Source organism: Heloderma suspectum, chromosome 4 (assembly GCF_057233095.1).
Source record: "Heloderma suspectum isolate Gila_16-S chromosome 4, 16-S_ref, whole genome shotgun sequence".
NCBI lineage: Eukaryota > Metazoa > Chordata > Lepidosauria > Squamata > Helodermatidae > Heloderma > Heloderma suspectum.
The window spans coordinates 133,280,256-133,568,613 of NC_139461.1; the positions used below are offsets into that span (position 1 = coordinate 133,280,256).

General features: G+C 44.3%; 1 protein-coding gene across 2 annotated transcripts; it reads left to right on the plus strand.

Annotated features, from left to right (window-relative positions):
- The first annotated feature begins 535 nt into the window (after positions 1 to 535).
- DNAH5 (dynein axonemal heavy chain 5) lies at positions 536 to 208,566 on the plus strand. Of its 2 annotated transcripts, XM_084848148.1 has the most exons (80): positions 536 to 786; positions 22,147 to 22,281; positions 26,496 to 26,580; positions 29,782 to 29,936; positions 30,250 to 30,471; positions 33,478 to 33,615; positions 38,608 to 38,784; positions 41,219 to 41,332; positions 41,562 to 41,669; positions 41,777 to 41,899; positions 42,457 to 42,672; positions 45,969 to 46,076; positions 47,281 to 47,366; positions 48,351 to 48,672; positions 50,359 to 50,565; positions 52,956 to 53,127; positions 54,206 to 54,351; positions 59,823 to 59,985; positions 64,095 to 64,340; positions 66,697 to 66,887; positions 66,981 to 67,077; positions 68,691 to 68,824; positions 70,924 to 71,125; positions 71,467 to 71,702; positions 73,058 to 73,276; positions 75,693 to 75,755; positions 77,921 to 78,159; positions 79,225 to 79,465; positions 82,203 to 82,402; positions 82,491 to 82,644; positions 82,893 to 83,056; positions 84,517 to 84,673; positions 92,352 to 92,564; positions 94,994 to 95,218; positions 97,742 to 97,914; positions 100,009 to 100,187; positions 102,243 to 102,430; positions 106,227 to 106,421; positions 109,050 to 109,184; positions 114,883 to 114,990; positions 116,077 to 116,230; positions 118,969 to 119,115; positions 122,505 to 122,746; positions 124,565 to 124,741; positions 127,166 to 127,370; positions 129,088 to 129,230; positions 134,865 to 134,999; positions 137,083 to 137,205; positions 138,573 to 138,786; positions 139,079 to 139,302; positions 141,437 to 141,635; positions 145,525 to 145,551; positions 147,744 to 147,916; positions 151,696 to 151,826; positions 154,123 to 154,276; positions 155,051 to 155,318; positions 157,079 to 157,310; positions 159,962 to 160,076; positions 160,297 to 160,473; positions 161,850 to 162,053; positions 163,694 to 163,873; positions 164,565 to 164,702; positions 165,825 to 165,960; positions 166,885 to 167,201; positions 169,139 to 169,294; positions 171,606 to 171,788; positions 177,544 to 177,787; positions 179,301 to 179,415; positions 184,282 to 184,472; positions 185,224 to 185,345; positions 187,390 to 187,539; positions 189,439 to 189,684; positions 191,373 to 191,592; positions 192,732 to 192,937; positions 193,406 to 193,609; positions 194,872 to 195,087; positions 200,288 to 200,500; positions 202,176 to 202,328; positions 203,804 to 204,035; positions 208,366 to 208,566. In XM_084848148.1, exons 1-80 carry the CDS (start codon positions 664 to 666, stop codon positions 208,515 to 208,517), a joined length of 13,977 nt encoding a protein of 4,658 aa, XP_084704274.1. In that variant the 5' UTR covers positions 536 to 663; the 3' UTR covers positions 208,518 to 208,566. The 2 variants fall into 2 exon arrangements, with proteins under 2 accessions (XP_084704274.1, XP_084704275.1); XM_084848149.1 differs by lacking the exons at positions 536 to 786; positions 145,525 to 145,551 and adding an exon at positions 16,480 to 16,536.
- The last annotated feature ends 79,792 nt before the right edge of the window (positions 208,567 to 288,358 follow it).

Consider the following 288,358-nt stretch of genomic DNA (forward strand, 5'->3'; position numbering starts at 1 on the left):
GGGAAGGCAGAGGATAAAGCTAACCTGGGGTGGTGGGGCCACTCCCTCAGCCATGTGGGGTGAAGCCTAGACCTAACAGGCCTAGGCAGGGGAACTGAGGCTGCGTCCCCCTGGCCAGACATCCCACACTACTCTGCACTGCACAGGAATTCCAGTTTCAGTGCCCAGGGGTTCCTCAGCAGACAAAACAACGGGGAAAGAGCTCTCGAAATGTCCGTCGCTTGAAAGCTGTGAGCGAACTCGCTGACCAAATTTGCTGCTTTAACCGTGGGCTGAGGGGCGGCATACGCACGAGCCTGGGACTCGCATAGCTGGAGTTCTTGGAAGCGGAACCTCCAAGGAAGCGTGTGTGCAAATTTTGTGCAAAAAGCGTGTCTGCCCGTTTGCAAGCTGCGGGTTCTCCAGCAGCCTTGCGGGGAGGGAAAGCACAGAGCCAGGCAAAAACGGCAAAGGGGGGTGAGGGGTGGGAGAGAGGGAGAGAAAGTAGCAGCAGCGGCCTTATAAAAGGACCCAGGCTCACCATGGAAACGGCGGCGGCAGCGGCGGCAGCAGCAGCAGCAAAAGCAAACAGGGCCGCTGGAGGGTGCGGGGAGAGCGGCGCTTGGGAAAAGTGGGCCGCAGCAAGAGCAGGCGGCGCTCTGCTCTGCAAGGCAGTTCCTGGAGATGGAGAATGGGAGAGGGGATCCGAGAGCGCTGGCTGCCCGTCTGAGCAAGGCCGGCTCCCACCCTCATCACCCCAGACCGACCCAGCCAATCGCTCCGATGGAGAACATCAAGGAAATGCAGGTGAAGACGCTTGTGTGGGTCCTTAGCCGAGACGCCTTTGCTGAGGGACGGGGGCGGGAAGGAGGCGCCCGCTCTTCCTCCCCCCCATTCAGCGGGGCCCTGGAGCAAAGACAGAGGTGACACCTCGGGCCCCGGCCTGTACTGGATCACCGAGTAGCGTGGCCAGTCGCAACGGACGACCGGGTTCCTGGATCTCTAACAGGCGTGCAAACGAGGGGATTTTGGCACGTGCAGCATCTCATCCCTTCATGGCAATCACCAGATGCAAAGAAAAAAGTTCTCCCTTTCTGTTAAGTGTATTAAAGCGGGAATTTGCTTCTCCGGGTGCTGCTTGCCATGCCGGAGTGAGAAGCTGCACCCATAGAAATCCCCTCTTCTGCACACCTTTTAGTTTTGTTTCTTCCAATGTTGTTGTTATGCCAGATAATTTTTGGATAAAGAATAACAACATTGCACAGAAGAACTAGGCCTGGAGCTATTCGTTTAGAACATTTCAGAAGACTGGACTGTATTGGGAGTTCAGCATTGTGATAAGCCCACTCCAGAATAATTTGTGAGGGCAACAGTACCTTTGTACTAAGTGATCTATTCTACACACCTCTTTCAAAGGCACATGAGTTCTGACATCCAGTTCTTCATCTGGTCATTCTGTTTCCCAAAGTTTAACCCTGTTGCTCTCAAAGCAATGACACATGCTTCCCACCTGTAGGTGCTGCGTGGACTTTGATACACAAGTAACTTTGGAGTGCTTAGAGTTCAGTGCATTTGTTCATTTCTTACAATTAGATCTGACCTTTCCTCCACAGAGCTTAAGGCTGTGGACATGTTTCTTTCCACCCTTTTTTACCCTCACAACAAACCTGTGAGGTTGGTCAGGAGAGAGAATGAGTAACTGGCCCAAGTTCATCTAGTGAGTTTCATAGCCAAGTGGGGATTTGAACCTGGGTCTCCCCAATCCTGTCCCCAAACTCTAACCACTACACCACACTGGCTTTTCAAATGGTGCATTGTTTCCAAAATGAGGGGTGTCAGGACCTGAACCTGCTCATACATTACACTTTGGGGTCTGGAAGCTTCTCCCACAATCCTGTTTTACAGGGCTTTGGTTACTTAGCAGTAAAGGACAGGTACTCTGCACATGCTCAAAGGAATTTTTAATTATTATTTTGTGGCCAAAGGTTTGAGATCTGGTGATTCTTGATTTGGTAAACTAGTCTGGTTTTCCCCCCTTGAAAAATGTGGAACCCTGAACAATTAGCTGACTAAATTTTCATTCATCCTTGACACATCTGTAAAAACACTGTAAAGTCAAACTGTAAGGAATACTGTCATAGGAGTAAGTACATAGAGCTAATAGAATTCCATTGGATAAATCAAGATTGAAAACAACATCTTGATAAGTCACACTGATGACTTTCTAATGGTTCCCCAGATGCAAAATGGGATTACGTTCACAGGGTGAACGAACAGGGGCATTTTGCATGGAACTGCTCCAAGAGGCAAAGAAGGGGTGGATTAGTTGTTTTTGAGCTGGGTTTTGTGGCTTGTTTGAATATGTTTCTCTCTTTGGGTTTTTGCCCTGCCCCCTCTCTCTGGTTAGGCTGCTGGGCCACCTCAGCCTTCTATTTTCTGACTTTTTTCAACCCCCCCCCCACTTTTTTTTGTTCTTTGGGGTAGAGCTTTGGCTGGTGGGTGACTTGACTAAGCTTGCGACTATAAACACTTGTGGGTGAGCCACACTCCACAACTGGGCAGATCAGAACAGGTGAGCTTCTTAGCAAGGAGGCTCTCTCTTTCCTGGGATGTGCAAAGTGGGGAGTTCTGCATGGGGCAGCTCTAAGAAGCAAACGGGGTGGATTTGAGCTGGGTTCTGTGGCTTCTTTTAACATTTTCTCTCTCTGTGTCTGGTTTTGGGCATACTCCCTCTCCTTAGGCTGCTGGATCACTTGATTTGGCTTTCTATTTTGCAGCTTCTTTTCCTTCAGAGTCCCCCTTCCCCCCTTCAAACTGCTAGATTTTACCAAGTATCTCAGAATCAAATGGAGGGTGCACATTATTTGCATTCAGGGAATAGATTCCTGGTAAATTCGGATCCCATTTCTTTTGATTCTGGTCCAATAGCATACTAGGTAAAGTTTGAATGTTGACCGTGCAGAACAAAAATGAGTTGATCAAGCAGATGTGGTTGTAAAGAAGACTAAATGCTGGATGCAAAGCTTTAGGGCCACTTCTAACATTAGAAGAAGTGGGTGTATGGATGGTATGTTGTGTGCAAACGTTGTATAAGAAAACACATGCACATACGCAAGCAAAGGTGTGGAGCTGTGAAAAGGGGAACATCATTGTAGTGTAGTGGTTAAAATATTTGATTTTGACCAGGGAAGGGCTATACTCAAATCTCTAGTTTGCTGTGAAACTCAGTGGGTGTTCTTGGGCCATGTACCACCTTCCAGCCTAAAGTACCACACAACGTTTTTGCGAGGATAAAATGAGATAAACCCCCATGTGCACAGAACTCCCGGGAGAAAGGGCAGGTAGCGCAGAGTTGTGGGTAATATTTGAAACAAGAAGGGTGCAATCCTATGTGTGTCTAGATAAAAATCAATCCTACCACCCCCAGCATCCCCCAGACAGCCATGCTGTCTGAGGGATGCTGGGGGTTGTAGGATTTATTTCTGTCGAAATATGCATAGGATTATTCCCTAAATTGCCTTTGAGCCTCCCTTATATGACTTATTTTTGTGAATGTTTGACCTCTTGTAATAGAAAGGGGCATTCTGGTCAAATAGCTTGCAATGTGAACGGAAAACCTAAGTGGAGCAACAACTGCTTTGAACTTCTCATGTGAAATCCTCAGTTTGAACCCCACCACTTACAATCGGTTTGGTAAATAGCCATAGGCAGGGCACCTGTCTCAGCCTCACCTGTAATCTGGGAGAATAATAAAAGTTGCGTACTTTATACAGGTGTTGCAGGGAAGATCAAGTCTAAATACTGTTGTCTTAATGTGTGCACCCATGTCTGAAATAAGGTACTTTGGAATACACTGAGAGGTGAGCTGAAACTCCAGTCCTGGTTGTTGTCTTTCCTAGGGAAGAAGATGCATCCATTTCAGTCTCTTCTGCCTCTTGACTCTTTTCTTGACATACAAGTCTCATTATGGTCTAGACTTTCGCCAGTGCTACTCTCTAGACAGTTTAGACAGAATTTCTAGCCAGCGAGAGCACCACGAACCTCTTCTATAATGCATTAGAACATAGTTTGTGACTCGGGCTAAGTTCAGTAGCTGGGCTCAAGTTATTCTGAAATATTAAATACAAGTTCGTTACTAAAGTACACATGATGGGAGCCTAAACATGCAAGTATTTAAATAATAAACCTTACCCCCCTTTTTTCTTTTTTACCTTGGAAGGGGCTTGTCTACTCCCATGAAATTAGTTTAGATTTGCTTCTCTCCCCCACCCCCCCTAGATATGTTCAAAGTCACATGCCTGAAGAAGAGACAGATCTGCTCAAGCTAGCTACTAACAAATTTGTACACATACAACTGTTGCCAGTAGGCTATGTGGCTAGTCAGGCCCCAGATGCTCTTTCAGGCATGGAAGTGAACACAGGTAGATAACATTGTGTCCCTGTGGTGAACATAGGGAGCTGTGTTATACTGTGTCAGACCCTTGGTCTATCTAACCCAGTATTGTTGACACTGACTGGCAGCGGCTCTCCAGAGTTTCAGGCAGGAGTTTTCTAGCCCTACCTGGAGGTGCCGGGGATTGAATCTGGGACCTTCTGCACGCAATGTAGAATGCCACTTGTCAGTAAGAAGTCTCTGGGTTGGCCAGGACTGAAACAAAGGCCAGTTGCTCAGGCTTCTGCTCTTGCCTGGTCAACACAGTAGCAATACCGTCTATCTTTTGCTTTCCTGTCTCTAGTTTCCCAAGTGAGCTGGAGAACCTACCCTCCAGGTCTAGATCTGGATATGGCCACTTATGGTCTTGGCAATTATCGTGGCTCAGTATTAAAGTTAACAAACATAGTGAAGAATCTGAAACAGCTTAATCTAGGGGTAGACAAGCTTTTTGGGCCCAAGGGCACATTTGGAAATTTGATAAGCTATCTAGCACAAATTGGCTGCTATGGAAGGTGTGGCTAGTCACAAATGACCAGTAGACTGCCCCAAAGACTGAGTAGAAGACAGAGGTGAGGTCCGAGCCCCAGCACACCAAACAATTCATTTGAACCCACAGTTTTCAGAGCCAACAGAAACCTATTTGACAGAAGGCAAACGCTTTATCCCCCCGACTCCCTCTGCCACCCAACTCTTTCCCCTGTATCTTGTTTTTCTGTCTCTCACCACCCATAGTCTCTCTCTCTCTCTCTCTCTCTCTCTCACGCACGCACACCCTCTGTATCCATTATACATGCATACACACACACACACACACACCCCTTCTCACTGCAAGCACATGAAAAATCACACTAATTGTCTGTAGGATCCCTCCAAAATCCCCCCTAATGGCGCTCTCTCTCTCTCTCTCTCTCTCTCTGTCTCCCTCCCTCCCTCCCTCCCTCCCTCACACACATGCAGTTCCATCCATTCAGACATACAAGCTCCCAACCCTTCAGGTTGCTCCTAGCTGGCTCCCTCAAACCATGCTGACTTCCTGCTGCTCTCGTTACCCTCTCCCCACTGGCTTCCTTGCCCCCACCCCAAGTTGGCTGACCACTGCCCTTCCTAGCCACCCCGACCCCAGCTTACCAGAAAGGTCAGGAATCCCCTTTTCTCCCTGTTCCCTTTTTGGTGACTTTCTTGGCAAGAGAAAGCATCACCCTGCAGCCATCCACCTTCTTCATCTCCTAAAAATGTTCCTGAACCTGATGTGTGGCCTGGAGGCATTCATGAAAAATGAAGATGGCCCTCTCTTTGATTTGAGGTTGCCCCAGCTGCTGAAGAAGAAGAAGAAGAAGAAGAAGAAGAAGAAGAAGAAGAAGAAGAAATGGGAGGGGTCAAGCACCTTGGCAAGCGCTAAGAAAAGTGTCTGAATGTACATCATGTTGGGTACCACTTTACCCCCACTTAATCCATTCTTTTTAAGAGAAAGGGAACAGTATTAATTTTATCACAAAACAACATCAATTTGCTTTAAGAGATGGCATCAGTTTGCTTTAAGAGATGGATGCCTGGAGTAAAAAAATTGGATCATGCTAGTAATGATAAACAGAGGAAACTAAAACTTTGTATTCAAATAGATATGTGAAATTCAGAGTCCCCATCTTCTCCATAAGCGATTTTAATCCCAGCCAAACAAATTAATTTCCCTTTTCTCATAGAATATGGACTGCAAACATTCCATCATCTTTATTCCCTGAGCAGCTGGAATGTTTGACTGGCTGATCTGGAATATTCAATCACAGGCTTTAGTGTCACAAATGCAATGCAATGAGAAAACAGGGCCGTTGGGGGAGAGCATGAATGATTATGTAAAACACTGAATGTAGAAATGGGTTTTAAAAAACCCTACTGTGGGGCTGAAAGAAAGGAATGTGAGATTTCATTGGCAACATTTTCAAAGGAGGATGGACTGCTCCATCTTAAAACTTGATCCTCAAACACATAATGAGCTGAGGATGGACTGCACACGCAGCAATACCAGCTAAATTAGTGACCCCAAGTATGAGACTCTTGCGGCTGGTGTATTGCACCAGTGATGCTGACTAAAGATTTGCAAGAAGAAGGTGATCACCGCTGCACTTACCTGGAAGTAAAATGGTTTCTTGCAGTTTGGAGTTGCTGGGATAAAAATCCTGTTCTTCCAAAGGAAGGCAAGTGAACGCTCACTTGTCCTCATTTGAGGATAAGCAGGGGGCTCCTTGACTTGAGGTTCTAAGCAGGGATGGGGAACGTGTGGCCCTCCAGGTGTCATTGGACTGCCACTCCCTAACCAGCATAGCCAATGGTGAGGGATGGTGGGAATTGCAGTCCAACACCATTTGGAGGGCCATGTATTGCCCATCCCTGTGCTCAAGGGTGTTGGACAGTTCAGTGACACAGTTGGTTCACCATGTTGTGTAGCCTGCATGGATCCACTCAGACCACATCAACACATCAATTAATGTGTGTGATCTGGTTTTTACCTCATGGAAATGTTATGAACAGCATGCTAAGAGCCTGTTTTGAATGACCAGTCCATGCTGCAAGAGGAACATGAGAAGGCTCCACCCTAGAGTGTGGAAGTAGAACGAGCCTATAAGACCACAATTGTGTGATCTTAGAGGATGCTCCACTTCTTTGGCCTTGCAGTCTGTGCGTTCACCTGCCTCTTCTGACCCAGACAATGGTGGTGGTGAGATGGAGGAGGCCTGCTTGCTCACTGGCTCTCTGCCTGTCATGCAAGCAAGTGGTAGCAATGTTGAGAAAGAGGAAGAGGAGCAACAGCAGCTGGTGACAATGGTGGTGAGAAGGCAGACTCACTGCGGGAGGGGGACCATTCAGGGTGTCTTGCCCAGAGACCCTCCAAACCTGGAGCCGGCACTGCAGGAATCTGCGTGAATACTGCAAGCTCCCCACAGTAGATCTTCATCCTCCATGTGGAGGGTGGTGAGGCTGGCTGACAGGGATGTAATGAAGGGGGTGGACCTAGCTAGAGCACCCCTGCCTTCCCCTCCAGTGGTTCTAATTGCGTAAGGAGAAGCTTGTAGAGCGCCATTGCTCTGCCCCTCACAGCCTAGGAAAGCATCGGGCAGTGCAAGTGGTTGTGGAGCACAGGTGGGTGAGACCAGTGCAAACTGATGTTAAATGGTCAGTGTGGAATCTAATTTGTCACAGTCTCTGTGGGGGAAATTGGTATGAGATGGCATATCCTTCCTTTGAAGTTGCTACAACAAGCTGGTTAAAATGGCAGACGTTAATTGTGCTTTGTGGACATTCCAGAGAGGACTGCAGTGCCATGTTAATGAGACGTGAAAGCAGAGAAAGTCAGTTTGCCCTGGTGAACAAAACAAGCAACGTTACACTGACTGAGTGGTATATCAATAGCAAGGTCATTAAAAACAAAAATAAGCTCAAGCATGTAATTAGTAATATAAACCAAAGAGTTCCAGGTGGCTAGTAGCGCTTTAAATCTCTCTTTACACTATGAAATGTGCTAGCATCGTGGACAAAAACAGCATTTTTTTTAGTGTTTATCACGTTTGTCTCCCACCATCCCTCCAAGGACCTAATGTGCATTTTCTACATCTTATTCTCATAACAAGCCTGTGAAGCTAGGCTGAGAGATGGACTTTTCCAAGGTCACACAGGTTAAGGGCGCAATTCTATACATGTTTAGATGAAAAGAAGACCTACAATTCCCACCATTCCCCAGCCAGCCATGCTTTCTAAGGAAAGCTGGGAATTGTAGGACTTTTTCTGTCTAAACATGCGTAGGATGGCACCCTAAGGCTGTAATCCTATGAATAGTTACTTGGGAATAAGCAGTATTGAATACAGTGGGACTTACTTCTGAGTAAACCTGCATGGGATTGCACTGCACATACATTTTTTGTAAGGCTAGCCTAAAATAAGTTACATGAAGTTGATCAATAAGAAAATAAAAGGCAAATAAAAAAGCAAATGAAAACTTTTAATCTGTATGTATTCCACTTAAATATGGATTTGGAAAGATTTGCTTGAATATAAAGAAGGAAAAAGTGTTATCTTTTGAACTGATAACGTTTGTCTTTTAGTGATGGAGACAGGCATACTTACCTCTTGGTAGTCAGCAGTTCTTTCAGTAGACAGTAGATTGAATAAAACTCTAGCCTGCTGTATATTAAATGTGATGGATGGTAAATGTACACTCCACAGTGTGTGTGTGTTTTGGAATGGTGGGGGTACAAATCCCAACCTAGTTTTCGTATGTGCACTGTTTTGGTCATGAAAGTTAGGGACAGCTCTAGGTTTGAGTGGGTCCTGGGCAAAGTGAATTGTGGTGTGTCATGACAGTCTTATCTGGCAGCAGTAGGTAAACAGAGGCTGCCATTTTAATTTCCCACAATGCTCCAAATTGAGCCTACATCAAGTGGATTCTGGGAAATGAAAATGGCAGATATACTCAGCTGCTTATGCTGCTCAAAGTGCTGGGTTGGGAAAATATTTTAAAAGGAGACCTAGAGCAAACATCAGTGATGGGCCCTTCCTGGGTGTTTGGCCTCTCTGGCAGCTGCATGACGATACCAGGTACTGATGCTAGTCCTGATTAAAGCTCTTGGATTGTGATGTGGCTGGTCAACCTCAGTGTTGGGATGAGAAGCTAGAAGATTTCGTCCCTCCCAGTAATCTGTGGGCTTTTTTACTGGTGGGATAATGGTGCCGTATATGTTCCTGGCACTTTACAGAGTCACAAAGGAAAAAAGACACATCCCTCCTTCATGGAGTTTAGAACCGAAATTTCAAGAGTGGAGGAGATAACAGAGAGGAAAGGGTAACAAAGGACAAATGTGAACAAATGTAGCTGTGGTTTCTTGGTCTTCGCTATGGTTGGGGATGAGAACCAAAACCTGGTTCCAGTGGTTCTTGGCCCCTATATAATTGCCCATGGGAGCATCATTGTCACTGGGATTACATGGATCGTTTGGTTATATGTATGTAGCTGGGCTTAGTTCACCATATCCAAAGGCTCCAAGTAGGTAAGCAATTTGCTAATTATTCTACCCTGCTCTTTCCTATCCTTGCCACTAAATTAAAAAAAAAATGTCTTGCACCACTTCCACAAAATGCACAAACTTGGGCTTCGGCAAATCTCTAGAGAGGAAGAGAAGTCTAAAATCGAGGAGCTCTTTTGAGCTGCTGCAGTAGTGTCAATTGCAGCAGACACATACCCACAGTCCACGGGGAGGGCCACTGATTGATACTACTGGCTGCTCTGTATGATCTCATTTGGGTCAAAAGCATGTTGGTGGCCCTTTGGCTTCTCATGGCCTGGTGGTCAAAAGTGTCTGAAGTGGGCTTAATGGGTGAAGCCAAAGGCTTAAAGGGGGGGAAGTAGGTTTGATGAGAGATCTTAAGGATGAGAGAGGTCTTGCCACGTTGGCTGCTGAGATACCTTGTTCTGCATTTCATTGTTTTCTTTGGGCTTGGGCAAGTCCTGCTGTGGTTCACACTCCCAAATGAGCTCACCAACCATTTCCCAGGAACCACTGACCCAGCCAATGATTCCCCCCTGCTGAGCCCTTCTTAATACAACACTCCCCACCTCAAATCTAGGGTTGCCTCTAGCAACTCTTGCCCTCCACAACCACTAGTTAACCCCCCCATTTATTAGTTAATAATGCATGTCAATTGCTCATAAATGTGGACAGTGGAAAGTTTGTAATGCTGCTGTCTTGTGGGGCAAAGATCAGTTTCATGAGATCAGTTCTGCTTTTGACAACCTGTAGTTTGCACTCCCCTGAAATTGCATGGGTATATTATTACCTGTTAATTGACATTTGCTTTCAGCCTATTGAGATCAGTTGAGATCTAAGATGTAGCTTAGATATTTTACCTGCTCCTTCCCTAGTTCTTATTTTCTGTAGATTAGCTTTCAGTCCTCTTATTCTCCTGTATTTGATAAATTCCTCATTATTTTCAAGTGCCAATGGAGAAACTGACATTAATAGAAGAGCAGTGGTGTAGGGCAGACCATCTTGTAGGTACTGTTAGTTTTGGTCTTAGGGTCTCACTCCCCCCCCCCAACATACTGTTTTTAGCACAGTTTATCCCCGTCTCTGGCTGTGTCCCTTAATTAAAGTAACAGACAATTTAGCTTCAATACGATCCACAGAGCAAAAGGCAATTAATTTGTGTCTGGGTTCAGCTAGGAAACTGAACCCTGGAGCAAGTACAATAATTAATGTGCGCCTCTGAGTATGTGCAGGATGCTGTTCCCTCTCTGGTGAGTAACTGCAGTTTGGGTATAGGCAGAAGGGAGGACTAGGGCATTCCCTGAAAACCTCAAGAGAAAGGGTTGTATCAATGTTAATCCTACTTAGAGTAGACCCATTGAAATGAATGACATTTAAGTTAGACTAACAGGCGGCAGTTTTTATTCTGAGAAGCACATGACCCTCAGTGCAATCATCATCACTGACTTCTGTCTACCAGGCAAAGCTAAGCAACCTTCTGCTTTGAATCGGATATAGAAGTTGAGGATCTTATACAGTGGTGAAAATGAGCAGCTGCTCCAGTGGAGACTGGTGGCTCCGATTTCAGTGGGGCTGTGCATCCATTCTGGGTTTCAGCCAGAACTCTAAAGGAGCTATCCAAGGTGCTGAACCCTATCCCCATAATATGTTCAGCACCTTGGATAGCTCCTTTAGAGTTCTGCTGGTTCTGACTGAACCCAGAATGGATGTACAGCCCCAGCAAATTCGGAGCTGCCAGCCTTCACTAAGCTGATCTGGGTCGGCTTTCATCACAGTGGAGTACCGCAGAAGAGAGGATTGAACTTAGAGGAGAGAGCTGGGTTCAAGTCCACACTCACTGGGTGACCTTGGGCCTGCCACAGTTCTTGGCTCAATCTACCTCACATAGTGAGGCTAAAAGGAGCAGGGATTGGAAACCATTCTGAGCTCCTAGGAGGAAGGCTGGGATTTAGAAAAGCCAACTGATACCTAGATGTACGAATCATCTAGGAAGTTCAGAGTGTGGCTCCATTAGAATCTAACCTCCTTTCAACAGATTCCATGTGCTCTTCCAATGTATAAATAAAGAATCTAGGTGGTTCTTCCATACCCAGCCTCGCTTTTAATTTGGGCCTAAATCTCTGAATGAGGGTGGATGCATCTTATTTCTAGTGCAGGTGCATGAACACTAAAGTACTCAGCCTGTCATTTTGTATTTATTATTAACATATACCAGTAGTGTAGTGGTTAGAGTGCTGGACTGGGACTCTGGAGATCCGGGTTCTAGTCCCCACTCAGCCATGGAAGCTCACTGGGTGACTTTGGGCCAGTCACACACTCTCAGCCCAACCTACCTCACAGGGTTGTTGTTGTGAGGAAAAAATGGAGAGGAGGAGGATAATGTAAGCCACCTTGGGTTCCTTGCAAGAAGAGAAAGGGTGGGATATAAATGTAATAATAAATTGAAATAAATACTTTATTTTTAATACCAGTGTGTGGCGGGAGGAGTGGTGAGGAGCGGATCTCCTCCTCGCTTCCCCAGCCCTGCTTTCGCGGCTAGACAGCCAATTTCGGCTGACTAGCTGCGGGATCTCGGAGCGTGGGAAACGGCGGCCGGACGACACGTAGGTTGTGTCATGCCAGATTTCCAACGTCCCCACCCCAGCCGGCTCCCAGGAACGCCCCGTTTTCACCGCTCTGTGCTGCTCTTACGAGTGTGGAGCGTGGGGCCCGTCTGTGCTGCCTACGAAACGGTGTGGGAGGGGGTGGGGGTTGGTTCTTTGGGAACTGACCTATCCTATGGCCATCTAGCTGCTGACTAGCAGCCATAGGATTGCGCCCCAAATCTGTTAAATCAATAAATAATAAAAAATACCACCTTACTTACTAAAAAGCCATCAAGGTGTTATACAACGAAACAATAAAACCTTAGCACCATAAAACAATTATTGAAACATTAAAGCAACTACATAATTTTAAAAGCTAAATTAAATATGAATCAGGGCTCCTATATAGTAATTCTACTAGCCCACATACAGAAATTATGTATGTTTCTTTGCATCTATTGGCTTGTTGTTTTCTATATTAGTACAGTCTTGTTGACTTTCATGGGCAACGTGAACCATTATTTTCATGGCATTGGTGAATATTAAATAATTATCTTAAACACTTGCAAAGTGTATTTTTAAAAACAAAACGAAAATCATGGCTAACAAAATGGAGCTCAATCTAGCACATTTTATAGTATTTGCCACTTGGGGGCACCACAACACCACTTCTTAAGTTTTTCATTGAGAAACCCACTCCTTTTCAAGTGTCTTCTAGCCAGCCTTGTAGGCAGCATCCTGCTGGCTGTGTGTTTCTTTTAAGCAAAAACTGATTTTAACTTCACTTGGCACAATATTATCACAGCGCTGCACAGCGTGAGGCAATTTAATCTTATGTCTAAACTTAAGGGCTGTTGGTTCTTTCTTTTCTATGTTTGCAAAACTACTCTCTCAACACTGGAAATGCATAGTTCTTATCTAAACAATGTTAGGATTAGTGCCTCTGACACTGATTGGTTTAGCTGTTGCTTATAGGATGTTTATGGAATGTTATGAACATTTCAACTGCTTAGGTGGCAGAACTGTCACAGTTTGCAGTTCAACTTTTGTGAGAAAGGGAAGTTGTCAGTTTGGCTGGGATTTAACCTTGCACAGGCCCTAGGAATGGGGAACTTTGTGAGGCAGGCTGAGATGAGGAATTGGAAGAGGTCCCAGGTAGGGATGTACGAAAGTCACTTACCTGTAACGAAATTTGATTCGCGGTGGGGGGGAGGCGTTCCGTCCCTCCCCCCGAAATTCTGTCCGGGGGGGAGGCGCTCCATCCCTCCACCCCCGAATCCTGGCCGGCCGGGCCGCAAATGGCGGTGGCCGTAGCTGCCGCCGTTTGCGTCCCTGCAGTCAGCTGTGATAGGCTATGTAAATGTTTATGTAGCCTATCACGGCTGAGTAAAACAAAAAACAAAAAACTGCGTGTACGCAAATGGCGGCGCCCATGGGCGCTGCCATTTGCGTACGTGCGGTTGTTTGTTTGTTTGTTTTACTCAGCCGTGATAGGCTACGTAAATATTTACATAGCCTATCATGGTATTTTTTAAAAATCTAGCCGTGATAGGCTACGTAAATCTTTACGTAGCCTATCACGTTTTTTGGTTTGTTTGTTTGTTTTACTGGAAATGGCGGTGGCGGCAGCCGGTCGGAAGACCGGCCGCCGCCGCCGCCGAACTGCCACCGAACTGGAGCCACCGCCGCCAGGTGGATTCGCCCAAGGTAAGTCCCGTCCCGGGGGTGGGTGGGGGGGCAGACCGTTTCGCCACCAATTTCAGGGGGCTGAATGCGCTGGCATTCGGCCTCCCCGAGATTCGTGGCGAAATTCTCTGACATCCCTAGTTCCAGGAAAGAGCAGAATTAAGGGTCAGGGAGGCAGAGGCAAACTAGATGGTGGGGTGGGTAAGCAAGAGACTAAGAAGTGGGACCCAAGAGAAGGGTCAGTTTGGAGGAAAAGGGCATTAGAGACAGGGAGCTACAGCAAAGAGGGGTTCTGAATAAACGACAGAGGATAAAGTCAGGGGGGCTCTGTATACCCATGGCCACTCACTTGTGGGGTGCCACAGGGTCCTGTCCTCTTCCAGATGCTATTTAACATCTATGTGAAGTCGCTAGGGGGTATCATCAGGAGGTCTGGGGTGCAGTGTCATCAATATGTGGATGACACGCTGCTCTACCTCTCGTTTAAATCTTCACTAAGGCTGGCCGTAGAATCCCTGTCCAAATGTCTGGAGACGGTGAGTGGCTGGATGGAGAGGAATTAGCTGGAGCTGAACCCTGACAAGACCGAGGTACTTTTGGTGGGAGACAAGAGGAGGTTGGGGGATGTTGACCTGGAGTTGAATGGGGCACAGCTACCCTTGAAAGACCAGGTCCGCAGCCTTGAGGTCATCTTAGACTCCCAGCTGTCCATGGTGGCTCAGGTGTCAGCTGTGAGCTGGACAGTGCTGTACCAACTCCATCTGATACGGTGGCTGCGCCTCTACCTTCCCGACCATCTGCTCCCATCGGTAGTACATGCCTTGGTCTCCTCTTGTCTAGACTACTGTAATGCGCTCTACGTGGGGTTACCCTTGAAGACGGTTTGGTGCAGAACGCTGTGGCTTGCCTGATTAAAGGCAGCTGCCGGCGTGATCACATCACTCCGGTGCTGAAGGAGTTGCACTGGTTACCAGTTGTTTTCCAGGCCAAATTCAAGGTGTTGGTTTTGACCTTTAAAACCCTATATATATGGCTCTGGCCCAGCCTATCTCAAGGAGCGCCTCCAGCAACACCAGACAGGCCACTCAACAAGATCAGCCTCGGATGGCCTTCTCTCTGTCTCATCAGCCAGAACAGCTAGGCTGGTGAGGACAAGGGAGAGGACCTTCTCTGTGGTGGCCCCCACTCTGTGGAACTCCCTCCCTAGGGAACTCTGCCATGCCCCCTCTTTAATGAGCTTCCGCCATGCATTAAACATGTGGTTGTTCAGGCAGGCATTTGGGGTGCGTTAGGGTATTTTTAGAAATAGGATGTTTTAATGTAGAATGTTATTGTTTTAAACTGTTATATTATTGTACGTTGCCCAGAGTGGCTGGTTGACCAGCCAGATGGGCGATTAAGAAATTTAATAAATAAAAAAAAAATAAAAATATACTATGGGGCAGAGAAAGGAGGCTAGCTAAGGAAATGGGACAAAGTAGACAGTGGTCTACAAAGTAGGGACCCAAGGAAACAATGGGAACAGATACATAGAATTAAATAAAGCACACGCTAACAAGAAAGCAGGATAAGGCAAAACCTGACAGCACGCTTGGGACAGAAGAGTTACTCATTTTCCCATTAAAGGACCACATGATCATTTGAGTACATGGAAATAATACGTTAGGGAAACACTTAGCCTCTACAGAACACAAAATAAATTGGATATCTTCACAGAAAGGTATGGGCATGAAGGGGCATGCTTGTCACTAAAAACAAAGAAGGCATAGGCACTGGATCACGAACTATGGATAGGAACTATTTATTCTGCTTCGGAGTTTCTGCCAGCTAATGTCTCTGGAAACTCAGAAGCAGTGGTATGGGAAGCCTGCAGCATTCCTCATTTGTCCCCAGCATTTGGTGTTCAAAGGTAGACTGCCCCTGGTAGGTGGAGGTTCCATTTAGCTGTCCCAGATAATAGATTGCAGGATGTCTCCATAGCTATCAGAACTATAGACTAAATTGTCTAAAAAGTATTAATGAAATGTTTGCTTATTTAAAATGTTTATATACCACTTTTCATCGTATTAGATTTCAGGGCAGTGACACCAGCGGAGATCAGGGCCACCCACATGGGCTCCAGGTTAGATAGCAGGCTGTTGTGTATAGGTTGCATGAATAAAAACTAGTGTCAGGTTCAACACCTTTTAACAGGCCGTAAGGGTGCAATCCTATGCATGTTTAGACAGAAAAAAGCCCTACAGCTCCCAGTATTCTCCAGCCAGGCATGCTGGCTGGGGCATGCTGGGAGGTGTAGGAGTTTTTTCTGTCTAAACATGCATAGGATTGTGCCCTAAGTGTTTTTGCTTGACCCAGCAAGTACGTGTTTGCCCAAGATCAAAAGAGCAAACAAGACAAAAGATGAAGCATGCTTACAAACGCGCACTGACTGGTAATAAGACTGATATGCAAATCTGACACAGTAGCTTCATAAGTCAACACTACCATAACAACACCAAAGCTATGTTGGTTTAGTCTCCATAGCTCAAACGCCTGAGTTCAGGGACGCTGGGTGACTTCTTTTGGTGGGTCAGGTTTTGTTGAGACCAATTCTAGCTATGGTCTTACTAAGAAACCTAAACTAACTTTCAAGGCACCTGACCATTGTAAAAGATCCTTGTGCACCAAAACTTTGATGACAGATTTGGAGCAGCAAAGCAAATGCTGATCTTATAGGCTTAAAGTTAAGGGTTTGTTGCAGATTCCAAACTTTAGCTAAAAAATGTTCAGAACTGGAAGGCGACATCTTTGGAAACAAAGCGTTACCAGAGTTTTAAAGGTAAGAGAAGTGGAACAGAACTCAAATTATGGGGCGGCGGCAGGGATAGGGGGTCCTTTAATGAAATCCACAAAGCCCATCCTCTGACTCCCAGTCCATTTTGGCCAAATAATGCCCCTCTCTAGCTTTCCCAAACCAGTAGCTATGGGGCTATTGCAAAATGTAAGCCCCCCGCCTCGATTTCCCTGTAGTTCAAACACTGATATAAAGTCCAAAACCCAAGTATTCCTTTGTATAATCACATAAACTGTCAAGCCCATAAAATAATAATTGTATTTATTTAAAATACTAAATGTGCAAAACAGTTGCACAAACAGGAAAAGTACAGGAGTGTTTAGAACTTTTTTTTTTTAATGTACTTGCATTGAATTTATTACACACACACACAACCAAATTGGTTTGTAGAAGCTGGAAAACAGGCAGACTGTTGTCCATTTGCAGGAGTGCTGCAATCTATGCTAAAATGTCCGTATAGAAAGCTTTAAAAAAATCTTCCCTTTTCCATTAGGAGAAGAGCGACAGATTATTATTAGTGCATCATTTAAATTATTACTTAGTGAATAAACCTTCTAACCATTAGGGACTGATGATTTATGTATTTTGTATGATAAAAATTGCTATGGTGTATATATAATTGCTTCTTATATAAGATATTTAGATATAAAATGAAGTCTTATATTCAAATAGTTAATATGGATGATGGATTGAGCTGTATATATTGGAAACTTTATTATATAATATATTTTGATTCATAATCTGATATTGGAGTGTTGTTTATTACATGATGGATGACTTTTTGACATGGTACCAATCATTGATGGATTGCAGTTTCCCCCTCCCCTGTGTCTTTCCTCTTAATATTAAGGGGTCAGCACAATTAATTGAAATAGACCTATGAGCATCTACTAGCTATGGCAGCTAAATGTAAATAGGTACTCTGCCTCTGAATGCTGATGCTGGGGGCAAATAACAGTGGAGGCCTTTGTGCCCTGTTTGTGGGCTTCCTAGAATCCTAGAGCTGAAGGGGGCCATGAAGGCCATCTAGTCTATGCATGAAATCCAGAGCTTGAGCATCCCCAAAAGCTGGCTGTCTAGCCTTGGCTTGAATATCTCCAGTGAGGGAGAGCCCACCACCCTTCTGCATAATTGGTTGAATGGTGAAATCATGCTCTTACCATTGGGATGTTTTTCCTAATGTTCATCCAAAATCAGCTCACCTGTCATGGGCTTAGGTCTAGTTCTGTCCTCTGGGGCAGCAGAGAACAAGCCTTTGCCCTCTTCTGTGTGACAGCCACAGTGCTCAAGGTATCTGAAGAGTGTTATCATGCTCTCTCTAGAGAAGTGAAGGCATAGGAGGAAAAAGAGGGAAAATGGAGGGAAGGGACACCGGAAAAAAGAATTAAACAGTTCCCCCTGGATTCCCCCCAGGGATTTTTGGAAAATTTGAAAAACAACAACAATCAAGAATCACCCCCTTTTGTTTGTTTCTTTCCCCCCAGTTTTTCCCAAGCCTTCACATCTCTGGTCCTCCCTCAGTCTTCTCTTCTCCAGGTGAAACATATCCAATTTCTTCAGCCTTTCCTCATAGACTTGTTTTCCATACCGCTGACCACCTTTGTTGTTCTCCTCTGCCTATTTCGGTGGTGGGCAACCTCGGCCCTCCAGATGTTGTCAGACTGCAACTCCCATCAGCCTAGCCAGCACAGTCAGTGGTGAGGGATGATGGGAACTGCAGTTCAACAATGTCTGGAGGGCCACAGCTTTCCCACCGTGGCCAGCATTCCTTCTTAAAATGCAGCACCCAGAACTGAACACAGTCCTCCAGACGAGGTCTAACAAGTGCAAGATAAAGGGGGACATCCTGGAGGTCATCTGGGTGGCCGCTTTTCAAAACAGTTTGCTAGTTCTTAAATTTTCTTCCCTTTCTCATGTTTTATGCAACAGTGAAGGTCACTCCCTCCTCCCCTGTTCATTTTCTGAAGATACGCTTTGGCCACAGCTGAAAATTATAGCCTGGAAAGAGAAACTGGCACACGCCCCTTCAGTAGTGTTTTGTTTGGAGCTTGGGTAATCCGTTGCTTAGCAGCTCTGGCTGCTGCTTTTGTCAACCTGTTGAAGGCAATTTGCTGCCAGGGTGAAATGGGAGCTTTCAATCTTGCAGGTTGCTTTATCAAATCTTTGGCTTTCTTTCCTAAGCCCGTGGCGAGAAGAAGTCTTCAAAAAGCCAAGTGAGGCATTGTTTGGGAATGCAACTTCAAACCCAATGTATACCTTGTTTTGAGAAATGTGAATTGTAGAAACTGTTAAAGGCAAGACTTGGGGGGCTTCCCGATGGAGGGCTCCTAGCCCTACCAGTCAGAAGACATTGTGCAACTATTCCATCATCCCCTACTTAGTGTTTGTGTGTGTATGGAAGGAAAAAAGTGAGGAGAAACAATGGGAAAACAAGTGGAAGGTGATGCCGTCTGGACCCTTCCCCTCATATGATTAGGTAAATGAGGCAGGGTGCTTGCACAATAGAAGTTTCATCTCAATGCACCTTGAGTTGCAAAAATACTCATTCTGCTCAGTCAGCCCCTAAGAAAACAGGCACCATTCAATCCAGCCCGGTATGTGCAGTGCAGAACCCATTAGAGGTCTGTTTATCCCTCTTTCCCCCATTCTGGGTGCTTCCAGATGGACAGCTCCTAGTGCTACCAATCAGAAGGCATTGTGCAGATATTCTGTCTTTTTCTCCTCAGCACTCGTGATTGACCACTCACGGAAGTTTGCGGGTCCTTTACACAACATTGTCAACCTCCAGGATGCCTCCCGCACTTTTCTTTGGTTATCCCACTTTCAAAAAGATCGGAGATAAGCTGTAATGAACTGTAATTGCGCAATATCAGCAGTGTGTAAAGCTGGCATAGTGCTATAATTCAGCCACTAGATGGTGCCACTTGGACATATAGAGCATTGCTGAGAAAGGAAGTTTTCAATTCCGCATCATGTGCTTGCTGTCTAAAGGAGCCCATCGTAATCCTGCAAAGAAAACGGAAGCAGAAAGCCCTGATAAAGCTGCGAGGTTTTAGCCTGGTGTACAAATGCTCTGTATCAGGATCGCTGGGGGAAGGAGCAGAAAGCCTTCCTTCTAGTCCTTTGCCCTGTGATCCTGATGCAGGTTGTTCTTTCCTCACTGCTACCAGCGGGGAAAGAGTGATCTGTGTTAAGATTACTGGGGGAGGGAATTTGGTGTGGGGGCTGGGGCACCCTTGTGGGGCCATAATTAAGAATTTGGTTGGCTACATGTGGCTCCTGGGCCACAGGTTGTGAACCTCTATTTTAGAGAGAGTTTCCGGTCCTTGCCAAGAAGAACTTTGAGTTGAGAGGAGCTTGGTAGATATCAAAAAATGCTAACCGACATTAAGTAGAATATAACAAAATAGGGGGAGTATTCATTCTACCCGCATTTCCTCTGGTTCCTTGAAGTTACTGTGTAGGATATTCTAGATTTTGAACTTCTAGTAACAAGTGTTACTTGATTCATTTTATTTAAAAGCATTTCTTGTCTGGCTTTAAGGGTAGGAGAAACACGTGATACCACGTAGTCCAAAGTTTATGACTGAGTTGGAATTACATGGAATAAAAACAAGACTCTTAGAGAATACATTAATTTTCATCTATGCTGTTGTAGCTGATTATGAAATGTCCAACTTATCCCATTTTGTGTGTTTTTGCTTTTGATAAGAGAGGTGGAATTCACTATCATAAAAGAATAACCTCGGAGAGGGGCTGTAGCTCAGTTTTGCATGCAGAAGGTTCCAGGTTCAGCCCCCAGCATCTCTATGTATGGCTGGGAAAGACCCCTGTCTGAAACCTGGGAGAGCCACTACCCATCAGTGTAGACAGTAATGGGCTAGATGGACCAGTAGTCTCACTTGGTATAAATAAATTTTCTATGATCTCCCTCAAAATGGACATAGATGCTCAGGGCTGGCCTTGGGGGAGGACGAGCTGGGTGGGGAGCTAAACTGAGCTGAAGGGGGCACCAAGCTGAGCTCAATAGCTGTGTTGTTTTAATGTACTGTGGCAAAAAGCAAGTGTCTGTAACATTCATTTCAAGGTTCTACAGGTTGTTTGGGTACTAACTACAAAAATGATCTTCCTTCAATTAGCTTTAAAGTATGTTTCTTTTTGAACATCCACTTTGGTGTCATTGCAATAGGTAAAAATCAGTGGAACACAGCTTTACTTTGAGGCAACTTTGAGCACTTAGCACTTCAAATACAGTCTGTAAATGCAATAATGATCGTATGTGGCCCCTAGTTTTGTACACATATGCATGGATCCTTGTAGGAGGCAACAGCAGGGCCCCCAACATCACACCTGCACCAGGCCCCATAAACCCTCTGGGTGGCCCTGCAAAGCTGACCACAGCCGGGGTGGGGGGATAGGGGACACCAAGGTACTCCTTGCCCAAGCACCATTTATCCTAGGGCCAGCCCTGTAGATGCCCTATGCAAGGCTCATCTGTTTAGCAAGGCCTTTGGATAGGGGGATGGAAGAACCTGATGCACTTGGTGGTTGGATTCGATGGTCTTATAGGCCCCTTCCAACCCTACTATTCTATGATTCTATGATCTCTGGATGGCTGAACCTACTGTTGTACTTTGTTCTGATGAGTTTTTATTGTATTTGGTTTACATACGGTTCCAACTATGGGAAGCATAACAAATATTTTAATCATGCGCTGAGGCATAATGTAGAATTTTTTGAACAAGAAAATCCATGTTTTTGGTGGGGGGATAATGGGTTAAATCCAGGGTTATGCTAGTGGAAATCAGCTAGCACAACTGGACTTCCTCCCCCTGCCCCCCTGGTAGCCTTTTGTGCCACTGAAAATCTGCCCTGGAGCTGTTCCCAGCCCTCCAGAGCAGATTATGATGGCATGTATGGGGCTTTGGTGGAAAGGGGGAATCACCCTCCTTCGAGTTCCACTGCTGGAAGCAGTTCCATCAGCGAAATGACACCATTGGATTCAGCCCAATGTTCACTTTTAAAATATGCTTTAATGGGATTTCCACAGGCTCTTAGTAATTTCCTTTGAAAGTCCCTGGAATACCATATAAAATATTGTTAGGGAATTGAGTTTCTGAGGATTTCTGGAGGAGAGAGTAGCTGCACACCTGAAACCAATCTTTTGGGAAGTATGAATGCTTAATTTGAAACACGTGTAATACATTCATACTATTGTGCTCAGAAAGCTTGGTAAGGAAACTGAAATATTAATAGGATTTGCTATCCTGTTCCCTACTTCCTATTTCTCTTCACAGCCCACTTCCATGTATGTTACTTGGGAGTAAGCCCCACTAAATGAATTCAAGGGGAGTTACTCCTAAGTACACCTGCACGGGATCCTAGCCTTATCCTGTGAACAAGCAGTTTTTCCTGTGCTGTGCCCCTCTCTCCATAAACTCACCTGATTTGATTTCAGCACTTTGAGATGAGGATATGCCGCGTTTTTATGACCCCTGTGTTCATATATGAGGGATTGTTTGAGCCTCTAATGCAGTGACTGGAGAGAAATATTGCGTTCCCTGTAAGGTAATAATGGAGACTTTGCCCTTACAGCAAAAGTTGAAAGAGGAGAAAGAGGCCAAACGAGCTCACCTGGACGGTAGACATGAGTATATATTGTCAATCGTTGCTTCCTGTGTGGATCTAGAGAAAGCTGAAGTAGAAGATGCTGTCCTTGAAGGAGATCAGGTGAGTTGCTGAAGGGTGTACTTTCAAATCCACCGATATGCAGGCAATGCGATGGGCAAGCTACAGCACTTCAGAATAAAACAAATGACCACCACTGGGGCATCCCGTTTATAAATTTATAGATTTGAAATAGATTTATTGATAAGCTGAAAACTGATATCAATGTAAAGGATGATATCAAGCCATGAAACAAGCCATGATGCTTTATTAATGCAGCTTGATTGGCTGTTGAATGCAGCTGCTGATTCTTTATCCCTGATCCCTAACTGAGGTTGGGCCTGTTCCTGATTGGTTCTGGCTCAGCTTATAAATGGTACTGTAGCATGCTCTTATTTGTGACTGAAGCTGGTATTTTATACCGAAACATTTCACATTTTAGAATCTGTTTTTAAAGTTAAAAATGTATGATCTAGATGTGCTGCTGGTGGTCATCTGTTTTGTTTTGTGGTGTCATTTCAGTTGCTAGAATCTCACCAGGTGCAGAAATGAGCGCATGCCACATAGATTGGTTCCCCATGCCTGTTTCAAATGCATCAGCAGTTTGAGGTGGCCACATTGCCCCCGCTGTGCCCTCCATGGGCCAGATGATGTTCGTGGGCTTGGTCACAGTCATTGACGTCATTGCTGTGCCCCCACACATTCTGCCTTTCTCTGCGCTGATCCTCCCAGCATGTTCAAGTTCCTGGCTTCGTGCAGTCTGCATCGTCCCCGTGAGGGTGGCATGCACTGCATGAAGGGACTTGGACAGAGCTGGGAAGAGTGGCTGTTCCTGCCAGTGCCAGCTGAGTCCCTGGCTTTGGCTGCCCTGTGCCTTCCTCCTTTGGGGATGACAAAGTGGACTAAAACAGTCCCCGGCCAAAGCGGCGGCTGGAGAATCTCCAGCCGCCGCTTCAGGTGGAAATTGGCTTCTCCCAACCCATGTCTTCCCCTGTTGGGGATGATGCGGAGAGGGAAAAGCACCTGGTGCTCCCCCCCCCCCCGCTCCCAACAAAGTAAGTGAAATCCCCTAGTTATCTCCAGTCACAGATCAGAGATAACAAGGGGTTTTCCCTGTGCGCTGCTCACCCTTTCATTTGGGAGGGGGAGTGCCATGCAGGTTATCTCCTGTCTGTGCTTGGAAATCAGAAGGGATTCCTCTCCCTGCCTTCTCCCCAAGCCCTTGCTGGGGGAGGGGAGGGGGCCCTTGGCAGGATTCCAAGTCTCTGTGGTCCAGATAGGGAACCTCCGTGGCTGGAGATTTTCCAGCAGTGATTTGGAATATGCAGGTAGGATTTTATCATAGTACATAGTACATTTTGCTGTAACTAATGCTTATAGCAAGCAAAATGTTCCCTGAAAAATTCTTGCATTATGTAAATACTGAATGTTCTTCCATGCCTGTTCCCCCTCCCACTGTTTACTTTATTGCTGCTTTGGCATTTATTTCCTATATTTGCTGGGTCATCTTCCTGCGAATGGGTGACCCCAGCCCATCAGGAATCATGTACTGAACATGGTGGCTTCGCAATGCTATATAGCTATTTGGATCTGGTGAGTTGGAGCATCTGTACACCAGCCTAAAATCCCGCATTTAAAACAGGGCTTGTTCCTTCCATTTTAAATGCAGGATCATGACAGATTCCCTTTACATGCACTTCCTTTTCCCCCTCCCCCCTCCTTTCCCCCCTTATCTGAGTCTTCCATATATTTCATTATATAGCCACTAGATGGTGCTGTGGTCTGGCACCTCTTATTGTGGGTTGTCCTCTTTTCATGAGGGAACTCAAACAGAACTCAAACGCTGTAATTTGATAGCTCATTATCTCTGATCTTTTAAAAAATGGAATAAAGGTCATTTAGTGCGGGAGACACCCTGGAGGTTGATAACATCATCTAAAGGGCCCGCAAACTTCTGTGAGTAATCAATCTCAATAGCAGAAAGCTCTGTGTGAAGAAGCCCTTGGTGACACAATTGAAGGCAAATGATTCTGAGAGTAAGGACAATGCCTCTTAAACAGCTCTCATGGTGAATGTTGACCACTTTTTCAGCCTCTTTTTTGGATCAGTCCCTGAAAAATTGTTGAAAAGTGACTACTCACTAGTCCTCAGGGGAAACAATAAATTATAGCAACAAAAGAATTGATAAGGACATCCTAAAGCCATTTCACAGACAGTATGATGCACACTATCAAAATACCTCCTTTAATAAACTCTTTTAGATACGCATTTGATATCTTTTGTATAATTTTATATGAACTATATTTTATGATTACCAGTGTATTTGAATAATATATGTAAATTGATTATTATACACTTGTCATTTTTCCTTTCAGTTTTTAGCTCCCGTTCAAGAAAAACATGTATATTCAAAACACACTGGGAATAATCCTGGCATGAAATAATTTCTGCACCCAGTGTTTCTGGCCTTCCACATCTCTTCATTGCGTGGTGCAGCCCTCCCTATGTTTGTGTAAATACTGATTCCCTTTGCTGGAATATCATCTTGCTTATAGTAATTAATATCTCACATTTTTTATTTGAGATAAATTATAAACCCTGTTGTGTGCTAAAAATGCTATAGAAATAATAATAAAAATAGCGCTTTAACAACCTTTCTATGACACTTCAGATTCCCCACTTTCAAATGTGAGCTTCTTGCTTGAACCTGGTTGCTGTGCAGCACAATCCTATGCATGTTTCCTCAGAAGTACTTCCCACTGTGTTCAACAGGACACATTCCTCAAGAATGTTTAGGATTGCAGCCCTGGATAGCAGCTGGATGTCTTTCTATCTTGGGCTTGTGACAAATATTGTCGTAGGCCTGCTTCACAAGCCACTGATTCCAATTTCAGGATTAATTTCCGTGTCTAAAAGTATGAACTTTAATGTGTGACTTACCACGCACACACACTCACACACATGCAGGTATACAGATCTGGAAGCAGGTAAGTGTGTGTGCTTCTTGTTCTGTATATCTACACTTGGTGCATTGATTAAAATGTTCAGTGCATCTTGTTTTGTCATGGAGATAAATCCCCACATATAAAGCAGGCATTAAACTTCAGCAGACCCAACTACACTATTAGTGTGTTCAGAATGTGGGGAGATTGCTGAAGGGCCCGATTTCTCTCTCTCTCTCTCTCTCTCTCTCTCTCTCTCTGTCAGGGTGGAAACTGAGCCGATAGAGCCCCAGAGCAGTTCTGATTCTGAGGAGGATCAGCAATCCGTGGGAGAGGAGCCAGCTCATCCCTCACAGGCACAGCAGCTGGCAGAGATTCCTCCTGCCGGCATTCCTGAGATAGATAGTGATCGTGGCAGTGAGAAAGTGCGGGAACGGGGCTTGCTAGACGCTCGAAGCAGACGCAGGGAGCGATGAGCGATGGAGGGCGCGGAAAGGAGGCGTAGCGCCTGTTTGGCGCGCAAGCAACAGCTGCCTCCCGAGGACCCAAGGGAAAGAGGGAGGATCTCTCCCTAGCCCATAAGTTCTGGGTCTTCACATGACTCTCCTTCAAATGGGGATCAACTGCCTACTCGGCATATAGGCCACTCTGCTGTTCCTTGCTTAGTCGCTGGTGATTAGCATCTGAAAGAGTCATTAAGTTGTAAAAGGATTAAAGCCTTGAAAAGAATCCTTTCGTCTGTGTCTTGATTTGGCTATTGGAGTCTACTGAAAGAGGCCGCCAGGGCGCCTCCTGGCAGCCTCTCTCTCTCTCTCTCTCTCTCTGTCTGCATTCAGAGGGCTTCTCTACATTGAAGCAAAAATCCCACACCCTTACCAGGGATTTGTCTTCCGTAGCCTTGGTGGGATTACGATATGCACAACACACACACTCCCCCTCCCCTTTTGGCCATGTCCTTTGTGGGCAATTTCCATGTGTTTCATTTATACAGCCAGTAGATGGTGCTGTGATATTGTGCGATTCAAGAAATACACCACCTCTTTGATGGCAGTTTATATTTATTACTGCATTATTGGTGATTTTTTAAAAAAAGGTGGAATAAAGCTTAAAAACAATGGGAGAGGCACTGGCGGTTGATGACATCGTGAAAAAGACCCGCAAACTTCTGTGAGTGACCAACCACGAGCGCCCAATAAAAGCCTCACGTGAAGAGGGGCTAAGATTCAGGAATGTCCCATCTGAGTGATGTTTAGCACTTGGTTGTATATACTCCTTCTAGCAAGCTATGCATAAACATCTAACTGTGAATTGTTTTGAATGCTTAATTTTTAACAGATTGAACGTATTGATCAATTCTTTACTGCTGGAGGCTTTCGTCACGTCATGTTCTACTGTCAAGATGTGGAGGCATCTGAAACGGGTAGGCAAAGTTATGCCCATAGTATTTTACTAGATTATCCCTAGGAATTATTATTATTATTATTATCATCATCATCATCATCATCATCATCATCACTATTACTATTACTACTACTATTACTATTACTATACCACCCAACAGCCAAAGCTCTCTGGGCAGTTTACAAAGATTAAAAACATTAAAAATATAATATACAGAGATTAAAAACCATTTATATAAAAACACACATGAACAGACAATATACACGAACATATATCTAAAACAACTTCAAACAAGCAATCTCAAGCAAACAACCACAACCATAAGACAAGCCAGGATCGATATAGGGCACAATCCATCATCTCCTTGCATGCACAGGATGAGCCCCTACAGGACTCACTTCTGCTCTTTAAGGGCCCCCCTGGCTGAGAATTCCTAGTATCAAGCATATTACCATGCACCTGTCCATTACAAGTAAGGGATGGCATGTATGCACCTCCCACAGAGCATTCCAGCTGTCTTATTCCTCCCTAGAGCCAAACATGCAGGTTATTCATGCTTGGAGCACTCCCTGTGAGGATCCACTTCCATGCACAGCTCTGTGAGCAGCATACACTGGCAGGGACAGACAACACCCACTGTGAGTCCAGATTATCTGTAAATGAGTAGAGTTTGAACAAGGTAACGTCATGCCCATGCCAGTTCCCAAATGTGACAGCTACACTGAAACAACAGTGTAGAAGCAGGCAGATGGTCCTGTATGTGCTTCAGATGGGCGCAGCTTCATGAGAAAAAGCTGTGTGCTTTTTATGAGGAACATGAATCCCTCACGCAAAGGTGTTGAACCTCTGGGCTGCAGGCCAAATCTAGCCTGCTTGGGGTCCTAATATGGCCTCTGAAATTCCCAGATGGCCCTGCTCCTTTCCCCCAACTACTGATCGTTTGGTGGTTTCCTGGCTTTTGCAGTTTTCCCTTGTTCTGAGAGATTGCAATGCCTCCCTGAAGTCTTAGTTTGTGGGAGTAAAAACTTCAAGCTAAAATAGGTTGTTATTTTTGGTATTTTGGCCTTTGGCCCTGCCCACCGTTGGAATGTGGCCCCCAAGAACTTCTCTGAAATTGAAATTGGCTCTTGGGCTGAAAGAGGCTTGACACCCCTCCCCGTCCCCTGTTCCTGCATTTTCGCTGGCTACCCTTCCATTTCCAGGCTCCGTTCAAAGTGCTGGTTATGGCCTATAAAGCCCTATATGGCTTGGGACCAGGCTACCTGAAAAACCACGTTCTCCCATACAAGCCTGCCCTGCCTTAAGATCTTCTGGTGAGCAGTACCTTCTTTCGGTACTGCTGTCCCAGAGGTGCATTTGCAGTGCAAGAGAGCGCCTTCTCCGTGGCTGCTCCCAGGCTGTGGAACTCCCTGCTGAGGGAGGCTAGGTTGGCTCCCTCTCTGTTGCCCTTCCACTGGCAGGCAAAGACGTTTTTATTCAAGCAGGACTTTGGCATGTAAGTGGGTCTGTTGGGTTGGGTGCTGTTTTTATTCTGTTGTTGTAATTTTTTTAGTGTGCTTTTAATGTGCTTTCTTTTATTACTGCCTTGGTCACCTTGGTGGGTGATATGAGGAGGACTTTGGATAGGGACGAATGCTCCTTCCTTGTTCTCCTTGACCTCTCAGCAGCTTTTGATACCGTTGACCACGGTATCCTCCTGGATCGCCTGGAGGGGTTGGGCATTGGAGACACCATATTATGGTGGTTCCGGCCCTTCCTCTCCAGCAGGTACCAAAGGGTAGCACTGGGAGAGGAGGTTTTGGACCTGTAGCCGCTCACTTGTGTGGTGCCACAGGGTTCCATCCTCTCCCCGATGCTATTTAACATCTATGTGAAGCCGCTGGGGGCTATCATCAGGAGGTCTGAGGTGCAGTGTCATCAATATGCGGATGACACGCAGCTCTACCTGTCGTTTAAATCTTCACCAAGGCTGGCCGTAGAATTCTGTCCAAATGTCTGGAGACGGTGAGTGGCTGGATGGGGAGGAATAAGCTGGAGCTGAACCCTGACAAGACCGAGGTACTTTTGGTGAGAGACAAGAGGAGGTTGGGGGATGTTGACCTGGTGTTAAATGGGGTACGGCTACCCTTGAAAGACCAGGCCTGCAGCCTGGGGGTCATTTTGGACTCCCAGCTGTCCATGGTGGCTCAGGTGTCAGCTGTGAGCTGGACAGTGCTGTACCAACTCCATCTGATACGGTGGCTGCGCCTCTACCTTCCCGACCATCTGCTCCCATCGGTAGTACATGCCTTGGTCTCCTCTTGTCTAGACTACTGTAATGCGCTCTACATGGGGTTACCCTTGAAGATGGTTCGGAAGCTGCAGCTGGTACAGAACGCGGCGGCTCGCCTGATTAAAGGCAGCTGCCAGCATGAACACATCACTCCGGTGCTGGAGGAGTTGCACTGGTTACCAGTTGTTTTCCAGGCCAAATTCAAGGTGTTGGTTTTGACCTTTAAAACCCTATATATATGGCTCTGGCCCAGCCTATCTCAAGGAGCGCCTCCAGCAACACCAGACAGGCCGCTTAACAAGATCAGCCTCGGATGGCCTTCTCTCTGTCCCATCAACTAGGACAGCTAGGCTGGTGAGGACGAGGGAGAGGGCCTTCTCTGTGGTGGCCCCCACTCTGTGGAACTCCCTCCCTAGGGAACTCCGCCATGCCCCCTCTTTAATGAGCGTCTGCCACGCATTGAACACGTGGTTGTTCAGGCAGGCATTTGGGGCGAGTTAGGGTATTTTTAGAAATATGATGTTTTAAAGTAGAATTTTATTGTTTTAAAACTGTTGTATTACTGTACATCGCCCAGAGTGGCTGGGTGACCGGCCAGATGGGTGATTAAGAAATTCAATAAATAAAAATAAATACTGTTTCAAACAAGCTTTTATTTATCTATAGTAGTAAGCTGCCTTGAGTTCCTTTTTCTTGGTAGAAAGGTGAGGTACAAATCAATCCATTGAACAAACAAGCTGCTTTTCTTTGGAAGCGGTTCACACATTCAGCTTTGAGTGTTGATTGATCAGGTGAAGAGAAATTTGGGGGATGCATACATGCGTGCGTGAAGCAGCCCTGAACTAAGCTCTGTAGGCTTAATGAGAACTTTGCTAATTCCCCTGTGCCTGTGCTCTTGTTTAGTGGGCTCTACTAACTTTTTTTCCTCTCTCCCATGAAATATTACAGGACTTGGAGGCTCTGCAGGCGCTAACCCTCATGCTAAGAGCAAAAAGGCCAAATTATTTGTGACCGAAGGAAATGATGTTGCTTTAACTGGCATGTGCGTTTTCTTCATTAGAACTAATCCTTCCAAAGCAATCACCGCAGAGAATATCCATCGTGTACGTATTCTGCGCGTCCTCCATCTTCTGATCATGCTGAACTTCAGTATAGTTTGTGGATCATCCACTCCCTTGCCTTAGTTGGGCAACTAAGCAAAGAATAATTGCATTTAGGGTAATTTTCCTGTCCATTTCTGTTCTGCCAGATTGATTTATGTTTTCTCATTTCTGAAGTGAAACAACCTGGGATTGTATACTTGATCTCATGATTTGAGGCCCCAGTCCTAAATATGCTTTTGTTCATAGATTAAGACCAAAAAAAGACAATGGCCAAACTAACAGCTAATGATGCTATTGGCTATTTCATTGTCAGGAAGTGGCTTTCAATATGATGGATACAGCTCATGGTGGTTTACTGAACAGTGTCCAGCACTTGCTGTCAGACATCTTCATCCCGGCCCTGAAGACTATGAACTATGGTTGGGGAGAGTTGAGTGGCCCCCCAAAAGGGGCTAACATTAAGCAGGACTTCCTTGCTTCTCTGGAGGGATTTGTGAGTGTCCTTTCAGGAGCACAGCAGAGCCTGATGGAAAAGGTAGGCTTGCGTGTCTATCTACTATAATACAATTAACTGTGCAGGGCACAGAAGGGGTTATACAGGATATTGAAAGAAAATATGTATTGGTGGCCCTGTAACACTGATACAATGGTAGATGTGTGGAAGAGGGACATTTTAGTGTAGAAGAGCTACCCCTGCTGAAATTCCATCTTCTATACAACTAATAAAGGTGGAGGAGTCTTGTCTTCCTCTTGTATCTGGCCATACTAAATGTGCTACTGGGATAAAGAATGGTATGGTAACAGTTCTAGACAATGTTGGCAATGTCCAAGGGATGATCATGGAACAGCTTCCGTGCATATCTGGTGGAACTGTAATATACAAGGGCTTAAGGCTGAAATCCTGTACATCAGGGATGGGGAACGTGTGGCCCTTCAGATGTTAGACTGCAGCTCTGATTATCCCTTGCCATTGGTTATGCTGACTAGGGCTGATTGGAATTGCAGACCAACAACATCTGGAGGGACACACATTCCTCACCGCTGCTATGCACAGTTCTCTAGGAGTAAGTCTTGTTGAATTAAATTTGGCTTTCTTCCGAGCAGACATGTGTAGGATTCCATAGTAAGTTGTGAATTAATTGGTTCTGAAATTCCAATTAACCTTTCAGAATATTTGAAAGGTTGTGTCATGGGGAAACTGATTGTGAACCTACTGATTGCAATCACAGTAATATTGGAAAAATATTGGGAAAAAAAACTTGATACCAGGAGCAAAAGAATGGGGAAGTACAGTATGACAAATCATGTTAATGAAGAGATTCATTTTTTTTAGGGTGGCTGAGTTCACTGTCCTAGAACTTTGTAGAAAAAATGGTAGTCTTCTGCAGAATTTTGGAACAATACGACAAATCTTAGCAGTGATTTAACACTGTCACGGTGAAAGCTATCTATTTATGCCTATTATATAATCGGTATAAAGTTAGTTGTGACTAAGGTATAGTTTTCAGTGAGGTGGTAAACAGGTCTGTGGGTGTGTTTGTGTTGAGGTAGCAGAAAAATGGGGAAGGCTCAAGTAGGCCTTTCAAACACATCTGTCGTTTATTGCTACCTAACAGACCTAGAATAAACTTCGCCTATGAGCCACAGCAACAAGAGCCCAATAGGTTCAGAAAGCACTAACTTTGAACCATGGTGTCCCCAGTATATATAACAGGACTGTATCATTTTAGACTGCAAGGGGAGACTCCCATGACTGAATGTACCTCCATGACCTCCCCTCAAACAATCCCTCGACATAGAAAACTTGTATGTCAGGGGTGAGGGCAGGGAAAATTCTCTCTGACATCTTGTTTTCTAATGTGGAGGGAATTTTTGTGGAGGAGCATTCAGTCAAGGGAGCCCACACCTGCAGTCTTGTTTGGCTCAGGGCCAAACAAGACGTGATGGTGGCAGCCATATTTGTTTGTTCAAATGTCTGCCCTGTTCATGTATAAAGTGGGTTTGGCAGGTCTAACTAAATAGTGGCACATGAGTGAGAGGAGCCTTTGGGCCTCACTGTCGCTCTGCATGATCTGAGAGTGCACCCTAAAATGCACCCAGCACTCCTCTTTAGTTATACACTGGAGGAGAAGGTCAGCACTGGCTGGACAAGCTGTCTTTCAAGGAAGTTTGTTCACCATTATGGATCTTCTCATAGAGGAACCCTGATAAGAATTTAAGGTGGCCTTCCCCTACCTGGTGCCTTCCAGATGTATTGGACTGTGATGCCCAATATCCCCAGCTAGCATAGCCAATGGTCATGATGGCCAGGGATGATGTGAGTTGTAGCCCAGTACATCTGGAGGCCACCAGGTTGGGGAAGGCTGTTCTAAAGTTACTGAGTGCCCATTCCCAGAGTTTTCTGGAACAGAGTTTGGAAGCCATAGGTTAAAAGCAAGAAGAGCCATGCTGGATAAGGCCAAAGAAAACAGAAGGAGGTAAGCATCCAGAGGAGAACACAAAGAAATGAAACAGGTTTTCAGGATGCATGATTGAATTTATTATAAGACGTCCAATGCATTTTGGCCTTTTCTTCTTCTTTTAGGCTTTCTTCAGGGGGCTGTAACATAAATGATAATAACATTTTCAAATAGGACAGCACATAGAGCATCTCTACACCAGCCTAAAATCCTGCATTTAAAACAGGGCTTTCTGCTTCTGTTTTAAATGCAGGATCATAGCCTTTATACAGGCTTCCTTTCCTCTTTCTCCTTTCCTCTTCCTTCTCCGCTTTATCTGAGTCTTCCACATGTTTCATTGGTCTAGCTTCTCTTCTTGCGACTTTTCTTTTTTTCACAGAAGGAACTCAAGTGGGACACAAGCAGGGTAATTTGATAGCTGATTATCGCTGATCTTAAAAAAAAAAATGAAATAAAAGTAATTTAGTGTGGAGATGCCCTGAAGGTTCACAATGTCATCTAAAGGGCCCACAAACTTCTGTGAGTGAGCAATCTGAATAGCAGGATAAAAGTTCCATGTGAAGAAGCCCATAGTTAAAACATTACTGCAGTACAAATTGCCACAGGGGTTAATACATGCATAACATTATTTTAAAAACCATTTAAAACCTACTTCATTCCTAAAAATAACATATAAATGCATACTTACTAAAGAACAAAGTCTGCAGAATTTTTTCAGCAAGAGATTGTCTCCCGTGTCAATCTCCTGGTGACCGGAAAAAAATAGGCCAAAGGCTTATACAGTCCAGCATTGTTTTCACACAGTGGCCCACCAGATGCCTCTGGGAAGCCCACAAGAGGGGCATGAGGGCAATAGATCTCTGCTACTGTTTTATTTCCCAGGAACTGATAAGCACTTATTCAGCGGGTGTCTGGAACAGGGCAGCATGGAGTACCAAGTGACTTGGTCATAGGTCTTGTATGGATAACAGTCTTGAGCTTTAAACTGTGTTCTAGCTAGCCTACATGCATCCATAAATTCTCAGGTGACTGGGGGTACTGAAAGTATACTTGGAACAATAACTTCTTAAAACATTGCTTAGGTGAATCTGAAGAAGTGTGAGACCTATGATTTGAAGACCCTAAAAGGACCTGCAGACTTCCTGGTTGCAGCAAACAGTATGGACACTCTGGAACGAATAGAGGCCTGCATGAAAGTGTGGATTAAACAAATTGAACAGGTAACATTCAGATAGTTACTGCAGCTGAACATAGAATTTTAGGGACTGGCAACCAATCTGAGTCATTCTTTCATGGAAGATCCTCAGTATTGACATAGCCCAGTGATTGTTTGACTGAGTCTTCATGAAATAGTGAAGGTTTTACTGTATAATGTGTCCTTTGTTTTTGAAACCGCATTTCTTTCTTATGACACTAAGGGCCTAACTAGCCATTATGGAGACAATATGTGATTGTATTTTTGCATGTACCAGAGGCAACCCTCCCATGAGGCTGAGTGAATCCCCCACCTCAGGCAGCAGAGCGGGAGAAGTGGAGAATTGTGCGCTCTCTCCTGTTAGGAGGATTTCTTGTGGAGGCTGCCAGGAGGGCCTCCTGTGGGGGCTGCCAGACAATGGGGGATGGTGAGATGGGGGTAATGGAGAGATATGGCGGTTGCAGTGGCAGTGGCAACAATATGGGTGAGGAGACACTGGCTACAACCACAACGACATGTGTGGGGGAGATGTGACAGTGGCAGGAGGGCTTTCGCTGCCCCTCGCATGTATTTTTCTTTTTTTAAAGCAGCTGCAGTGTGTGTGTGTGTGTGTGTGTATGTGTAACTGAGTGATTTGGGTTGAGGCCATGGCTTGGGGGATAGAAGGGGTCTAGCCCTCTGCTGCCCCTCCCCATGTGCGTGATAGCCTTGATTCAAATCACACATCCCCGGAGCTGCTATTACCTGAGGAAGGGAAAAAAAACATAAAGGGACATAAAACATTAGACGAGCCTTGCTGAATCAAAATAGGGGGCCATCTAGTCATAGAATCATTGTCCCACATTCTCTTCACCCACTGGCAAAACCATCTGCCTGTGGGAGGCCCACAAGAAGGATTCAAGTTCAATAGCACCATCCCGCTCCAGTTCCCCAGCAACAAGTATACAGAGGCATCACTGCCTCTGATACTGGAGGTAACATATAGGCGTCAGAACCAGTGCCCATTGTTAGTGTTATCCTCCATTGAACAGAAATTGCTGGCAGAATGACTTTCCACTCTCCTCTGCAGCCCCTGTGCACCCCCAAATCTGTTCTGGACAGTCCCTCCAGAGCAGATTTGGGGACTGCATAGGGGAGGACAGCAAGAGAAAATCCACTTGCGCAACATTGGATTTAACCCAGTATTTTCCATTCCGCAGCTAATAGCAGTTCAAAGGGGCAGTTTGCACCAGGGAATCTGTGCGGGGGTGGGTGGGGGTAGATTAAGTCCCCTTCTGCTGCCCTATGACTCCTGTTCAAATTAGCCTTCCACCAGGTACTTTTAGCAAAAGCAAAAAAATAAGAAATAAAACCAAAAATAATAATGCATCTCTAACATCACATCTAGTTTGGTTCAAAATGACATGGAAAGTATAAATCGCTCTGCCTACCCCTTCTAAACTTATGACATATTCAAATCAATACTTGTTTCAGTGTTCAGTGAAAGAGCTTGTGTTGGAAATATGCATTGTATTTTTCAGTTCATGGCCTTATTATTTATGCCAACTGCTGAATATTCAGATCAATTGTCCTTTTGGCTTTGGGAGAATGCTGACAGGTCATGGGAGTTTCTGTCCCAAAATTGCCAAACATTCTTCCCAGAGCACATTGCAGACAGATATTTGATACTCCGTGGAATGCCTTGAAGAATGTAAGCAAATGTTAAGTTAATTCCACTGGGTTGTTAGGGCAGCTTTTCCAGTTACAGCCTAATGATGCAGCAAACTTTTTCCTGTAAATGGCTCTTATGTCTGAAAATGCCATCTGGGAATGGTTAACACATGTTAAAAGTTTGGAGAGTGCATAATGTGAAATACAGTGGGGGCTGGTGGCTCCTCTGTCAATGGGGCTGTGAATCTGCTCCGGGTTTCAGTCAGAACTCTAAAGGAGCTGTCCAAGGTGCTGAACCCTACCCCCAAAGTGGGGATTGTAGCTGCATGCAATTTATTTGGAGGTAATTCAGTGTACGGATAATTCTATTGTGATGCTTTCAGCTCTGGGTGTGGCTCACTAGATTTTTTGGTTTGTTAAATAGGGTGTTTCCCGTAATCTTGATTGCATCAGCACTGTATTAAAGTAGAGAGTGAAGCTCTGTAGCATCGAGTGACCATCTGCTTCAGAGTGAAATACATGGCAACTGAGAACCAAACTAGATGTGGTCAGTGTTCAGTATTGCCGCTGTTCCTCTGCTGCTTCCAGTGCACTTGCAGGACTCGCCAGAACACAACAGGCAACAGTGCTTCCTAAAGGAACCCTGGAGACTCACAGCAATGCTTGTTTCTGGAACGCTGCAGATCAGCGTAGCTCCCTTCTGTGCCGTCTGTTGACCTGTGCCATCCCAGAAATGAGCGTTTCCACACATTTCCAATTGCCTCGGTCACTGCTAAGTTCCCGTTGTGCTAGTGGTAGGTCCCACTAGTGCTTGGGAAGTGTTGGATACTGCCCATGATGTTAAATTTTAAACAGTGCAAATACCACATGGGAAAGCCGATACATTCTGGGATCGGAGAGGTGGAGTTGAACCCTTTCCTCTATGCTGTGATTCTGATGCACACTGCCCCATGGAAGTTGCTATATGCATTGGGATGGTGCCAATGGGGGACTTTCTTCCCATGCAAAAGTAGCTTCAAGGGAGTGATTTATATTAGGACTGCAGCAGGGGAGGAAAGGGTTAAACTCGGCTTCTCCACCAGCTGTGTTTCCAAAAATGATCAGCCCGCACCCCCACACAACTGCCATTTCGATTTTTTTAATGTGCTTCTTAAATGAGAAGGCTCATTTAACATTACAATTAGTTTGACTCTGGTTTTATTAGTTGCCTCTTCAACAGAGTTTCATGCCTCTAGGCTAGGCACTGAAACAGTGTAAATGTCCAGAATAAATACATTTTAAGCAGTATGTGATGTCATTGAAAGAAAAGACACTAAAATAAGGATACAAGTCTACTTGGAAATAGGTTCTGCTGGGTTCAGTGGGAGTTACTTTCAGGTAAGTGTGCTTTGGATTGCCGCTCAAATAAACGATGCTGCCACCTTATGAAATTTGTACTGCTTAGTTCATCTGAACTGTATCATCTCTTTTGTATAATCTCTTGTTCTGACCTGTTCCCCCGGCATCTGCGTTTGTCATCTCTGACTTCATGACCTTGGGGTAGGGTACCACTCTTCCTAAACAAACCCAGGCATTATGCTCAATAGGATCCACTGACCACAGTGATCCATGTTGAGCCTATTGGTTAAATGTTTTTTAGAGATTATGGTGAATCAAAAGAGGGCACATATTACATGAGTGTGGATCAGGGTGTGTCAAGGTTCCACTTATGACCTGGAATTCCTTAAGGATCTCTTGCCTCCTTAAGAGTCCCACCTCCCTTCATATAACCTTCTCCTTCCCTATTACGTGGAGTTTAGGCTGTAGACATGGGGTGACTGACACTCTAGACACAGGGTTTAATGACAACAGTTTACTAGTAGATTTAAAGCAAATGAATTACAACTAGAGGCATTTAAACAATTAAAGCTGAGTGATACAAAAGGCATTTAGAGAAAATGAAAGTTGGAAAATGCAAGTTCCTTTATCCTAGCTGTCCTTAGACTTTCCTAGGCTGCTTCTTCCTGCTCACTCTTCAGTCTCTGCTCTCACTTCAGGCTCTGGCTGTCTCTGCTCTCACTTCATGCTTTGCTCTTCCTGACTCTCTTACGGGCTCTCTATCCTCCTCCCTCAAAACTGAGGGTATTGCTTCAAACCTGAAGAAATGAAACTTATAGGGGAATTGAAAGAGAAACCTAACCTGAGAATTGAAACTACTCCTCTCAGGGTTACCCCTCCCAACAGAAAACTCCAGGCTCTAAGCTTGATATTTTTTCCCTTTGCCTCTGAAGGCCTCAAACCCTCACAGGGTATTATATGGGTCTTTGCCCATTTTCACAGTTTGCTTGGTTTTCATTGCTGCTGGTGACTTTTCTGGTAAATGATTTGTGCCATAGACCCTTTGGGGTGCCAACTCTTATGGCCTGTAACTTCCAAAACTCCTCTATGCTTAGCTAGACTGCCCCCCAATGACTGAGATAGTAAGGACATTGTGTTGCTGGGGTTATACTCAACACCATCTCAGCTTGATTGGACTGACCTGGGTATAAACCCTGATGTACACTCTGCTGGGAGTTGGCATAAGTTACCCATGAGTGGCTACGTTCCTATGCAAGCTTCAACTGGGAGATGATCACTATTCTAATAATAAGTCACAAGCATGTAGAAATTTTTAGTTTTTAGTCTAGTATCTTTAAGTAAGAAGATATAATGGAAATCCATCAGAAGAAACAAACAAACAAACGAAAAGACTCAAACAAAATGCCAGTTTCCCCCCAAGTTCTTAAAATTACCTTAGCAAGCAATCCTATGGCCCCTAGACATTGTCTAGAGGGCCATAGAATTTTTTGGTTTCTTGGAACTGAGATCAGAGCCCTGGCTCTGGGCTTGCTTGCCAGGCACCGGGCTCCCCCCTCCCCGTAGCTGGCACAGTTCTCTCCATGACGGCTGCTTCTCCATGCTTGCAAATGGAGTGCGGAGAGGGCAAAAAAGGGGCAGTCCTGGGGGTGGGGTGGGGAGGAGACCATGTAAGCCACTTTACGAGGCTTCCTATGCACCGCACAGCCTCCCCAATCCCACTCTTATGTCCCTGGCTAGATGCACAAAATCGCGCATCTAGACGAAAATGCGGGGCAGCATGGAGGCAAGGATTGCCTCCTTGCTCCGGCCCCCTTGGATTGGATAGGTGTCAGCCTCTGAGTTTGGAGGCTGACATCTATCTCCATAGGACTGCGCCCTTACTGAGCATTAAGAACTCACCATCCAACTAGCTTCAAGATGCTAATGTTGTAAACCCAGCAGCACACATAGTACCATGTTCTCTTGGTCCATTGAAACAAATTGGCTCCTTCCATCTTTGACGGGTAACAACCATCTGTATGAATTATAGGTCATTGCTGAAAATAGCCAACTACGGAAGGAAGCAGATGACCTTGGGCCGCGAGCAGAGCTGGATCACTGGAAGAAGCGACTGTCCAAGTTTAATTACCTGTTGGACCAGCTCAAGACCTCAGATGTAAAGGCTGTGCTTGGAGTGCTTACAGCTGCTAAATCCAAGCTTCTAAAGGTGTGCCTGTTTCTTTATACATAAGACTTAAAACAACTTTATTTACATCTAAAAGCAATACATGTGTATATAGTAACACACACATGCATTCAGCTGTTCAACTCAATGAGCTCACAAAGCAGCTTAGAATAAAATCTACAACTTCCAGTAATTAGAATAATAAAATAACACATAATTGCTGTACAATTTACACACACACACACGTGCTGGAAATCATGCTTGTTGAAAAACAAAGGCCTAATCTTGCGTCCTAAACAAGAAAACGTGTCCCATGGGCTGGTTGGATATCTTGATGGTATAATATATCTTTGAGCTGATTAAACATTTCCTAAGTACAAACTGACCTGTGGCAGAATAAATTACTTGTAAGTATACATTGGTGCTATTCTCTTTAAGAGTGAGGTTGAATGGGCCTTAAGAAGCATTGCTAATAACAAGGCAGCAGGAGACGACGGTATCCCAGCTGAACTCTTTAAAATCTTGCAAGATGATGCTGTCAAGGTGATGCATGCCATATGCCAGCAAATTTGGAAAACACAAGAATGGCCACCAGATTGGAAAAGTTCAACTTATATCCTCATACCAAAAAAGGGAAACACTAAAGAATGTTCAAACTATCGAACAGTGGCATTTATTTCACATGCCAGTAAGGTAATGCTCAAGATCTTGCAAGGTAGACTCCAGCAATTCATGGAACGAGAATTGCCAGATGTACAAGCTGGGTTTAGAAAAGGCAGAGGACCTAGAGACCAAATTGCCAATATCTGCTAGATAATGGAGAAAGCCAGGGAATTTCAGAAAAACATCTACTTCTGTTTTATTGACTATTCTAAAGCCTTTGACTGTGTGGCAAGTTCTTGGTGGTATGGGGATACCAAGTCATCTTGTCAGCCTCCTGAGGAATCTGTATAACGACCAAGTAGCAACAGTAAGAACAGACCGCAGAATAATGGACTGGTTTAAGATTGGGAAAGGATACTCTCACCCTACCTATTCAACCTGTACGCAGAACACATCATGCAACATGCTGGGCTTGATGAATCCAAGGCTGGAGTTAAAATCACTGGAAGAAACATTAACAATCTCAGATATGCAGATAATACCACTTTGATGGCTGAAAGTGAGGAGGAGCTGAGGAACCTTATGACGAAGGTGAAAGAAGAAAGTGCAAAAGCTGGGTTGCAGTTAAACCTCAAAAAAACCAAGATTATGGCAACCAGCTTGATTGATAACTGGCAAATAGAGGAAGAAAACATAGAGGCAGTGACAGACTTTGTCTTTCTAGGTGCAAAGATTACTGCAGATGCTGACTGCAGCCAGGAAATCAGAAGACGTTTACTTCTTGGGAGAAGAGCAATGACAAATCTTGATAAAATAGTGAAGAGACATTACACTGACAACAAAGGTCCGCATAGTTAAAGCAATGGTATTCCCCGTAGTAACCTATGGCTGCAAGAGCTGGACCATAAGGAAGGCTGAGCGAAGGAAGATAGATGCTTTTGAACTGTGGTGTTGGAGGAAAATTCTGAGAGTGCCTTGGACTGCAAGAAGATCAAACCAGTCCATACTCCAGGAAATAAAGCCAGACTGTTCGCTTGAGGGAATGATCTTAAAGGCAAAACTGAAGTACTTTGGCCACATCATGAAAAGACAGGATACCCTGGAGAAGATGCTGATGCTAGGGAAAGTGGAAGGCAAAAGGAAGAGGGGCCGACCAAGGGCAAGATGGATGGATGATATTCTGGAGGTGACAGACTTGAGCTTGGGGGAGCTGGGGGTGGTGACGGCCGACAGGAAGCTCTGGCATGGGCTGGTCCATGAAGTCACGAAGAGTCGGAAGCGATTGAACGAATAAACAACAATACACTGGTGCTACCCTTATAAGTGGGACCATTTTGTACTCTGGAATAACATTTTATTGCTCTCACTGAATGAGCAATTCTAGTTGTTGTTGTTTTTACCTGAGATAGAGAATGTTGTCCATTATTTATTACTGCTTAGGGCATCCCCCCCCCCCCGAAATGCCCTTTAAAAAATTGACTGAAAATAAGAAGAGTTGTGCTGTATCAGACTAAAGGCTTCTCTAGTCCAGTGTTCTGTTCCCACAGTGGCCATCAAATTCCCCTTTAAAGCCATCCATATTTGTAGCAATTACTTTCTCTTCCAGTAGTGAATTCCACTTTAACTATAAAGTGCTGTGTGAAAAAGTACTTTTATCTCTCCTGAATCTCCCACCATTTAGTTTCACTGGATGACATTGGCTTCCAGTATTATGAGAGAGGAAGAAAATCATTTGTCTATCCACTTTCTCCACACGATGCATAACTTTATACGCCTCTGTCATGTCCCCCCCTTACTTGACTTTTTTCTAAGCTAAAATACTGTGACATATTTTTTAAAATAAATTGTATCTCTTTCATTTTAATTTTCCAAGAGTTGGCGAGAGCTGGACACTCGGATCACTGATGCAGCGAATGAAGCCAAAGACAATGTGAAGTATCTGTACACTCTTGAGAAATGTTGTGATCCTCTGTACCACAGTGACCCTGTAAGTAAGAACAGTTTCCTCACTGCAGAGAAACACTTCTGTATAGCAGAGGTCACAAACTAATGATAGTGAATATAGCTTAAAAATACATGTAATCTAAACCGAATAAATAGTTTTTTGAGTCGTGACTTCAAAATGATACCTCTTCGCTCATAGTGCATAGTGTAGAATGATATATTTAGCTAAACGGTGCTGGAGAATTTGCACTGAAATCTTCTCGGCCTTTCAGGTGACTATGGTAGATGCTATTCCAGGACTCATACATGCTATCAAAATGATCCACAGTATCTCACGCTATTATAACACTTCAGAAAAGATAACGTCCCTGTTTGTGAAGGTAAGTGCACAGACAACGCTTTTAAATTTTCCCCTTTTCATTGAGGAAACATTGTTTATTTCACAACACTTTAGTGAGACGAGGGCGGGCTTTTGTTTTACCTGTAGGTTACAAATCAAATGATAACTGCCTGCAAGGCTTATATTACCAGTAACAATACTGCCACCATCTGGGATCAACCACAAGATGTAGTTTTGGAAAAAATACAAGCTGCTATAAGACTGAAGCAGGTAACCTCATAACTTACTTGTTCATTTAATTTCTATCCCACTTTTCCACCAAAAAATGGCACTCAAAATCTAAGTAAAACAAAATCTTAATTAAAACAGAAAAACAAATATTTTAACAACACAATTAAAAACTCAACAATAAAAAAATAAACAATGCCCAACCAATTAAAAAACCCTTTAGCAACAGACCAGCTTATATGCCAAAGGGCTGCCTGAATAAAAACTTGGTATAAGATATAACAAGAAGCAAATGCAAATTCTATAGCTCTAGGTTTAAGAAGCTGAGGGGATGAGGAAGAGTGTGAAGAAATTATCAAGAAAAATGCTGAAAAATTCCATTATGATAGAACGTCACTGAGGAATATACCTTTTAAGAGTCAATTTGTCACCAAAGAATATCCCTTTGAAGAGTCTTTGCATTTATGCAAAGGAATACCTTAAGTTAGCATACAAAAACAACACAGCATTGGTCATCATGAGCGTTGTAAACAAGTCTGCCATTTTCTCGTGGTACCTAGTTCCATTTATTTATTTTTATCTTGGCTCATATTCTTCAGGAATACCAAAACTGTTTTCACAAGACCAAACAAAAACTGGAACAGAGTCCAGCTGAACGACAGTTTGATTTTAGCGAGATGTATATCTTCGGAAAATTTGAAACCTTTCATCGCCGCTTACGTAAAATTATACACATCTTTGATACCATCACAACCTATTCAGTTTTACAAGAGTCCAAGATGGAAGGACTAGAAGTGATGGCAACGAAATATCAGGTATGCAAAATGCCTGTCTTAATTAATTTCATCATTGGTAGTTAAGCCCAACATAACATCTACCTAATCCCTGCCTAAAAGTACATGTTAAGGGACAGGATTTAAGAGGAAGTATTTTGTCAGTTAAATGTAGCATCCTGTCCATTTGATAAGATAGGCCAAATCTTATAGAGCTTGTTTTCTGGACAACTGAAGGCCCTTTCTGCTCTACTTCCCTCTTATTCTCCATGCTAATGCTGGAATTGGAATCACAGAGCCACACATCCCTCCTGCCAGTTGTCTTCTACTGCCATGTTCATGTGTGATGGAAGTAAGCTGATAGACCATGTGAAAAAATGTCTACATGCTAGTCAAAGCATGAAGCCCTTAGTTTGGAATAACACTTGAGTCATTACAAAAAGCTAAAGCAGAACACCATTAAAATAGGGGGGTGGATATTTGTTGTTTGTTGTTCAGTATGGATGTTGCTCAATTTACAGTCTGCGTAAGTTTCTGATATTGTGAACAAAATCTGAGGATGGGCTTATAAAATACTGGAAGTATTATAGTGCTCTTTAACATATAGGATGCTTTACAGTGCCGACCTCACTAACTTCCCCTTGTTATTCTTCCTATTTTACAGATAGGCTACTGAGAGTAAGGTTGATTTGCATATGCATGTACATTGTTACATGTCACATCATTGTCTTGCCATTCAGTAGCTACTCAGCTATCACAAGAGCTACCTCAGCTGAAATCTCTGGGCATTGTGAAAGCTGTTTGTGGAACTAGCTCTGCGATTTCTTGCATAAATCATCGCTTACTTTTGCCGCTGAGTGACAAATATGCATATGTAAATATGTAAAAAGGGACTTGCCTAAGTTTACTTGCTGATCTCATAAACTGAGGACGAGAGTTGTCACTGAATTGGAAAATTGGTCTGGCCTGTACCACTTGTCCTTTTATGTGTTCAGGCCTGGCTCCAGGTTTTGCCCTACCCCACCCCCATGGCAAGTTGCCCTTGGGACTTCCCGGTAGGTGGCAGCCACCCCCCCCGCCCCACTTAGTACTTCACAGATAGGTGGCCGGCCTGCCCACACGCCCATGGTGGCAGCCTTGAGTGGAGCTTCAGCGCATGTGCCTGGATTTGGCAATTCTGTCATAATTACACCAGCCCTGTCCCTGACGTATGCACATTGGGAGTTGTCAGGAGCGCCCTTGCTGCCTTCTGAAATCCTCAAGTAGCCAGAATCAACACACAGACATAGGGCTCTTTTCCAAGGCTTTATTTCCATTCAACCTAATGACACTTACAGATGCTAATTGCCTGAGCCTAATGAGGGAAACCTAAGAGAGTTGCCTACCACTACCAGAGGTTTCTAACCTTAGAGAAATCAGTTGGTCTCCATTTGGAGGGAGATGGCGGGAAGCCTTTGAACATATGGGCTAGGAGGAGAGAGTCCACCCCTTTCCTGTGGGGCATCGGGGCGCAACTGTTGCTGTTGTGCCAAGTGGGCTGAGTGCCTCCTCTCGGCGCCCGCCATCTCCTGCTTGTCCCAGTGCCGGCGTCTAGCGTTCTGAAACTCCTGTTGTCCCTCCCTCTCCCTGCCAGGGTCACTGGCACTCTCAGGAATGTGAGCAAGGAGGGGCTCTCCTGCTGGCTGCGCCTCTGAACAGTGCGCAGGTTCCTCTCCCACAGTCTCTATCTCTTCCTCAGAATCAGAACTGCTTTGGGGCTCTCTGGGCTCTGATCCAACCCTGACAGGAGTGGGACCAACATAATTCAGACTGCAGCACTGTCACATTTGGGTGTGCAGGCCTGGAGCTCTGTTTAGTATTGCTGCCAGGCGGGAGAGCAAGCAGTCTGTCCGCCCACAACCTCCATGAGGTGTCAGCAACAGTGGAGGTTTGGCAGTGGGGCTGCCACCATCTTAATTACTCTGCTGGAGAATTCAGGCATGAGGGCTGAGAGTCCTGCTTAACGGAGGGAGTGCCTTCGCCCTTACCAGCCTGCCCAGTCACTGAGGTCATCGGAGGGCTTGATCCTGGCGGTTCCACATGGACCTATGGCCCCATTGGAATCCACCAAGAGAAGAGCCTTGAGCATGGCAGCTCCCTTTCTTTGGAACTCCCTGCCCCTGGAGGTCAGGCAGGCACCAACACTGTGTTTTTGCTGGTGCCTCCTGAAAGCAGCACTGTTCCAGGAGGCCTTCCTTAACTGTCCAGTTATGGTTTTTATTGGCATTGCGTTTTTAAACAAGTATAATTTTAATGTGGTGTTTTAATCTTTTTATTCTTTTACTGTTTTATTTTTTGTGTTCACCGCTTCGAAATCTGTTCTAGATATGGAGCAGCATATAAATATTGTAAATAAATAAATAACAAATACACTCCACTGCCGGCCACCCCACCCCCACATCTCTGCTGACTGCCACTGTGGGCAAGCAGGCAGTTTGCTGCAGCAGCAGGAAGAACTGAGGTAGCGGCTCCTTCCCTGTGCATCTGGTTTTATTTGGAAAGTGAATTTCTTTCTTTTGTTAGTGTGAAGGAGCATTGAGATGCGTGAGTTCTCCCTGTGGTCAGAAGTGGTACAACACAGTCATAGATTTACCACTTCAGTGAGAGGGAACGAGGCCTAAACAGGGAATTGAAATTGAGCCTTTCAGGTCGCTTGTCTGTTTGTTACAAATGTATATAGATCTTATACAAAGTTCAACTGTAACAGGTTTCCCCAAAGAATCCTGGGAACTGTAATTTGCTGAGGCCATTAGAGATCCCTAGGCCCCTACTAGTTGCTGACTATTCATGTAGTAAGATGTCTTATTGTACTTTCATTTGTGCAGACTGCGGCAATGCAGGAACAATGGGAGGTAACTTACGCCAGGGTTGTTAATGCTGTGACTTGTGGTTATGAAAATGACTTCTTGCCTCTCATTGGAGGCCTTTCAATCTCTGCTTCTATATATCGTCTGTCCAAAACATCTTTGCACCAGCGTGTGTTCTACAGAAATGTTGCACATTTTTGCATGTTTGAATTCTTACTTTACTTGGAAATAAATACGCCGTTTTTCTAAAAATAAGAACTTGTTGGGCTGAGACCCTTGTGTGAAAAACGTTATCTAATTATTGAATGCAGCCTTACTCCTCATGTTATAAACTCTTTCTGCCGTAAATTTAAGATGTGTAGTCTGGACTTTTCCGTTTGTATTCTTTGTCAGGGATGAGAAAAAAGCAGACTTTAGCCCTCTGTTACCACCCCTTTCTGATGGGGCTAATATCACCTTTATAACAATATTCATGTTCCCAATTGTATTTAGACCATTGTTGCCACCATGAAGAAAAAGCAATACAACTTCTTAGATCAGAGGAAAACCGATTTTGACAAAGACTATGAAGAGTTCTGCAAGCAAACAAATGATCTTCATGTAGGTTTGATACTTGTCTGTTTTAGACTTTCTTAATGATAGACCCCTTATTTGAGTAGATACATTCTTAAAAGTATATTTACTCTAGCATGAATATTATGATTTTGACTTAATCTATTTAGGTTCTGTTTATCATGAAGAGATTTCTCAGTGATCAGGGTTTGCTCCTCCGGGTTATGGATATGCCATCCCACACATTTTCCATACACAGTGTACAATAGGAACTTCTCCCCTTTATCATTTCTCGGTGGTATTACATGCTGGCAGCAAATGTGAGCCCCTTTACACATGACAGCCTCCCCCCCCCCTTTTCAACCAAAGAATCCTCAAGTACAGCACTTCAGTTTTCCCTATAGGATTTAATGGCAACCATTCATGTATATGGAAGAAAGTGCAGGGTGGCATGAAGGGAGCCAACACCACTGGAGTGGAGGATAAATGTAATTTCTTCCCATGGGGTGGGGAGCTTCAAGTCTGAAGGCTACATGCAGCCTGCAGGGCCTTCCTTGCTCACCCTATCATCTGAGCACCACTGAGTCGTGAAAAAAATCTTTCCATTGGCAGCAGTGGGAGGTTTTTTTCAAGCCTAATTGTGCACAGAGGGTGTATGTGTGTGCACGTGTGCGCGCGCGCGCTCCACAGCCATGGTACAGAGGGGTTAACCTTCCCCTCCCATGGCTGTCATCCCCTCCCACAATCATTCCCCCCACATGGCAATTAAGCTTGAAAAATCTCCATTAGTGCCTAGTCTAATTTTTGCACAGTATCGAAGGGGACCCGACTGGGAGGGAAGAGTCAGCCTGCCCTTCTCCATGTTCTGCGACCCTCTGAAAATTGCCTCCTTGCCTGCCAATTAGGCTTGGGAAAAACCTCCCATTGGCCCCAGTGGGAGGCTTTTTTCAAGTTGAAATGCTGTGCGGGGTGTATGTGTGTGAGGGAAAGGATGGCCCTGTTCACTTTTGCTTTGGGCTCACCCCCCATTGGCATGTGGCCCCCAGAGGTTGAGCCAGAAGGGAATGAGGCCCTCGGACTGAAAAAGATTCCCCACTCCTGTCATAGCCATTGAGAAAACAGACACCCCTGTCTGACTAGTCCTTCCCTGGGTTCTTTTTCTTGGTCACTCTTCAGTGTGATGGAGTCTTGGGACCCGGCTTATATAATGTGCTTAATCAACATCCTCAGTCTTCATGTTTTCCTTCTGCAGCAACAGCTACAGACATTTATGGACATTACCTTTGAAAAGATTACCAACACTGAAAGAGCCCTTGATGTGCTGAAGAAATTTGAAAGGTAAAAATGAGTAGTTTTAATCTGGGGTATCCTGGAATAAGAAAATGCCAGTACATTTGTAACCTTTTCCTCTCTTACTTTTGAATCAAATTTTGGAAGAGTTGCTCATGGACACAGAACATGAATTTTCATGGCATATAGCTTTACTATCTTGGATTACCAAGCAACATCTTGGCAGGAACAGTAAAGTCCACTTACCTCAGTATGTGAAAAAGGCACATTCATTGTGCCCATATGCCTATCTGAATTCTCTTGGTACTGGATGAATGGTACAGTTTGTCTATTCATAAACAAAACAGTATTGATCATATCTGACTAGTTTTTCTTTTCATACATTATAAATGACTTGCTGTGCAATCCTATACATGTGTACCCTGGGGTAAATCTTACTGAGTTCAGTGGAAGCTACTCCCAGGTCAGTGGGCATAGGATTGCAGCCTAAATTTATTTTGGGCCACTCTTCATTATCATATCTGGACATCAATGCATATTAGTGACTCAGACAGGTGATATAATATTTAATAGTATTACATGCAAGCATGATTTGTCAGCTTTGACTGTCTGAATCTGCACTGTTTTTCCTTTTGCAGGAGATAACAGGTTGTTGTTGTTGTTGTTGTTTTATACAGTGGCATCAGTGTACATGGTGCCTTTGAGTTTCACAGACAAAAAATAAACAGGTCCATTCCTGTGAGAAGCTTACAATCTAAAATAGGTGATGGGAGATGTACACCTTCTTTCAGCTGAGCTATGTTCATGGTCAAGCAGTTACCCAGTTATGTCCAGCCCAACTTGGAACCATGCAGTAAGACGGAAATATGATTCTATGGGGATGGTGTAGCAGCAAAATTTCTGCTTCTGATGAGGGCTGGACTAGATAACCTTTGAGGCCCCTTTAAACTGTAGGATTCTCTGAAGGTAAAACTGATGCACTGAACATCATCTTCATAAACCTCTTCTGATGGTGATGCTTCCTCTTTGTAGGCTAGGGATCCCTAACCTTGGCATCAATGACAAATACCAGATAATCCTTCAAAACTACGGCCATGACATTGAGATGGTCTCCAAGCTGTACTCCAAGCAGAAGAACGATCCCCCACTGGCTCGTAACCTCCCTCCCATGGCTGGTAAAATCTTGTGGGCACGACAGCTGTTCCACAGAATCCAGGAACCCATGAGTCTTTTCCAAAAGCATTCCACAGTTCTACAGACAGCAGAAGCGAAGCCCATAATCCACAACTATAATCGGGTGGCTAAAGTCCTTCTGGAATTTGAAGTTGTCTACCACAGGGGATGGCTTCAGCAGGTAATGTAGCATGCTGAACATTTCCATAGTGTCTTGCTGCTTTCATGTCTTGCTGCTAATGCCAATTAAATGCAATAGCTGTCAAGTTAATTTATTGTAGTAGTCTTCCTAGTTTTCTAAAAAGTGTTGGGCAAATCGCACATGCTGCTCTTGGTTTGGTTTCCATATTCTGTGGTTGGCTTTCAATATATTGCTTAGCAGCGCAACTACAGTCTTACTAGAAGTACAAATTAAAGATAAAATATTATCAAGAGGTACTTCTGACAGAGTGCCTTTTGTAGCGACCTGCTATATCGATCTGTTGAAGATAGATTGGATCAAAATTATAATGCTATGCTTTCCAACTTTACGTATGTGTAAAGAGATGATGGTACTACTTAAATCTGGGGCATAGAATTCTACTGGGTAGGTTTATTGCTGCAGACTAGAGATGGGGCCCTAGCTCAGTGGTAAAACACACACTGTGCATGCAGAAGGCTCAGTCCTCTGCATCTCTGAATTAAAAGGATGCAGAGAGGGACCCAGATTGAAACCTTGAAGAACCGCTACCAGTGAGTGTAGATAGCATTGGTCTTCATGGACCAATGATCTGAAGGAGCCTCCTATAATGGTATAAAGGAGCCTCCTATATGGGACCTTCAATAAACAATGATTTCTGAGTATACAGCAAGTGAGAATGTGCATGTAATTTGTCAACATATTTGTCCACATCACCCCCAGCACTGAAATGACAGACAGAGATGGTTGCTTCTGGATGCCCTAGGAGAGAAGAACCAAGATCATCATTGGTTCAGAGCTGGGCTTGTTCTGTTGCTGAGAAGCTGCAGCTTTCTGAGATGCTGCTTCTTATTCTTGACAGGGACACTAAGGAAGCTTCTACTGGTGGGGTTTCACGCTGCTGAAAAGGTGGTATTGTGGCTGTATATTCCACGCAGGCTCACTTCCTCAAGTGAATGTGCAGGGAAAAGACTTCGCTTAGGCCAGGGGTGGGTAACCTGTGGCCCTGCTGATGTTGCTGGGCTGCAACTCCCATCAGCCCTAGCCAGCACAGCCAGTGGTGAGGGATGATGGGAGTTGAAGTCCAACAACATCTGGAGGGCTACAAGTTGCCCATTCCTGACTTAGGCACATCCAGCTGTGTCTAGCTTCATCCTCAAGCAAGTCTGTGTTAATATAATTTGCTTTATCACCGCATCATCCAATATATGGAATAAATAGTAATATATGTAAAAGAAAATAATACTGCTGTGGCTGTGACACTTGTGATAATCAAGTTAGCGCTTAATAGTGCTTAATCGAGATACGGGGTGGTGGTGGGTAGGCAGGAATCCCAGGGCTACTCTAAGAAATTGCTTCATCTATCAGCGTGGAAGCTACTGCTGTAGTTACTAGGATCAAAAACTGGTCTCCATCAGTTTTATGCTGTTGCAAGCGCTATCAGCAGGTCACAAATATCTGGACTAGAAGAGTTTCATAAAAGGGCACAGAATATTCAAAACATCTGTGGAAACTTCTTTTAAAATAGTTCCAGCTGATTGGGAGAGCAGGAGTCTGACATTGGCTTGCATCACAGCTGGTCAGATGTTTTAAGCCTGGCTGCATTTGTTTATAATGTCTTTTAAAAGGCCAGTTTGAGCTGGTTTTGTGTTTGATGAAACTAACATCTGGAGCATTTCTTGTCTGCAGGTTCAGCTAACTAAAGCGGGACTTCAGGCATCGTTATTGGTGAAAGCTCCAGAGACTGGAGAGATATTTGTGAATTTTGACCCAGCAATCCCCACCTTAATAAGGGAAACGGAGTGTATGTCGCGCATGGGACTAGAAATTCCGCCACTCGCTGTTGCACTTCAGCAAAAATGCGACTCCTACAAACAGAACTTCAACAAGCTGCAGGTATTCTTGCCCTGCTTGGATATATCTGTTGGATCTATGGGAAACTCCAGGACTTTGCAAGCAAGTCCCTTAGCAATTGCAAATTAAATATGGGGGATGGGGGAGCCTGTCACCTTGCTGGTTTAAAGGAAACCTGATACCCCTGGTAAAAAAAGACCTCCTGCACAGTCACATTAACGTAACAGTGTTATGAAAGCCATGTTGTTTAAGAATCTCTTGGAATGTTGATTTTGACTGAGTTATTTCCTTCCTTGTTTAAACAGCCACGCAGAATTTGCAGATGAATTTATCCATATGTTGCTTAATTTGATCAAGTTTTCAACCCAATAAAACTTGGCGATATATCGTCGGCTGGGAAATGGCTATGGATGTCCCCAGTTGCCTCACATGTCAGATGAAGTGCCACACCTAGACTTGTGGTGAGCCCTGGAGGCTACAGACACTGCTGGCAGTGCTCAGCTGGAAACTGCTGGCTGGCCCAGACATTGTGTGGAGGATCAGTTGGGAGGCAGGGTGGGCAGAGTGGCTAAGGCAGGGGTGTTGAAGCACTTTCAGCCTGAGGGTCTGTGTCAGGAGCGCCCTAGCGGCCTCTTTCAGTAGACTCCAATAGCCAACTCAAGACACAGACGAAAGGATTCTTTTCAAGGCTTTAATCCTTTTACAACTTAATGACTCTTTCAGATGCTAATCACCAGCAACTAAGCAAGGAACAGCAGAGTGGCCTATGTGCCGAGTAGGCAGTTGATCCCCGTTTGAAGGAGAGTCATGTGAAGACCCAGAACTTATGGGCTAGGGAGAGATCCTCCCTCTTTCCCTTGGGTCCTCGGGAGGCGGCCGTTGCTTGCGCGCCAAATGGGCGCTATGCCTCCTTTCCGCGCCCTCCATCGCTCGTCGCTCCCTGCGTCTGTGTCGAGCATCTAGCAAGCCCCGTTCCCACACTTTCTCACTGCCAGGATCACTATCTATCTCAGGAATGCTGGCAGGAGGAATCTCTTTCAGCTGCTGTGCCTGTGAGGGATGAGCTGGATCCTTCTCAGGATCAGAACTGCTCTGGGGTTCTATCGGCTCAGTTTCCACCCTGACAGTCTAATTCCAGTGGTGGGTGGGGCCAAAGACAAAAGGGGTGGGACACCACCCCCCAGCATGTTTTAGCTTAAGGGCACAATCCTATGCATGTAAGTCCTACAACTCCCAGCATTTTCCAGCCAACCATGCTGGCTGGGGAATGCTGGGAGTTATAGGATGTTTTTCCATCTAAACATGCATAGGATTGTGTCCTAAAGTTCCTACTGCCAGTAACTAAGCCTTGAGAGTTATTTCAGCCTTTTAGAATGGGGAAAAAACCTGCACAAAACCCAGGAAACCACCAAATGATTGATGGTCAGGGGACAGAAGGTAGGGCCAATGGAAGGGGGCATGACCATCTGGGCAACACTGGAGGGGCGGACCCCAGGAGGGCCAGATTTGGCCCTCAGGCCTGAGATTCTACACCCCTGCGCTAAGGTGTAGAAGGTGTGACACTTAAACCTGGCAGAAGGAAGGAACGAGGAGGCTCTAGCAGGGTGGAGAGGTGGTGAATGATAGTAGAGACTAGAGACAGTGGCGTAAATGGGGAGAGTCCAGCAGAGAGGCTGGAGGGATGAAAGAGGAGGAGGCAAGATGGGGCAAAGGAGCAGTAGGGGGAGAGGGAAGGGAGGAGAACCAGCAGGATGAGGGTGATGAGCTCTCATACAGTTTAAGGGAGTGGCTGCGGGAGAGAGCCAGGCTGGAAGAACAGGACCAAGCTGCTGGATCCATGTTAAGGGAGTTAAGAATATAAGAAGAACTATGCTTGATTGGTCCAAAGGTCCATCTACTCCAGCATTCTGAGTTCTCCACCCCATTTTATGGGAAGAGGGTGAAACTACGCCAGCCCCAAGGCTGGTCTGGGAGAAGCCCTTGCCTTTTTGTCTGCCTCGCTCTCTGGGGCCATCTCCCCACTGCACTTACCTGCAACAGTCACTGGTTGGACAGCCAATGAATCAGGAACATACCTTGTCCCATGCAGGAGACTACTATGCTTCACTGCCTTAACACCTCGTTTGCAAGGCTTCTTTTTAATCTTTTTGCGTAATACCCTTCTGCATTGGAACAGCCTGGAGACCGAATTAAAGTCTACTTTCAGTTAATCCCTGGTCTGGTTATTATGGAGCCAACAGAAAATGGGGAGCTTGGATATACTATCCCCCTCCCCCCGGTTACACAAGTACAATGATGATGAGTTAAGCTTTTGCTAACCATGTCTCATCCACCTTTATTTTTTAAAAACAGGAACCTTGTAAACTATCGTGTTGTTGGTAACTCAGTAGCCTTATTCTGGTGTTTAGAGTTCTTGTTGGGCCTCGTTTCAGATGATGCTGGCAGAGTACAAGCGGGTAAAATCCAAAATCCAAGCTCCCCTTCATATGCTAATGGCCCCCCATGTGGCTAAAGTGGATGATGCTATCCAGCCTGGTATGACTACACTGACCTGGACTTCCCTGAACATTGAGAACTACTTACAGCATATTTTGGATAAACTTGGTAAGACTATCCAAGGCCTAGGAAGAAGATGGACTTTTTCCCTGTGGAACTGTAAATGATGAGCACACAAACGTAGAGCTGAATTAACCCCCTGGGGCTGTGGTTCAGGCTTTGCATATGAACCGTTCAGTCTTGATAGCATACAGTTAGCTCCAATAGTACTGACTTTCCTGAGGTCTTGTTAAATGACAGCAGAAAGAGCTGTCAGCTAAAATTATTACCAGGTTCACCTTTTGTTTGACCGTCATTGCCCTCTCTAGTTCAAATGCTGGGGGATAGACACTTTGAACTTCAGGAAAGAGGAATGCCTCCTGAACAGGAGGACCGTCATTATCACTGCAGATAATTCAGCCTCTTCCTTTTCTCTTCAGAGATAATGGAGAAATCACACTGATATGGCATTTGATATCTTGGGGGCCAAACTAGATATGGGGCTGAGTAGCCCCAGTCACTGACCAGACCGCAGCAAAGGAAATGGAAAAGGTCTGGTTTGTGTGTGCTTATCCTTTGCCTCCTGTGTCTTTTTCACCCAGTGAGAGTTCCAGCAGGTGCGTCTTTTCCTGTTGCTGGGAAAAGTGACTCTCGCATGTATGTATGTGCCTGCTATTTCCCTGCTGCAAATCGCACCTTCCCTATATTGCTAGGCTGCAGTTGTCTGGAAGCAACCAGGGTTTCAGGTCCTGTGCCAGCCACTGCCCTTTCTCGGCCTTTTGAGGGGTGGGTCAAAACAACTTGTGCAGTTTCGTTGCATTTCCAAGCTTCTTAAAAAGGGTGATTGGGTTTGATAATTTCCTGTTGCCCTCCTGAATCTTTTGATGATGACAAAACAAAACTCTGCCTCGTGTCCAGCTGCTGTGTTGGAAGGTTACTCGTTAATGATGATTTTAAAAGTTGCCACACTCCCCTAATGCATTCATACTTAAAGGAGGGGAAAGTGCTTTTTGAAAGTATCTCCCTTGCTAACTGACAGGAAGGCCTGGCGTGCTATGGTCCATGGGGTCACGAAGAGTCGGACACGACTGAACGACTGAACAACAGCCCTTGCTAACTATACTCATACTCCTCTTTGCCCTTCAAGCTGACCTTGAGCTGCTGCTTGATCGAGTGAATGACTTGATAGAATTTCGTATTAATGTGGTTCTTCAAGAAATGAGCAGTGTGCCTCTCTGCAACCTCCCCGAAGAAGATCCGCTGACCTGTGAGCAGTTCCTTCACATGACAAAGGTATGATCTTATAGGCCTGCTTTTCAATGGGAGGATAAACTTGTGTCTGAGCTGAGCTGTTCCACCACCTTCAGATTGCAGGCAGCAGTTCACATGATCGCATCTTCTTCCACACACACATAACATTCCCTGCATTTAGAAAACTAGCATGTCAGGGACAAGGCTAGCGGTAGAGGAATCTCATATCTTCTGAGCCCCACTTGTAGTCTGAAGGGAGACAGTTCAGACACAGATTTCTCACCTCAGTGAGAACTACACCATAGCAGGTTAATTCTTATAGGGGCTGAGTTCTTCCGGGTTAATAATGATGCTTACAGTAAAAAGCGATTGCTAGCCACTGAAATGTTTTATTGGTTAAAGAGTGTGACTTTATAGTGAAGTATAAGCATTAAAGTGTGAAATAGAAAAAAACTGATTTCCGCATGGCGATGTCATTGTAAAACTCCTCTTTCTGTACTAGTCATTGACTTGCACACTGCAAACCATCGTCTACCCCCTTGCTTGTCCTGCATTATGGTTCTCATATTTCTTCTAGAAGTGGTGTCTGTGTACAGTATAGGGGTAACCTGGAGGTAACATTTTAGTTAAGCTCTGAACTTGTCTTAGTTCTTTCGATTTTTTGTTGTGGCTTGTTGTTTTGGCTCTCTGATACTTCCTCTCCCTGAAATGGGAAATGACTGGCAGACAGCAGGAAGATATAGCACAGAGAGATGCTATCACTGTTAGCTAGCAGGAGTTGAAGGGCGCTCATCCCATGCCCTATACACCATTTGTGGACAGTAGTTCTTGCCTGAGAAGAGGTAAATCTTGCATTTGAGTGGATGGGAGGGTGAGAAAGAAAGTTAAGAAACCCCTGTCCAGTATCCAAAAGGTATCTTTCTCATTAATATCATTGGCAACATGTGGGCATGTGTTTGTTTCTCTCAGGCAAGTACTATCAGTGCGAGGTTACAGTGCCCCATCTTGCAGAGCAGCATCAGCATAGAGCCACAATGATCAGCCTCTCACTGAAGCAAGCAGGCAGTATCAGCAAGAGGTCTGTCTCTTTCAGGCAAGCAGCATCAGCAAGAGGTCACAATGGCGGTCTGTCTCCTTCAGGCAGGCAGCATCAGCAAGAGGTCACAGTGGCGGTCTGTCTCCTTCAGGCAGGCAGCAGCAGCAGCAAGAGGTCACAATGGCGGTCTGTCTCCTTCAGGCAGGCAGCAGCAGCAAGAGGTCACAGTGGCGGTCTGTCTCCTTCAGGCAGGCAGCAGCAGCAAGAGGTCACAATGGCGGTCTGTCTTCTTCAGGCAGGCAGCAGCAGCAAGAGGTCACAATAGCCAGACTTCCATTGAAGCAGACAGCAGCATTTTCTGGTCACAATGTCTCCCTTTCTCAGTGAGGCAGGCAGAAGAAGCAGGAACCTGTGGGCAGGGTGTCTTTCCTTGAAGTGTGCATATGTAAGATCATGTAGGCACTCTCTCTCTCTGTCTCTCTCTGTCTCTGTCTGTCTGTCTGTCTGTCTGTCTCTCTCTCTTTTGCCGAAATGGGCAGGAGCAGGGTGTGAGCATAGTGGCCACCAGTGCCACTTTCGTTGAAATGGGCAGCAGTGCCTTTGCAGAGAAGCAACAGGCAAGGAGAAGAGGAGAGCAGGCATTCCAGGCAATGCAAGGCTTCTACTTATGCCAAGTGCCCCAGTGTGGTTTGGCACCCAAACAGGTGAAGGCAATGGAGGCAAACATAGGAATTTTGGCAACATGGGGTGACAACCGACAGCCTGTGGGCAGTGTCAGGAGCACTCTGGCGGCCTCTCCCAGTAGATTCCAATAGCCAACTCAAGACACAGATGAAAGGATTTCTTTTCAATGCTTTAATCCTTTTACAACTTAATGACTCTTTCAGATGCTAATCACCAGCGACTAAAGCAAGGAACAGCAGAGTGACCTAAGCTTCAAGTAGTCAGTTGATCCCCATTTGAAAGAGAGTCACTTGAAGACCCAGAACTTAGGGGCTAGGGAGAGATCCTCCCTCTTTCCCTTGGGTCCTTGGGAGGCGGCCGTTGCTTGCGTGCCAAACGGGCGCTACGCCTCCTTTCCGCGCCCTCCATCGCTCGTCACTCTTTGCGTCTGCATCGAGCATCTAAGAAGCCCCCCTCCCGCATTCCCTCACTGCCAGGGTCACTATCTATCTTAGAAATGCTGGCAGGAGGAATCTCTGCCAGGTGCTGAGCCTGGGAGGGATGAGCTGGCCCCTCTCCCACGGATAGCTGTTCCTCCTCAGGATCTGAACTGCTCTGAGGCTCTCTGGGCTCAGTTTCCACCCTGACAGGCAGGCAGCTACAGTGGGGTGTTAGTGTTCTCCATGTGCACCATGGGGTGGGGGTGGATGGGGTGGTGAAGCAGATCAGTGCAGGGAGAGAGAAGGTAGAAAGAGGCAAAGGGGCTGCAGCAGAGGCAGGCGCTGTCTGGAAGCCCAGATATTATGGTTAAGCTTACACAAGAATATAAGAAGAACCATGCTGGACCAGACCAAGGTCCAGCTAGTCCAGTGTTCTGTTCGCACAGTGACCAACCAGCTGCCCACAGGAAGCCCACAAGTAGGGCATGAGTGCAGAGCACCTTCCCGCCCAAGTACCCCAGCAGCTGATGTACATGGACATACTGTCTCTGATACTGGAAGTAGTATATAGCCATCAGGACTAGTAGCCATTGATAGCCTTCTCCAGGAAGTTGTCCAACCCGCCAATTTTAAAGCCATCCAAATTGGTGGCCATCACTAGGTCTTGTGGTAGCGAATTCCATAGTTTAACTATGTGCTGTGTGAAGAAGTCCTTCCTTTTATCTGTCCTGAATCTCCCACCATTCAGCTTCACTGGATGAGAGAGGGAGAAAAATGTCTCCCTATCCACTTTGGGGCAGATTAAGAGAGGAACCAGATGGGGAAAGGTGGGGGCAGGAGCAGTGCTTAGTAATGCAGTGCAGATCCTTAGTACCAAGTTATTCTAGTGTGGAGCGACACATCATTTATGGGATAATTCATTTTTGAGTAGTTTTAAGAGATTCAAATCAATATTTTGGAAAATTATAGGAGTGCCCCCACCCCCATATTTTTCCCAGTTGTGTTGTCAACCTTTATTGTTAATATTAGACAAGTAGCAGAAGTTCTTTGTGAGGATATGTTTGCTTACATTTATTCTGTCAGAGTGATATCTATCTATCTATCTATCTATCTATCTATCTATCTATCTATCTATCTATCATCGATCTATTTATTCATTACATTTATACCCCGCCTTTCTTGCATTTTGGAACTCAAGGTGGCTACATGTGGTTCCCAGGTGGTCTCCCCTCCAAGCACTGACCAGACCCAGACCTGCTTAGCTTCAGCAAGGTGGTTGCCTCATGTGCCTTCAGACTATGACCTGGGACTGTCTGTCTCTCTGTCTGTCTGTCTGTCTGTCTGTCTACCTGACAGACATCTAAAAGCTTTTGGGTTTGGGGAGAGATTTATTGCTGTCTCCCTTTCTTTAGAATTGAGTTTCATTTTCTGTTTATGAAAATACAAATATCAGTTGAAAGCAGTTTGATTCCTTTTTCTTTGCCAGCAGTAAGCAGCTCTATACTCTTAATTGCAGTAACCTGCTCTTGAATTGTTACTATACAAGCACACACAAAGAAGAAGCAGTACGTATCCATAGCATGTTAATACAATTGATAGAAGTGGAGAAAGAACAAATCACATGCAGCTAGCTCACACATACACACAGGTCTTCAGCATCAAGTGGTGGCTTGAATGTATGAGTGAGTCATCACAGATCAAATAGCACAGACAGAGAGCACAGATCTCTCTTCACCTAAAACACAACACTTTTCAGTGAGTCCATTCATACATTCAGCTGCAAACCGAGAAATGAAGAGATGAGGTCAAACAACATACCTGAATGTTTGCACTGGCCTGACAATAAGAGCCACTCCCTACTTTAGCTATTGTAAACACATCACAGGACATGGCTAATACATTGAAGTAGTTTTAAGAAAGCTAAGTGTACTGCAGTGCAGTATATAATGAGCTAGTGTGCTGTAGTGGTTAGAATGATAGACTCTGACTTGAGACACCCAGGTTCAAAATAACTCCCACTCAACTATGGAACTTACCGGGTGACTTGGGCCAGTCTCTCTACCTAACCTGTCTTACAAGGTGGTTGTGAAAAGAAACAGAGATGGGGGAGAACCATGTACGTTGGCCTGTGCTCCTTGGAGGAAGGGTGGGATAAAATGTAACTAACAAATATATGAAATTATATACATAGGGTTGTATGCAATTGCTGTCCCACTGCTGATGGAAGGTTTTTTGATCCAGCGGAGGATTCAGTCAGTGGAATGGAGAGGGAGGTGATTTTCAGTGACTGTCCTTCTCCAGCAGCCCATCTCCTCGCATCCCCAAAATCTGCACCGGAGGGTTGGGGACCATTAGAAACAGTGTGGGAGGAGGCATGGGGTTGCGGGGAGGCTGCAGGAAGGAGGGGAATAGCTGAAAATCACCTCTCTCCCCATTCCACTGATGGAAGCCTCCTCTGGCTCAAAGAGTCTCCAGAGAGATCTAATTTAGCATGTTTATGTTACTTGTATTTAGTAAACAACAAAGCTAAAAAAAAGTACCCCACGTTAATTCTTTGTTCCTATACACCACAAGTATTTGACCTGAAATATAAAAGGAAAACAATTAAGGCACACTTAAGGCGGGCTGGGGAATGCTGGGAGTTGTAGGACTTTTTTCTGTCTAAATGTGTATAGGATTGCACCCTTAATGTGGTTTAAATGTTGTAATATGTAGAATTTTTTATTGGAATACTTGTACAGATTTTAAGAGAATAGCATGTACTTCCCTTACATTATTATTTAAATTTAAGAAAAAAGGTACTGAAAACTATTGACACACTCATAAGTTTTAACAATCTGAAGCACTTTCGAGGCATTCAAGATGAGGCTGGACAGCCACCTGTCAGGGATATTTTGACTTGGATTCCTGCATTGAGCAAGGGGTTGGACTCGATGGGCTTCTAGACCCCTTCCATCCCTACTATTCTATGATATGCTGACAACCACTCATCTCTTTCATCAGAGTTCAACTCTGTTCCACTGAGGTTGTGGGGCACCTTCAGTTTCACTATGTATTAGTTCGATTTCATCCTGAGACGTATATGTCTTTCAATGACATATATGTGTCTGTCACACACTTGCTAGGAATAATCACCTGAAAAACATTAATTACAACTTTGAAACTGAGAGGCTTGCCTAATATTATATTTGCAATTGGCATACATTCATTTTACTAATGAACTTGCGAAACAGAAATTTTTCCATGGAAAATAAAGCACGGAAGAATGTTCTGGGCCCCACATCACTGGCTGGGTCCTGTCTGTTTTGTTGCTGGCATTGCAATAACCAAAATTAAACCTAAATAATATTGGCTGTTTCACATTTTGTTTTCAGGAACTCTGTACTAAGGGAGCATACATGTTGCACCTGAAAAGCTCATTAGTAGAGGAAGCAACAAATGAGCTTATCAACATGTTGTTAGACATGGATGCACAGTACAAAGGGGATACTGATGAGAAGCTTTTGAGTGGAAGCAGAAGTGAGGAAATTAATGAAGGTAAGGACTGGCAATCAGTCTATTGCTTTTTCTGTATGCCTTATTAAACAGTAGCAGAGTCAGGCTTATGTGCATCTGTGCTAACAAATAAAATGAAATGAAATTATGCCCCAAGGTAATCAGCGTTATGCCCCTCAAAACTGTGCAATCTGTATAAATAATGCAAATTGAGCAAATCTGAAACTTTTTGTATAAATTCTGCTAGTCAAGGGGAGGATCAAGGAACTAAGTGGGGCCCTGAATACCTACCTCTTCTTGTTCAGCTGCTGCTCCAGTTTCTGAGACTTGATGAGGCATTGCACACATACTTTCAAGTGTATCTCTGCAACCATAAGGGCTAGAAAGTTGTTCTTTAGAAACATACACATAAAAGCTGAGATGCTCAAGAAGCTTGTTACTGAGAAATTCGGCCATGCTGACTTACGCACATTATGTGTGGGTATCACCTTAGCACCTTGTATAAAGTATCTTTGTTGATCCGGGAGGCTGTTTCAGCGAGAATGTCATGATAAGCCAGGAGCAAAAGGTTCCAAATGGTAGTATGTAAGCTACAATCACCGAAAGTTCATGACCTATGTGTCCTCTACTGTAACTGAAATAATAGGAGTCTTCCATGTGCAAATATGCAAAGCATGGGAATTCTGGACATATGCAGATACTTTCTCACCACTAAGTGCCTACCTTAGTCAAGCCAATCAAGGAGTATCCTAAATTGGCTTATCTAAAGTCTTGGCAAGAAATAAGCTCCAAGCCTGAAGTGCCCCTCCACAAAAGCCAATGAAGTTAACAGTAGTTGGCAACCATTAAGGTTAAAGCACCATCACCTAATTCACTTCTGCATACTGTAAGACTTGTGATATACTGAGATCCCCCAACAAATCACAGAAGATCTAATACCCTCAGACCACTCAGAAGATGGGGCTTAATGGTCGCATGACATGTGTTAGAGATAAGTCAGTGTTTCCTTTAGTCAAACCTTGTTTGGTACAGATCTGCTAGCAACATAGAACTGTACTATGAAAGAGGCCATAACTTCCAAACCTCTTTCTGCTAAAGGTAGGGTCTTCCACACCCCAGACTGCAGTATATTATTTTTGGTCAGCGTATACTTGTTTTCTATCTCTTGACCTGGGAGACTATATTCCCTGAGCATATGTCTATGTTCTAGCTGCCTTGCAGTAGCAAAGCATCAACATGAGTATCTGGGCAGACAACTTGAGAAATGGGGGAGTGGGTCCCTTCTTGTTAGATTTTGCTTTCCCTGTTTAGGACTTGACTTCAGTAGTGCTATGTTCCTCACTTTTAAAGAAGGCAGAATCCAAGAGAGATAATCCCCAGGCCTGCCAGTTAACTATCTATAGTTGATTAAAATGGTTCTTCCAATGGAACTCATACTTAGCACCAGTTTGGTGGATTTACTTTAGGGTTTTCTTACAAGAATTAGCAAGGAAGAATTTTTAAATCAATTTTTCACTTTTATTCATACATATACAATAACACATAAATTAAAAAAACAGCCTTAGATTAAAAAATAGTGTTTCCTAAACGTTGTTGTTATTCAGTCGTGTCCGACTGTTCATGACCCCATGGACCATAGCACGCCAGGCCTTCCAGTCCTGTGCTCTCTCCCAGAGTGTGCTCAAGTCCATATTCATTGCATTGGTTATGCTATCTCGCCACCTCATCCTCTGCCGTCCCCTTCTCCTTTTGCCTTCAGTCTTTCCCAGCATCAGGGTCTTTTCCAGAGAGTTTTCTCTTCGCATTAGGTGGCCAAAATATTGGAGCTTCAGCTTCAGTATCTGTCCTTCCAATGAGCACTCAGGGTTGATTTCCTTTAGGATGGACTGATTTGATCTCCTTGCAGTCCAGGGGACTCGTAAGAGTCTTATCCAGCACCACAGTTCGAAAGCATCGATTCTTCAGCGCTCAGCCTTCCTTATAGTCCAGCTCTCACAGCCATACTTTGCTACTGGGAAAACCATAGCTTTGATTATACGAACCTTTGTCGGCAAGGTGATGTCTCTGCTTCTTACTATGCTGTGTAGGTTTGCCATAGCTTTCCTCCCAAGGAGCAAGCGTCTTTTAATTTCATGGCTACAGTCACCGTCTGTGGTGATCTTGGAGCCCAAGAAAATAGCATCTGTCACTGCTTCCATTTCTTCCCCTTCTATATGCCAGGAAGTGATGGGGCCAGATGCCATGATCTTCGTTTTTTGAATGTTGAGTTTCAAACCAGTTTTTGCACTCTCCACTTTCACCCTCAACAAGAGGATCTTTAGATCCTCTTCACTTTCTGCCATTAGGGTGGTATCGTCTGCATATCTGAGGTTGTTGATAATTCTCCTGGCAATCTTAATTCCGACCTGTGATTCATCCAACACGGCATTTCTCATGGTGGACTCTGCATATAAATTAAATAAGCAGGGCGACAATATACAGCCTTGTCGTACTCCTTTCCCAATTTGGAACCAATTGGTTGTTCCATGTCTGGTTCTTACTGTTGCTTCTTGACCCTTGTACAGGTTTCCTAAACATTACTTACTACCAATTTCAAGACTGAATAGGAGGGTTTTGCAGAATTCAAGGAATCTTACTCCAGCTTGTATCAGCTGACAGCTTCATAGGCCAGAGAGCTTCATGTTGCAGAGAGCTGCCTTACTCCAAAATCACAGCATTTTATATAGTTCTTCAAAATTACAGCATGTTGGAATCATCTTTAACATTATTTAGCTGTCCCATCAATTAGTCTCTCATTCTCCCTATTTCACTGTCTCTAAATATTCCTATAAGATTAAAATATAAGCAAGGGGATGTGTGTGTGATATCCATGTCTCTATATATCTAATCTCCTGGGTAAGATAAGTTCTAAATTTATGTAGTTTTACTGTTCTCTTACTGAAACATAGATATATCAGTTCTATAGCTTCCCAAACAGTTTTCCTAGCACCCATTTATTTATGAACGTTATCAGATAAAGAAAGGTCTGAGCAAACTTTTGACATGGGTGTGATTAGTGTTTAGAACCCTACATTCTCTGAGAAGGCAATCCTATCCGTGTTTACAAAGAAAAAAATCCTACAATTCCCAGCATTTCCAGAGTGCTGGGAGTTGAAGGACTTTTTACTGTCTAAAGATGGATAGAGTTGTGTCCTAAGTAATTCTTTCGCCCTTGTTAATTACTTTCATTTGTTTATACAGGTCAAACAGAACACATCATAAACTTGCTTTGTGTCTTTCGTAACAGAATACATATTTTCAGTTATTCATATATCCAAAGTCTTAATTATTTCTTATGAACCATTTCCAGTTGCTCTTGGCTTGCTATTTCATAACAAGGCATCTTTCATTGTATTGACAGAGATGAATTAGCAATTTCTCCAGTAACCATTCTCAGTCTGCTCAGAAATGCTAAGCCAGGGATGGGGAACCTCAGGCCTGGGGGCCACATCTGGCCCTCCTGGGACCCCAGTCCAGCCCTCCTGGGTTCCCAAGATTACCATGCCCCCTTCCCCGGGCCCCACCCCCTTTCCCCCAACCATGGATCATTTGGTCTTTTTTCAGCTTTTCTACACTTTCCCCCCATTCTATATGGTTGAAATGCTGCTCCCAAGGCAGTAAGAGCGTTAAGCTCAAACATGCTGGTAGTTTTGGCCCTAGCCCTTTTGCCTTTGGCCTTGCCCACCACTAGAATGTGGCCCCTGGGAGCTTCTCCAAAATTGAATTCAGCCCTTGGGCTATAGAAGAGGTTCCCCAGCCCTGCTCTAGACCAACTGTTTTTGTCTTTTGTCAAATCCATGACATCCCCACAGCCATTCTTGAAATGGAGCACTGAACAATGCTTCCGTGTGGGATATAGTGCAAACTGTAGAACTGCCTCTTGTCTTGTAGCAATCTTTGCCAGACTAATTTTAGCTCCCATGCTGATGGAAGGTGTGGAGTAGCTAATGGTCAGTTTCATGAGGCATCCTCACCCCTGAGAACTATAAGGTAAAATGGTGAATATAGAGCTGCATCTGTAAGGCATCACATCTCTAAAAATAATACTAAGTTTTGGCTTAATGGCTGGCCAGAAAGCTACTGTTCTTAAATCCATTAATGGTTATTCCCAGCAGCAGAAGAGGAAGGGGTATTGGACACCTTGGCATCTTCGCACACTGCTAGCCAGATTTCAACAGGATTGTCTTCCCCTTTAACTAAGAAGAAAAAGAAGGAGATGGAAATGCTGGAGGAAGAAGCCCAAGAACTGCTGTCCCATTTCAGTCACCGCAATGTGGATGCTCTTCTGAAGGTCACTCGCAACACTCTGGAGACCATGCGCAAGCGCATCCAGGCCTCTTCTATGATCAGCTTCTTAGGTAACGACTCTCTCCCTGCCTTCTAAGATTTCTAACAACTGCAGCTAGACTGTTGATAGCCAGCAAATGGAAATATCTAAAAGGAATCTCGCTTAAAGAATGGTACAACAGAGTATAGCAGATTGTGTTATTAGAAAAATTGACAAATAATATTCAGTTAGCAAAAGAAAAAAGGACAGTTTTGTGGAAGAATGGTACAGTTTTGTCATTTATACAAATGCAGAGAAACGATGGAGTGTTCCCTCTTACTACAATGTGGTTATCATAGAACTCAAGAAGGTACTATACTTGATTAAAATAACAAATAAGAAGGTATATGTATTAAATTGTAATGCATGTTTTCAAACATAAAAAATTGCAGAGAACTTTTAGGTTATATATTTGTTCTTAAGAATAAAATATGTATATCTTATCATTGTTAATAGCATGGATAACTGGTAAATTGTTGTACAGTTTATTATGCATTTGTTGAATAAAGTTGTACAGATAGATAATGTACATGTATTATACGAGAAATCAAATAAAGAACAGTTGAAATCTACAACAACAACAACAACTCTCTTCCTTCTGCTGTGTTCAGCAGAAGCAGCTGGCCATAACATTTTCCCTCAAAACTAGGGTTAATTTAAACATTCCATACACTAACAAGCTCTTTTTAATGGAGGTTGGCAGTGGTGGTAATCTATTCATTCATCTGAAGCATTGTTATCCCACTCTTCAGTCAAAAGGCTCCCAGAGTGACTTACAAGAATTAATAACTAGACAGTCCCTGCCCTCAGGGCTACAGTCTAGAAAGATACAAGACACAAGGAAAGGAGGAGGGAGGGAGGGAGGGAAAAATTGCATGATGGTGACACTTGACTCAGTTGCCCACGTGGCTGGGGATATACCAATTAAATTCAGCTTTGCACTGCATCTAGTGTCCTTCCGGGCTGGTTTGTTCCTCTTTTCTCTCTTCTCCTCTGCCGTTTCTCTTCTTTTGAGTTCAACTTTAATCTGTTTCTTCTCCCATTCCCTCAGGGCAAGATGTTTCTTCAGATGCCCTTTTGGTGACAGTGGAGGGAGGGAGGGGCCACTGAGAGCTAGGCGGTGGCAACTCATCAAGTTGTGTCGTCTTTCCCCATCCCCTCAGGGCAAGATAATGGTAATGATAGATGAGACTGCACTGTTCGGTGTACAAAAGTCTATAACATTTGGCTTGTTTTAAGTTGAGAATAGAACAGCCAGGCCAGTTGTCTCCTGTTGAAAATGTACTGATTGATCCTAAGTAAGACCAGCTCAGCCTGGTCACTTACATTTAGATACCCTGGAAAGGCATCTGCAGCAACTTTTCTGTCATAAAAGACAGGCCCAGCTGATCCATTTGATTTCCCTATGTGATGGTGGTGATGAAGCCATGCCATAAATGTGGCGTGTATCAAGGAGGATGCAGCCATGTTGTGAGCATAGCAGCTGGGAGGTAGGACATTTGGGCATATATAGTAATATATATATATATATCGTCTTCTTTTTTTAACCATTGCTGCTGATTATTCCATCCTCTGCCTCTCCCTACAGGGGTGTGCTTCACAAGCTAGTAGTATGCACAAGACAGGCATTAATGATCATTCAGAGCAGCTAAGGTTATTGATTGATTGATTGATTGATTGATTGAATTTCTTAATCGCCCATCTGGCCGGTCACCCGGCCACTCTGGGAGATGTACAATGGTACAATTTAAAACAGTAAAATTATACATTAAAACATTATTTAAAAATACCCTAACCCACCCCAAATGCCTGCCTGAATAGCCAAGTTTTCAGTGTGTGATGGAAGCTAATTAAAGAGGGGGCATGGCGGAATTCCCTAGGGAGGGCCTTCCACAGAGTGGGGGCCACCACAGAGAAGGCCCTCTCCCTCATCCTCACCAGCCTAGCTGTCCTGGCTGATGGGACAGAGAGAAGGCGTAGGGCACCCAACCCACTTCCCCTTGACGTCAGTAGAATAACTCGCTCTGCTGTGAATTGAGGTGGACTGAACCTCCAGATTTAGTGTTTCCTGGACATTGGGCCTTTCATTCAGAAATAGAATGCAAACAGATTGAAGGAAAAGTTTGCTTCAAACTAGAAGAATACATTGGAAATACTTTTTAATGAGTTTTTTTCTTGAAGATTATAGTTAAACAATCCTTCGTTGTTAGAGGCACATCTGCACTGACAGGATGTGTTTGTTTAAAGAGAAATGAGATGACACAGTGTAGAACACACCTGTGCTCATTGTTCAATATGCTCTCCATGTTTGGAAGACACAGATCTTATTTTTCTTCACGAGTCAATAAGTGGAGTAATAAGGATTGTATTTTTGCATTTCCATGTAGATACTGAGAATGCCTCCAAGCAGAAACAGAGTGCTCAGCCCATCTTTAAGGCTAGCGTTATCCTTTCTATTCCACATTTTGCTATGATGCCAACCCTTGACGAAGTACAGCAAACACTCAACAAAGCTGTGGACAGTATTGTAAGCATCATGAAAGGAGTTGGCCAATGGAGTAAGGAGAGACTATCAAAGGTATGTGGGTATATGTTTCTGAGAGCTTTTGTGATAACTTAACATTCAGTTTTCAATATTGCAGAATCTTTCCCCCCCCCTATTTTTGCATAGAAAAAGATGCTAGAAAGAAAAATGGCTGCTTTACAAAGTGACGGAGACAGCGATTCTGAAAACGAAATGAGAGCAAATGAAGTTGGAAACATCTGTGGTAATGTTTTGACCCTTCATTATTTATTTATGCATGAATACTGCCTCTGTTAGGCTTTAAATACAAAAGGTATGTTCAGACAAGGCTTTTATTATGCAGTTGCCTTGCCTCATTCATGGAATATTACAGGGGGTCCAGATTTCTTTAACCTGTAATCATCCCATGTTTTCCCACTGCTTCTTCTGTCCCCCTGCCCATCTGTTAAGGATGGAAACACGTAATAGCTACACAGTGACCTGGTTTGCATGATGATCACCGCAGCCCACTGCAACATGGTGGGTTGCGCACATGTGCGGGCTGCCATTTTGAATTTTCAACCCTCGGCGTGCGGTGGCCATGGTGTGTCGTGTTGTCTGAATTCTCAAACAACTCTGATGCCTGGGTTAGTATGACACAACAAACAACGGCAGCTCTCCCTCGGGGTTAAATATTCAAAATGGCCACACACATGCACTGCTACCCACCGTGGCTTAAATAAGCCATAGTGGGCTGCAGTGATTGTGCGAACCAGCCCAGTGTCTTTTGATTGGGAGCCCTCTGTAAGGAAGCACCCGAAGTCTGTCTACTGCTATGTAACACTACAGCACTGATGTAGCAATTGGCCACTGGACAAATACACTAAAAGATTTCCAGGTGAAATGCACCTCCATTTAGAATGTAGGACAGATAATTTCTCATCCCATTATAAGTTTGATATGCAAGTTCCAGAGCCAGAGCACCTCAGATTTATGGACTGAGTCAGAGCACAAAGTCAGGAAAGGGAAGAGACTAACAATGAAGACATATGGAAGGAGGAGAGTGATTGCAACACAAAGCCCTCTTTTCATGCTTGGGAGTGTCATTTAAACCTATCACTAGGTCCTCTCAGTCCTAACTCAGTGCCAACATAGACTATATAAAATGATGTGCAAGAGGCATACTAGCTGTTTGGGGCAGGGCCAGTTCACCCATTCACTTACATTCCTGAAGAGGGAATGCACCTGGGTCCTCCTCTGCCAGTTTTGGAATTCCAAAGAGAGTGCAGACCATCTTACATCAGCGGCCAGAAGCAAAAGAGTGGTAAACGAGAAGGAACTCCCTTTGAATGTGGGTTATTTAAAAAGAGTCCTGTGCATGATAGTATATGTCTTGTTTTGCTTTAAATATAACTGGAGAGTTCTGTACTTTTATTTATTTTTTTAGCTTAGGAAGGTTAGTGATAACTTAGGACACCAAACAAGCGAAGTTTGCAAATGTTCTTGATAACAGATATGCGGGCTCTTGCAAGCATGTTGAAGTCTCCAACCAAGGCAGTGAAAGCAGATAAGCTAGTCCCCTTGTGCTATAATATGTGAAGCTACTCAATTCCTGGTGTGAAGTGTAATGTACCGTCAGCTGCAGAAGCTCAAAAAGCTCTCAGGAAAGCCGTTTATCCAATCCAGAGCCCTTTATTTAACTTAACATCAATACATTGCATAAGTGTTGACATGGAATTTTAGGCTGTTTGTCACATAGACACACTGAAACCCAATCTAGATCAAAAACATTTTAGGGAAGGTTTACTTTTTTTTGCCCCTCTGAGGCCTACTGTATAAGTGGAATGTTTGTAATTGTGTGTGTATGTGTGTTTTCAGATACTGCTTCAGATACAGGCTCCCTGATCTTGCCTTCTATCCAAAGCAAGAACTACTACAAGACCATTTCGGAGAATAAGGAAATCATTAAACTGATGTCTGTTCTTAGTACTTCTATCAATTCCACCAAAAGGGTAAGCGAAGTGTAGAGAGGGAACCTTGCCTTTCAAAGGGAAAGCTGGAATTTCCCAAATTGGAACGGGAGAGGGTTATAGGCAGGGCTGTGGTCACAGGGCAGAGGATGAAAAGGAAAGAACAAGAGGAAGAAAGATGAAGAGGGGTTCGTCTGCTGCAGCGACTGACAGAAAAAGCAAAGTGTTCAAGTAGAAAAAGGGGGTTATTTAATCAAGGAGAGGCTGCAAGGGTTGACTAGAACAATTAACATGCTGTATGACTTGAGGCTGCTTCACATATTACATCCCCCCGATACCCATATGGGTACATACAACATTTTCTTAAGCCTAAAACTGTTAACACATGGCACACATATGTTTCTGTCTCTGTGTGTCATAAGAAGTACACAGGTCAGTGAGCCAGTATTTGTTTGGTGCTCCCAGCTATGTTTGCTGCTGCATAATGTATGAAGAAGCCCTTAGAACAGCCATAATTTTTAGTTAGTAACTTTATGTTTGGGGTTTTCCCCCCATTCTGGAGGCCCCAATCTTGACACTTCCTGAATATTCTCTCTAGGTATTAGGAATGTGCACAGGCCTCCCCCCCCCCCCACTTCAACTCTGACCATGATTTTGTGCTTCAGAAAATGGCCCGATTCTGCTCAGACCAATTCAGAATTGGTCTGCTTCAACTCGGTACTGAACCCGAGCTGAGGTTCAGAAATCCAGTGCTTCATCTTTCCCAGTGACTATCATGGAAAATCCCAAAATGGCTATAATTTTTTTTCTTCTTGGTCAGAATGGGATATTTATGGCCATAGTAGCCCCTCAGGACGGGATTTCACCTGCCAAATATCAGAGAAATAGGTACAGGGTCTTGTGTGCTATGTGGCTTTATAGTTTGATCTTTACAAAAAAAGAGAGAGAGAGCTGCTGATAACTGCTTTTTAATAAGTGGGCAGAATTGGATAAAAATTGGAGGGATAGTTGCCCCTCCTGAGGGGATCAAGCCTGCCAAGATTCAGAATGATCACTGCGCGGTGGGGGTGGGGGTATGGAAGACAAGCCTCAAATTTTTAAGGAGGACATGCTTATCGTCCTGTGTTCCTTGTAGACTGTTATTCTGAAAATGACAGACAGCCTAGAGGTGTCCCTAAGTAAGATACCTGCAAAGTTTCAGAAGGGTAGTGGTGGTTCATGTGGAAGGGGAGCCCTGCAGTTTTGTGGGTGGGGAATTAATTTGCTTCCCCTTCCCTCCTTCTGTGGGTTTTTTGGAGGGAGGGGATTTGTATGAACATGGCACACGTCCTAGAGGTGTCCCCAGGTGAGAAGGGTAGGTGCAGGGGCTATGGAGTTACAATGATTAGAAACCAGCGTGTGTGTGTGTGTGTGTTTCATGGTGAAGCCTGGTGGCCCTGTCCTTGCCCTCTCCCAAAGCACAACGATTGGACTGACCCTATGTCAGTCATTCAGCCACACTCCCTCCATCCCCCTTCCCATGCAGTGTTTAGAGCAGGGGTGGACAGTGTGTAGCCTTCCAGCTGTCTTGGCCTCCCACTCCCATGATCCCTCACCATTGGCTATGCTGGCTAGGGCTGATGGGGCCTAGTGGGGGCTGTGGCTGATGGGAAAACCTGGAGGGCCACAAGTTGCCCACCCCTGGTTTAGAGAAATGACAGCAATAGTTGCTATTTGGAGACACAGAGACCTAGTTTGCACGTAATGACAAGCCACCATGAGTTGTCTCGGCACTGGCTGCCATTTTTAAAATACAAGCCAAGGCCAAGGGCATGCTGCGGTTTGTCATCACGTGTGGACCTGGCTAGGGTGGGTTATTGGGATGGTTAACAAACCACCCAGTACCCATAGCCTGTTTTAGAGTTGTCTGGTATGTCTCCGAAACATGAGGCATTGATAAAACTTTGTTCTGGGGCAGCTTCTGTTCTGTTAGCTTCAGAGGGAAGCCTGCTTTGCCTCGGCAACCAGCAGAGCTGGAATGAAGCAACTTGCTTCTGTCTGGGCTTTGGACTTTGTCTGAATCTGATGCACATCCTTGCTAGGTATGAGGCAAAATATTGCAATGGAATTGGCTGTATACAATCAACTTCTTCATGTTTCAGGAAGTCCTTGCAGCCTTGGAACGTTTCAGATGTTACCATCATATCTGGCAGAGGGAGAAAGAAGAAACCATTGAAGACTTCATCAAAGAAACCCCATTGCTGTCTGAATTTGAATCCCAAATCCTGTATTACAGACACTTAGAAGTTGAAATTAACTCGGAGCCTGAATACATATGTGTGGGAACTGTTGCGCTGTTTACTGGTACAGTAATTTACTGAATTCAGTTGTCAGCAAATTCTGTTTAGCTGCTCTCAGTCTGAGGACACTGTTTAAAGCAACAAGAAAGCTGGAATCCTGTACACACTTACCAGGGAGTACGCTCCATTAAACTCAGTGGGATTTAATTCCGAGTAGGCATGCAGAGAAATGTGCTATAACTCTCCTTTTGCTCTTCTTGTCAGTTCTAATGAAATATATTATAATGTATCATAAAGCCATTTTTGTCAACCCTGTGGAATGGAAAGAAGGGGAAAAAATGGATGCAGGAAGGGATTTAGCACTATTTCCTTAACCAACTGTCACTGATTGAATTTCCCCCGTAGCGGACCTAAAGCTGGCCCTTACAACCGAAACCAAGGCTTGGATGATTGCATTTGGACGTCACTGTAACAAGAATTACAGGACAGAGATGGAAAACATCTTTACGTTTGTAGAGGAAATCAGCAAGAAGCTGAACCGTCAGATTAAAGACTTGGATGATATAAGGATAGCTATGGCTGCACTGAAAGAGATCCGAGAGCAACAGATCCCCGTAGATTTCCAAGTGGGACCAATCGAGGTAATTGGAAAGGGAACCTGTGCCAGTCACCTGCCCTGAGCTCTGGCACTGAATTGTGTCTGTTCCCCCATCCTAGCCCACAACTGCGGTTCTGTCGCAGTCTGTTCTGCTCTTTTATTATTATTCATTCACTCTATTTATACCCCACCTTTCCCCCCTATTGGGAATTCAAGGCAGCTTAAGAGCATCAAGACAACAATAACATTTCACACGAAAACTGATTGGATCTTACTGGCTCGGCTCTGTGCCTGTTGGTTCTTGCCTTAACCGTTGACACCAAGTGATGGATTCTGGAGAAAGAATGAGATTCTCACTTTTAATTCCATCCCACTTTTTTTTTTTTTTTACAAACAAATGAATAGATGAGCCTTTCATATATTTCTCCATGGCTCCAACCTTTATTGCATGTTCATGGTAATGCTTGCTAACCCTTCAACTAATAGTGCAGAATCTGTTGAAAGGATGGCCTGAAGTCATTTTGGCCAACAGTGATTGAGATGAGATGTCAATTAGTTCATCACGGTTTCAATTTAACTGTTAGCAACATGTAGGGATGTGTGAAACCTTCCTTGTATTTTTACATTGTTGAAAAGTGACATCAGATTTTTAGTGCATTTATCTGAACAAGTCGATATGCAATTTTTGCAAATGTGGGTTTTTCTGATTTGGAGCTTAACTCAGATCTGAGTCATGGCATACCATTCACTATTTGTTTAAAGGCATGGAGACCTTATTTATTGTCAGAAGCACATATATGCATATCCTTTATCTTGTAATAAATAGATAGATAGATAGATAGATAGATAGACTGCTTCTGACTGGGGGAGAAGCAGTTTAATTGTGCATAGTTCTCCATATGAAACACCGACCAGCTTTCTATTGCTCATCCAGTTCTCATTCAAAGCCCTGATGAGCTTGCTGTTGCTTGGGGTGTCAGCTATTGCTCAGTATAGCCCAGGCTTAATTGTGCAACAACTTGTGCACCAAAGCACCACTTTTTTTGCAGATCTGCCATACCTGTTGGGAAATACATGTATTCAGGGCATGTATCCACAGCTGTAAATACGTTCATGCTCAAAACCAAACATTCTAGATACTCACTGCATCTCTAGTGGCGTGTTGATGAGCTATGAATATAAGCTGTATCTGGTTGAGAAACATGAACTAGCTAGTTTAAAACTCCATGTCATCGTTGATTTTTAAAATACCTTTTACACTAGCCTAGCTCCCGTGCATCTTTGGCAGGACCACCCAGTGTGATTTTGATCTTGATGTTCCCAAAGGAATGTTTCATTATGTGCATACCTATATGTAGACTTTTTGATGGTCATAGATAACAAGCTTTGTCTTGGCAGGAGTCCTATGCAATGTTAAACAAGTATGAGTTACTGGTGGCAAAAGAAGAGATGGAAAAGGTAGACACGCTGCGTTACACCTGGGAGAAACTGCTGGTCCGAGCAAATGAAGTGCAGAATGAACTGGTAGCGTTACAGCCCAAGTTCAGAGGAGAGCTAATAAGCACGGTGGAGATATTTGTCGAAGACTGTGATCAGTACTACTTGGATTATGACAAGGTACAGGACTATAATGTATTGGGGGAAAATCATTTTCATTCTTGGATAAAGGTATTTTTTGGAAGCTGCCTGAAAATATGTCAGGTGTTAAAATCCGAAAGTAGATTGTACTGTTTTGATTGTGGTTACTTAACTGCCATCTTATCTTGATCCTCAGCTCAGGCCTTTAAAAAAAAATTAAATACAGGGCAGGTAATGGGAGATGATAGTCCACAATAAACCAAGAACGCTTGGTAATGGAGTGCAAAGAGCTAGGCTGCAGACAAACTGGCACTGAAGGATGGTGGGCGGGATTTTCTAGTCTATGGATGCCTTCCTCTTAAATAGGTTGTAAGGAAAAAGTGGCCTGCTCAAATTTGTACTCAATTGTATAAAATTGTACTCACATTTACAATTTATCAATGGGTTTTCTATCTTTATGGAAAGGTGGTTTACAAAACACTTTATAAGAATATATGTATGTATGTGTAAAGACAGAATAAAATCAGTCTCAGAAATAATAATTATCCTCTTAAAAGGCCAGCATCAGCCAGCAAATACCTATACAGAAAAATTTGCTTATCTCCACATCAGTCTTTTTAAATCTTTTTGTACGGAGGGAATTCCAGAATTATAATGTTGCACGCAGTAAGATTCTGACATCTCTTAAGAAACAGCAATGCCTACTTTGGGAAGGGTAACACATGACCGCATGGCTCTAAGATAATGGTTGGTTCACATTAGGGCTGGGCGAATGAGCCATGTTTGAGATCACTAGGATTCTCCGAACATCGTTTCATCACTCGTCTCATGCCTATGCCCGTTTGCATTTGCGAGCACTGCTCATTCTGCGCAGACAGGAAACTTGCTCAAATCGAGAAGTGATTGAATGGGAGATTTGTGCAAGTTTCCCCAAATGTGCACAGATTTCCTCATTTGTGCAACTTTCCTCCATAGGCTAAAGCGGGGTTGATTCAGTCTTCAGGGGAAATTTGCACAAATTAGGAAATTTGCACAGATCAAACTGGGAATTGGGAAAGAGAAACGTGAGCATGTATTTCACAATTTACAAATATTTTCAGTGGACACATGCTCGTGTTCATGTTCGGAGCTTCAGAGGGCATGTGTGTATGTTTTACGAGCAAAAACAAATTTCTCATACATCCCTAGTTCACATATGCATGCACATCATTCTACACCTGGTTACTGTCCATTTGATGTATCATGTTCCCCATTGAGTCCAGCTAATAATGATAGATACCGCAGTGACACAAGCAGCAGTTGGCTTATTTGGAAGCGGGAGAGAAGTCCGTGATGGAGCAGAGGCTGTGTTTACATTTTACCCTCCTTTTTCCTCTGTAATATCTGTACAGTCAGAAAGCAGCAAGGCTATACTGCTGATAGCTTCTGAGAACAGAGAGAGTGCTTTAGCCATAACAATAAATCTGCATTCCAGGAGGAAGATAAGACTGGTTGCTAGGAAACCAGGGGGCAGGTTGACCTTATTGATGGTGAAAAGAAAAACTTTTAAAAGGCAGGAAAAAGGAGATAGAGAGGGAAGAAAATTGAGCATTTTGCCTACCTGCTTTTTGTGATAGATTTAGCCCCAGGTTTTGTACCAGCTGGATATAAAAAGACAGTGAAGGACATTGAGGGCTACTCTTTTCTTCATCTTCTTCTTTTCTGTTTTAATATTCATATTTTTGTATTAATATGTATATTATACTCAGTTTCTGTATGAAACAAAGAGTTTAATGATGAGAAGGGCTCACATGTTTACATGGAATCTGAACCCTGAGCTAAAGGTGGTCCATTATGTCAGGGGATATATCAATCTCAAATTCAAGAATATTTTTTTCCTTCTATATTTTCTGAGGTGGCTTATTCAGGTTGCTGATAAATTCTCATTCAGAAGTGACTTGCAGCTAATTATGTGAACTAACTCCATTGAAAAGCTTTATGTTAGAAGTGACCATGGGTGATACAGAAGTTCTAGTTGAAGCGTAATGGCTTATGGAAGGCATCATTTGATACTGAAGGTATCAGGTGACAAAGATGCACATGTGGATCATCCCTCAGTGGCTGGATTTGCCACAAACACGGAGTGCTTCATTCTGCAGAGGTTCCTAGTCCATCCACATGGTACAAACCGTATGTTCCATTTATTTGGGCCCCTGTGGTGAATGCAGACGTTTGTGTCCTGGACGAAAAAGCATTGCCTTTTCCTGGAGTACCTAACAAACCCTTGATTGTCCACTGTCAAATCTAGGAGCTTTCGAAGCATGTGCCAAGGGAAGCAGCTTTCAGCGGTACTATAGCCACAATAGGGATGACAGATTTGAAGTTCTTAAAACCAAGGATGGCCTGTTTTCTGAAAGAGTTTATAAACTGATGTGTGACTTTTATTAATGCGATCAATCTTCTTTTCCTCTTCCAGAATGGTCCCATGGTGGATGGTATTGAGCCTCAGGAAGCTAGTGACAGGCTTATCATGTTTCAGGTATTCTTCCTGCCTTTTTGTTCCATTAATATAAAGCTTCCATAGATCTATCTGAACAAATGAATGAATGAATGAATGAATGAATGAATGGGTTCATTAAATACTACAGTATCAGCACTCCTGATGTGTCTCTAAACATATCTGCTTGGCTCCAAAGGTGCCCATCTGCAAGTGGAAAGCCTCTTCTGCTTATGGAAGGGCTGTTTCCAACCCAGCAGAAAAGCACTGCATGGGAGAAACAACCCCCAGATCATAAGAAGAACCCTACCAAATCAGAGCCCCCTCTAGTTCAGTGTTGTGTCTCCAATTTTCTATAGTGACCAATGAGATGCGTCTGGGAATCCCACAAGCAGGGCATGAAGGCAGTAGCCCTCTTCTGCTGTTGTTCCCCAGCAACTGGTATTCAGAGGCATGATGGCTCTGATCCTGGAGGTAGCATAGAGCCATCATGGCTAGTAGCCATTGTCACCTTCCATAAATTTGTCTAATCCCCTTTCAAAGCCGTCCAAGTCAGTGATGATTGCTGCATCTTGTGGAAGTGAATTCCATAGTTTAACAACGTGCTGTGTGAGAAATGACTTTCTTTGTCCTAAATCCCCTGCCAGTCAGTTTCATTGGATGATCCCAGGTTCCAGTGTTAAGAGAGAGGGAGAAAAAAATTAACTCTCTCCATTTTCTCCACAACATATGTAGTGTTCTAAACATTTCTTATGTCCCCCCGCCTTGGTCACCTTTTTCCTAAACCAAAAAGTCCCCAGTATTATAGCCTTCCATCATAAGGAAGGTCATTTGGTTCCCATTTTGGCACCTTTTCCAGTTCTACAGTATCCTTTTTCTCAATGGGGTGATTAGAACTATACACAGTATTTCCACAGCTGTCCCGTAGAGTTGTATAAGGGCATTACAGTATTGGCCATTCAGAGTTGAGAAATCCAGACAACATATGTTGCCATAAACTCTTGTGCAATTGTTTGCTCAAGCTCTAAGACCTTTTTATGGACTACATAGATATTTTCCTTATTCATCATGGATGCTTCCCGATGTGGGTAGTCTTAGCAGCAAGCAATCATTGCTCTTCCACTTCAACCTGCAAACAGAATAGCAACTCTGCAGTCCAAACATCATTCTGTAGCTGGGCAAGCATTCCCTCTCTCTCCAGCCCCAACTATTGGGAGATGGGTTATTTTTGTGGGAACATAGCATATGAGGGGGAAGGGTTAAACATTCCCTCCTCACTCACTGCCCTCTAGATTGTGATTGGTGCTCCCCCCCATCCTCCTTTGCTCCCCCATGCCTGCAGTTTAGTAGGTAAAAAAGAAGCAGATGTAAGATGGGTCAAAGTGATAGAGTTGGTTCCTAGAGAGGAGGGACCGATCATAGAGAAAGAAATGGCTAAAGCAACCTATACAGGCCATTACCAGACAACAAAGCAACAGAACAGCTGTGTGATGGCTGGGGTGATTGTGTAGCTGTTCCATTGTGTTGTATTTTCTGAGCCCTGAAAAAAACTTGTAGCTGAATGGGGAAACATGGGAGGTGGTGGTTTTTCTCATGATGTCGTGCAGATGCCCTATAAAAAGCAAGTGAACAAAGCATGGCTATTCCACAGCACGTGTCCAGTGGGGGAAACAGCCCATCTTCCATTTTATGCAATCAGCCCTGACCTGCACCACTACTACATATTCCTGCACATATCCTGTGTAGTGATATTGTTGCAGCTGGATGTACATGGGAATGTATGGTGAGATCCAAACATTATACTTGCAGAGACATGTGGGATTTAGGTCTTTTTGTAAATGTATCCAATGATCTCCCTATGTACATCGTTATTGCAGGTGTGTATGACTGACAGTTTTGAAGGAGATGGAAGTCCTGTTACCAGGGTCAGCTCATTTTTTTCAGCAAAATCGTAAAACTAGCATGTCCAAGTGGGAATTGAGAGGGAGGGGAAAAAAAACCTGTGACCAATTCCATCTTTTGGGGTTTGCCTCTTTAGTCTTGTTTACTTGGGCTATTGATTGAATTTGATTATTGTAAGGGCTATTGATTGATTTACTTGGGCTATTGACTGTTTTAGATGAATGGTGTTCTTGAGCAGTATTCATTTTATTCTTTGTGACGTTAAGAACTATAAGTATTCTCAGACTTTTAATTTTAAACCTTAGAATCGATTTGACAACATTTATCGGAAGTACGTCACCTACACTGGGGGTGAAGAGCTTTTCGGTTTGCCTGTTACTCAGTACCCTCAGCTCCTTGAGATCAAGAAGCAGCTGAACTTGTTACAGAAGCTTTACAGCCTGTACAACAACGTCATTGACACCGTAAATGGATACTATGATATCCTCTGGTCAGAAGTGAACATAGAGAAGATTAATAATGAACTCCTTGAGTTTCAGAACAGGTAGGGAAAACATAGGGATCCTAGATCTGTACTTAGCATAAGTTGCTGTGATCTGTTATCAGGGCTGGGTGGAGTGAGACATATATTTGCTCCTTGAAATTGGGTGCTAATTTTTAGCTGCTTAAAGCAGATCTTTCAAAGAGCAATGGAAGGAAGGTTTCGCCTCAGTTAATTGCTTTTTATTTACTTAATCTTCTTTAGCATCTGTCTTTGTTTCACTCATTTCATTTTCATCCTTTGCGGTGTTGCTCCCAGATTAAGTTTTCAACACTTCTGATAATTGCAAAGGTATTGGGACTCTTCACTGAGAAGTAGATGTGTCTTGTGTATAAATGGAAAAATTGATTATGGAACCTCTTTTAAAAGAAGGTTTATTAAGCCATAAACTGGATTTTCTTTCATTTACTACAGATAAAAAGCCCTTTAATCCACCACAGAAGCTGGTGTCGATTCTGCAAATAAGCATCAGACCTGATGGTAGAGAAGAAAACAAATTGTTAAAGATGCTTTTACACTGACTACAGCAGGGATGGGCAACTTGTGGCCCTCCAGATGTTTTGGCCTACAACTCCCACCAGCCCTGGCCAGCATAGCCAATGGTGAGGGATGATGGGAGTTCTAGTCCAGCATCATCTGGAGGGCCACATGTTGCTGACCCCTGGGCTACAGTCTTGGATGCCCTACATATCACTTTATACTATTCCTTTAAAGTTTGTGTAAGTTCTGCTGTGCTTTTGTTCTCCTTTGACCAGGTGGGCCTTGGCCAAATTATCATCATCATCATCATCATTATATATTATAATAATTATGATTATAATAATTATAATCATAAAACCTTACGGAGCTTTAAGGATAGATAAATAATTATATGGTGTTCTGCATACTGCAGAGTTTTTATAGAAGTGATGAAAAGGGCAATCCTATACACACTTACCTGGGAATAAATCCCGTTGAACTTGTGGGGTGTACCTCTGACGAGACTTGGATAGCATTATGACTGCTCTGTGAAACTATTTCAAATAGTGCTAACATTATTTTGGGGGGGGGTGTTTTGTGTGTATCCAGGTGCCGTAAACTTCCCCGAGCTTTGAAGGAGTGGCAAGCATTTCTAGATCTTAAGAAAACAATTGATGACTTTAGTGAATGTTGCCCTTTGCTTGAGTTAATGTCCAATAGAGCCATGATGGCGCGTCACTGGAAGCGCATCACTGATCTCACTGACCACAGTTTTGATGTTGAAAATGAGACTTTCAAACTCAGGAACATCATGGAGGCACCTTTGTTGAAATATAAAGAAGAGATAGAGGTATTAATGCTGAGAGGATTGAGATTGGCCCAGGCCCAGTAGTCAGTGGTATAACAACATCCCTAATATAGAAATGTAGGATCTACCTGACTGTATTCTCCCTTCCACTCCACCTAGTTCCAAACAATACGTTAGCATTTCAGTCAGCATATTCTGTAGCAGAAGAACTGAAGGAAGACAAGCAAATTATTTTATTACATTTGGAACAATACTTTGGCTGGTCTCATTTACTTGCCCATAGGGTTGTCAAAATGAAGGTACTTCCTGCAAAAAGATAGCTGAACTTCGGTACACACAGTAGAAGCCACCTCGATCACTTAGGGAGCAATCCTATGGCTGCTAGTCAGCGGCTAGATGGCTATAGGATATGTGGCTATCCAGGAACCGACCTTAACCCCGTTCCATGCTACCTCACATGCAGTGTGAAACAGCCCCGCGCTCGGAAGAGGAGCACAGAGTGGCCAAAATGGGGCATTCCAGGGTGGGAAAGGCAGAAATGCTGGTACGACACATCTTATGTGTCGTCTGACAGCCTCCTCCCCTGCTCTGCCTTCCTGCGGCTGTACAGCTGAAATCAGCTGTCTAGTTGCAAATGCAGGGCAGGAAAAGTGCAGAAGAAATGATCCCCTCTGTGCTTCTCCTGCCCTACATTGGATAGGCGATTGCTCCCAAGTTTGGAGGCGGCCGCCTATCCCCATAGGATTGCACCCTAAAAGTCTGAAAACAGGACATCTTTGTGTTCGCTCACAAGTCAGGATGTTCATTCAGCCCATCTAGTGATCGCAGCCAACAGATGTGGCAAGAGGAGGGTGCAGGAGCTACCTGTTCACACACTTGGATCAGGGCGGAGGGATTTCCAGGGACAGGGCAATTTCAACCGACTGTCAAGAACATATAGATGCTTGCAGAATGCTAGCCGTGTGTATTAGTTTATTATATGCTTTTGTGTGCTTTTCTTCCTCCAGTAAGCTCTCAGTAGTGCATATGGAGGTTTCTATGAGGTCCAGGCATATCTGGGCCAGGCTTTTAGGTTGAAGAGATTCAGCATTGCAACTACGTCAGGAAATTTCATATTATTTTCTGCCACCATTTTCTAGTGAGATGCCTTGAATTCACATATCCACTTTATTGTATTGATGAGAGAACAAACTGATTGGCTGATCAGCAGTCCATAGGAATTCATGGGTTGTGTTCATCCCCAGAAAAACGCTTTGCCTTGGATGAGGAGGAGTGGCGGCACTGGAGCACGCTTGGGCTGTGATGGTCCTGCTAGGCCTGTCATGAATACAAGCAATTGCTGCTAGAACAGTTGTCAAGGGCCGAATCCTATGCACGTTTAGACAGAAAAAAGGCCGACAACTCCCAGCATTTCCCAGCCAGCAATGCTGGGAATTGTCGGCCTTTTTTCTGTCTAAACTTGCATAGGGTTGTGCCCGGAATGTATCAATCAGACAAGGGCTAACTTATGTTGTGGGACAACAAGTCTCACACAATTTGTCTCCTAAGCAGTTTGTGCTCTGCAGGCTTTTGTCCACCAGCTGCTCTTACTCCTCCGCCAGTCCCCATATCGATCTTGTCTCCCTTGATAGCTCCACGCCCTCTTTCCTTTCCCCACCATTTGGAAGGTAATTGTTCCCAGAATCCTGCTCCCACCCAGCAGCGGCCTGGGCGGATTGCTAGGCCAAACTGCTGGCAGCGGCTGTGCGGCAACTGAGGTGGGAGACAAATTCCCACCCATACCTTTAAGTGCTGGGAGGCGGCGCTAGAGGCAGGGGTGTCTCCAGCAGCACCCTGGGAGCACGTGGTTTCTGCACAAGGGAGGACTGTCCAGTCAGCTACTGGATGCTGTGTTGCCCCTGCAGTGGGCGTCGAACTCTTAGGGTAGAAGTGCCAAGATAGTGATAAACTGGACTCAAAGGTTTGCTTACAAGGAGACTTTATTGGGTAACTTACAGCACACAGGCGTACCCAACGGTTGGATCAGACAACTTCTCTGAACCACAAGCCATTGGGTCAAATGGGTCTTATACTCCACAGATTAGCAATAAGTGTTTCAGCGGCATGCGCCCTTGCATTCATTCTCAGCATAAACTAACAGCACTTGGTTCTCAAGCACAAGATGCTTTAAGGTAAACAGCCTCTGCTTCTCAGGCTCATCAGTGATAAGACATTCTCCTCATTAGCGAGGAATGTTCTGAGAAGGCTGTTGTCGGCCTTTTGACTCATCTGCACATGCTCAGAGGCTTACTAGCATGGGAATTGCACCAATAATGAACTTAAGCAAGCATCATGGATCTCTAGGCCCCTCTAACACTACAAATGACTTGGCTACACTCCTGGGGCCAGTACAGATGCTTGCAGGGTATTGACTAGAACTCCCTCTGGCTCCACTGCTGCCCACCAGTGCCTAAAGTATGGGTGTGAATTCCGTGCTCCTCCGCTAATCACTAACCCTCAAGCAAAGACTGGATTACTCGACTCACTACCAAGGCACTGGATGATCATTCATCAGCTCATCACTCAAATGAAACGTGCTGTTGCTGAGCATGAACCATGGCTTTGCTGACCACATTGCACAGCTGGGCACGGCCACATGGACTGCCTTGGGAGTGTTGGGTCTTCCCTGAAACGATGTGTGTGCTGCCCCTTCTAGGTCCTGTTGCACTGGAGGACCTTCCGATATGTTAGGTGCAAAGTTGTTAAGTTCTCTGCTGAAATTTTGCTGTCAATTTGGTAGGATGTCTGCATCAGTGCGGTGAAGGAGAGGGACATTGAACAGAAGCTGAAACAAGTGATTGCCGAGTGGGACAACAAAACATTTACTTTTGCTAACTTTAAAACCCGTGGGGAGCTGCTCTTGAGGGGAGACAGCACTTCTGAAACAATTGCAAGCATGGAAGACAGCTTGATGGTACTCGGCTCCCTGATGAGCAACAGGTAACATGGTAGACCTTTTTTTTTCTTCTCGCTAGATATTTCTGTGATCATTTTTAATGACCTTGCTGAGCATGTGTCATTATTTCAGGTACAACACCCCATTCAAGGCTCAGATACAGAAGTGGGTACAGTACCTGTCTAACACAACTGACATAATTGAGAACTGGATGACAGTGCAGAATTTGTGGATATACTTGGAGGCTGTCTTTGTGGGTGGAGACATTGCCAAACAGCTTCCAAAGGTAAGAGCCTGTACTTTGCCTTATGGCATCTGCAGCTGGTGTTAAGGCAATCTGAGGACTTAAAATGTTTGGCCCCAGCAGCTTAACACACACCGGAACATGTGGCCAATGATCCACTTGATGTGGCCACAACAGAAGAGCATGAGAAACGGAACACATTGACTGCTGAAGATGATCTTCTCTTAAGTCCTGATATGTATGGATCTTATAGTAATTGAGATGCCTCCATCATTTGTATCTTAAAACAGGAAGCCAAACGTTTCTCTAACATCGACAAATCATGGGTGAAGATCATGACCCGAGCCCATGAAATACCAAATGTGGTCCAGTGCTGTGTTGGGGATGAAACCATGGGACAGCTGCTGCCCCATTTGTTGGATCAGTTGGAAATTTGTCAGAAGTCTCTTACAGGGTGAGGCTGCTTATGGAGAAATGCTTCAGTAGTGGGCAATCAAGTATGGTAGAAGAAATTATATCCCATGTGTTGCTTTACCACTCCCTTAAGTGGTTGACATAGATCAGGCCTGCAGCTGTTGGTATTATCATGGTCAGAACTAGAAGCTGAGGCAATGCTATAGGGGTTGTGAGGTAATCTTACTTTATAATAATTCTTAAGAAATGAGAGAATGATATAACCTACAGTTTAAGGCCTTTCTCAAAGCCTATCAGTTGTGTAAATGCCCACTTAAAGCTAAAGAAGTATTCAAGTATATTTGTTCCCCTTTTTGTAAGTATTCTGGTATACTAGTCTTGAATATCAAAAAGCAGAGCACATATTGTTTCACTTTTGACAGAAAATGCCCTTAGCTAGTAAAACATTTTTGGGGGTGGGGAGTTTAGTATGTTGGTTTGTTTGCTTGAAATTTCCAAACTGATGGTAATAGCTAATTTGTTATTTTTTTTAAACCCACATGCCTAGTACCAAAATAGGCAACTGGCTGAAGTGTGAGCTGGCAAACAAACGAGAAAGTCTTCATTTAACCAGTTTCCTGTTTTCTTTCTGAACTGAAAAACTATGGCTAATGTATTTGGAACAAACCAACATATTAAGCCAACACTAAACTAATATTTAGCATGTGAACACTGGGCTCATGTGCTTCCCATGGGTTGAGGAATAGATTGGAAGCACCCGCTTCCAAACTAACTGGAGTTCCCCATGATGTCCAAACTTGGGAAACTCTTGTTAGTTTTAGGGAAAGGCAACCTGGTGCCTTTCAGATATCTTGGACCACAACTCTTATAATCCTTGTCCATTGGCCATGCTGCTGAGGCTTATGGGAGTTGTAGTCCCAAACATCTGGAAGGTGCCAGGTTGCCAACCCCTTGTTCAAACGAGTTTGGAGATCACAGGGAACTATGGTTCGTTTCAAAGCAGAAGCAAAAACTTCTGATCTTCTTTTAGCCAAGCCAGAGGAGGAGAGGGGAGCAGGGAGTGCACAAGCCTGAGGATCCATGCATGCCTTGTTTTCAGAATATTTATTTGAATGAAATGTGGATCCTGAAACACTGTAAGGTTGAGTAAAACCAAGAGTTTGTTATAGGAGTAACACTACTTTAAGCTCTAGTTATTCATAGCTGCGGCTCTGGCTTTTTCTTGCTAGCTTCTCATCATTTAAATTAGGTATGTCTGGGTGATAAGCAGCCTTCATTAGTACATGCAACAAATGGCTTGCAATGCCAGGCAGTAACATCAAAGCATTTGTAAGCCCCCTGGAGCATGGTGAAGCTCAACATCTATCATTAATGATGTATTCTTTAGTCTTAATGGGATGATGGGAAGACTTGATCACTGAAAGACTACGACAAAGCCCGGCTTACAAAAGTTGTGTTCTATAATCTTGCCACATTTCTTTTATTTTTGTTCAAATCCAGGTACTTGGAGAAGAAGCGGCTTTCATTTCCCCGTTTCTTCTTTGTGTCAGACCCTGCTCTCCTGGAGATCCTGGGCCAAGCTTCGGATTCTCACACAATACAGGCTCACTTGCTAAATGTCTTTGATAACATCAAAACTGTAAAATTCCATGAAAAGGTTTGTGTAACTGTAACATCAGTCTTACAAGGGGAGTAATGGTTGTCTGAGGTTCAGGGTGCATGCCAGTCCCTTGGGAACCCCGGCCTAACCTCAGGGGGCTCAAATACAGGACGTCATCTTGGAACCCAATGAAATCATTCACCTTGCTGCTCTCCACTCAGGGCCCCTCCCCACCTATGTAGCCACTCGTCTGTTGAGCTTAGAGTAGACAAAGAGGTTGGTTTCTCAGGTGAGGCTCAGCTGCTGCTGTCATCATGCATAGCACAAGTGAATTACCTAAGGAAGTCCAGGGAAGTCTGTTTTTATTAAGTTTTTAACATCTAGGCCAGCTGTCCCCAACCTGGTGTCCTGAATTTTTGGACTCAAACCCCAGCTAGTATGGTCAATGTTCAGGAATGCTGAGAGTTGCAGTCCGGAACATCTGGAAGGCACCAGGTGGGGAAAAGTGATCTAGGCCACCTCACCTACTCCATGTCTCATAAAGCTGGAGTGGATAGAAAATAAAAGCATATACTGAAGTGTCAGATTTAGCATTCTAATTATGGTAGGAAAGGTAGGAGGGCCATTAATGAAATCCACATGCCCCCAATCTCTGACTCTCCCTAATTTTAACCAAATCACACCTTCCACTGTCCTCCAAAAGGGGGAGGACTTAAGGGGGCCATCACAAAAGGTAAGTGTGTGTGTGTGTGCCCTCTGGCATAAGGTGAGGAAAAATGGAGTAGAGGATACTCCTTGGAAAAGGGTGACAGTTAGGAGAAGAAGAACTAGATGCCACTCTGCACCAGTAGAAGCAGTGGAGCTGTGGAACTGATTCCAGGTACTTGCGGGTGAGACTGGAGGACACCCTGCAGAGGAAGAATTACAGGGGAACCTGCATGAGAATGAGCAAGAGGCTGAAGGTCAGTCAAGCAGAGGCAATGAAACCCAGGCCTACAGCAACAAGAAGAGAAGAGTAGTAGTAGTGGGAGACTCCTTGCTGCGTGGGATCGAGACCCAAGTATGTCACGAAGACCCATGGACTCACCAGGTATGTTGTCTCCCGGGAGGATGGATTAGAGACGTGACTGAAAGGTTGCCTGCACTCATAAAGCCCACTGACAGGTATCCCTTTCTTCTCATCCATGTGGGAACAAATGATACCGCCAAGCGGAGCTACGAAGAAATCACGTCAAACTTCGAAGCTTTGGGAAGGAAACTTAAGAACTGTGGGGCCTAGATAGTTTTCTCATCCATCCTTCCAGTAGTTAGAAGAGGGATAGAAAGGGAAAGAAAAATACACCGGGTGAATGACTGGCTATGAAGGTGGTGCCAGCGCGAGAGATTTGGATTCTGGGACCATGGCCTATACTTCCTGGAAGATGGACTGTTGGCAAGGGATGGGTTGCACCTCACAAAGGCTGGGAAGAATTTGTGTGGCCACAGCATGAAGAACTTCATCAGGAGGGCTTTAAACTGAATCCTACGGGGAAGGGAGATGTAAAGTGGGGGGTAACAATGGACGAAGGCTCATGCACCGCAACGGAAAGAACAGCTCTAATAGTGTCCAATAATAGTCTTCAGACACATGTAGGAAGAAAGCCAGACTATGAAGCACATGGTCTTTGATGTCTATATACTAATGCCCAGAGTATGGGAAACAAACAGAATGAACATGAACTCTTAATACAAGAGGGAAATTATGACTTATTATTACATATTATTACATATCTCTGCTAATGGCAGAAAGCAAAGAGGATCTAAAGAGCCTCTTGTTGAGGGTGAAAGAGGAGAGTGCAAAAGCTGGTTTGAAACTCAACATTAAAAAAACGAAGATCATGGCATCTGGCCCCATCACTTCCTGGCATATAGAAGGGGAAGAAATGGAAGCAGTGACAGATTTTATTTTCTTGGGCTCCAAGATCACCGCAGATGGTGACTGTAGCCATGAAATTAAAAGACGCTTGCTCCTTGGGAGGAAAGCTATGGCAAACCTAGACAGCATAGTCAGAAGCAGAGACATCACCTTGCCAACAAAGGTCCGTCTAATCAAAGCTATGGTTTTCCCAGTAGTAATGTATGGCTGTGAGAGCTGGACTATAAGGAAGGCTGAGCGCCGAAGAATTGATGCTTTCGAACTGTGGTGCTAGAGAAGACTCTTACGAGTCCCCTGGACTGCAAGGAGGTCAAATCAGTCAGTCCTCAAGGAAATCAACCCTGAGTGCTCATTGGAAGGACAGATACTGAAGCTGAAGCTGAAATATTTTGGCCACCTAATGCGAAGGGAAAACTCTCTGGAAAAGACCCTGATGCTGGGAAGGACTGAAGGCAAAAGGAGAAGGGGACGGCAGAGGATGAGATGGCTAGATAGTATCACCGATGCAATGAATATGAACTTGAGCACACTCCGGGAGAGAGCGCAGGACAGGAAGGCCTGGCGTGCTATGGTCCATGGGGTCACGAAGCGTCGGACACGACTGAACGACTGAACAACAACAACACATATCTCTGCACAGAAATACAGGAGGATGAGCTTCGTAGCCACATCGAGAGCATCTGGATCAAAATAAATGGAGCAAAGAATAAAAGGAACCTGGTGGTTGGAGTCTACTACCAGCCACCCACTCAAGGAGAAGACGAGGATGAAACTTTTCAAAAGCAAATAGCCAGTGTTTCAAGGAAGCATGATGTAGTAGTCATGGGGGACTTCAATTTCCCCAATATTTGTTGGGAGGCAAATTCTGCAAAACATGGCCCCTCCAGGAAATTCCTGACTTGTGTGTCGGATAACTTCCTCCTACAGAAACTAGAGGAAGGAACTAGAGAATTGGCTATCCTTGACTTGATCCTAACCAACAGAGATGACTCAGTGGATAAAGTAGCAGTTACAGGAACTCTGGGGGAAAGCGACCATGTTGCACTTGAGTTCTTGGTTCTAAGGGAAGCAAAAGCCGAGTGTAGTCAAACGCGTACCCTGAATTTTAGGAAAGCTGATTTTAATAAACTCAGAACAATGATCAGTAAGGTCCCATGGCAAGCGACTCTAAGGAGAAAAGCAGTCCAAGATGGGTGGGAGCTAGGGATGTACGAAAGTCACTTACCTGGTCCCGCAGCTTGCTTTGCGGTGGGGGGGAGGCGCTTCGGTTCTCCCCCTGAAGTTCAGGCCGGGGGGGGAGGCGCCCCGCCTCGCCCGGCCGAAATTCAGGCTGGGGAGAAGCGCCCCGTCTCCCTGGCCGTGAAATACAAAAGTGAATGTTAAAAAAAACACAACCACACACGTGATAGGCTACGTAACGATTTACGTAGCCTATCACGGCTAGATTTCCAAAGTCAGCCATGATAGGCTACGTAAATTGTTACGTAGCCTATCACGGGTGACTTTGAAGAAAGAAAAAAAAAGCGTGTACGCAAATGGTGGTGCCCATGGGTGCCGCCATTTGTGTTCCTTATTTGGGCCAGGGTAGTCTACGTAAAGACTTACGTAGACTATGGCGAAAATAAGGGCAACGCTGCGTTGCCCTTATTTTCGCTGTAGTCTACGTAAATCTTTACGTAGACTACCCTGGCCCAAATAAGGAACACAAATGGCGGCACCCATGGGCACCACCATTTGCGTACACACTTTTTTTTTTTCAAAGTCACCCGTGATAGGCTACGTAACAATTTACGTAGCCTATCACGGCTGACTTTGGAAATCTAGCTGTGATAGGCTACGTAAATCGTTACGTAGCCTATCACGTGTGTGGTTTTTTTTTTTTAACATTCACTTTGTAATGGTGGCGGCGGCGGCCGGTTGGAAGACCGGCCACCGCCCCCGCCGAAACGCCACCGAAACGCCGCCGGGACCCACCGCTGAGAGGGACATTCGAGGGAGGTAAGTCCCATCCCGGGGGGGGGCGGAGAATTTCACCGCCAATTTCGGGGGACCGAATGCGTTGGCATTCGGCCTCCCCGAGATTCGTGGAGAAATTCTCCGCCATCCCTAGTGGGAGCTTTTAAAAAAGGAAATTCTCAAGGCACAATCACAAACAATTCCAACAAGAAGAAAAGGTGGAAGACAACAGAAGAAGCCAATGTGGCTTCACAAAAAGCTTAGAGATGACCTGAAAACAAAAAAGGACACATATAGGAGGTGGAAAGAGGGCCAAGCAACAAAGGAAGAGTACAGGCAGGTAGCACAGAATTGCAGGGATGGTGTCAGGAAGGCTAAAGCTGAGAATGAGCTGAGGTTAGTGAGAGATGCTAAAAGCAACCAAAAGGCTTTCTTCAGCTCTGTGCATAGTAAAAGACAGAGGAAAGAAATGGTGGTTCAGCTATTAAATAAGGATGGCAAAATGATAACAGAGGACAAAGAAAAGGCAGAGGTGCTCAATTCCTACTTTGGCTCAGTCTTCTCCCAAAAGAGGGTCTATGATCCCCCTGCAAAGGCGAAGTACAGGCTGAAGGGGCAGGATTGCAGCTTGAGATCGATAGGCATATGGTCAAGGAACACCTAATTATTTGAATGAGTTCAAATCTCCAGGGCCAGATGAACTGCATCCTAGAGTAATAAAGGAACTGGCAGAAGAACTCTCAGAACCACTGTCTATTGTCTTTGAGAAATCATGGCGGACAGGTGAAGTGCCAGATGACTGGAGGAGGGCTAATGTTGTCCCTATCTTCAAAAAGGGCAAAAAGGAGGAACCTGGGAACTACAGACCAGTCAGTCTGACATCAGTCCCTGGGAAAATTCTGGAGCAGATCCATCAAGCAATCCATCTGTAAGCACCTTGAAAACAATGCAGTGATGACTCGAAGCCAACATGGATTTGTCAAGAACAAATCCTGCCAGATGAATCTGATCTCATTTTTTGATCAAGTAACCCCCCTTGTGGACTGTGGGAATGCTGTAGACATCATATACCTCGACTTCAGCAAAGCTTTTGACAAAGTGCCCCATGATATTTTGATGAGCAAACTAGCTCAAAGTGGGCTAGATGAGACAACAATCTGGTGGATCCACAGTTGGTTACAGAATCGGACTCCAAGAGTGCTTATCAATGGGATCTTCTCAAACTGGGGAGAAGTAACGAGCGGGGTACCGCAGGGCTCAGTGCTGGGCCCAGTGCTCTTCAACATTTTTATTAATGACTTGGAGGAGGAGGTGCATGGAATGCTGATCACATTTGCAGATGACACAAAATTGGGCAGGATAGCTAATACTTTGGAAGACAGAAACAAAATTCAAAGTGATCTGGATAGACTGGAGCGCTGGGCAGAAAACAACAGTATGACATTTAATAGGGATAAATGCCAAGTTCTGCACCTAGGAAAAAGAAACCAAATGCACAGTTACAAGATGCGGGATACGTGGCTCAACAACACTATAGGCAAGAAGGATCTTGGTTTTGTTGTAGATCACAAGCTGAATATGAGCCAACAATGTGATGTGGCTGCAAAAAGGCAAATGCTATTTGGGGCTGCATTAACAGAAGCATAGCTTCCAAATCCCGGGAAATACTAGTTCCCCTCTACTCAGCACTGGTTAGGCCTCATCTGGAGTACTGTGTCCAGTTCTGGGCGCCACACTTTTAAGAATGATGCAGACAAACTGGAGAGGGTTCAGAGGAGGGCAACAAAGATGATCAGGGGACTGGAAACAAAGCCCTATGAAGAGAGATTGAAAGAACTGGGCATGTTTAGCCTTGAGAAGAGAAGGCTGAGGGGAGATAGGATAGCGCTCTTCAAGTCCTTGAAAAGTTGTCATAAAGAGGAAGGGCAGGATCTCTTCTCGATCATCCCAGAGTGCAGGACATGGAATAATGGGCTCTAGTTACAGGAAGCCAGATTCCAGTGAACATCAGGAAAAACGTCCTGACTGTTAGAGCAATACGACAATGGAACCAATACCTAGGGAGGTGGTGGGCTCTCCCACACTGGAGACATTCAAGACGAGGCTGGACAGCCATCTGTCAGGGATGTTCTGACTTGGATTCCTGCATTGAGCAGGGGGTTGGACTCAGTGGCCTTGTAGGCCCCTTCCAACCCTACTATTCTATGATTCTATGATCCCTGTAATTCTTCAAACACTGGTCTGATTTGGAAATTAAGATACTAAAAACTTGTAAACATCAAAAGCTAGTTCAAGTAGAAAGGGATGCTTGGTCTGAAGCTCTGGGCAAGAGTACTGCACAGCTGCAAGGGGACAAGTGAAAAAGCTACTCTGCTGGGTTCACACAACACAGTAACCCTCCATGGGTTATTGTGTTGTCTGAATGCAGCTCATTTTTCGCAGTGTGGCTTGTTAACCATACAGTGTGGTTTAGTATTCTCAAATAAGTCACCTTGAGAACCCATGGCTTGTTGCTGGGTTGTTCAGCGTGGTTAACAAGCCACACTGCATCGTTATTGAGCAACCCTGAGGAAAATGCACTGTGTTCAGACAACGTGATAAGCCACCCTGTGGAAAAAGCGTTGCGTTCAGACCACAAGATAACCCACCCTGTGAAAATGTGCTGCGTTCAGATAACACGATAACCCACCCTGTGGAAAGTGTGCTGCATTCAGACAACATGATAACCCACCCTGTGGAAAGTGTGCTGCATTCAGAGAACACGATAACCCACGGCTCAGCAACAACCCACACTGGGTGGGTTAGCATGTTGTGTTTGCTTTGTGTCCAAAGTTGTTGTGAAGATGGAACAACTAAGTAGGTAGTCTTGGTACACCTAAGGTGTTATGTTGGGAGGTAGGATGCAGCCTAAGGGGATAGGGAAAATGAGGGAAATAATGGGGCTAGTTTACAGTATGAAAGCTGGAAGACTCAGTCCACACCCATATCCCTTTTGTTATTGCCTGCATGCTCAGAGTGGGCAGGTGAACAGACAGTGACAGAAAAGAGGAGCAGCAGTGCTATGAATCTCCAAAAGTTGGCCCCTATTGGGGCATGGGTGTTAGCAAGTGCTTGATGATTCTGACCCCCAAGAATCGTAGAATTAGAAGGCACCTTGGAGGTCACCTAGTGAATGCAGGATCTACGATGCTGGGCCTTCCCACACATTGCTATGATCTGTGTGCTAATTTTGTTGCATAGATTTGTACACCACGAGAGCACACTAACATCACAGTGTCTGCAGAGGTGCCACAGCTTTGTAGTGGAACACATGCTTTGCATACAGAAAGGCCCAGGTTAAATCTCTGATATCTTCAGCTGGAAGGGTTTTGGATACTGGGAAAGAGAGCTGCTGCCTGCCAGAGTGAACAATACTGAGCTAGAAGGACTAATGATCAGACTCTGTATAGGGGCCAACCTAGACATGATGTGGGAAGGATATCCTCGATTGGGGGGTGGGGGTTGTGCATATGAAATAATTAGCAGCTTCCATTCAGTTGCTTTGAATATCAGAGAAGCAGTGTTGGGAAATAATTAGCAGTGCTAATTAATAATGAAAAATGAGTAGTGCTGGGAAATAATTAGCAGCTTCCATGCAGTTGGTTTGAACATCAGTTGAATAACACCTTTGCAAGGGGGTTGGTTTGAACCCCCTTGCAAAGCTGTTATTCATCTCCACAGGGAGAGTCGGCATATGGGAAGTCTTCCTGTGGTTGTCCCCAAATTAAATTTAGAGCTCAGTCTGGAGGAAGGGAAATCCTATTAGAAGAACCTGAGGAATATGAAGGCTGAATGCAAAATTGTCATGCTATGTATGGCTTACAGGTTTATGATCGGATCCTTTCCATTTCCTCACGAGAGGGTGAGACAATTGAGCTGGAAAAGCCTGTAATGGCAGAAGGGAACGTGGAGGTTTGGCTCAACTCCCTCTTGAAGGAGTCCCAGGCCTCGCTGCATCTTGTGATTCGACAAGCGGCTGCAAGTATTCAGGAAGCAGACTTCCAGCTGATCGAATTTCTTTCTTCTTACCCTGCCCAGGCAAGTTTCTTCTTTTTTAAAAAAAGGGAGGAGATGATGGTTGAAATTTTTCAAATGTTGTGTTTGATACAAAAAGCAGTTTGTATTACTGGATATACAACTACATTTGCCAGTATCTTTCCAGTGTCCATTCCAGTGGCTACTCAGGAACATTCTCCATTAAGTTCATTAGGGCTACACAACCAGTAGATATTGAACTGGGGAACTGTAGCTTTTTTAAAGGTCTTAGGTCAGCTTTTAGGTTCTTGGGAAATAACAATTCATACATTGGTATCTGCCAATGTATAGGGGCATTATGGTTTTTTTAAACCATGAGTGGGGAAACTGATCCATTTGGAGCAATAGTGTGTGTGTAAAGGAGAGGTTTAACCTTTCCCTTCCCCGCTGAATTCCTGAAAACAATTGCCCTCCCGCACTGCAAATAGCAATAAATAAGAGTTCTTATTGTTGCTAATGGGATCTTTTTTTCCTATTGCTGTTTGCGACACGGGGAGGAACCCACATTTTCAGGATCATGGCAGGAGTGGGAAAGGTTAACCTTCCCTGCGTAGGGTGGTCCAAATCTAGATCTCCTGCTGCAAAGTTGTTTTTAATCAAAAATAATACCTGATTGATGTCAGATGTATTCCTTGCAGCAACAGCACTTGTAGTTAGGCAGAAAGAAAGAAAGAAAGAAAGAAAAGAAAGAAAGAAAGAAAGAACGAAAGAACCCCTTTGGTTGTTATTATCTCGAGTGGCTTTCCGTCAAATCACCAGATCTCAGCTGGCATACGGATGATTGATCCCTTGTTCATATAGTTTTCTGAGTTAAACTATTTTCTAATAGTTTTTCTTATATTTTAAGAAAAAATCAAGCTATCCTTTTGTTTCCAGAATTTAACTTGCCTCATCTGAGGCTGAGCTTTCTTTTACCCTGCTGGTGCTTTTCTCCCTGTACTCCCATCCAAGGCGTTTGTAGCAGTGTGGCTGTGTTGGGCTGCCAGTACACTGGCTGCAGTGCATTATTTCTGGCCTGGTCATGTTCACATCTGGCTGAGGTGCTCATAATGCAGTGCAGCTGCTAAACCAGGCACCACCTTGCACTCCTCGGATCCTTTGACATGATCATTTAGGGCTGGTGCAGATATAATAATCATGGATAAGGAATTGGAAACAGGGTGCAGGCTCACATGTTTTTTCTCCACAGCTCCTCCCTTGTTGAACAAGAATACTCCCTAGCCTCTTCCCATCTGCCTTTGCCATGCTTGAGGCTTATGTCTACACTGACTTCAACTGTATGTAGTGCAAACCAGGGTTCACTGTTAATTAGGCTTTGAGAAACTAGCTTTAAACAATGATTAACAACAAACCCTGTGAGCTAATTTTGAGTCTCCAATGATGGTTAAGGCTGGGCAGAGGAGAGGCCTGGAGCAGAAGAATGCGATCCTGCAGCTGACTCTCAATCCCTTAAACATGGATATTTAAGGGCCCATAGATGAGACACAGTATTTTATTTATTTGTGTCAGAAGCATCACGATTAAATAACATACTATAACACATAACGTTTAAAATATAAAATGTAGGAGTTAAAATATGTAGAAATTAGACAAATCTTGCCCCCAAACTAGCAACATTAATTGCGCTCTGTCGCGCTGTCATAAGGTCCTCATGTGTACATTGGTCAGGGCACAAAGGGCAAGTATACGTATGTGTTGTTGTCTGCAAGTCTCCGCAGTCGCATACGGCAGAGATCTCCGGATAGCCCCATTTATTCAAAGTGTCTCTAGATCTTGTTGCGCCCGTGCGCGGTCTGTTCAATGATTTCCAAACTTCCCAGCTTTCATTGGAACCGGGTGCCGGCTCCTCTGCTGGTTCCCTCCAGTGTTGATTCTTTGTAGCTTTCCATAGGTCCATTCTACTTTTGAATTCATCAAAGTCTTCTGTCAATCTGAGGAAGCTTTTCCTGTATTTTAATCTCTGAGGAGCTGGTTGTAGGCCGTAAAGAGGGTGTTGTTTGGATATTGAGGATTTAAGCCACTCTTTGTATGCTGCTGCTTCTCTACGAACAGCAGGCGGGGCAATGCCAGCTATATGGTAGATCTTATCTAGAGAAGTAGGTTTTAGACATCTGGTAATGATTCCACTAGTTTCATTCAAAGCAACGTCAACTTGCCCAGCATGTCCTGATTTGTACCAAACTGGGCAGGCATATTCGCCAGCCGAGTGGCAAAGGGCTAATGCTGTAGTCTCAAGAACCCTTGGTTTAGCGCCCCAAGTAGTGCTCGTTAATTTCCTAATGATGTTATTTCTTCCGCTGACCTTCAGTTTAGTGTTGATGCAATGCTGTTTATATGTTAAGGCCCTATCCAAAGTAACCCCTGGTTGGATAAGCAAAAAGGGATTTTGGAAAGCTTGACTACTTGAATACTGCATTTTTTTTCCTCTTCAGGTTGGCTTGCTGGGAATTCAGATGATCTGGACACGAGATGCTGAAGAAGCTTTGAAAAATGCAAAATACGACAAGAAAATAATGCAGAAAACAAATCAGTTTTTCTTGGACCTCTTAAACACTCTGATAGACATGACTACGAAGGATCTGAGTCCTGTGGAGCGCATTAAATACGAGACACTAATCACAATTCATGTGCACCAAAGGGACATATTTGATGACCTGGTAAAATGACTTTTTATTTGTTGTAAATAATCACCAAAGAAAGGCAGGTGTGTGTTTAATAGGGTGGGTGGTTTGAATATGTTCATTCCATATAACCACCTTGGGCCAAAAATCTCCCTTAGGCTGTCTTGGCCGACCAGTCCTGGTAATGTTTTTATCTTGGCTCTGTATTTGCTTCAATTTGCCCCAGGAATATTGTCTTCGTATTCAAAGCTTTGCTGTCTCTTATCAGACCTGCCTCTTGTTACGCTTAGTAACAGCTACCCATATAACCCTGTTCTCAGCAAGAGACAATAATTTCAAGGTTTTTTCTACACAATGAGCCCTCTATGTCCCTTTTCTCTCTCCCTACCCTCACTGCCTAGAGATTGTAAAGGAGGACAGGGGTGCTGCAGCTTTAATATTCATTTATTTCATTGTAATATCGCCTAATAGCCAAAGCTGTCTGAGTGGTTCACAAAATTAAAAAAATAATAGCTGTGTATAGAACAGGGGATTTTGAGTGGGAGCAGTCCATACGGGAATAAGAAAATGACACATGTTGAAACACCTCTGTTTAAAACATAGTTTAAAACTATGGGCCATATATGGCCCTCTTGGGATTCCACTCTGGCCGTCTGGAGTTCCCCAGAAGGCCATACCCCCCTTCCTCTGGCCCCCACCCCTTCCCCTTGACAACCAGTCATTTTGTGGTTTCCTGTTCTTTGTGCAGTTTTTCCCCCATTCTTAAAAGTTGAACTGCCTCCCCTAAGGCTTAGTTACTGGCAGTAAGCGCTATAAGCTACAATATGCTGGTGTTTTTTTCCACTACCCCTTTTGCCTTTGGCCCCGCTCACCACTGAAATACAGCCCCCGAGAGCTTATCTGAAAAGGAATTTGGCCTTTTGGCTGAAAAAGGTTCAACACTCCTGGTTTAAAAATACAAGATCTCTGACTATGTCTGCATCTAGTCAGCAGAACTGCCTATCTTACTGTCAACTATCATCCTTTGAATGACTTGGTAAAATGACAGTAATTCTAGAGAAGGCTAAAATGGGACATGGTGAAATTAGTATTTGGGTAAATGGGATCAAAGTGCAAGAGCTGGTTTTGGAGAATTATCCTCCCTATCAACATGTAAAACCAGTGTTTTAAGCGTTGTGAGCCAGTGTGGTGCAGTGGTTAGAGAGTCAGACTGGGGCTTGGGAGACCTAGGTTCAAATTCCCAGCCAGCCATGAAGTTCGCTGAGTGACTTTCAACTGGTCACTATCTCTCAGCCTAACTTATCTCATGGGGTTGTTGTGAGGATAAAAGGGGGTGAGGCAGTAATGTACACTGCCCTGAGCTCCTTGGAGGAAAGGCAGGAGATTGTCTATAATGGTAAATTTTAAACTTCTGCATTCCCTGAGGCCATTTTCCAGACAGTAGTTTGAGGGCTATAAGTATATAGTATTTGCACCTGACTCCTCCCCCAAACGACACTAAAAGCGGACCAAGGCTGCAGTCCTCTGGAGATAGACATCAGCCTCTGAACCCAAAGGCTGATGCATATCCTATGCAGGGCAGATGGAGCACGGAGGGAACTGCTCCTCTGTGCTCCAGCCTCCCTGAGTTTGTGGCTAGACACATGTTTTCGGCTGTTTTGGGGGGGGAGGGGGAGGAAAGGGGCCCGGAGACCCGATAGGAAGCTGTCTAAAGAGGCTTCTGTGGTCCCCTCCCTGCCCCTGGGACTGCCCCCTTTTTGCCCTGTCTGCACTCCATTTATGGGCACAGAAATGGCAGCAGCGTGGAAAAAACCACACCGGCTACGAGGGGGTAGGGAGCGCTGTTTCTGGAAACCGAGATTGGACAACCTCGGTTTCCAGAATCTGAAAAATCTGATGGCCATCTAGAGGACTAAATTATGATAAAATATTTTTTCTATGTTGGTCTTTTGAAGACCTGATAGAATTCCTTTAGGGTGCAATCGTATGCATGTTTAGACAGAAAAGAGTCCTACAACTCCCAGCATCCCCCAGCCACCATGGCTGGCTGGGGCATACTGGGAGTTATAGGAGTTTTTTTTCAATCTAAACATGCATAGGATTGCACCCTCAGGAGCTTAAGGTTGGCCTGTGGGCCCCTATCTGGCCATCTCTGACTTAAAACAGTACATCTTGCTGTTAATGGTGTCCTGTATGCAGATCATGTCAGCTCCATAATATTTCTCCATCTGTTTAGCCGTGTCTCATAATTACAGGGTTGTTGTCTTTTGCCACTGTTCATGGACACCTGATTTGAATGTATAGTTCTTTTCAATAACATTTGCAGAGTTGAAGGCAGAAGAATATTTGCTCTTATGTTTTCACATTTTGAAAACCAATCAGTGTTATTAGCATAAGAGGTATTTACTGACCCTCCCATTCCACAGTACCCAAACAACAAAGGTTTTTGGGTGTCCAGATTGGTCTGTGGATTTAAAAGTACCTGCTTCCCAATGGTGAACTGTATACCCATTCAGCCGTTTATATAGCTCTTGATATAGCCTGATCTCTTGTCCCCAGTGCCGCATGCACATCAAGAGTCCTACAGATTTTGAGTGGCTGAAGCAATGCAGATTTTATTTCAGTGAAGATGCAGACAAGATGATGATTAACATCACTGACGTGGCCTTCATATATCAGAATGAATTTTTGGGCTGTACAGACAGGCTTGTTATCACACCTCTCACAGACAGGTGAGAAATACGTATGTCATTAAACCTGCTTGAAGGATTATAATAGTCTGTATGCTAATGTCTACTAATTTGGGAGCCTTACGGTGCAGTCCTACAACTCCCAGCATTCCCCAGCCAGCCCTTATTCTGTCTTGCTTAATGGAGTATTAACTTCAGGGTTTGCAAGGTTTGGAAATCAAGGCAGAAAAGAGATTTTAGGGAACTTCTAGCGCATTCACATTAATCTTCCGCACAAGTTAAGGACACCCTCTGGAATTCGAATGTACGGTCGCTGCCCTCAGCATCGTTTCTAGGGATTCAGTGAACTCTGAAACAGGGAAGAGTGGGTTTGGACAGCATAATCCAGATGTTCACCTGCTGGACCCATTTCAGACTGAACATCAGGCCATCTAGGGTTAATATGATGCATAGTGGCCTCTGTCCATGCTGCAGTATTTCTTTAATGCAACTTACTGGAGACGAAGGGGCACATCAAGGACTGAAGCCCCTGGGTTGTGGGTTGTGGCATTGATGTCATGGTGCTGTGCAACAGGGCCCAGGTGCTCAATTCACTATGGACCCTGGATCAGTTGCTCAGCGGATGTCCTGAAAATTAACCTGGTACTTTGTATTCATACTAGAACAGAATGGGTGCCTCTGCCAATCACTATTATTTTTCTAGTGCTTGACTAGAATAATTTAAAAATGAACCTCAGCTACTGAAACATTTATTTTATTCGTTAACTTTGTTCCCTGAATTTCCACCAAATAGTGCCCAAGGCAGCTAGCCGTAACCTATAATGTAAAAATCGAAACAGGAAGGTAAAGCGTCGATACTGTGCCTTCTTTACTATGCAAAGCTGGTTCTTCAGGGGTTGGCACTTCTCTGACAGATGGGGCTGCTTTGTTCTATATGTTAGTTTCTGACTATCATGAATGTTTCTCCAACACCCAGTAAGAGAGGATACTATCTAACTTCTTTCTGTTTTACACTAGCTTCTTCATTTCTTAACTACCATGCCTAGGAATGCTTTCCTCATGCCATAGGTTTCTTGCTTTGTGTTACATGTAACTAACTTTTAAGGCTGCCATTTGGGCATTTTGCCCCCCTGTGAGAGCAGTTAGGTGGTGACCACATGTGAGAGGCCTTCTCTGCAGTGGCCCCACACCTCTCGAATAAGTTGCCATCAGTGGTTCACCATGTTCCATCATTGCAGGCTTTTAAGAAGGCCTTGAAAATCTATATAAAGGTTTGTGGCCTACAGAGGCAAGGAAAAAGGTCAGGTTTAGAGGCCTGAAGGGGTTTTTTTTGGTGGTGGTGGGGAAACCTGAAAGGAGTAGTTTCCTTCCTTGGCTAAGTTTCAGTTTCATTTCCCCAGTTAAGTTTCATTTCTTCAGTTAGAAACAGTACTTTCGGTTTTGAAGGAGGAGGGTATATAAAGAGAGTGAGAGAGCCAGTAAGAGCAGAGTCAGGAGACCAGAGCCTGAAAAGGGAACAAGAAGCAGCAGCCTAGAGGAGTCTAAGTACAGCTAGGATAAAAGAACTTGCATTTTGCAACTTTTATTTTCTTTTAAGGCCTTTTGTATCACTCAGCTCTATTGTGTAAGTACCTTTAGTTGTAATTTGCTTGCTTTAAATTTACCAGTAAACTGTTGTGATTAAACCCCAGGTGCCTGGTATGTCAGTCACCCCACATCTACAGCCTAAACCCCATGTTATTGGAAATGGGAAGGTAAAAGAAGGAAGGTGGGACTCTTAAGGAGGCAAGAGATTCTTAAGGAGTTGCTCAAGGGGTCCAGGTCAATGGTGGAACCTTGACAACATATTGTTTTAATCTGCCCTTCTGATATGGTTGCTGTTGCTGTTGTCTTTGTTGCTGGTTTTATTGCTGGTTTTGTTGTTGGTTTTTATTGCTGATTTTATTGTGTTCTTACTATTTTATTGTGTTTTATCGCTTTTAATATTGTATCGGTGTTATGTGTTTTACTGTTGTGCGCTGCCTTGGGAGGGCTTCTGCCCTGAAAGGCAGCCAGGAAATGTTTTTAATTAATTAATTAATTAAAGAATACACATATACTTGAGAACATATGGTGATTAATTTCCTTTGCTTGTAGGTGTTACATTACCTTAGCTCAGGCCTTAGGTATGAGCATGGGGGGAGCACCGGCGGGCCCGGCAGGAACGGGGAAAACTGAAACAACGAAAGACATGGGAAGGTGCCTTGGAAAATACGTTGTGGTCTTCAATTGTTCTGACCAGATGGATTTTCGAGGACTGGGGAGAATCTTTAAAGGTGGGGATGTCTTCTGCTCTGGAAATGGTGACCACTTTGTAAAATCTAGTGTTCTGTTCCAAGTAGGGATGTACCGAATATGTGTTAACAGTTAGTTTGGGTGTGAAAATGAGAGATTTAAAATAGACATTTTTCAAAACTTAAATCATTTAATTTCATTGCTTAATCTTTGTGATGTGCTTTATTCGGTTAAGGTGCAATCCTGTCCAGCCTCCGAACTTGGAGGCTGCTGAGTATCCAATGCAGGGCAGGAGGAAAGCGGTGGCTCTGTGCTCCAGCTTCCCTGCATTTCTGCTAGTTGGGTGATTTCGCCTGTCTAGCAGCGAGGGGGAGGAAAAGAGGCTGTCTAGCGCCCGTCGAGGGGGAGGAAAAGAGGCTGGAGCAGCCACAGGAAATACCATAATGCAGCCACCCCAGTCTCCTCCCCTCCCTTCCCCTGGGAACATCTCCTTTTCCCTGTCTCTACGCTCTGTTTTCTGAGTGCGGAGAGGTAGATGGCATGGTTCTTTCCACGCCACCTTTGAGAGGGATAGGGAGGGTGTGTGGAGTGCGAACTATCGAAACCGAACTATCCTATGCCCTCACCCCATGCTGTCTGGTGGACTCTCTACTTGTATTTTTGTTTATATTATATTTTAACACATTTTATATATGCCACCCAGAGAACTTTGGCTATGGCGTGGCATAGAAATACTATGAATAAATACATAAATATATGGGCATGTAGAGAAAATTTCCAAACCCAGCTTCTGTTGACATTTTTAAGACTCCTCCACCCCTTCTGCATGGTTTTCTCAGTTGGTGTCTCACAATATTTCTCTTGCCAAACTGCATGCATTTCAAAATGAACTTTCATTAACATGAAAATCATCAGTCCTGTGAGTTTGTGGTTGTGGCTAATAATATGATCCTATTCTCAAATGTGTGCAATATCTTTGATTTGAATCAGTTCTGGGTTAATTATTGCTAATGGTCACGTTATATAGCAACATGGTTTGTTATAAACAGTAAGACTAAGTAGTGAGTGAAAATGTAGATGGCTCATTGTACCCTAGAGCTGGGTCCTTCCTAGTTCTGAAATCTACCCAATGTGACAACAACCCACCTGCTCCTCCCCAGCTAACTTACACAACATTACCAGTTGTTTTCCGGGCCAAATTCAAGGTGTTGGTTTTGACCTTTAAAACCCTATATGGTTCCAGCCCAGCCTATCTTAAGGAGCGCCTCCAGCAACACCAGACAGGCCGCTCAACAAGATCAGCCTCGGATGGCCTTCTCTCTGTCCCATCAGCCAGGACAGCTAGACTGGTGGGGACGAGAGAGAGGGCCTTTTCTGTGGTGGCCCCCACTCTGTGGAACTCCCTCCCTAGTGAACTCCGCCATGCCCCCTCTTTAATAAGCTTCCACCGCGCATTAAAAACGTGGTTGTTCAGGCAGGCATTTGGGGTGGGTTAGGGTATTTTTAGAAAATGATGTTTTTACTGTAGAATTTTATTATTTTAAACTGTTTTATTATATACGTGTACATTGCCCAGAGTGGCTGGGTGACCAGCCAGATGGGCAATTAATAAATTTAATAAACAAACAAACAAACATCAAGACAACCAGGGTGGTGTAATGGTTGGAGTGTTGGATTAGGACTGGGGAGACTCAGGTTCGAGTCCCCACTCAGCCATCAAGCTCACTGGGTGACTTTGGGCCAGTCACTGACTCTCAGCCTAACCTACCTCACAGAGTTGTTGTGAGGATAAAATGGAGAGGAGGAGGATCATGTATACTGCCTTGACCTCCTTGGAGGAAAGGCGGAATATGAATGTAACAAATAAATAAATCACCCAAGGCTCCAAAGTTCATTTTGTCTGATGGAATCAGAAGCATATCTTAAGCATCTGGAGTTGAGCCTTTTGAGACTGCCTTCATTAGACTTGCTTCAAGGTAACTTTTGTTAATCCTTGAAAGCACTGTGGGTTGCGTGGTCTTTGTCATCTAACCATGTAAGAAGAGCACAGCGTTTGCTCCTTTTTCACGGCAGCTTTTTTCCCCCTTTGATTTAAGGTCTTGCTCAGTCTGGGTCTTGGGGCTGCTTTGACGAGTTTAACCGCATTGATTTGCCAGTGTTATCTGTTGCTGCTCAGCAAATTGCAGTAGTTCTGACATGTAAGAAGGAGCGCAAGAAGAACTTCATTTTTACGGATGGTGATAATGTGGAAATGAATCCTGAATTTGGGCTTTTTTTGACAATGGTAAGCACCTGCAGCCTCGGTGGTTTAATTCATGAAATGTATGTCAGAAGCAAAGCTTGCCTGGGAATTCCACCCCAATCAAGAGTCCCACTCTGTCCAGAACACCCTTCCCCAACCTGGTGATCTCCAGATGCTTGACTATAACTCCCATTGTACCTGATCATTGCCCATGCTGGCTGGGGCTGATGGGAGTTGGAGTCCAAAACACCTGAAGGGCACCAATTCCCTGAATTGGGAAGGCTGCTCTAGAATGGTGTTGGGAAAACCATTCTGTACTTCCTTGTTTGTACAGTCCTCTACAGCCATATTGCAGGCACAGAAAGCATTCCGAGCATGTATATGAGATGAAAAAAGAGCTGCTGGCACACTTTCCAGGGACCAACATTTGATTGGTTCAAATTGAACATTGGTTGCCTGTTAGACAATGTTCAGTTGTTTTTTGCAGTACCATCTTGGAGTCAGAAATGGTGATGCTTCATTCTTTCTATTTAGGCCACGAACAATGTATCAATAAAAATAACTAGATGCAGAGGATCCACTATTTGAGTACTGAAAGGAAGACTATGCCACCTCTCCTTTTCATTGTAAATTGGATTGTTCAGGGTTGGATCCAAAGATATCCTTCCACTCATGGAAAGGCCATGTCAGGGTGGACACTGAGCCCATAGAATCCCAGAGTAGTTCTGATTCTGAGGAAGAGGAGTTGCTCCTGGGAGAGGAGCACGCTCCTCTTTCCCAGGGCCAAGAGCTGACGGAGATTCTTCCCACCAGCATTCCTAGCTTAGATAGCAGTCCGGGGAGTGACAGAGCGCGGGAAGCAGACTTGATGGACGCGCGACACCGACGCAGAGAGCGGCACCAAATGGAGGGCGCAGAAAGGAGGCGTAGTGCCCGGTTGGCGCGCAAACAACGGCTGCACCCAGAGGATCCAAGGGAAAAGGGGAGGGACTCTCCCTAGTCCTTAAGTTCAGGGGTCTGCCAGTAATTCCCTTTCAAACGGGGACCAACTGTTCCAACGTAGGGCATAGGTACTCTGCTGCTCATATCTAGTTGCTAACAGTAGAGTTGTTAAGTTGTAAAAGAGGAATAAAGCTTTGAAAAGAATCCATTTGTCTGTGTCTGGACTTAGCTACTGGATTAGACTGAGAGAGGCCTCCAAGGAGCCCTTGACAGGCCATTTCTAACTTAGTGGAAGAGTATTGTGTAAGAAAAGTGACCCCCCCAATCCAGAGGTGTTTCTCTGTTTGCACAAGTTCTAGTGTAAGACTTTGCACAAGTTCTTTCTTAATACCTTTTTATGGCAAACTGGTTTATATGCTACTGCCTTTATTTTCCTAATGTGTTTCTTCCACTGGAATGCAACCTAGTGTACCTTGTGGCGCTGCATTGTGAGAAGTGTACCGCTAGTTGTTGCACAAGGGTTCATGCAACAGCACTAATGCCTGCAGTGGTGGAAGCATGTGGGGGCCCATGAGCTGAAGGAAGGATGAGAACTGAAATCCATCTCTATGCAAACAGGCCACCGCTTTCTTGGCTACTGCTGACATTAGTTGGCATTGGTAGGGCAGGGACCAAGTCATCTGGCAGATGTACGAAAATTTTGTTTCAGTTTGCAAATCATCCAAACTTGCCTTGTTTGCAACCACAAATGTGAACACAAACACGAGTGCATTAAAAAAAAAAAATCCACACATTCCCGAACTTGCGATCATACTTAAAAAATGCATATTTTTTGAAAAATGCATTTGAAACGTGCATTAAAATGCACTTTTATCCTTTAGTCAATGGAGAAAAATGCACATTTTTGACAAATGTGCACAGAGATGCACACTTTTCCTGTGCAAAATGCGCACTTTCCCCATTTGAACGAACTGAAAAACAGGTCGCAAACACAAATGGGAGCGACCTGAACCAGGCTTCGAAGTCAAGTTTGGAGAATTTTGACAAGCTTGAACATTCCTGGTTCTCCCATCCCTAGCTAGCCCCTGAGTCCTGTCAACCAAAGCCTCTTAAAGGGGGGGGGTGCTCCCGAGGGTGCTGGGGACTTGACCTCACATGCCTCTTGACTATGGCCTTTGCCTGATAACCAAGTGCCCATCCAGTTGTGACCAATGTAGTTTGAAAGCAAAATGGCAGCAAAGGTTGATCCAAAAAATGTTTGCTATATATAAGGAAGGCAACCCCCCCCCCCAACTCCCAAGTGCAGAATTGGGAGCCAGGTAACATCCCCTCCCGGTCCCATTAAGCAGCAACCAACAAAAATCCGTAGTGAGATTGTTTCCCTCCTGAGTGCACTTTCAATCAAGAGGGAAGACAAAGCCTGGCCTCCTTTAAGATGCCTTTATGTAATGTAGGGACAGACCACAGGGAAGAGGCACTGCAGTCTTCCCCAGGTCTGCCCTACTCCTACCCTGGTCCACGTTAGGCTCCTTTACCAAGCAGGTGGGACAACCTGTAGGAACACTGCCCTGGCCAGTGGGCCTGAAAGCTGGGAGGCCAAAGTCACACTCTTTCTCCCCTTCCCGTGCTCCACCTGCACTGAGCACAAAGGTGCTCCTGCCAAAAGGTGGGTAGCCTGGCTTCCTCTTCTGCTCATGGTCGTTTGGATGGAAGCCTGTAATATATATGTGCTTATGAAATATAAGTGTCATTTTGGGACATTTATTTCTATTCGAGAATAAGATAGAGCTCCTTTGCTCAGCCTTTCCAGCTCACATAGCATAATGCTGTAAAGGCAGATAGATTTTCTATAAACTATTTTTAAATCTATTTTTATTTTATTTTTTTATAAATGAAATAAACACTACCAACAACATAATCAGAATCTTCAGTTTCCAACATTACAGTATTCTGGGGGGGGGGGAAAGGGGGAGGATAGCAAAGGAAGGAGAAAAAAAAGGATTATATTAAACTTCAGTAAGAACAAATCAAATATCCAAATATAAATCCAATTGCAAATTATACCTATACAGCACTCTTCCAAACATTGCAAGTATTATTAAATCTTCAATCCGCTACACCACAAACGGTGAACTTTATCTTTCAGTATCATAACCTCAGTCTTATAGCAAAGGAATGGGAGCAAAGAATCCATTTCCATTGGCCATATATTACCATTCAGTTAATGTGTATTAATAAACATTAATTAGGGCCGTGGTGGCTTAGTGGTTAAGACGCTGAACTGCAGACCAGAAGGTCGGCAGGACAGCAGTTCGAGACCCGAGTGCCGCGTGACGGAGTGAGCTCCCATCTTCAGTCCCAGCTCCTGCCAACCTAGCAGTTCGAAAGCAAGAAATTGCAAGTAGATAAATAGGTACCGCTTTGGCGGGAAAGGTAACAACATTCCGTGCACCTTGGTGTTCAGTCATGCCGGCCACATGACCACGGAAGCGTCTTCGGACAGCGCTGGCTCTTCGGCTTAGAAATGGAGATGAGCACCACACCCTAGAGTCGGACACACGACTGGTTGGGGACACCTTTACCTTTTTACCTTTTTAATAAACATTAAAGGTTTAGCCAACAAGAAATAGTAATAATAATAATAATCCCGATCTCCTATAAACTATTGAAAAGAGGCATATTCTTATGTAGGGAATGTGTGGAGAAGAGATTGGGAGTTTTAGGATCATTTCCTGAGAGAGATGAGGTTATTGGATGTCAGTTTACAAATACACATGCCAGCCCTGCATGTAAAATGGAACTTGTGAAGGGAATTCTGGGAAATGTCCCTGGCTGTTAAGCAAATGCTGAGACTGTTGTGAGCAGGCATCCAACTGATAAGTGTCCGTTCAATCAGAACCCCGGGTATGCTGGCCGTCAAGAGCTTCCTGAAAACCTGAAGATCAACTTCCGCTCAGTGGCAATGATGGTTCCTGATCGGCAGATCATCATCCGTGTCAAACTGGCTAGCTGTGGCTTCATTGATAACATTGTGCTTGCAAGGAAGTTCTTTACCCTGTACAAACTCTGTGAAGAGCAATTATCCAAGCAGGTAAGGGTGGTTATATTTTATGAGAGAGTTTGTTCTATCAATAAGCTGAAGAACCAGTAGCCTTCCTAAACACTGGAGGCAGCACTGTAGGTGTTTATGTTTAATGTTGGTAGTATTTCAGCATCTCTTTTGGGTTATCTTGATGTACAAGGAGTAGCACATTACAGAATTTTGAAATGTTTAGTCTGACTGGAATGTATTTTTTTATTTATTTATTAAATTTATTAATCGCCCATCTGACTGGTCACCCAGCCACTCTGGGCGATATACAACCCACCATAAAACAATTTAAAACAATAAAATTTTACCATAATTTTTTTTTTTTAAATACCCTAACCCACCCCAAATGCCTGCCTGAACAACCACGTTTTTAATGCACGACGGAAGCTCATTAAAGAGGGGGCATGACGGAGTTCCCTAAGGAGGGAGTTACACAGAGTGGGGGCCACCACAGAGAAGGCCCTCTCCCTCGTCCCCACCAGTCTAGCTGTCCTGGCTGATGGGACAGAGAGAAGGCCATCCGAGAACATGTACCAGTGTTCTGGTAGGATTTTAAATAAAATGGAGAGGAAGAGGATTAAACACACAGCCTTGGGCTCTTTGGAGGAAAGGCGGGATATAAATGTAATAAATAAATAAGTAAAAGACATGCTTTCTCAGAAGGGGGAAAATATTCCTTGGAGATTTCGTTTTAAATGTGGTCTTTATGCAGGCGTGAACCAGGGCAAAGCAGAGAATGAAAGAAGGGAGAAGGACTGTATTTCCCTGGAATATTTATGTAAATCCTTGAATTTTTTGATGTTGCACAAAGGAATAATAAATGTGCCTTTTTGTTAGGAAGTGTTTTTTTTTTTTAAATAAAAATACTTTGTGCTGGAGTGCTGGTGTATGCCTTCAGAAAAAAAGGTTCATAATAAAACATTAAAAACAATGATTTTGTTTTGGGGAAGCAGTGTCTTTTTAGAAGATTTATTTATTTATTTATTTATTTATTTATTTATTTATTATTGTTTTAATTTTTACTCCTGCTGGATCACTGGTGCATTTCATCAGGCGTCAAAACAAAACAAAGACAAATGTTTTACTAGAAAAAAAAGCAGCTCTGTTTTCAAATTTCTGCTCAGTCATTAAGCTCACAGATGATCACAAGCCTGTCATTATGTCTGCCAAGTGTACCTTATAGGTTTGTTGTGAAAAAAGAATGAGGTAGCACCATAACCTGTGTTTCACGGAGGAAGTACATAAAATAATTATTACAACTAGGGCATAAAGTGGTCTTTTGAGGCCTTTGTGCATTTTTCTGCCTGTTCACAGCCCTAATCTTCTGATGCTTTGGTGCCATATGTAGACCCAGTTTTTCCTTCACTATATACTTCTAGTGGATCACGGATCATGTAGGGAATGTGATGATGTCATCGTATCCTGCAGCCAATCAGATGTGATGATGTAACTGAGGACAAATGAAGCCCATTGTTTAGTGTATCAAAAAGAAATGTAAATTCTTCTTCAGTGGGAAGCATTTTATGATGGGCTGAAATATGATTTTTTTGCCTTCAAACATATGTCAGCCATATCCTTTGTATTCCTTCTTGGTGGTGATTTCTCAGTCAGACCTTAGAACAAAGTGGTCCTACACTTCTCCTGAAGTTCTATCAAAAATGCCTTGCAACTTAGGCAGCAATCCTGTACACACTTACCAGGGAAGAAGTCCTTTTGAATTCAGTAAGACTTTCTTCTAAGCTGATGGGTATTGGATTGCACTGGCAATGTGTTAGTGGTACTTTTCATTAGAATGCAGATGATATCAACCTTACTGGGTATAATTCCTTTTAAAAATACTGCATAGTTGCTAAGCTGTATGCTTAAGTATAATACCTTTTCCAGATAGAAGAGATGAGCCATAGCATTGGTCAAACATCGACATCATAGACAGCTGAACTTTTGTTTTGGCAGGAGAACACAGACGATTCCATTTCCCATCTTGGAAAATTTTCAACAAAAACAGTATTAAAGTCTTGGATGGGTGACAGACAAGAGTTTTTCAGCTGGTAACACAGAACCACTGTTTGACAGGGAATGAACATTTATTTTTATATGTCCCTGTATTGTCTTGGATGAAAATAATTTCTCAGGTTTTTGTAGTACTTCATCATTAAGAGAGGCCAGTATAAATGCTAGGTTTCCTGGTGAGGGCAGAATTAGACACAATAAAGAACTCAGGGCTGCCACTTAGATGGCAACCACATTTCAAAGTCCTCCTTCTCTCCATTGTAACATACAGTATTGGAAGCGCAGGACATGTTTTTCCATGCCTGCTCCACATATTGCTGCTTCTGGAGCTGGGAAATACATGTCATATCACACATTTCCATGACTACACATTATAGGCAAGAGGGGTTGCCATTTTTAATGGTAGCCCCACGTTCTTCATCCTGTTTGGTTCTACCCTAAGAGAGGTGTACTTTTTGGGTCCAATTTCTGTTGGCATTGAAATGTGCAAGCCATTGAATATCATAGAACTCTGAAACAAGGCTCGTTCTTCAAAATATTAGAATGAGTTTTTCCATCATTGATGCAAACTTGTACCAGTCTTGGTGGCTTATCTAAAACCCTTTGACCTGTCCCTAGGTACATTATGATTTTGGACTAAGGAATATATTGTCAGTATTGCGGACCTTGGGAGCAGCCAAAAGATCAAATCCTGATGACACGGAATCCACGATAGTAATGCGTGTTTTGAGAGACATGAATCTTTCTAAGCTGGTAAGCATGAAATTGACATATCTGCATACTAAAACATCACTGGGGACCCTTTTCTGGGTGCCCTTACCCTCAACGATGGTAGGTGACAATGGGGTTCGGCATCATGCTGCCCATCTGGATTCTGATGGGGCTGTCCTGGGCTGGCCCAGATAGCTGCAAGGTATATCAGGAGTGGGCACTGGCAATATGTGGGCTAACCCGGAAGTCAGATGTGGCTGTTGGAGAAATGCAGGCTGGTGAGGGAAAGTGGCTAGCCAGTCAGCCAGAAATCTTGAAGCCCCAGCTAGAGAAACAGCAGTGGAAGGAAGGAGGAGGAGAGAGCAAGTGTAGGTGAATAGGGGGAGAACTAGAGTGAGAGCTGGAGATAGAGGAAATTGGCAGTAAAAGAGACTGGATAGGAGAAAGAGAAAGGGAGGACTGGAGACAGCAGATACAGAGAAGAAAAGGGGCAGAGAGAGTAGGAAGAGAGGAAGAACAAAAGCTGGAGGACAACAAGATATCCAAGCTGCCTGTAGGAAGAGAAGGAAGTTCTTAAATCATCTGTTGGAGCTATGGGCTTGGCTATGGGCACAGGGTTACCTTGAGAGAAACCTTGGAGAAACACAAGCACAAAGCCCTGGACAAGGACCCCCAGACACGGGTACTATAAGGATTACTTGAATAAGGGAATCTTTGTGAGCTTGCTTGGGGCGCAGAAGGAGAAGACCTCTCCACTAAAAAAAAAACAAGGAAAGACTATGCACTGTGACAAATTTCCCTTTGCTTAGGGATTCTCTGAGATAGACCAGAAATAACTGATCACACTTGATTTCCCCAGAGCAAAGTGTCATCTAGGATTTGCTGGTCCTATCCTGGTTTTTCAGGAACTGGTTTTTCCTGAACTAGTCTTGGAGACCAAACTTGTCTTTCCTTCTTTTACTTCAAAATATCAAATAACATTTACACGATAACAAGATATGGCATGAGAGCATAGAAGATAAACAAAAACAAAAAGTGGCAGTTGTAACAAAGAAAACACATTTTTATAAGTTCTAAGAATTGTTTCAGGAGCATGCCTTACTTAAAAAAGCGGAAAATGTCTTACCTATGTGACATTTCTGAGCTGTCAGAAAAGGAGAAGTCAAGATGAGGACAGGTGTTGTCATCCTGAGATCTCTCAGCTCGGTCCTAGTATTTATATACTGATGAGCTGGTACATGATGCTTAACAAAGAAAGGAATTTAATTCAGCAGTCTAACAATAAACTATTATTTTTACCAAAAATCTTAGCTATGATATGGGAGTAATACATTTATATCATTTCTTTGGTCAGCATTTCATTGGTAAGCATTCTAAACCAGAATCCGTAACTTAAGATTATCTCTGAGCCCTTCCTTGGCCTTTATTGTCATTGGGCTAGCTTAACCATGAACTGCTTTCAAATCTATTCACTCCTCAAAATATTTAATCTCATCTTCACTTATTTATGCCATAAGCAGAAAATATTAACAATACTGTCTTTACTATCTAACCTGCTAGCCTTCCCCTGAAGCCCTTATCTGAACCGTATGTTATTTTTTCCTGAGATTAGGTGGAAAAAGTTCAAATTTATTTTTCACTTATCACTTTAGTTAATAATAGTAGGCTAAGAGGTCAGAGCTGAAAAATACAGTGAAAAATTACAGTGTGAGTCAAACAATCTTCTCGAATCAAAATAATTCAAGTTTAATATGAGAGTATAACTAATGTTTTTCCTTCTCGTTTATGAGAGAAGGCAACAAAATATTAGTCATAATGAGATTGTTTGTTATGTGGCTGTTGCAAGAGTCTTGTAAGGTTCAGAGAGGCACAAGATTTCATTTATTTATCATATTTCGTGTCCGCCTTTCAGGGTAGAAGCCCAAGGCGGCATATAACAATAAAACATATAATAAAAACTGATATGGTATTAAAACTGGTAAAACACAATAAAAACAGGAACAGCAGCAAACTTTCTTAAAAAAACGGCATAATAAGAATGCTTAAACAAGTGCAAAGACTTCAGGGGCAAAAGTGAATCTAATAAGATCAATGAATTAAGTTGGGTATCCTCAGAAAAACTTCTGGCTGAGGAGCGGATTTCTGTCATGGCAGATCAACAGTCGACCACTGTTTCCTTCTAAATCACTTCATGAAGAAATATATGTGCCCACCTTATCACTCACTTTTTGTGGATTTTGTGGATTTTAAGGCAGCCTTTGATTCCATATCCCGGCCCCATTTGTGGTGCAAGTTGGCTCTCCTTGCTAAAGACCGCTGGCTACTAAGAAGAATTCAGGGGCTGTACCATAATTCCAGCCTGTGAGTCAGAGTAACAGCTAAGGGCAGCCTTTCAGAAGTCATTCTGGTTAATAAGGGTGTATGTCAAGGGAGTTTGCTAGCCCCCCTTTTATTTAACATGTATACTAATGACATAGTTTCTGCCTTATCTGGCCCACAGTTTCCCCCCCCTTGACTAAGATAAAGATGTTCCCATTTTATTATATGCGGACAATGCCATTCTTCTCTCATATACACAGGTGGGGCTGTGAAGGCTGTTGAGAACCCTAGGTGTATATTGCAGAAAAGAACTTTTAGATGTCAACTATTCTAAAACTAAAATAATGGTCCTTGGAAAGAGAAGGCAGAAATATTGCTGGCAGCTAGACTTCCAGCAGCTAGAGCAAGTCAGCTCATATAAATATCTGGGTGTAACGATACAAAATTTGGGATCTTGGACCACCCACCTGAAAGCTGCGGTGTCAACAGCCAACGTAACAATGCTTTTTTTTGTAATGGGGCTAGATTTGGTGGTAGGCTAGTAGCACCCCTTCTTGACCTCTATAAGTCTAAGCTATTGCCCCAGATTTTGTATGGGGCAGCTGTGTGGGTTCATTCAAACATTGCAGTGCTGGATTCAGTACAACACAAATTCTTAACAAGAGCCCTGGGAGTCCTTAGATCTACTTCTAAAGCAGTGGTACAGCTGGAGTCTGCGTGCTGTTCAGTGAGAACTTTGGTCCAGAAAGCAGCCATTTACTGGCTCAAGATAATTTTCCAACAGGCGCCTCCTCTTGTCTTAATGGCATATGAGGAAATGGGCCCAGAATCACAGACTACTAAAATTGGCCACCTTATATCTGAATTGGGATTTTCAGTAGGTTATTTGGCTGCAAAGGGCTACAATAGTGCCAGACTGGAAGTTGCAAGGCACCTAGTTGATACTGATTTCCAGGGTATTAGCATTCAACTGTCATTCTAATGTATTGTATAAAAACTTTACTGTATATCCTGGGAAACTTCCCCTATATTTGGCCTCCACCTGCCCGCATGACTTCAAGAGACTCTTAATCAAATGCAGACTGAATATCACCGATGGAAGTCAAAGGGTGCCATGCTAGTTTACCAAATACAAATAGAGAATGCCCTAATGGCTGCAAGAAGACAGAGGTCCTACTCCATTTCTTCCTAGAATGCTCTCTGTATTCAGATCTAAGAACTCAATATCTGGATCCCCTTACTGATAATATTAGAGATGATTCCCCTCTAAAGAAAATTGTATTTTTACTAGAAGGAATAGATTATTATGTATCATATCGAACTGCTAAGTATGCCAAGCCGGCCTTGGCAAAGAGAGAAATTTTTAATCTGTCTGGTGATACGATATGTTCTTAGAAGTATTTAATCTAACTACCCTCAGTTTCATAGCATGTTCCTATGTTGATAGTATTGATCTCTTCAATTTCATTTTAATTCCTGTCTTAATATGTGTTTGACTTGTTTTTATGATTGTGTACTAAAGTCTGATTGGCTAGAGCGTAATAAAATTTGAAGAACAATGAATCTAATAAGCGTCCATGTTTTCTCTAATATCCATGATGCTGCCCTGCAAAGGGAGAAGTCCTCTAGTGCTAGAAACTAAAAAGAAATGAAGCTGATATTCGTTGGAAAAATACAGGGTCCCCTTGTGATTTGCCAGAAAAGATGGCAGGTGTGGCTTTGAGGTGCTCCAGTCCCGGAATCCATGACAACAGAGAAAGGGCTTTCCTTGTCATGGCGCCCTGCCTATGGAATGCCTTTCCCAGGATGGTTCGCCAAGTGCCCACTCTAATGACTTCTCAGAGTCAAATGACAATCTTTTTAATTGCTTAAGCCTTTTAGGGCACAATCTTATGCAGGTTTAGACAGAAAAAAGTCCTTTAACTCCAAGCATTCCCCAGCCAGCCATGCATGGCTGGCTGGGGAATGCTGGGAGTTGTAGGACATTTTTCTCTCTAAACCTGCATAGGATTTCACCCTCAAAAATTATGACTGATTTTTTAGGCTTTGGTTCCGTGTTGTGGTTTTATGTTTCTTTTCTGCCTTGTTCTTTTTATATCATTGTTTAATGGTATATTTTATGCTTATATTGTTAATATGTTTATTTCTGTTAGCTGCCCTGTGAGCAGCAGTTCTGTGGGGACTGGCATATCAATCTTTCAAAATAGTGAGTGAATGCTTTTTGCAAATACATTATTTTGGTACGAATTCCATAGTTACTGTAGTTAAACTATGGAATTTGCAGTTAAACAATGGAATTTGCTACCACAAGATGTAGCGATGGCCACCAGTTTGGATGGCTTTAAAAGGGGGTTGGACAAATTCCTGGAGGAAAAGGCTATCAATGGCTACTAGTCCTGATGGTTATGTGCTCCTCCAGTACCAGAGACAGTGAGCCTATGTACACCAGTTGCTGGGGAACTTGGGTGGGAGGGTGCTGTCGCACTCATGTCCTGCTTGTGGGTTTCTGGGAGATGGCTGGTTGGCCACTGTGTGAACAGAATGCTGGACTAGATGGACCCTTGGTCTGATCCAGCAGGGCTCTTCTTATGTTCTTAATGCTGAATGGAAAAATAGGTTAGAATAATATATGTAGTAAGGTTTTTTTTAGGCCAGTCCTTTGTCTTAAATTGTGCTTTCAAAATCACTTCATAGCAGATTACTACTTATCCTCTGATTTGCTTAAAACAGATGTGAGTATTAAGTCCTCGTTCTGTTGATGAACTGCTATTTATCTCTCTTCTCCTGACTTCTTTAGAGTCCCTTATTTTGGCATCATTTAGTATATATTTTCATCCCAGTTCTCTCTAAGCCACCCTGTCTGTCATATTTTTGCCTTCCTCTTTGGCTACAGATGTTATCGAAATAATTTCTGAAACTTAGTTTTTCACTCACAATGTATCTGTGTCCTTGAAGCCACCTCGAGCACCATTTTTGGGTGGAAAAGCAGGATGTAAATTTAATAAATAAAATAATGAAATCAATGAAAGTTGGTAGTTACAGACTGATTACGTTTGCTATGCACTTTGCACCCTTTCTCAAAGTATTTTTTCAAGCATTACAGATAGAACAGGACTCTGTACCTCATTTTCAGGTTATCTGCCTGTCTTTTCCTTACTGTTCTTGCCTTGGCTGTGTTTCAGCTTTTCTTGTGCTGTCCTTTCTGCTGCCTATCAGTGTTCCCCTCTTTCCTCTCCAGGCTGCTGAGACTAGAAAGTATGCATGATCTTTGCCAACAGTATATTGGTGAGTTGAGGCTCTCCTGTGTAATATGAAATTGTGAATTCAGCAACACGTTATTAGGTATGTAAATAAGCACTGAGTGATAGATAAACAGCAACCTTTCCAATATGCTTTTTTTCTTTCTTTTTTGTATTGATAGATTGATGAAGATGAACCCTTATTTTTGAGTCTGATTGAAGATCTTTTCCCAAGTGTTCAGCTTGACAAGGCAGGCTACCCAGAGCTAGAAGCTGCCATTAGCAAACAGGTAATTCTAGCAAATGCTTAGCTTGATCAAAAGTCTCTTGTGAAATTAATGAATCCTTTGAAAAACTGCATCAACTGCGAATTCCCAATGCAAAAATAAAATGAGTCAAAATTCTCTGTCAAAAGAATGAATAAAAATACCTGGAGGGGGATTCTTCACGTTGGTTTAGAAATGAATTTGTCAAGCAGGCTATGTTTGTGCATGCATGTGCACCCAAAATTATACCCTGAAACTGAGGGAGCTTACTCTAGATTACAAAAAAGTAGCATGCACTTGAATCTGATGTTAGAAATTCAAATGTTAAAATGTCTTGTTTCATATGAGGGTGTGAAGCTCATAATTAAGGGCACAATCTTGTACTCAAGTTTCCCCAGCTAAGAGGCAGTGAGATTCAGCGGAAGCCCTCCTTCACTGGTGAAAGATATGCCAGTCGAACTGTCCAGATACACTGGTGGAATAACTCACTGGTGTAGGTGTTCTACTGCTGAAGATATGCTGGCAGCATGGCCAGAACAAAGTGAGGCATGGCTAGGGTGGGGGGAAGCACAGAGGAGGTGAAAATACACAGTGCTTACACTGTATTTTTTACCCCTCCAGACCATGGCTAGGCCCCCAGTGATAGTGCAACTTCACACCAGCCCCAGATTTGGTGCAAAGAATTTCCTTCCATTGACTCCAATAGGTGTGTGTGTGTATTTAATTAGTCAACAAGCTAACCCTGTTCAAACAGGGTGCATCAATGTATGTAAGGGTCATGGGGCCATGTGTTTTGCCCCTTCTCTGAATGTACCTGTTCATACTGGCCCATTCCCTCCCCTTCTGGTGTTGAGAGGGAAGGGCTGAAGGGGGCTTCTATGTGCATTTGCCTGAATGTGAGCAGAAGCCTGATAAAGCAGAGTTCCTCATTGCACAGGGGCTTCTACTCATGTTCCAGCCCCCTTCAGATTATCCTGCACAAGATGGGCAAGTCGGGGACATGAGTGGGCAGGGATGGGGATGTCGGGCTGGGCCGCTGGGCCTAATGCTTGAACAGGGCTTCTGTGTAGGTGAAATGATCAGTAACGTGATTCTTGGTGGCCATGACAGGTGGAAGATGCTGGCTTAATTAATCACCCCCCATGGAGACTGAAAGTGATCCAGCTCTTTGAAACACAAAGAGTGAGGCATGGCATGATGGCTCTGGGACCTAGCGGGGCAGGAAAAACCACGTGCATCCACACACTGATGAAATCCATGACAGGTATGGAAGACACGCTTGTTCACCAAATCAGTAATAAGATATTTCGCTAGGATGTAACTATGACAGTACAGGTGAGCACGTTGTCTAAACTGTCTAGTCTTGCCCAAAGACCGGCTGTGTGGGACTGTATGGTGACTGTTTCTGCAGATATTAAGGTTCTTTGTTTTGAGGAATGATGGTGGTGTTCTGGACATGGTGGCAGAAATAAATTACTCTGACAGCAGCAGAAACCAAACAAATCACTTTTCCGAAGGATTATCTGGTAACTAGAGACTATATGGGGAAGGTAGCAACAAATGGATGTCAGGGAGAATTGGTAAAAATGATTTAATGGCATTAATTCCAGGTGTGTGTTTTTAAATGCAAGATTGCAAATACAATAGAAATTACTCCATCAGAGGATATTAAATGAAATCGTGCATTAGGTGCTATCAAAATGGCTAGTTTGTGCTGGGTTGGCTGGAGCATTGCTAGGCCTGGTCCCACAGGCCCCTGGCCCCGAATCTATTTCACAGGGCCTGGGATCTATTCCCCAGAGTCCTGAGTGTCTTTTGGTGCTAGTGGAAGTTTTTTTTCTTAGCTTAATTGCCATACAGAGGGTAATTTTCAAAGGACATTGCGGCTGGGGCGGGAAGCATCAACTCACTTGCTGCACCCCACCCCACCCCTTAAACCTCTCCCTGCATGGCAATTAAGTGTAGAAAAAGCCTTTTCCATTGGTTTGGAGAAATCTGGGGGAGGGTGGAAATTAACTGAAGAATGTATTTTATTTGAGATTATTTGGATGACAAATTAATTGGCTAGCTTTGCCTCCTCTGAAATTTAAAGAAATCCTAGTAGTTATTTCTTCATTTGCATATATAGCTATAAATCAATGTATGCACATGGTATGCATATTTGTGTCCTATGAGCTTGGTCCCGAAATCTTTTAAGTGCCTAGCAACTCTCCTGGGTTCATTCGGAGATGGGTTAGACCTCAGACAAAGGACGTTAGGTTGAGCAAGAGGAATGGATGGCAATATATTGTTGATGCAGTGTTCATCGGTAGGGTCAACTTAGTGGATAACTGCGATGGCCAATAAAAAGATGTGTGATGCTCATTAGGTGGAATGTTTATTTTCTGTGAAAGACTCTCCTCCTCTTTCCCAAAGAAGGGATCTGTATTCAAACGGAGTTTGTGATGAAACCTGCAAGTGACAAACATTGGGGTAGAAACCAGGAGGCAAGGGAAGAGACAAAATGCTTAAGAAATGGCCGTCAAAGCAACTATGTCCTAAGGATTTCTCCTTCCCCCTTAACTCCTGAAGATGTCAACAAACACACACTAAGGCTTTTCAGTTAACATACCAGGGTAGTCATAATTTAGATCATTACCTCTTCAGTGGCTTGTCTAAATTTTTCTCTTAAATCTTTTTTCCATCCAGCCATGGAGAAGAGCAGGCCAACTATGTCAGGAAGGATGGTTCGTGACCTTTAGATTGTGGTGACCTCATTGCTGACTTCATAATGCCAAGCTTTAAAGTGACAGTTTCCTATACTGGTTGTGCGTCTTATTTTACGGCCTACTTTCCTGTGCCGTGTAAACAATATGCTTCAGTTCCATATTTATTTGGAATAACTACCACTCACATGGTTCCATGTTGATAATGGCTAAGGCTAATTATAATTCAAACAAAAGCCATCAACACACATTGAGAAAGATGAATGTTTTTATCAGTTTAATTACATGGAAGGTGGTTCGAATTGTAAGGAGTAAAATGTGAAGGGTGCAATCTTATGCCTGTTTAGACAGAAAAAAGTCCTACAACTCTCAGTGTGCCCCAGCCAGAGTTGTAGGACTTTTTTCTGTCTAAACAGGCATGGGATTATGCCTTGGGTGGCCTTTGTGAGGAGTGCCTATTAGTTTGTGCCTGCAGTATCACCAACGCAACACCCCATTTCCCCGAGCAGCTTTGTAATTGTTTTTAAAATGTTCTTTAATAAGGTGTAGGATGAATGATTATATCTCTGTAAATAAAAACACTTACCACTTTAATTTTTTTTTGAAATAGCAGACAGCTCACTGAAGAATGATAAGAGACCCAGGTCTGAGAGCTTGAACCAGAGTCTAACTTAATATGTGCATGTGTAAAGCGAGTTGTGAAGCATAGACCACACCTTAATGTAATACTGCTCATAGATGGTGCTTCACATCTCAAGAACAAACTGATGTATACAGTGCCAGTCTTTTGCAACGTTGGGTTCCCAGATGTTGTTGGACTACACTTCCTGTCATCCCTGACATTTGGCCATGCTGGCTTGGGATGATGGGAATTATGTGGAGGGACTGTAGCTCAGTGGTAGAGCACCTGCTTTGCATGGAGAACGTCCCAGGTTCAATCCCCAGCATTTCCAGGTAGGTCTAGGAAAGAATCCTGCCTGAAACCCTGGAGAGCTGCTGCCAGTCAGTGTCAGCAATACTAGGCTAAATGGACTCAGTATAAGGCAGCTTCCTCATTCCTGGGGACCCAAGGTTTGGGATGGTGGGAGTTGTAGTCCACCACAGATGGAGGGTGCTGGGTTGGAGAAGGCTGCTGTGTATTTATAAGTAATTTAACATTTCCAAGAAATGTGGCACCATTGAAATGAACTGGACTGCCAAATTCAGGGGCTCGAGATCGGCACATTAGCATAATGCTATGCTGCACTACCTGAAATCATCGTCGTTATCATCTTTTTTTTTTAATTGGCTCATACAGATTGTGGGCAGCCCCACCGCGAAATGAGAATGAATCCTAAGGCCATCACTGCACCTCAGATGTTTGGACGGCTTGATGTCGCAACCAATGACTGGACAGATGGGATTTTCTCCACACTTTGGAGGAAAACGTTGAGGGCTAAGAAAGGTACTTGAAATCTGAATGCAGGCAGGCCTTTGATATATGAAGAACTATCACCAGTGCTGCCTCCATGAACAGAGAAGTGCTTTTTGCATCAGGATGGTGCAAAGTATCCTGAAGCCCAGGATTTCTCCTCCCTACTTGTTACGAAGCCAACCCAGCCTTCCATCAAGACAGCAATGTCTTAATGGACGGGGAGCCCTTGTGTCCTTGTTAGGAAAGGGGACAGAAGGAAATAGTGGTGATAGCAGATGGGATGGCCTTAGAGCATTGGTTCCCAACTGTGCCAGCATTCTCTTAGTAAGTGACTTTTATTATGCAAATCATAGCCAGATCAACAGCGCTTCAGGTTACACACCTAATCAGTCTCTAGCAATACAGCTAAGCTTTCTAGTCAGCTTTGCACAATAGTAATTAGACTACAAGAAGGTCTCCCTGAGGAATGCGCTGTGCTAGGATGTTGTGACGAAAGTGGTGCCGGTCAGCAGTATGAAACCTGAGTGGCTTTTCCGGTCCTGCTCTTAGGGAGAGTCTTCCCCTAGGGACCTCTTTTAGACTGCCTCACTTCACGAAGTTGCTCCTCCCTCTTAACCTGACGTCCGATTCTTGGGTCCGTCATGTCCAACGCCTCCCCTGCCTTAAGATCCTGTATTCTACAGATTTAGAGGTTTCTGCCTGGCTTTGATCCAGCTGATTAGCTGGCATCTGGAAAGACTCCTCTCCGCCACTGCCTTCCTGCTCTGTCTCCTGCAACCTTGGTATCTCCCCCACCCCTTCACCCCCTTCCTCATCTGACTCCGAATTCGTTCCTGCGCCTTCTCGGAGTGCTTCTGCAGAAATGTGGGGCCCAATCCTTACACAAACCTTGGGTCTCCAAGGTGAGGTTGGAGTACAACTCCCATCATCACTGACCACTGGCCATGTTGATTGGGTGTAATGGGAGTTGTAGTCCAGCAACATCTGGAAAGACCACCAGCTGTTCAGGAAGACACCATTTCCATCCCTGTTGGCTACTATGCTGCTGTCCTGTGCCATGTACAGCACAAGCTCCCTCTCTTTGGGTTCTGCTAGTTTACAGATGAACAATAGGTGTTTCCTTAGAGCCATGATAAATGTCCAAGTTATCTAAAACCTATTGTGAAGCCGTATCTACCTGCTGTGTGCGGGTTGGAAGAAACGGCTGAACACTTTGAATGTAGCCAGAGAAAGAGGTTCCCCAGATATTGAACCATCTGAGGACCAAACTAGTACTGATATTAAACACATCTTTCCATCTAACCTGCAGGATTTAAAAAATGCAGATTGCATCAGCCTGGGCTGGGTGATAATTAGTGCAATTGTAACAGGCAGTGGAGGGGGAATTTAACCCTTCCCTCCCCTGCTGTGGTACTGAGGAAAATCCCTCTGCTTTTGCATGGTGGGAAGAGAGGATCCTTCCTTGGTGCCCATGGCTGATTTCCCCCCAGCCCAAAGCAAATACTAGCTTCAGAAGAGGGCTTTTCCTTAGGACTGCAGCAGGGGTGGAAAGGTTAAAGCCTGCACTACTGGCTCTGATCCCATTAAATATCACCCTTCCTTCAGCTGCTGCTCTTTGCATTCTAACAAACCCTGCACTTTGTATGCAAAGACTCATTTAATGTCACCTCAAGTTTGGCCCTGTGAGAAGCAGTTTTAATAATCTCCAAAGGTACTACTTTTCCTTTCGGGACTGATGCTGCATTGGGACCAGAAGTACTTGCCTACTTGTTACCCACCTGCTCAACCTATATATTTGCAAATAAACAGATATTGCAAAACACTGCAAGTATTCAACACTTTCTCCTCACAAGGAAACAGACCCTGTAAATGCTGTCCTGGAACATTGTATTCCTTGGGGGAACTGTGAAATACTCTGTTCAGCCAATTGTTACACCAGCAGAAGTTGCTTCAAGAGAATTTATTTTATGTTTAGAACTTTAGCTATACAATCTTTAAAAATCTGATGATCCCCCCCCCAATAATGTGTTGTTTACTCTGAGAAGTGTAACAATGATATTGCAATTAAGATGGAATGTCCATTTTGAGCTTGTGGGAATTGCAGGATAGAAACCAAAGTAAGGTGTGAATGTAACTTGGGTTTCTGCCCTTTTTGGTTGTTTTGTATATCCCACCCTTTCTTCAACAACCTTAAGTGTTGACTTCAGCTTCACAGCAACCATGTGAGGTCATTTAAGCTGAGAGATGGTGACCTGCCTAAGGCAAATGTAGACAGAAGGTAAATCTCCAGAAGTTTGGGACTCCAAGAAGCCCCTGCAGGCATGGCTAGTGGTCAGAAATGCTGGGTTCTGAAGTCCACAATGTCTGGAGATCTACCTTCTGCCCACCCCTGGCCTAGGGTCATCTACTGAACGTCATCATTGTGTAGGCATTTGAACACTGATATCACACAGCTAAGCATAACACTTGCCATTATAGTACGCCGGCTATACCTATTAGTCATGTTTAATTCTATGCAAGTGTATCCAAATTAAAGGGGCACTAAAGGAGGTTCTGCCATATAGCCTCAAAATTCTACTGCTTATAGAAATGATACCTGTTGAGCTAATAACCTGAAACTTCGCATCCATGATCTACCTGAGGATTTCTTCAATTCAGCAAAATGTCAGACAGATCTGATATAAATTGCCACAGATACAGCATGTTAAAAACTGCTGAAAATTGACACATGTATACTTTTTACTCCAAGCTATGGCTTGGCTTATCATCGATTCCTTTCAAATTCTGGTGAAAACTACTGATGTACTTTATTCAGGCTTATCAAAGAGGTGTGCTTTTCATTGGTTTGGTGAAATTGAGTAGCAGTTAAACAGTTATTAAGGTTTTTCTTCCCCCTGAAAGCCTATGGTAGTAACCGCTGGTGAAGTTATATCAGGCTTGCTCAGTTTCACTCTGAAGCTAGAATGCTGAAGCTAGATTGTCACAAATTATGCTCTCTTACAAGCAACAAACAGGCATGGATCAACTCACAGGAGGATTCCTCTAGCATTACAATAAGGTTCAGATGCTTCATAAAGCAATACAGGGCCAGGACAATGTGGGGCATCTTTTTTGGCCCCAGGCACTCCTTCCTTCCCAACTGGATTTGGGCCTGAAAGACCCAGGAAAAGTGTGGGTCCATGGAGGGTAAGTTGTAAGCAAGCACAATTTGTGACATTGCACAACATCATCGCTGATCACAGGGCATGTCAGTTAAGGTATCAGCCTTAGCTTCCAATTTCCTTGCTTTGTGGAGCTTGAGCCAACATGAGATAACCTTAACTCTGGTCTTAAACTGGTAAGTTTTTTTTAATAGCTGAATATTGTAGGTGATTAAGCACATTTGATTTTTTTTTTTTTTTTTACCCTTTGGGTTATAGGGGAGCACATTTGGATAGTTCTTGATGGTCCTGTTGATGCAATTTGGATTGAGAACCTGAATTCAGTGCTTGATGATAACAAAACATTGACGCTAGCTAACGGAGATCGGATCCCTATGGCCCCGAATTGTAAAATTGTCTTTGAGCCTCATAATATTGACAACGCTTCTCCAGCCACAGTGTCAAGGAACGGCATGGTGTTTATGAGCTCATCAGTTCTCAACTGGAGCCCTGTTCTTGAGGTATAAATGTTTGCAGGAGTTCAAATCCCTTAAGTCATCCCTTAAGATATCGATGAATAGCAACTTGTTAATTGCCTCCAGGCCACTAAAATCTCAGTTTTGGACACCTGGCTCCGTTTTCCTCACATTAGGTGAAGTTCTGAAGTTGCTGACTGACTGTATAGGGTCCTCCATGTGATCTGGACCCCTATGTGATGGGGGCTCCTGAACATGTGGAGGGGTGTTCACAAGTACAATATATATGACCTCGGGTGCAGGGCCACTGGTGCAGCCTACCTTACTCACACATTAGCTCTTCCTGCCTTTATGTGGCTAATGTGTGAATACAACTATGTTATTGTGGCATTCCCACCCAAGGTTCCACTTTTTCCCAGCCTTCACCTCTGAAACTGAGAAACAAACTCCCCAGGAAATGCCTGCTTTCACCTAAATCAGTTGTTCCCACTGTCCCACAAGCGTCAGTCCTTTTACTCTCTCTGGGTTCCAGAGAAACTCAATATGCTCAATTGGGCCTCTCAACCAACTACAGAAGAAATAACAAGGAAATAGATATAATAAAGGTAGTGTGAAATCAAACAACATGTGGGAATTTGGATTTTTTAAAACAAATAAAGGTTTATTTAAAACATGAAAAGTTGTAAGTTATTATTATTAATCAGTGCTTCTTCCTAACTTCCTTACCTACTCTACCCCTCCTAAAATCCCACACATAAAAACCACTATCCAGATGTTGCTTCTTCACACCCTAACCCTATCTTACTTCTAACTGTTAGTTCATTCCTTATATAACCAGAGACTCCTCACACACATACAAACCTCTCCCACCTTTCACTAACCCCCTGGCATACAATTAACCCTATTTTACCCAGGTTAAATGTAACAATGAAAACACATACTTTATATAACATGCATATGTTATAGTTATTCTCACAGGATTGATGTAATATGAGTTATAACAGGGGTAGGCAACCTTTGTGGGCCATGGGCACATTTGGCAATTTGAGAAACTGTCTTAGGCATCACCACAAAATGGCTGTGATGCGAGGCCTGACAAAGGACAAGTACAAGGCAGAAGTGTGGTCTGAGCCACAACACACTAAACAGCTCCTTTAAACCCACAGTTTTAGCACCAACAGAAACCTATTTCACAGCAATTCCCAGCTGCCAGTAACAAAATGTGTTAATTAAAAAAAAGGTGGGAAAGGGCCCCCAGACAATTTGGCTGGCACCAAGAAAGGTGTCTGGGGGTCCATTGGTGCCTGCAGGTACTACGTTGCCTACCCCGGGTTACAGGCAGTGACTTAACGAAGACTAACCTAGTTGAACAGAGAGTTGAGTGCAGGTTCCCAAGCTAAGCCCAGAATTCTGTGGGATGAAAGTGTGTCCAAGTTTGTATTTAGAGTCAAGCTGAACCCAGTTTTTCAAAATATTTTTAGCAGTGCCAGAATATGCCCCCTTTTTGGAGTGTTGGCACTCTGTGTGGAAGTGTTCATTTATATAGCCTTCACTTGCACACGCTTGTCATCAAGGACACTGTTAGCCACACAGTCTTGTAATATTTAATTAGCCATTTTTTGTGTGATCCCTCATTGGGTGATATCACTTACATGACTGACAGATAAGGAAAAAATGGCACCAGACAGGGTCAAAAGAGGATTTCCCTCTTTTACAAATTGAGCGTTTTCTGGGAGAAATGGCTAATTTCTGTCTGAAAATCAAACCTAGAGTGCATGCAGTACAGCTCTAGTTTTAAGTTGGTACTGTACGTTTGCGTATATTTTGAAAGGTCATGTGATTATTCTGCCTCTGTTATAACAGGGCTTCCTAAAGAAGCGTTCTCCACAAGAAGCTGAGGTTTTGCGTCAGCTGTACACAGCATCTTTCCCAGACCTCTACCGGTTTAGCATCCAGACCTTGGAATACAAGATAGAGATGCTGGAGGCTTTTGTGATAATGCAGAGCATTAATATGCTGCAAGGCCTTATCCCTTGTAAGGTAAATAATTTTTATGCTCTTGAAAAATCTTTTTTGCAAAACTCTCTTGTTATAATCATGGCCTTAACTGAATGTGCCCAAGCAACATATTCAAATACTTCCTTGGGACATCTCTTGAGGTGCCCTTGCTCAGTAGCAGAACACTTGCCTGCCACACAGAAGGTCCCAGGTTCAATCCCTGGGATCTCCAAGTTAAAAGGTGTTGGGAAATGGCCCGATACCCTGGAGAGTGGCTACCAGGGAGAAAAGAGAAGTGAAATGGACCAACTGTCTTGTTCAGTATAAGGCAGATCCATATGTTCATATGTGTCACGTTCAGCTTCAAGTGATGTGTTTATGGACAGGTCCAGAAAAAATCATGCTTTACTACAGGAGTGGCAACTTGTGGCTACAACTCCCATCAGCCCTAGCAAACATAGCCAATAGTGAGGGATGTTGGGTCAAAATATCTGGAGGGCCACAAGTTGCCCACCCCTGCTTTACTAGAAATGCCAGGTGAAATCCTGGAATTGGTCATGACAGCAATGTTCTTTTCGATGTGTATTTGATGACATGTAGGAAAAAACTCCCAAACTGTAGGCACCCCAGGCTCTTTGTGAGTTGAATGTCGGAGTATAAATACAATAAATAAAAAATATATAATTCTATGGGCATGTTTGTGATAAAAATGTGGAGATGTCATTTGATTCAGAAAATCTAGGGCAGGGATATGAAACATGTGGCCCTCCAGAAATTCTTGGACTGCAACTCCCATCATCCCTCACCATTGGCTGTGGTTGCAAGGGCTGATGGGAGTTGCACTCCAACTACAGCTGGAGAGCTACATGTTTTCCACCCCTGAACTACAGAATTAGAATTACTGTGGTGTCACTCCCTGTGGTGTGGATCTCTTTCCCTGAGCGAGGGAAATTATAACAACACAACGTTGTCAAAACTGTGCCAGGTTATCATTTGAAAGCCCCTTTTTTCACTAACCTAATGGTGTTGTCTCATGGGACTGGAGACATTTACTCATCAGTCATCATTGCTGTCAACTCTGTGACATGACCTCCTGTTACTGGACATGTTATTACAATGGTCTGTATCTGCACTGCGTTTGCTCATCTCTGTTTGAGGCAGGCTGCAGTCCAAATCTTTTCAGGATAGCATCTCCAAATTTCATTGATCTAGTGACACTGATCCAGTGAGAGTTTTGGAAACTACAAGTTCTCTACGGTGTCACGAGTGGTTTCAAATAATACCTAGCTTGACCCAATTCTAATAACATTCTGTAATGATCAGGGCCAGCCTTAGGGGTGAGCGAGCTAGGTGGTTGCCTGGGGAGCTGGGGCGGGGTGCCAAGCTGAGCTGAAGGGGGTGCCAAACTGACCCCAGTGGCTGTGGGGGGTTTTTATGTACTGTTCGCAGCGAGCTAGGGTGGCAAAAACAAGTGTCTATAACCTTTCTTTCAAGGTTCTACAGGTTGTTTGGGTACTAACTTCAAAAATGATCTTCCTTCAATTAGCTTTAAAGTATGTTTCTTTTTCAGTTTCCATTTTGATGTCATTTGCACTAGGTAAAAATCAGTGGAACACAGCTTTATTTTGAGGCAACGTTACCGAGCGCTTAGCACTTCCAATACCGTAAACACTATAAGCACTAGATAAGTAATAATAAATAAAGCCGTGAGCTGTAAGATGTCATCTGGGTACCTTTGGAAATTATTAGTTTTCTTTATTATTTTTAAAAATAAAAATAATGGATATTCTAAAATAAAGAATGCTTACCAAAACATAGGTACTGCTACAAAACAAAACAAAATATTATAAGTAAAACCTGTGATAGTTTTGCTGTGTTGCATAGTGCACTGCCACTATGTGGCTTTTCAAAAGTTGGCTTGCGGAAACTGTAGCACAGTGGCTGAGAGATCAAGATTTTGAGCCGTGTCATTCTCGATGGACATCACACTTGCACCAGGCCCCATAAATCCTCTGGGTGGCCCTGCAAAACTACTATGGGGTGTGGGGGATGGAGACACCAAAGGCACTCCTTGCCCAGGGCGCTATTTATCCTAGGGCCATCCCTGGTTATGATGTCCACCACTAATAAGGGCCTGGAAGCCTGCACACCACGGGGGGTGAAACTATTCTACTGATACTGATCACTGAAAATAATTTACTGACTGTAGATTTTTCTAAGCCAAATGCAACTTCTGCCATTTCTGTCACAAACCTGCCTACAGAACTACACTTGTCCTTAGACAGAATACCCAGGGTTTTGGCTTACCCTATATATTCTGGATGAATTTGAGTGACATGCCTCCTAAAAGGGGGGGGGGGCGCCTGTTGTCCACTCCTCTGCTATGGGCTCATGCACAACTTACGTCTTCAGAATTTTCTGGGCTCTCAACAGTTTGACTAAAACTAATGCTGCATTACTATTCAGGAGCAGGGAGGAGAAATAACAGCAGAGTTCCTGGAAAGATTGTACATCTTCTCCCTGATGTGGAGTGTTGGGGCACTGCTGGAACTGGAAGACCGTTGCAAGCTGGAGCTCTGGCTTCGTGGTCATGAAACTATAAAACTTGATCTTCCTAATATCCCAGAAGGAAGTGAAGACACCATGTTTGACTACTACGTTACCAATGATGGTTAGTGAATGACAGCGAAGTTGCTATGTGTAACTGATTACCATCTTCAGAAAGATTACCATGAGTAATGCAGCCTTCTGAGATAAAAACCTTGCTGGAGGTCACATCCTGTTATTGGAGATCTCCAGCTGCATTTTGTTCATTGATAACTGCATCTCACTTTTTGTTGAGGAGACTTCTGTATTTGCAGTATCTGTGTTGTTTCCACTTCCCCTCACAGTCTTCATTCTGTCAGTTCTAAAACATTTTGTTGTCATACTCTTTGGCCAAGCTGGGCCATTCCCTTTCTCTCTCTGGATCATGAATGTCCATCACACCTAAAGGCTGCACAGCTTAAGTTGTGTTTAAAATTGGCCATGGCTGTCCTTAGAGGTTTCTGTTATGCCGTTCCTTTTGTTCATTCGGATGGGGAAAGCTGTCAAAACTGTTTGTCCAACTGTCCTTAACTACTTTCTTGTGTAGTAACTAAATATAGATACAATACGTAAGTGTAAATACAAAACATGATGAATATAATGGCATATATTCATTGCCGTTATATTGTGAGCAATTTCTGTTGTTGGCATTTGTGAATTTGGTGATGTTACCTAACTATACAGTTTAGTAATGCTGATATGGCGCTTAGTGGCAAAGCAAGTGCTTTAGTTTAGTTTCACTTTCATTTTTGTTTGATAGTAGTTTTTAGTTCTGCCCAGGCAGGAACAAGAAAAACCCTTGTCTTGGCTGTGCTAAAACTCTCAATCCCTGTTCTACTGAAGCCTTATTCAAAATTTTACTTACCTAATCACGTGAACAGGGAATATGGCCATGTCCCCTCACTCCCCCAAGTGTTGTGCACAACATGTGTCATCCCCCCCAGAAGCGTTTGCATGTATGGTGTGAATGTCTGTAGAAGGGAGGCCTATGCACATACAGCTGCACAAAAAAAGTGCAGAAAAGGGCAACTAAAATGATCAAGCGTCTGGTGCATCTCCCCTATGAGGGAAGGTTCCAACAGCTGGGATTGTTTAGTTTGGAAAAAAGGAAGCTAAGGGGAGACATGGTAGAGGGGTACAAAATTATGCATGGTGTGGAGAATGTGATAGGGAGACTTTTTTCACCCTCTTTCCTGATACTAGAACCTAGTGGGGTCATCCCATGAAACTGATTGGTGGGAGATTCAGGACAGATAAAAGGAAGCACTTCTTCACACAGCGCGTAGTGAAATTATGGAATTTGCTACCACAGGATGTGGTGATGGCCACCAACTTGGATGGCTTTAAAAGGGGATTGGACAAATTCCTGGAGGAGAATGTTATCAATGGCTGCTAGGCTTGAGGGCTATGTGCTGCTCTCAGCACCAAAGGTGGTATGTCTATACACCAGTTGCTGGGGAACATGGGCGGGAGGGTGCTGTTTGCGCTCATGTCCTGCTTGTGGTTTCCTGCTCGACAGCTGGTTGGCCACTGTGTGAACAGAATGCTGAACTAGATGGACCCTTGGTCTGATCCAGCATGTCTCTTCTTATGTTCTTATATGCATGTAGGTCTCCATTCTACAACTGTTTGCACCATATGCGTGAAGGCCATGGGAGGCCTACATAATGCATGTGGTGTTGAGGGTGGGGCTATGCAGTGCAGCCCCATTTACTGCTCGTGTGTTTAGGTAAAATTTTGAATGCCCGAATAGAGCTTGGGTATTTGTGAAATCATTGCAGTTGTTTTCATTTTTTGGCTAGGCAAATGGATGCACTGGAATACCTGCGTTGAAGAATATGTGTATCCTACTAACAGCACTCCAGAGTATGGCTCTATCTTGGTGCCAAATGTTGACAATGTGAGAACTGACTTCCTTATCCAAACTATTGCCAAGCAAGGCAAGGTAATATTTTACTGTTCTGTACTGGGATGTTAGTAAAGCCCTTTGTGCAGGGAGGGGATCAAGAGGGCCAGGCAGTTTCATTTTGCAAATATGACTGCTGTTACTATAACGCTGCTAATTGTCTGTACAGTAAGTTTGTGAATTAGGTTAGGCTAAAGGGTAATGGCATGTTCACAGCTCCAAAGTAAGCTTTGTGGCTCCCTAGCTAGGGATTTGAATGTGCGTCTTCCACATCTACCACTATCCATTGCACTATGCAGACTTGCTTTCAAAAATAAAAAGGTAATCACTTTCAAAAACAAAATAAAATTGCCCTTGAATGTTAGGAGGTCTTGATGTTTCCTCCTGCTTGTAAGACAGGTTAAAAAATCAAAACAAATGCGCCAAGTGTAAGAAACCTGACAATGCTGCACTGGACCAATTAATTATTTTTTGGGGCAAAGTTTATAATACTTGATGGTACAATTATGCGAAATGGTTTTTCAAAACAGTCATATCAATTGTAGACAGTCAGTCAACTTTTCAACACAAGAGTATCAGTTATATCTGGCAGTCAATGTTACAGGAAGGTTAGCCTGCCTAGAATTGATTAAAGCAGGAAGTAATATTTCCACTCTGTTCTGCACTGGTCGGAAAGTACTCAGTGTCTTTCCAGTTCTGAGTCTGGAGTGCAGCGTCCAGTTCTGGATGCCACATTGTTGGAGCATGTCCAGAGGAGGATGACCAGGAGGATGAGGCACCTGGAGACCAAGTCCTGTGAGGAATGCTTGAAAGAGATGGGCATGTTCAGCCAGGAGTAGACTAAGGGGAGACATGGCTGCAGCCTTCCACTGTCTGAAGGGCTGTCATGCAGAATGTGGAGCGGAGCTGTTCTCTGTTGCCCAGGAGGCAGGACCAAAACCGAGGTGTGTAAATTGCAGGGAAGCAGATTTTGGCTAAATATTAGGAGAGGCTTCCTAACAGTGAGAACTGTTCAAGAGTGGAGCAGGCTGCCTTGGGAGGTGGTGGGCTCACGTTTTTAGGAGAGATTTAAGCAGAGGCTGGGTGGTCATCTGTTAGGGATGCTGCAGTTGTAGTCTTCATTGCAGATGAAGAGTGGACTAAGTAGCCTCTAAGGTCCCTTCCCCCCTTCATGGATCACTGCCTTGTTGTGGCGAAGGGGCTTGCGTAACTCAGTGAAGCCATAAGCTATGCCGTGCAGGGCCACCCAAGACGGACAGGTCATGGCAGAGAGTTCTGACAAAATGTGGTCCACTGGAGAAGGAAATGGCAACCCAGTCCAGTATTCTTGCCAAGAAAACCCCATGGAACGTATCACAAGGCTAAAAGAGATGACGCCGGAAGATGAGCCCCTCAGGTCGGAAGGTGTCCAATATGCTACTGGGGAAGAGCAGAGGGTATTTCCAAGTAGCGCCAGAAAGAGTGAAGCGGCTGGGCCAAACCCGAAAGGACACTCAGCTGTGGATGTGTCTGGTGGTGAAAAGAAAATCCGATGCTGTAAAGAACAATATTGTTTAGGAACCTGGAATGTCAGATCAATGAATAGTAAGCTGGAGGTGGTCAAACATGAGATGGCAAGATTGAACATCGACATCTTGGGAATCAGCGAACTAAAATGGACAGGCATGGGTGAATTTAATTCAGGTGACCATCATATCTACTATTGTGGGCAAGAATCCCTTAGAAGAAATGGAGTAGCACTCATAGTCAACAAAAGGGTGGGAAAAGCAGTACTGGGGTACAATCTCAAAAACGACAGAATGATCTCAGTACGAATCCAAGGCAAACCATTCAACATCACAGTAATTCAAGTCTATGCCCCAACCACTGAGGCCGAAGAAGCTGAGGTTGATCGGTTCTATGAAGACCTACAACACCTTCTAGAACTAACACCAAAAAAAGATGTCCTCTTCATCATAGGGGATTGGAATGCTAAAGTAGGAAGTCAAGAAATCACTGGGATAACAGGCAGGCATGGCCTTGGTGTACAAAATGAAGCAGGACAAAAGCTAATAGAGTTTTGCCAAGAGAACATGCTGATCATAGCAAACACTCTTTTCCAACAGCACAAGAGGCGACTCTACACATGGACGTCACCAGATGGTCAATATCGAAATCAGATTGATTATGTCCTTTGCAGCCAAAGATGGAGAAGCTCCATACAGTCAGTCAAAACAAGACCTGGAGCTGACTGTGGCTCAGATCATGAGCTTCTTGTTGCAAAATTTCGGCTTAAATTGAAGAACGTCGGGAAAACCACTAAACCGTTCAGGTATGACCTAAATCATATCCCTGATGAATATACAGTGGAGGTGAGGAATAGATTTCAGGGATTAGACCTGATAGACAGAGTGCCTGAGGAACTATGGACGGAGCTCCGTAACATTGTTCAGGAGGCAGCAACGAAATCCATCCCAAAGAAAAAGAAATGCAAGAAAGCCAAGTGGCTGTCTGATGAGGCTTGACAAGTAGCTCACGAAAGAAGGGAAGCGAAAAGCAAGGGAGAAAGGGGAAGATATACCCAACTGAATGCAGAGTTCCAGAGAATAGCAAGGAGAGACAAGAAGGCCTTCTTAAATGAACAATGCAAAGAAATCGAGGAAAACAACAGAATGGGAAAGACTAGAGATCTCTTCAAGAAAATTGGAGATCTCAAGGGAACGTTTTGTGCAAAGACGGGCATGATAAAGGACAAAGAAGGCAGGGACCTAACAGAAGCAGATGAGATTAAGAAGAGGTGGCAAGAATACACAGAAGAACTATACAGGAAAGATCTGAATGTCCCTGATAGCCATGATAGTGCGGTCACTGAACTTGAGCCGGACATCCTAGAGAGTGAAGTCAAGTGGGCCTTAGGAAGCATTAGTAACAACAAAGCTAGCGGAGATGACAGTATTCCAGCCGAGCTATTTAAAATCCTAAAAGATGATGCTGTTAAAGTGCTGCATTCAATATGCCAACAAATCTGGAACACTCAACAGTGGCCACAAGACTGGAAAAGGTCAGTTTACATTCCAATTCCAAAGAAGGGCAACGCCAAAGAGTGTTCAAACTACCGCACCATTGCGCTCATTTCACATGCCAGCAAGGTGATGCTCAAAATCCTACAAGCTAGGCTTCAGCAGTATGCGAACCGAGAACTACCGGAAGTACAAGCTGGGTTTAGAAGAGGCAGAGGAACTAGAGATCAAATCGCCAACATTCGCTGCATCATGGAGAAAGCAAGAGAATTCCAGAACAACGTCTATTTCTGCTTCATTGACTACGCTAAAGCCTTTGATTGTGTGGATCACAACAAACTGTGGCAAATTCTGAAAGTGATGGGAGTACCAGACCACCTTACCTGTCTCCTGAGAAACCTGTACGAGGGTCAAGAAGCAACAGTAAGAACGAGAGATGGAACAACCGATTGGTTCAAAATTGGGAAAGGAGTACGACAAGGCTGCATATTGTCACCCTGCTTATTTAACTTATATGCAGAGTACATCATGAGAAATGCCAGGTTGGATGAATCAGAGGTCGGAATTAAGATTGCTGGGAGAATTATCAACAACCTCCGATATGCAGACGATACCACCCTAATGGCAGAAAGCGAAGAGGATCTAAAGAGCCTCTTGTTGAGGGTGAAAGAGGAGAGTGCAAAAGCTGGTTTGAAACTCAACATTAAAAAAACGAAGATCATGGCATCTGGCCCCATCACTTCCTGGCATATAGAAGGGGAAGAAATGGAAGCAGTGACAGATTTTACTTTCTTGGGCTCCAAGATCACCGCAGACGGTGACTGTAGCCGTGAAATTAAAAGACGCTTGCTCCTTGGGAGGAAAGCTATGGCCAACCTAGACAGCATAGTAAGAAGCAGAGACATCACCTTGCCGACAAAGGTCCGTCTAATCAAAGCTATGGTTTTCCCAGTAGTAATGTATGGCTGTGAGAGCTGGACTATAAGGAAGGCTGAGCGCCGAAGAAGTGATGCTTTCGAACTGTGGTGCTGGAGAAGACTCTTACGAGTCCCCTGGACTGCAAGAAGGTCAAATCAGTCCATTCTAAAGGAAATCAACCCTGAGTGCTCATTGGAAGGACAGATAATGAAGCTGAAGCTCCAATATTTTGGCCACCTAATGCGAAGAGAAAACTCCCTGGAAAAGACCCTGATGCTGGGAAAGACTGAAGGCAAAAGGAGAAGGGGACGGCAGAGGATGAGATGGCTAGATAGCATCACGGATGCAATGAATATGAACTTGAGCACACTCCGGGAGAGAGCGCAGGACAGGAAGGCCTGGCGTGCTATGGTCCATGGGGTCACGAAGAGTCGGACACGACTGAACAACAACAACAACAAGGTCCCTTCCAACTCTTTGGTTCTATGAACTTGCGTGTCCAAATATCTCAGATCTTTGATTGTGCAAACAATTGTGCAAATCCTCTCCTTTATTGCCCATGCTCTTTCCCACTTTTACTTCCCCTCTCAGGTTTCGACCCCGGCCTCTTTTTTTCCACCTTATTCCTCTGGGCTATTTTTTTTCCTGTCCAAGCTCCTTCCTTTCCTCCTGTGTAATGGCCCCAGGCCTGTAACCAACTGACCAGTGGTTTTAGAGGGGCCTAAAGATCCATAATGCTCTCATGGGCTGCAATTCCTTTGCTAGTGGGCCTCTTGATTGGTAAGATGAGTCAAAGGTTGATATCGCCGCCTCAGCACATTCCATGCTAACGAAGGCTAGTATCTTATCAGGGCCTAGGATGTGCCTGAGAAGTGAAGCTTGTTTGCCTTAAAGCTGAAGGTGCCTGTGCTGGGAAAGTTCTGATTGTTTTCCCTCTGAACAAGCACTGTTAGTCTATGCTGGGAAAGTTGCAGATGAATGCTCATTAACGCTTGCTGCTGTCATGTTGTCTCCCTGCTAACATGTATGGTATAAAACCCATTGTACCCCTTGGCTCTGGGTTCAGAGAAGCTGTCTGATCCAACCGTTGGGTACGCCTGTGTGCTGTAAGTACTCAATAAAGGCTCCTTGTAAGCAAACCTGGGTCTGGCTTATCATTATCTCGGCACCTCCAAACCATAGCAGCCCATGGCCGGGGCATACAATTGGTGCAGCGAGCAGGGTGCCAAGAGAACTGATATGTTCAGATTCACAGGGAAGGAGGATGCAGTTGTTGGCGTGGAAAACCGACTCCTGGGCTGTCCGCAGTTGGAGCTGTGGGGTCGGGTTGCTTTGCGATGTGTCATCCAGCAGCTTCACCCCCTGCTCTGCCTTCCTGTGGCTAGACAGCTGAAATCAGGTGTCTAGCCAAAAATGCAGGGCAGGAGAAGCATGGAGGGAACAATCCCCTCCATGCTTCTCCTGCCCTGCATTGGATAGGTGGTCACCTCCGAGTTCGGAGGCAGCCGCCTATCCCCATAGGATTGCACCCTTAGTGAGTTACAATACAAATACCACAGATGATAACTCTGTTTTGTTTATGTATGGGCATAACCCAAATAAATTAGCAATGCTGCAAGGGATGGTGTATTTCTTGTGAAAGTTACATTTTTACTTCTTCATGACTTAAAATGGATTTTTTTTGAGAATTGAGCTTTGGCCAATATATTTGGGTCTCATATCCCTAAACTCATTTGAATTCTCTTTTCATCTTCAGGCAGTGCTGCTAATTGGTGAACAAGGGACTGCTAAGACTGTCATCATCAAAGGGTACATGTCAAAATATAATCCTGAAAGCCACATGGCCAAGAGTCTGAACTTCTCATCGGCAACAACTCCTTTCATGTTTCAGGTAGTACTTAAAATTGTCTTTGCCTGAAATGAAAGTAAAGCTGGCCTTTGGGTTCACTGTCAATCCACAGGAAAGAGATTAATCAAAAACATTTTATTAAAGAGCAGAGGTCCATATTCTCAGCTTGCTCTCTTGTTCCTTTGGCATTGGTGGCAAAATCTTAATTCCCTTAGGATGCCATTTCTTCCTTGTTCATATCATGTTAAAACAAACAATTTCAGCCAATTCCTAATTCTGAAATTTCTTTGTGGACTCCTGGTTGTTGCCATGTTCTGGGACAGAACAAGATGATTTCCTTGGTGAGCATGCTGCATGTCAGTCTTAACAAAAAGAAATCTCATTGCGTTAAATCCAGTATGGTGCTTCTGGAAGTCCACTAGCTTGACGGGACTTTCTCCCTCTCTTCTTCCCCCTGCAGCCCTCAGCACCATCTGAAAACCTGCTCCAAAGGGTTTCCCAGCCCTCTGGATCCAATGTTGAGGGTGCATGGGAGGCTTTGAGGGGGAAGGCAGAATTGCCCTTTCCCGGTTCCATTGATGGAACTGCTGCTGTCACTGGAATGACTCCATTGGATAGAACCCAGTAAGTTCTCATTAAAAACTTGTGGAAGAATAAATAATGACATTCATTAGATAGATGCCATAAAAAGTAGATTAAAGTGTTGCAGAAAACATAAACTGAACATATACATGTGTAGTACTTTCAGCTTCTTACTCTTTAAGCGGTACGCTTATCTGGCCAAACACACAGCAGATTCACATATGCATGTCCATCTCACTTTGATTGTTGAGGTCAACAGAGGGAGGGAGGGTAAACAGCATGTAATGAAGTTTAGAACTTGACAAGATCTTTTTGTGAATGACTGATACAACCTAGAATATGGGTAGGCAACCTGGCGTCCACCAGTGTAACTGTTTCACTGACTAATATTCACCAGTAGGGCATCTAAAAGGGGATGGAGTCATAAGCGGGATGGGGTTGGAGGAGGAGAGGTACACTTACACCATATCCCATACTCCTCCAGACTACAGTCACACCCCTGTCAACAATGCAGTTTTACACCAGTCTCAGACTTACTGCAAAGAATTTCCTTCCCATTGACTTCAATAGGAGGATTGTTTTTTAAGTTGTTCCTGCACCAGCAACTGCTCTGCCCATGTTGCCACAACAGAGCATAGGATATGTGGTGTCACTCAGCACCCTAAATTCTAAGGCACACTGCTGGTGCATCTGCCACTTTTGCACTTCTTTCAATTTTCTGTGCTATATTCCTTTCCCTTACCAGGCTGAGCAATGCAGGGTCAGGCAGCCATTTCACTGGTGTATTGGCAGCCTATCTTTCTCCCCCACCCACCCCAGAGTAAGTAATGTATGGGATTGCTCTCTTAGGGTGCAATCCTATCAAGACAGGTGGCCGCCTCTGAACTCAGAGGCAACCGCCTATCCAAAGCAAGGCAGGAGAGGCATGGGGAGGATCTTTCCCTCCATGCCTCTCCTGCCCTGCTATTTTTTGCTAGACGGCTATCTAGCAGCAGGGGGGCCGACCTGGAGAAGAAGTTGCTGTATGACACATTGGATGTATCGTATGCGCAGCTCCGCTCTCCCCACCCTGGAACGCCCCCCAGCCCAACCCCTTTTCAGTCGCTCTGCGCTCCTCTTGCAAGCACGGAGGATGGGGCTTCTCCGCACTGCCTCCGAGGCAGCATGGATGAGGGGGAAGGTAAGTTCCCGGAAATGAGGATAGCTTATGGCCCTCTAGACAGCATCTAGTAGCCATAGGATTGCTCCCTTAAAGTCTTATTTGGACTTTCTTTTTATAAGTGAACAGGTAAGGAATATTGTATTGGCTATCCTGATGTTGATATATATTGAAGTAACTTTTGATTTAGGGTTTTCTAGTGTATGCTGTACATACCATAAAGTGCAATTATTAAAATATACATTGTGCATACTATTTACACATGCCTTTATGTTTCTTAATGTTTCTTTATTCCAAGCACACTGTATGTAAAATATGCAACTATCATGTTAAAGGCATGGGGAGAGTGTTAGCTTTTTGTAAATATGCATGTTTTACTTACAGCGCACAATAGAAAGTTATGTGGACAAACGAATGGGCACAACATACGGGCCTCCTGCAGGAAAGAAAATGACAGTCTTCATTGATGATGTGAATATGCCTGTAATCAATGAATGGGGAGACCAGGTCAGCTAAATGATAGCATCTTTGTATTATGCAATACAATGTCTTGGCAGTGAGTAGCATCAAGATGATAATTTTATCCAGATTTTTATTTACATTAGAAAGTGTTTCAATAATGCTTCCAACCGAGGTCCTTTTAATTTGGCAGGGAATGTTGTCTAATTTTATTGGGAATGACCAAAATCCTAAATTGGCTGTAGCAGTTTCACAAAGTCCTAAAGAGGAAGGTGGAATAGCATATCCTGATATAATCAAATGTGATTGAAATCTGAGATTAAAGATCTCAAAATTGTTCCATTCAGATATGAACCTGCCATGCCTTCCATGGTATTACATTGGGAGGTACAGGACTAATAAACACAGGAGATGTGCAAATCCACTCAATGCAGGAACTGCAAATCTGAGATAAATTGGAAATATGAGTTAGTCTGTCTGTATTTTTATTGCTTTATTTACAATGGCAACTTTAAAGTAGCACATACAATCTCTGTATGGATAAAACTTGAGGTTGTAAGTTACATTGACATAGTAAATAATGATCATGATCTGATTAGATTAAAAGAAGAATTATCCAAAAGTACCTCAGTGGTATAAGTATTTTCAGCTTTGGGGCTATGTAATGCACACTAGCTCTAGAGATGGGTTTTTAAAGACATTGTCTTGAAAATGTTGTCTTTAAAGACATTGTCATTTCAAATGTTGGAATAACACCCCTGTTAACCTGAGATATAAAAGGAATACTTTTACATTATTATTACTTTGTAATAATGGAAGGCATAAGTACAAGAGATAATTTCAAAACTTGTTGGGGGAAAAATGATTAGTTTATTAGTTAGGGAGCCCAGGGAGAAGAGAGAATCTGTAGCAAGTACAGCAAAACCCATTAAGCTCCCCCACATGGATAATCTACTGCATGAACTGGGACCTCTACATGGGTTTCTTCACATGGAGCTTTCATCTTGCAATTGAGATTGCTCCTTCATGGAAGTTGGCGGGCTCTTTACATGATGCTGTGTCCCCCCAGGGCATCTCCTGCACTAAATGCCCTTTGTTCCATTTTTAAATCGATCACAGATCATGAGCTATCAAATTACCCCGTTGTGTTCCACTTGAGTTCCCTCTGTGAAAAGAGGAAAAGCAGCAAGAAGAGGAGCAAGATCAATGAAAGATAATGGAAGACTCAGATACGGGGAGAAGGAGGGGGAAAGGGGAGGGGGGAAAGGAAGAAGATGAAAAAGAGAGTTGTTATGATCCTGCATCTAAAATGGAAACAGAAAGCCCCGTTTAAAATGCAGGATTTGGGGCTGATGTAGAGATGCGCCACGCATGGCTGATTGGTTTCTTTTTAACCACAAGGGGTTCTTTTACAGGTCACCAATGAGATAGTTAGGCAGTTGATGGAGCAAAGTGGGTTTTATAACCTGGAAAAGCCTGGAGAGTTTACCAACATTGTGGACATCCAGTTCTTGGCTGCCATGATCCATCCTGGTGGCGGACGCAATGACATCCCTCAGAGACTGAAGAGGCAATTCTCTGTATTTAATTGCACTCTGCCTTCTAATTCATCCATTGACAAGATTTTTGGTAATGTGCAACAGCTTTTTAGCTTTGTTACTCGTATGAGCTCTTTAGGGTGTATCTTACTTTGATGAACAATTTAAGGGATTGACAACCCTGGGATTTTAACTATCCTTGTTTATTTGGGCAAGGAATCCTAGAACAGTATTTCTTCCTTGAGCTTTTTCCTTGCCTGTGGCATGCATAGCCTTGGTGCTGGTTTCTGGAGGCATTTGATTTCTGCTTGTGTCATGCTTGTTTAAGATTGCATAGATCAATGGTGGGAGATTTTTCAAACTGTCCAACTTGGCTTCTTCAGGTGTGATCGGCACAGGACATTATTGCAGCCAGAGGGGCTTTGTGGAAGAGGTGAGATTGACAGTTGCTAAGCTGGTGCCACTAACACGCCGGCTGTGGCAAATGACTAAGATCAAGATGCTGCCGACCCCAGCCAAATTCCATTATGTGTTCAATCTTCGAGACCTTTCCAGGGTTTGGCAAGGGATGCTTAACACCATTTCAGAAGTAATCCATGAGTCTAATGTAAGTAGTGCATGCAATGCCCTCCTGAATTAGCTATTGTTATCATGATCTTTATCACGTTTTTCACTGTGGATGCACGCTGATGATAAACACTGTACAGTTGGAACTGGTGTGGATAGACAGCCTCGTAAATAAATCATTAAACTGGACACCATGGTTAAGATTCACAAATGATTAAGTGAAGTCATGGGACAGATGTAAACAGTGGGCCAGAACACTTGTGGGGCTGAAAATAATTTGGGGGAGTGGCTCAGGAAAAAAGCAGTTGGCAGGGGAAGGATTAAGCGTCCTCTTTCTCGCCGGTCTTTCTCCCACGCAACACACCTCTCCTCATGAAGGAGAAGAGGGAAACTAACATTACATGCAGTGCAATAAAAGACGTTGTTCAGCCCTTTTGTTTGGTTTGTTTGGGCAGTACCCAGAGCTACACTACCGCTAACATAAATTACATTGCACTAGCATAAACGACCTCTAGCTTAATACCAATAGCGCTTGCTGGGGCGACAGGTTTCACAGAAGTCATTCATGCTAGTGCAATGTAATTTGTGGTAGTGGTAGTGGTAGTCTCACCTTGGATACTGTTCTTTGTTTAAAGTGCTTATTAGTTGGTCTTTGGCAAAAGCAATCAGACCAGCTTACATAAGATCACAGATAATTACAAGAAAAAGAAGGCAGCACAGCAGCATGAACATATTTGCAACACCCTACCACCACCACCTATCCATTCTAAAGGTCTGAGCAAGGAAAAAACGTTTTCACCTGGCGCTGAAAAGAAAATAATCCAGCCAAACCTCCCTGGGTGGGAATGACACACACAGGGTCCTACAACTGCTACGGCCCTCTCTCTGGTCACCACCCACCTTGGCTCAAAAGGTGTGTGGACTTGAACAGGGCCTCAGAGGCTGATCATGACACCCAGGAAGGGTGGGAAAAGGTGGTCCTCTAAATATCCTTGTCCCAAGCTACTTTAGGCATTATAGGTTGAAAACAGTAGTTTGAATTGTTCTTGGAAATAGAGCAAGAGCTGGTGTTGTAACCTTCTTTTTAGTTTTGCATCCTAAAATGAAGGGCAAAAACTTTACTCCAGGTTAAACGCTTCACATGTAAACAGGAATTAAGTCAAAGATTAACCAGGAGCGCCATTTCATATTTCAGGGAGGAGGAGAGCACGGAGTAATTTTAGTGGGTGGGAGGGGGTGTTGTGCAGGTGGAGCTTCAGCAACTTCCAAAGGCCGGCTCTTGGATGCATTCACAGGTAAATTTTCTGGAGTGCTTGTGGTGGTTGTTTCTCTCTGCCCAAATAACTATAGCAGGGGTATGAACTAGACTAAGCTGAAAGTGAGGGGGATCGCATTCTGTGAATATTTCCATTCTTTGCACAAAGCACCATTTCAGTGATTTTTTGAGGGTTGCAGATGGGGTGGAAATCTTTGTAGCGTGGCAAACATGCTCCTCCCTCTCCAATACACAAACCTGCCATCAATCTGAATTGGCTTTGTTACATCACCACACTGTCTACCTTGGCTGGGATCATGTAGCTGGGAAGAAGACAACAAACAAAACTGGTGATCATGTCAGTTTGGGGAAAGAAGCAACTTAAACAGGAGGCAAACAGAAGACAGGTAAGTTAGGTAGGTGGAGTTTCTGGAAACATTTCACCCTCCTGAACACTCCCGTGAAAGTGTTTATACATCAACATTGGGTACAGCCTAATATCAACACATAAAGAAAGGGACTTTTAAGATACGAGATTTGTGCTGGTGTCATGTGTATTTTACACCTAGGTCCATGTTGGTGAATATGACAACAGTCAGTCAATGCATAGAACCAGAGACCTGGCCAGAAATATTGGTGCTCATAATGAAAAATTGCACGTGACCTGAAACACAGAGTGGAGAGCAATGGATGGTCCCCTCTGTCCTCCCTAAATGTGCCTCTGGGGTAATCATCCATATTTAATCACTCATGGAAATCAGCTTCTCACAAGAGAAATAAAGTTGTCACAGCACATTCTTGTACTTCAACCAACCATCTTCTAGAAACAAATTCCATGTATGCTTGGATGTGGCAAAGTCCTCTCCTGTGGTGAAAAACAGCACCCAGTTTTCCTTTTCTTCTGTTTACCTCTGAACAGGTACTCCTAAAACTATGGAAGCATGAATGTAAGCGTGTTATTGCCGACCGTTTCACAACTCCTGAGGACGTGGATTGGTTTGATCTGGCATTGGCAAAACTTGTTGAAGGGGAATTTGGTAGTGATAAAAAGGCTCTGGTAGATCCCAACATTGATGCCTACTTTGTTGACTTCTTAAGAGATGCACCTGAAGCAACAGGTAAAAATCTAAATGGAAAATCATCTGTTTGGTATAAGTGACCTAAGAAAAAAGTAATGGGTCTTGGATTGGGAATGTCTACATGATAACTTATGTAGACAGACTGAATAGAATGACAGCAGAATGGAGTAGTGAGTGTGAGGATGCATAGAATAATAATGTTTATATTATAATATTTATAATGTGCCTTAACTAGGTAATGTATGATAAGGATGTTCTGAAGCTGTTTCCCCCTTCCACTGTGAGAAATTACTAAAGAAAGGCAGGGAATAAGTTTATGCGTTGGCCTACATATACAGCATGCATAACAGTTGCAATAAATTGTTTTGTCAATCTGTGCTTTATTTGCTTTATAGCAGCCATTCCAGAAAGGACCTAGGTTTTAAAAATAGACAGTAAGTGAAGAGCACAGGATGGTAGTGCGCTCCACAGCACTCCTGTGCTCTCCAACAGGAGGAGCAGACTTTTGCAATTACTTCAGGAGTGAAGTACTTCGCCTCAGTATCGTTTGCAGTGCTCACTCAATGGGGACTGGGGAGTAAACTGGAACTGGCAGTGTAGACAATACAAAAGTGAAGTATTATACTGCTGGAATCAGCCAGTGCTGTTTCGGAGCCTAGGTGCATGTACACCCAAAGTCCATATTGCCCAAAGTTTATTTTTGCTCCTGTTACTCTGGCATAGAATGCAACATTTAGGAGAGGGGTCCATTCCACCTGCTTTAAATGGAGAAGGTCCCAGGTACCCTGGAGAGCCACTGCCAGTCAGTGTAGACATTACTGACCTAGATGGACTTGGTATAAGGTAGCTTCTATGTTCCTCTGCAGGAGCTGCTAATCAAGTATGATGGGAACCATTTAGAATTTGGCACTGGTTGTTTTCTGGTACAATCCTATGTCCCCTAGACAGCGTCTGGGGGACATAGGATAATTTGGTTTCTGGGATCCGAAGTTGAAACCAAGGCTCTGACCTCAGAGCCCAGAAACGGTGCTCCTCGCCCCCTCCCCCCCATATCTGGCATGGTTCTCTCTGCGCTGGCTACATCTCTCCACTCGGAAATGGAGCATGGAGATGGCAAAAATGGAGTGGTCCTGGGGGCAGGGATGGAAGAAAACCACAGAAGCTGCATTACACAGCTTCCTATGCACATCCCGGCCTTCTTCCCTGCCCTCCCTGAAGACATGCAACATCGCCTGTCTAGGGAAAATGCAGGGTGGCCGGAGCGCGGAGACGAGGATCACCTCCGTGCTCTGGCTGCCCTGCATTGGATACTCAGCAGCCTCTGACTTCGGAAACTGCCTACTATTGAGATAGGATTGCGCCCTTAAAGTACTTGGAAATGGGGGCATGAACCATTCTCTGCAGCAGGGGTGCAGAACCTCCCAATCCAGACCTCTGGGGTTTCCTAGATGGGCACGCCGCCTCCCCCTGGCCCCACCAATTTCTCCCAACCACCAATCATTTGATGGTTTCCCAGCTTTTGTGAAGTTTTTTCCCCATTCTAAAATGTTGAAGCGCCTCACCTAAGGCTGAGTTACTGGCAGGAAGAGCTTTAAGCTAAAATATGCTGATGTCTTTGGCCCTGCCCCTTTTGCCTTTGGCTCTGCCCGTCCCTGGAAAGCGGCCCCTGAAACCTTCTCTGAAATGGAATTTGGCCCATGGACTCAAAGAGGTTCTGCATCCCTGCTCTAAAGGTTCACTGAATTTTATACATGCGCTCCCTTCATCCTTGAAACTGCATGCATTTTGTACTTGAATATCTAAATCAGAGTACCAGAAAGGCAAAAAGAGCAACAGCTGAAAGTCACTGCTGATAGTTCATAGGAATGGCCGTTCCGAGAATTGGAAAGGATGGAGGAAATAACAGCACATTCTTACGACACTCATTTACTTGAGCTATTGGTAACCTTGGGAAACTTTGGTGGGAGCTTTAAGCTGCTGTTAAGCATCTCTTATGTCTGTTTCATATTCTGGTTGCTAAAGGGAACCTTCTCCCACCATTGGAGTTTGATGGTGTGATCACAAGCATGTTTAGTGAGAATCAAGTCCCAGTGGCTTCAGGGACTCTTGCCACCTAAGCGTGCTTAGGATTTCGGTCTAACTCTATGCACACTTAATTGGAAGTTGCTCCAAGTTGAACTCGGTGGGATTGCCTTCTAGTTTAACATGCGTAGGCTTGAACTGTGTGTTTCCCAGTCTAGGGGATGTCTCCACCAGCAATTTACTCTGAGCTGGCTGCGTTTGGAGTTTGTTAGGGATACATGACATCGTGGCCATCCAGCAGCCACCCCGGAGCTTATCACAGAAAAACTGGATTTCCTGAGACTGCTGAAAGTCCGATTCTTTCCTTAAGTCAGGTTCTCCATGGTACAGTTGTTGTGTGCCTCAAGCCCCGCATTTACCTTGGTTATGCTAGCGCTGCCCAGGCTGTGCCTTTCACTGTGATCCCAGTCAAGGGGTGTTTCCTGTCCCTGTGTTTCCCAGCACAAACCAATCAGTGTCTAATCAGAAGTAACTCCCATTGTGGTCAATGAGGCTTGTCCCCCGAGTGCACACACCAGCATTTACAGAGATCCCCTTCAATTGAAATAGCACATTTTAAAGCACTAATTCCCTAAAAAGGCTCTAAAGCACATTCCTGAAGCTGTGATTCTCCGTTGTTTGGTTTATTGCCTTCAGAAGTATCTAATTAACACCTTCATTCCTGTGCAGCATAGGGGTAGAAAGGGGGCTGGTTTCCCATCCCTTTGTCCCCCCCCCGTCTTTCCCAGCACAAACATATGTGTGTCTGCTCAGAAGTAACTCCCATTGTGGTCAATGAGTCTTGTTCCCAAAATGTGCACTTCCAAAGTTACCAAGATTCCCATGAATTGAAATAACATGTTTAGAGAGCGTTAATGTCAAAGGTTTGATTGATAGCAGCAGGGCAGTGAGAACACTGTGTTCCTGTAATGATTGTTTATTTAAGGAAGTAAGTAATGCGGGGCGGGGGGAGGAGAGAGAGAAAGAGATCATTTGCAGCTTCAAGGCAGGGGGAACACTGTGTTCCTGTGATGATTGTTGCTTTAAGGAAGTAAGTAATGCCAGGGAGACAGAGAAGGAAAGTGACTTTTGGCAAGACACAGGAGGAAACCTCAGGATTTTATCAAAGGAGAAAGGGGGGGCGCCTGGATTGGGGTGGGGAAGCCTCTCTTATTGGTTGAGCAGCCCCTGCCAGTCAGATAATGCTCACTCCCACCTCCACCCACAAGAAGTATGTTCTGTGGAGCGACTTATACTGGTGTGATGCACTGGTTTGTGGAGCCCTGTGCGGACACAAGTGCACCAAAGCCAATCCTTTGAAAAAATCTGGGTAATCCTCCATTCGCTTCTCCTTCCACTGTTGTGGAGAACCCCCCCACACATTGTTATTAATCCTACAAAAGTTCTGTGTTAGAATGGAAACAAGCAAATACAAGGCAGTGTCCCACCTGTTGCTTGATAACTCTCAAGAGCTGTAGAACAAATTAAATGGGGGGGGGAGAAAAGGAAAGGTTCCTCCTGTGCAAGCACCGGGTCATTACTGACCCCTAGAGAGACGCCGCTTACACTGGCGTTTTCATGGCAGACTATAGCGGGGTGGTTTGCCATTGCCTTCCCCAGTCGTGACTACCTTTCCCCCAGCAAGCTGGGTACTCATTTTACCGACCTTGGAAGGATGGAGGGCTGAGTCGACCTGAGCCGGCTACCCAAGACCCGGCTTCCGCTGGGATCGAACTCAGGTCGTGGGGAGAGTTTCGGTTGCAATACTGCCGCCTACCACTCTGCGCCGCACAAAAATACCTACTATGGAAAAAGAATGTGATTTCCCCCCTTTTCCTGAAAGGAAACACATTTTATTTCAAACTAGGTCTGGAGAAGGAAGAGTCTCTAACAGGTAAGCTCACAGATGCCTGAGCCAGCCAGAATTTACAAGTTTCTCTAGACTTTTAAAGGCTTGAGATTTGCACTCAGCTGTGCATGTTTAGTTCCATAGAAATCAGTGCATCTCAGCATGTGTAACTGTTCACAAGATGGTGGCCTTTTTGTTGTTGCTTTAAAACAACTGCAGTCTGACTGAAAATAACTTAAGCACATAGCATGCTTGGATGACACAACCTTCATCTTGCTAGCTGAACACTGCAGTCTGACAGAGCTGCAGTTAAGCATTGATACACTGTTTAGCAAATGTAAATACCTCAGCTTCATAAATGAGCTTTCTCCACATAGACAAAGGTAACTGCTAAATACATTTGTCATAATGACTAAAAAAAAAAATCACACAAATCCTTACAGGTTTTGAAGTATTCCCTGAACAGCATTTTTAAAGAGCCTTTCCTATGTGGAAGCAATAAAATAAATGCTCTGTAGTCTGCAGAGTTTTACAGTATCAAAATTTAATAAGCTGTTTTAAATAATAGCATGAAATGCTTGATTCAGCTTTTGAGATGAACTTATGTTCAATTAACAGTAGCGTTACCGTTTTTTTTTTTGCATGTTTCAAAAGCTACTAATTTTCGTTTCTATTGACTGTTTATAGGAAATCACAGCATCTGCTTTTATAGAAATGAATTTGTGCTAAAACGTAGTGAGCTTTAATATGCAAACAGTGCATAGTATATAGAGAAATGATGGTCTTGCAGAGACGTCCTCTTATGAACTTGAAAAGTAAATCCGGAAAGAGCCATTATTCTTTCTTCAGTGTCTGTATTGCTCAACACTAACACCTTCCATAAATCATGATATGTTGAAGTTGTTGGTTCTGTAAAAGGGAGGAGTAGATGAATTGGCAGTAAATTCTTCCAGTAACATTGAACATCAGGACCATGACTTGAATATACAAAAATAATAGTTCAACTAGGGATGTGTGAATCAGCAAAATTCAAATTTGCCAAAATTTCTCCAAATTCCATCTCAAAGCTTGTCCTGACCAGATTGCAAGGTGTTTTTTTTAACTTTTCACATGAAAATTCATGCGTATGCAGATGTATGCCTCAATTGTGTGCATTTTTGAAATGTATGTGTTCTTCTCCCATTGTTTAAATCATATTTGTGTGCATTTTTCAGAAATATGCATTTTTTCATCACGGTTTTCAGAAGTACACATTTTTCATGCACATTTTTCAAATGTACACATGCTGTTGAATGCATTTTTTCCAGTCTGTGAGTCACATGGCAAGCTTGGAAATGTAAGGACTTTGACTGCAGATTGCTGCCGACTCTGTGTTCAATCAGGAAGGTGCGAACTGGGTAAATCCTGCTAAAGAACCAAACTGAAACACATTTCTCATACATCCCTAAGTTCAACTTGAAATCCCCCCGGATAGCTCATGCTTGTTTTTTTTAAAAACCTTACATAGTATTGTATTCTGTCTGATGATTGTATAAAGTAATAGTAACACGATGCCCTGAATTTAGGTCAATATTTTATAGAACTACCTGGAATAACTTAAGTATTTGACTCACTATAATGAAAAAGTGCAGGGTTAGCAACCTAGCATCTAAGGGCCATGTGTGGCTGCCTAATTTCAAAATCCTTCTGAACAGTGGAGGCTGGTGGCTCCGATGTCAGTAGGGTGGTGAATCTGCTCCAGGTTTTAGTCAGAAGCACCTTGGATAGCTCCTTTAGAGTTCTGACTGGTTCTGATTGAAAGCCAGAGCGAATTCACTGCCCCACTGACATCGGAGCCACCAGCTTCCACTGCTTCTGCATATGACCAATCCAGAGCTCTGGCTGGAGTAATCTGCCCCTCCCCTGGCTGCCCACTGGGCAGGGAGGGAGACAGAGAGACAAACAGTGGCCCACTGCTGGCATGCAGCCCCTGACTGATTATCCCCAGGGAAATGCAGCCCTTAGTGGAAAAATCTTCCCCACCCCTGCTTTATAGTCTCCACTGTTACCCTTGCGATCAAATTTGTCTTCATCAGTGGGAGAATTATTATTTCCATTTGGGCCAGTGGTGCCTTTCTCAATTCTTCAGGGCAAGGGAAGGCCTCACAGTTAGAATATCCACGAAAGCAGTGCAGCGTACAAAGATCAGCCCTTGTCCGTAATCTGAAGTATTAACTATTTGTCATTTCTTACCACAGGAGAGGAGCCGGAAGAAGTAGAAGCTGACATGCCGAAAGTATATGAGCCCACGGAATCTTTTGATCACCTGAAGGACCGTTTGAACATGTTCTTACAAATATACAATGAGAGTATCCGTGGGGCAGGAATGGATTTGGTGTTTTTTGAAGATGCTGTGATTCATTTAGTAAAGGTACTGGTTGGCAACGACAATTGCTTTAGTTTAGAAATCCTTAATTCTGAAACATTTCAAGTAAACTAGGCTAGGCTTGTGTCTTCCTTCAGTTTCATACATAGATATATTCAGTGTTGAGACCACAAATGGAGATAGTAAGAGGCTAGACTTTTTGGCATGAAGCCTTGACTGGGCTGCAATATCTAAAATACTCCAGAAGATGCGGCTAGCATGCCACTTCTTTATGACTGTATTTCTAGAATTTGAAATGGAGAAGGTTGCAACTAGCAAGTAGATGTCTGGTATTCCTACAGGCCTCTGACAGTTGTAAAGCAATAATCAGGTGGCTTCCCCTAGAGAACTAAGGGCAGTATCCAGTGCTGCTGCTGCACTAGCAGGAATGACTCCTAGTACAACAGGAAGCTAGTACTGGCTAGTGCAACCCAAAAAACTAGCTAAAACTACTGCTTATGGAATGGGACAAGTCCATGGAAGGAGCTCGACAGACCTATCCTGTTCTGGAAGTGGTAGTTTCAGTAAGTTCTTGGGTTGCACTAGCAAGTGCTAGCGTCCTGTTATGCTTGTGGTTGTACCCACTGGCACAATGTTTTAGGGTTGGCAGATTGTTAGCATTGAATACTACCCTAAGTAGCCTGTATTGGTGGGCATAAGGAACAGAACTGATCTGAAGGCAGCCCTTCCATTATTTGTACGGCAATCGAGAGGAGGCTATGGATCTCTGTTGCTCCATTGGAAGTCTATCGTACACAGATACTGTGCTGTCCAGGTCTGGTTCAGTTACTCTCCAGCCCACATGCAATCACCTGCTGCTGGGATTACAGTCTGGGATTGCATGGAGGCACCACATGCATGACCCAAAACCTTGGCTTAGGGGTTATTTGTATGGGTGCCATAATTAAAATACATATTTTGAGAGGAGGTGTGGGTTTTTTAAATTGCAAATTAATGCAGGAAAGGAATTATGAGTAAAAGCATGTGAAAGTGACCTAGACTGGAAATAAAATGGTTAGCCCAGCCTTACCAGAGGCTTGCTATACTATGGTTGGAGGTATAGAAAAAGCAGGGCCAGCCCTACCATTAGGCAGAGTGTGGTGGCTGCCTCATGCCTCAGGTAGCAAATGCTGGAGTGTGCTTAGCAGCATCTCCCCACCCCTGGCCATCCTCTCTGAGCTCCCCACTCCCACCATTCCAATTCTCCGGAGCCAGCCCAGTGGCAGCAATTTTTGCTTGCTGCTGGCCTGGCTGGATGTCCCACCTAGTTGCCTTCTCATAATAGATCAGTGACAGTCAGCCCAGGTTGTGCACTCCAGTAGGCACTGCACACATGTCTCTGTTGTGCTGCTCACATGACACACTCTGGCATGGCTGCTACTGCATTGCAACAAGCAGGTGCCATGCAGATAGGGGTGGGCGGATCACTTACCCCGTTCCGGCTTGGGGGGTCCACGAGGGGGTGATCCGTCCCTCCCGCTGGAATCCATCCAGGCCGGCTCCGCTCTGTGGTGATCCTGCGGAGCTGGCTGCTGGCTCCGCAGTGCTGGCGATATGGCCGGCCGCCATTGCCGTGCTGTATCGCTGTGCTAAATCTGGATGCAAATGGCGTCCACTATGCCATTTGCATCCCTGTTTTTGTGCGATTGGCTACGCAAATTATATTCACATAGATATTTGCGTAGCCTATCGCTAGGGATGTACGAAACCCTTACCTGGCTCTGTGCCAGGCAATCCGCGGTGGGGGGGAGGAGCTCCGTCCCTCCCCCCAGAATTGTCCCAGGCCGGCTCCGCTTCGCAGCAACTCTGCGGAGCCGCCGCCCGCAGCCAGACATCCAGCCGCTGGGCTGCACAGGGATGCAAATGGCGGCCGCCGTAGCTGCCGCCATTTGCGTCTGTGTCTTTAGCCGTGATAGGCTGCGTAAATATATAAGTAGCCTATCACGGCTAAATGACATGGACGCAAATGGCGGCGGCTACGGCGGCTGCCATTTGCGTTCCTTCCTATTGCCGTGATAGGCTATGTATATATTTATATAGCCTATCACGGCAAAAGACAGGGTTGCAAATGGCGGCTGCTATGCCATTTGCGCCCCTGTCTTTTGCCGTGATAGGCTATGTAAATATAGATGTAGCCTATCACGGCAATAGGAAGGAACACAAATGGTGGTGGCTACGCCATTTGCGTCCCTGCCCCGAGCCGTGATAGGCTACGTAGATACTTACGTAGCCTATCACGGCTTGCCAGGGATGCAAATGGCTGCTGGTGTAGCGGCTGCCATTTGCGGCCGCAGCTCGGCAGCAGCTGCAGTCGCCGGAGCCACCAGAGTCAGAGCCACAGCCAGGTAGGCTCTGTTTCGCGGGGCTTTCATGGGGTGGTGGGGCGGGATGCTCCGTTCCGCCACGGATTCCGGGGGGCTGAATTCACTGGAATTCGGCCTCCCTGGGATCCGTGGCAGAATTCTCTAGCATCCCTACCTATCGTGTGAAAAAACAGGGACACAAATGGTGTAGTGGATGCCATTTGCGTCCAGACTTAGCACAGCAATATGGCATGGCAGTGGCGGCTGGCCGTATTGCCAGCGCTGTGGAGCCAGCAGCCAGCTCCGCAGGATCACCGTGTGGAGGAGCTGGCCTGGACAGATTCTGGAGGGGCGTGGAGGTGAGTGCTCTGTTCCGCCACGGACCCTAATGGGGCTGGATTCTTGGAATCTGGCCTCATTGGAGTCCGTGGTGGAATTCTCCAACATCCCTACATGCAGAGCACTGAGTGAATGTTGGCAAGGTGTTGGAGGATGTACCTGTATATATCACACAGCCGACCCCGTGACCCCCTAAGCCTGTCTGCTGCCCACAGGTGTTGAAGATGCTGTCCTATCAACGGTATTGAACTAAGATTCAGCTGCTTGTCATGGAATGGGGAGGGGACCATCTTGTCCTTCGGCTCAGGTAGCTAAGTGTCTTGGGTAGGGATGTGCGAATCAGCAAAACTTGAGCTCGACGAAGTTCGTATCAGATTGCAAGCTTTGTTTTTTTCTTTTCGAATGAAAATCCATGCATATTTTTGAGCATATTTCTCCATGTGTATGCATCCATTGTGCATACCTTTGAAATGTACACATTCTTCTCCCATTGATTAAAGCGGGTTTGTGTGCACTTTTCAAAAGTACACATTGTTTCATGCACATTTTTCAAACATAGGCATGCTGTCAAACACAATTTTCTTGGGTCTGTGTATCACACTGCAAACTCAGAAATGTGCAGATTTTGACCACAGATTGCGTCTGCGTCTGTGTTTGGTCCGGAAGCTGTGAACTGGATAGGTCATGATAAAAAATGAACTGGAATGACTTTCTCATACATCCCTAGTCCTGGGCCAGCCCTGGGGGTTAAGCTGGCTGAGTAGGTCCAGTGGACCGTTCTGTGGAACCCGTGTGTTGCTGGCAATGCCAAGTAAGCCACTGCAAGAGCCTGTTTACTATCTTGTGCTTCAAAACATATACCAGGTGGCCCAAAAGTAGATATACAGTTGTTTAGAACGTTGATGGGAGGGGGAGAGAATGTGTGAGTAGAAGTTGTGTGGGTGGAGTCAGAATGACAGTTGGGAAGAGTGAGTGACAGGGACTGACAGTTGATGGAATACATTTCGAGCACTTACGAGATTAAACAGTGTTAAACAAATGTAAATGTAATAAACAATGTAATAAAATGCAAATAACTATACTGTATACCTACTTTTGGGCCACTCTATATATGCTTAACAAAATAGTTTCTGTGTTTTGCAGATTTCTCGTGTCATCCGCACTCCTCGTGGAAATGCGCTGCTTGTTGGAGTTGGCGGGTCTGGAAAGCAGAGTTTGACTAAATTGGCGTCGTTCATCGCTGGCTACGATATGTTCCAGATCACCTTGACAAGGTAGGGTGCTGAGCAAAATGTTTTTAAAGCCTTTGTGATAATAGATCATGTGTTTTGTTCATGCTGGACTTGTTATCTGTATATAAAGATTGTTCAGATTGTTTTGTTTCAGATAATGTTTTCTGTGAAGAACCATTTGATGCTGTATTGGAATATCATCTAATGTTTTTATTTACAAAACATTGTCAAATGATTACTATGAGAAACACCCTTTCAGTGCTATTTGTGTTAAAAAAAAAAAAATATTCCCCCCCCACAAACCCCATGGGGTGGGGTATTGTCAAGGCCAGCTCCAAAGGGTGGTGAGTCAGGGAGTGCTGGGCCCTAAGACCAGCAAAGGGGCCACCACCCCTAGAGCCCCGCCATTCTGAGTTTGCCTCTAAGTCACAGGTGGGCAACTTGTGGCCTGCCAGATGTTTTGGCCTACAACCCCATCAGCCCTAGCAAGCATAGCCAATGGTGAGGAATCCTAGGAGTTGTAGGCCAAAACATCTGGAGGACCACAAGTTGCCTACCCGTGGGCTAAGTGCTCAAGAGGTTCTCAGGCATGGGACAATTTTCTGTATTCCCCTCCTCCTCCAGGTTAAGAGGGAAATTATGCCCCCCCACCCCAAATCCTAGAGATAGTAATGGATATTATAAGAACAAATCTACTCTTTAGGAGTATGATCTAATGCAGGCCTGCAAATAAGTCTCTAAAGGTTATTAGTCTGCTTTAAAAAACATACACCTCACCTGCTTGTCCAAACATCAGTGAATGTCAACACAATTTTCCAAGTCCAAAAAAGTTCTCTAATCCCAAATCTCAAAATTCACCAGTGTAGGGGGAAAATAGCTGTTTTGCAATTATGAAATGTAATGAAAGGGAGGGCACATGTGGAATTTTTCCTGACTTGAGGCTGTGTCAAGGGAGTAATTTATCTCGACAGAGAAAACAGTGCAGGGGTAAACTTTTCTGACATTTGTATAGGAAGCTTGTATTGCTGCCAGCAGCTTTCTGTATGTCCAGAAAGAAAATGTATACTGCTCTTCTTCTCCCCACACCCCATCAGCTGGTCACACAAAAAAGTCTTCACAGTAGGACTTTGCAAATGAAGATGGAATCCCATAATGCTGGCTATGTGACAGATCCATCTATTTTTGTAATAAGCTATGTATTTGATTTACTGTTGCTAATTCTTGTTGCTAATTCTCCCCGCTTGGTGTCCCAATTCCTGCGCTGGCCACTGTGACTTTTCGTTAAAGATCCTAGTGTGTGTCGTTTGTATGTAAGTGTGTATGTTTGCACAGGTGTAGACAGTGACATATGGTAACATCACCCTGTTGTGTGACATGGCTTTTGGGGAAAAAGAGTCATTGCCAACCACACATCTACAATTTGGATGTGGATGCCCCTCCCTCCAAGTCATAATAGTGTCATTAGCAGTGTGTGCGGTATAATCCCCCCCGCCCCCGTTTGTAGGTTTTCCAGCACAGTAACAGAAGTGGGATTAGCATTTGAGAAACTGGCAAGGATTTTTCAGTCTTTCCAGAATGGCTCAATGAAAATTCTTCATGAACTATATAACTGGATTTGGTTTGTTTGTTTATCCTCTGCCTCATCAACACTTTTTTTTTAAATGGTTTATAAACAATAAAGCAACAAAAGTTTAAATATTTAAAGTAAAACAGTAAACCAACTTACAAATAATATAAAACAGCAGGGAGCTAATTGAAACTAAATCAAAATCCTAGATAGTGGCAGATAATGAAAACAACAACAACTGAGACTACAATTCTGTACCTGCCTACCTGGGAGTAAGCCTCCTTGAATTCAGTGCTTTAGCTCCAACTCTCTCCTTCAGCCAGTGGCATGGAAACCACTGGCAGGAGCGATTTCCCCTCCTATGCTCCCCCACATTGGCCATGTGCAGGGGACTAGAGGGGAAAGGAGAGGATGGGGAAATTCCATCGCGTGAGTGGAAGTCTGCTCATGTGATGTTGGATTTAGGTCAATAGGAATTACTTTCTAGGAAGACCTGTTTAGGATTGCTTTGCAAGACTGCAGTCCTGTACACATTTACCTAGGAGTAAGTCCCACTGAGCCCAGTGGGATTTGCTTCTGAGTAGACTTGCATTAGATTGCACTGTGTAACTCTAAAAGCAACAGCCAATAAAAAAACAGCAAACTGCATGGAAAGGCCTGGGCAAAGGAAACTTTTTGTTTTTTACTTTGAAGCATCTTTTGTGGTACATATTTCTTTGCCAATGGCAGGGCTGGAAAACTCTGACTGCCTTGTTTTTGTTCTCTCTCTAGGTCTTACAACACATCCAACCTGATGGAAGACCTGAAACATCTATATAGGACTGCTGGACAACAAGGAAAAGGGATCAGCTTCATTTTTACAGACAATGAGATAAAAGATGAGGCTTTCTTGGAGTACATGAACAATGTCCTGTCATCAGGCGAAGTAGGATATTTTTTTTCCTCCTCCTGGCTTTTTGTTAACCACTGCTTCCTTCTGTCCTTGTTGTCCAAATAGCAGGGAAAGAGGGCTGATGAGTGACTGCTTCTGGATGATAGTGGGATTAGTCACTTGACTTAAAACTAGGGCAAGCAGCTTTTAATGGTGGATCAAGCCATTAATGCTGCCTTCTCAAGCACACTTATTAGGAAATTAGGCCTAGTGAAACTTACTTCTGAGTAAACATGCTGAGGATCAAGCTGTGTAGCTTTAGTTGATGTAACTTTAATCCTATAAACACTTACTTGGGAGTAAGCCCTGGTGGGCGGGGGCGCAGTTTTAATCAGTGACGGCACACTTGTAATTTGGTGAGGATTTTTATTAGAAGCACACTTATTTATTTATTGATGATAGTTTGGTTCTATTGTGTTAAAATACTATGGAATGAAAAGGAAAATTAAAGATGGCCTAACTATCATCACTCTACCTTCACTATCTCAAAAGGATACCGGTTTGGGGTAATATACAAATTATTTAACCGTTAAGTTAGAAAGCAGATGATTAAATCAAAATTATTTAGGACACAAGCCTATGCATGTTTAGACAGAAAGAAGTCCTGCAACTCCCAGCATTCCCCAGCCAGCATGGTTGGCTGAGGCAACTTGGAAGTTGTAGTACTTTTTCTTTCTAAACATGTATAGGATTGCACCCTTAATCTTTTGATGGCTGGCTTTACCTGAGATACATCAGTTCACTTTTTAAAAAAATTCCCCCCCTAAGGTTTCCAACCTGTTTGCCCGTGATGAAATAGATGAAATCATTGGTGATCTCATACCAGTTATGAAGAAGGAGCATCCGCGTCGGCCTCCGACCAATGAGAATTTGTATGATTATTTCATGAGTAGAGTGCGTCAAAACCTGCATGCAGTTCTCTGCTTTTCACCAGTGGGTGAAAAATTCCGAAACCGAGCTTTGAAGTTCCCTGCCCTTATTTCTGGTTGTACTATAGACTGGTTCAGTCGGTGGCCCAAAGATGCTCTGGTTGCAGGTGAGTTGAGATCCTTTGCTTTTGTATCTGATTACAACAGATGGTAATTTTTCCAGTGGCTTCAACATGACAAGGGGCTCCTTTACTCAGAGCTTTTATCTTGATATTGAGATTGCTCCTTCACGGAAGTTGGCAGGCTCTTTATATGATGCTGTGCCCCTCCAGGGCGTTGCCTGTATTAAATGTCCTTTGTTTCATTTTTAAATTGATCGCAGATAATGAGCTATCAAATTACTCCGTTGTGTTCCACTTGAGTTCCCTCCGTGAAAAGAGTTATAGCGGCAAGAAGAGGAGCGAGATCAGTGAAAGATAATGGAAGACTCAGACATGGGGAGAAGGAGGGGGGAAGGAAGCGTGTGTAAAGGGAGTCAGTTGTGATCCTGCATTTAAAACAGAAGCAGAAAGCCCCGTTTTAAATCCAAGATTTTAGGCTGTTGTAGATATGCCCAAGGATTGCACCTATAGCAAAACAAGCTTGATTTAGATCAGATTTTCCTTCTGGAAATGAGACTGCAAGTGTCTTGGAGGCATCATTTTTGAAATAAAGTTGTGCAAAAACTTGTAAGATAATGAGGAATTGCTCTGGTAAGGAACTGATTTTATCCCTACCACAAACAAATAAAGAAACAAACATTAGAACAATGTCTTTAAAAGTTGTGTTGTTGTTTTTTTACAGTTCACTAGGTTCTGGAAATGTTTGGATGATTCAAAGTATCTTAAAATTCATTTACAAGGAAATTAGTGTATTCATTGCATTTCAATAGGACCTGTCTGTAATAGTGTATAAGACTGCAAATAAAATATAAGATATATTTAAAATATAAATTTTGAAAGTGCTAGAGGGTTTTATCAGTCCTCATGTGAAATGTTACTGAAACAGAAAGCATCCATAAAACTTATTGCACAATTGATATTTTCCTTAAAACAAATGACTTGAAGTGAGAATTGCAAGTGCTGGAATTAAATGAAGCCCGCTTAAACTGTTCCTTCAGTAAAAGAATTCTTAATCCCATCAAGACAAGAATACTAGTATAACTACCCAATAATTACAAAAGGAGGATTACCCAGCAGTGAAAAAAGATAAATGCTAAGCTGATTTCACTTCTGGGATGATAAGCAGAGAGCCCTCTGACATACAAATTTAAAAGAGCCAGGAATAATAACTTGTACAATGACAACAAAAATCCAAACAGACAGTACATGTTTACGTTCAGTTCTTAAAGAGCTTGAATTCTCTTGGCCTATGATTCAGTTATTTAGAGAGTCATATGACTGAAATTGGGTAAAAAAAGATGTTCATGTATATCTTTATTAATGCACTACTTTTGGGGGAAAGTGTGCCTGAAACTGAGGCACTGTGTCAGAGGTGGGATGTGAGGTGTGAAATTACAGAGTTCAACAGCTCTGCCAGGCAGCCATGTTGGGGGCAGGTTCTCAATAGACTAGGGATTGGTTGCTGACAAGGAAGTAGAGAAGTGATCCAAGACAGTGATTCAGGGGAGAGGAGGAGGTAAGGGGCAAGGGATGGGCTCAAGGATAACTTCCTGATTCGAACAGGTTTGGGCAAGAGGAGCAATTGGGTGAGTTATCCTTCACTCCCTAACAATTTGGTCTTGGGCTAATAAGGCCCTCAGCACTTATGGCTTAAAGGATGACCAGCCAAGATTGTGTGGAAGTAGTTGAGGTCCTATAAATGTGTCTTTTGCATTAAACCTATCCGGTGTTTACACTAATGACATTAAATCCTCTTTTCTTTTTAGTCTCTAAGCATTTCTTGTCCTCTTATGAAGTTGATTGCACTGATGAGATCAAAAATGAGATGGTGCAGTGCATGGGTTCCTTCCAGGATGGAGTGGCTGAGAAGTGTGTCGAATATTTCCAGAGATATCGTCGCTCTACGCATGTGACTCCCAAGTCTTACCTATCCTTTATTCAGGGGTACAAAGCTATATACAAAGAAAAACATGCTGAGGTGCAGACTTTGGCCAACAGGTGCAGTGTTTGCTTTGTTGATACTTTCATCTTCAGTTGCTCTTCTCCAAATGTTTATACAGAATCGTGAGTTCCCAATATTACATCTCCCTGGCATATGCTGAGCTGACTTGCTCAGGGCCAAAACTAGAAAACCCTGGTGCCCTGCCATCTAGAGCTGTGTAGGGGGACACAATTTGGACTGAAGGAATGGCTGGTGGTGGAGGGGTACTTAACTCTTCTTCTGTGTTCTGCTTTTCCATTGCACTCTTCTCCTCCAGTTGCTTTCCCGCAGGTGTGTGTGTGTTCCCAGAGGAGCATTTGCAGTGGAGTAAAACAGCTGGACTGAGAATGCAGCCTTCCTCTTCCCATCTCTTCTTCGCTCCATATCCTGCCAAATGTCTAGTTTGCCTCTCAGAATGTGTCAAAGAAAGAGGGAGGGGGGCAATATGTCAGAGTATCTATGCCAAGAAGACTTAGCATTTTCAGTCACCATTTTCAGACTTTATAGTTGTGCAATGAATGCTTGTGTGTGTGTGTGATGTAGCATCAGTGTGGCAGGTTCTGCCCTGGACTTAATGCATGGTCATTTATAAGGTCTGAAAAGATAGCTGTTCAGCTATGTACATAGAGGGCTCTCTCCCCACATTTGGAACTCTGACAGTGCAGTCCTATACATGCCTACTCAGATATAAGTCCCGCTAGGTTCAGTGCGACTTACTCCTTGGTGGGTATAGAATTGCAGCCTGAATCAGGCATTTGAACTGTGTGTATAATATGCAGCGGTTCATCTGCAAACATTACGAAGTTTTTGAAATGTATCAGCATACTATGCAAATTTTAATACAAAAAGTTCTTGGATGGAAAGTTCGCAGGACAGTGTTAGATAAAGTGGTTACCTGAGTAGTATCTTCCTGAGTACAGAGAGAAGAGGGGGAAATGGATGTTATTTATTTTATTTTTTACAATATGAGACCAACAGGTGCAGAAGGGTTTAGAGTTTCCTTCCCTTGATGTACTGTTTCTTCAGGGCCTTTATGCAGACCTGTATGCATATGCATGTACCTCTGTGAGAGATGCAATTTTTTTTGCAAAGTGTGGGAGCCAGCTAGTTTTTCTTTCAGAAGCTGACTTAGAAGGAGAAGCTGAGACTTGATTGCACCCAGTGAGAGGAGGGACCCTCTTCTGACTGGCGTATCTCTCATCTCTTCCCTCCTGCCATATGCTCTTAGCCACTCTTATAGTTACCACTGCCCCCCATATCTTCCAGAGCTGGGCACTGCAGTTGAAGGAGGTTCTGGAACTATACCCTGGTTCAAATAAACAAAGGAGGGAGCAACTAAGGAATAAGAAGAGCTCTTAACATGTGCTCTTACACATAGCAGCAAACTTGGAAGAAGGAAAAACTTGCTGTCTTTAGCAAACTGGGTGCCATTTGGCAACTGGTCACTTGGAGTTTTCCATCCCTGACGTGTACCATTGGTGGTGGCTGGTGACTCCAGTTCCGGAGATTCTGTGATTTCATTCAGGGTTTTAGTTACCACCAGCCAAAACTCTAACAGTGCTATCCAAGGTGCGGAACCCATTTTGGGGATAGGGTTCAGCACCTTGGCTAGCACTGTTAGAGTTTTGGCTGGTGGTAACTAAAACCTTGAGTGGAATCACAGCCCCCCCAGGACTGGAGTCACCAGCCGCCACTGGATACCATTCTAAATACATTAGGGTGTACAAGGAATGAATGACTGAATATTGCTTTGGCTGCCTTCATGGAAGATTCTATGTATGAATCAGGGATGGGGAACCTCTGGTCTGTAGGCTGAATTTGGGCCTCCAGAGGCCTCAGGTGAGGCCACACCCCTTCTCCCAAAGCCATGCCCCCCTCCGAGAAGTTCCTGACTGAGCCATGGGCTCAAGGAGCGCTCCTTGAGATGGCGACTCAGTTGGGAGCTGGATCAGAGCCTCTCTGCTTTTCAGCTGACTAGTGCAGATCAGCCGAGGATTGGAAGGGGGGCTAATTCTCATCCCATCATGGTGTGCTGAGTTGGGAGGCTTAAATCAGTGTGCCATGATTGGAATGAAAATGCCCCCATCTCACCTGATCAGTCCCAGTCAGCTGAGAAGTGGAAAGGGGGTTCAGGGGAGGGTGTGCAGTAGTCGCTCCTCCCACTTCAGGTGGTGGCTTTGTCGACTGCTGGCATGCAGTTCCTGATGCCCTGGCTGAGGCCAGCTTGGCCCTCAGTCTGAAAATGGTTCTCCACTTCTGGTATAAATAAGCAAGTCTTATGTTAGGGCACAGTTGTTGTATTTCCTAGTGTGAACATGTGGTGGTAGTGGTGGTGATTCTGAGCTGATGAGCGAGGCTGTGCATAGTCAAACAAAAGGTGTGCGTGTTTTCTGCAAATTTGTCTTACCCCACTCCAACTCATTGGCTTGCCCCACTCCCTCACCCCAGTTCCCCCAGGTTGAACTGTCGGATTCTTGACAGAATGTTTTCGATACGGGGCGGGGGGGGGGGGATCCAGAATTTTCTTGTATCAAAACTGAGTTCAGGCCTGAAATTTGAGGAAGGCTTCTTCCAATCAGCTTTGTGCCTTTGGCGGGGTGGGGTGGGGGTGGACTTTGATCCTTTTGGAACTTTAAGAAATAGATGACTCTAAGTGTTAAAATTGCAGAATGAATACTGGATTGGAGAAGCTGAAAGAGGCCTCTGAATCAGTGGCTGCTTTGAGCAAAGAGCTGGAAGCCAAGGAAAAAGAGCTCCAGGTTGCCAATGAAAAAGCGGATATGGTAAGGACAGCTTTTATTTCCCTTCTTTATCTAATGGGAACATCCTGAAGAAAAAGAGTCTGTAGGATCTCATGCTGCTTGATCATTCAAATATGAACAACCTTGATAACGCGTGAACAGAAAGTGAAATATTGTACGCAGAAAGGATTTCTGCGTACAATTACACATCTCTCTCCATTTACTTTCCTTTTTCTCACTGGTGTTTGGGTTTCACCCACAGGTGTTGAAAGAAGTCACAGTGAAAGCGCAGGCTGCTGAAAAGGTGAAGGCTGAAGTACAGAAAGTGAAAGATAAAGCCCAGGGTATTGTAGATCAAATCTCGGTAGACAAAGCGATTGCTGAAGAAAAACTAAGAGCTGCCAAACCTGCTTTAGAAGAGGCCGAGGCTGCTTTGCAGGTCAGTGCCAGATGAGTGAAGAGTACATTCTTTGGCCTTGTTCATATGTTTTGCCTCTCACAAGTGGTACTCAGTGAGAGATGGGGAGCAGGCTCGACTCGTGCCTTGCCCATCATGGGGAGAAATTAATGTTCATGTATTTGAATGCAGGATCTTCCCTGGACCTGCTACACAAAACTCTTTGAGACGTAATCTCACAGGGCCTGGGAAGATCCCACGTTCACGTAACTGCAGGATTTCCAGATTTAGTCATTCTGTTCTTGCTGTACTGGGAGGGGAGCCCATGAGCCGCTTGCATGCTCTTGCACAAGGACAATCACAGGAGGAGGAACACATATAGAGGCCATTTCTTTGTCCATTTTATGCAAGGGTGGGAAACTTGTGACCCTCTATATGTTGGACTGCAATTCCCATCATCCCTCACCATTGGCTGTGCTGGCTAGGGCTGATGGAGTTGCAATCTGTGACATTACATGTTTGTATATAATAAGTCTATGGTTATGGTTATGTATTTTAGTTATATCTCTGTGTTTTATGGTGAGTATTTCTGTGGAGAGAGAGAGATGAGTGACTGGGAAAATGGTGGATTTGCATATGTGTGATGATTGGCTGAGAGAGTGGGGAGGTGAAGTGTGTGTGCTATATAAAACTGTGTTCTGTGTTGAGAGAGTCAGATAGGCTAGAGACAGGGATATGATTTGATAGAGATAGGGCTAGGATTTTAGGATTCAGAACAGAGAGAGAGAGGGAGGGAGGGAGGGAGGGAGGGAGGGAGGGAGGGAGGTCTGTGGGGATTTGTGAAGTGATCGTTTGAGAGTGTGATCTAGAGAATGGTTTATGAGAGAACCTATATCGATAAAGCCATTAAGAGTTACCGTTTATTATTCAACAACTTATTGCTGTAATCAATAAAGCTTTCCTTGTTTATACATCCTATACCTTCTGCTCTTGGCTACATGAGAGGGAGGTAATAAAGGGAACAGTACAAGGTTATAGAGAAAAGTCTGTGTGTGTCCTCACATCACGAGGATAGAGTAAAAGGTTGGGCCTGAGCCTTAAAGGTCCTGGTGGCAGCAAAACCCAGCATGTGAAAGAGAAGGTGGTTCCTCCTGGGGGTGAGAAAGGCCTTAGAGAAGGGGAATTCTCACTAGGAGAAGGCAGGAATGCCACACAATCCAACAACATCTGGAGGACCACAAGTTGCTCACCCATGGTTTTATGGCACAATAATTAAAAGCAAGGTATTTCCTTTAAGCGTCTAGAGACTTTTGTACAAAAGACCAGATAAGCAGCTGTCAATGATTGAATGTTAGATTGTCCAGATTTGTTAGGGAGTTTGTGGCACCTCCTAATATTGTTCTTTTTCAATAACGTAGACTATCAAGCCTGCAGACATTGCCACTGTCCGTACATTAGGTCGACCACCTCATCTTATCATGCGTATCATGGACTGCGTGCTGCTGCTGTTCCAGAGGAGGGTAAACTCTGTCAGGATAGACCTGGAGAAAAACTGCACCGTTCCATCATGGCAGGCATCCTTGATGCTGATGACGGCAGGAAACTTCTTACAGAACCTGCAGGTGAGTCGGAAGCACTGACAAGACCAAAAACAGAGGATGGGCCAGAAGAAAATACGTATGTGTAATATTCAGTGAATTGTTGGAGGCAAAGCACTGTATAGTAAGGAAAGACAACTGGAAGCCTTCAAATCTAGCCTTCAAAGTCTTTCCCATCTGGTCCCCAGTGAAGCCTCACGTCCGTGTATTAGAACGCATCTCAGCCACTGTCTTCCCAGCTTCAGCCTAGGCAAAGGGCTCTTTAACTCTCTCACTCCTGCTGTGTGGAGAATGAGAGAGGTTTTGGCAGATCTCTCCCCCTTGGTAAGCACCTCAGCTGCTGACTCCTGTGCAGAAGCCCAGGCATGGAAATGGGGGAGAGCAACTGAGGTGCCTAAAGGAAGGACTTGGCGAAAGTGTCTGCTTCTGTTCACAGTGGGGGAAGATAAGAGCCCTTTGCCTATATCTGTACTTGTGTGTGAGTGAATCACTAAGTGGGGCCCATGTTGTTACTTCCAGCCTTTGCTCATTTGGAAATATGATCCCTAGTTGCCAACTAGGGGCACCCCCCCCCCCAATTTAGCACTGTCTTGTGTAGGAGGTGTTGCTGTATGTGTGATGAATTAATATGAAGTGGTTAGTGCTTATTTTGGAGTTGTCACTGTATTCTGACACAGACTATTGCAAAGGGAGCTCTGTCCCTTCTTTTGGTCCTTCTTTTATATATGTGGTGTTATCTATTGAATAGGCAATGACTGTGGAGTTTGTCCCTGAATCATTCCTACAGGAGTACCTGTAAACCAGAGCCTAATTAAGATGCATGAGGATAAACAGTCCCCAGTTCAAGGCCCAGTCACAGGTTGTTAAACTGGAATATCAATGACAACTGTAGCTGTAGAAATTAAATAGCCAAGCTTTTATTAACACAAACAGCAATATTACAGAATGAGTCATTTGTTTCAACATAAAACAATGTGCAAAATTTAGATTACAAAGCAAGGTGTAAAATTCAAGAGGTTTAAAAGAAGTTAGATGCAGTAGAAAGCAAGACTGTTTGCAATTCAAGTACAATAAAAGAGAGCAACCCTTAAGATGATTCAGGAAGCCAATTAGACACTTGGCTCAAAACAACATTTACAGCACACTTGTACAGAGCAAGCGAGGCCTGCTAGAAGAAAGGAGCAAAAAAAAGAACATTGCCAGGGCAATTCATTGAGTGTTGGGCAGGAAAAATAGGATCTCAGATAGACTAGGAATGTCCAATGTGCCTGTGTTTGGGTATTGATATAGGAATATCCAAATTACCATCTCTGTCACACTGATGAACCTATTAGTCAGGAAATTGGAATTTTTTCTGCGTCGTAATTACAAAAGAATGACTTTGAGGAGGATATGTTAATGATTCTTAGAAGTGAAACATGGTACATAGGGACAGAGCCAATTTAGCAAAGCGGTTTCACAAGATGACAGCATGAGGAACAAAGCAGATTTGGTCACAGTAAGTTTTTGCATACTACGCTAGACCCAATGTGGAGTGACCTAAGGTTTGCATATCCATTGCTGTTCCTTCTTCTTTGCAGGAGTGCACGTAAGAGATACTAGGACAATCTGTTTGATTTTGGGTAGTCAGTGGTGCTAATTTATCTTCTTTATGGTATTTCTAGCAATTCCCAAAAGATACAATTAATGAAGAAGTGGTGGAGCTCTTGAGTCCTTACTTTGAAATGGGGGACTACAATATTGAGACAGCTAAGAGGGTTTGTGGTAATGTGGCTGGCCTTTGCTCATGGACCAAAGCGATGGCTGCCTTCTTTTCTATCAACAAGGAAGTTCTGCCATTAAAGGTAAGCCCAAACAAACATGGCAAGACTGGAACCAGAGTGAAGCCAGATCAACTGTTATTTATGGTCTAAGAACATCCAACGCAAGAAGCTGATTATTTGTCATAACGTTATGGGATGATTATTTCCCCATTGTTGCACAATTTAGTCTGAATCTTTGCATGCAGGAAAATGAGCCAAAGAATGCTATAATGGACTGTGTGACCTCAGTTCCTTTTCAGCATGGATGGGTGACCAGTGGAGGTCAATCCCAACGGATACTTTTTTCTTTTTTTTACCCCCCCCATGTGTATTGGGGGGGGTAGGGGAGAAAACGGGGGAAGATTTAACCCTCCCCTTCCAACATACAGTGTTCCCAACCCAAATTGGGCCCTGTGCGCTTATAATACAGTAAAAAAAAAAGACATGCCTCAGCTGTGTGATTAGCATAGCATGTCATTTGGCTTCTGTCTAAAGCAGTGTAGTCCCCCGAGATCATTAATATTTTGTAATATTGGTTTTATTATTACCTCATGAATAATTCATTTATCAAGAGTTATTCTCATCATATGCTATCGGTTACGTTCATTGTTGTTGGTTCTTTCAAAAGAGGGGTGAAGAGTTTTGCCTGCTTGTAATTACTCTGAGAACTCGGTTGTTTAAATGATGCAATTCTGCTTTAAAACGTGTCCTGTGTGAACTGATGATTTTATAGGCTAACCTGGCAGTCCAAGAGAACCGTCTGACTACGGCCATGTTAGATCTACAGAAAGCCCAAGCTGAGCTGGATGCCAAACAAGCTGAGCTAGACATTGTGCAGGCTGACTATGAGAAGGCCATGAGGGAGAAACAGGTACATTGTTCTGCCAGAGGGGGACTCCATAAAGTCCACAGAGACAGCCATTTGCCAAGGAGTAACTTACCATAGTGTGCATACTGCCAGTTAGGAAAGCCAAACACCTGGATGGTTCTGCCAAGAAAGGAAGAAAATCTTATCACACTTCTGAACTTGCTGAGATATCCAGGGACGCCAAGGGAAAGTAAGATTTTCCCCACCTTTTGGCAGGATCATCCAGTTGAGCAGCTTAGCAAGTTCTTCTCATGTTTGCCTTTATTATGCTTCCTTCATTACACATATGCAAACTGAAAATCATCCTGATTATGTTCTCATTTCCTTCTCTGGTCATTTTTTATTTAATTTGTGCCATCACTATGTGTGGCCTCCAGGAGCGGGGTCGGGGAGATGGGGCTAGAGCTCCCCCTAAGATTGGCCGGAGAGGGTTGAGCCCCCCTTCCTCCCCGGATTATGAATTAAAAAGGACTGCTGATTGATGTTCAATATGTTTTCTATAATTATTTACTTACATTACTGCTTTTTCAATTAAAAAAAAATCAAGTGGATGTATAATTGTGATCAACTAATCTCAACAATATTCAGTGGGTTCACTTAAAACTTCATTATTGACCTATTAAATAAGCAGATATAAAAATGTGCCTCAAAAGTAGGCAATATTGATCACATCTTGACTGTCTTTAGCTCCCCGCCCCCCCTCTTCCCCGCCTTAAAACATTTCCAGGGTCTGTGATATGCATGGTGCACCTGAAAAGTCACCAGTCTTTTCTTAAAACAAACAATAGAGTTTCAAGGTTTTTCAACTGAACCTGAACTGGGCACCTGGCCAAGAGCCAATCTTGGTGTGCAGTCTGGATTTGAGGCACTCTGGTAGGCCACTCTTCGATGTCTTTTGCCAGAACTCTGATGGCAGTAAAATCTACATCCCAGATATATGCAGGGAGTTAAATCCAGATGCATCCATAACTTTTAATTTTAAGAAAAACAACAGGCTGTGTATATTATTGGGGGTTGCATCATTTATAGTACACCATATATAAGGATGTTAAACCATTATGGATTGAGTTCAGCCCAAGTTGCTTTCTCTAATCATGTATGTTATTTTTTATTTTATTTTGGAAGACATTGCTTGAGGATGCAGAACGCTGCAGGCATAAAATGCAAACAGCTTCCAGTCTTATTAGTGGCCTGGCTGGTGAGAAAGAGAGGTGGACTGAACAAAGTAAAGAGTTTGCTGCACAAACAAAGAGGCTTGTGGGTAAGGTGAATGTACTGCCATTTCTATGCTCTGTAAAAACATCAGCCACATTGGCTATGTTCCTTGGGCATCCCTCATGCTTGTGGGTATTAGCTCAGCTCAAAGTTTAACCCGGGGTCTGCTTGGCTTCCACAATTCTTCCTTGTGATCCTTGCCTAGCATGATCCCTTGCTCCACTCTGGTGCCTGTCCCACATTTCTGGGGCCAGAGTCCCCCGTTTCTTGCTTTGAACCACCTTATTGCCCCATTTGCCTAGAGAGATCCGTTTGCTTTATATATCCAGAAATAACACTTTACAGGGTGTGGGGTGTGTGTATAAAACTCTGGTGTCCAGAATTGGGTTCCATGGAGCCCAACCTATGAATTTCCTACTTCCATTTTTTGTGTCTTACAGGGGACTGCGATCTGTGCATGAGATGTCAGTTTTCAGTCCAATAATAGTGGTCAAGCAAGGAATCTAGAGCATAGGGAAACTGCTACCAGAAGTCTCAAGTGAAGCACAACCATTTTTCTGTAGGAAAATCATTTTGTATGAATTGACTCAAGTAGCCTCTTCTGCTAATGCAGAAACTCTCAGGGTGTTTTAACACAGGAGGCTTAAAGCTGCTCTTGACTCAGTATGGAGAAAGCGTATGACATGAGAATGTAAAACCTGTGCAAGCCAGAATGCTCTCATTCACATTACAAATGTCTCTCCTGTGCTTTCTTTTCTGCACGAACAATGATCGGATAGATGTTCACATAAAGTACGAGAGGGAGGCTCAAAGGCTATTTAAGCTTCTTGACTGAAAACACCCTTAGGAATGGGCACTTGAAAGCCTAGCTTCCAGTTTTGCTTTTATTTTCACTGCAAGTGTGTGTGTTTTCTCAACGGTACTTTTGCATGGCACCTATCAAATGTGATCTCTCTATGTGTTAATTTAGGGGATGTTCTGCTGGCCACAGCCTTTCTGTCCTATTCTGGGCCTTTTAACCAAGAGTTCCGCAATCTGCTGTTAACTAGTTGGCAAAAAGAAATGAAAACCCGGAAAATCCCATTTGGAAACAATTTAAATCTCACTGAGATGTTGATTGATGCGCCAACTGTCAGCGAATGGAACCTTCAAGGGCTGCCCAACGATGATCTGTCCATACAGAATGGCATAATTGTCACAAAAGCAGCTCGCTACCCCTTGCTGATTGACCCACAGACTCAGGGCAAGATCTGGATTAAAAACAAGGAAACCAGGAATGAACTCCAGGTAAACTAGATTCAGTTTTGCTCATACTCGGTAATAAGAGCATTTTGGAAAGCAATGCTGAAAGCAAAGCTGTGGTGTACATCAAACATTCCAAAGCAACATCCTAATTAGGAAGATAACATGAATTTGCTGGGAACTAGCAATATTGGGATACAAAGCTGGCATTCTCTCTGCATAGAATTTAGATTTAGCATGAAACTGTGGCCCAAGGCAGATGCCATGTTATTCCCGTTAGCATTGTCATGTGTGATTCCCGCCCCGATAAATAGCCAGCATGGGGGTGGGGCAAGACAGAGCAGGAGCACTGCATGGGGGAGAAGGGGGCTTTAACCCTTTGCCCCTGTGATGGTCCCAGTCTGAATCAGGGCTACCCACATTTATTTGCATTGGCAGGAAATCTCCTATTGGCACCAGTGAGAACTTTCCTCTCATTGCAAATTAGTAGCATGGCACCCCTGATTCGGATCAGACAATAGTAGGGGCAAAGAGTTAAAGCTCCCCCTCACCCCACAGTGTGGTCGCAAATCTGGCTTGGCCCCCCCACTCCTTGTGCCAGGATTTTAAGGAAAAAATATCATGCATGACAGGGCTAAAGATGTGAATAATGTTGGATGTAGTTTGGCCCAGAGGTGAAGTACCTCCTTCTCACTTATAACCATGTAACCATCTTGGTATCAATAAACCCTCCCTCCAAATGTGTAACTGGTTAAGACTTTTTCTCAAACTTTGTGTAATCTTTGTGCCCCTTTCCACCTCCCCCCCCAAATGTCTCTGGCTAGAAAGAGTACTGGGTATATCTGTGATGTCCTACTACCATCCTACTGTTCCATGGAGGGAGCAATCCTATGGCCACTAGACAGCAGCTAGACGACTGTATGCTGTTTTCCGGGAACTGACCTTGGAGCCCGTGCTCCAAGGTCAGTTCCTGGAAAATCGACCTCCCCCCGTGTCCACGCTGCCTCGGAGGCAGTGTGGAGAAGCCCCGTCCTCTGTGCTTGGAAAAGGAGTGCGGAGCGGCTGAAAAGGGGTGGGGCTGGGGGCGTTCTGGGGCGGGGAGAGCAGATCTATGTGTGTGACACATCCTATGTGTTGTACAGCAGCCTCCTCTCCCACTCGGCCCCCGCACGGCTAGACAGCTGAAATCGGCTGTCTAGCAGAAAAAGCAGGGCAGGAGAGGCGCGGAGGGAACGATCCCCCCGTGCTTCTCCTGCCTTGCTTTGGATAGGTGGTCGCCTCCGAGTTCAGAGGTGGCCACCTATCTTGATAGGATTGCGCCCTTAATCTCTGGCCTGTACTAATTGGGCCCATATCAGGTTCTTGTGACCACACTCCTCCATTTCAGAGATCCCAGGGGGTTGCAATCCACACGTTGCCATCTTGAAGTGATGACTGTTCATATTTAAGCCTGTACAGTGTACATGGTGTAATTGCTGCTATTTACAGGCTTGTTGACACCAGCGTCAGGCCAGATTTCTTGTGAAGCTGAGACTGGGGCAAGGTAAAGGTAAGGGGAGAACAAGGCTAAGCCAGTCAGCATCCAGCAAGTGGAGGTATCTTAATTGCTCCGACCAAAAAGCTGACTTCAGAAACCTTTGTAGGGCTCAGGGAATATCACCCGACCTGCACTGACCTTTGATGTAAAGAGGCTTCCTCAGCTGATGTGGTTGGTTTCTTTGCAGTTTTGTGTGGCCAGAGGTGGGGATTGCAGAATTCCTGCCTGACATCCTTCAGGTTGCTAGTGCAAGACCTATGAAACATGGATGAATCAAGCACATTAAATTAAATCTTGAGTGATGTGGTGGTGAATCAAACTGGCTGATTTTTTGACCTGACTTGTTAAAGAAGTTAGGAAAATTCTGACTTCTGAATTGTTTAGAAGCTCATTGTTCCCGGTAACCAAACAGCATAATACATTGGCAAGGTGGTTCTCTTTTCAGATCACCTCTCTAAATCACAAGTATTTTAGAAACCACTTGGAGGATAGCCTTTCTCTTGGAAGGCCGCTGTTAATTGAAGATGTTGGTGAAGAGCTGGATCCAGCTTTGGATAATGTACTGGAAAGAAACTTCATCAAAACAGGTTCTACATACAAGGTGAGAGAAGCAGCGTCTTCCCATTTCAAACAGTTCAGTCACTTATTAAACAACTCTAGGCTCTGAGTTCTAATCCTGTCTTTTGGGCTTGGTGTAACCAAGTTTCTTAACCTGTACTTTTAAGAGAATAGTTTACAACAGTGGTCTTTAATTCTTGCTGTACCTTGTGTCCTGCTCTAGACTGAATCCTGGCTTTTTGCAACCAAATAGAGGGAGTGATGCAATAGAATAGTCAATTTGGCAAGCAAATGGTCAAACACACAGGTTTCAGTCCAAGGAGGTTTAGGCTAAGACCAGAGTGGTCAAAATCCAGGCAGAAGGCAGGCAGGCAGACAACAAGGATCATGCAACAGCAGCGGTGGTCAAAGTAACAAGCAAGAGGTCAAGCACAATAAATCAGGTACATTATTCAGTTCAGAAGCATGGTCAAGAAACAGTCCAGGGTCAGTAGCATGGAGCATCCATCGCAAGGCACGGGAGGCAACATAGCAGATACTGGAACCAGCAGAGGCATTGTTGCCAGCAGCTCTCAAGTTACCAGTGAGAGCTTATATAGCTAAAGCTACTAGAACCCCACCCAGTGCCCAGCTATTTTCTATTAGAGCTTGTCAGATGTCCTCCTCATAAGGAGGGCCCAACTCATGGATAGTCCTCTTCAGTTGCCTAGGAACCATCCTATCATGGACCTTAAGGCGCCGGTGTTCTTGGGTGCTAGGTGGTGGCTCTGCATCTGTCTGTCCCTCAGAAGCTGAACTCTCCACCTCTCTGGAAGGCAGATTCAAAGGCATCACGCCTGAGGGTCCTAGACTGTCTTGGCTAATGCCAAGGTCTCCTGTGAAGCCAACTGGCTCTGATAGTTCTGGCTCCTCCTCTGAAGACGACTCCAGTGGTGGCATGACACCTTGGACCAATATTCTGTTTCATCTGTTCTCTATGGACCACCACACTTCCTTACCCTGTGGCTATTACATGGGAGGATGCTTGAAAGGTTCATTGCCAGAATGCTTCTCACTTAGGGATGGGTGAATGAGTGACGTTCGAGCACGCCAAGGTTCTCCAGACATCAGCTTTCTGCTCGTCTCTCCTTGAGTTGCGCTTACCCGTGCGATCGCTATTTGTTTTGCATGAATGGGAAAATTGCGCAAAGCAGCTACTGAATGTGGAAGTTACACAAACAGTTCCCAAATGTGTGCAAATTTCTGCCATAGACTGAAGTGTGGGTGATTTAAAATGTGCACATTTTGAGGAAATTGTGGATTTTGAGTTGTGCATTCTTCACGTAAACATTCTGCAAACGTGAAAGCAAGTTCGTGAATTTGCGAATATTTTTGGGAAAAATGCGCTTTCGCTCACATTCAGGATTGCAAATGAGGCATTTTTCGAATCATTTGCAAACTACAACAAAATTCTCATACATCCCTATTCTCACTCTGGAATTTGTTTCTCTCCATTTGGTTCCATTTATCATGATGCATCTTTCCTCTTCCTGCTTTTCAGGGCCCTACAGAAACAGAGGAAATGTCCTGCGAATGTAATGTTTGAGGCTTCTTAGTCTCTTGCCCAAATGCTTCCCACACTAGAAACAGATGCTCTCCATTTGGTTTCAGTTGTCATCCTTCCATTCTTTGTAGTTTCCACTCCCAACAGCTTGCTCTGTTGAAGAGGCAAGCTGCTTTTCAGTTAATTTTAAGCTTTACTCTGAAAAAGTGGGTGTGATCTCTTCAGCATTTGTGTAAATTGTAAGAGATTTTCCAGCTCTTCAGCAAGCACTGTATTGCCATGTACCTGGGGTCCTTTTTTATGTTTGTCGCATGAAGGGTGGGAGCAATCAAAATCCTCTTCTCCACATGGAAATCTCTCTTTGCAAGATGGTGGTCTGCTTCTTTCACTGTCCAAACGACCATTGGTGGTCCCAGACCATGGGTTAAAAACCACAGCTACACAAAGATTGGGGGAGTGGGCAATGGTTCCACAAGCTTGCTGCTGTGGTGTTGGGTTGACCTGCTTGCTTATTGGTCTACAAAAGTGTTACATGCAAATGGCAAAACTGGCCTTTTCTATTCAGAATGAAGATTTGAAAGACTATATAGAAATAGATTAGTTTTAGAAGCAGGTCACTTTCAATGTGGTACACTAACAATGTTAAGCCATTATGTATGTGGGAATAGTTTGAAATGTTATTGTTTTATTTAAGTAAAAATAAAACAGAAGCTAGGTGTATTGTAAGCGACCAGTTGATGTTTGAAAGAGTACGATAGAGCTTGTAGCCTTCTAATTCCCTTTTACGCTCATCATTATTTTTGTTAATTAGGTAAAAGTTGGGGATAAAGAAGTGGATGTGATGAATGGCTTCAGACTTTATATTACCACCAAACTTCCAAATCCAGCATATACCCCTGAGATTAGCGCTCGCACCTCTATAATTGATTTTACTGTCACTATGAAAGGTCTGGAAGATCAGCTTCTAGGGAGAGTCATTCTAACAGAAAAGCAGGTAGGTGGAAGACCTTTTGGCAACAGTTTTAGAGTTATCATTTGCACACGGTTTTGTGACTGTTTGCTGAGACCATTTTTCCTCCTCTTATATTGGAAAGACAAGCTTCCCAGCTCCCTGGAATGTAGTGGAGCCCCCCTGAAACAATACATACAATAAATAAGATAGTGAAACAAAAGCCACACAATTCAGCAACATTCTTTCACTTGTGCCTTTGTTTTTCTCGTTTCCCACCGACTATTTCTGTGTTTACATTTTTAAGATTTCTTATGAACATATGAAACAGCCTTATGGTATGAGTCAGGCCTATTGTTTACTCTCACTGGCAGTGGGTCTCCTAGGTTTCAGGTAGACGTCCCTTTCCTAGCTCTTCTCCCTGAGAGTCATTAACTGAAGATACCAGTTGAACTTGGGACTTTCTGCATACAAAGCATCGCTAGCACTGAGCTCTTGCTCCTTGCGCAAAAGCTTGATTTTTGCAGAGGCCTCCTGTGATGTAAGCCACCCTCAGGTCCATCTGCCTCCGGTTTGGGAACAGCTGTGTTCACTGTCCCACAAGCTTCAGCCCCTAAATTCACCAGGTAAAAGAGACACCCAGTATGCCTGGTTGGTTCCTTTTACCCAACTAGGAGATGTGCACAGAAAATATGAACACTATTGGTAGCACAGAAGGATGAACAAGACGTGGGATTTTATAATTTAAAAATAGACAAAGTTTATTTAATACAAGAGGTGTTATTCTAAAAACCTGAGTTTCAAGTATTACAATATTCTAGAAAGAAAAAAGAGGGGAAAAATAGGTTACACATAAACTTCAGTAAAAGCAGACCAGATATCCAAATATAAGTTCATTTGCAAGTTGCACCTATATATCTGTTATATATATTTTTAGAAGATTGGTTTTGTTATGTTTTCTGTTGGTTTGTTACTTTTGTTTTGTTAAAATTCACAATAAAAACTTAAAATACAAGAGGTGTTATATCTTATAAGTGATCAGTCAGTTCTCGGCCTTACCCTGCCTACTCTATCCCTTCTAGCTCCTATTCCCACAACCCCACTATCTAGATGTAGCTTCATCAAACCCTAAGGCCCTGTCTCCCCTATCTCCAAACCCTACCCTTGTCTAACCAACGAACTATCTGTGCCTGCCTTTTATAAACTGAGTCTACTCACACACACACAAGCCCCTCTCACCTTTCACTCACTCATTACCAAACTGTTAACCCTAACTTACCTGTGTTCTGTTTAACACAACAAACACGTATAGACATTAATATAAACTCCATATGGCAAACATTCACCTCCCAAAATAGTTTTCTTCTAGCATAAGAACCCTTTTCTCCCCCAGGATTTTACCATACTGCTGAAAATGTTTGAAGAAGAACACTTTTCACAAAGACTTCCCTCGTGTGCATCACTTTCAAAATCTCCTTCCAGGGATCCGTAACATTAGCCCGGAGAGGTACTAATTAGTACTTCGGTACTAATGGAGCCACTTTAGCTACTATAGCATGCAGTTTTGTGCGAGTGCTCACGCTTCAGAGTGGGACATTTAGTAGCCCCATCATAGAATGACATTTCCCAGAAGTGGGGAGTAATGACCATTGTGTGAGTATGTCTTGAACTTGGATTACAAGCTGTATACCAGAGACAGTGTGGTTTGGGCCATGATTTGGCTGCTGGGTCTGAGCCTTGGAGGGCAACCATAGTTTGGAATCAGAGGGAGGGAATTGGAGTGCACAAACCCGGAGCTCAGATCTGATGGCCAAATGGTCCTTTGACATTATGTTCAAATCAGCCCGTTGTGTCTGTTCCTGTGTCATTTCTGCATGTGTTAGTGCCAAACCAGATATAACAACAAATGCATCTTTGGATTTAGCGTGCATCTTTTTAAAAAATGGAAATAGCAGCCTCTGGGAAGGGGGCTGATAATTTTTGGGATGGGTCATCCCAAAGTCATGTGTACTTTTTAAAAATGCAAACAGACACAGGGGTGGGTGATAATAACTGGTATATCAGCAAGCAGGGAGGAGGAGTTTAACCATTTCCTTCCCTGCTGTGGTCTTGATGAAAATTGCTTCCCTGAAGCTGCTATTTCCATAGGGGGAAAATCCCTCACTGGTGCCAGTGGGAGATTTCTTCCCAATACAAACAGTGACTTCGAAGGAGTGATTTTCATCAGGACGACCATAGGGGAAGAAAGGATTGAACTCTCTCTCCCTGCCTGCTTGGACCCCAAGAATTATCACCCCCCACCCACCCCAGCAGCTGCTGCTTGGATTTTCAAAAATGTGCTCATTAAATACAAAGATGTATTTCGTGCCACGTCTAGTTTGGCTCTTAGGTTGCCAGTTACCTTTCTCCTAGAAGCTAAATTGCTTCAGTTTGTGAAAGAGCTTTAGAATGAGTAGAAGAATGAAGACTTCATAAAGTAACATGTGTCCAGGCCAGCTCTAAATGCCTCCATTAATGGTTTGGACTACTGTGTCAATGATCGGGATGCCAATCCAATCAACAAAGTGTTCCACTGAGGTTTAACTAAAGAGCATATCACTTCTGGAAATGTGCGTAATAAGCTGTATCTATGCTTCCAATTTTAATACTTTAATACTTTAAGTATCTCAACTAGCAGGATGTGTCATGTGATGGTATCTAACACATCCACACTAAAAGAGGAATATCTTACACAATTATGTCTGCAATGTAGTAGCAAAATGGTTGTTCATGATATATATTGAAGTTGCTGCTATTGTCCAGAACACCCCCGCCCGTGCGCGCACACACACACACACACACAGACACACAACACCACTTTGTAGGCATGAGGTCATGTGATGGAGCTTTGCAATTACACCTGTTTGTATTCTGAAGACATCTCTTCTGTGCAACCTTTTCATTTTGAAATGGAAACTAATTAAAACAAACGAAATGAGCAAATGTTCCCTCGTTTCTTTCTGGATTACCTTTTCATCCTTCTTCATCAAAGATATTTGCATTTTTTATGCTCAGATTTCTGATCACAGCTTGTCCAAAGAAAACTCATAATTCTCATAAATTGCTTTCCCAATCCCCAATTACGCTTCCTTTTGTTTCTACAGATAGTGCATGCCATAGGTCTTTCTTTTATGCAAGGTTTTTTTTTTTTTAAGCTCGTTATGGTCAAGACATATTCTACAGAATGAGATCCACTTTTGAATTAGATGCAAATTAACTTTTTCATAACACTGACAATATGAAATTAATCATCCCTGTCTGTTCAATATTTGGATATACAGTGGTATTTTAATCAACCATAAATATAACATAACACAGGTTGCTTGCATGTGTGTTGCTTGTGGTGTAGCAAAGAAACTCCGGAATTTTGCCAATGGTGAAGAACTAATTGTTGCCTTTACTGCCCTTTTGTCTAGTTTGCTGTGGGCTCCACAGTGTCCAGGAACTGCTAGAACTAGGAATGCCACTAAATTTAATCCCAGCTGGAGTTTGAGTTGGATTCTTGGGTTCCTCTTGCAGTCAGCAATAACATGTGAGGCAAGTCCTGTTGTGGTCCAGGCTCTGAAATGGTTTCAGTGCATGTCCCATGGCCTCTGCCACATCGAACAGTTGATGATCGCCTTGACCCATTGATGAGCTGGATCTCTCTGAACTTGTGAGGCTGTTCTGAACACCACTCTGGACTGCTTGGGTGGGAGGCTGGAGTGCATTTGTTCCATGTTTCTTTTGCTCCCAGATGTTGGGTTGCTTCCATTAGACTCTAGGGTGAGAGTGGTTAGAATTGTAGAGCTGAGCAAAAAAACTGTGAAGATTAAATGATTCACACAACATCTAAATGATGAGACCCATCTAGGGTCCTCCCATTCATCATCCATCTGCTGGATAAGTGAGTTGTACTAATCTGCTCAGTTCCATATGCTCTGGATAATCTCATTGAGCAGAGTTTATTAAAGGGCAGGAGGAGTGGGGTGGGCTTCTGACTACCCTCTTCCCTAGAGGTCCTAGCTGTATTCCTGAACAAGACTTCTCCTCTTCCTTGCCTGCCAACCAATTTGTCAGGGTGGTTTTGCAGGTCATAGGGACTGTGGACATAGGAGGAGCCCTACATCTTGTCCTAGCTTATGGGCTGTCATGTGTGTTAAGAAGTCGGTAGACACATAATACATGAAACAAATTTTATTTGGGTCAGCTAGTATTTAGAATATGGAGTGAAAGCTTTCAAGTCTCCTTCAAACAGGGTGTGTGTGTGTGTGTGTGTGGTGGGGAGGAAGGGGGAACAATACTGTTAAGCTAGGGCAAGATGTTTATCCAGCACTCAAATGTCTGTTATACAGGGATGTATGAGAAATTTGTTTCAGTTTGGTTTTGATCAGGATTTACCCAGCTCACACCTTCCAGACTGAACATGGACTCAGAAGCAATTTGAGGTCAAAGTCTGAGCATGCAATGTGATTCACGGACAAAAAAAAAGTGTTCAACAGCATGTGTACATTTGAAAAATATGCATGAAAAATGCGTACTTTTGAGAAATGCACACAAATACACTTTAATCAATGGAAGAAAAATCGGTACATTTCAAAGATGCACACAATTGATGTGTTCATTTGGAAAAATACACATGAAACATGCACAGATTTTCATGCGAAAAGAAAAAAGGCTTGCAATCTGATGTGGACTCAAGTTGGAACGAGCTTCAAGATGGAATTCAAGGAATGTTGGCAAGCTCAAGGTTTGCAGTTTTGCACATCCCTGATGTTATATGCGGGAAGCGAAATGAAGTCAACTGTACACAAGAACTGCGTTGCCCAGATATCTAGCCCAGCATTCTGTTTTTCAGGTGCCTCTAGGTGCTCATAAGTAGGGTATGAAGGTGATAGCTCCTGTGCTATTTGGCCCCATCATCTGTTATTGAGAGGTGCACAACCTCTTCATAGGGAGGTTCCATTTAGTTATCCATTATGGCTAATATTTGCTAACAGACCTATCCTCCATGAATATGTTTATTAAAACTTTAAAAAGTCGTCTAAACTAGTAGCCTCAGCACACCTTGTAAATGATATGCTACGTGAAGATACTACTTTTGTAAGTGCATTCCATAGGTTGTGTGAAGAGGTAGCAGGGGTAGGCAACCTGGTGCCCTCCAGATGTTTTAGACTACAACTCCCACAATCTCTGACCATTGGTCATGCTGGCTGGGGCTGAATAGGAGTTGTAGTCCAAATCATCTGGAGGGGTCAGGTTGCATACTCCTGTACTATAATCTGCTTCATCAGATGACCCAAGATTTCCTTCTACTGACCCTCTTCACAGTGTTTACAAGCTTATAAACCTCTATCACCCCCCAGTTTTCTTTTTTTCCCTCTAAACTGAAACCCCCAGGCATTTTAGCCTTTTCTCATTGTGAACATGCTCCAGCCCTCCGTTTGTTTCAGTGATACCCTTTTCTGTACCTTTTCCAGACTATTATATCCTTTTTGAGAATGGGTAACTAGAACTGTATGCAATACAGTCTACAAGGTTTCAAACAGGTCTTCCAGGACCAATGCTGACAAATGCATTGAGATTGCTGACAAATGCATTTCCCTTTGGAAACATAGGTCTGGTGTCAAGTCATGTCTGTCTCCCTCTTGGGCTAGCAGTTAAGCTGTGTGTTACCCTCAGTATTGTACTGTATATGTGGCTCTGTGTCTTGTATATATTAATGACCCTGCTTCCAAAAATGCATGCCATTGATGTATGGCCTTCTGATGTGCTTTAATAGGAGCTGGAGAAAGAGCGAACTGATCTTATGGAAGATGTGACTGCTAACAAGAGGAAGATGAAAGAACTGGAAGATAACTTGCTGTATCGGCTGACAAGCACACAAGGCTCTCTAGTGGAAGATGAGAGTCTCATCATTGTACTTAGCAACACGAAGAAGACGGCAGAAGAGGTGACTCAGAAATTGCAAATTTCTGCTGAAACTGAAATACAGATTAATTCAGCCCGGGAGGAATACAGACCAGGTGAGCTGACTGCCCCTAGTGATGATGACCCAAGCATCTTAAGTCACTGATCAGAAGTGTGGCTGGAGCTGAGAGATCAGTATTAGAATATGAAAACATGAATCAGAGGGATTATACAGCTAATGCAAAGATGTGGTTTTCTTTGCATATAGTGTCTATAGGCAATGGAATATTGACAGGTCTATAGGAATTTCTAGACAACAATGTTCAAATGATCACTAGTATGAAGTTGAAACAATGCCTCTTGGTTCATTATCACTTTGTCCATATGATCCATCAGTATTGTCACAGCATCCTCTTCTCCCTATCGGTACACACCTTTCATCTTTCAGTTGGGCTTTCTCTTTAAAATGTATTGGTGTTCTGTGCTGTTTTTCTCCTCTTCCAGCAAATTTGTTTTAATCTATACATATGTACCTATTCATATGAAACCTAGTCTCATTATATACATCTTGAGAGATTTCTGCTACAGTGTATGAGTGATGGATACACCCACCCCCAATCCATTGCCAAAATCAGATTATTTTGCTGAGCGTCCAGTGGACATTCAGAAAATAATACATACTCCAAATTGTTTCTGGAATGGGTCAAGCCTCTAGATCCTGACATGCAGTGATGAAATTGCTGGATGCTAGAGCCAGAGATTCCACTGCATAGATTCCTAGGAGCCCTCCCTGCAAACTCCCCTTTCCCAGACTTACTGGGGATGTGGGGAGGTTAGCAGGAATCTATGCAGGAATCTAAGCCAAACACCAAATAGGCAGTGGTGTTTGACTTAGATTCCTGCGTTGAGCAGGGGGTTGGGCTCGATGGCCTTATAGGCCCCTTCCAACCCCACTATGCTATGATTCTATGAGGGGCAGTGAGGGAGGGCTCCTGGGAATGGCTGCAGGCTTAAATGGATTCCCAAACTTGGCACATTTGTGATCACATCACAAATAGATCCAGGGTTGTGGATTTTACTGTGATGCATCCACATTTCCGTGGTTTCCTGGACTGGTGTATTGGTGAGATTCTGATTATGGAGTAGCAACAACAAAAATGATTTCAGTCTGGAGTTTTGTTATGAGACCTTGCAACGGCCTTCTTCACATGGAGCTTTTATCCTGCTATTGAGACTGCTCACACATGGAAATTTGCGGGCCCTTTAAGTAACGTCATTAACTTTCAGGGTGTCTCCCGCTCTAAATTACCTTTATTCCATTTTTAAATAGATCAGAGATAATGAACTATCAAATTACCCCGCTTGTGTTCCACTTGAGTTCCCCCTGTGAAAAAGGAAAAGCCGCAAGAAGAGGAGCTCGGCCAACGATAAGGGGGAGAAGGAGGGGGGCGGGGGGCAAGAAGGAAGCTCATGTAAAGGGAGTCTGTTGTGATCCTGCATTTCAGATGGAAACAGAAAGCTCTGTTTTAAATGTGGGATTTTAGGCTGGTGTAGAGATGCTCAATGACTGTTTCAAGAGAGTACTTTTGTTCTGCGTCCTTTATTGAACAACATAACCTTTTTTTTCAGTTGCAACAAGAGGCAGCATTCTCTATTTCCTGATAACCGAGATGAGTATGGTTAACGTCATGTATCAAACTTCACTTCGACAGTTCTTGGGCCTGTTTGACCTTTCACTTGCCAGGTAACTGCACATTCTAAGCATTGGCTTAATCAAGATCAACAAACCATTTTCAAAGAGCTGAAGTGGTGTGATAGAGCCATTGTTGTTCGAAGTCCACAAACTCATTTGCTTTATTCCACAGTTCTCATGTCAAGCAGGTTCTGCTTGTTTCTGAAGCATTACAACTCTCCCCCCACCGCCAATCTGTTTGACCAGAGATGACAGTGGGATAGAGGGATAGAAAAATGCGCAAACTGTGATCAATAACTGTGCTGTCATATCACTTCTAACCATCTGCAGAATCTCCAGACTAGGTTTCTCTGAATGTATGTTTCTCTCCATGCTCCTCTTTTCCATTGAATGAGCAAGGTACCCTAATGCTTTCATCATCATCAAACACTCACAAAGTGCCAAAAAATTTCTAAGCACTGCACAGATATTGAAAGATAAGACCATCCCTTCCCGCAGGCTCCCAGTCTAATAGACACAATCCAAAAGGAAATGCATGCAGAAGTATTGGAGCAGCAGCTCCTTCTCTCACTGATGGATGGGGTCAGGCTAGTCTGTCTTCTAGTAGTTGTTCTTTCAGGCAGGGAAAGGTAAAACAAGCTCCCTGCAGCTGCTCCTTCTCTGACTGATGGAGGGGGCTAAGTTGGTCTCCCTCTTGCCATGTTATTCTTCCTAGGAGGCAGGGGGTCTCCCAGGGCCCTTGGGCCCAAAGAACAAGGCCTGAGTGTGCCGCCCTTCAGCTCTGCAGACTCAGGGCAATATAGTGGCACATAGCACAATCCTTTCTTTATCGATTTTCAGGCAATTTCTCATTTTAAGGACATTCCTGATTACCCTTCCTAAGCTTCCCCACCCACACACCGCTTTGACCCCCCCCCCCCCCCGTCGCAGCTGCCCGGCAATGTGGCTTCAAATCAACATGCCCTATGATACACCTTCCGATGTACTGCACGCTTCCCTAACAGACTTGCCGTGCCCTCTTTTTTTGCCATTATACTGAAATGCGCAGCTGTGCAGTCCTGTGAATGTGGGGGTGCGACACATCAGTGGCTGTTTTGAGGGGCTCTGCTGGATCTTTCCATCCCGTTTTAGGTAAAAAGTGGGTGTTCTGTGCTCCTTCCTTTCCGCACCATCAGTTTGTCCTTTCCTCAGCTTGAGACTCTCGCGATGGTTCGCACTCACAAGCATGAGCACTACGTGCCTGGCCATTGCTCCGAAATGGTGGCTGGAGTGATGTTGGTCCTCCCTCAAGGACCCCCCCCCCCATGGCCCTTGGGTACTGAGTTCACAACCGTTGCGAAGATAAGAAGCTGCAAAACTGTGCGAAAGTGTGATTAAATAGATGAAAACGCCCCTCTGTGCCTCTGTAGCTGTGCAGCTGAGAAGGGATGGGGGAGTAAAGGGGCATCACAGAGCGATGCAGGCACTACGCATGTCTACAACACGCTCACTGCAAAATGCGAAGTTGGTTTGGGGAAGGGACAGACGGCCTGCAACAGTGGGGAAACCCACAGCAAACCCAAAAAACTGCAGCAAAACGACTCCTTGGAACTTTGCATTTTCCAAGCGAAAACCACGGATGGCTGTGAAGTGGCGACTGCGTCGTCTATCACGAGGAACCTCAACTTGCACCCACCCGGAGTAAAAGCCAGGTGTAGATGGGGCCCAGGGAGTTTTTCTTCCAGTGTTTGTCTCCTAACTGTTGGGAGCTGGAAAAACAGAGAGAGAGAGAGATGAGCCATATAATGAAATGAAAATCCTACATCGAATACAAAAATCCTCTTAGGCTGTGTACTGATGTAGTAAGCATCAGGTTGTATTCAAAGGCTTGTTGAGCTTTCATTCTTGAAGATGCCAAAAACACTTCAGAGGAAGCTGAATATATAATATGACATCCAGAGAGATTGGGAGGCACTGGTTAGCTGGAAGCAATTTGTCTAGAGGTGGTGGAGAATTCCGCCACGGACCCCAATGAGGCCAGATTCCAAGAATCCAGCCCCTTTGGGGCCCATGGCGGAATGGATCACTCACCTCCGCCTGCCCTGGAATCCGTCCAGGCCGGCTCCCCTCCACGCGTCAATCCTATGGAGCCGGCTGCCAGGTCCGCATCGCTAGGTCCGCCATTTATGGCGGCATTTAGGCTAATCTACCAGCTTTACAGCCGCAAATGGCGTCATGGACGCCATTTGCGTCCGGAGTGAGTTAGCCCAGTGAAGTGATACGGGACGGCAATGGCGGCCGGCCGTATCGCTAGCAATGCGGACCCGGCGGCTGGCTCCAGAGGATCCCTGTAGAGTGGAGCCGGCCCCAATGGATTCTGGGGGAGGGACGGATCGCCTCCCCCCCCCATGGACCCCCCGTCAGACCAGAAAGGTAGGGGATCCGTACACCCCTAAATTTGTCCTTAAGGGCCAAAGGATACTGCTCTTCCTCCTTTCGAATAATTGTATATGTAAATGGCAGGGATAATTGCTTTTGTCTTCAAACACATGTGATGTGTGTTCTGAACCTGTTGCGTACCCCATCCAACCCCCTGCTCAATGCAGGAATCCAAGTCAGAGCATCCCCGACAGATGGCTGTCCAGCCTCGACTTGAATGCCTCCAATGTGGCACCACCTCCCTAGGTAATTGGTTCCATTGTCATATTGCTCTAACAGTCAGGAAGTTTTTCCTGATGTTCAGCTGGAATCTGGCTTCCTGTAACTTGAGGCCATTATTCCGTGTCCTGTACTCTGGGATGATCGAGAAGAGATCCTGCCCTTCCTCTTTGTGACAACCTTTCAAGTACTTGAAGAGCGCTATCCTATCTCCCCTCAGTCTTCTCTCCTCGAGGCTAAACATGCCCAGTTCTTTCAGTCTCTCTTCATAGGGCTTTGTTTCCAGTCCCCTGAATATCCTTGTTGCCCTCCTCTGAACCCTCTCCAGTTTGTCTGCATCCTTCTTAAAGTGTGGTGCCCAGAACTGGACACAGTACTCCAGATGAGGCCTAACCAGTGCTGAGTAGAGGGGAACTAGTACTTTCCAGGATTTGGAAGCGATGCTTCTATTAATGCAGCCTAAAATAGCATTTGCCTTTTTTGCAGCCACATCACATTGTTGGCTCATATTCGGCTTGTGATCGACAATTCCAAGATCCTTCTCGCTTGTAGTGTGGTTGAGCCACGTATCCCCCATCTTGTAACTGTGCATTTGGTTTCTTTTTCCTAGGTGCAGAACTTGGCATTTATCCCTATTAAATGCCATTCTGTTGTTTTCTGCCCAGCGCTCCAGTCTATCCAGATCACTTTGAATTTTGTTTCTGTCTTCCAAAGTATTAGCTATCCCGCCCAATTTTGTGTCATCTGCAAATCTGATCAGCATTCCATGCACCTCCTCCTCCAAGTCATTAATACAAATGGTGAAGAGCACTGGGCCCAGGACTGAGCCCTGCGGTACCTCGCTTGTTACCTCTCCCCAGTTTGAGAAGGTCCCATTGATAAGCACTCTTTGAATCCGATTCTGTAGCCAACTGTGGATCCACCGGATCGTTGTTTCATCTAGCCCACTTTGAGCTAGTTTGCTCATCCGCATATCATGGGGCACTTTGTCGAAAGCTTTGCTGAAGTCAAGGTATCTGATGTCTACAGCATTCCCACAGTCCACAAGGGAGGTTACTTGATCAAAAAATGAGATCAGATTCATCTGGCGGGATTTATTCTTGACAAACCCATGTTGGCTTCGAGTCATCACTGCATTGTTTTGAAGGTGCTTCCAGATGGATTGCTTGATCATCTGCTCCAGAATTTTCCCAGGGATTGATGTCAGACTGACCGGTCTGTAGTTCCCAGGTTCCTTCTTTTTACCCTTTTTGAAGATAGGGACAACATTAGCCCTCCTCCAGTCATCTGGCACTTCACCTGTCCGCCATGATTTCTCAAAGACAATAGACAGTGGTTCTGAGAGTTCTTCTGCCAGTTCCTTTATTACTCTAGGGTGCAGTTCATCTGGCCCTGGAGATTTGAACTCATTCAAAGTAATGAGGTGTTCTTTGACCATATGCCTGTCGATCTCAAGCTGCAATCCTGCCCCTTCAGCCTGTACTTCGCCTTTGCCAGGGGGGTCAGAGACCCTCTTTTGGGAGAAGGCTGAGCCAAAGTAGGAATTGAGCACTTCTGCCTTTTCTTTGTCATCTGTTACAATTTTGCCATCCTTACTTAATAGCTGAACCACCATTTCTCTCCTCTGTCTTTTACTATGCATGTAGCTGAAGAAAGCCTTTTTGTTGCGATTTGGAAAGCAGTGGCTTCCCAAATCCTCAAATTCTTTGACTGGAGATGCAGGGGACTGAACCTGTGACCACTCAGTTATTTCTACTGACAGAGCATCCCTGCCATGGAAAAATGCTGTTTAGCATGGCTTGCTCCTTTCAAGCACCATTTTACATTAAGCTGTGCTAGTCTGTAATATCCCTTATTTTTTGCACAGAGATTTTGTGTTATTATTTAGAATTCTGTCTTCAGAACCATTTCACCTGTGTCACGTTTTACCAAAAACACACACACATCCAGACAGGACATATAGGGATAAAGATCAAAAGAATCAACTATATAAAGCCAAAATACTGTGTGTGTCAGTCCATTAACGAGGCAGCTTAGCTCCCAGCAATTCAGAGAGGTCTAGGCTAGTCAGAGAGCTCTATTGGGTCATGTCAACTGAACGGTATTTAGTATCCTGTTGATTTGGTCTCTTTGACCTTGTTTGCTTCTGTGGTAGCTCAGGATTATGAAGTGGAGCTTTGAAAATACTTTCTTCTTTTCAGGAGAAAAAGCTTTCGAAAACCTTTATCCCAAAGGCACTGATTACACTTTCATTCCCCCCTCCCCCTTTCTTTTGAATAGGTCTGTCAAGAGCCCAATTACAAGCAAGAGAATAGCAAATATCATTGAGCATATGACCTACGAAGTGTACAGGTATGCTGCGCGAGGGCTTTATGAAGAGCACAAGTTCCTGTTCACGTTGCTACTTACCTTGAAGATTGACTTGCAGCGGGGCAGAGTCAAGCATGAGGAGTTCCTAACCCTGATTAAAGGTCAGACCTAGTGCAGACAATGCACAGCTGATTTGCTTAGTATTTCAGTCCCGTGTAATACCTTTTCTGTTGTGGCACCCGGATTGTGGAATGAGCTCCACAGAGAGGCTCGCCTGGCACCTACGTTGTGGTCTTTGGGGCACTAGGTGAAGACCTTATTTTCCCAGGCTTTTTAGTCTTTCAGTTTTTGTTGTTTTTAAATTTGTTACTGTATTTCAAACCTTTGCACTGTTGCTAGGCTTTGTTCTGGTTTTTATTTTTCATTTTGGGATACTTTAATTTTCAACTTTGACACTTTGACATTAAGTTTTATCATGTTGTATTTCATGGTTTTAATTGTTGTGAACCCCCCAGAGAGTTTCAGCTATTGGGCAGTATAGAAATATAATAAATAAGTAAAATAAAAATATGTAGACATTTGCATTCTGTATGCAATAGGGGACCTGCAGCATGACTGCCTACATAGCGTGCCCTCTCTGCCTATTGGATGTGCATTGTTTTTTTTGCATATTGGTCTGCAAGTATATGTAAACCCTGTCTGCAGAACCTGCATCTTTCAATTTTATGGTGTAGACTTTTAGGAAAATGTGAAGTCCAACATGTGCATAACAGGTGGGATAATGGGCAGCATAATCTCAACCCCCTCCCACCACCATGAATACAGGTTGAATATCTAACCTTTTTTTTATATCTCTAAAGAAAACTTTAGCAGCTCTTTTCAACCCATTTTTGTTATAACATCTCTTTCCAGGTGGCGCTTCTTTGGATCTGAAAGCTTGTCCCCCTAAGCCAGCTAAATGGATCCTGGATATGACTTGGTTAAATTTGGTGGAGCTCAGTAAACTGAGACAATTCTCAGATGTTCTTGACCAAGTAGGTAACTGACAATAGTCAAGGATTAAGAGATTTGGCATATTTAGTTCTCATGGTTTCATTGTATTGATGCTTGCATGCCATTTGCTATTTGCATTTTGAGGCAATTGCTGATGTGAACCTGCCTCAACCTGTATTGTCTGTCTGACTGGAAGGTGTAGGGCAAGCCAGCTGGAAGGCCGAAATCTACGTGTTGAACAGATATTTCAGAAACAAAGTTTCGGTTTCTGGTGTGGACCATGTTCTAATGTGGGGCAGTTTCACAGTTGTGGGACACACAACAAGAAGAGAGAAGTGATTCTCAAAGTGCCTGAAATATTTATTTTGCCCAATTTATTTCAGAAACAATTCCTCCTTCAGGGGCTTCTAAAAACAAACAAAATTTGTATAAAAAACATCGCTCACATTTAAAACCTTTTTATAAATGATAAAAGATTGCACAAATCATTTTCTATAACACAGCCAACGACAGACATACCTCTTATCACTGATAAATATAATATGTTTATAATACCTATTAAAATGTTCACCAGAACTATGTAGTCTTAATATTATATCCACCAACTTCTTTGAAAAGAGAGGCTCAACTTTTCTTTAATCTGGTGGCTTCATATTTGTGAACCTACTTGCATATATCTCAGAGTCAAACCTACTGAAATCTATCCTGAATAATAAATCAAACTCATGTACAATAGGCAGTATCCAATGCTGTCGCTGTGCTTGTGGGAATTACCGCTAGTACAACGGGAAGCTAGTACTGGGTAGCACAACCCAGGAAACTAGCTGAAACTATTGCTTCTACAATGGGACATGTCAGTGGAGCTCATGGAACAGTTTCCTGGCTAGTTTCCTAGGTTGTGCTAGCAAGCACTACCTTCCTGTTGCGCTAGTGGTCATTCCCTCTAGCGCAACGTGTTTAGCATTGGCGGATTGTCAGCATTGGATACTGCCCAAACACAGGAACTTTGGTCTCACATTACTGAGAAAGAGAGACAATTAAAAAAAAAAAATTACTTTTGTCTTCTTTACTCACTTGTCTTCTCACAAATATTCAGCAATGAGCCTTTCTTCTCCTTCCTCTGCTGGAACTAACTGAAAGATGGGGAGAAGCTTAGCCTGTTCTTATAGTCCTTACATGGGTACAGGTATGTAAGGATGGTACCTACAGGGGAGAGTTCTTTTCATCATGATTTGTGCTGCCTCGTTTACTCATGAGTAATCCCCTGAAATCCTTACCAAAAACTTAAAACAGTGGCAAGTATTCCAAATCCTCATTTAGACCTTCTGGGATAAGACTTTCAAGTTTCAAAATCCAAAACATCTCCCTTCTGTGGGGAAGCTTTGCATCTGGCTTTTGCTATTTTCCTATTACCCAAAAAGGACAATTCCTCAGTACTGTAGGCAATGATTTACTAATGGGGCTTCTGATCTTTTGTTTCGCATGCTGTTGAAGTGCTCACTCATATGCTTCTTCAGCTGTTTTTTAGTCTGATCTACATATATATTCTTTGTCATGGACATCTAGTTGCCTACACCAACGATTGTGGGGCCATCACTAAAAAAAGACCCTATTACTAATGGAAACCAATCTCACCACTGGGGATGTGGGGAGTGGCTACCACCAAAAGGAAAGCCTCATTTCCAGACCCCCAAGGCACAGGGACAAATATATAGGAGAAGATATCCTTAAAATATCCCAGGCTCGGGCTGTAAAGATCTTTAAAGGTTAAAGCAGTTCCTTGTGTTTTGCTCAGAAATTAACTGGTCATCAGTGAAGCTCTTGCAGTATGCTCCATGAGGCGTGTCCATGTTAAACGCCTAACTATCACATTTTGGACTAGTGAAATTTCCTAGCTGTCTTCAAGGGCAGTAATACATGAAGTGAATTACAGTAGTCAAGTTGAAAGGTTATCAAGGCATGAAAAGCAATCGCAAAGTCCTTCTTTTTTTCCGAAAGGGACACAGTGGCCTACCATTTAAGTTTCATGGAACTACAACGTCTCATTATCTATGGAATGTAATAAATATCTTCCCATGCTAACAGATTTCACGAACGGAAAAGCAGTGGAAAATTTGGTTTGATAAGGAGAAACCAGAGGAAGAACTTGTTCCCAGTGGCTATGACCAAGCTCTGGACTGCTTTAGACGTCTCCTCCTTATAAGGTCTTGGTGTCCTGATAGAACTATAGCTCAGGTAAGCAAGTGTGTTTGACAAGGATGTGAATAAAATGTCACCAGATGACAGATTGAGTCTAAAGTTTGGATGTTCTGTATAACACCTTTCAATACCAGAATGGTGAGAGTTCATTAACTTCATTGATAAAACAAGCTGAGTTATTTTGAGCCTAGAAAGACAAGCCAATACAAAACTAACAGGATTTTTTCCCCCTGTTTGTGTGCTCAATCCAGGTTGCCTTGATTGATAATTGGAATATACTTGCTAAGATGGCTAATGCTTGAAGTAGAATTATTGGCTGGATTCCCTCTTAGTCTTTTGAAGGAACTAATTGCATTTGTCCAATTGCACTAAAGTGAGAATCCTGTTAAGAAGTGAAGAGATGACTTAAGATCATAAGAAAAGCTATGCTGGATCAGACCAAGGGTCCATCTAGTCCAGCATTCTGTTCACACAGTAGCTAATCAGCTGTCAGCCAGGAACCCACAAACAGGACAAGCCGCACCCTCCCACCCATGTTCCCCACCAACTCGTGTAAATAGGCATACCGCCTCTGGTCCTGGAGGTAGCACACAGCTGTCAAGTTGGGACTTCATCCCCAAACCCTGCTAGTTCCTCCTATGCAACAAGAATCTTGGCCATTCCCAGTGCTGCACTCCTGAATGTTTGATGAGCAAAGGAACCGCTTGTATCACTTGTACTCTGGCAGAGAACTTGGGTTATTGGGTGGCTTAAACGTGCAATAAATAAAATAAAATCGAGTAGATGGGGCATAACTGGGGGTGGCAAATTCCCTTTTTCTGAGGGAGAAGGATTTGTACTGGGCTGCTGGGTTCTTGTTGTTTCTTTGTCCTTTCTAAAACGTAGTAGCATAATCTATTCTTGCCCCCACTGTTGCTTTTAGAGTGCTTTGCAGCATCTGGAGTGGGTGAGGCAAGGAAAGAGAGGCCATATTTATTGCCAGGATTTGAAAAGGCTGCTCCCTATTGTGGAGAAACTGCCCCATGGTTGTTGTTTTTTTTAATTTAAACTCTATGTTTATGTTTAATAGCTTCTCCATACATTTGAGGTTGCCTCAAGAGTAAGTGAGAATCTTATTTCTTTAAGAGTCGTGGAGTGTGTGAGATGTGCCCTTTTAGTTTTTACCTTAGTTATGTATGAGTAGCGTGATTATGAATCAAGTACAGACGCTGTGTAAAATAACCAAAACTATTTATTTAGCTTAAAATAACTAAATTATAAAAAGATTTCTTTAATATGAAGTTCTTGTTCTTGGTTACATCATGATTTAACCTCCTAACCTAACCTAAGGCCTAAGGCCACTATCCACTGCCCCTGCCCCCCCCTTCCCAGGAGATGATGATGCTAATCAAGCCAATCTGGGTCTGAACTACCTATATATTCAACTGTCTCCTTTAACCGACACTCCCTCACTCCAACACCCCCTCCCATCCAACATTCTCACTGACCAATCATCCGGCACCAGGCACTCAACCAATCATACGGTCCCATATGGTATCTTAAAGGTCGTTAAAGGCCTGAGGTGGGTGGTGATAACCTGCTGACTAAGAACTTCGCTTTTACTTCAGCGTGAAGTAAAAGTGAACCCTCTCTTGAGGGACCATAGGCTGGGAGAACAGACAACGGGTTTCGCTACACCTACATTTTTGGGAAGAACCTGGATTAGGGAAAGGGTTGGAACAATTGTTGGGTAGACTGATATTAGAAGAAGATGAGGGTGCATCAGATATGAGTATCTCCAATCATATGAATGTATGAACCTGATCTTATACTGAGTTAGACTACTGGTTCTTCTAGCCCAATATTGTTTCTTCTTAAAAAAAAAAAAAAAAAGCCTTTGCAATCATGTTTTCAAATAAATATGAAAAGTTGGTGTGCATTTATTTCTCTCACTAGGCTCGGAAATACATTATGGATACCATGGGGGAAAAATATGCAGAAGGGGTCATCCTAGATTTGGAGAAGATTTGGGAGGAATCTGATCCACGCACCCCCCTCACCTGCTTCCTCTCCATGGGCTCTGATCCTACGGATTCCATCATCGCCTTGGGGAAAAGATTGAAGATTGAGACGCGTTACGTCTCCATGGGCCAAGGGCAAGAGGTCCATGCACGCAAACTTCTGCAGCAAACTATGGCACATGTAAGACACACTCTGAACTCTGTTTTTGTGCAAGTCAGTCTTTGAATTTTTCAGGACACCATCAGTCATCAAGATAGGTTAGGCTACGCATGAACGTAGCATGAATGGTTGCTGAACTGTGCAGGACCAGTTCCTTCTTTTCTTCCTAAAAGGCCAAAATAGAATGATTTCAGTAGTATACTAAAACTGAAACAATGGGTTACGGAGATCAGCAATTCCATATGTCTTTGTCTGGTAATGACTAGTCAACGTGAGGCACAATCCTATATGCATTTATTCACAAGCAAGTTCCACTCTGTTAAGTGGGGCTTATGCTCTCATGAGTCTGTTTAGAATTGTGGCCTAAAATATGTGGCATGATGCTATCATGTTGTGAGTTTCCCTAACTCCCCAAATGGCCACCAATGGACTGTGGCAGTGGAGTGACAAACAGATGTTACAGGAAGGAGAAAAAGAAACGACATGGAGCTCCTGGTTTTAGCGCACACTTTCTGTCATGTCTGATTTCAGCCTATGGCTGGATCCATAGGCACGATTTACAACCACCGATGATAATGGAGAAACACAGATATGTATTTTTAGAGCTAGCTTTGTGAGTGTAGCTGAGGGAGAGGAGAGGGTTTTTTTAACAGTGTTAGGAAACAGTGAGACTATAGTATAAAGAAACAGCGAGACTGGCTGCCAATACACTTCCAGTCAGAATTCAAGGTGCTGGTGATGACATTAAAACCCTAAGCGGCTTGGGACCTTGATATTTGAGGGAGCACCTCTCCCTGTATATGCCTGCCTGAAGGTTGAGATCTGTTGGAGGGGCCCTCCTCTGCATCCCACCAGTGCGAGACATACACTATGGTGGGATGTGGGAGAGGGTCTTCTCTGCCGTGGCACCCCAGCTGTGGAATGCCCTCCCCTTGGAGGCCTGATAGATGTAGACACTGGTTTTGTTTCAGCACCAAGTTAAAACATGGCTTTTCATCAAAGCCTTTGAGGGCTAATTGAATTCCCTAAAGTTGCACACTGTTTTAACTGTTTTATTATTTTAGATTTCCTAGTTGGTATTAGCTTGTTTAATGGTTTAATATGATTTTAGCTGTTTAAATTATGTATTGTTTTATGCTGTTTAAATTGATTTTATCTGTATGTTGCCCTGAGATCTTAATGATACAGGGCGGGATACAAAAGTTTTAAAGAAAAAAATAAGAAATAACATGCATTGTTTGTTCTATTAGTTTGGGGGACATATATTTGTGCAGTGCGTATGTCACACTGATTGGTCAGCTGATTAGTATTGTGTATACATAAATCATTTTTTCATCTAAAAGTCTTTTGTTCAAAATAATTTCAGCCAAATTCTGATTCCTCACTCTGAAAATAAGACTAATACCCCTTTTGTCAAATCATCCATCAGTGTATACTTCCCAGGATGGAATCCACCGTGTGTGGATTTGACTACCCATCCAGACTGGGGAGAAGGAGATTTGAGTCTGAGCCTGTTTGGCCCCATTCTAAATCCCTTTGGGGATGGGGAGAAACAAAGTATTACACATTAGCACATAACACGTTTATGCCAGCGTTGTGGGGATGCGAACATTCATATCACTGGCAGATTAGTAATAATAATAGTAATAATAGTAATAATAATAATATTTTGGATTGTGCTGACTTCTCCTATGATTTCCTTTCCTTAGGGTGGATGGGCACTTTTGCAGAACTGCCACCTAGGGCTTGACTTTATGGATGAGTTGATGGACACCATTGTGGAAACAGAGATTGTTCATGAGGCTTTCCGCTTGTGGATGACGACAGAGGTTCACAAGCACTTTCCCATTACCCTTCTACAGATGTCTGTTAAATTCACCAATGAGCCTCCCCAGGGACTTAAAGCTGGCATAAAGAGGACCTATGGAGGTAAGTGACTTGTACTCCTCTCACCTTCTTCGTAGGTATTTCATAGAAATTCCAGCTTACAGTCACATGCTTTAAATCCAGTTGATTTCACTGGGACAAAACTATGCCTAAATTTCTCAAGAGTGCTCACATAGCTTTTTAATGTTATCTTGAGTGGTCAAATTGTACTGGGTATTTTACTTTGTGCAAGTATTTAAATGTATAAAAAAAAGGTAAAGGTGTCCCCAACCAGTCGTCTGACTCTAGGGTGCGGTGCTCATCCCCGTTTCTAAGCCAAAGAGCCAGCGCTGTCCGAAGACGCTTCCGTGGTCATGTGGTCGGCATGACTGAACACCGAGGTGCACGGAACGCTGTTACCTTTCCCGCCAAGGCGGTACCTATTTATCTACTTGCAATTTCTTGCTTTCGAACGGCTAGGTTGGCAGAAGCTGGGACTGAAGACGGGAGCTCACTCCGTCACGCAGCACTCGGGTCTCGAACTGCTGACCTGCCGACCTTCCAGTCTGCAGTTCAGCATCTTAACCACTAAGCCACCGCGGCCCCCATTTAATGTATAGGCTGTCCTAATAAATGGTTCAGGGCATGCCTATAAATATATTGCTAGACAATGTAATTTTTTATTTTCCCCTTGAAGTTGGGCTAAGTAGTCAATCAAAAATCAGTAACCACATATTTCACAAAGAAATGCGTTTGTTACTTTATTTGTCTGGAAAAATGTTGTGGATGACTGCCAGCATGGTATTAGAAACTTTTACTATTCATTATTTCTTTATGAATGTTATTTTTATGTGTATGGTGGGGTTACGGAACTAGGATTGCTACTATTCTATGTCCCCCCACTCCAAACTTAAATAGGTGTATTTTCAAAGTCTAACATCTAGGGCTCATTTTTTGTTATTGGTTCTAAACTCCCTGTCCTGAGAACTTAACTAATAAGCACAGTAACTTAACATGGTATTATTTTTGTGTACCTTATTGCAATATGAAAGGAAATGAAGAAATGGGTATGGGATAGGAAAAATGTAGCTCTAGAAAGTAAAATACAATTACTTTTCATATAGGACACTTTAAGGAGGCTCTACAGGACACTACCTAGAACTCCTAGTTTATGATGCTATCAAACCATCTCTTTGTAACAGGTGTGAGTCAGGATCTCTTGGATATCAGCAACATGGTACAGTGGAAGCCAATGCTCTATGCTGTAGCTTTTCTACACTCCACAGTCCAGGAAAGGAGAAAATTTGGACCTCTGGGATGGAATATTCCTTATGAATTCAATCAAGCTGATTTCAATGCCACAGTACAGTTTGTTCAGAACCATTTGGATGACATGGACATCAAAAAGGTACTTGGCACCACTTTGCTGAAAATAAATGTCTAACTTTGATAACTGAGTTGTTTCAACACGTCTTCTTTCTATAACTCTGCATATAAGTCAGTTGACCTTTTAAGTTAAAGGTGCATCAAGTTTGACTGGTTAGGGGTGAAGGTGGGGGATGGGAAGCCTCAACCCTTTCACCACACCCACCACCTCTACCGTATTCACCACCTTCTTTGATAGTCATTAGAGTATATAGGGTGGAAGGGGAAAGGCTAGTAGGTAGGGGCTGCAGGATGGGTGAGGGGATTGGGGAGGGTATCCAGCTCTGTAATGGGTCAAATTTGACTTGAACTGGCTTAGAATAAGCTAGGGAGTGGGGTATAGATCTCTCGGAATTCTTGGGATTTTCAGCAGTGGCTTTTATATATAAGAGAGATATTTTAGCACACTGCTGCTTGACATTACCCCTGTTTGTTTTCTGTTTTGTTTCAGGGTGTGTCATGGAATACTGTTCGTTACATGATAGGGGAGATTCAGTATGGTGGAAGAGTTACGGATGACTATGACAAGAGGCTGCTTAACACATTTGCTAAAGTGTGGTTCAGTGAAAACATGTTCAGCCAAGACTTCTCCTTCTACAAAGGCTACAGCATACCGAAGTGCACTGCAGTGGATCAGTATCTTCACTATGTACAGGTCTGTGCAATTAGCAAATTTATCAAAAGGAAAACTTAAGAGAGGCTCGGTGTAAGTTGGCCAAAAAACCCTTCCTTCCTGCACAAGGGCAGTTTACTTGTTTACTTCCTGTCTAATGGAGCTCCCTGTAGGGAAATTTCAGGTAGGAAATCTGAGGACATACATGAGGACCTATCAGGTATAACAGACTAGATACCAAGATGTGGAACTGAGTGAAATTTCCTACCTGTGGGCAAATTTGAGCCTGTGCTATGTTGGTAGTCTCCCATTACTGCCTTTCATCTTCAGAGACCTGGTGTAGTGTAGTGGCTCAGAGACTGAGTTTCGAATCAGGAAGTCCCTGATTCGAATCGCACCATGTGGCCTTAGGCAAACTGCTCTCAGATTCAGCCACCCCACCCCATCTGCAGTGGGTGGGGAATAATACTGACTTTCCTTATGGGATTGTTGCAAGGATTACAGATACATAATCCACCTGGAGTGCTTTGAATGCTTGAAAGGACTATACAAACTTTGGGTTGGATTGAGATTTACGCAGGGTCAATTGTGCTGATGGAAGTGGACCTTCCCACAGCAGCCCCTCCAGTCCCCTGAAAATGTTACACAGAGAGTCAGCTGACCCTGCTGAATGGGGTGAGCTGTGGTGTGGAGGGGGGGATCCCCCAAAATTGGGCAGAGGGACCTTCCACAAGCAGAGCCCTTCCTCTCATGGAAAGTCACGGCAGATCCTGGATCCAACCTGTTAAGTATGATTATTAAGTACTATTCTCCAACCTCATATAATGTCTTCCTAAAAGTTATCATGTATATATGGAAAAAATCTCTGTGGAGGACATCATTCTATGGTGTTCTGGACTGTTCCACATGAGAGACTGATTTGAATGTTCATGTGTCACTATAATAATGGTGGTACTCTATATTAGTAGCATGATCTTTAAACCGCACCTGTTTGAATTATTCTTTTATACTCCAATATACTGTTTTTCCCACCTTTTCTAAAATGTTTTAATGCCAAGGGCTTTATCAATAATACATGAAAATTGGGAGAATGTATTGATACAAGTTGTTTTATTTTTGCTCTCTGAAGATATGCCTGAACTGTCTGAAACTATTTTTTCCCTAAAAAATGGAAATTCTGTGTAATGTTGCAAACTTGTTCTGCTTCCCACTATTATTTTAGTTTTATTCATATTGGCTACCAGTGCTTGGAAAGCTTGTGTTTCTTAATCGGCTATATGTCTTCTTTGTGTTTCCCTTTATAGGGGTTGCCTGCTTATGATACTCCAGAAGTGTTTGGGCTGCATCCCAATGCAGACATTACTTACCAGAGCAAACTTGCAAAAGATGTGCTGGACACCATCCTCAGCATTCAGCCTAAAGACAGCTCCAGTGGAGGAGGTGAGACCAGAGAAGCAGTGGTTGGCAGGCTGGCTGATGACATGCTGGAGAAGCTTCCTGCAGACTATGTACCATTCGAGGTAAGAGAGTGGAATCCTTCTCACTGTAGAAGGCACTGGCTGCATTTGATTTCTTTTTAGACCTGCCCAATTGAAACAAAGCTTTTCTGTTCTTTTTTTAATGCTGTCTGTAGACATTTCCTTCAGATGCCGAGGAATGAGTTGTAGGTCAGGTTCAAAATAGGGATGAAAAGGCGGCTCAGGCACTCACCCAGCCCTAAAGTACTTGCGTCTTCTAAAATTCATACATACTTACATTGGAACAGTATAATTTGTATATAACAGACCAAAAAGTTATTTGGATTAATTATATATAAAATATCATCCAAAGAAAGGTAGCCCAATAAGAACTCTCTGTTACTGTACAATGAATAGGAAAAAAATCAATCCAAATGAATAGCAAAATCAAGTTTTCACAGGCACCACCTGTGAAGTTGATAATTCATGGATAATGCAGGATACATACATACATTTATTCCATCTCTTGGCCTGACTTGGTAACAATGTTTACAGTGGGATTTAGGAAACTCTAGTTCATATCCTGACAGCAAAAAGCTTCTCAGTAGGTTCTTCAGGTTTCCCATACAGAATTATGGATGTGTGGAGGGGGTCAGTTCTCTATTTTTATTTTATTTACTTATTAAATTTATTAATCACCCATCTGACTGGTCACCCAGCCACTCTGGGCGATGTACAACCCACCATAAACAATTTAAAACAATAAAATTTTACCATAATTTTTTTTAAAAAAAAAAATACCCTAACCCACCCCAAATGCCTGCCTGAACAACCACGTTTTTAATGCACGACGGAAGCTCATTAAAGAGGGGGCATGACGGAGTTCCCTAGGGAGGGAGTTCCACAGAGTGGGGGCCACCACAGAGAAGGCCCTCTCCCTCGTCCCCACCAGTCTAGCTGTCCTGGCTGATAGGACAGAGAGAAGGCTATCCGAGGCTGATCTTGTTAAGCGGCCTGTCTGGTGTTGCTGGAGGCGCTCCTTAAGATAGGCTGGGCCGGAACCATATAGGGTTTTAAAGGTCAAAACCAACACCTTGAATTTGGCCCGGAAAACAACTGGTAACCAGTGCAACTCCTTCAGCACTGGAGTGATGTGATCTCGCCGGCGGCTGCCTTTAATCAGGCGAGCCGCCGCGTTCTGTACCAGCTGCAGTTTCCGAACCGTCTTCAAGGGTAACCCCACGTAGAGCGCATTACAGTAGTCTAAACGAGAGGAGACCAGGGCATGTACTACCGATGGGAGCAGATGGTCGGGAAGGTAGGGGCGCAGCCGCCGTATCAGATGGAGTTGATACAGCGCTGTCCGGCTCACAGCTGACACCTGAGCCTCCATGGACAGCTGGGAGTCCAAAATGACCCCCAGGCTGCGGACCTGGTCTTTCAAGGGTAGCTGTACCCCATTCAACACCAGGTCAACATCCCCCAGCCTCCTCTTGTCTCCCACCAAAAGTACCTCGGTCTTGTCAGGGTTCAGCTTCAGCTTATTCCTCCCCATCCAGCCACTCACCGTCTCCAGACATTTGGACAGGGATTCTACGGCCAACCTTGGTGAAGATTTGAATGAGAGGTAGAGCTGCGTGTCATCCGCATATTGATGACACTGCACCCCAAACCTCCTGATGATAGCCCCCAGTGGCTTCACATAGATGTTAAATAGCATCGGGGAGAGGATGGAACCCTGTGGCACCCCACAAGTAAGTGGCCACGGGTCCGAAACCTCCTCTCCCAGTGCTACCCTCTGGTACCTGCCAGAGAGGAAGGACTGGAACCACCGCAATACAGTGTTTCCAATGCCCAACCCCTCCAGGCGGTCCAGGAGGATACCGTGGTCAACGGTATCAAAAGCCGCTGAGAGGTCGAGGAGAACAAGGAAGGAGCATTCACCCCTATCCAGAGCCCTCCTCATATCATCCACCAAGGCGACCAAGGCCGTTTCTGTCCCATGCCCAGGCCTGAAGCCCGACTGAAATGGGTCTAGATAATCAGTTTCTTCCAAGTGTGCCTTCAACTGCACCGCCACCACCCGCTCAATCACCTTGCCCAAAAATGGCAGATTTGAGACTGGGCGAAAGTTGTTCAGAACTTGAGGATCCAAGGAGGGCTTCTTTAAGAGCGGTCTTATCACTGCCTCCTTGAGGGCTGATGGCATCACTCCCTCCTCAAGGGAGGCGTTCACCACCGCCTTGATCCCCTCACCCAGTCTCTCTCTGCAGCTCATAATGAGCCAAGATGGGCAAGGATCAAGTAAGCAGGTGGTCGGCCTTACAGATGAAAGCACCTTGTCCACTTCATCAGGAGGAAGAAGCTGGAACCGATCCCACAAAACCGGTTTGCCACAGGCCGCCTCTTGCTCACTAACTGTATCCACAGTGTGCAGAGTAACACACCTAATCTGATCAATTTTATCTGCAAAGTGCCTTGCCAAAGCCTCACAGGAGGCCTTAGAATGCTCCAGTGGTTCCGGAGCCACAGGACCGACCAGGCTGCGGACCACTTGGAACAGCCTCCTGGGGCAGCACTCTGCAGACGCGATGGAGGCAGCATAATATTCCTTTTTTGCTGCCTTCACCGCCACATGATAGGCTGAAGATATAGCTCTAGCCCGTGTCTGATCGTCTTTGGAGCGAGACTTCCGCCACCGGCGCTCTAGCCGTCTCACCTCCTGTTTCAGAGCTCGTAACCGCGGATTGAACCATGGTGCAGTCCGAGCCCTGTTCAGGGGGAGAGGGCGTTTCGGAGCCACCCGATCTAATGCCCCAGTGATTGCGGCATTCCAGCCACCCACCAGGGTCTCGACCGAGTGGCCGTTGGCATGCCCCAGAGAATCCCCAAGCGCGTTCAGGAATCCATTTGGATCCATAAGACGCCTGGGGCGGACCATTTTAATGGGTCCTCCTCCCCTGCGGAGGGGTTGTGGAACCGAGAAGTCCAACATCACCAGATAGTGATCTGACCATGACAAGGGGGTGGTGGATATACCCCCGACTTCCAGATCACTCCCCGCTTCTCCAGAAACAAACACAAGGTCTAGTGCATGACCGGCTACATGGGTGGGCCCAGTTAGAATATGGTGCAGCTCCCAGGAGGCCATGGTCTCCATGAAGTCCCGAGGTGCTCCTGTGAGGATGGCCTCCGAATGTACGTTGAAGTCCCCCAACACCAGTAAGTTAGGGGACTGTACACGCACATCAGAGACCACCTCAAGCACCTCGGCCAGGGAGTCAGTCGTGCAGCGGGGTGGACGGTACACGAGCAGAATCCCCAGACTGCCCTTCGGGCCCAACCTCCAGTACATGCACTCAACAACCTTGGTCTCCCGGAGAGAGGGTCTGGTGAAGACCAAGGACTCTCGGTAGATAACAGCCACTCCCCCTCCCCGATCCCCAGCCCTCGGCTGCTGTGCATACGAAAATCCAGCTGGACACATGGCTGCAAGGGTTGGAGCAGCAGCCTCGGCCAGCCAGGTCTCCGTAATACATGCCAGGTCTGCACCCTCATCCAGGATCATGTCATGGATGAGGGAGGTTTTCTGGGTAACAGACCTGGCATTGCAGAGCAGCAAACGAAGGCCAGAAGATGGGGTCACGCCTCCCCCAGCCATCCTTTGGCTCTGGACAGGCCCAGAGCAGGGGACAGATACTACACATCTCTCCCTTGTTCCCCTTAGCTGGCATGGCCTGCCCCTAGCGCTCCGCCAGCGCCTGCCGCCCAGCCTCGGTATGTTCTGGCCCCCAACACTCCCCCCACTGCCTCCATCAGGTGGACACATGCCCCCTCGCCCCCGCCTATCAGGCAGGCTACCCACCCCTAAAAACACAACAACCCCCCCCCCAACAAAATAAAACAAACAAACAAAACAATTAAAATCCCCTTAAAAATGCCAGGCAGGAGTCCACAGGGAAGGCCTGGTGGTGGTGGCAGCGGCGGCGGCGGCGGCAGCAGGCCCAGCGGCGGCAGCAGCAGGCCCAGCGGCAGCAAGCACGCCTCTTCCCCGGTGGTGGTGGTGGTGGCTTCTCCTGCAGGCCCTGGCTCTCCCAGGCCACCTCAGCCAGCCAGCTTATGTAGCCCCTCCAGGGAGGGGCAGGTGGAGCAGCACAGCTGGCTCGGTACCTGGGGGCCTGGTCCTGCAGGGACTGGCGGTCTGCCAGGCAGAAGTCCACAAGGAAGGCCTGGTGGTGGTGGCAGCGGCGGCGGCAGCAGGCCCAGCGGCGGCGGCAGCAGGCCCAGCGGCGGCAAGCACGCCTCTTCCCCGGTGGTGGTGGTGGTGGTGGCTTCTCCTGCAGGCCCTGGCTCTCCCAGGCCACCTCAGCCAGCCAGCTTATGTAGCCCCTCCAGGGAGGGGCAGGTGGAGCAGCACAGCTGGCTCGGTACCTGGGGGCCTGGTCCTGCAGGGACTGGCGGTCTGCCAGGCAGAAGTCCACAAGGAAGGCCTGGTGGTGGTGGCAGCGGCGGCGGCAGCAGGCCCAGCGGCGGCGGCAGCAGGCCCAGCGGCGGCAAGCACGCCTCTTCCCCGGTGGTGGTGGTGGTGGTGGCTTCTCCTGCAGGCCCTGGCTCTCCCAGGCCACCTCAGCCAGCCAGCTTATGTAGCCCCTCCAGGGAGGGGCAGGTGGAGCAGCACAGCTGGCTCGGTACCTGGGGGCCTGGTCCTGCAGGGACTGGCGGTCTGCCAGGCAGAAGTCCACAAGGAAGGCCTGGTGGTGGTGGCAGCGGCGGCAGCAGCAGGCCCAGCGGCGGCAGCAGCAGGCCCAGCGGCGGCAGCAGCAGGCCCAGCGGCAGCAGCAGCAGCAGGCCCAGCGGCGGCAGCAGCAGCAGGCCCAGCGGCGGCAAGCACGCCTCTTCCCCGGTGGTGGTGGTGGTGGCTTCTCCTGCAGGCCCTGGCTCTAAAGATCAAAACACCAATTATATTTGTATTTGTTCTCTCTCTCACTCTCTCTCTCTCAGTTCTCAAACACACACACAGCCCTTCCTGTCCTAACCAGATAAATTGAATGTATCCTCAGTATCCAAGATCTTCAGGCAAACCTCTCACAGACCAAGTCTCAGTCTTTAGAAAAGCAACAACATTTGGCTTTACTTGTCACTTTTGGTTGTAAAAATAGCCCCTTCCCCAGATAGGACTTGGTGTAAATTAGCATGCTGGCTTTTTACAGGGCCTTGCAGCTAACCGTTCCTTATATTCATATATTCTCTGTTCTCATGTTAGGTAAAGGAAAGGCTTCAGCAAATGGGACCATTTCAGCCTATGAACATCTTCCTGCGGCAGGAGATTGATAGAATGCAGAGGATTATTGCTCTGGTGCGAAACACTCTGACAGATCTAAAACTTGCCATTGATGGAACCATCATAATGAGTGAGAACCTCAGAGATGCACTGGATTGCATGTATGATGCAAGGATTCCTGAACGCTGGAGGAAGGTTAGTACCATTTCTTTTACTGGATGGAAAAAAAAGTGTTAGGTTCAAACTACACTTTACAATAGTTATATAGTGTGTAGCTGATCCCCTCTTCTTTCCTTACTCTAGAGCAAGTATGTGTGGCCCCAATTTGGATTGGGACTACTGTGCACTGGGAGGGGAGGATTAAAACCTTCCCCCCGTCCAGGCTTGGTTTCCTGGCACCTTCTGTCAGGCTGACACCAATCCATGTTTACAACGGAAGTCTTTATTGTAGTAGAGCAAGTTATACAATCAGTTTTCTAGAAGTTCATGGCAGAACTGCCAGCAAGTATATCCCCCAACAAAGCAAACAGCTTCTACGAAAGCTGTTGGCACACTGCTTAGGTAAAGAAACAGTCTCAAGGTTAGCAGCCAATCAGAGTCTTCATTCTAGCAACAAATGGCCGAGCAGAACCTTACAAGAGTTCACAGATCTACAATGAATTCTAGCGAGGAAATATTCTGAGCACTAAAGACACTGAACTCAGCAAATGCGCTCTGGTTGTTTCATTGATTTACACACAAGGGGAGCAGCTGTCAGAGCCCATCTGCAAACGACCTACCTCGACAGGGATTTCTAGCCCTTAAGCGAGAAGAACATCAAAGATGGCGCCTCTGTTCCTCCCTCTTGAGTTGACGGCTCTTCCTGGGAGACATTCCTATAACACCCTCCTCTTCAGATTCTCCCTCTTGCTCAGTTCCCTCATTCCCAGGCAGTAAATCGAGGCTTGTCTAAAAGTGTTATCTGGCAGCTGTGGCAGAAAAAGAGTTCTGCTCTCCTTTGGTCTGTAATCAGATGAGTAGTCAGTCGGCACCAAGTTCTCCAGCCTTGAGCTTTCCACGATTGTACTGGAAACTAGATCGTCCTGGTCTGGTTCGGAATCCGACCCTGGCTCCCAATTAGTAGGGCCCACAATGGCGCCTGGCTAGTCCTAACACCCCCATCCATTCACTTCCTGACACACACATGTATAGCCACCCCCGCACAGGGGTTAGAAATAAAAAAGAAAAAAAGTTTCCATTAATGTAATGTGTAATTGACCCTTAGATTTTCAGTATGCTGGGCTATATATTCTGCATTCGGTTGTCACATGTTTCAAAGCATGTAAAAACACACACTTCCAAAACAGATTCCTTGTAATTCCAGGCCAGTTCTCTTATAGTACCTGAGTGGAATACTTGCTTCTTGTGTCACTCTGGTAACATTTGAAGTTCCTAGACCACATGGGAAGATTGTATGATGTGGTTATTCCCCCACACCATTCCGATCTGACCAAACAACAATTGAACTTATCACATGATCTTCTAAATCCACCAGTAATGTTTTCCCATGGTAATGTGGTCCTAATGGTGAACCTGAGTCTGGGTTGCACTGCTTGAGACTACAAGTGGGAGCTCACGTGTTTGGAATGTGCCTCCATGCAAGGAGAAGTGTGCCAGCCTCACCTCCTCCCTGACATCTTGTTTTCTATCTGGAGGAGCAGGTCATCACAGGAACAATCTGAAGCAGGCAGAGCTTTACCACCTCAGTGAGAACTAGGCCTTGATGTATAAACACTCTATGCTTACTTTTGGGGACATTGCAAGTAAGTGTGCTGGCTTGAGTTCTTTACGTTATACATACATTTTTTTAAAACCCTCCCTCTGTTTCCAGGCGTCTTGGGCTTCCAGCACGCTTGGATTCTGGTTTACTGAGCTTCTTGAAAGGAACCGGCAATTTCACTGTTGGATTTTTGAAGGGCGACCAAACTGTTTTTGGATGACAGGGTTCTTCAACCCTCAAGGATTTTTAACTGCGATGAGACAGGTTAAAGAATGCCTTTAAAACATATTTTCTATGCATTTCACCATTTATTTATTTTTTTTGCTTACCATTTGAAATGAGCGGCAGAGGAGATAATATTTGTTCTCATGCAAACAAATTTGAGTTGCTTTTGCCTCCTTGACTCACTGCAGGTCCTGCACAATTCAGGCCTTATTGGCTTCCTTTCTTTGTAGCTGTGGGCAGGGCATAGAATATTCCTGTCTTGATTCTCTGGTTTGTTAGAGCAGGGGTGGGCAACCAGAATCAGGTGGGGGGCTGAATGACACTCCCCGCACCGCCCTCTGAAGGCTGAATGATCTTAAGCGGCATAGCCATGCCCCCTGACATCAAAGGGCATGGCCACGTCCCTGATGTCACTGGGTCCCCGGTGAGTATGTTGAGAGAATGATTCTTGTGGCGCATCTGACAGGAACTGACGTCTCTGCACACAGGTCTTCTCCCCTCGGATAGTAACAGTTAGAAGGTTAGCAGAAATCTAGGTTTGTTATGTTTTTAAAACTGTTGATTTTATTTAGATGTTTCAGGCATCTGCTTCTCAGAGGTAGAATGTGGCAGGAAACTTGCCTTTTTGAAGCTTCAGGAACACTTAACTATTATTCAGGGAACTACAATATGTCTTAACATTCGGGCTTTTCTCAAACTTCTAGACAGAAGGCTTTCAGTGATCCATTGAACAGAAGCCTCTGCCTGCCTGTAGAAGCTGCCAACCCTACCAAACTCTACAGGCGTACTCCGCCAAAATGCCTCCATGCAGTCCACCCTGACCCTCTGTGAGGCACTGTTGCTGAGACGCTGCTGCTGCCTGTTCAATCCCCTTGGTTGCATAGCAGCCTTGACTTTTATTTTTATTGATTCGCTTGCTTGCTTGCTAGATTCAGGGAACTGAGAGTCAGTTATTCCTTGTTCCCTGTATCTAGTGAGGGGAAAAAAGAGAGGACAGTAAGTAGGTGACAACTGTGGCTCTCCTTGCAGACAGAATGGAGTCAGAGAAAGTAAAAAAGAGGCATTCTGGCAGTTTGAGCCTTTAGTTCTGGCTTGAGCCATTGATTTTTGCAGCCAAATGGGGGCTTTTGTTGATACAGTGATTAATTAAAGGACTACTTTCTGAATTTGAAATATCTCTTGATCCCCCTAGGAAATATTAAACTAAATTAGCCCTGTCTTTCTGGTTAGGTGATGCTAACTGGCATCACATGGGCTTTCTGGAGTAGACTTAACATGAATTGTTGCTGGATTCCAGGGCAATGAAATGGATCACTGCATGTCAGTGTCGCTCTATCAAGTTTTGCTCAGCTTGTTAAGCCTCAGGAGGGAAAAAAGGAATCAACAGTAAACACTGAAAGGCTCATGGCCTTTCCTGATGGGCTGATAGTTTATTCTGAAGTTATGTAATGGCTGGCTCTTGGCCTCTTGAAATCCAGGTTCCCAAACTTTAGCAACTGTATTGCTTTGAACAGGAAATTACTCGCGCAAACAAGGGATGGGCGCTTGACAGTGTAGTTCTTTGTAACGAGGTCACCAAGTGGATGAAGGATGACATCACAACCCCTCCTTCTGAAGGCGTCTATGTATATGGTCTCTACCTAGAAGGCGCTGGGTGGGACAAAAGGAACATGAAACTCATGGAATCGAAACCAAAGGTGCTATTCGAGCCAATGCCTGTGATAAGGATATATGCAGGAAACAACTGTAAGTATTAAGTCGATCACAGTGATGATACACTGGAATTTTTTTAACCTTTTAATAGTTCTACAGCAGTTTTCCTGGCAGTGTCTGCCCATAGTTTTCCTGCAGCCAAATTTCACAATGCTACTGAGTTGTCAACCAAATGAAAATGATTGCTGAGGTCATCCTCTGAGGACCAGTTTAGATGCTGCCATTCCTGCATACAGAATGCTGAAATGTCTTACCTGTGCTGGTGATCTGTTCAGAAACTTTAATGTTAATGTTCCTTACTGCCTATGGTATTGCCTAATTGTGCGAAGTGTATCCACCAGTGTATTCCAGGTTTCAGCTGTGCTAGCAAGTATGCTCTACGGCCATGCCACAAAAGATCTAGAAGGGTTAGAGAATGGTGAACAATGCAACCAGTAGCTCAGGTTTGACCTGGAACTGTTTAAAGTAAGCCAAGATCACTAGAAGCCAACTGGAACTCCAGGAAGCTCAGTTTACTGGGACCCAGCAGGGGAACCATCTGTGGAGTTCTGCAAGTGAGTCTAAGATGTTCAGTGAGAAAAGGTACTATAAGGGAACCCTCAAGACCCAGGTTCTAGGTTAGTCATTCTTGCCAGTATCCTCAAGAGTGCCCTTGCTTCCTTGAATATTTGTTGGCTATGATAAGAAGGATGGTAAAAAAGAAAGACGGGAAGGTACCAAATACAGGAAAAGTTAGGGAGGAAGCCTCTGGGTGCACAGAAATATGATTATTTAGCCAAACACATCTCAGATTTCTCCTTCAGAGGCACTCGTAGGCACAACCAGCTTGTGTTTTTGGCTTCTAATTCCATTGTAAAAGATGCCACAAGATCCACATCTTTTGTTCCTGGTTGATTAATTGTAATAATTACCACTGTCTGGCTCCATGCCTGTGATCGGTTACAGAGAATAGAAACTCCATTCTGTGCATGAACATGGAGCTCATGCATATGACCAAGCTGCCCACTGGGTGTCCTTTCTCTCACACACTGAGGTAGCTTGGTCATTTGTTTAATCCTGCCAAGAAGTAAAGAGGATTTCACCACGTGATCGGAGCAAAATGTATGGTAAAATGGTCATTGTGGTTTGCAAAGCAGGGGGAAAAGTCACTTGTCTACCACCCTTTGACTGCTCTGGCTGTCAGTACAAAAGGACAGTCAACTGTAGAAGAGGTAACGAATGTGCCTGAGACTATAGCCTTGCACGCCACTGTATTAAATAAATGCATGTAGTATGGATCATAGACCAATTCTATTTGAGGTGTGTACTAATCAATACAACGGGGCATACGGATTATTGATGCCATTAACAACATTTAGTGTGCTTAGCCCCATTAAATTCTGTGGGCTTAAGCAATGTCTACCTGGGTGTAAGATTGCAGCCTATGTTAGTACTTAGTTGTAATTTTATTTTTTAACATATTTTGCATTTCCTTTTTCAAGATTAAAATCAAAGGCAGCTGGCAGAAGTAGTATACTTGTGGTATTAGCAAAAGAATAAAAATATTGTTGATCTCAGCAGGCCAAGAGACATGCTTCGCTGTCTCCCCTTCTCTTTTTGCCAGCTGCAGAGTTGGCTTGGCAGCTGATGTGCTCTGGGTTGGAAGGGGAGGGGCCAAGTGATTCTTGATCCGAGAGGGTTGTTACTTCTTCCTTGGCTTCCAGGTGCTGGATGGCTGGCCACCCCCTGAAGTGTATTAGCCAATAAACAGGAAGGAGCCAATAAATATGAATTTATACCTCAGTTTATGGTAGGCCAAACCTACCGTATAAGTGATAATGAGACCCAGGGATAAGAGCTGAAGATTAAACATTTTGTTAATGCACCAAAAGTAAATCAACACATCAGAAAAGAGACGGGATCTCTTTTTTGTTTTTCACTGCTTAGTTTATTTATAGGATTTAAAAAAAAAAACCCTGCTAGGTTAAAACCAACTTTTTACTGTTATAAGAATGCAAAGTTTTTAGCAAGTGTTGGGGAGGGTTCGAGTTGTAACTGGGTATGCTGGCAGTGGTGTTGACAGCTACATGTACAGAGTTTGGATCTGCTTGAGCAAACAAGTCAAAAGATTGAAAGAGCAACTTTAGAAGTGAAGAGAAGGACCTCTGGGGTCCATGAAGGAGGGAAGCAGCTGTCAAAATGGATTGTGGGCTGGCGAGATGGACACCTGAAGCCCAGGCTGTTCAGCTTTGTGGAATTCTTCTTCTGCTGTTTGCCTGACAACCATCAGTTTTGTTAGAGAAATAAAATCCCACATGAAATAAATATAAAAGCTTCGAAGGGGAAAAGGCTTGTGGCCCATCATCCTGCTTTCATTTTGTTTTTGCCTCTGTCAGTTTCTATGGTCAAGGCTGTTTGCTTAATCGAGAAACCTGTAATTAGAGGCAAGCAAGCAAAACACCTGTCACATATGCCTTTCAGCTGTGGAGGGGGCGTGTGTATTGCATTGCCTTTTGTGGGGCCCTCTCGGTGGAGAATGGGTCATCCACTGTCAGAAGCAGGGTTGGGGTTTGCCGCCACCACAACCATGTTCCCAAGGGCAGCATTTTATCTTTTTCTCATAGGAGTGAATGGCATCCATATGGGAGAAAGTAAAGATATATACGTATGCAGGGGCATTGTTGACATAGCGATAAACCTGCCCTGGTTGGCCCAAGTTTCCGAGTCCTTGGTTCTTACATACAATGTACCTATCCTAAAATATATTTGGTGCCAGCCAAGTTTCTACCTTTCTTAGTGCACACGGGGATTAGAATGTGCAGTCATAGACCAACAACGTTTTGAAATCTTTACACTGGCTGCCAATTTGTTTCCAGGCAAAATATAAAGTGCTGGTTCTTACCTTTAAAGCTTTACATGGTCTAGGTCCAAGGTACCTCAGGGAGCGCCTTCTCCCCTACGTCCCAGTCCGCCACCTAAGGTCCTCTGAGGGTGCTCTGCTGTGGCTGCCTAATGTGAGACTGGTAGCCACATGCAAGAGGACCTTTTCCTTTGCCACCCCTCAACTGTGGAATGACCTGCTGGTTGAAATGTGCCTGCTGACCTCTTTGAATGTTTTTAAGCGGGAATTAAGGACTCTGTCATTACAGCAGGCCTTCCCTTTGTAGAATTCTTATTTCTCTTTGCTGATTGTTATATACTGTTTCTAGGCTGTACTGTACTGTGCTTTGTTTTGTTTTTTGTATGTGTAATTTTGTTTTTAACTCTGTATGCTACCTAGAGTATTTTGTGTATAGGCGGGTTATAAATTGAATTATTATTATTATTAATAATAATAATAATCAATGTGACTCCATGCTGAGTTAGGTGTGAGGAAACCTACTGAAATCAGGTATGCCAAACTGCATAGGATCAGTCTAAATTTTATTTAACTGTTGTGGGGAGGAGGGGCATTAATTCTTGTGAACTGCTCAGAGAGCTTTGGCTATTGGGCGGTATAGAAATGTTACAAATAAATAAAAACTCATGATTGATAGGAGAGAGATTTAATTACAGTTTGGCGTTTGCTATGGTCTTAAATTTAATGGAACTTCTTTTATTGGCTGTCAGACCCATAAGGTCCCTGGATTGTAAGCAGGACATTTAAAATAGTTTTACTGTATACTCATTAAGAAGATTTTAATGCCACATTGAAAGGAATGTGTGTCAACACTGCACTCTTTCATTGTATATTTTTGTGTGTAACATATGAAGGTGCCATTTGTTCACAGTAACTTGGAGAAGTAAGATGCCTGTCAAGACTTATCAAAAGCACTGTTGACATAAATGGTTGTATATTCAGGTCTGAGGACTTGCAATGCAATCCTATACATGTCTACTCAGAAGTAAGGCCCATTAAATCAATGGGCTTACTCCCAGGTAAGTGGGTATAGGATTGCAGCCCAATTCTTTTATGAAGATGAATTCAAGAGGTTTTTTTTTCTTACCCTGCCCTAAGAGGTTAGGGCAGGCTCCCCTGGGCTCATTTTACCCTCATAATAGCTGTGAGAAAATGATTTGCCCAAGATCAACTCACAGTAGTCTGGGTTGGGATTTGATATTATATACCCAACACCCACTTGTTACTGCATCACATGTCCTATCTTCTATTTAAGTTGAAATTCCTTGCTGTAACACCAATTTAATTTCATGTATGGGGCACTATCCAAACGACACAATTGCTAACATAGATGACATTGTGCTACAATAAGGGACCTCCAGCACAATGCCAATAGCTGGTGCAATGGGATTCCTCCGAAAACACTGGATACCGTCCATGCCCTCCAATAAGGTGTTTGTTCATGGCCTTACAGCAATGGAGTGTTTTCTTTTTTCCTCTTCCCAGCCTCAAGGGATCCACGTCTGTACTCATGTCCAATCTATAAAAAACCAGTTCGGACAGACCTGAATTATATTGCTGCAGTGGACCTGAGGACCACCCAACCTCCTGAACATTGGATATTACGTGGAGTTGCCTTACTGTGTGATGTCAAGTAATGTTAAGAGAACACCTGCATGTTTTTTAATATTAAGGTTTTTAGAACACAGTTTTTTCTTCATATTCTTCACTTGAGGGTTCACATCACAAGGAACTAGATAGGTGACTGGTCACAGGGTTGTTGATTTAAATATTAGAGTATCCCTCTCCTACTGTTCCTTGACTTTTTCCTAAAAGGCTAGCAGGCAGACAATATGGAGAAGCTGAATTTTCAGGAACTGCAAAATTCAGTGAATACATTCCCCCATTCATCTCTAGGGGACTCTTTTGTCACTGAATTGCGCTTTTAAACATCATGTTAAGTGACTTAGAATAGACAGGAAGACATTATTTGTCACTGTGACCTCCTAGTGTGACAAATATTTGGCAATTTCTATGGAGCAAAAAACAAAACAAAAATCTGGAGTGCCACCTTCCGCATAATATGTAAGTTCCCCCTCACAGTAGTTTAAAGCAAATTGGCACCATTGTCAATTGGCTGGCTTGCAATATTTCTTCAAATAACACAGGCTTTTGCTGCCTTCTTGGAACATTGGAAATTCACTGGCTGCAATCCAGGCTGTGCTGAGGTCCTTTTGAAACCAGTGGGAGTTAAGTATGCACAAACTGACTCTGCTTCACAGAATGTTGGTGAATAGAATTCAGAACATTGTGCCAGAATTATTCCAGCTACCAAAATGGGGATGGGGACACCATCATCTCTCTTTGTGTTGTCTTATTTTTTATCTTTTTCCATGTTATTCCTGTCCTGTCATCCTTCCTCTGATTTTTAAAACTTTCTGACGAATGTAGTTAACATTTCATGTTTGGAGTCAGCTGAAGAGAAATGTAGATCATACCAGCCAATTTTGCTCTTCACACTTCACGTCTAGTCCTATTTCTCAGTAGGGATGTTGGAGAAATCTGCAAAGGAACCAAATGAGTTAGGATTTTCATGACTGGCTTTTCCCCTGTCAGGTAGATTCCAGGACCTGCAGACCAATTTTCTAACTATCCCAAATTTTGCACAAATGTTGTTGTAGAAAAATAAGCTATTTTCTTTTTTAAAAACTGGCCAAAAATGTGCATTTCTCCCATAGGCTAAAGCGTGAAAATGCACATTTTGGCAAAATTTGAAATTTTTGCATGTGCACAATTGCATAACTGCGATTTTGCGCAAATTTGGAAACAAAAAAAATCTGATTCTGTTGATGGGCAGATGGCACGCCTGACAATCCACAAAATGCAGATCGAATGGATTTTACATTATCCGTGCATCCCTATTTCTCAGTTCTAAGCTACTGCATAGATATCTAGAATGTGTTTAAAAGCAGCCTGGCTCAAATTTCAATGAAACAAAATCCAAATCCCAAATATGTTTTGATTAAATATGCTTAGCCTTAAACCCATTAAAATAAATGTACACTGCTTAAACACGCGTGCACACCCCACACACACACACGCTCAAGCAACATCCAAAGCAATGTATGTATATGCTTCTTGTTTGTGGTGTTACCATATCATTGCAGAATCAAATATTTGATAACTTCGAACTCTCCTTTTTAAAACCCAAGCATCCTGCCCTTATGGTTGTGGTAGAGCATATGATTTGCATGCGTATTACAGAAATTCAAAGACATTGACTTAATGAAATGCAACTTACTTGGATTCACCAGACTTATCAAGCAGATAGTTGCCCATCTGGTTTGACATGGACCTTTCCTGCCAATAGAAATTGTGAATGGAATTGAGGTAGACCCAGCCTAGTGCCTTCATTAGTGTAGTGGGTGATGCTGAGGTTAATAGATACTTTCTCATCCAAGAAAGATTTGTGAATGGTAGATAAATGGATTCCCTGGTAGGAAAGCCACTTGCATGCACAAAGGAAGAACCACAAGGGCTAGACCTAGCACACTTGGAGGAGAGACTGCTTTTATATGAATGGAGACACAATCATGATTTTGTAGGAAAGCTTATTGTACACGATCTAATTTTCCATATATAATTATGTACAAATTATATTTAATTGCATTTGTTACCTGATCTAAAGTTAATTATTTTCATTATTAAAAACAAACGTTGAAATATGTTTCAGAATGACTGATTGCAGCTGGTGCATTCATAGTTACTGGCATCGAAGAATGTCATTTGCAGAAACAAAGCAGTTGTGCAAAACGTTTAAAACACGAAGTAGAACACAAACTTCTTTACTTACAAATATTACAGCAAATTTGACGATGCACATGAATGGATTTAGTTTATTCCAGTAATCTGGGATGTTGCAGATTAAACTGGCAAACCTGCTTTGTGGGTAGAGGACTTGAGCAAGTATTTTTTCTAAAGTTTCTGTTGCCTCTTTGTTGTTTGGACATGCAAAGAATGCACCAGAAGCTCCTGTTCTAGGTGACCAGGTGGATGATACTGACCTACATCAGGCCTGCTGAGCATGTGATCTACCAAGCCAAACATAACCAACCAGACATGCATGGTGGCCCATCAGGGACTTGATAAAAGCTTCTTGCCTGGGACTGCAAAAAACTGGAGGCTGCAAGTAACTGGCAGTCCATAATACATACCTGGAGTGCTGCCTTAGGCATGGTGGATTACATGTTCTGCAGGCATGCTTTCAAATTTGTTTTGGGTGACTTGCTCCTTTCCTCTAAGCACTAAGCCCCAAATGTAGAGCTTGGAATACAAAAATGAAAGCAAGGGCATATTTGAACCAGCTCACATGTGATCTTCCTACATCTTTCTTGCCTTCCCTATACATTTGGACCAGCTAGGGGGAAAGGAACTAGTTTCTGCACTATACAAGCTTGTAAAGTCATGTATAACTCTGAACCTTCCCTTTCCTTCACCTGTAAATACACAAACATGGGGCCAAGTTCTGGTAGGAGACTGATCTGCCATATAGCTGCTTTGGTTTTAGGGTCACCTGTGTTTTACTTAATGGTTAAAAAAAGAAAAGAAAAAGAACCCCTGAATCTCCTGGCCGGTCTTGGAATGCAATGACTATGGTTGTGAGAATGAATCCACTTTTCTTTTCAGCAAAATCTGCTTTTCTGTCCTCTTTGGTGCCCTTTTCCTCGCTCTTACTCCTCTGGCTCCTCTTAATTACTATTCTCACATTCTTTGTTACTTTCTCAACATTAAACTCCATTGTTCCTTAATTTATTTTGTCATTCTTTCCTTCAGACCATGATTCATTACATTCAATAGGTATATCTCTCTCTCCCTCTGCCAGTTCTGTTCAAGAATTTGAGAACAACTTGGAACAATGTATTATAAGCAAGGATGCTGCTATGGGAGTTAAATTCCTAAGTAATTAAATTTTGGTAGCCATTGCTGGTTCTACAGCAATAAAGAAATGCACATCACAAAATACTTGAGGTTATAAACCTTTTTGTTGGCTTGGCTAAGGTTAACCCTCCATCCTTGTTGAAAACACTTACTAATTAGATACTGGGATCAAATGGTCTCTAATTTAGTCATAATTTTTAAAACCCCAATGAGAAATATTTGACAATGACTCCAATTTAATGGAATAACATAAGTTTGTATTAAAGATTATTTTATAGTACCAGGGATATAACTATATAGGAACCCTTTCTGTGGGTCTGCAATGTTAATTCCTGATACCTTATTTAAGTACTTTTTCTTGCAATCCTAAATCACCTGAAGAAAAAACTTTAAAAATACTGAATGGCTAACACCTCCTTATCTTAACTGCTGTATCCACATAAAGTAGCTATTGTGTTGTTAAATGTGTGCATTCACCACGCAGAGATGAAATGCGCCCCATATCTTTGACATGCAATGTCTCATTTTCCCCCACTCTGTTTAATTGGGGTCCTAATGACTCCAATGCCATTTTAATGAAACTTTCAAATCAAAACACACACACACACACACATGGCAGGTTGAAACACTGCAGAACAATAAATCTCCTTGTAGTAGAATACATGGACAGTGAAGTGGCTCAGGTTGAAGGCAAACGGTTTTACACATTGCTTTAAGCACCTGTCAGGGTCAGTTTTGACCACAAAAGTGTAGGAGGGTTAAAATGCTAGAAATATGAGTGAGTTACACAGGACTCTTCTTCAGGTGGAAAATGAGCACAATAAAAATATTTACATGGTAAAAGATGTGAGCTTGCTCTGGTGAACATTATCTACACAAGGAGCAGCAGATTTGAACAGAGTCCTATCAGCTACATTAGGAACTGCCTGTGCTTGCTGGGGGTGGTTTACAATACCCTTCCCACCCAAAAAACAAAATATCCAAAATAGCAAGAGCGAAAAAGAAAATGTCTCTCCTTTGCCAGTTTCTGCAGGATTATCATCTCAAAATAACCTTATTATGCAGAAATATAGAATGTAAATATTGGGGGAATATTTTAACCAGTGTGTCATCCCTGAAGAACTCCTGTCAATGATGTTAAAGGTTCTGTTGACGCTTTTGATTTATGTCAATGAAATAACTATTCCTGTGTCCAAAAACAGGGAGATGAGTTTAATGAGTGTCCACCACTGCTTCGAAAGCCGGCAAAGGAAGGGGCAGAGGAGGGAGAGGGACGAGAGGCTTCTTGGCATCCCCCCCATTTTCTAACGCTTTGCTTCGGGTTCCGTGGCATTAGCCGCAGAATCATGGTAAGAAGCGGGTGATGTGGGAGAGGGAGTGGATCCCTGGCAGTGTGATTGTCTCGCGGTTCAGACAGTGCTGATGCCCACCCTTCCCATCTCTATGCTGTGTGATAAAAGGGCCGAGTCACCAGTTCCTTCCACACTAGCCTTGTTTCTCTGGAACTGAGGTCTTTTGTTCACTCACTTCTTATGGAGAACCTAGATGATGTTGTTCCCAAAATGTTGTAATCCAGTATTTTCTCTGTTGTCCTCCTGAGTTTGTTCAGACTTGACTGCTGACAATTAAAAATAAAATAAAATGCTGTTGCAATGCCAGTCTGTCCAGCATGTACAGACAAAGTGCAATTGAGGTTTTAAGGGCTATTACATTTTTAACTGAAAGCTTCCTCTTGCATGTTCAGCCTTCCAAGTTTTTTTCCTTCTCTTCAGTGCAGCTGGGGGATTAGTGATAAACTGCTTCTTAAGTTACCTTCTGTGCTCCATGGTGGTAGGTGGATAAGATAAAATAACTAGTTTCTTTCCATTATTTTGCTCTCTCCTTTTTAAAATAGTGAAATAATGCAGTGTCTCTATAAAAGAAATGGAGAGTAAACCCCCCCCCCACACACACACACACACACCGTCCTCATGGGCAGACAAGCTGACTGATTCAGGGGCAATCAATCAATAATCCCCAGCCATGCTAAACAGGGAAAATCTATAAGGAAAAAAACTTTTAATTAACATTGGAAGGGACCTTTGCTGAATGGGACTTGTTAGAAACATTATAGACGATCTTGGCCACAGCAAAGGGCATTGCTAGATAATATAGTGCTATATTAAGTGTTGTGTGGAACCTCTATTTCTAATTCAACTTCTAGCTAAATGCAAAAAAGAAAACACCACACCAGTGGAGCCACATTTTACTCCCTGTCCTAAATTTGAAATAATTAGTCTAGAACTAGACATTATTATGCCAGATGCAGAGCTGCTGCAGAGAACAGCAGCCACGCATCTGTGTTGGTAATGTCTAGTAATGTGTGATGCACTGTCATCTTGCTTTTTCCCACCCATACCTAGCAGCGGCCAATGAAGTTGGAGAGGTCAGGGTACCTTGAAATGTGAGTTTTCTGAGGAGAGGATGTAGGGTTGCTGCTCTTGCCTGCAATAATGTCTATTTCATATCTTAGACCAGTAGTTTGCAAATAAAGAATGTGTCTCTTTTTCCTTAAATCTTCCTTACCAAAACAATGCAGTCATGATATTTTCCTAAAACAGCCTCCTTTTTGAAAAATCTGAAGGGAAGCACTGGTGGCATGAATAATTTTGCTCAGGGTCTAGATTTTCTTCAACTGTGCAAAAAAGCAAAAAAAGCAAAACAGAAAATGTATTAGCATCCAATAGATGAAACTATCCCAACTATTAGCCAGCCACACAGCTTTTCAGTGATATTTGTTAATATGCCTGTCATGTTGAGCAAACTTCTTTTTTAGGGGCTGATTCCCAGGGTGGGGGAGGCATGCATGTTTGTGGGCTTTGCTTTGCCTCTCACTGCCTGGTACACACAGTGCTTTACTTCTTTTCTATAGGAGGGGAAAGCATTAACATATGGAGATACTAAAAGGATACAGCTGGGGAACCAATGGATGTAAGAGCTAAATTTAGTTCTTGTTCCCTGTGTCCTCAGTATCTAGACTGAACAGCAGGTTGACCCTCCCCCCAAATTTATCCCAGATAGCAGCCCATTCATTTTGTTCCATGGAACATAATGAGAACTATAAAGCACTGAGCATATATATATTCATAGAGCTGTCCTGTGTGCTTAGCCCTGCCTTGAATTCTAGTTTTGATCATGTACTGCAGAGCATAACAGTACAATGGGACAGAACCCAGGAACTGGCTTTGATATTCATGCTAAACATTAAAATTTTGTCCGTAGTGTCCTTTCGAATACAGGAATATTTCTCTCCCCAGTACACTGCCAGTGTGGAATAGCTGAAGATAAATTTGGAAAACAACAAGCAGTATTAAGATCAGATCCTGGGTAGTGGTTTAGGCTTCATTTTGACGACTAGGCCACATTATTAGGTGGGTTAGACAGCAGCTTTTAAAATGCCAGGTTAGAACATGCAGTGAAACTGGTCCCTCACCCCTTGGAGCACTATCTTTCAGTGCTCAGCTAACTTCCATGTCCAGACCTGGATTCTGTGGCATTAGTTATGGAATGGTGGCAAGCAATGGGCAAGAGTGTATGGTCATCACTTTCCATGGGTATTCAGCAGCCCCACAGATCTAGAGCCACAGCCTCAACTACTGCAGCTGCTCTCTCTCTCTCTCTCTCTCTCCCCTGCCCCACTTTGATATTGTGGAATCTCAGGCGTCCTCTCCAGCTGCTTATCCCTTTTTTTTTTCTTATGTACCAAATAGAAGATATCTTAGGAAGTTCATATAGCTATAGTGCAAGTTTCCTTCCTCCTGAGGCCAGACTGCAACTCTCTTGACAAGTGGGAATATTGTGCAAATGATTTGGAAATCAGGAGATGGTGATGGTGGAAATCACTGCTTAAAGGAAGGTTAAAAGATGATACATCCCCCCAAATCCAGAGCAGACAGGCCAAGAAGAATGTGATTTTCTGCCCACTTAGGTGTACACAGAAATGTCTCCTCTTCAGAGTGCTATTTTGTTGGCCGCCTAATAGGCTAGTAAAGAGAAACTTTGGGTTTCCCTGTCCTAGGCAGCTTGCATTTCTTCACTGATAGTTGTTCAAGTATGCTTTGTGAGGCTTCATTAATGTGTTCATAAACACTGTAGTGTGCATCATGCATACTATAGCCAGCTAAAACATGTTACAAATACCTGAAGCTTCAGCTTCAAGGCCTGTTAACTGCTCATGAATAGTTTTTCCTTGCATTAAAATCTGTGTGTATAGGAATTGCTAAAACAAGCTGTAAATTCCTTCCAGAGTATGAACACTGTATGCATTACTTTATCACAGTAATTCCTAAACTGTGTGCTAGGGCACACACAGGAACTGCTGGAGTGCCAGACGAAATAAAGGCTCTCATGATCCCAGAGTACTCAGAAGAGACTGCCTTTTGCATCTCCCTGTGATTGATTGCTCTGCCATTACCTCCTGACCATCAGCCTCAACTGGTGGCGATAATTCTCTTATGTCTCCCCAGTAAAGTGTGACTGGATCATTTAATCTGTCCTTATGCAGAGGCATTGCAGAATTACCTGCCTTCAGAGAAGGCACACCCAGAACAGTGACTCACATAGACCTGAGTGTGACCAGTTCTGACTCTTTCTTCATTCTTTCTAAGGGCAAACTCAGGTGGTTGAGTGCCTATCAGTTTGGAAGTGAAATGGGGGACTTCCTAGGTATGTAGAAGTACATGAGTGTGTGAATTAAAGTAACACTGAAATTACCCACCCCCCCTCACCCATCCTGCCTGACAGGAATCTGTGAGCTTGTCTGGTGTTGGTGGCAATTGAGCCTACACAGACCGGGGTGGGGAAAAGAATCTAGGGAGACCAGACATCAGGCAGGCTGTGTGAGTCAATTAGTTGAGAGCAATTTGAGACACGTGTGTCACTTAGAAAACAAAAGTAAAGACAAATGGGAAATGGAGGGCAGAGGAAGAGGAAGAGACGGCATTGATCTGCTCAAGTCCCTAGCAACGTATAGTAAATACCTTGGAAGGGGTGGGGGGTCAATGTGGATTGGAACAGTGCCTTTCCCATCTCTAAGATGGTGTGAGTGCCCCACCCCTCCCTATATAAAATACTCAGGTTTGGGGCTGGCAGTGCTATATCGCATCGCACGGAAGGCCTTGTGGGGAGGAAGAAAAAAGTGTGTCCTTTATTCCTTCCCCTCCTAAAATTCATCCTGTCCCCTGAGAGGCCTGCCCTGAATGGCATTACAGTACTCCTGTTCCAGACTAACTGGAGCCATGAACAGGAGCACTCACACGGGGTGGGGGGGTGGGAATACACTGCAACATTCTGTTCCTGGCCCCACTTATATTCTCCAAAAGCAGTGGAGGCTGGTGGCTCTGATGTCAGTGGGGCAGTTAATCTGTTCCGGGTGTCAGTCAGAACCAGTCAGTACTCTAATGCTTTGCACCTTGGATAGCTCCAGATAGAGTTCCGACTGGTTCTGACTGAAACTTGGAGCGGATTTACTGCCCCACTGACATCAGAGCCACCAGCCAGTGCTGTCTAAAAGGGAACCTTTTGGGAGTGCAAGAATGAAATGTTTCTCCAGCTTTTATTCAGGAAAAAAGCATGCCTCTGCTCTCAGACACCTGGGCAACACTGCTTTATTAAAAGGAATTGTATTGGTAGCATATCTATTTTGAATCTGCAAACAGGATATGAAGGAAATGTTTAAGAACGTAAAACTTGCTTTGCAGGATCAAAGCAAGTTTCATCTAGACCAGCATTCTGTCATTCTATTTGCCACAGCAGCCAACCACATCTGCCTCTGGAAGCTCACAAGCAGAGCACTGGGAATGATGACCTCCCTGTTTTTGTTTTTGTTTTGTCTTGGGCATGTGGTATTCATGAATATGATATACTGCCTTTGAAAACTGAGTTTGATAGACCTGTCCTCTATGAATGTTTCTAATCCTTTTTGAAAGCCAAGCTAATGACCATTACCTCATCTTGGGGTGGTGAATTTTGGAAGCTGATTGTGCCTCCTGCACACTAGGGATGGATGGATCAGACTAGTTTTGGTCCATGTCAGTCTTGCATGTGTTCATTCATAAATGATTCATAAATCATTAATGTCTCCACATTAATCTGTACTTGAAGGCAGGTGGGGGAGGGAGAGGAGCAGTGTTTGAAAAAAATCTGCTTGAAATTTTGTACACAGAATAAGGCCTTTGGTTTTAGAGAGTGACTTGTTTGTGTCAATGGTGTTGCTAGAAGAACCCACTTCCCCAAACGGTGAACACCCCAAGAGAAGATTGTATGCATCTTACCTCAGGTGGGTTGGTATGAAACCTTCTAATGGTGATCACCAGAAACTATTCCTAATCCATCCCAATTTTAATTCTCAGGATTAATTGACTGTTGAATTGGGCAATGTGTTACACTGTACATGGGCATTGCTTTAGTATTTGTTATGGGTAGGGATGCTGGAGAAATTCGAGAAGGACTAAAATGACCTTGGATTTCTAAGAATACGACCTGCGGAATCCACTGTGGACCTCTTCAGGTGCAGAGTCCATGGACTTTCAGATCTTTTTTTTAGCTTTCCCGAAATTTATGCATATTTATTCGTAGGAAAATACACATGTTTCTACTGAGACTGGTAAATATATGTGAGGAAAAGTTGAATGGAATGTGGGACAATATGCTAAATGTTATGTATGAAGGTAAATTATGTAAATTGTTGCGAACCCTCTTACAGAATTATTTGCGTATATTTCTGCATAACAAAAAAAAGGTTTCGAACCTGCCTATGAATGGATGACAGAACAAAAAGCGCCTGGCAATCCACGAAACACAGATGGAGTGGATTTCACACAATCTATACATCCCTAGTTATGGGGCTTAAATAGAAAGGAGTGGGGGCAAAGAAGAATTGGTGAATATTGGGTCACATTGAGGCTGCAAGGATGCAAGTGGATGGACCCAGAAAAGTGACATTTCCCTTGTGTACTTATTGTTGACTGGAAGCTGTTGAAAATGTGCCATGAAAATGGTGAATTGTTTATTACTTGCTTGGAAAGCAAGATTTGGATGGAAGGGACAGAGCGAAGGATGGTCTAACAAGTACTGGAAAGATAAATTTGCTTTCCCGTTTTTTAGTTTTAAAGGTAAAATGCTTCCTGGGGTTCTTTCATCTCATCCATAAAGACCAGAGCTCATTTGCGGGTCAATTCCAATGTACGACAGCAGTTCCCACCATTTTCCTCAGCATGGATCTCAATAAGCATAATAAGCATGTGTAGTATATTGCCACTTAGAGCAAATATGTGAAGCACAGACTCATACCTTGACTTGTCAGCTAAGCCATTATTTCTGCTGGGAACTCTCATAGGCTCCTAATATTACCAAATGGGCCCTATATATTCTTGTCTGGAAAAAAATGTCAACAAGGGTGAATAAGATGTTTTGAAATACTATTATTATTTTAATGTAAAAGCTTCCAGGAAAGCGGGGTGGAGGTGGGGGTGGGAGGAGGCAAGAGAGAAAACATGTTTTCTTCAGGGTAGAAAAGAGGTCAAGGGGCAGCTTTATTGAGAGGGCATTTGGTGTAATAAAAATGGCCGAACTGTCGTTTGTGCATGTATCTACTCCATGGCACACAACACTGCCATCTTGAAAAGAAACCCATACCTCTGAGAAGAAATGTGACTTTAGGAGAGGGAGCATAATCTGGAGTGTACTCTGCTGTGAAAATATGCCTTGCTCTCACTACACCTGTTTTGCTCCATTTCTGTTCTTTGGCAGACCCATGTTGCTTTCAGCAAATGTTTATTTCAGAAGTAATATATTACTAGTTCTTCAATTCAGTGGCATGACTGGATTGTAGTTTTGATAATTAGCTGTCATCAGTAATGTCTGCCATAAACTGCTTGCATGGCAAAGAAGGCCTGTAAAATGTCTTCTTGCACAAGAAGAATGTGTTTGCTTTGTCTGATGTCAGGTCCATATTTCCATGCCAAATAAAGCCATATTATAATAACCCTCCTCTTTGCCTTGCTCTTCATTTGCAACTGTTGCCCATTCTACAATGCAATGACTGTGCTTGTGTTCATATGTTTGTGTTGGGAACTTTCCCTCAGCGTCTATCCTCTACCCCTGCTGTGGGATGCAAACACCTGTGAGAAAACGTCAGATTTCCTGCTCATTCGCTTCGGCAGTCTCGGCAAAAGAAAATGGAAAGCAAGTACTTACGGGGTGAATTTGGAACTGGGGAGTTCACAATATGAATAGCCGCAGCCCAGCATAAGGATGTTCAGGAAATCTGCAATGAGATGGCATTTCTGTGAACCTGATCTGCAGATCCTGCAGTGGACCGGCTTTCTCTTGCAGATGGTTTTTTAACTGGGGGGGGGGGATTTGCAGAAATACACACTAGCGCAAGGGTGCATTTGCAAACAAAAGAAATTCACATACAAAAATTCTGATTCCGTCAATGAGTGGATGGCGGAATGGAAGATGTCTGACGAGCCACCAAACAGATGGAATGGCTTTAACAGAATGTGTACATCCCTAGTATGAGCCAGACCCTTCCAAATTTGGGTCCCTCCTGGCTTGTATTGGGCTTGCCCCTGCTGCCTCTGCTTGACAGTCTTCCCATCCCCCTTTCACACGCTACCTGGTGGAACAGCTAAATTCTCTCCAGAGACCTTCATGTGAAAGCATCTAGGACAAAATGCTCTGGAAATGTAGTTCTCCAGAATGCCCGAGTCCATAATACGGACTTGGTTTTCCAGTGCTGCTACGTTTCCCAAGCTTACTGTCACCTTCCTTGGAGACTGCTGTTGCAGTATGCTAGGTGTCGGGGAAGGCGGGAGACCTCACACAGAGGCTTCTAGATAAACCTGACCTGTGCCCTGCTACTTCCAGGTTGAGTTTGGGGGAAGAGAAGTAATGGTGGGACAGGGCTTGCATGTTTGGAGCCTTTATATTCCTGATGACAACTTCTGGAGCAAAATGAGGTTGCCAAGTTTGGAATTGGGTTCAGGAAAAAAACAAAAACACACAAGCTGTTTTCCAATTTTGTTTTGGTTTTTTTGAAAGTAATTTGTCTTGCTGAGCCCAGTTCCAAATCAAACCAAGGGGAGTTCACCCACTACCAGAATGATGCTGCTGAAAGGCTGGTCAGCAGTTCCTGTTAAAGAGTTCCTTGACTGTGCCTCACCTAGTGTGTGTAGCTTTGGAGTTGCCTACAGGTTTCTACTGATAGTTCTTACTCATGTAGATGGTGTTTTTTTGGCTACATAAGTATCGGCACTCATGTTGGAACATCACAAATAGGGATGTATGAAAGTTCTGCCACGGATCTTGGGTAAATCGGTGGCGGAACGGCCCCCCACACCCCCGCCTCCCGGGACGGGACTTACCTTAGGTGGATCTTCTTGGTGGCGGCGGCTGTGCCGCCGCCATTTCCAGGTAAAACAACAACAACAACAACAACAGCAAAACGTGATAGGCTACGTAAAGATTTATGTAGCCTATCACGGCTAGATTTTTTTAAAAAAACACCGTGATAGGCTACATAAATGTTTACGTAGCCTATCACGGCTGATTAAAAAAAAAATAAAATGCGCGTATGCAAATGGCGGCGCCCATGGGCGTCACCATTTGCATTCCTTATTTTGGCACGTCTTACTCTACCTAAACATTTACGTAGACTAAGACGGCGAAAATAAGGGGAACGCAAATAGCGCAGATATCTATTTGCGTTCCCCTTATTTTTGCCGTCTTATTCTACGTAAATGTTTACGTAGACTAAGACGTGCCAAAATAAGGAATGCAAATGGTGGCGCCCATGGGTGCCGCCATTTGCGTATGTGCGTTTTTTTGTTTTTGTTTTACTCAGCCGTGATAGGCTACGTAAACATTTACGTAGCCTATCATGGCTGACTGCAGGGACGCAAACGGCGGCGGCTATGGCTGCCGCCATTTGCGTCCCTGCTAGCCAGCGGCCGGATGTCCGGCTGCTGGCGGAGCCGGCCGGCAGCTCCGCAGAATCGCTGCAGAGCAGAGCCGGCCGGCCAGGATTCCGGGGGGGAAGAACGGAGCGCCTCCCCCCCCAGCCAGGATTCTGCGGGGCGGGATGGAACACCTCCCCCCCAGCATCAGCATAATCCGCGGAAAGGTAAGTACCTTTCGTACATCCCTAAAACGAAGGGAAAGTGTTTTTTGTTTAAATGTGCTAATCTATTAATTGAAACAGTAAGGGTCAGAAAATGGCATCTCAGTCTTCATTTCTTTGGATTTGCATTCATTCTCCCCTGTTCTGTATTGGTTATCAAAATGGAACTGTTATATATTATACAGCTGGAATTCATCAGAAGAAACCATCTCAAACTTTTTTTCACTAGTCACCAACCTATCTTTGCATGTAACTACCGTTGGTAGATCTTGTGTTCCCACCTCTTGCCGTCACCTCATCTAATCTGCAAGAGAACTGGGGAAACCTGTGTGATCAGATTTGAATGGGTTTGTATGCTAGCCTCCGTTTGTGACATGATAAAGGTTCTCTTTCAGTATATACCACCATAACCAATGGAGGAGCATATTAAGGACAGAACTAAATAATGTTTTGTGATTTTTCAGAGCTGCTAATGATAATACCTTGCACTTTTTTTTAGCAAGGCTGCGGAGCCTCAGGCCCAGGAACCAAATCCAGCTCTCTTGGGGGCCAAATCCAGCCCCCTGGGGATTCCCAAATAGTCAAGCCCCCTCCCCCTTTCCCCAACCACCAATCATTTGGTAGTTTCCTGTGTTTGTACAGTTTTCCTTCCATTCTAAAAGGTTGAACTGCCTCTCCTAAGGCCTAGTTGTGGGCAGTAAGAGCTTTAAGCTAAAAGATGCTGGTGTTTTTGGTATTTCTAGCCCTGCTCTTTTCACCTCTGGCCCCGCCCGTTTTGCCTTAGGCCTCGCCTGCCATTGGGACGCGGCCCACAAGAGCTTCTCTGAAATTGAATTTGGCCCTCAACTGAAAGAGGTTCCCCATCCCTGCGTTAGAGTATTTAGAGTGCTTCATATACATTATCTTGGGTGAAGACCAAGATACGTTCTTTACTTTAGATGCTTTACATTCTAAAGCATGGAAGTGGTTTGACACAAATTCACTGCATTCGGAGCATTTGCTTTCTGGATAGAGAATATGTTGAAACCACTTCCACCACCCTTAGAAGATATGTCTTTTTTCACCAGTCACCTTTTTGAAAAGCTCTGTAAAGTAATGGAGTATTATTACTTCCCTATTCCAGATCGAGATGGGATTAGGCTGGGAGAATATTGTCTTGCTTAAAGGCCGGCTATTGAGTTCAGGGCTGAAGTGAGATTTGAATATGGGACTTCATAGACTTCACTTTTAGGGTGCAAGCCTATGGGGATAGTCGGCCGCCTCTGAACTTGGAGCTGACCAACTATCCAATGCAGGGCAGAGTGTGGAGGGGATCTGCTCCTCTGTGCTCCAGCCACCCTGCATTTGTGGCTCGATGGCCAATTTCTGCTGTCTAGCTGGGGTGGCTCAGAGTGGGAGGGTAGGGGGCAGGAGGCTGGACAGAGTATAGGAAGCGTCGTACCAGTGCTTCCACCGTCCCTTCCTTGGCCCCAGGAATGCCCCTTTTTCACCCCACCCTGTGCTGCTCTTCTGAGCTCAGAGCCAGGGACGAACCACACTGCCTATGAGGTGGCAGGGGAGGGGTGGGGAGGTGGTTTTCTGGGAACCAACCTCAGAGCACTGGCTCCGAGGCCAGTTCCCGAAAAATGAAAAATCCTATGGCCATCAAGACACTGTCTAGTGGCCATAGGATTGTGCCCTTAGCCACTTAACTAGTTCTCAGTTAACAGGAGCCTATTTCATCATATTGCACCTCACTGTGAACACTTGAAGATTAAACTTTCTTTTGAGTTAAGTATCTTTTTGTTCCCAGTGGAATGAAGCGTAATTCAGCAAAGGGGGTTATAATCCATTAAGCATCCATACAGTGGCATAACAATATAGGCTAACAAACTCATCGGCCACAATCCAATTTAAGAGCTAAGCACGCTTCAGCTCATAGAAACAGGCGGGCTTTTGTCTGTTTAAAACTCTGTTTTGGATTGTAGCTACTGCAATTACAGACAGATTGATTTAAATAAACTTTTCTCTAAAAATGCCCTTTCAGGAAATTCCTTCTTGGATTGCTTAGTTGAATTAATTACCTAGCTGTGGTCCAGCAGCTCCAGTGTAACAGGGAATTTCAATGGGTGCAGGAGGGAATCCCTGTGAAATGCCTGTGTTACAGGTGAAGTTTTGGCACAGAAGAAGATGGAGACACCCATGTTTGCTTGATGCCCTATGCCTACCTCAATGGCACCTGAGTGCAAAACAGGTAAGCAACTAAGAATGTCAATTTTCTAATGATTGTTTTGTTTATGAATACTCAGTGCTATGAAGAAATAGGAAAAAGGCAAAAAGGACTTTTGGTGATGTATTTTTATACACTTGAGTGTAATATTGATATGTAAAGGTAGCGTTATCACCATTTCTCCCCAAAGCTTATTTGATACATGTTGGTTCAGCCACCACAGGGGAAATTTGGTCTCATTTATTTTTCAAATGCCGTTAGCACTAGTCAACTGTTGCAGGAGTGAAAGCACCATAACTCTTTCCCCCTCCAACTTGTGTGTAGGGATGTACGAAAGTCACTTACCTTTTCGTGGATTATGTTGATGGTGGGGGGGGAGGCGTTCCGTTCCTCCCCCCAGAATCCTCGACGGGGGGGAGGCGATCCGGTCCTCCCCCCCGGAATCCTCCACAGCCGGCTGTGCTCCATGGCAGCTCCGCAGAGCAGCTGGCCAGGCCCAGGCCAGAGCCGTCCGCAGCCAGATTTCCGGCCGCGGAGGGCTCTAGGTAAAAACAAAACAAAACGCATACGCATATGCAAATGGCGGCAGCTACAGCTGCCGCCATTTGCATTCCTTATTTTTGGCCGTCTTAATCTATGTAAATATTTACGTAGACTATGATGGCGAAAATAAAGGGGAACGCAAATAGCGTAGCGGGCGCTGTTTGCGTCCCTTTTTGATTCACCGTTTTAGCCTACATAAATACGTAGGCTAAAACAGCGAATCAAAAAGGGACGCAAATAGCGCCCGCTACGCTATTTGCGTTCCCCTTTATTTTCGCTGTCATAGTCTACGTAAATATTTATGTAGACTAAGACGGTGAAAAATAAGGAACGCAAATGGCGGCAGCCGTAGCCGCCGCCATTTGCGTACGTGGTTTTATTTTTATTTTTTTTTACCCAGCCATGATAGGCTACGTAAATCTTTACGTAGCCTATCACGTCTTGTAAAAAAACCCAACAAAACAAACAACAAGACTGCAAATGGCGGCGGCGGCAGCCGGTCGGAAGACCAGCTGCCGCAGCTGGAGCCGCCGCCCGGAACATCTGCCCCAGGTAAGTCTTGTCCTGGGGGGGATCCGCGGGGGGCTGGGGGGGTGACAGGCCGTTCCGCCACGGAGTTCGGGGGGCCGAATGCACTGGCATTCGTCCTCACCGATATCCGTGGCAGAATTCTCTGACATCCCTACTTGAATCTAGATATATCTATATTTCGGAATCCAACCTTAAGTTTTAAAGTGTTAACATCTGGGTTTTAAGTTCTTAAGATATTTTTCCAGTTTATTGGTGGATTTCAACTTTTGTCTATAATATTTGAAAGAGAACATAATAAATAGTTATAGGAGAGTGGTGTAAGGGAATAGTAGTTATATATAACATAGTAGTTATAGCGTATCTATTGTATCATATTATCTAGTCTTAGACATCAAATATTATCAGAAGATATATCATAATAATGTCTGTTTCTTCCACATGTGGGAGTGGGATATATATTTTTGTGATTTGCTAACTGCCCCAGTATCCAGACTATAGCTGAAAACTATTTTAAGAGAACGTTTCTTAATTGAGTTTTAAAATGTCAGATTTGTATGTAGGAATTCATAGGTCAAAAGCTGTACTCTGAGCTCAAAAAATGTTTGCCAGACTGTGTTGACTGGGGCCTCCTCCACTCTTCTGTAGCGATTACGATTTCAGTTAATTAGTCTTCAGACCATATTAGTACACATACACACAGCTCAGAATTCCTTCTGTAGTAGGTTTATTTCAACAGAAGTTCAGATATTTGTTTCCAAGGCCTAGTTCTCATTGAGATGTGTGCTTGGGCTATACCACTTCAAACTGTAGGGGGGTGCTCACATGATTGAATGTTCCGCTCTCATCCCCACCCCCTAATCCATGGAAATAGAAGACTATTTCTATTTCTAGAATAGTTCTAGCCTAGTCTTCTCTGTGACATGCTAGCTTTCTTTGTGGGGGGAGACTTGTTTTTGCATAGAGGACTGTTCCGTCGTGTGAACCCACAGCTACAGTTTAATGTAGTACAGATCAATCACACATTTTTCATGAACTGAGAGAACTGAGAGTAGGACTGAGATGTAGTCTATTGCAAATAATTGTGCAAGGGTACTATAGTCATGACCCACCATTTCAAGATCTTATTTCTTCTTCTTGAAACCAACCAACCAACCCAGATCTACTGAGTTAGGTGTATTCAGATGCTTTTAAAATAGCAAATATATTGCCTACCACTGCAGGAAGGATAGTTCCCCTGGAGCAAGACTCATAATTATATTTCTATGATTAACTGGCCACCACACAGAGGCAGAGCCTCTCCAGTAGTAAGGGGCAAAGTACTTCATAAATGCTATTGTTTGTCCATGGTTTAAAAATTTAAACTACATTAAAAAAAAACGTAGCAACACAAAGCTGGAAAATACTGACAGCTCATAATGAAGCTACTGATTGTGGTTTTGGTGAAGGTGGGTAAACAGTGCAAAAATGTGACTAAAATGTCGCTGGAGTTGAAGTGAATGACGAAGCCTTTGCATAGAAATACAGTGGAGCTGTGTGCATGAACAGAAGCCACACTACACAGACGGCTTTCTCAGACCAGGGCAACTGTTTTTATCACTTTATATTGAAGGGCCACGCCACACATTACATGACAGCGAGCTTAGCTTTTCCATTGAAGGTACACGAGACCCCAGATCTGTACTTGTATGTCTTTCTGAACATGCATTTTTCTCCTTCATATGCTGTATTTTAGACTGGACTAGGACCTTTCTACCTTATGTGTTACTTTTAGGGAGGTTTAAAAAAAAGAAAGAAGGCCAAGGCATTTGTGAATGTGTTCCAAATTCCTTCACCTGTAGTCCACAATGGCCCTTTCCATGACCTCAGGACTCTACCACCTCATTCCCATCTCATTCTGCCGCCTGTGTACATTTGGTATTAGGTGTGATGTGGCCCTAATTTTTAAATATGTAATAATATTGTCCTATTAAATTTATTTTCCCTCAGTTTCTAGTCTTAAAAATATGGCTGCTTGATAATAATGATAATAAATAACGATGATGATAAATAACAATGATTATTATCATGGGTGACCTCTTGGTGGCAGCAAAATCAAGCAATGCAGCTGTTACTGACTGTCTTCAGTGCTGATTCTGAAAGATTTCTATCATCTGTCTCCAAGCAAGTAACTTTGCTGAAATGGTCCGTCTGTGCAAAGTTCCTTGCTTTTGAGACAGATTATAGAAATCTTTCAGCAGTGTAGGTATTGACTTCAGTATGGTTTAACTGGAGGAAAATCAGGCTGCGCTAATAGGCCTTTTGCAGTAGCATCTGGTTTCAGTGACTCGCTCAATTTCATTCATTCATACCATAATGAAAAACCTGCATTTCAGGACTACTGTGTTTAAAGAGAGTGTGGGAAACGTGCACCAGTGTTCCATTTTTAGATGGTAATGGGAAGATAGTCCGTATCAAGAAAAGTTTCTTTCTCATCTCATCTTCAAAAGTTGCCCTTCCCTGAAAATATGACTGGGTAACAATTTCTTCATCACACAAAAAATTAAGATGGCTGCGTTGGCTGAAATACATTTTACAAAGTCTGTTTTAGGGTAATACCTTTATTTGTCCAAATCAGTGGTCACAAAATACTGTGCAAACTTCCGAGTTACCCGATGAAGAATTTCTTCTTCGAGTTCTAACTCTGAAAACATTTGTGAAATGTTTTCAGAGTTAGATGGCTTTCACACTTGAGCAAGATGTCACTAGTCCTCTACTGGACCTTGCAGACACACCTGGATATAGAAATGGCAGTCCCCAAACTGGGGAAAGGCTGACAATTTTGACTTTTTAAAATTGCTTGCAATTGAACAAAGGATATTGCCATGCTCGACAGGAAGGGAAACTTCTAGATCTACAGACTTAGAACTCTTAGTCCATAAGGCCTTAATCTGGAGCACAATTTATAAGCTTTCAACCACTCACACCTCTGTCTTTTTCCTACTTAGGAATTTTCATCTGCTGGCATTCAAGCTGCCACTCCTGGTATTCATTTAACATCACAGCGACTGATGAGGCCGGAAGTGGAAACATCTAGTTGTTAGTCTATCTACCTTTCTTATACAAACACACACACACAGAGACATTTACTGTTTACCCTAAACAGCTGTACGATTTCTTTGGATAGGACTTTCATGCTTCTGAAAGCAAACTGAGATTGGAGACATTTTCTACATGTTGTCATGTCACCTTTTATTACATTGTGGAGCAGAGAAGAGTTTCTTGACAAAGTCTAGGAAAATCAATAGGACTTTAATGGGGGGGAAACCCATTCTTGTACTGCCAGACTTTATCCCATGAGATGAGATGTCATTGGGCTTTCACGCAGAAACCTCTAGCACAGATGATGTTCTTAAACTGTAGAACAGGGAGGCTTCCTGAGCCCTCGAAGTGCAACCAAGATAAAGTGAAGGCTCCTGGGCCCCCGTAGTCCATAGCTTTAAGGGAAACAGTTTCAGAGAGGAGAAAGGCAGCAGCAAGGCCGTGCTTTAACTACCCCTGTGAGGTAGAGACCTTATGTCAATGTAACACCACACTGGTCCTTACCTGAAGCTTGAAGGATATTAGGCAGGGATCCAGCCTGTGTACAAACCTAAGGGTTGGATCCAGATTCACACTGCATCATCTGCACTGACAGAATTGGACTTCCTCACCCCTCCTTCCCTTGGCAGCCCCTAAAAATGCTACACAGAGAGTCAGAAGTCCCTGCTGAATAGGGCGAGCTGTGTGTGTGTGTGTGGGGGGGGGCTTCTCCCAAAATCAGGTGGAGGGACCTTTTGCAGGTGGAGCCCTTCCTCTTGCAGAAGGCAGATCCAAGAATCAGCCCTAAATGAGTAGTCGATGGTGAAACAAGCATGTAGAGTCCCAGGTTTCAGAAGACTAGATCCTCTGACCTTAAATCCAAATTTAGTATCACTAAGAGCAGCCCTTTATGCCATGTCCACACATTATGAACATCTTCTGTCTATAATAACGACTCTAGATGGAGCAAACGGAATACAGTTGAGTTACATCATGTTGTTGTATACAGTTTCAATTTAAAAACCATCCATGAACTGAGATGTGAGCAATTATGTTGCATCCTATTTCACTTGAATTGTAAACAAATAATTCTGCTTTGTTGTCTCTGTTTGGCCTGTCAACCAGCTTTTCTCAGTTTAAGTACACACCATTAGCTTTGTGTAGCTACCTGCACTAAAGGAATTTAACAGATCATGAAATCCAACCCTTTTATGACTAAATTATTCCCAGTAGCGCTGCATAGCCTCCAAAGCCTTCATCCCCCGGGTCTTCCCCAAATATGTTGGATTACAACCTCCATCACCCCAGCCACTGTTCTAGAAGTGGCTCATTACATACACCATATGTACATACAATGTTTCCAGACATTGTGGTTTTCCAGGGAGGACTCCACATTTATTTCTGCTTAAGCCAGTCATAGCCCCAACTAGCACTACCAATGTGGAGAAATGGCTATTTCCTTATGAAGTAAAACCCAGTTCTTGCAGCTTAAGGAGGCCCTAAGGAGATGAGGTAAACTGGACAAGAGCCCTTCACTCCTTTTTTGCCCCAACTGTGGATCGAGGTATGGGCTTTTCACTGACTCTTACGCTGCTGCCACCTACCTCTTCATAATATATAAATCATATCTTTTAAAGTTGCTGTTGTTGTTTTAAAATTGTCATGGCTAATTTTGCTTTTAGGGTTTTACTATATTTTCATTTGATTAACTATTTAATTTATTTAAAACATTTGTATCCTGCCCTGTATCGTTAAGATCTCAGGGCAGCGTACAGATAAAACCAACTTAAACAGTGTAAAACAATAAATAATTTAAATAGCTAAAAACATATTAAATCATGGAGAGAGCAATCCTATGGCCCACTAAACACTGTCATAGGATATGCTCATTTCTGAGAACTGACCTGAGAGCCTGTGCTCCAAGGTTGGTTCCCGGAAAACCGACCGTCCCCCTCGACTGCACTGCCTCAGAGGCAGTGCAGAGAAGCCCCATTCTCTGTGCTCACAAGAGGAGCACAGAGCGACTGAAAAGGGCTGGGGCTGGGGGGTGTTCCGGGGCGGGAGAGCGGAGCTGCACCTATGACACATGCTATGCGTTGTATGGCAGCTTTCTCTCCTGGTCAGCTCCCCTGCCGCTAGACAGACGAAAACAGCTGTCTAGCAAAAAAGAGCAAGGCAGGAGAGGTGCGGAGGGAATGATCCCCCTGTGCCTCTCCTGCCTTGCTTTGGATAGGCGGTTGCCTCTGAGGTAGGAGACGGACGCTTATCTAGTTAGGACTGCGCCCTAAGCTAGCTAATACCAATTTAAAATCTAAAACAATAAAACAGCTAAAACAGTGTGCAAACTCAGGGAATCTAATTAGACCTCAAAGGATTTGGTAAAAAGCCATGTTTTAACTTGATGCTGAAATGAAACCAGTGTCTGCACCGATCAGGCCTCCAAGGGGAGTGCATTCCACAACCGGGCTGCCACAGCAGAAAAAGCCCCCTCCCACGTCCCACCGCAGTGTATGTCTTATTGTTTTATTTTTTGTAAACTGCCTTGGTTTATTTCAGAAAGCCAGTATAACACGCCACTTTCTCTCAGCATCTGCTCCCCAAAATCTGCATATTGAGAGGGTTTGATATTCTCTTATGCGAGGGGTGGGCAGAAAACAGACCCCTGTTTTGGACTTCATTCCTGAGCACTGGCTATGCTGGCAGTGGCTTCTGGGAGTTGAAGTCCAAAACATATGGGGACCTACCTTTTGCCCACCCCGTTTTACAGGGTCTAAAGGAATACTGAGAGAATGTATGGGAAACATTTTGAACATTCTAAAACACTATATAAATGCCAAGTATTCCAATTATTAGCTGAAAAATCACAAATATCAAGAATCTAATAATACCTGCACTAAATTATTATTGTATTTAATTATTATTGGAAGGTAACCTACGAATGCTGCATTTTGACTACAGGCAATCAGCACCATAAAACGAGAGTATGCAGATGAGCCATGGTAAGGGGGAATTTAAACACAGTTTGTTGGAAACCAACTTTTCATTTTAAACCTGTACCATTGTTGGATAAAAATGCAGCAGACACGGCAGACAAAACTCTCAGAGCGTGACATAGTTTGGAGAGAAAGTAAAGATGGTTTTCAGACAGAGCACGACAAACAGCCCATTAAGGGTGGGGAACAGCTAACCATATGTTCCACTAGAAGGGACACATTTCGGAAAAACAAAACACTAAAATGGGAATGGGTCTTTAGATAGAACAGCTTAATTTCACAAACGGAATGTGCTGCTAAAGCTAGGTGCTGCTTTATAAGAACCAAATAAGTGTGAGTGTGTGTGGTGGTGGTGGTGGTGGGGACTGACAGACAGTAACTAAAGGTGCAATCCTATGCATGTTTAGACAGAAAAAAAAGTCCTGCAACTCCCAGCATTCCCCAGCCAGCCTGGCTGGCACATGCTCGGAGTTGTAGGGCTAAACATGCATAGGACTGTAGCTAAATAAATAATAAACATAACTGAAAAGCAAGTTATGTCAGGGTGTTCCACCCCCCCACCCCCATATTATGGCAAAATGGGCTGCTATGCTAACAGTTAGAGAAATCTGGACTCTTTCAGGATTCCTGGTAGAGACTTCACTGTCATGGCCTGAAACGTACTTCTTAGCGGTTCAAAATGAGGGCATGAGCAAGTCATACTGAAGTTTCTACCAAGAGTAAACCAACTGCCTTCAACCTTTTCAGACCCAGAATTTCTAATCCCATATTAGACCTACTCCTCATTTCTCTTTACTGTAGTTGCCTGTTCCATGTTTTTCTCTCCCCCTGCCACCTTGTATTTCTGCTTATGTTACAACTTACAACAACCCTATTTAAAAAGGGAAATGATCCTCTTCCCTCCATAGTTAGCAGTTGTGTATGTACACACACACACACACACACACACACACACAGTTGGGCCAAGGGTGGGGAGAAGTATAAACAGGAGGTCTGAGGGAATTGAAATGCAGAAAGTTATAATTACCTTAACATTTACGAAACAGTTGTTGAGTGATAATCACCTCACCAGTCCAAGGATGTCTGTGTTAACACAAATGGTGTGATTTAAAAAGCAACAACAAAAATACAATTTTGTCCCTCTTCAAACCACAGGAGATAGGGTTGAACCCCTTGATGAATCTCTTGATGAAACTGTTCAGCAGTTTTGAGTGGAAATCTGTCTCTGAAGCTGTCTTGTTCAAGAATGGGCACCTTACAGTCACTGACAGAATCCCTTGGAGACAGAAGTGTTTTTGAATCAAGAAGTGTTAATTTCATTTTCAAGGTGGGGAGTTTTGATAGGCTTTTCTGTTCAAGGTGCTGTGAAAGCAGATTGAAATGACTTGGTTCCTTCATGGCTCTATTTGTCACTGAATGTTGGTTTCTAAACACCCCAATCAGTAACATACAGGCAATGCTCTGTCCTAACTGAGACAAACAGCTGGATAATAGCAATGCTGACTTAGGTTAAAATATGAGCTGTCTTAATGGATTCTATACCCAAGCTCTTAGACTGGCTTATACAGCTCCACTCCCTTAACTGAAATGACCAGCCAACTAATTGTTTTACAGGCTCTACGGCCTGGAAAAACCTTAACTTAACAAAGCTTCCTATTACCTGGGAAGGAAGTAAAGAAGTAAGTATGATTCCAGCATATGGGTGTACAGATTTTATTAAATCTGTTCTATGTTTCAGCAATAGCCAGTCATCTATTGTTCCTTCATCGGCTCATTGATGGAATTGGATTTTATTTAGGGATGTACAAGAATTTCATTTCACTGGTGCAAGTGTGCATTAGCGCAAGTACAAATTTGCGAAAACTCCCCTCCAGAAGTTAAGAAAAAACAAAACAAAACAGTCTGCAAATCTGTGGAATCTGCATGATTAACAAAAAACTGGTTGACTGCAGAATCTGCAGGTTGGGATTCATCGACATCTGAACTCATTTCAATCTGTTGCGGATTTCCCTGACATCCCTATCTCAGTACCCTTACACGCTCTCCACCTGGTTATTTGGACCATGCAGTGCCTTCAGGCAAAGAAACAGTCCTGACATTGTTTCCATTAGCTTTTTGGATCAATTTGTAGGGATTTGGTAAGGTTATAAGGCTGAAGCCTAGGGTTTCCCACATACCTTTAGATTCTCTGATAACAGTGTGAGACAAGGCAGGGGTGGCTTCTTCCATGCATTTCGCCCTCCTACACCACTTGCTACAGTACACATAACGTGTGTGGGTGTGTGTGGGTGTGTGTGGGTGTGGGTGGGTGTGGGTGGGTGGGTGGGCTACTGCTGTTTGGACTGGTTGAGTAACATATGGATGGAGAAATGGCCACCTGTTCTACCACTACGTGGGAAATTTAAAGCTACAGTAAAGATCTGCAAACAAATTTGAAAAGAATTTAGTTGGCTAGGCAACTTCTACCCCACTTGTACTTCCCCTTCCCTCTGTCCCCTTCCCTCCCTAATGCTTCTGCGCCACCACTGTGTGTTCTTCTCCTTCCATTTGGGCAGCCTTTCCCAATCTGGTGCCCTCCATATGTTTTGAGTTCAACTCCCATCATCCCCAGCCAGCACAGCCACTTGTCGGAAATGTTGTAGCCCAAGTCATCTGGAGGGCACCAAGTTGGGGAAGAGTGGCTTTTGGGAGTCCAATAGGAAGGGAACCCTGTTTCTTCTCTGAGCGCTCCTGCGGGAAGCATTTGCTCATGTAGACTGTAAACCTGCCACGGATGTACAGATTTCGTTAAATCTGTTCTGTCTGTGTTCCACAGAGTGTCAGGCACCTTTCATTCTTATTGACAGAATCGGATTATTTTTTACCAGAATTTTGTGCTACTTGTGCTAACTCGCATCAGTGTTAATGCCCGTTAGCGCAAATCCCCGCCCCAGAAGTGAAAAACCCGTCCGCAAGACCACAGAATCTGTGTGACGCAGAAAAAGCCAGTCTGCTGTGGAATCCAGAGGTCAGATTCATAGAACTCCTAACTCATTTGACTCTGTTGCAGATTTCTCCAGCATCCCTAAAACCTGCAGATAGGATCTGTTTAACATTTAAATTTTGTGCAGTGCATAACAATATTAGGTGCTTTATTAATAAAGTGGTAAATAATAATTCTTTCTCTTGTTTTCTTTACTGTTTTAGCAATGCACCTCTCTAGTGAACCTGAGGTAGTTGCTTGCTTCTCTTCTCATGTGTGTGTGTCTGTGTAGCCCTACCCAGGCATTCTATGCCTGTAGGAACTAGGAAGTGAAACCCATTAGGACAAGGAGCACTTTAGCCTCACCCTCTCATGCATTTCCGTCACCTTCTACTCCTGGAAGGCGACTTTCTGAAGAGGGAATAAGAATAGGGCTTTTGTTTGATCTGGACTCTGTAGGAGAGTTGAATCTCATTTCTCTCTTCCACTGACAATTCTGTGTGTGTCACATGGTAAAAGTGGTTTTGTCACCACATATAAACTCAGTGGAGCCACTTCCAGTCCTAGTTCATTGATACCTATGGCATATGTGTTTTCAAACATACCCTTATCACTTTCAGATGTGACATTTGTAGGTGTACACTTAAGGAAAATATGAACTGCTTTCGCCTAACCATGTTTTTCTATGTAATATCCTTAGCTATCATGTTAGAGCTTCTGAATCACCAGATGTACACCAAGTCTTCCCTTTTATTTGTCCCATGTGTTCTGCACTTAATTTGGCTTTGTGCTTTCCCAGCGGTGATCTGAGTTTGCTGGGTCAATTAGCTGCTGTTGCCTCCTTGACAGCAGAGATGTCATCTCTGATGTCCACTCAAATCTCCATCTATTTTCTAAATGGGTTATGCTCCTCCATATTTGTAGCACTTGTTTTACCAATGACAGTAGCTGTTGCATTGACAAAAAATAAGTTATTCCACATGAAGTAGCTTTAATTTATGCTCTTTTAGTGGTTGGTAGACCACAGGGAATGTAAATTCCATCTCCATGCAGAATTTAATAGCTTCAGTTCCTTTGAATGTTTCAGTTTTTTTTAAAAGTGCCCATTTTAAATAAACAGTTTAAATATCAGCCTGGTATCATTGCAATATTCTTTTTTTAAAAAAACAACATTTTTTTTCTTGAGGAGCTATCCACGCATGAATAAATTGTATGAATAATATGCACAGCTGTCAGGAACAGATACATGGATTTCAGGTTTTGGTCTCCATTCCCTTTCATTTTGCATCTCCCATAATGGATTTATGTGATGTGAATATGTTTTTCTTTAAGTCACATAATTTGAATGATTTAAATAGATTTGCCTCATTTTGAAGGCCCAAATGTAATAATATAAGCATTTATAGAGTGCTGGGGAGAGCAATCCTCTGGCCCAGAGATAGAGTCTGAGGGGCCATAGGATACTTTGAATTCCTGGATCCGGGTTGGAGTCAGTGCTCCAACCTCAGGCCCAGGAGTTGGAGCTCGCAGCTGGTGCAGACAGAACCATGCTGATGACCTCAGAGAAGACAGAAAGGGGGCGTTCCCCTGGGCAGGGAGGGGAGGAGCCTGGGGAGGGCAGATTATGCTATATCTAGAGGCCTCCTTCCCTCCCCTTCTCTGCCACCTCAGCTAGATGGGCAAAAATGCCAGTCTAGCCAAAATGCAGAGCAGGGGCAGCATGGAGGCAAAAATTGCCTCCGCTGCTCCTCCCACTCTGCACTGGATGGCCATAAGTCTCTGAGTTCGGAGCTTACAGCCATCGCGATAGAATTGCACCCTTAGAGTGTTGAAAGCACTTCATCTATGGCATGCTAGTCATTTTTACAACAGCCCTGTAGGCCGGAGTGCTATTATTGTGAATCTGACCATCTGATTATGGTGAATGGGTCTAACATCATGGTTTCACCTGATGGGAATTGGGGATTTGAATTTGATCAAAGAGCTTTGCGCTGCTGCAATCCTATATCCACTCGGCTGGGAGTAAGCCCCACTGAACTCAGTTCAACTTCCTTTTTGAGCAGATATGCATAAGATCGTACTGTCAATTACTGTTCTTCTAATAGGTGTGGATGATTTCTGAATTGTCAGTTCACCTGCAGGACTTTGAATGGACAGAACATGACAGCCAAAGCAGAGCGGTTTTATCTGGAGTTAGTTGGGACTAGGAGAGCACAAGCCGGGGATCTTCTACCAGCTGTAGTAGTGAGTTCTTGCCTGCACTTGCATTCTGCTTATATATTTGTAAATAAATCAAACATGATAAATCTATGGTAAGTCTCCCATGTGCTCTCGCATCCAAACTGAACTAAATCTTGTAGTGCTCTCTCAGAACCTTGCACTACTCCGAAGCGGGGAACAGCTAACAGTGTTGTTAGCTAGAGCTGTGCACAAATGGCCTCTTGAAATTCTCCACCTTACTTGTGGGCAGAGAAATTGGGAGACAATTTCACCAAACTTCTCCAGAGGGAGGAGAAATTCTCAACAGTTTCTCCCAGCTAGGGCTCCCCATTGGCAGGGCTTGTAGCACAGCTTTTTTCTTTTTTTAATAAGGATTTTGGGGTTTTCGTGCTGCAACAGCATCAACTGTCTTGGCAGGCTGGCCCCCATTTTGCATCCACCACAATGCAGGTGTGGGGGGAGGGCAGTGTTGTGTCAGGCTCCAGGGATGAGGTGGAGTTAGTGCTCTGCCAAAATCTGTCCTCCAATTGCCTGAAAGTTTTCTCCCCCCATGAAAGAGGCTTCCATTGTTCTGCCTCATTCAGGATGTTCTATAATTTACTTTTGTGGTGCTTTTGAGCTTACCTAATCACAGTCAGCCTCCCAGGCTGCCTGCACAGCCTGATTTGAAACAGTCCTATGGGAGAATTACCTCATGGTGCCTTAAACTGGGCTTTAACTGAAGTGTAGGAAGCTGAAGCAGCTACAGGCTGCCAGAGAGATGATTGTACAGTGAAAAGCAGGACACTTGTGCTCACTCCTCGGCCACCTCCTAAGCAAGGTAAGCCCAAGAAACCCAAACCCAACCCGTGAGAATTTCCCCAAAATTTCTCCTTTGAATTTCTTTTTGAAGCCATTATTCTTCTATCAAACTAAATGAGAATGGTCAAAAAAATGTGGGAGAAATTTTCGGCACAGCACTATTGCTATCCCTGTGTAGCAGACAGCAGTGGGGCTGGGGCTGAAAGACAGTGGCTGGCCACAGGCCATCTGGTAAGTCTGTGGCAGTGGTGAAATTTGAAGACTTGCCTGTTCCATAGCTCATTACATTAGCCCACAAATTCGTAGTTTACATACGCATGGCCTTAGCAAATCTAGACATTTTAGCATTGTAAAAAATGTGTTTGTTCTAAAGTTGATTGCATGTTAGACCATTCAAACTACCCAGTTCTATGTGGATCAAATCTATGAGGGCTGGAAAACCACATATCTCATAGTAAGGGAAAAGGCCATTAACCGGCAGTTCCTTTTGAGGCACAGCTGCAGCAACAACATGTGTGATTTCTTGCTTGTGGCCTCCACTGGACCCTTATAGGGCCAAGTTGTACAATCAGCAGAATCCATGAGCATTTCCTAGATGTTACCACTTCAGGCGGAAAGTGGGTGGATTGCATGTAGGAATACTGTTCTGACTGGAACCCGGAGTGGATTCACTGCCCCATTGACATCGGAGCCACCAGCCTCCACTGCATCGGACTACAACCCCCCATCACCCCATTGGCCATGCTGGCGAGGGATGATCTGCATTGTAGTCCAACACATCTGGAGGGTGTCAGGTTGGGGAAGGCTGGCCAACGGGATGCCTTATGGGAAGACAACAAGCAGGAGAAGTTCCCTAGCCACTGGTATTCAGAGGTATAATAAATATATGGCTATCATGACTAGCCCAGGAGAAGGGACACTTAAAGTGCCACCATAAAAAACAAGGAGAATGTTTTGTGTTCAGTTGGGTACCTCCTTCGTATCCCATAATAAAACTTCAATGTTAACTTGCTATGGTGCCAGTTTTCAGAGGGGATAGATGCAGTAGCGACATGCAACATTTGTAGGGCAACAGCATGAGCTTGTGTTCTGTTTGGTGATGAATTGTTGAGAAGGACGCCAAGCCATGGCACGTCCTTCTATGGTGGCGATTCTCCTTGTAACCTCATTCTGCCTTTTTGATAAGTTATTCATGAATGGTTAGTTGTAGGAATCCCCACTGATTTGATTTCCCCTCTCCCTGAACGTGCATACCAATTAAGAGACCATCTTTGCTTACAGCCTGTTGGAACTGCGGAGAGCAGATTTCCATGTTAGGTTCCATTTGAGAACGCACAAAGGTGACTAGCTGATGTTGCCCACTAGTTTCCATGGTTACCAGCTGGCGTTCAGCAGCCCATTGTGACACAAGTGCAGTCCTGTTCTTGCTGATGACATAAATATTCACGACTTTGGCACTATTGATAAAAGCCTATATTTTCATCTGGGATAATTTTGTGGCTCTTGATGAAATGCTCGGCAGGCTAGCTTCATGGACCACCAGCTTAGGCTCTTGCAAAGAGTCAAGCGATTTTAGTATTTTTAAAAAAGGGGGGATTATCTTGGTGGAGGGAAAAGGAGGCCTTTTAGGCATCCTCCCCCGATCAAGGTCTAGGAAGTTTTTTGACCTCCAGAATTCTTTGTGTAAAAGCTAGAAACAGGCTAGCCTTGAATAAAACTGAACTGTAGGATTTCTACTTAGTGCTTATGCTGGAATCGTGTAGCCCACACATAAGCACTGAGATCCTGATGATCCTAATGATATTGGGCAGGATACAAATGTTTTAAATAATAAAAACAAAAATAAATAAGCACTTGGTCAGCAGATGATTGGGCTGTGTCACAGCGTGTCGTTTCAGGTGCCTGTACTATGCGCCAAGCACCAAGTGCAGGGTTCCGTGATGTGCCTGCGAGGATCAAGAAATGGAGGAGTGTGGCCTGTCCCAGTAAGGCTGCAAGCTGAAGACGGCCTGGAGGAGGCTGACCTGTGCCATGAGCCAAGCAGCAGGGAGCCAGCCAGACAGGGCAGAACCTGGAACAGCTTCTAGGGCAAAGTCCCAGGAGTAATACAAGCTACTTGGACAAGGCTCTAAGAGCAAGTGAACACCTAAATCAGCCTTCTGCTGCCTGGTGCTAGTTGTGCCCCATCAGAGAACCTGTCATCTGCCCTGAGCGATGGCTCAGATGAAGAGGCACAATGTGGGACCGGCAGCCGGGTCACATCTGGGGCTTGAATCAGTTTCAGGACCTTGGACAGCAATCCAGGAGCTCCTCCTCCTCCTGGGATGTACTGGCAGATCAAGGCCAAAAGGGCCACAGGACCGCCACCTACTGGAAACCGGAAACACACACACACAACTAAGGCTTACAAGTGAACAGAAACGCCTGTAACTTTAACAAATCCGCAGTCCTGGCTTGGAGCAACTGGAAAGGATTTATAGTCAGGCCAAGAGAAGAGTCCTTTTTGGAAGCCCCACCCCTCCAGTGCTGTACCTACCCCTTCAAGGGCCAGCAGCTTTTCCTGTCAGCGTTGGCTTCTCCTGGGGAGTGAAAGCTGGAGGAGCTGGGTGGGCCCTGCTCCTCAGGGTCTCCCTGTTCAGTAGACGAGTCTGAGGTCCACTCTTCAGAGTTGGGGGGCAGTGGCAGTGCCTGGGGGTCATGTGGATAGGGCATGAGGTCTGAGGCAGTGGGCCCCAGTTCAGGAGGAGCAGGGACTGGTTCTTGCACCTTGTCAGAGTCACCAGCACTGGAGGCTTCAGCCCCTGAAGACAGCCAGTCCTGGGCCATGCCACCATCCTCCTACAGCTCCTATCATCCCTGACAGGATGGCTGGGGCTGATGAGAGTTGTGGTCCAAAACATCTCAGGTGGGGGCACCAGACTGGGGAAGGCTGACCTAGGTAGTGAACCAGTCCTACAGACTGTGTCCAAGCCTAGCTGCGAGTTGGCAGGAATTCTAAGGAGCAGCACTTTGGCTTGGAACCCGCCCCTCCAACATCACTGGGCAGCCTCCAGCTACTGCCTCTCTCTTCTGGGTTGGGAGCTTAAAGTGTGTGTGGGGGGGATGAATGATTGTAGATGCTGTGAATTCTGGTTCCTCATTTGCAGACTCTGTGGCCTGCAGAGGACCATTCCTCAGTCTGGACCTCAGGCCAGCTGTGGATCTGTAGGATCCCTGAGGCAGAATCCCACTAACCTAGATCTATCCCTGTCACTGGAGCCCCAGGTGGACTCCATGGCCCGGAGTACTTGGGGCCAGCTTCAGCTGATCAGCCAGCCAAGGCCTTTCCTGGACAGGGATAACCTAGCCACAGTAGTAACTGCACCGGTAACTTCCTGATTAGACTACTGCAATGCACTTTATGTGGGGCTGCCCTTGAAGACAACTTGGAAATTGCAGCTAGTGCAAAATGCAGCAGCTAGAGTGCTGACCGGAACACCTCATAAGAGTCATACAACACTAGTTTTAAATAGGGATGTTAGAGAAATCTGCCGCGGATTCAAATGAGGCCGCATTCTTTGGAATCCAGACTCCGGAATCCGCAGTGGATTGGCCCCACTTACTTCCACTCCACGAGGATTCCATGTGGAATGGCACTCAGCTGCTTGCTCAACCGGAGCCGTTCCCCTCTGTGCCGATCACCTTAAAAAAAAGAAAAGAAAAAAGGTGATGGGCAGGATATGCCCATAGACTTATACGCAAAATAGAGCCGTGAATCTTGCGTATAAGTCTATGTGTCCATGGACTCATAGACTTATACGCAAGATTCACGGCTCTATTTTGTGTATAAGTCTATGGGCACATCCTGCTGATTGCCATTTTTTTTTTTAACGGTGATCAGCACGGAGGCGAATGGGGTGGGTCCAGGAGGTAAGCGGCCCTCAAGCCAGGTGGCTCTGCAGAATCCTTGTGAAGCGGAGTCGCTCTGGAGGATTCGGGGGCGGGGGGAGGAACGGATCACCTCCCCCCCGGGCAGATTCCCCACCGGAACGGATGGTGGGGAATCCATACACCCCTAGTTTTAAAGGAATTGCACTGGCTGCCAATATGCTTCCGGTCGGAATTCAAGGTTTGGGTGATGACATTTAAAGCCCTAAGTGGCTTGGGACCTTGATATTTGAGCGAGTGCCTCACCCTATATATGCCTGCCTGAGGACTGAGATCTGCTGGAGGGGGCCCCCTCTGCGTCCCACCAGTGTGAGACATACACTATGGTGGGATGTGGGAGAGGGCTTTCTCTGCTGTGGCACCCCAGTTGTGGAATGCCCTCCCTTGGAGGCCCAACTGGCACAGACATTGGTTTCATTTTGGCGCCAAGTAAAAACATGGCTTTTTACCAAAGCCTTTGAGGGCTAAATGCATTCCCTGAAGTAGCACACTGTTTTGACTGTTCTATTGTTTTAGATTTTAATTGGTATTAGCTTGTTTAATGGTTTAATATGTTTTTAGCTGTTTAAATTATTTATTGCTTTATACTGTTTAAATTGATTTTATCTGTATGCCGCCCTGAGATCTTAATGATATAGGGTGGGATACAAATGTTTTAAATAAATAACTAATAAATAAATAACCTACCTCTGTAGAGGTTTTCGCTGCATCTGAATCACTGTGTTCAACTTCTGAAGCCTGGGACATGGGAGAAACTTCCACTCATAGCTCCACTTTCTAACCTGCTGGAATTCACCAGGTTTCACCTCTGGACCTGCCCTGTATCTCCACCTTTGCTGTGCTCAGATACCAGAATATTTTCAGTCAAAGCTCTGTGCCACCATAATGAATTGATGGGGAGCAGAATGGAACTTACAGAAATTAGGTAAGTTCCATTATGGAAGGATGAGGAAAGAGGGATACACTGGAAAGGAAACTATCATGCATTAACTTTCAAAAGTACACTTATCTGTCCCATATGGTACAACAGTTGCTATTTCTACTGCAGATGACACAAAAGTGGGAGGGGCTGCAAACTGAGAGCCAGTGTGGTGTAGTGGTTAGAGTGCTGGACTGGGACTTGGGAGTTCCAGCTTCTAGTCCCCACTCGGTCATGAAGCTCACTGGGTGGCTTTGGGCCAGTCACTGACTCTAAGCCTAACCTACCTCACAGGGCTGTTGTGAGGATAAAATATATATGTTTTAGTTATAGTTATTCCATTAAATATCACAAAAAATGTGCAAGCTTTCAAGATTTCCAAATCTCTTCATCAGGCAAGATGTTACAAACAGAAGTTTGGTCAGTGGGATAGAGGCAAAAAGATTGTCAGGATGTCTGCATGGCCAGAGTTTTAAGATGATCTGTAGGAGGAGGGTTTGCAGACATTCAAATTGGGCTCTGCCAGGTGATGTGATGGTTTCAGTGCCCCTAGGACCAGTGGGTAGAAGAATGGCTCAGGCAATCGTAAATCCTCCATTTCTGAAAATATAAAATCCAGCTCTTATCTCAAACCCGTCTCCATCCAGGGCGAATATAAAGACTTCCTAGTCGATTTCTGCTGCTGTTTTCCAGCAGCCAAAGAACCTGTCTGATGGATAAAGGGGTGGTGATGAATGGAGTGGGTTTAGAAGGAAGGCTTTCAAGGGCCAAACTGCACACTATGGTAAACACAAGTCTGCAGTCTTGCAGAGGGATAAGCTGCTTGCACAAGGAGTTGCAGTGAAGAAGCAACAGGTGGGAAAGGGCTACTCCCCACCCTCCTCTCCTCTGCTCCGAACACCACTCTCCTAAAGCCAGTTGGGTTTTAATACAGGCACTTGTGTGTAATGTGTAGCTTTCCCCTCAGGTGGAGGGAATTGATTGAAAAACTGAGAAATGTCATATGGGAAGATTGGAGGTTGGCTGTGAAAGGATGATAAGGATGGATATGAAGCAGTCGGGAAGTTTCTGCACATTTCAAAGTCTGACTTGGTTGTTTCAGATCAAACGTGCATGGAGTTCCCCGAGAGAGTGTGTGTGTGTGAGAGAGAAATAAACAGAAGAAGCACATAACTTTGTAAAAGAGGCCATGAGGTCTTGTTGCCAAGGAGATTACATAGGTTTGTTCTTGGTAACCGCAACACTATGCACTGACCAACAGAAAAATTAAATATGCTTTCAGCTCATGCTTTAAACCCCTATCAGCAAAACAGTTGTAGCTTTACGCCTGTTACGGATCAGCCATTTAGTTGTGTGAGTTACATGGGCGCTTATTGGCTGGTGCCTGTGATGTCCCTGCTGGTAGGCCCCACCTTTCTTCCCTCCTTGCCCACACTGTGCGTCAGACTACTGCACATTACACTAAGTTGTGCAGCATGTAGCTCAGGGTTATATTTTTATTTTCTCTTGTGTAAGTGAACATGGCTCCATTTCAGACTGGGACCACCATGCTCCAGGAGAGGAGGATTAAACTCCCCTCACCAGCACTTTCCCCGAAGTTAACAAAAGAAAAAAAACCCGCCTCTGTTGACCCGGATGAATATGGAATAGTGCACATAATTGGAGTGCACATAATTTAAGGATGATGAAATGCGTGGCTGTACCGACTCGGCCCCAAGCAAGGTTACCCCCCACCCCCCCTGCATGGAAATATATAGTCTGTGGAATGGATATACTGAGGTTTTCCTGTGAACCTGGATGAAGAAGTATCGTGCAGGACCACCCTTTCAGCATTCATTATGCTGAAGCTGAATATTGTGCTATTGCCTTTTAGTCAGAACTGTCCTGCAAGATCCAAACTGTGGTAGGTACATGCTTTAAGCTGATGGTCTGGATAAGGCCTTTGAGCCAAAGGAGCTAGAAAAGGCCAGTTTTTCAACTGAGCAGATTGCATGCGTAATTGTTCCCCAAGCGGTTTTCACATTTGCTTTCACGTAATGAGCATCAGTTCCTCAAACTCCTCTGCTGGTGGGGAAATGCACTAGAAAGATTACACGATGGTCTTGATTCACACAGGTGAGGGCGAGCGCCGCTAAACATGATGGCTGTTTTGTGTGCAGTGGTGTAGTGGGAAATTCTGAAGTGCAGGCGCTCATCAGGCAGGCAGCTGTATTGATCCATCTCTCTCTCTCTCTCTCTCTCTCTCTCTCTCTCTTAGGGGATATTTCCATGACAATGGAAGGAGAAGCGAATGGAGGAGTACTGGATTTTTTAAAAGGAATCAGCTTTGCTACTCTTTAGTCCATGCAGCGCTCCACGAGCAAGTGCTCTGCACCAGTATTTGCTTCACAGAAATACTTCCTGGTGGGGATGGGGGTTGGAGTGAACATCATCTGACTGGCAGGGCTGCTCAACCAATAAGAGAGGCTCCCCCCACTTTCTCCTTTCCCCTGAAGCTCCAGATGCACCTGCATTTCAGACACAAGCCTCATTGACCAGAATGGGAGTTACTTCTGAGTAGACACACATGTGTTTGGGCTGGGAAATGGGAAACACCTTTTGTCCCAATAAAAATCTCTGTCTTCCCTCCCTGCACCTGCATTAAATACTTTCTTAAAGCAACAATCATGAAAAGAACAGAATGTTCTCCCTGTGAACAATGTCCTCCCCCTCCCACGCATTACTTACTTTGTTAAATAAACAATCAGTAGAGGAGGAATACAGTGTTCTAGCTGCCATGTTGGACAAATCGAAGCTTCAACATTAAGGCTCCTAAAATGTGTTACTTAGATTCACGGGAATCTTTGTGACTCTCTATAGTGTGCATTTTGGGGACAAGCCTCATTGACCACAATGGGAGTTACTTCTGAGTAGACACACAGATGCTTCTGCTGGGAAAGAGTGGGGAGGGGGGAACACAGGGATGGGAAACCGGCCCCCTTTCTAACCCAATGCTGTGCAGGATCCCTACAACAAAGGTGTGAAGTAGTTACTTCCTAAGGCAATAAACCAAACAACGGAGAATTGCAGCCTCAAGATTGTGCTTTACAGCACTTAGGAAATGGGGCTTTAAACTGTGTTTCAGCTGAGGGGGATCTCTGTAAATTCTGATGTGCGCATTCAGGGGACAAACCTCATTGACCACAATGGGAGTTACTTCTGAGTAGACACTAATTGGTTTGTGCTGGGACAGGAACCACCCTTTGACTGGGTCACAGTGAAAGGCACACCCCTGGGCAGGGCTAGCATACCCGAGGTCAATGTGGGGGTTGGGGGATACAACAACTATACCTGGGAGAACCCGACTTAAGGAAAAGAACTGGACTTTCAGCAGTCTCAGGAAATCCAGTTTTTCTGTGATATGCTGCGGGGTGGCTGCTGGATGGCCATGACGTCATATATCCCTAATGACCTCAACACACAGCCAGCTCGGAGTAAATCGCTCATGGACAACCCGCCTTATATATCTTTTGTAAAGCTAATTAGTCTTAAGACCATTCAAGACCAAGTCACCTCCAAATACTTTGCATCACAATAGGGATAGGTCACAACAATATATTGTTGCTAGGAAGACAGTGGAAGCTGGTGGCTCTGATTTTGATGGGGCTGCGAATCCATTCTGAGTTTCAGTCAGAACCAGCCAGAACTCTAAAGGAGCTATCTAAGGTGCTGAACCACATCCTCAAAATGGGTTTAGCACTTTGGAGAGCTCCTTTAGAGTTCTGGCTGGTTTTGACTGAAACCCGGAATGGATTTGCAGCCTCACCGAAATCAGAGCCACCAACCTTCACTGTGGAAAGAAGAAAAAAATCAATTTCCCCATCTACTGTGAGAATTTTGGCTAAGCTCAGAGGGAACATGGAAGCTTGAGTGGAGGATGATGGCAGATGATGTCATTGCTTGGACCCTGAAACCCCTGGCTCCACTGCACCGCTGTTTGTGCGTAAAAGCCACCATGATGCCGCTGATCTCCGGGGTGATGTAATGAGCCACCCTGCTTCAAGTTCATTCTAATCAAGGATCCTTCAGCAGAAAGCCAGGCTGGGAGAACAAAAGATGTGGTGACAGGTATATAAAGATTGCCCTGTGCTTCCCACTTATGCCACGATAATGTGTCTTTTAAAGCAGTGGTTGTCTTTAGCTCAAGATCAATGTTCCCAAGGGCTGACGTATTGGAAAGGGTAACGTCAGCTGAAACACTGATGTCTCATCTCTGTCTGTTTATCCTTATTCCCCCTTTAGCCTAATTGAAATCTTACTGGGCCTTTTTAAAGCTAGAGATTGACCTTTAGACTGGAACGAGCATATTTCATTAATTGCTGTCCAAATCCCTTAACACATTGATACAGTTCTATTAGTTTCAAAGTGTCAGATGGTAACTGGCTTACCACATTCTGGTGATCAAACACCCAAATACCAACTGTAAAATGTGCAGCCTTTTAACAAAGAAATGTCATCTGCTCTGCTGTGGGCTGTTGCAGATACCTTTTAGGAGCATGATCTATGTAGATCTGGGTTCTCTTGGAAGGAGCAGCTGTATTTATTTTGTATTTTTGGCGCAAAGTGTTTAAAGATGACCAAGATTAAGGGCCAATGTACACGTGACATTGTGTAAGTTTCCCTTGAAGGTGGAAATTCAGGAACTGGAGGCTTTACAAGCAGAGGAAGACTATTTTAAAACCTGCATTCCTGCACAGCTGTGCAGGCATTTACCAGAGTGTGTTTTTTTTAAGGAACCTTAAACAGCACCTTTACCTCCCACTTCTCTAGCAATTCCAGTATTATACTGCAGCTTGTATCATGCTGCCAGGGTTCCCCTTATGACCTGGAGCCCCTGAGCAACTCCTTAAGGACCTCTTGCTTCCTTAAGAGTCTCACCTTCCTTCTTCTAAAATTCATCTTCCCAATAATGTGGTGTTTTCGCTGTAGATGTGGGGTGATTGGCATTTCAGACACCTGGGTGTTAACCACAGTAGTTTACTGGTAAATTAAAGCAAGCCAATTCCAACTAAAGGTATTTACAGAATAGAGCTGAGTGATACAAAAGGCCTTAAGAGAAAATAAAGGTTGCAAAAACGCAAGTTCCTCTACCCTAGCTGCACTTAGACTTCTTCAGGCTGCTTCTTCCTGCTCTCTCTTCAGGCTCTGGTCTTCTTCTCTCTCTGGTCTCCCTCTCCCTGTCTCTGTTTTTACCCCCTCCTTCCCCCAAACTGAAAGTACTGTTTCAAACCTGGAGAAATGAAACTTAACCAGGGACATGAAACAAATCCTCTCAGGGTTACCCCCTCCCAACAAAAAGCCCCAGGCCTCCAGGCCTGACTTTTATTTTGCTTGCCTCTGTAGGCCTCAACCCTTCACACACATGTTCATGCTGTACACACAAATATAAAACACACATTGTCATGGCCCAGGATGAAGAGACTGAGGTTCCTAGTAGCAGCAACTCTGAGGAGGAGTCAGAAGCAATTCATGGACCATCATAAGTGGGGGTCTCCACCTTGGATCCCACACCCCGTCGTCTTGATCCCTATGAGGCACCGCTACCCTCTGACTCTGAGGAGTGAACCTCAGACTCTCCCAGTGAGCTGAGAGGCTCAAGGGAATGTTCCCCAACCAGCTCCTCACTCCCCAGACCCTCACCAGCCAGAAGAAGCCAGTGATCTCAGGAAAGGGCACTGGCACTTTAAGAAAACCAGATGCAGCACTTGAAGAAGTGGAGCTCCCAGAAGGACTTTCCTGGCCTGGCTATAAAGCCCTGCCAGTTGCTCTAAGCCAATGCTTGGGTAACTTGTCAGTTCTCTTCTTGCTGGATTGCTCTCTGTAGGCCTCAGCTCATTCCAGGCCCTGGGCTGGTGCCTGTGCTGCTGCTATCGTTACAGTTGCTTGTCCCATCTTGTGCCTCCTTGCCTGAGCCATCGCCAAGAGCAGATGACAGATTCCTGGATGGAGCAGGACACACATGACCTTTCAAACACATCCGACTCACTTATCCCACAGTGACAACAAACATGGTGGATATTGTGCTGTATTTATTAACATGTGACCACAGAGCAGCAATTGCATGTAGGGATGTACGAAAGTCACTTACCTTTTCGAAGGGTGACATTTGCGGTGGGTGGGAGGCGCTCCGTCCCTCCCCCTGAAATTCTCCCTGCCCGGCTCCGCTCCGTGGTGACTCCACAGAACCGCCGGCCGAGGCCGCCCGCAGCCGGACATCCGGCCGCTGGGCAGCCTGCACAGGGATGCAAATGGCAGTAGGGATGTCAGAGAATTCCACCACAGATCTCGGTGAGAAAATTCCAAAATCTGTGGCAGAACGAAGCTCCTGTCCCCCCACCCCACGAAAGGCGTGCGAAACGGAGCACTTACTTGCTGCCGTCCATGTTGACTTGCGAATGGCGGCCGCTCTGTGGCTGCCATTCGCTCCCTTATCATAGCTGTGATAGGTTACGTAAATAATTACATAGCCTATCACGGCTAATGAAGGGACGCCATTTGCATCCCTGCGGAGGCCATGATAGGCTACGTAAGTATTTACGTAGCCTATCACGGCAAGCTAAAAAACACACAACAGCGTACGCAAATGGCAGCAGCTACAGCGGCCGCCATTTGCATTCCCTTTTTTTCACTGTTTTAGCCCACGTAAATATTTATGTAGGCTAAAACGGCGGGAAAAAAAAGGAACGCAAATAGCGCCCACTATGCTATTTGCGTTCCCCTTTTTTCACCGTAATAGTTTACGTAAATATTTACGTAGGCTAAAACAGAAAAAAAGGGAACACAAATGGCAGCCACTGTAGCCGCTGCCATTTGCGTACGCTGTTTTTTTTTTTCCCCTGTAGGCTGCCCAGCGGCTGGATGTGCAGCTGTGGGTGGCCCCGGCCGGCGGCTCCGCAGAATCTCTGTGGAGTGCAGCCAGCCAGATTAGGATTTCTGGGGGAGGTGCAGAGCGCCTTTCCCCCACCGCAAATCACCCTGTCGAAAAGGTAAGTGACTTTCGTACATCCCTAAATGGCGGCCGCTGTAGCCGCCGCCATTTGCGTCCCTGTATTTTGCCACTTATTTTTTGTATTTTGTATTTAAATAGTTACGTAGCCTATCACGGCAAAAAAAATAAATAAAAAAGGAACGCAAATGGCGGCGGCTATGGCGGCCGCCATTTGTGTTCCCTTTTTTTGCCGTTATAGGTTACTTAAATATTTACGTAGCCTATTACGGCAAAAGACAGGGGCGCAAATTGCAGCCACTACACCATTTGCGCCCCTGTCTTTTGCTGTAATAGGCTACGTAAATATTTAAGTAGCCTATCACGGCAAAAAAAAGGGAATGCAAATGGCAGCCGCCGTAGCCACCGCCATTTGTGTTCCCTCTTTTTTTTTGCTGTGATAGGCTATGTAAATACTTACGTAGCCTATCACGGCTATAATAAAGAAGCGAATGGTGGCCGCAGAGACGGCCACCATTCGCAAAGCAGCGGGAACGGCAGCAGGTAGGTGTCCCGTTTCATGTGCCTTTTGCGGGGTGGGGGGGCGGGGGGCTTCATTCCGCCACGGATTTTGAGGGGCTGAATGCACTGGCTTTTGGCCTCACCAAGATCCATGGCAGAATTCTCTGACATCCCTAATTGCATGTGAAAAAATAAATGAATGTTGGCACAGTGGTGCCTTGGAGGCAAAAGAGAATCCCGTGCGGACTTCATATATGTTTAGTCATTCTTATCCTTAAGCCTCTGCAGAGTAATCCTATGCATGAATACTTACTCTGTTCAATGAAGGTTAATTACTAGTAAGTGTGTTCCGGAGTGCATTCTTTACAACCCAATGCTATGTGTGTTTACTATGATGTAGATCCCACTGGTTTCAATGGGACTTTCTCCCGTGAAAATGTGCAAAGGACTGCAGCCCCTGTCTTCCTAATTTTTCAAAAATACTGTTTTTCTGTGTACATTTTGATCTTCTTTGTATCCAAGGTAAGCATGTATGTGTGTGTGTGTGTGTGTGTGTATTTAGTATTGGACTCATGCAATCCTTGCAGTGTGAATTTAAGTGCTTGTTCATAATAATGTCATGGAGGTGTCCACTCTTGAATAGCGTACACCTAAATACATAGCACAATCTATCTTTATTCCTGTTATACAAAGCTTGTTTAGATAATGCCCAGAAAATCTGTTTCTACTTAAACTCTTTTACTGTACAAACTTGTGAAGTGAATGTTAGGATAACTTCCTTTATATTTCCATCGTGGCTTTCAAAAAATCATATAAAAAGGATCAACTGCGTTAAAGATGAGCAAAGAAACACAATTGCATTACAGAAATGAATGGATTGCCATTCACCAAGAGGGTAGGTAGCAAAGTGTATGGCTCTTAGAGCTGAGCCACACATGAATGTAGAGAACATTGTGTTTCTCTACACTTGATAACTATATGCTTGATGACTGGCATTTGAATGCACAAATTGCCTCTATTGAAAAATACTGAATGGAGGTGAGGTGATGTGAAAACTATCTATCGTGTTTGATCTGTGATGGCCCATTCAAACATAAAAGCCATAACTTGATGTTGCGATCATGAAGCAATAAACATGCATGTGTGAAGCAGTTTTTACTGTTAGATGAGTGTATCAAGCAACTTGGCTGCAAAGTAACATGGCGTGCAGTATTTCAGCAACATGTTTCCGTATGTTTTCCAGAATGCCCCTACATTATCTTCTTACACAAAGATCTCACAGGGAGATCTTTGCAAAGGCCATCTTGTTGAGATTGTATCTGTCACTGTTTGCGTAAGTAATTCCAAGAGCACAGGAGAAGAATAAGCAGCTATAACAATGAACTGAATGGGACCCTAGCTGGCTCATCAGAACGGTGTGCATTTTTTATGGAAGGTTTGTTGGAGGTTTTATAGAATGAGGTGTTAAGGACCTACAGGCTTTATGGGATGTAGCTAGATCTTTAAAATCAGTACAGAGCACTTGAAGCAAAAGAAATGTTTTATTTTCCTTAGACTAATATAAAACTGAGCTCAGAAGAAGTTCACATTTATTTGAATAATTCCGATTCAGAAGATCCATTAATAAAAATTGAGCAAAGAACTCTGTATACTTAACTGCATTTACCACTGTGTTACTATAATCACAGCAGTTAGTGTAGTTACATGGTATTTAGGTGCCTTTGAGAGATGTTTTTATCACGCATACCTTTGTCAAATCTGGACTGCAATAAGGGTACAGACTACAGAGCTACAAATCCAGTAGCAAAGAACCCCAGCTCTATTACCAATACGTACTAAGTATATTGGATGTAAAGTGGGCTGTAACCGGGGAATCTGTGGAGAATTTTGAAACTCTTTTCTTGAGGACTAGTGGCACAAGAGATAGGCATAAGATGGTGTGGGACAAAAGATACTGGGTGACAGCAGAAGAACGGTATGTCATTATACTAACTTCCGAAAAGCAGTTGCAGTATGCATTTAAAAAATTTGCTACCAATAGAGCATTAAATGGGTTTAAAAAGAAAAGAAATGAATGCTGCCAGTCAGTGTCAACAATACTGTGCTAGATGGACCCAGGGTCTGACTCAGTATAAGGCAGCTTCCTATGTTCCTGTGAGGGTCCTGGTGTCTGGGAAAGCCCAGGGCCTTATGATAGCGATATAGATTTGTCATCCCTTGCTTATTAGACTACCTCCCCGCCCCCCCGCCCCCCGGTCACTGCCAGCGCAACAGTGGAATCTCATCCACATGCAGCGGAGGCTGGTTGCTCTGATGTCAGTGGGGCGATGTCTCCGTTCTGGGCGTCAGTCAGAACTTTAAAGGAGCGATCCACGGTGAAGCACCTTGGATCGCTCCTTTAGAGTTCTGACTGGTTCTAACTGAAACCCAGAGAAGATTCACTACCCAACTGAACTCAGAGCCACCAGCCTCGACTGTCCTTACGTGTACAGGTGATAAAAATGGTTCTTTCCATGACAGAATGAACAGGGAGTGAATAGAAGTGTAACAAGTGTGACTTGCAACAAAATGTTGCAGTGTGGAGGGCTCCCTGTTCAGGATTCCAGCTACTCCATTTCATTCCCTCTGCCTCATGGTGTTCAGTTGTTCTCCAATGGCCTGTTACAAGTCCATGCCCACTGAACATGCTCAGTCACCACTGGGCTGTTTCCCCCATCTCCACAAGTCTGTTGATACCTGCCGTTTGTGCATGGGTGGTGGTGCTGTTTTGGCTACATAAAGACCAGCACTTGGAGAACTGAGATTGCTGTTAGTATATGAATGTAGCAAAAGGGTTGTACAGCAAGAGAAATGCCAATGATGCAACATTGGCTAGCGCTTTGAGGGCAATGCACAGTTGGTTCCAGGTCTTTGAGGAGCCTTGGGCAAGACACCCTCCATGGGCTCCCTTCCTCAGTGAGTCCCACTGCTGTTGTCACCTGCTGCTGTTGCTCCTCCTCCTGTTCCCCATTGTTGCTGCCGCTTGTTTGCTTGACAGGCAGAGAGCCAATGAGCAGGCAGGCAGTGGCATCTACTGCTCCTCCTCCTCCTCACCGCCCCAGTTGTCTGGGCCAGAGCAAGAAGCGGGTGAATCAACAGGTTGCCATGGTAAAGAGAAGGAACAACTCCAGGGAGCTCTTGTAAGTGGGCCCCTGCTGGGGTGTGGGCCTTTGACAAGTGCCTGACCATGCCTACCCCTGGCAATGCATCTTTCTATGTAATATGTATGTTTTGAGCCATTTAACTTGAAATACGGAGCCCAAACGTTCTGGCTTCCCTTGTTGTTCGCCATCCTTCGAATGGCTAGCTGGGTTGGACAGGGATTTTGCCAGATGACTGAGGAGATGAAATTCTCTGTCCATGTTCCTTGGAGGGCAATCTTTTTCATAGTATAGGCCCTCCCTCTGCTTGGTAATTGGCGCATTGTATTACGACATCGCAGTGGCAAATACATGCATCTGAATGCACGTATTGCCACTGAAGGGATATGTTACAGTCTGAAATGGAGACAGCTATAGCGGGAAGCCTCGCAAATGGAACTGTGAATTGCTGTGGCTCCATCGCCACCAGCAGAGCAGGAAGGAGAACAGCAGAAGCCACCACGGCGAGACGGCCACCAGCTCTCTGTGGGCCAGACCATTTACAGCAGACGTGCCCCAACGTGGTGCCCTCCAGATGTTTGGGATAACAACTCCCAGTGTTCCCAACCAATGGCCAAGCTGGCTGGAGCTGATGGGACTTGGACTCCAAAACATCTGGAGGGCACCAGGTTGTGGGAGGCTGATCCACCGGGAATCAAGGAGAAGCAGGATTTTGAACAGAAGCTGGGAACTAAATGGACAGCAGTAGTACTGTCTTGAGCTCAGCTTGGTTCAACTGATCCAGGGCCAGCATCATCCTTTGTAGGATGGACAAAGCAGCACAGCCACTCCTCCCCTCTGCCCTGCCCCATAGAAGCTATGATTTGTGAGCTGGGTGCTTCATAAGAATCTTTTCCTCTGGTTCACAAATAGCATAAGCGATAGGAGGAAGTGGAGGGTCACCCCACTGATGGCACTGTCCTTGTTCAGATGAGTCAAGTGGGGTGGCGGTGTCAATTCCTACATTTCATAAGCTAAGATTCTGCTGCCTTTATGCTGATTGTTGGTGGTAGGTTCCAGCCAGTTTCCGGTGGATCACTCAGTCCACAATACGTCTGAGTCATCCATCCTGAGGCCAGTCCCAGTGGAACCACTGCTGATTGGACATTGAACCTGATGATCCACAAGGCATCCTTTGTTTCCATGGAGACTGGGACATCACCATTGTGACACAGGAAACAGGGAATAAAAGTTCCCCATAGGATACAAACAGGCTAGGTGGCAAACCCTGCTGTGTGGCTGGCTGCACTGGAGGAGCAGAAGTGTTGTGAGGGAGAGGAGAAACTTGAATGCAAAAACAGGTATTCTGGTTTTGTAGGCCACCTCAGGCTGTGTGGGTGTATTGGCACAGGGTGAGGAGGCTGACGTTTTCTCAGTGGGAGTGAATGGTAGGTAGATATAAAGATACCTAGGGATGTTAGAGAATTCCACCACGGATCCCAGGGGGGCTGAATTCCAGTGAATTCGGCCCCACCACCACACAAAAGCCCCGCGAAACGGAGCCTACCTGGCTCCGGCTCCGGCCGTTTGCGTCCCTGCTTTAGCCGTGACAGGCTATGTAAATATTTACGTAGCCTATCACGGGCTTGCGTAGGGACGCAAATGGCGTCCCCTAGGCAGGACGCCATTTGCGTCCGCACCAGCCCAGCTGCGGATGGAGGCCCCGCTGCGGGTTGGCCCGGCTGGCGGCTCCACGGCCTGGCTGTGGAGTGGAGCCGGCCAGGCAGGATTCCGGGGGGGGGGAGGAATGGATCGCTTCCCCCCCTGTTGAGGATTCCAGGGGGAGGAACGGATCGCCTCCCCCCACTTGTGGAACCTGGCAGAGCCAGGTAAGCGGGGTTTCATACACCCCTAATAGATACCTCTCAAGCGTTAACCATCAGAGCTTTGAGAAGGTAATCCCTTCTGACTGAGGGGAAGGGGCGAAGGAAGGTCTCTGTGTGTGAAGTAAAAACAGCAACAGCAACAGCAACAACAACCACATCCTGCCATATTTGTTTTTCACTTCTGTGCTCTACCTCACAAGGAACCTGTCTCAGTGTGTATGTGTGTGCTTAAGGCATGGGTGAGCAATCTGTGGTCTTCCAGAAGTTTTGGCTTACAGCTCCCATAATCCCTCACCATTGGTTATGCTGGCTGGGGCTGATGGGAGTTGCAGTGCCAACAATATCTGGAGGGCCACAAGTTGCTCACCCCAGTTTAAGGCTAGAGATACATCTGGGTGCCTGCTGGGTTTATAGTTTAACAAATGAAGGATCAGCCATTGTTTGCTTCTTTGTCGCAGCAGTCCTAGGTGCATCCTCAAACCTGCATGGCGACTAGTGGAGCCTAATTCACTTAATCTTGCAGTCTCTTTCTGTGCTCCACTTTAAGGCTATGACTAATGGCACAGAACTTCATGACTTCAACTTCATGACTAACTTCATGACTTTAACATCACGCCAACTTTTCTCCTCCCTGCACTTCCGCCATTTTGCTTAATATCCAGTCTGAAGAAGAGTTGAGCAGAACTCAAAAGCTGGCTTGCTAATTTCTGTGACATGTTGGCCAGTCATAATAAAGGAGTTACCTGACAGTGGATTTTGGATTTGTTCTTATTTTTCTTATGGACCAACATGGCTTGCTTTTGCTTGTTGAGGCAACAATAAAAGCAGTGTTGGAACAGAAGCAGAGAGATGGCGAGGGATGGAGGGAGAGATGTGAGCAAGAAAGTGCCTTGCAGCATGAAGTTCCTCTCGCTGGGCATCTGAGGTGAGACCGCGACTGTATGGTGAGAGTGTGTGCGCCTTTGTTGGTCAGTACTGTCTCTTTAAGAAGACGGCTCAGAAGGCCTTGGTGTTAGCAGGCCACTTGAGAGGAATAGAAGGGAATGTTTTCACTTTGGGGCCGAAGCCAGTAGGAGCAGTCGGGCCTACCTAACCACCTGAGAAGCCAGGACAGCCCCGTCCAGGGCCTTTGTTCAGTCAAATATTGTTGCTCTGTGTTTTGAAAGTTATAATAAATAACTGTTGAGCTTGAAGACATCTGGTGCATGCTCCTGTTTTCCATATACGGTATGTTCTGCTTGTATATTTGTAAGGAAACCAAATATTGCAAAAGTGCTGCAAGTCTCCAGTGATCTCGTCTTAAAATCTAAGTAGAGCTGCTTCTCTTACTTCTCACCACTTCTGGGAAGTGCGTCACAGCATCTCCGGAAATGCCTGCAGTGCAAAGAGGCTGGTGCTCTAGGTGCAAAAAGGTGCTAAGCAAAGGCTATGTTCGTGAGTGCTCCAATTGTTAAGCCAGTCATTTAAACTTCTACCCACCTTTCCTTTTCTAGATGTCAGAATGCTAACTGCAATGAGGAGGAGATGCCTTTAGCCCTGTGTGCCTGCAGTGCATTTTGTAAGTTGTCAATTTTTAATCCTTGTGAATGTTTTCTAACACTTTTTAGTGGAATGCAAAAGAGGGGTTCTCTGATCTAGAAATACTCCAGGTTTACCAGATGTTTTTCTAAATGTCTCCCAGACAGCTAGGAATCATCTGGCAGGTCTGAACCACATGTCTGATGGACCCCTGGCTAAGCCTGGGTTGGGGTCCTGTTGCACTGAGGTGGGTGAGTGTTTCTGAAGATGGGTAGGCCCCTCCTTCATCTACCTTGCCACTCAGGAATCTCCTGACACATCCACGGGCAGGGACTTGAGAATGTACCACTAGAATTAATTTCCCCCCAGCAGCCTGAGTAAGGTGATATTCGTCAATTTGACATGTGTTGCTATAGTCTAGGGATGTCCAGTGTGCTGGAATCTGGCCCATTTAGGACCCCTTGGATTCCTGCGCTGTTCCCAGCTTGGCTTGCCCTTGCAAGCCGAGCTGGGGGTCCACCCATGAAATCTGGGAACTTGGCAGCATGGCTGTGGAGGGGTTTTGGGGGAATGCTCCCCACCCACACCCTTCTGTTCCTGTGCTGCCAGCACAGCATGGCGGCAGAAGGGTGGGGGAACGTTCCCCCCACCCCTCTGCTACTGCACCACACTGATGCCATGGGGCAATGCTCCCTGCCACAGCTACCCCACTGTGAACAAATATCTCCCCCTCCCTCCCGGTGTCTGAGAGGGAGAAGGAGACATCACCACACTCCTCTGCCACTGTGCTGCAGCAGTGGTGTGGTGTGGTGGCAGAAGGGTGGGCAGGGAACACTCCCCGCTCACCCTACCTCCGCTATGCTCTCTCTGTCCTTTCCTCGCTTCCGCCGCTGTGCAAAAGTGGAAAATCTGCCAGTTGTCTGACTTGCTGCGGGGCGAGTCAGGACAGCTGGTGGAGGTTGGTCCAGGGGGCAAGCTGGTGAAAGCTCGCTGAGTTTCATCCCCCAAACGGATTCCTCCGACATTCTTCGTGTAGACCCATGTCAGTTTACAGCTTACAATTCTAATCGTCGTCAATTATATGGTGCTTTTTGTATGTTCAAAGCATTGGACCTTCAGTTCTTGCAACAAGCATGTAAGAACTTCATACAAGTACCCCCCTATTGCAGATGTAAGGCTGAGCTAAGAAAACAGTGGTTTACCTAAGTTTCCATAGTGAGTTTGTAGCTGAGAAGAGATTTGAACGGGCAGCTTCCTAGCTCAAAGCTCACACTAAAGATCAACTTCCCTTATTACACATGGCAGTGTTTATACAGTCGAAATAAGATTCATAATGAAGTGGATGTAGCCGGTGGAGTAATGTGATTGCTAACTATGATTAGCAATCAAGTCTATAATGATTGTGGGCAGTTTTTGAAAAAAATCCATTTTCATCGCAAAATGTGGTGTGTGTGTTTTTTTGCTTGTGTTTACTCAGAATATATTTCAGCAAAGTGCTAAAATATGCTCATCATAATACTGCTTTTGGCTGCTGATTATGGATGACTGCCTCTCCACATAGTTAGAGCCATGATGCTTCCCCCCTTTAAATTTTCTGTCTCTGCTCTCAATCTGATGTTATTTAATTAATTTAAAAACAATTAAAACACAACAATCATAAATGAAATTAAAAATAAGAATATGATGTTGTTCAGTCATTAAGTCGTGTCTGACTCTTCGTGACCCCATGGACCATAGCACGCCAGGCCTTCCTGTCCTCCGCTTTCTCCCGGAGTGTGCTCAGGTTCATATTCATTGCATCGGTGATGCTATCTAGCCATCTCATCCTCTGCTGTCCCCTTCTCCTTTTGCCTTCAGTCTTTCCCAGCATCAGGGTCTTTTCCAGTGAGTTTTCTCTTCGCATTAGGTGGCCAAAATATTTGAGCTTCAGCTTCAGTCTCTGTCCTTTCAATGAGCAGTCAGGGTTGATTTCCTTTAGGATGGACTGATTTGACTAGGGAAGTACAAAAGTTACTTACAAAGGGTGACATTCGCGGTGGGGGGGAGGCGCTCCATCCCTCCCCTCAAAATTCTCTCCGGCCAGCTCCACTCCGCGGCGATTCCGCGGAGCCGCCGGCTGGGGCCGCCCGCAGCCGGACATCCCGAGCAGCCTGCAGGGACGCAAATGGCGACGGCTGTAGCCGCCGCCATTTGCGTTCCCTTTTTTTTGGCAGTGATAGGCTACGTAAATACTTACTCAGCCTATCACGGCTTCCGCAGGGACGCATATGGTATCCCTGCGTTAGCCGTGATATGCTAAAAAGTATTTACGTAGCCTATCACGGCTATAGTGAAGAAGCGAATGGTGGCCGCGGATGCGGCCACCATTCGCAACACAGCGCTAACGGCAGCAGGTAGGTGTTCCATTTCGCGCACCTTTCGTGGGGCGGGGGTGGGGGGGCTTCGTTCTGCCACGGATTTTGGGTAGGGGTGGACGAAAGTCACTTACCTGTCCTCGAAGCTTGTTCGCGGTGGGGGGGAGGCGCTTCGCTGCTCCCCCCGCGAAGTTCAGGCCAGGGGGGGAGGCTTCCTGCCTCGCCCGGCCGAAATTCAGGCCGAGGGGGAGGCTTCCCGCCTCGCCCGGCCGAAATTCAGGCCGGGCAGGAGGCGCCTCGCCTCGCCCTGCCGTGAACTCAAAAGTTCTTTTTTTTTTTAAAAAAAACACCCCAGTGATAGGCTACGTGACGATTAACGTAGCCTATCACGGCTAGATCTGCAAAGTCAGCTGTGATAGGCTACGTTAATCGTCACGTAGCCTATCACAGGTGACTTAAAAAAAAAAAAAGCACGTACGCAAATGGCGGCCCCCATAGGGAGCCGCCATTCGCGTTCCTTATTTGGTCGCTGTAGTCTACGTAAATCTTTACGTAGACTACAGCGACCAAATAAGGAACAGGAATGGCAGCTTCCTATGGGGGCCGCCATTATCCGTATGCGCTTTTTTTTTTTTAAAGTCACCCGTGATAGGCTATGTGACGATTTACGTAGCCTATCACGGCTGACTTTGCAGATCTAGCCGTGATAGGCTACGTTAATTGTCACATAGCCTATCATGGGGGCGTTTTTGTTTTTTTTATTTTATTGCAATGGTGGCGGCGGCAGCCCCGGACGAACACCCGCCGAACCGCCGGCCGGACCCGCCGCCGGGAGGGACATTCGGCAAAGGTAAGTCCCGTCCCGGGGGGGTGGGGGGTGCGGAGAATTTCTCCCCGAAACTTGTTTGGGGGGCCGAACACGTAGGCGCTCGGCCCCCCGAAGTTTCGGGGAGAAATTCTCCGCCATCCCTAATTTTGGGGGGTCGAATTCACTGGCATTCAGCCTCACGGAGATCCGTGGCGGAATTCTCTGACATCCCTAGATTTGACCTCCTTGCAGTCCAGGGAACTCGCAAGAGTCTTCTCCAGCACCACAGCTCAAAAGCATCGATTCTTCGGCGCTCAGCCTTCCTTATAGTCCAGCTCTCACAGCCATACATTACTACTGGGAAAACCATAGCTTTGATTATATGGACCTTTTTCGGCAAGGTGATGTCTCTGCTTCTTACTGTGCTGTCTAGGTTTGCCATAGCTTTCCTCCCCAGGAGCAAGCGTCTTTTAATTTCATGACTACAGTCACCGTCTGCGGTGATCTTGGAGCCCAAGAAAATAAAATCTGTCACTGCTTCCATGTCTTCCCCTTCCATATGCCAGGAAGTGATGGGGCCAGATGCCATGATCTTCGTTTTTTTAATGTTGAGTTTCAGACTAGCTTTTGCACTCTCCACTTTCACCCTCAACAAGAGGCTCTTTAGTTCCTGTTTGCTTTCTGCCATTAGGGTGGTATTGTCTGTGCATCTGAGGTTGTTGATAATTCTCCCGGCAATCTTAATTCCGACCTGTGATTCATCCATCCTGCCGTTTCTCATGATGTACTCTGCATATAAGTTAAATAAGCAGGGCGACAATATGCAGCCTTGTCGTACTCCTTTCCCAATTTTGAACCGATCGGTTGTTCCATATCTGGTTCTTACTGTTGCTTCTTGACCCTCGTACAGGTTTCTCAGGAGACAGGTAAGGTGGTCTGGTACTCCCATCTCTTTAAGAATTTGCCACAGTTTGTTGTGATCCACACAATCAAAGGCTTTAGCGTAGTCAATGAAGCAGAAATAGACGTTTTTCTGGAATTCTCTTGCTTTCTCCATGATGCAGCGAATGTTGGCGATTTGATCTCTAGTTCCTCTGCCTCTTCGAAACCCGGTTTGTACTTCCGGTAGTTCTCAGTTCACGTACTGCTGAAGCCTAGGGATGGCGGAGAATTTCTCCACGAATCTCGGGGAGGCCGAATGCCAACGCATAGCGTTGCCCTTATTTTCGCCGTAGTCTACGTAAATCTTTACGTAGACTACCAGGACCAAATAAGGAACGCAAATGGCGGCGCCCATGGGCGCTGACATTTGCGTACGCGCTTTTTTTTTTTTTCAAATTCACCCGTGATAGGCTACGTAACGATTTACGTAGCCTATCACGGCTGACCTTGGAAATCTAGCCGTGACAGGCTACGTAAATCGTTACGTAGCCTATCACGGGTGGTTTTTTTTTTCTCTTCACTTTTTTATTTCGCAGCCAGGGAGATGGGGCGCTTCTCCCTGGCCTGAATTTTGGCCGGGCGAGGCGAGGCGCCTCCCCCCCCGGCCTAAACTTCGGGGGGAGAACCGAAGCGCCTCTGCCCCACTGCAAAGCAAGCTGCGGGACCAGGTAAGTGCCTTTCGTACATCCCTACTGAAGCCTAGCTTGTAGGATTTTGAGCATAACCTTGCTGGCATGTGAAATGAGCGCAATTGTGCGGTAGTTTGAACACTCTTTGGCACTGCCCTTCTTTGGAATTGGAATGTAAACTGACCTTTTCCAGTCTTGTGGCCACTGTTGAGTGTTCCAAATTTGTTGGCATATTGAGTGCAGCACTTTAACAACATCATCTTTTAGGATCTTAAATAGCTCAGCTGGAATACTGTCATCTCCGCTAGCTTTGTTGTTAGTAATGCTTCCTAAGGCCCACTTGACTGTACTCTCTAGGATGTCCGGCTCAAGTTCAGTGACCACACTATCATGGCCATCAGGGACATTCCTGTATAGTTCTTCTGTGTATTCTTTCCACCTCTTCTTCATCTCATCTGCTTCTGTTAGGTCCCTGCCTTCTTTGTCCTTTATCATGCCCGTCATTGCACAAAACGTTCCCTTGATATCTCCTTGATTTTCTTGAAGAGATCTCTAGTCTTTCCCATTCTGTTGTTTTCCTCGATTTCTTTGCATTGTTCATTTAAGATGGCCTTTTCGTCTCTCCTTGCTATTCTCTGGAACTCTCCATTCAGTTGGGTATATCTTCCCCTTTCTCCCTTGCTTTTCACTTCCCTTCTTTCCTCAGCTATTTGTAAAGCCTCATCAGACAGCCACTTTGCTTTCTTGCATTTCTTTTTCTTTGGGATGGATTGAATTGCTGCCTCCTGAACAGTGTCACGGACCTCTGTCCATTGTTCTTCAGGCATTCTGTCTATCAGGTCTAAATCCCTTAAATCTATTCCTCACCTCCACTGTATATTCATAAGGGATACGATTTAGGTCATACCTGAATGGTTTAGTGATTTTCCCTACGTTCTTCAATTTAAGCTGGAATTTTGCAAGAAGCAGCTCATGATCTGAGCCACAGTCAGCTCCAGGTCTTGTTTTTACTGACTGTATAGAGCTTCCCCATCTTTGGCTGCAAAGACAGTACATAATCAATCTGATTTCGATATTGACCATCTGGTGATGTCCATGTGTAGAGTCGCCTCTTGTGCTGTTGGAAAAGAGTGTTTGCTATGATCAGCATGTTCTCCTGGCAAAACTCTATTAGCCTTTGTCCTGCTTCATTTTGTACACCAAGGCCATGCTTGCCTGTTATCCCAGTGATTTCTTGACTTCCTACTTTAGCATTCCAATCCCCTATGAGAAGAGGACATCTTTTTTTGGTGTTAGTTCTAGAAGGTGTTGTAGGTCTTCATAGAACCAATCAACCTCAGCTTCTTCAGCCTCAGTGGTTGGGGCTGAGACTTGAATTACTGTGATGTTGAATGGTTTGCCTTGGATTCGTACTGAGATCATTCTATCATTTTTAAGATTGTACCCCAGTACTGCTTTTCCCACCCTTTTGTTGACTATGAGTGCTACTCCATTTCTTCTAAGGGATTCTTGCCCACAATAGTAGATATGATGGTCACCTGAATTAAATTCGCCCATGCCTGTCCATTTTAGTTCGCTGATTCCCAAGATGTCGATGTTCAATCTTGCCATCTCATGTTTGACCACCTCCAGCTTACCTTGATTCATTGATCTGACATTCCAGGTTCCTAAACAATATTGTTCTTTACAGCATCGGATTTTCTTTTCACCGCCAGACACATCCACAGCTGAGTGTCCTTTCGGGTTTGGCCCAGCCGCTTCACTCTTTCTGGCGCTACTTGGAAATACCCTCTGCTCTTCCCCAGTAGCATATTGGACACCTTCCGACCTGAGGGGCTCATCTTCCGGCGTCATCTCTTTTAGCCTTGTGATACGTTCCATGGGGTTTTCTTGGTGAGAATACTGGAGTGGGTTGCCATTTCGTTCTCCAGTGGACCACATTTTGTCAGAACTCTCTGCCACGACCTGTCCATCTTGGGTGGCCCTGCACGGCATAGCTTATGGCTTCACTGAGTTACGCAAGCCCCTTCACCACAACAAGGCAGTGATCCATGAAGGGGCCTGAAGAAGTAAGTCCTGTTGAATTCAATGGGATTTACTCTGTAGTAAGTGAATTTAAGCCACAATGCTAAGCACACTTACTAGGGAATCGGCTCCACTGAACTTGGTGGGATTTACTTCTGAGTAAACATACATACGATTGCACTGTTAGTCTGGAAAGAGATATCCCCCCTGCCCAAGAATTAAAGGTGATATGACAAAGGCATCATCCTTCAGAACATGCACACTCATCCCAGGACTGTCTCCGTTCATGAGTGTTTCTAGTGTTCAAAACCCCCCTGTAAAGCTTGGGACAAAAGAAAATTGTCTTTACATCATGGGCAATGACATGTAGATCATCCTGCATTGAACACGGTCATCTGTATCCCATTTTCCCCGATAGATGCATTTCTTTCTTGCTGGTGTTAAGCAATTACAGCTGATAGGGAGAGTAAGAGTTGATTTACCTGTAACCTTCTGAATAAGGGAGCATGTATAGTCAAGCCCTGCTCCCTGCTTTTATTCACCCCTGGATGAGTTACACGAGTTTTGTTTCCCTGGGGCTGATATAAGTAGCAGTGACTCAAGAGTCTTCCCAAGCATCTCTTACATCCTCTGGCCTTTTCCAGTGCACCCAGTAGAGTCAGATTGGGTCCCTTTTCTGGGCAAACTCTCCCCCCCCTTTTGACTTCAAAACTGAACTTTAAATCAGGCTCTGTTCCTTCGATGTGTCTTTCCCAAACAGTTTTGCACGGCGGGGCTCCAGAAATTTACAGCCTCAGGGTACAATCCTTCAAGGTTAATGCAGTCAGCCTTCGACAGCCCTTCTCCAGAAAAATGATGCGCCACCCTCCAGAAGAACAGCTGTGCTGCTGTGCAGACATCAAACATTCCAGCTGTTTCAGATGACACAAACCACTTTTATTTGTATTCCCTCTCCTCTTGGCACACTAGAAACATGTTTCCTTCTTTAAAATATGCAGTCAAGAATAACATCTAGTAAATGGAGATGTTACTGCACCTAATTAATGTCCGTGTGCTGTACGCCTCGAGTAGGTAGGTGCTCATGCTGGGAGAAATAAACTGACTTGTAAATACCCACAGTTGTTTGGGGTGTGACAACTACCCTCCAGGAAGGTTTTTTGTTTTTCTGTTTCATTTTGTGACAGCTGAAATGAAAACACTGTGGCTCCCAGTCACGAGAAAATGAGTCTTGATATTATTCCCTGAAGCTGAAGATGAGGGCGATTTCCCCCATTGCTTTTCCCATTATACAGCAGGCAGAAACTAGCTTACACAGACACTGGACTTGGGGTGTAGCGTAACACAGCATTTAAAATCCAGTCTGCATAATTAAATTAACTTGGCATGGGCACCAAATAGAGGTGGTGACCGGGTTGCACCAAATATCCTTGGCTTTTGAGCTTGGGGATGCAATTAGCAATGATACAAATCCCCCCCCCCCACACACACACATTTAGTGTTTGCAAATCTTCACTGCTGTCAGGCGTAGGGTAAAGCTGTTTGGAGCCATTGGGTAGAATCCAGTTAAAGTCCTACTTAGAGTAGATCCATTGAAATGAGTGGGACTTAAGTTGATCATGACTAAGATAAGTCCTATTCATTTCAGTGTGTCTACTGTAAGTAGGACTTTAATTGGATGCCACCCATTGTTTATCCTGGTGGCTGCTTCCTCCTTCCTGGATTGGTTGCATGGGTAATCCAGTGCTCTTAAGGATCACATACTGAGTGGGATAATGTCACAATGCCACATAATCAGATTTAACTTCATGAGGATGTCAGGGAAGGCAAGTGGGGGCTTTAAAAATGAATAATCAAATATTTTTGTGGGGAGTATAACAAAAAAAATCCTCGAAAAAAGTTTTTTTCCCCCCTGGCGCAGTTAAACAAGTTCACAAAAGCTTTCAATAATTTTGATTCAGCTGTAGGAAGTATAGCTACTCACTCTAATCATGGGAGAATAAGATTAAGAAGACACCAAATTGCTGTGACGATCTCTTAACTCTTGTCATCGTGGCTCTGCCGAGAATAGTGAATAGCATCCAACAAGGTCATTTCTCGAACTGATTGTAATGAGACCACAAAATAGCGAAATTACGTATTCACACAAATGCTTGTCAAAATCAGGGGGAGCGAGCGAGCTATGGAATGCATTTCCTCCACTCAAGGGCTGCAGCCTTCACTTTAGCCAAGGCTGTAGCTGGCAAATCATGCTGTGCTGGATGCAAGTGCTGAGCAAAGAACTTCTTGTGAAGATTAAAAAGCACAGTTCTATCAGTGCTGAAACTGCCAAACTAATTAGCTTAAAAAATGCGGGGTGGGGAAGCATCAGTGTCAGAGACCTGCCTAAGAAATAGAGACCCCTGAGTCTGCAGTCTCTGGCCTCAGTGTGAGGCCAGTGTGAGTATCAATTTACAATATATAACCCTATTGTTAAATTTGATAACATATTGCCATCCTTGTTTACTGTGCTCTGGGCTGCTTAACATCATCTGGATTGTTCAGCCCTCTTACTTGAAGACCCGTTCCTGAAGACCATCTTACTTAAAGACTGGGGATGCCATAGGTTGACCTTGGGGCCTCATGCTTGCAAAGCATCTGCTAGGCCATTAAGCTATGGCCCCTTGCCCACATGCTGAACTGAAAGGAGTTGTTCGAAGGCTTTGTGAAGTCTCTGTTTGTCCGTTGGGCCTCATGCATGGCATGTTGGCTCATAGGTATTGTAGTAGCCCAACAGCCCCTTCTGTATCACTGTGTGCCCTCAGGAGAGGTTGCTGTGCAGCTGAGAAGGGGCAAAGAGGGACGGTGTGCCTAACTCTTCCTTTGCCAGTTGTTTGTCATCTGAAGCTTCCTCCACCCTCCCTGCTGTTTTGTGAGGAAAACCCAGGTCTGAAACACTGGCAGGGGAGAGAAAGAGAAGCAGCTTGGGGGCATTTCAGGAGAAAATGGCTGGTAGGGGAAGGGTTCAGCACCCCCTTTCCACATTCTTTCTCCACTGTCAAGGGCCCCCTCCTGAGGTCTCTTTGCAACAAAGAGGTGGCCATTGGGCTAAAGTTAAGCTGGCTACACTGCAATGTGTAGCTTGGCCTGGTGTTTTTCATACATTTAGAACCTGGTTGACACAGGTGGAAGAAAAAGAATGGCTTTCTTGCTGGGCTTAAGAGAAAAAGGGAGCAATGTAATGTATAGAGTGCTTAAAAGGAAGCATGGTACCAGACTGGTCATCCAAAACAATGGATGAGGCATTATTGTAGGTAAAGATTTCTAGCGTGAGCTTCTAGGGCACAAATGGCCCTCCAGATTTTTGGCCTACAACTCCCAGCATTCCTCACCATTGGCTATGGAGGCTGGGGCTGATGAGAACTATGAGCCAAAACATCTGGAGGGCCACAAATTGCCCACTCTTGTTTTAGGGGAAAGGAAATATCCTGCTTTTTAGTCTCCATTTATTTCTTTGTTTTAAACTGGTAACATTAAGTGGATTAGACCCTGTGTTGAATTATGCCCTCCAAGTAGACCTCTAGACCTCATTGCAATGCGCAGTGATTTTGAGTAGAATCTGCAAGACAGAGCACTAGTATTCAGGTACACACATACAATGCCTGAAATAATTATTTTGTGAAACTGATTTGGGGCCAGATATTGCCATAATGTATACAATCAATGTAATACAATGAGAAATGGATAAAGTTGGTGAGAAATATATGAAGTTGGTTCCAGATGGCCTGGCAAAGCCTTCTTTGTGCTTACCCCTTAATTATTCCTCTATTGGTCTTCGCAAATATCTACAAGCATTGAATTGCTGGAATAAATACATTTGTTAGAGACATTTCCCAGGCTGTCTTGATACATGCTAACAAGACTGGTGGAAGATAACAGGTGAAAATCAGCTGTTCTTTGAAAGCACTTGGTGGTTCTTGAGATGCATTGATCAGTATCAGAAATGTTTGTTTCATAAGGCTTGTTTTGGACATTTACAAATCAGCCATGATAAATATTCTAGTAAATGACAGAAATGAGGATTAAATTTGGGCATTTATTGAGCTCATCTGGTTGAGCTTCAAATTTGCCAGTAAATATCAGGGTTTCTTCTGGCATTTCTCTCTGGCCTACCAAAATCTTAAGAACTACTAGCAAATGTCAACATTCACTGAGTTTCTGACTTTTGCTATAGCACTCCCACCCCACCCCTTTAGTGTCCTTTGTAACACCAGGTGAAAACTACAAACTGTACAAAATTATCTAAACTATAGTGGTTTCCAAATTAGCCAGCACAATCCATTAAATGTTTAAACTTCACCACTCTGGAAATACTTTATATGGTTTCCACTGCAGGGAAATAGATCAATTACTGGAAAACACTGTGTTTAATTGTAACCTTTTATTATATTAACATTACCCAAGAGCCAGAGCAATCCTTGAGCTGCTTCATTCCTAAAGTGTCAGTCTAAACTGGCGTATCTCATTCTGCAAAGGTTGGGTTGTATCCTCTTGATGCGGCTATAATGACAGTTAAGCTAGTGAATGTGCCTGCCAGAGCGAATCTTTTATTGTCAGCTCATTTATAATGGTTGGTATTTGTTTTGAGGCTAGTGGAAGAAACCCATCAAAAGGCAATGTTGTGCTGCATCGTACCTCCAGAGGATAACTTCCCTACGTTCCCATAGACTGTTGTATATGTAGTTTTGATGCTCCAATTGACTTAGATGCCAGTAATGCTTAAATATCCCTCATGTGAAGGATGTTTGTCTTTTTCTACTAAGCTACTGGACACAGGAATTGCAGTATGTAAAAAATGAACAGGTTTTCACGTTTTCTTTAGCAAGGTCAAATTCCATCTAATGTAAACACAATACCCACCAAATTAAGTTTTTCTCCCACTGGCTGTTTGAAACTTCCTGCCAAGGGGGCTTATAAGAATTGTGGTCTTCTAAGGGTGCACAACATTTTGCCAAAGGCTGTCCTTTTCCTAGAGGTGGACTTGGTATTAATATGAAACAGGTTTGTAAGGTCAAAGTGTAGATGCTAGAGGAAAATTACTTCGTTGGCTTTAATGTTCTCCATAGTTCTGAAATGCTTTCTCGGAAAACTACAGAGTGATATATAAATAACTAAGCTTCTGCTTTGTGGTTAGAAAAAGGAGCCCTTGGTTTGCTCTCAGTATGTAGGTATCTTGAGGATATGACATGCAAATGGAAACCCACAAACCTGGTAGGGTTTTCTCTGCTGTCCAGGGCTAGTGGCTAGGAGGCAGCACTATAGGCAGAATAGGAAGGTCTTCTAGGTAATGTCTCTCGTTATGGCACATACTCTGAAGTCCTCCTGTTCCCAATTTCAAGGCAGTGTGTAGTAGTGATGACAATAAAGAGTCTCCTGTTAGGGGGTGGGTGGGTGGAATGGTGAGCTCAGCCTGAGTCCATTATGAGCTGAGCCCAGTGATGTGGGTTTTTTTGGAAAATTTTGAATTAGAAAATTTTCTGGAAATACAAAACATGTTAATTTGCATAGGGAAAATGGAGTTTGCATTGGAAAATGTTCTGACGACTTTGAACAGGAGATGTGTTGGCTTAAAATTCCCATCATCCTCACCATTGGCCATGTTGGGTAGAGTTGATGAAAGCCATAGATGAAAACTTCTGGAGGACCACAAGTTGTTCACCTCTGCCCTAGAAAGAGCTACTTTAACATGTTTATTCTACTTGTATTTAGTAAACAGCAAAGCTGGAAACATATCATGTTAATTTTTTTTGTACCAATACAGAACAAGTATTTCACTTGAAATATTTGAGGAGGCAAAATAAAGGACACTTAGCACTCAATCCTATGCATGTTTAAGCAGAAAAAAAGTCCTACAGCTCCCAGCATTCCCCAGCCAGCTGTATTGGCTGGAGAATGCTGGGAGTTATAGGACTTTTTATCGTCTAAACATGCATAAGATTGTGCCCTTAATGTGATCTACATCTTATATTATGTAGCATACTTGTACAATATTTTTTTAAAAATAGCTGTACTTCTCTTGCATTGTTTAAATTTAAGCCCCCCCCCATTACTGAAAACTGTTGATATACTAATTAATTTTAGCAACTGAAAGAACTTTGCAGGATATGCTGACAACCACTCATCTTTTTCAACAGGATTCATCTCTCTTCCACTGAGGTTTTTGGGGCACCTTATTTACTTATTATTTATTTATTTATTACATTTATATCCTGCCTTTTTTCTCTTTAAGGAGCCGAAGGCAGCCTACATAATCCACCTCTCCATTTTGTCCTCACAACAACAACCCTGTGAGGGCTGAGAGTCTGTGGCTGGCCCAAAGTCACCCAGTGAGTGTCCATGGCAGAGTGGGGACTAGAACCTGGATTCTTGACTCCCAGTCCAACACTCTAGCCACTACACCACACTGGCTCCCAGTTTCACTGTCACTATTTATTTATTTATTCCATTTCACTCTGATACACATATGAATTTCAATAAGATATATGTATTATGTCACATATTTCCTAAGGATAATCACCTGGAAAACATGAATTACTACTTTGAAACTGCCAAGCTTGTGCAATTGACATACATTCATTTCTACTATCAAACTTATGAAATGGAAAATTTTCCGTGGAAAAATAAAGCACAGAAAAGGTTTCTGACCTACATCACAGTAGGAGTGCATTCTGCATGTTGCCAAGGAATGCTGAGAGAGAGAGAGAGAGAGAGAGAGCAAGCAAGCAGCAGCTGGCCACACTAGGGATGTCTGTCACTGGGAAATCTGGCCCTTTTTGGGCTCGCAGGACTCCCATGGCGCAATTGACTTGGCTTGCTTTTGTGAGCCGAACTGCACAGTTTCCCCAAGTTCCAGGGAATTTTAATGCTTTTTTGGGGTCTCAGCTGTAATTTGCACAAATCAAGATTTGTGCACATTTTAGCCACAAATTGCACGAATTTGCATAAAATGCACAAATTATGGCTGTAACTTGCACAAATTCTGCAAATTTGTTCAGTTTACAGCTGCAGTTTGTGCAGATAATGCAAATTTGTGAGATCTGGGGCTGCAATTTGTGCAAATGTTCTTTTATGAAAAGAAAAAAAAAAGATTTACAGAGATTCCGTCAGCTGGCCCAATTCATTGGGCGCTGAGTTGTGCCAGCTGACAGAAGATGGAATGAAGTCCAGGGGCCAAACTGAAGAAGCTCGTCAAGCTCCACTCACCAACCAGATTCCTCCAACACCCCTAATCACAGGCTGAGCCCAAACCACTTCTGAAGTTTGGGCCCAGTTTGTAATGGGTTCAACTTGTCATATGATCTCCCTTGAGGCTCCCATGTGTCTGATGAGTCCTTCCTCAAAATTAGGATGTTTGGGTGACATCAAGGAATCCTTGCTGCAGTGAAGAGCTCGTTTTTTTAGAAATTCATTGGTGCTGAGATGCTTGGGAATTGTAGTTTTCAATTCCACCTGCTCCCACACTGAGCAGGTGTAAGGAAAGCACGCTTCCAATTTCAATTCAGGGAAAAAGTGTTTTTCGAACAACATGTTACATGGCAGCCACATTTAATAAAGCCCCAACAGCTCCTTCTCCTTTGCAAAGCACCTTCAGGAGGTGGTATTTGCATCCCAGAAGGGGTGGGTGGGAAGTTATTTTACCTCCACCAGAAACCCACTGGGATAAAGGCAGCCGGGAGGAGTTTCAGAGGGAAAGGGAGCTGCAGAGGAGGGATAGGTCCTTCCCTCCTATCCCATCTCTGATAGAAATTCCCCCTTCTCGGACATTATTTGCAAAGGAGAAGGCACTGTTTGCATGGGACTGCAATGCAATGTGTAGTTTGTCCTTGGCTATGAATAGCTTGGGAAATGGCCCTGGGCCAACTTTGACATCATTTGGCCAAGAACACCTCACCAAAGTTGTCCAGATGTGATTTGGGTCTCTTTCCTTGACCCTCTTTCCTCCTTCCTGACATATCTTAGATTATGTTCTTGTGATGTAATTCTATCCCAATAACTAGAAAGCCCATTTGAAATCAGGAAAGAGCAACAGCAAAAATATTTGTGTGTGTGTGTGTGTGTGTGTAAAATAATATATGCATCTTTTCTTCGTATCTTGAAAAGCCGCTCACCTTTGGAATATGAGTATTTGGAACTGAAGATGTCCCAACACCTATGTAATGTCAAGGGAAAAGTTGAATTAGTTCTTCCTCCTTGAACTTCAACTGCATGTCAGGACCAATGGGCAACAGTTACAGCTAGGGATGTATGGGAGTTTGATTTCTGTTTGCAAATCATGCAAAGATGTCCTGTTCACAATTCCAAATGTGAATGCAAGCAGGAGAGCTTTTTTTTTTTTAAGAAATGTTTTCAGATTCCCAAATTTGTGATTACATTAAAAGAAATGTGCATTTTGCAAAAAACAACAACACGCTTTTCATGTTTTAGCCAGTGGGGGGAATGGGTGCAGATTGGAAAATATGAACAGAAATGTGCACTTTTCCTGTGAATGAGCAAAAAACAGTGCAAAAACAAAAACTAGAGTAAATGTTTGAGAATTTAGGCAAGCTCAAAAACTGGTGCTCCTATCTGGAGCTACAGCCAACCTGGATGTTTTAAGTTTTTGTGTGGAAAATCTATGTGTACTATTCCTTACTTTGCTACCTCAAGCTCACCTCTGTGAGTATAGCGTGCACCCCATTCTTAACATGGTGTACAAACACAAACCTGAGTTTGCCATTACTCTGTGGATATTTTCAACTGTTAAGAGCTGAGGACGTGAAACGTTTGCCTCAGGCCTGCAAAAGTAGTTCTGGCCTGGGCTTATAAGATACCAGAACCAGACGCCATGTTTCTGAGCACAGACGCTCTGTTATCTCACCCTAGCTAATCTAAAGGCTAGAAGGAATTAGGGTAGGGTTCAACAAGTGACCACGCTTACCTTCAGGCCATTCCTGTGTTAAGCTTTGGCATTTTCTTTTGATGAATATCTTGGGCTTGCTTCTGCATAAGGCAAATGCAGATCTGGCTACTGTGAGGTTCTCAGGCTGCAGCCCTGCATCTTTTAGTTATGCTAATTTTAGTGCCATTGATTTCAGCAGAGATTAAACTTACATAACTGGTTGCTTTCTGGTGTTAATATCACATCTGGTTGCACTGCACTCTTCTCGAGTGATGGTAGTCATTTCTGTTAGAACGCACCTCAAGGTGTTTACATGATTTGGTGCATACATATTTGTTTGTTAATGTGGCACAGCATGAAAGTGACATCGAAAATACATTCATATGGCAGATGAGACCAGATGGTTTGGTAATGATGTCTGAAAAAATTTCACTTAACTCTGTCAAAGAGGCATCTTGGCAAAATGGAGTTGTAGGGCAATTCTGTGCCACAATTGGCAGCAGCAACCTGCAGTGTGTTTTGGAATGTTTTATTTACAAGTCTCCCAGGAAGAAAATGATTTGATCTACAAGTATTGAAATTGTGAACAGAAGAACTTCAGAGTGTGTGCCATAATGACAGACAGTTTTTGTCTTCATACATTTTGAGGACTTGGAGTACAAGGAGCCATTGATGAGCACATTCTCGGCACGCAGAAGGTCTCCTGGTTTGGGCTGTGAAATCTCTTGTTGAAAGGACTTCAGGCAGTGGCTTAGGAAAGGCGTGCACTTGGAATGCTGCTACCTGGTGGCAGAGTAGGCAAGAAAAGTGATTAGCAGAATCTACTCATCCAGCCAAGGTGAACCTAACGAGAGACTGTTAACGGGGACTGGCCAATGTGATCATATTATGCTAGTACTTTTCCATCTGCACTGGCTGCCAGTCCATGTCTGGGCCTGATTCAAAGTGCTGGTATTAACATTCAAAGCCCTAGACGGCTTGGGCCCAGGTTACCTGAAGGATAGTCTTCTCCCATATGTACCTGCCTGGAGTCTAAGATGGTCCTCTTTACTGGTCCTTCTCCGGGAGCCCCTGCCAAAGGAAGTGAGGCATGTGGCTGCCAAGAAGAGGGCCTTTTCTGCTGTGGCACCGTGGTTATGGAATGAGCTTACCAGAGAGGCTCGCTTGGCGACAACGTAGTGCTCTTTCTGGCACCAGGTGAAGACCTTATTTTCCCAGGCATTTCAGCCTTTTCGTCTTGTTGTTTTAAATGTGTTATTGTATTTTAAATCTCTGCATTGCTGCTAGGAGTTATTCTGGTTTTACTTTTATACTGCAGTTTTAAACTTTTAAAATTTATTTTGTATTTTATGCTGCATTTTGTGGTTTTAATTGTTGTGAACTGCCCAAAGAGCTTTGGCTATTGGGTGGTATAGAAATGTAATAAATAAATACATTTGTATCTCACAATGTTCAGTTGGGCCTTGATTTCTTTTAGATACTGCTGGCAGTTAACTGCACAAATAAATACATATCACCAATGGTGGTAGAAGGCCAAAGCAATGCAAAGCAGTGATTATCTCGGAGGTAAGTTTCCACATGGGGATGCATTTTTTCTTTCAGGGTCTCAAGAAACTCCCATCAAAGATACTTTTAGGGCCAGACGAAGCATGACATAGGAATTCCCTGGTCAGGAAATCCCAAGTTTATTTAAAAATGGTGTACAAAATGAAGCAGGACAAAGGCTAATAGAGTTTTGCCAAGAGAACACGCTGATCATAGCAAACACTCTTTTCCAACAGCACAAGAGGCGACTCTACACATGGACATCACCAGATGGTCAATATCGAAATCAGATTGATTATGTACTGTCTTTGCAGCCAAAGATGGGGAAGCTCTATACAGTCAGTCAAAACAAGACCTGGAGCTGACTGTGGCTCACATCATGAGCTTCTTGTTGCAAAATTCCGGCTTAAATTGAAGAACGTAGGGAAAACCACTAAACCATTCAGGTATGACCTAAATCATATCCCTTATGAATATACAGTGGAGGTGAGGAATAGATTTAAGGGATTAGACCTGATAGACAGAGTGCCTGAGGAACTATGGACGGAGGTCTGTAACATTGTTCAGGAGGCAGCAACTCAATCCATCCCAAAGAAAAAGAAAAGCAAGAAAGCCAAGTGGCTGTCTGATGAGGCTTTACAAGTAGCTGAGGAAAGAAGGGAAGCGAAAAGCAAGGGAGAAAGGGGAAGATATATCAAACTGAATGGAGAGTTCCAGAGAATAGCAAGGAAAGACAAGAAGGCCTTCTTAAATGAACAATGCAAAGAAATCGAGGAAAACAACAGAATGGGAAAGACTAGAGATCTCTTCAAGAACATTGGAGATATCAAGGGAACGTTTTGTGCAAAGACAGGCATGATAAAGGACAAAGAAGGCAGGGACCTCACAGAAGCAGATGAGAGTAAGAAGAGGTGGCAAGAATACACAGAAGAACTATACAGGAAAGATCTTAATGTCCCTGGTAGCCATGATAGTGCAGTCACTGAACTTGAGCCGGACATCCTCGAGAGTGAAGTCAAGTGGGCCTTAGGAAGCATTACTAACAACAAAGCTGGTGGAGATGACAGTATTCCAGCCGAGCTATTTAAGATCCTAAAAGATGATGCTGTTAAAGTGCTGCATTCAATATGCCAACAAATTTGGAACACTCAACAGTGGCCACAAGACTGGAAAAGGTCAGTTTTCATTCCAGTTCCAAAGAAGGGCAACACCAAAGAGTGTTCAAACTACCGTACAATTGCACTCATTTCACGTGCCAGCAAGGTGATGCTCAAAATCCTACAAGCTAGGCTTCAGCAGCATGCGAACTGAGAACTACCAGAAGTACAAACCGGGTTTCGAAGAGGCAGAGGAACTAGAGATCAAATCGCCAACATTTGCTGGATCATGGAGAAAGCAAGAGAATTCCAGAAAAACGTCTATTTCTGCTTCATTGACTATGCTAAAGCCTTTGATTGTGTGGATCACAACAAACTGTGGCAAATTCTAAAAGAGTTGGGGGTACCAGACCACCTTACCTGTCTCCTGAGAAACCTGTATGAGGGTCAAGAAGCAACAGTAAGAACCAGACATGGAACAACCGACTGGTTCCAAATTGGAAAAGGAGTACGACAAGGCTGCGTATTGTCGCCCTGCTTATTTAACTTATATGCAGAGTACATCATGAGAAACGCCTGGTTGGATGAATCACAGGTCGGAATTAAGATTGCCGGGAGAATTATCAACAACCTCAGATACGCAGATGATACCAGCCTAATGGCAGAAAGCGAAGAGGATCTAAAGAGCCTCTTGTTGAGGGTGAAAGAGGAGACTGCAAAAGCTGGTTTGAAATTCAACATTAAAAAAATGAAGATCATGGCATCTGGCCCCATCACTTCCTGGCATATGGAAGGGGAAGAAATGGAAGCAGTGACAGATTTTATTTTCTTGGGCTCCAAGATCACTGCAGATGGTGACTGTAGCCATGAAATTAAAAGACACTTGCTCCTTGGGAGGAAAGCTATGGCAAACCTAGACAGCATAGTAAGAAGCAGAGACATCACCTTGCCGACAAAGGTCCGTCTAATCAAAGCTATGGTTTTCCCAGTAGTAACGGATGGCTGTGAGAGCTGGACTATAAGGAAGGCTGAGCGCTGAAGAATCTATGCTTTCGAACTGTGGTGCTGGAGAAGACTCTTATGAGTCCCCTGGACTGCAAGGAGGTCAGATCAGTCCATCGTAAAGGAAATCAACCCTGAGTGCTCATTGGAAGGACAGATACTGAAGCTGAAGCTCCAATATTTTGGCCACCTAATGCGAAGAGAAAACTCCCTGGAAAAGACCCTGATGCTGGGAAAGACTGAAGGCAAAAGGAGAAGGGGTGGCAGAGGATGAGATGGCTAGATAGCATCACTGATGCAATGAATATGGACTTGAGCACGCTCCAGGAGAGAGCGCAGGACAGGAAGGCCTGGCGTGCTATGGTCCATGGGGTCATGAAGAGTCGGACACGACTGAATGACTGAACAACGACAAATTTAACTTTAAGTGTAATGAAATAAATACTAGATATTATATCTAACCCAGAACGACTAAGACAAGAGATATAGTGCTCAAAGGTGTATAGCAAGGGTGCAGAATCTCTTTCTGTCTGAGGGTCAAACTCCATTTCAGAGAGGTTTTTGGGGGCCACATTCCAGTGGTGGGTGGGGCTAAAGGCAAAAAGGGCATGGCCAAAGATGCCAGCATACTGTAGCTTAAATCTCTTCTTGCCAGTAACTAAGTCTTAGGAGAGGCATTTCAACCTCTTATACTGGGGTGGGGAGGGGGGAGGAAACTGCATAAAAGCTGAGAAATGATTGGTGGTTGGGGGAAAGGTGGCCAGGCCAGGGGAAAGAGGCATGGCCATCTGGAGAACCCTGGAGAGCCAGATGGAGATGCCAGGCAGGCCAGGTTTGACCCCTGGGCCTGAAGTTCTGCACCCCGTGTCTATGACACGATCTCCACTTGTTTCTTAGCTTCCTTTATGAGGACAAGTTTTCCTTAGTGGAAAGAAGGGATGAGCAGCTAGAAAATCTTTACAAATGCAAAATCTTTTCCCAACCTTTTAACTTGGAAAAAAGGAGGGTAAGGGGAGACATGATAGAAGTCTACAAAATTATGCATGGTGTGGAGAATGTGGATAGGGAGACATTGTTCCCCTCTCTCAAAATACTAGAACCCGGGGCCATCCCATGAAGCTGATTGGTGGAGATTCAGGACAGATACAATGAAGTACTTCTTCACACAGCACAAAGTGAAACTATGGAATTTGCTACCACAGGATGTGGTGATGGCCACCAATTTGGATGGCTTTAAAAGGGGGTTGGGCAAATTCCTGGAGGAAAAGGCTATCAATGGCTGCTAGGCTTCAGGGCTATGTGCTACCTCCAGAACCAGAGGCAGTGAGTACACCGGCTGCTGGGGAACATGGGTGAGAGGGTGCTTTTGCACTCATGTCCTGCTTGTGGTTTCCTGGTTGACAACTGGTTGGCCACTCTGTGAGCAGAATGCTGGACTAGATGGACCCTTTTATCCAGGCACCAGACCTTGTGCTGTCCTTGTGTAGTGGCAGAGCCCTCATGCAGACTGGGGTCTCCATGGAAATGCCTGTTCATATAGCCACCCAGTTTGCATGATCTCCCCCCACCCCCGCCATTTACGAGGGGAAAGAATCATGTGAACTGGGGCCTCTGTGCCATCTGGCAATTGTATGCATGACCTGGAGCCAGATCTTGGCATCCGGATTGCGGTATATTAACCCCCATCACAGAACAGAATAATGAAAAACAACCATCTTTCTCACAGATGTGCAACACATACATGCACACACATGCACAGACGCATATGCACCTACACCCAATAACCTCTCTGTCATTACCAGGCCCAGCCCAAGACATTTTGCTGCCTGAGGCGAAGGACAAGATGGCGCCCCCTCCCATTACATGTACAAAAGCTGACTGGACTGGCGGTTCAATCTTTCTTCAACACTGGCAATGGGACCCTGCACCTGAAGGCAGCAGGCTAGTTCCGGGGTCACAGGGCAGGCCACATGGCCCACAACTCTCTCCTCTACCACCCTGCTGTCACCGCCCAGCATCTGCCGCCTGAAGTGACCGCCTCACTCTGCCTGATGGTAGGGCCAGCCTCCGTCACTATTTTAATGTATGTTAAATAGTAAGGAGTGTGCAGCTAGGCACCGGAACATCCCACTGCCATCAACCTGAGGCGCAGCTGCCACCTCCCTGCCCTTGGACAGTAAAGAGACGTTCATTTCTGGGGGTAACAGAATAAGGAATGTACAGACTGGTGACAGACACCCAGTTGCCAGCAGTCAGGGGAGTGAGATGTGAACAAGGCAATGTGAACGGCCACGGTCACTTGACGAGAGCTGGGTTTTGTGGGGGTGGGTATCCCCCCCCTGAGCAATTCTATGTGCCAGAGGGTGTATAAGACAGTGTGACCGAGGCAATGTGTACAAGGCAATGTGAACAAGGCAATGTGAACGGCCACAATCACTTGATGAGAGCTGGGTTTTATGGGGGTGGGTATGCCCCCCCAAGCAATTCTATGTGCCAGAGGGTGTACAAGCAGTCCTAATGTAATTAGACTTCATTATCTTACATAAACTACTTTGGGGATGCTTCTGAATAGAAAGACAGGATAGAAATCTAAGCGAATATTTACTTGTCTAGCAGATAATGCAAGAAAACCTTGATAAGTCCTGGAACATGAATTGTTCAATAGCACAGGGGGCTACCGATATTTCAGCTTAGACCAACTCATAGTGCTTTGACTACAGCAAGAATAGGAGGCTTAATAGTGTATTCTGGCAAACCACCTCTGATCTTGTCTGGAGGGAGCCTTCAGAATTGCCATCTTTTTGTTGTGGTTTTAGTGTCATTGTGACACTACAAATGGAATATAAAATGCAGCCTTTTAAGCAACCTATGTACACTCACACACACATACTCCGCTTGTGACTTTAGAATGGATAATTTTTGCAGCTGAGCATGTTTTTCATGTACTGCAGGGAGACTGCATATAAATCAGACCCACTTATCTTTCTTTACAACAGATTTCTTGGGCTTCATATGTGCTTGTTTCCCTGCCATTTGATGAGTGATAAGCTTCTGCTACCTGCAGAATGCAGAACAAAAATAATAAAGCTGAACTCTCACCTCTGTTGACCCTTGTAGTAATTGAGGTGTGCAGCGTCTCCCACTGCGATTAATAGCTGTGGCAGCTGCTACTGGGCTGAATAGCTAATACGGGCAATAAGGAAACGAACAATTGTTATTTCTACTATCTGCAATCTGGCATCTCTGTTTTATAGAACTGGAGCTGTTTATGAAGGAGCGTCTTTCTTTAAAAAAGAAAAGATGACTCACTATTTCTACAAACTGAAATACAGAACTAGGTCCAGTCTACTTAGATGTCAGGAATGAGATAGCTAGCAGCTCAGATTCAGAATGGGAACAGCAAGAACAGGGGGAGGCTCCCTCCCTAGTGAGCTCAGATATGGCAAGGCCTTCTTCCCAAGACCATGGCACACAGATGGCTCAGCCTGGAGGGCCCCCCTTTCTCTTCCATGAGAAACCATGTCTCAGGGGAGGAAGAGAGTGAGGGACATGGCTTGAGGGTTGCTAGGGTCTGTCACAGAGCAAAGCAGGGAAAGCTAGAGGTGGAGCTCAGGCGCTCCTCCAGGTTGGCTATGCATGATAGCCTACGTTGGAGGGAGCCACTGTAAGGGAGGGGCATCCCTGTGAAGCTAGTCTGGCCAGGACGTTCTTGTTCAAACTGCTGGCAACTTCTCGAACTTCCACTTCGGCTCCTCTGTTGGCATTTATAATAGTGTGGAGTAGCTGTTAGGGATGTACGAAAGTCACTTACCTTTTCGCAGCTTGGCTTCGCGGTGGGGGGGAGGCGCTTCGCTTTCCCCCCCGAAGTTCAGGCAAAGGAGGGGAGGCTTCCCGCCTCGCCCGGCCGAAATTCAGGCCGGGGGGGAGGCTTCCTACCTCGCCCGGCCGAAATTCAGGCTGGGGGGGAGGCTTCCCGCCTCACCTGGCCGAAATTCAGGCCGGGGAGAAGCGCCCAGTATGCCCGGCTGCGAAACAAAAAGTAAAAAAAAAAAAAGACCCCGTGATAGGCTACGTGACGATTTATGTAGCCTATCACGGCTAGATTTCCAAAGTCAGCCGTGATAGGCTACGTAAATCGTCACGTAGCCTATCACGGGTGACTTTGAAAAGAAAGGAAAAAAAAGCGCATACGCAAATGGTGGCGGCCCATGGGCGCCGCCATTTGCGTTCCTTATTTTGGCACGTCTAGTCTACGTAAACATTTACGTAGACTACGGTGAAAATAGGGGCAATGCAAATAGCGTTCCCTTATTTTCGCCGTAGTCTACGTAGACTAGATGTGCCAAACTAAGGAACACAAATGGCGGCGCCCATGGGCTGCTGCCATTTGCGTACACGCTTTTTTTTTTTTTTCAAAGTCACCCATGGTAGGTACATGACGATTTACGTAGCCTATCACAGCTGACTTTGGAAATCTAGCCGTGATAGGCTACGTAAATCGTTATGTAGCCTATCACGGGTGTTTTTTTTTTTTACTTTAGTTTTTTTTTTTTTTTTGCAATGGCGGTGGCGGCAGCCGGTCAGGAGACCGGCTGCCACCCCCGCCCGCGCCAAACCGCTGCCGAACCGCCACTGGGAGGGACATTCACCAAAGGTAAGTCCCATCCCGGGGGGTGGCGGAGAATTTCACCACCAATTTCGGGGGGCCGAATGCGTTGGCGCTCGGCCCCCCGAAGATTCGGGGAGAAATTCTCCGCCATCCCTAGTAGCTGTTCCCTTTGTAGCCTGAGAGTTTTCTAGAATTTGCATTTGTAGGGAACCTGTTTGTTAACTAATAAAGCAGTGAGCCTGGCCTGGTATCTTACAGTGTGTTGATTGAGAAGGGGGAAGACGAAGGAATTTGACATTAGAGAAAGCTGGTGGCCATTGCGGGCCAAAGTTTTTTTGACCATGACTTCTGGTGTGTTGGTGGAGAAGAAGGAGTGCAGGACTCAACAAATGCATCATGGCTCTGAAGCTCTGAGGTTTAAAAAAATTAAAATAAAGTAAGAATGCAATCCTATCAGATGCCCATCAGCCTCCAAACTCAGAGGCTCAGACAGGCATCCTATGCAGAGCGGGAGAAGTGTGAAGGCGATTGTTGCCTCCATGCTTCTCCTGCTCTTCATTTTTGCTAGATGGGCATTTATCCCCATCTAGCTAGGGCCCTGCAGGGGGTGGGGAGGGACATATCCCTGCTTCCCCAGCCCCCTCCCCTCTCCACCACAGAATCTCCCCCTTTCTGTCCTCTCTGAAGTCGCTTTTCTGAGCTTGGAGATACAGCCAACACGGTTCTCCACGCTGGCTGTGAGGGGAAGGGGGTAGGGAGCTCACACTCCTGGGGCCGAGGATGGAGTGCTGTCTCTGACCTTGGATCCAGGAATCTGAACTATCCTATGCCTCCCCCTCCCGATGCTGCCTAGGGGCCATAGGATTGGTCTTCCCATGATCAATTTCTGGGATCTGCTGTTACCAACATTTGAGCCCAGTCGTGTTTATTGTAAGACCCAGGTCCTTTGAAGATGGAGACATGGGTGAGGTGAGGCAAAGGCAGAAAGAGAGTAAAGTGACGGCTATCTGTAGCCAACAAGGAGCAGCAAAAGCAGTCTTCCAACTGCTCAGACCTGTGAGCAAGACTGGCCTGAAAGTTTTTTGTGGGATCATGGAGTACCACCTGACTCTCTCTGACCTATTGGTATAGAGTGGCTTTCTTGGCTAGTGTGGCTAGTCTCCCTGTGCTTCCCTCCCTTGGCCAGAGCTGCCTGGAAATGCAGCCTTGGCCAACATCATTCTGGTCACCAGATGAAAACCTACCATGGGGTTGATTTCTGATACTTATCTAAAACAACCATTGGGAGTTTTTTGGGGTGAATGAAGCATTGTGGCTCTTCAAGCCCCAACTGATAGTGGGTTTGATAACAATTTAAATATTTATCAAAGGTTTACAAAGAAAGGATTCCCAAGCATGTAAGTGTCCTATGAATAGATAGGCAATTGGAGGCCTGAGGAGCCCACCATAGTTTCTCATTCCCCTTTGTGTTCCACAGGTAAAGTGGAATCACCCCCTTCAGTGTGAATAGTAACAGAGGCTCTGAGAGAGCTTGTTCGTGTGCCCTGGGAAAACGGAAGATGAGATGCACATGGAAGAACTCTGTTGCTGTTCATAAGAATGTAAGAAGAGCCATGCAGGATCAGATGAAGAGCCCATCTAGCCCAGCATTCTGTTCACACAATGGCCAACCAGCTGTCGACCAGGAAAGCACAAGCAGGACATGAGTGCAAGAGCACCCTTCTGCCCAGGTTCCCCAGCAACTGGTATACATAAGCATTCTGCCTCTGGTACTGGAGATAGCACATATCCCTCAAACCTAGTATCCATTGTTAGCCTTCTCCTCCAGGAATTTGTCCAACCCCCTTTTAAAGCCATCCAAGTTGGTGGCCATCACCACATCCTGTGGTAGCAAATTCCCTAGTTTGACTATGCGCTGTGTGAAGAAGTCTGTCCTTTTATCTGTTCTGAATCTCCCACCAATCAGCTTCATGGGATGACCCCACTGGGTTCCAGTATTTTGAGAGAGGGAGAAAAAAGTCTCCCTACCACATTCTAGGGATGTACGAAACACCTACCTGGCTCCGCGCTGGGCAATCTGCAGTGGGGGGGAGGCGCTCCGTCCCTCCCCCCGGAATCCTTGATGGGGGGGAGGCGATCCGGTCCTCCCCCCTGGAATCCTGCCCAGCCGGCTCTGCTCCTCAGCCAAGCTGCGGAGCTGCCGGCCGGCTCCGGCCACCCGCAGCCAGACATCCGGCCGCTGGGCAGCCCTGCAGGGATGCAAATGGTGGCTGTCGTAGCTGCCGCCATTTGTGTCCCTGTATTGAGCCATGATAGGTTACGTAAATATTTACGTAGCCTATCATGGCAGGGGGAAAAACCCCAGCGTACGCAAATGGCGGTAGCCGCCGCCGTTTGCGTACACTGGGTTTTTTCCCCCCTGCCATGGTAGGCTACGTAAATACTTATGTAGTCTATCACGGCCTCCGCAGGGACACCAACGGCGTCCCTGCGTTAGCCGTGATAGGCTACGTAAGTATTTACGTAGCCTATCACAGCTATGAAGAGGAGGAAGCGAATGGTGGCTGCAGGACAGCTGCCATTCTCAAAGCAGCGCGGACGGGAGCAGGTAAGTGCTCCGTTTTGCGTGCCTTTCGTGGGTTGGGGGGGCAGGGGTTTCGTTCCGCGACGGATTTCGGAGGGCCGAATGCACTGGCATTTAGCCTCACCGAGATCCGTGGCGGAATTCTCTGGCATCCCTACCACATTCTCCACACCATGTTCACTTCATAGTAGAGTAGAAAGAGCCTGTTGCTTGCACCTTGGCTTGTTTGTTCAGCTGGCAGAGCCAGCATTTTTGGCCCTTTGGCCGTCACCCAATTCAAAACATGGTTAAAAAAAAGTTAGTTGCTGACCAGAGTCATAGTGTATATCAGCTTGTCGGCCATTACTGGGGTGGTGCAACATCTGAGACATGCTTCTGTGTTAGCATTCAGCTTGACCTCCATGGTAAATAAAAAAATCAATGATTTAAAAATAAAACATAAAAATCAAATTTTTAACAATTTAAATCAAGATGTTTTGAAAATCATAAATAAAATTCTAAAATCCGCTCTCACTTGAAAAATAACATTGTTACAGTTAAATCTCATCATAAACATGCTCAGCCTACAATCACAGTCTCATAAAAATGAAGTTATCTACCAGTCAAACACGGGCATTCATTCCAGTTTTCCAGTATATGAAAATGGTTGTGCCCAGCCCAACGACCAGCTCTTGCTTCTTGAAAGTTCCAGTCTTTCAGTTTCTCTGACTAAGATAGAAAGACTATATAGCAGGGTGGGAAAACAAACAAACTGGTGCTTACATTTTTTTAAATGGATTTTTTCTGCCCAGTACGTGTCAAATCTTGCTTTGACCTATCAGTCGTGGGCATTTCATTTTTGTTTGCTACTTTGTCTTTTGTCAGGGCAAGGCTGGGTCAAGACAGAGTGAAGCAGAATCGAGAAACACTGGAAAGAAAAAGAAGAGACGAAATTGTCCAGTGTGCATCTTCCAGTATTCCCATACTAAGGCTGCAATCCTGTACCCACTTACCTGGGAGTAAACCCCATCGAACTCAAAGGAACATAATTGTGAGGAGACATGTGTAGGATCATGCTGTTAGCGCAAACTGTCATGGGCGCTGATCATAAGAAAGATGCTATGTGGGAATATTTTAAAGATGTTCCTGATATAGGTAAAAAAAAGTAAGCATGGAAAAAATATATACAGTAAGACAAAAAGATGCAAAGCCTGCTTGTAAGAATGAAATAGTTTAAGTAATACTGTATTTAGTTGCAAGTTAACATAGTTGTTGGATTTCCACCATTGTCCAGGAAATGCGTGCAAAAGTTTCAATGGGAAACTTGATTTAAATCAGTGATTCTCCTTGCTGATTTAAATCATGAGTTAAATCAATCCGCCCTGCCTTGAGCCTGAAGTGGAGCTGTCCAAGGTTCAATTCATGTCTGAACTCCTATTCATGTCAAGTTTTCTGCTTGGCCCTGAAGTCCTGATTGAACTCTCTGCTTGGGCTTGTTTCCCAACCTCGCCAAGCTCACTGCTTGGAATAGGATAATGGCAGAGCCAGGGCAGAACCTGCTGGGACTGGGATAGCGCTTGAATGCCTTTCAGGCCTTCCTGCTGTTTTCCTGCCAGCATGCCTGTACTGGTCAGAAGAGCAAAATACGGGCTGGTGGGCAACCCGACTCTTAGCCCAAAGTCATTGGGTTGATAAATGGAGGCATAGGAAATCTGTCCATGATTCTAGGTTTAGCTAATGCAACAAATCCTGGAAGGACCTGACTGAGTGATGCAGACGAAGGACCTGACTCTGGCAACACTTCTTAAGCATCACCGAGTCTGGTAAAAAACAATAAGTTTTTTATGCTTTCTTCCAAAATATAATGAAATGAGGAAATGCGTAGCACTGAATCCATGCATCCCTTAAACACGACCCCTGGGATGAATGCAGTTTTGTCTTTACAAGAGGATGGAATTTGTTCTTCAACTCCCTTGGGTACTCATGCTATTTCAGATGAAAACAATAACAAACCACGTATTGAATTGCTATCTTCTCCCCCCCCCCTTTAATAAACAAGATGAGTGGAATTGGAAGGATTCACAACAGATGTTGATTTTCAATTGCCAAACTTCTCTTGGTTTTGATGAAATGTATTACAGATATGCTCATTGATGATATGCCTGCTGTTCTGTGTTACAAAGGAGAAGGTCTGTGTGATCTCTGACTAGTCACTTCTTTGTAAAGACAGGTGGGGAAACCGGTCCTATGAAAAACACTTAAGATTCAAAAGGCGCACTTGCATATCACAACATCCACTCTGCTCAAAACTTTCTAATTATGAAACACAATCCTTTTCAACCATGGAAGGTATAAACAACATGCTAAGGTTACTAGCAAACCAATAAAGCAGTAAAGCCACCGCCAAAATAGTTTTGGCAGCATTTTCCACAGTTCATACTCAAGTGTACTGCAAACAAAAGTGCAGGCACATACCTTACCCAAAGTGATGTTCAGTGGGAGCAGCCAAGGATATACATAATAGCAGAGAATATATGTTTTGGAAGCTGAATGGGATGCAGCTCCAAGTAAAAGGCAGAACCATATTCAGCTTGATGTTTTGCAAAGACCGACAATATGCTCAAAAGAATTTTCAGCACATTACGAAGACAAAAAAAAAGGATTCATATCTGAAAGCACAAAAAGAGGGAGACCCATCTTAGTAACATATGTGACATTTTTTCAGCTATATAAAAACAGTGCTTTTACAAATCAGTATGAAATAAAGCCTTAATCCTACTGAAAAGGTCAAAAAGTAATATTTAATAAATTGTACAAACTATAAATTTCATGGCCTGATCATAGAATCATAGAATAGTAGGGTTGGAAGGGGCCTACAAGACCATCGAGTCCAACCCCCTGCTCAATGCAGGAATCCAAGTCAGAGCATCCCTGACAGATGGCTGTCCAGCCTCGTCTTGAATGCCTCCAGTGTGGGACAGCCCACCAGCTCCCTAGGTCATTGGTTCCATTGTCATATTGCTCTAACAGTCAGGACGTTTTTCCTGATGTTCAGCCGGAATCTGGCTTCCTGTCACTTGAGCCCATTATTCCGTGTCCTGTACTCTGGGATGATCAAGAAGAGATCCTGGCCTTCCTCTCTGTGACAACCTTTCAAGTACTTGAAGAGAGCTATCATATCTCCCCTCAGTCTTCTCAAGGCTAAACATGCCCAGTTCTTTCAGTCTCTCATCATAGGGCTTTGTTTCCAGTCCCCTGATCATCTTTGTTGCCCTCCTCCGAACTCTCTCCATCTTGTCTGCACCCTTCTTAAAGTGTGGTACCCAGAACTGGATGCAGTACTCCAGATGAGGCCTAGCCAGTGCTGAGTAGAGGGGAACTAGTTCTTCTTGGGATTTGGAAGCTATGCTTCTATTAATGCAGCCCAAAAGAGCATTGGCCTTTTTTGCAGCCACATCACAATGTTGACTCATATTCAGCTTGTGATCTACAACAATTCCAAGATCCTTCTCTCTTGTAGTGTTGTTGAGCCATGAATCCCCCATCTTGTAACTGTGCATTTGGTTTCTTTTTCCTAGGTGCAGAGCTTGGCATTGATCCCTATTAAATGTCATTCTGTTGTTTTCTGCCCAGCGCTCCAGCCTATCAAAATCACTTGAATTTTGTTTCTGTCTTCCAAGGTATTAGCTAACCTGCCCAATTTTGTGTCATCTGCAAATTTGATCAGCATTCGCTGCACCTCCTCCTCCAAGTCATTAATAAAATGGTTGAAGAGCACTGGGCCCAGCACTGGGCCCATATTTGGTATTGTTGTTCATTTTGCCAATTAAATTATATTCTGGCTTGGGCAGATGTTTATGCGCCCTTTATTCTTGGAGAATAATGAGAACTTGAAAGGCAAATGCTCTGTCGATTGTGAGGTTGGTCACCGTTCCTCTACACCATGAAATAAGATGAACTGAAGTTCTCAAAATGGCTGCAGCCTATAAGATAACGGTAAGCATTTTTTGGCCCCAAGAAGGTACGGTTGTGTGAATGTTACTGAATGGCCATAGCTCAATAGTAGATTACATGCTTTACATGCAGGAGGCCCAACCAAGATTCAGTTGCCAGCATCTCCAGGTAGGGCTGGGAAACACTCTTGTCTGAAATCCCGGAGAGGCACCTCCAGTCAGTGTAGATAATACTGAGCTAGATCTATCGGTGGTCTGACTCAGTAGAAGGCAGTTCCTGTGTTTCTGACTTGGAGGGTGACTGATTGGCCTGTGAAGTTGTAGGAGGTCATACAGGAAAGCAGCAACAACAGAAAGGAGTAATAGCTACGTTGCTTGCGGTGACAGGAATCACTAACCTGTGTTTCTGTACTTTGGGGAATTTGCATCAAAGGCTTGTGTAGACTTCCTTCAGGTTCTGCAAGGATGTCGTTGTCGAAAAGTCCCCAGCTGTGTAGTTCAAAATGGTTTTGTTTTACATTGCTTGATGTTTTTTCCACTTTGGAATTTAGTTGTTAGCATGCTTGTTTGCTTTTAAAGGGAAAGAATACAGTACATTTAGATTCAATGTTTAAAGCCTCTTTTAAAATTGTAACATTAAAGTTACACCTATCTGTTATAGCCACCACTGAACATTCAGGCTGCTTTTTTCATGTAATTTTCTTACCTTGTGATACCTCCCCCTCCTCCTCCTCCTCTTCTTCTTACTACTGCTACTATTACTTTCAAGAGAAACCTTTAAAAGATGCTGAAATAATAAAATACTACTATATTATACTTCAGTAGTATCCATATACAGATACTACTATAATAAACATGTTTTCTCATTAGATTAATCAATTGTGCAAAACCTATATTAGGGCACAGAGTTTGAATGCTTCAAATTACCATGGTGAAAGCAGTTGTATTCCTGCGACATACTCAGATATTTCTGACTCTCAAATATTTGTTTCTTTATTATTATTTATTTATTACATTTCTATGCCTTCTCCATAGCTGAAGCTCTCTGGGCGGTTTACAAAAAGTTAAAACATTAAAATACAATACACAGATTTTAAAAACCATCTACCTAAAGGCATATGGACAATATATACGAACAACATATAACTAAAAACAACTTTGAACTAAAAACAATTTGTTTAAAAAATCCAACAATGAAACACAGCTTAAAATAACAGTGCCTAAAAATAATATACAAAAGTGGGGGCATTGCTAGGTTCTTAAAAGATCCGGGGCACAGGCCCATTACACACATTTGCATATACGAGTCTAAGCGCATGTCTAATATGTATATATTTATATGTGTGTGTGTGGTGTGTACATGCAGTGTGTGTACAGATTACAAACGGGCAGACAGACAGATGAAGTGTGCACTGACCCCCCCCCCTCTTCAACTTAGACCCCAATTCAGCATTTTGGAAAACATCCTGCTTCTGCCCAGGCCAATTTGCAGTCAGTCCACTTCAGCTCAGCACCAAACCTGAGTCAAGGTTTGGAAAAATGAGTCTTTATGCTTCCTGTTGACTACCATGGGAAACTAGAAAAAAACTGTAACTTTTTTTCTTGGTCAGAACTAGATGATAATTTCAGGCATGGTAGCCCCCTAGAAGGGGATTACACCTGCCACATGTCAGAAAAATGGGTGCATGGTTTATATTTTGATTTTGTTTTAAAGGGAACTGCCAATAACATATTGGAAGAATTGGATACAAATTTCAGGATTCATTGCCCCATCAGAGGAGATTCTG

Coding starts and splice junctions, on each gene's coding strand:
- DNAH5 (XM_084848148.1), top strand. CDS start 664: ATGGAGAATGGGAGAGGGGATCCGAGAGCGCTGGCTGCCCGTCTGAGC. Junction 92,565..94,993: donor TTTCTTCTTACCCTGCCCAG/GCAAGTTTCTTC, acceptor TTTCCTCTTCAG/GTTGGCTTGCTGGGAATTCA. Junction 185,346..187,389: donor TCTCAGATGTTCTTGACCAA/GTAGGTAACTGA, acceptor CCATGCTAACAG/ATTTCACGAACGGAAAAGCA.